The sequence below is a fragment of the Pezoporus wallicus genome, unplaced genomic scaffold, assembly GCF_028554395.1.
Source record: "Pezoporus wallicus isolate ANWC-B61680 ecotype Strahan unplaced genomic scaffold, APGP_CSIRO_Pwel_v1 contig_5767, whole genome shotgun sequence".
In the NCBI taxonomy this organism is placed as follows: domain Eukaryota; kingdom Metazoa; phylum Chordata; class Aves; order Psittaciformes; family Psittacidae; genus Pezoporus; species Pezoporus wallicus.
Window position 1 is genome coordinate 8,458,718 of NW_026640599.1, and position 288,358 is coordinate 8,747,075.

The 288,358-nt window shown below is 39.4% G+C and overlaps 3 protein-coding genes and 1 long non-coding RNA gene across 13 annotated transcripts; all 4 read right to left on the reverse strand.

Moving 5' to 3' along the window:
- Positions 1-6,774: 6,774 nt before the first annotated feature.
- Positions 6,775-84,258, reverse strand: MAP7D2 (MAP7 domain containing 2). 8 transcript variants are annotated; one of them, XM_057419498.1, is made up of 18 exons: positions 84,035-84,258; positions 41,927-42,004; positions 38,615-38,778; positions 31,916-32,030; positions 30,900-30,998; positions 28,894-29,004; positions 27,410-27,529; positions 24,330-24,478; positions 23,139-23,266; positions 15,401-15,633; positions 14,896-15,022; positions 13,540-13,744; positions 13,254-13,358; positions 11,980-12,033; positions 11,258-11,336; positions 10,392-10,578; positions 8,980-9,259; positions 6,775-8,408 (listed from the first exon to the last, which is right to left on the reverse strand). In XM_057419498.1, the coding sequence occupies exons 1-17, from the start codon at positions 84,075-84,077 to the stop codon at positions 9,010-9,012; spliced, it is 2,247 nt and encodes a 748-aa protein (XP_057275481.1). In that variant the 5' UTR covers positions 84,078-84,258; the 3' UTR covers positions 6,775-8,408; positions 8,980-9,009. The 8 variants fall into 8 exon arrangements, with proteins under 8 accessions (XP_057275481.1, XP_057275473.1, XP_057275474.1 ...); XM_057419490.1 differs by having other exon boundaries at positions 24,330-24,454; positions 84,035-84,201; XM_057419491.1 differs by lacking the exon at positions 30,900-30,998 and having other exon boundaries at positions 84,035-84,201.
- A 3,212-nt stretch (positions 84,259-87,470) lies between these two features.
- LOC130604781 (uncharacterized) lies at positions 87,471-99,706 on the reverse strand. Its single transcript, XR_008973521.1, has 4 exons — positions 98,914-99,706; positions 98,020-98,114; positions 91,858-91,952; positions 87,471-88,248 (listed from the first exon to the last, which is right to left on the reverse strand). It is a non-coding gene; the product is annotated as an uncharacterized LOC130604781 (long non-coding RNA).
- Positions 99,707-109,174: 9,468 nt separating this feature from the next.
- EIF1AX (eukaryotic translation initiation factor 1A X-linked) lies at positions 109,175-118,751 on the reverse strand. Its single transcript, XM_057419521.1, has 7 exons — positions 118,531-118,751; positions 117,422-117,505; positions 115,447-115,550; positions 113,722-113,772; positions 112,651-112,732; positions 112,451-112,542; positions 109,175-110,534 (listed from the first exon to the last, which is right to left on the reverse strand). The coding sequence occupies exons 1-7, from the start codon at positions 118,544-118,546 to the stop codon at positions 110,529-110,531; spliced, it is 435 nt and encodes a 144-aa protein (XP_057275504.1). The 5' UTR covers positions 118,547-118,751; the 3' UTR covers positions 109,175-110,528.
- Positions 118,752-119,705: 954 nt separating this feature from the next.
- Positions 119,706-195,887, reverse strand: RPS6KA3 (ribosomal protein S6 kinase A3). 3 transcript variants are annotated; one of them, XM_057419640.1, is made up of 22 exons: positions 195,854-195,887; positions 183,679-183,735; positions 159,872-159,988; positions 157,581-157,662; positions 154,731-154,811; positions 153,593-153,672; positions 151,218-151,324; positions 149,028-149,065; positions 148,504-148,646; positions 145,325-145,395; positions 140,490-140,578; positions 140,151-140,215; positions 139,950-140,052; positions 139,001-139,125; positions 136,843-136,968; positions 135,014-135,103; positions 130,890-131,048; positions 128,429-128,590; positions 128,156-128,232; positions 127,002-127,119; positions 124,970-125,110; positions 119,706-123,791 (listed from the first exon to the last, which is right to left on the reverse strand). In XM_057419640.1, the coding sequence occupies exons 2-22, from the start codon at positions 183,706-183,708 to the stop codon at positions 123,669-123,671; spliced, it is 2,127 nt and encodes a 708-aa protein (XP_057275623.1). In that variant the 5' UTR covers positions 183,709-183,735; positions 195,854-195,887; the 3' UTR covers positions 119,706-123,668. The 3 variants fall into 3 exon arrangements, with proteins under 3 accessions (XP_057275623.1, XP_057275625.1, XP_057275622.1); XM_057419642.1 differs by lacking the exon at positions 195,854-195,887 and adding an exon at positions 195,490-195,679; XM_057419639.1 differs by lacking the exon at positions 195,854-195,887 and adding an exon at positions 172,461-172,612 and having other exon boundaries at positions 183,679-183,718.
- Positions 195,888-288,358: the final 92,471 nt, after the last annotated feature.

Consider the following 288,358-nt stretch of genomic DNA (forward strand, 5'->3'; position numbering starts at 1 on the left):
TCTTTGCTCCCCGGCAAGGTCAGGCACAGAAGCGGGCAGAGCAAGAGAGCCTGAGCTGTGCTGGGGAGCACTTCCTGGGTTTTCCCATGCTGCCAGTAGGCTTCACCACCACAGCAGCCAAGGCTCAATGCCTGTTTTCCACTTAGGTGGACTAAGTAAATGAAATTAAAAGCTCTTTGTAGGTGGTGGGTTAGCTTGGTTGTCATACACAATTCATTTTGTTCTCCACAGACAGAGCCCGTAGATGGCAATACTGAAATGGGAATAAGCACACTGGAGCAGCGAGAGAGGGTCTGGTGGGATCAATATCTCCAAAGGGCTGGTCCATTGAGAACAGCTGTCCAAGGGTAACCATGGTTTTACCAGCCAGCCGTTTGTACTATCTAAAGGGTAATGTTTTGTTTGTACTTCACTATCTTGTTATGTCTCCTGGTAAGACTAAGATGCCTTCATTAACTTGCATCTCTGTTCCTGCAGGAGTTTCATATTTATGCTTTCTTCTTCCACGGCTCACCAAACACCACTAAGCCTTAGTGCAACCAGGCCCTTTTTTCTTTGAGTTTTATCAAAATACTTTCACCAGACCACAAAGCATTTCTCCTGTCTTGAAACAAGAGCGAGCTGCCTAATTCTTTGAAGGCACGATATTCATTTGACTATTATTAATCATCATAATCATTTACCTCTCAGTGGAACAAAATTAGGTAAACTTCTAAGTCCACAGCAAAGCTCTTTCTTTTACAGAAAAAGAGATGCTGGTGTTTAGGTCAACTCCTGAGCTTGCTTGTCAAAATACCTTCAAATCCAATAGCTCATCCAGGCAAGGCAAGAAGTTGGTCCAGAATAAAGCAAAGAACCCCAAATTCACTTATAAGGACTTTTTTTTAACAGCTTTCTGTGGAACTGTGATGTTTTTGTCAGTCTAGGCTCAAAGCAACAGGTAGTGATTCCTTCCTTAGTTGAGGAAATAAGTCCTACATTATTCAGCTTTGAAATTTAAGGAAAGCTGTAAAGTAATTGTTTAATTAAAGGCCAAAGGAATGTGAGAGGATGAATGACTGCATGACTTGTCTCCGATAGTATCACCAGATAACTCTTTCAAAGAGAGCCTGTAGTGAGGCTGGCTCTCATGATGTAATGCTGCCCATATGTTTTATTTATAAGGTTATCATGACTTTCCTGTAACAACATGTGAAAATGCGCTGTTGCCGCTGGGCGTACGGCCCGTGTAAACTCAGTAGGATTTTGGCAAAATACCAGTAAAAACAATCTCAGTGCATGAATTAACACCAATGTGTGACATAAATACAGTAACAGGATTTTAAACGCAAAGGCTTTGAACCAGGCTTATCACCCAAGAGGCCACAGCAGATGAATTTGAGGAAGGCAGAGGCACATAATGGTTGCATTTATTTGCCTATGCAAGAGCTAAATCTTGGAAAGATGACAGGAGAAACTCCAGTGAAACAGCAGGATGAAAATCATAGAATGGTTTGGGTTAGAAGGGACCTTAAAGATCATCCAGTTCCACCTCCCCTGCCATGGGCCAGGACACCTTCCACTAGACCAGGTGGATCAAAGCCCCATCAACCTGGCCCTGAACCCTGCCAGGGATAGGGCAGCCACAGCTTCTCTGGGCAACCTGTGCCAGTACCTCATCACCCTCACAGGAAAGAATTTCTTCCTTATATCTGATCTAATTCTATCCTCTTTCAGTTTAAAGCAATTCCTCCTTGTCCTGTCCCTACATGCCCCTGCAAAAAGTCGATCCCCAGCTTCCTTAGCTGCCCTAAGGTCTCCCTGGAGCCTTCTCCAGACTGAACAACCCCAGCTCTCTCAGCCTGTCTTCATAGGAGAGGCGCTGCAGCCCTCTGATCATCTTTGTGGCCCTCCTCTGGACTCACTCCAACAGGTCTATGTCCCTCCTGAGTTGGGGGTCCCATAGCTGGACACACGACTGCAGGTGGGGTACGAGAAGTTTGAGGAGAGATCAAATTTCAACATGTCCAGCTTGACAGGACATTGTGGGCATAAACTGGTGCTCATTTGTGTTAGGAATTTTAACAGTAACTATGTGGTAGTAAATATGTGCAAAGCATCTTAGCATTCTTCAGCAGCTGTTACCTTCACCCATACTGCTTCCTCTCCCTCATTCCATCACTCATTTATACACTAAATCCACCAGCAGCTCCATTTCCTACAGGACACTTTCTACCCTGAAAACCAACACTGGCCCAAGCACATCAGCATGAATTAACCTTGTAAAAACACAGGTTAGAAACACAAATGTTTCTTGTCAAAAGGAAAGAAATTCTGACCTGGTCTTCACCTGGGGAAATTTTATCCATTTCTGACCAGAATTGTATTCACTGCCTGTGCCAGTGGTGCTTTGTTGCTGTCCCCAGCAGAGTACAGCACATATTCAGTCTCAAAAAAACTTCCTGGACTTTTTGCTTCTCTTCCAGCTGTGATGTGGGCAGTCTTTGTCCAGAAGCTGTGAGAACAAACTCATTCCAGCAGTCAACCACCATAATTTATATTCTCTTGAATTTGTGTCTTTGAACTGATAAGAGGTTTATGGAAAAAAAGGAAAAGGAAGGAGTGAAAACTGTTCCTGATTGACACCTCACACCAGGGAAATCAGGAGTAACTCTATAGAACATATTTGTTTAAACCCCCATAGCTCTGCATATATAAGATGCTAATAATAGTATTCAGACAGTGTTGCCATCTGTATTTTAAAAGAGAGAAGTTACTCTGAAAAGGGATGTGTGAGCATAATGTTAATGTCGGGCTACAGACATTAGCCCTGATCCTGCTTACTGTGCTGCTCATGTATTAAGTTTGGCGAGAGTGGCTGTTATTTCTAGAAAAAATGAGGAAATACCATCAGAGCAATTTCCCTGACTGTGAACATCTCTCACACCCATTATTTTTCTCTCCAGCTATGTAATTTTATGTTCTTGGGTCCAATCCCATACAACATCAATCACCTACATCTGCCATTGACATCAAGTTATTCTTTTTAGACACAACAAGAAGATATGAGTGACAATACAAAGCTTCAGGTTTGGGCTATTAATGCAACTACTTAAAAAACTCATTCTTAGAGCAAGGACTTCACAAAGCATGCAGCACATTACTTACCATTTCCTTCAATTCATTCAATCTCTCCTGTATGTTGTTTTTCTTTTTTTTCTGGGAATCATTAAGGCTTGATTTCAGCAGGGATACACAGGGATACACATCTATTTCTGTAAAGCTCCCAACCGAACATCACGCACTAGCTTCCAGAGCGTTTGTTTTGATCCTGAAAATTGCAGGCCTCAGGTAGTCATCAAACCCAGTATAAAAAACATCACAACCTTAGTCTTGAATCATTAGAAATGCTATAAAGCGTACACAGACTGGAGAACAAACAAGCCAGCTGAGAAGAAAACAAGTCAAAAACTATCTTGGGGGTCAAGAAACCATTTTCTTATACTTCATGTAATTATTTTAAAAGCTTAAACATCCTTTCTCTTAGTGTTTCTGCCTGCAATTTGAAGGGCTTTTACACTTAACAGGTTGCTTCAAAAGACAAGTTAAATTGGCCAGCTGGGTGAACAGCATCATCTACTCTTCAGCTGTAGGAGACCATAAGGATAAGAGAAATGATGGGATAAAAAAAGTGGGGGAAGAGACGAACATTATGACTTGCAGCCTTCTGGACTGATATTATTGCCACTAATAGCAATAACAAAAATGCAGCTGAATAGCTTACATTTTCTGTATCTTTAAGTGTATGTATTCTGCACAGATAAAATGAATTTTAAACCTGTTTTGTTCAGATTAGAATGAAAAGACAGAGATAATTGTATTCAGTTATAACATACATTGTATTTTCCAGGTTTTAGCATAGTAACCCCCCCCCCCCCAGTTTTCAGAATCTAATATTGATACTGAAAACCAACCCCCCAAACATCAGGCAGCTGACACTTATGTATACTTGTGCACACAGGTAGCACAGGTAAACAACCACTCTCCATGTTGTTTTTCGAGGCAACCAATAGCTTGAAAAACATTATTCTAAAATGAGAGCAAAGAAAGAGTAGCTTTCAGTCCCTACCTTTTTCTTGTATAGGGAGGGCATGGGAAGGAGTAAGGAAGAAGTCCCACAGGTTGCTAAAGCAGGAGGACCAGCAGCTTATGCTCACTGATTCGTTTGTGCTATTTACAGGACAGTCTCCTTCTTGTGCAAGGTATGGGCTGTGGCTTAGAGCAAACAAGAAATAGACCTCACAGAGTAAACAGTCTTCAGCTCTTGAATATTAACCCACTTACATTTTAATACAGGCAAGGGACTACAGTTTAAACTTTTATGTGAAGGATGTCTGCTGTCTACTAGGGTTTCCAGGCTGCTTTGCAGCACTGAAGCCCAACAGGTGTCCTGGGACCCCATGCTTCTCTGACCAGCTGTGACTGATGCTGAAGGCCACTGCACTACCTCAGGCACATGGGGTTGTAGAGCAGCAAAAGAGCTATGTCATGGTTTAACCCCAACCAGCACTAAGCCCCACACAGCCACTTGCTCACTCTCTCCTGGTGGGCTGGGGGAGGGAATTTGAGGAGTAGAAGCGAGAAAACTCATGGGTTGAGATAAAGACACTTTAACAGGTAAAACAAAAGCCGCATATGCAAACAAAGCAAAACAAGGAATTCATCCAGCACATCCCATGGTCAGGCAGGTGTTCAGACATGCCCTGGAAAGCAGAGCTCCATCACGGCAATGGTGACTTCAGAAGATAAACACCATCACTCTGAATGTCCTCCCTCTATACTCCTTCCCCCAGCTTTATATGCCAAGCATGACTCCACACAGCATGGACTATCCCTTTGGTTGCTTGGGGCCAGCTGTCCCAGCTGTGTCCCCTCCCAGCTCCTTGTGCACCCCCAGCCTGGTGGGGTGGTGTGAGGAGCAGAAAAGGCCCTGTAGGAGCAAGACCAGAAATGGTCTCTGTGTAAGCACTGCTCAGCAATAGCTAGAACATACCTGAGTTACCAACATGGTTTCCAGCACAAATCCAAAACAGCCCCATACTGGCTGCCATGAAGAAAATCAACTCTACCCCAGCCAAAACTAGCCCAAATGCCCCACTGCCAATACCTGAAATACAAGCAGGGTGGTGGCAGGAGTGCCTGAGTGAGGCTAGGAAGCAGTGAAAGCTTCTGTGTGAGAGGTGGCAGAGGGAAGATCCCCACCCCACCAGCCTGAGCAGCTATCTCTGCTATTTCTGTTGTTTTCTGCACACATGTAATTTGTACAATTACAGGAGAGAGGATGATTTTCCCCACCCTTCTAGCTTTTTATTGCTAGATGAAAATGCAGCCTCGGGTTCCAGATCCACCCCTCACTGATACTATTTTGGTTTGAAATTAACTCGCCAGGGAACCAGGAGGTCTGCTCCAGGCCTTTGCTAAGGCCCGAGACAACTTTTGGGTGTGGGGCAACACCACAGAAAGCGATGCTGAACCTAACTAGAGAGCTACTGCAATGATCAGTTACCTCACAGGTATTATTGATGTATTAGAAACTTATAGTTACATAAGTTATTGAGAATAAAGCGTTAGTGAGATGAATTGTCCCCATGGAAAGTATTAATATACCTCACAATAAAAGTAGATCTCATTTTTGACAGATATTATTAAAAAATAAATTAAAAAATAGTAATTGTAGAACATTTTCCCCCAGTGTTTCACTCAAAAAATAACAGCAGCTCCAGGCTGACCTCTTCCTAAGCAGCAGCACATGCATGGAGCTTGAAGCAAAGTTTAGCACTTATATCATGGGAACCCTTATGGAACACTCTTGCACACTAAACACAACAGTGCCTGTTGACCACAGCTCCCAAGTTCTCTTTGCCAAGTAATACCCCAGAGAGCTGAAGCAGGGGCTGCAAACTGGCTTGTATACTGTCAGATGCTACAGCCTAAAAGCCCTCATTAAGGTTCTTCTGCCACCTGTCCTGGGTTCAGCAGTAGCAGTCATTTTTCTCCTTCTTAGTAGCTGCTGCAGTGCTGCGTTTTTGACTTTCAGCCTGGGAACAGCGCTGATAACAGCAATGTTTTTAGTTGCTGCTCAGTAATGTTTACTCTGACCAAGGACTTTCTGAGTCTCATGCTCTGCCAGGGAGGAGGGGAACCCGGGAGGAAGCAGAGACAGAAACCTGACCCAAACTAGCCAAAGAGATATTCCATACCACAGCATGTCATGCCCAGTATATAAACTGGGGGCAGTTACCCCAAAGGGCTAGATCACTCCTCGGGTTGGGCTGGGTATTGGTCAGTGGGTGCTGAGTGGTTGTATTCTCTTCCCTTGTTATTTCCCTTATTATTATTGGTGGTAGCAGCAGTGGTTTGTGTTATACCTTAGTTACTGGACTGTTCTTATCTCAACCCATGGGAGTTAAGTTCTTTCGATTCTCCTCCCCATCCCTCCGGGAGCAGGGGGAGGAAGAGGGGGGAGTAAGCCAGTGGCTGCATGGTTTCTGGGTTGCTGGCTGGGCTTAAATCACACCACCACCATTCTGCATTTCCTCAGTGTATTGGCAAGACCTCAGAAAACAAATTAATATATGGCAAAGGAAACAATAGTGAAACATTCTGAGGCTCTGACAACCGCTCCTTCATTCGGTATTACACCCTCTTTCAGAGGGCACCTCACAATAAATTAACATACATGTGTTTTTAAATTAGTCATATTTTTGCTAGGAGTAAAAAGCACAAAGAAACAAGTTAGATTCATAAATGAAAATGTATTTCACCTTTATACATGCTATACAGGTCATGCAAATACAGAAATCTACAGGTTATACAATGACACCATAATAAAATATGACATTCGTCAAACAAAATGTATCACAGCAAAACAAACTGGTTTTGTATGTTTACTATTTAGGGAATAGATGAAGGGCTAATTTGGAAGACACAGTACCATGCTACAGCTTACTGTACAGTCAAAAGAAAGTATTTCTCTGAAGTACACCAACATAAACAGAGCTGGATTGCTGTAGGTATGATTTCTTTACACATCACACATGATGTCATTGGTTTCTTTCCCGTTGCTGGCTTTAAAGAGCACAAGAACGGGGATACAACTGAGCTCAAGCTATACTGTGAACTCCCTTACTAGTGGAAAAAAAAGCAAAAAAGAAACCCACCCCCCAGGTTTTCACCTCTTTTGTGTTAGTGTCCAAAGAGAGCTGTATTTATAGTTTATTTTTATATGGAATTGGGCAAAAGTGTTCTCAAAGCAGCACAAGATCCAGCATGAAATTATCGTAGTTCACCTGCAGAAATAAAGTTAGTACTGCATGGCACATAATGGCTAGACATTATACATCTCAATGTGACTTCTTCCATACAGATGCTTAGAGAATGTTAAGGGGGCTACAAGTGTTCCCCATGTATGCCTTGGCCTTTGGATTTCTGCTGCAACATTCAGATGTTGTTTTACTGCTGTCTGAATCTTGTTTTGTAGAGCCTACAGGAAGACAAAATACTTCTCCACATGATAGAAAGCCTGCTGGTATTAATCAAGTGTCTGCATCTTCAAAGATTAACATATAATCTCAGCCCCCTGACCACTCATCACTTGGATCTACTACAGCTATACTATATATATATATATATATATATTAAAGGATTACACCAGGCGTTTTGCCTACATTGTTTACAGGTGTTACACAAGTATATTTTTAAACACATAGTTGACAGTCACTCCTGAAATAATTAGTATTAACCAGTAAGTGCTACTAGTGACTAAAAGTGTCAGTCATAACAGGATAGCTCCCACACTCCACAGTCAGTGAAAATGTTCTTCTGATTCCAGAAGTTGTATATCTTAAGCCTCTTTGGGCATAGTTTTGAATTACACACCTGCATAAGAGTTGCCAATAACTCCTTATTAAAGACAAAAAAAAGATAGGCACAAAACTAATGTCCAGTATATTATTTCATTTCAATGCACTGTGCGCAAAACTCATCATTATTTACAAGAAAAAGACGTCTAAATGGATGAATGATAAAGCCGAGGGAAAAACTATTTCAAAAATAAAATGCACAGGTGTCACAGTGAGGTGTTGAGATGAGTTTTAAATTAAAAGAAGTAGTAAGTGCTTTATTAGCAGCTAAAGCTCAAATTCTAATGCACACTCGAGTCTTCCCTGAAACCATCACGCCTCTAGATCACTGGTTTCTACCAAAAGCAGCCAGTTATTCAACATATTCCCTGGGAAGACACAGCTGTAGTCAGCTCTGATTATCTGAAATCCAGTGCTCAAGGACTGCAGAAGCTCTTTCAAGTGACAAGCTCATATTTTACTTCCAGCAGCATCACTGGGATATAGCTCCTCCACAAATCGCTACCTCTGTCAATTAAAAAAAAGAGAAGAATATGAAGTCAGCTGTGCAAGTTAAGGACCTCAGTTTTGTAATTTAGAATACGCTCTCTCAAAAAATATAGTAAGGTGTCACTGAAGCCTACTATGCTATTTTACTATGCAGGCTTTCCAGGAGAAGTGATTCTACACCAGGCAGTAACTATTTACGGGAGTAGAAAAGAGTAAGCAGGAACAATAACTACCATTTTCGAGGCTGGCCCCCCTTCTAATTGTTTTCTTCATGCAAACAGGCTCCAAAGACTTACAGGAAGGGTATTAATAAAGAAAAAAAACAACTCTTCTCACTACATTATGAACACATAAAGGAAATGTTTCCATTTACCAGACACTTTTGGTTGCTACGATATGCTCAGTTTGCATATGATGCCAGTTTACAGAGAGCTGCAAATATGAAAGATTACACTGCAATTAAATATCTAGGAGACCAGCTTTCTTTCTCTCTCCACATATGCTGTTTACAACTCCTATATTTTTCTGGGAAGCTTGTAAGTAATCACAGCAATTTATCACATCTAAGATACTTATCACAATACTGTACCTTTATCTGTTCTGCTGAAAAGTGAGGTTGTCAACAGATAGAATTAAGTGTATTTTCCTGTCCTGGACTGTTAAATCCCTCAATCAAGTTTTTGTTACAGTCATCTAGGCTAATGGTATCACTGGACATCTTGGAGTACGTAGCTTGGCCTGTGAAATCCAAGAGATCTTCAAGAGCCTTGGCATTACTTGTTCCATTCTCATCCAAAGAAACACCAGGCATGAGTTCATTCATGGGTGAATATTCAGGGATAGAGATTAGTTCTTCTTTTGAAACTGGGCTATACAGGAGATAAATGAAAGGAAGATGGAGAGTAAGAGGTGTGCAACTTTTCACTGAGCAACTATCAAACCGATCTTCTGACTGTTCAAAAACTACCGCTTATTTTAAGGTCGGCTGCAATAAGCCTTTACCTAGAATACATTCCTGCCCAAACAAAAAGAAGTTGCCCTGTTTAGGATGGAAGGCCATTCTTAATCTGTATTCCTTAAAGATTACAGTTTGTGGTGGCTGTGGGAGTCAACTTGTTGCCAGATGAAGTCCTGGATGCAAACATTATCAGCAGGTTGAAAAAGAGTTGGATAAACGTGGGCAACACAGCCATCAGTGGCCAACTCAGAGCTGTACGCTCCAACATCCCTAATATAGCACTTCTGTGTGGTCGTGGATTGCGGAAGTGGTGGGCTCAGGTGGTGTCCCCAACTAGTTTTTCCTGCTGATACTCTCTAAGACCAAATAAAGGGCTATACAGACTTCTGGAGTGTGTCAGTAGGGCATTTCTTATGTATTTATGCATATTTACTGGAAATACTGAAACACTATGAGAGGTTCAGTCAGCTTACTGATTAAGGAAAAAACATATAAATATTTAAAATTCAGAGCTAACTTTCTTATTGCAGCCTTAAATTATCAACTTCCTACTTTCCCGCAAGTTCTTCCATCGAAATCCAACAGTATTTAATACACATGAAGTTATTTATTGATTTCTGTACATCTGTTCCAGTTAAGGACTTAAAATTTTAAATTCATATTTTCATTATTCTGTTTGTATGGAGGGAGAAAAGTTTGCGAATTGCAGCTATGCAGTCTTGAGAGAAGTAAGCAAATGGTGATTATCAGAACACTATCACAGAACAATCTGAGAGGTCTGGGCAAATTTGTATGGAATCTGTAAGGAAGGACTACAGAAGGATTTCAGAGCCTCCCACCCTGCACCAAATACGTGAGTGAAATGAGGTTCTGTTGACTCATTCACATCCTGACAAGAATGGAGTATAACACAGTGGACACCTGACTGCCACACTGTGAGGCAGGTGAGAAGTAAAGCAGTAAAGTATTAACAAATGAAACAGAAAACTTTGTACATGTCTAACATGAATTCCATGATTTGTATTGGTAGACGTGATCTGTACCTCACATCCATGGACTGAACCTCATCCATTGAATCTTCCATGCTGTTAGACTTCCCGTTAACAGCTTCCAGCTGAGTAAGTCCTGGGGTTGACTTTAATCCATTAGCAACTACATCTTGGGAAGGGATTACAGGGGCAGCATTTTCTAAACTTTTATTTTTCAGGCAGGTTGCCAATCCATTGATCTCTATAAAAGAAGGTTAGAAATTGTGACAGGAGCAACTTCTTTATGTAAACAGTTAAAAAACAAATCACAAATGCTTTTAAGTTACAGATCAAGTAGAAAGAACGACTGACAATGCAGCAGGATTCATCTACGGCTCATCATATGATACTGTCAATCCTCTTTTCCACTCAATTTATATTTGAGTGGATAGGAAGAGAATGTTTTATCTCTTATATCATATATTAAAAGACTTTGTCTGGGGAAGCAAACAAAATATAGATAAATGCCAAATTTGTATATTTTATTTAATAATTCTTTGAATACATATGCTAATTTTGTAAAGTCAAATTAAATGTAAGACTTACAGCAATGCTATAAAAAGCTTTCAAGCTTGGCTGTGTGCAAATATTTTCTACCTACAAAACATGAAGGTAGATTGCAGCAACCAAACCTATTGGCAAATTGGAACTTCTCATTTACAGAAGTGCTATGTCAAGTACTGAAATGGAGAAGAAACTTTCTTCTGCTTAAGTGGCAAAACAAAGTCTTTATTTTCTAACATTTGTCACTAATGCAAAAGTAGTTGTTCTTTTCAAAATGAAAGCAAAGAATCTGCAATAAGACAGTGCTCTGCCTGAGATTACAAAACTCTGAAGGCAACTAACTGTGAAAACAGGTCATAAAACATGGCAATTTTCACCTGGCTGGTTGAGAACAAGGGCCTTTGGTTGCCTTTCCACATTCAAAGTTGATGGTACCTCCTGTTTTGTCTCTTCCTTCTGTAATCAAGCAATGAGTCAACTGGATGAAAGATGAAGGACTAACCTTCATAGAACTGACTGGATTCAAAACCTGTGAGACTGCCCAGGGCCACAGGGTGGTTAAATGTCACTGACAGCAAGAGACGATTTTCTTTTTCCTTCTTAATTAGGCATAGGATTTTATTTATTTATTTTTAACATCAAAAAAGAAACATTGTCTGAAAGTAACCAAATAAACAGTTTCCTTAGTTGAAAACCTGACCATCACTTTCAAGCTGGACACAATTGCCTCGTTCTCAATCCTACACTGCTGGCAGATTTAACATGATAGCTCAGTAACTAATTCATTGGCTGGTACAAAGAAGGAGAATATGCATCAGAACAGCAAAATTACAGCTCCAACATCCAGGAATGAGCTCTTAACACCTTTCTAACAGTGAGGAAGGTAAGTCTGTAACAGTTGCATAAAGCTGTTTCTGTAGCAGCAGCCCAAAATAACTGTGACACAGCTACTGGGACACTGTCATTCTGTTTGAAATGCACCTAAAATTTAGGTGTAGAGTGTAGGTAAGTACACTTAGTAACACAGAAACACTCTAGAGCTTAATTTCTACATATTGGTAATAAACCAAAAGAAACCTGCAAACACAGTGTTTCATACCTTTATTTCTGGTGCTTCACTCCTCCTTGTTCTCTTCATTATTTCATCTATTCTCTAGAAATCAGAATAAATTGGAGAATGAGAAGGCAGAGAATGCCAGAGACTGATAATGGAGAAAAAAAAAAAAAGAAAAATAAAACCTTTTTTCTATTGCCATCACCTCATCCATGCCTATCTTGAAAAAGTGAGAATAAATAAGAAGAAACAGAAAACAAAAGGTAGAAAGCACCTGGGAGCTGGCTTTCATATCTCAGATCTCACAGAACATGACTTTCTCAGTAGATGCAATTTAGAGACAAACATTTTAATACCAGGTGCTTGCAGTTACAAGTTGTGCTCAGATCTGGAACAAGACATTTATTTAAAACCAGCAGCTATAATTTTCATCTGGTTGTTTTTCCAAACAGTTCCTTTAAAAAACTGTTAGGTGCCTTGGAATGGAAGAGTAAAATGAAATACCTGACATTATTCTTGCTGGAAATGCAGAAGGCATTACCCTAAAATACTACTTTTTTTTTTTCTCCTTCGTTCATTTAAAAATGAAAAACCTTCCCAACAAATCTTGTCTCTTTGCACTACTGTGAAAGGAAACTATTTCAGATTTAAACATTTTGGTTTGGTATTCTAATCTGCAACTGCAACATGCCTTCAGTTCAGAAGCAAACAGCTGGAATACGAAATATACTGGAATAACATATGAGAAGACAACTTTCTTATAACCAGACAGAGGTTCTGCAGCTGTTCACTCTTTTCTGGCAGAGCTATAGATAAAACTAATCTATGCAGCTCCAGCCATTTCTTTGTGAGGTGGTGGCCAGACTGCCCTGCTGCCTCTGCATAATGCAATTAAGAGACAAGCCAGGTGGGAGAAAACCAGTTTGTTAATCACATTAACTTTCTCCATTAATGACAGGGAGCTTTTGTTGAGTAAGTTTTAAAGCAAAGTTACGTTCCTCAATAGTCTGTGATGTTCTGGGTTGGGCGGCAATTGAGGTTTGCCTTGGCATGCCATTCTCTGTTTGTCTCCGGCATTTAACTTTGTGGATAAAGGCTAATTCTGTGTCTGTTCGGTACCTAGTAGAAAACCATTTGCCTCAGGCAACTCCACTTTGTAACAAATCTTTATGTCCATGTTCCCCTAACATGCAAGTAGCAAATACTAAGTTACGCATAAACATCCATCCAGATTATTATTTCTAGAAACTATTGGGTACTTTCTGGGTTATGTATTTAAACAAGAAATGAAATAATTATCTTAAGAAGCAAGTATCTACCTTCTTCCGCTCCAGCCTTTCTTGCTCAATTTGCTGCATGATTTGCTCCCTTTCAAGACGAAGCTGCTCAGCTGCCTCACGGGCTTTGATTTCTGCTTCTTCCCTCTAATAAAAATGTGTAAAATATGATAGGGCCATTATTTATTTCAGGCATATTACCAGAATGCTATAAAGTATGTGTATATATATATACACATATATATATACACATATATATATTTTTATATATATATATAAAGTGTATGTATATATATATAAAGTTTCGTGTTTGTGTTTGAGATGGTACCTGTTTCTCAAGTTTGGCCTGGAGCTCTTTTTCTTGCCTTTCCTTTAGCATTTGTTCTTCCTCAGCTCTTTTTCTGGCTTCCTCTTCTGCCTTTTTCCTAGCTGCTTCTTCCTCACATTTTCTTTCCTCTTCCTTCTTACGAGCTTCTTCCTCTAGACGAAGTCTTTCTTCTTCTGCCTTTCTTTTCTGTTCTTCTCTTTCAAGCCTGCAAAAAATGTAACAGCATGTTTAAAAGGCAAAATCTTGTTTAGCATGAATTCTATTGTATGTATGGCACACAATCAGCAGGAACTGACAGTATATGCATCAGCACACATTTTCAGGAAAACGTCAAGATACAGCAAGGAGGTTGAGCACATACTCAGAATTCAGGTTGCTATCAAGCTTCCATTCCAATCTTATTTTCACTGCCTAAAATATTTCATAAAAAATATAATTTCCCTGAAAAAACAGGTGTGACCAAAGAAAAAGAAAACATTTCCATTCTAGTTTGAATTAGATCTTAAAGAATAAAAGCAAGTTTCAGTAATAAAACCATCCCTCTTTCCCTGTGCTTCACACCCAGAATGCAGATATCTGTAAGATAAGCATGTACTTTTTTCCTTTGTTTCAGTTGAAGATTAACAGACTGGATAAGTAGCAGAAAACCAAGTCCACAAAACAAAGTGGTACATTAGGAAGAGTGGGTCTAAATTCTACCTGTATTGTTCCCTGTCCCACGGGTGGACATCATGCTCCTTTGTCACCACATGCCAGAGCTGTTTTGACAAGTGACCATTCTTATCCTTGCATATCAGGGATTCAGTGCCAAACCTGCAGGCACTGGTGATCCCCTGCCCCCATATTTTCAATAGGGACAGACAAAGTTGAATTAGACATGCAGTTAGTGATTTACATTAGGGATTTGAAGGAAGGGCATGATCTGCTGACACTTACAACCAGTATCCCATGTGGAAAGCAACCTAAAAGCTTGCTCCCAGAACAGAGACAGGATTTCACTACTTAAACACAGCAATCTTCATTATGCCCATGCTAAAAGCCTTCAACACTGCCTACATCAGAGTTGAGCAGGTTGATTTGTTGAATGATACAATGTCCACACTGCAGTGTAGACACTGGTGAAGTATTTGGATGAGTAATAGTTTATTCAGGCTTCTTAAAGAGACCAAATTATTTTCTAACTTCACTAGTCATAAAGACTGCAAAAGACGCTAATGAATTACAAGTCTGAGTTGAAAGACATGAACACTTGCATGCGAACTCCCACATTGATTCTAAAACTACCATAGTTTCAAGCATCTTCAGTGATACAGGTTAAATTATTAGCTAATAATTTTCACAAATCAGTAGAGATACCTCTCCCGTTCTTCTCTCTCCTGTCTCTCTCTTTCTTCTCGCTCTTTTTGCAGGCGGGCCTGTCGTCTTTTTTCAGCTAGAATTTTTGCTGCTTCTTCTGCATCAGTTGTTCCTACTGTGACCTTCCCTAAGAGATGACAACCAAGGGTGGGAAGTTAGGCAGGGAACAAAGAGAGTGCCCAGAACTTCCACATTCACACAGATGCTGAAATGGGCCTGGTTCACACTAGTATGACACCCTAGCATTCCAAAGCACACACCTCAGCAACTGTGGGATAGGTAAGGGCATCCCTGGATTTCAGCATTTTCACATCCTTATTAACAATGAGTTTTTCATGCATGGGTAACCCTGGTGAAAACTATCCATTTACTGGTTACAGTATCTACTTTAACACACTCTCATGACCCTATGACTGAGCAGCTTCATGAAAGGAACATGTCATCACTGTTTAAGAGCCTCACAGACCCATGATACCTTGCAATATATTCTAGCAGTAGGACTCACCTTCAACATTTTCAGTCTTTCCTGCAGAAGGGACATGTTTCTCAGAAGCCATCTGGCCTGCCTCATCAGTATGTGCTCCTGGGGATTTTGGATGACTGACATTTTCTTTCTCCTTGTCTACTTTCTTTTTAGGAGTCTCCTGGTTGAGATTAGAAGTGGCACGATGCTTCACAGGAGAAGCTGGATATTGTTTTGTGTTTTTAGGAGACTGAGGATAAGTCTTTGCAACTGTCCTGATGAGGGAAAACAAAAATCAAAGCAGGCCATATTTTACACAGCTAGGAATCAAACTCCATCATTACATGTACCTTTCCTCCCTCTTGTCTTTGGCTACATAGAAGTATCAGCTGTTTTGCACAACACTGCATAGAAATTATCTGGATGCAAGCAATTGAAACCTGAAATGGAGGGAACTGGCATGCAAGTGCAAATGATTACAGAGAATTCTCATTTTAAAAGTCTAATGCTGCTGTCCAAGTTGTAGGCAAGAGATATGAAATCATAAACTACTTAAACCAGTTATTTTAGCAACAGCCATTTCATAACAATTTTGTCAATATTATTGTATTCAACAGCCCTTCTCAACATTTAAAGCAAAGTTACGGCTGCTTTCTGTATGCAGAAATTACGATGAGTTGCAATGTACTGCTTTCATCTGACTACAATTTTGTCAAGCACAATCTTTTCCTAATAGTACCTGGTTTTCCAAAACAGCACCAAATACTACTGTGTACAAAGGTAAAGCTGGGTACCACAAAAGGAGACAGAACTGACCAAACCATTGTACAGTCAGTTCTGCTGTTTCAGGTAGTGCTTTCATCAGCACCAACACCACAGGCTCAATGCTCAAAAATCAGCCCCTGCAACCTTCTACAGGGCTGCACTTGTAATGATAGCAATGCACAGCAACAATGCAGCTGATTGCTCATTTGGCTGGTGCACACCACAGGTGAAATAACAACCCTGAAGACAGGCCTGGGAAAGCAGAAGGGCAAAGATATTTGATATTCACTGAAAACAGATGCACATTAAAGAGAACAGATTACCAGGAAACATAAAACTACACCCAAACACCATTTATTATTTATGTAACACCAGTAACGAGCACTAAATACTTGTAACATTAAGAAAGGCCAGCCCGTGCAACTAAGTAGTATGGAATGAAAGAGATTAAAATCTTAAAAGAATGATTTATGTGAGTCCCATTAGAATAAATAATCCTACATTAAAGTGAACGTTACACATGCAGCTTTAAGTTTCCTTATGGATATGCAATTATGATATGAATGTATTACCCCTTATCACTTTTTGCATAGAATCACATAATCAACTAGGTTGGAAAAGATCTTTACAATCAATCAAGTCCAGCCGTTACCCCAGGACTGCCAAAGGCCACCACTAAACCATATCACTGAGGGCCTCATCTATAGTTTCTGAACGCTTTCAGGGATGGTGATTCCACCACTTCCCTGGGCAGCCTGTTCCAATTCCTGAGCACCCTTCTGTTAAATAAATATTTCCTAATATCCACTCTGTACCTCCCCTGGTGCAGCTTGAGGCTGTTTCTTGTTTCATCTACACAATATGGAGTTTCATATACTATAACATGCTTTCTGGACTGTACACTCATTCTGGCAGACCACAGGCATGAAAAACATGGACAATGGCTAAAAATTAATGGACTGAAGTGGCAAGTTTTGTACAGCTCTAATTATAGCATTGTACGGCCAGAGACTATTCTAACCTGAACAATATTTGCATCACAGAGTAGACAATAAAACTTAAATGCCTTTCAACTCCACAGAAATTCATGAATTCAGGAGAAGAAAGGGTTATTTGCTACCATATTATGCTCCATTTGAAAGAGGCTGAGAATACCAGAATATCGGAAGCTCATTCAGAGCTGGTGGTTTGTGGGCAGGAAGACTGCAGAGTATTGCACCACCGGTACTTTCTTACTCCCACTGAAGAGCCATCAGACTCCAAAAGCCCTTGGGCTGGTAGAACAGTAGCACTCAAGTAAACTTGAAGTTCAGCTCAGGTATCCTCTGCCTGCAGGCCTAGGAGCCTCCTTCAGCTCAGGCCTTCGCCTTTGGTCCTTGCCTGAGCTAAACCGTAGGTAAGCCTGTTCCTGGCCTCTTGACCTGCTGATCCTGCCCTGTCATTGGACCTGCCTCAGTAAGGGCTTTGCTGACTATCACTGGACTCTTGTCTGACCCTGGTCACCATCACCAGACCTGCCCTGGTCACTTCTTTTCTCTGCTGTGGGACGGGGTCCTCTGGGTGAGGTTCCTGTCCTTGTCTGCCCTGCTGCCACCCTTGGCTTCTGGCTCACTCTGCCTTGCAGGGCAGCCTGACAGAAACAGGCCTTGGAAGATGCGGACAGGCAAATCTGTCCCCAGGTCCTGCAGAAAACAGCAATGGGAGAAGTCAGTGAGATTGGCTGGTGTTGAACAAATCTGGTTTCAGCACTGTCTTTAGTTTTCTCTTTAGAATACAGTTGGATTCCCAGGCCCTTCAAAAATCAAAGGCAGAGATTTTAAGGCCCCACCTGCATACGCAGGTCTTGTTTGTGCTTCACCATTACAATAATTTCCAACTGCATTTCATAAAAATATAACGTGTAAATAAAAATCAACTTTTTTCTTACTAATCTGACACTTCTTCAAAACATAGTCCCTTCTTACTGTCTTTGGTTTATATTTCCAACTTTACCACACACGCCTTGCAATGCTTTTTATTTAACTTGTTGTGACAAGAGGAGCAAAACAGACTAATAACTAAGGCTGAGTCATTTTCAGTATTAGCACAGAAGTAATTGTTCTCTAATAAAGACATGACAATCACATTAAAGAGGTGGGTAGGAAGAAGTCTAGTCATGAGAGTTATGCATCTTGCACTGAATAGGAATTAGAGCAGACTGGCTCTACAACTTACCTGTTGGACTAGAAATTAAATGAACACTGTTTTCCCTTTAGTATTTAAAACATATTGTCAACACAGCATCTTTAACACAGGTGGAATTGTTACTAGAAAAAACACTCCTCCTGGTAGTATTTAAATGATGCAACTTTTCACCAGAAAGGGTAAAACTTAATTGTGAAGACAGAAAACCAGGATTATTAAGGGAAAATGAATACACACTTGCATAGTCTGCTTAGGTTTAAAAATTGTTTCATTTTTGCCTTGGGAGAAAAGGAAAGGGATGCTATGAAACCCTTGTAAGAATGTGGGAACACAGAAGTGTGCTGATGAGGAAAAGAGAGAATTAAGATGCCAGATTGCCAAAGCCCAAGAAGTGGCAGCATGTTAGCTGCCTGAAAGTTCACTTATCTCAGTTGCTGGATTTTACAGGAGAACACAAACACAGGAAACATCTTCCTCCCTCCAGGAGGTCTTAGTTTTCTCACCTAAGTGCCCTGAGTTGACAGGGGGGCAGCAGCTTGTAAGAAGCCATTCTCATCATGAACTCTATATGCATTTCAAAGAACCTCTATCGGGTCTGAGGACCAACTGGTCCTTAAATCACAAGGGTTCTTACTTAACTAAAAGAAAGATGCAAAAGAACATCTCAGGAAGAGCACAAGAAGGGGTCTGAACTTACTTTTGCTAAGCAGAGAAAATAAAGTACATGTAGTACATGAGTCAGAGGTCACATCCTATTTTGTCCATAAACAGCAAGGGAGAGAACAGCATGCTGTTTTGAAAAGCCAGGTACGTGACAGGCCACTGGTTACAGCAGTTCAGAAGGCTGACTGTAAATCAGAAATCTGCAGCAATGCCAGAGCTGCATATTTTTTTCCTCTCTCTTAATTCAAGAAAAGCTCTGCTAAAACCACACCAAGCACTAGTATGTTCTCAATGCTGCCTTCTGAGATTCTGTTCCTGGATTCTCTACTGGGGTATTGGGCATCAGGTACTGGTACTGGGTTCTCCTGCTCTGCTATCTGTAGTATTTTCTCAAAAGCAGTTTTCTTTCACTTTTAGTTTTGATCCTTTCTAGCCAGGAATAGACTAATTTTCCTCTTACACTTCCTAACAGCACAAACTCAGCATAGGTCTATAGGATAGTTATTTTGATAGCTGCATTATTAGGGATGTTTTCAAAATCTTCAATTGTCCCATTCTCTGGCTAACTGCTGAAAAAAAATCAAGACAGTCTTGATCCAATATTCTCCCCATTGTTTTTACCTCTCCAGGGCAAAACAAAGATCAAGAGTAGTAAATGCAGCACATATCAAATAATAATCTAAATAAAAATCTAAAACTAGGTCACTGCAGAACATAGCAGCTACTTCTGTGAGGAATTCACCACACATAGACACCTTTCTAATAAGTAATTTTTTGCCCCTTTCTCCTTCTCATGTGAGGTAATGCTTTGGCAAAAAAGCGCAACACTGAACATTCCATTTTTATTCACTGGCTTATACTATAGCTTATCTGAAGACACTTAAGACTAAATCCTACTTCCTTGATTCAGTCATGTCCCATTGATTTCAAAGGGAAATCACCCAAAGACCTGTGAAGGACACAGGCTTTATTGCTTTGCTGATCTATAAGATAGGACACTTACCTATTCTCTGAGGGATACGGCAAGAATAATCTGATTAATATATAGATATTTGAAGATGAAGCATCAGAAAAAAATTACCAAAATATGGTATTATTGATCTTGTGAAAGATCTGAAGAACATGAGCACTTTATACAATCAGTATCCACTAGCAATTGTAAAAATAAAAGATAATTTCTCAATTATCCCAGCTCTCTAATCCATTAACTTTCATATTTGTCAGCTGATCCACACTGGATTCAAAGCAAAAATTTTTTGGTTTCTTTCTTGTGTGACATTTCTTGATATATTCACTTTTTCAAATATTGCCAAGCTTTTAATTCCTTCCTTGCTTCTAAGTATAGCTCATCATATTTCTACTTTTCCACTCTTTTCTCCTTTTTAGGTTCATATTTATTCACTCATTTTTTCTGGATATTGTATTTTTGGGCTGATCTGTTTTTATTTCTCAGTAAAATTTGTACCTCCAAACACTTATATTTTATTGATGTATTACTGCAAATCTATCCTGACATCAATCACTGTCTCTCTTTAGTTGAAGTTTTATTACCTTGTTTGAGCCTGTTTCAGTTACTTTACCATGATAAAAAGTGTTTTCAAATTAATAATTAATTAAATAATATATAAAAAAGATAAGCAACTAAAACACAAAATAAGATGACGACTGTGAAGAGCTAGTGCCTAGAACAATGCCAAGAAATAGCAAGCCACGTATTTTTAAGAAAAAGTCATACAGCCAATTATAATTTAAAGCACTGGCTGTACTTGATTCTTTCCTCAACAGCTTTTAAGTTAAGGTGCTATACAGGATCACTAACTACTAATGCCACACAATATGTGTTCTTATTTCTTCCAGGGTATTTTTCTGGCCATATGGTGTGCTGGAAGGAGAAAGATTAAACTTGTAAAAGACTGTCAGGTTTGCAAGGAGAACAAGCATTTGTCTACATATTCACTCACATTAAAAACTGCAAGTTCCACAGTTAATTTTAAATTAAGAAGTAAGATTATAACAATCTAAAGGAAGGTTCCAAAAGCCTCACTGCCTATATTTAAATCCATTGACCAGTCAGATCATCAGCTGGCATTCAAGTTGCATGAAGAAATATGTCAGTAATATAATATGGTCATCAGAATGCCTTTTTAAATTTTATTTTCAATTTCTGAGGAGAAGTTTCGAGAGTGCCCAAGCAGAACAGTCTTTCTGCAATCAGTAATAAACATGGATTTAAACTCTATCCCCTGTACTCTGTTAAGGTCAAGGAGGGTGTTCTAATTGGGCCATGTTAAGATTAAATACTCAGTAATACATTCCCAGCAGTGGTCAGAATCAGATTCTCTTGAGAAAGAGAGGTAGGGAAGAAGGAAACAAAGACAACTAACGTGGCTCACTATCACAGTGAAACCCACAAGTAGGCTTAATTCCTCCATGCAGCATCTGCTTCTTCCTCTAAAAACAGTAATTTATATTCCTTATAGGCACAAAAACATTCTACTATAAAAAGGTTCTCATAATTTGCATCTCTGGGAAATGAGTCTTCACCTTTGCCTAACCTTCTATGCAAATTCGTGCTACAAATTCAGACTGGGCATGCTTCTTTCATGAAGCACTAAACTTCTATTTGTTTCACAAAAGCTTTTCCTATTTTCCCCCAGATATCTCTATGATGAGCTACACCAACTTTTTCAGTGTAGGCCCATCACAAACTGATTCACTCTCAGTTATCAATTTCCCACCAATCATTTTGTTTAACTGAATCTCTCTTGGTATGTCTTTTATAGGGGCTGAGTGAACCAAAAGATGTGTGCCAAAGAGGGAATATCAGTACTTACAGAATAAGACACTTTTATAGCTCAAACTTTTCTCTATACATTTTGGAAAGCCCTGGTCAAAACTGTAATGGAAAAGAAGCTGACTGCCATTAACATACCATATTATTCTATTTTTTACTGAATTTACATAATTCAGAACCTGATGATATTATTTATATATAAATATATTTGAGAATTCTTAGCCTTATATTATGAACCGAGAACTGCAATTTCCCCCCAGTTGCATGCAAGGGGTTGTCTAAACCAGAAAGAATGCCCAGAGTCAGACGGTTTCCTGTATTTTGCCTGATACCAGATTCACAAACAATATCATCCTCTGTTAAAAGACTATGCACTCAGAGCTGAAACAGAAAACACCAGCGAGTTTTTTAAGCAGAAAAAATGTGTCAGAAAGGTGCTCAAAGACTAGCTCAGAACATGGCCAGGTTCAGACTTAAACAAAATAAAAATGAGACAAAAGGAGATAAATTCCAAGACAGAAGTGGGACCCACGGACAGGGCTCTGGGGAGTGGAAAAAACAAAACCAACCAACCAAATAAACAAAAAAAAAAAATCAGACAACTACCGTACACCACGACTACTTTAGCACACTTCCGCATTTGAGCAAGACTTAATATCCTGTTCTAAGAAAGCTGAAAACACATTTGTGACTTGTGAAAGCTGTGGTACACGGACTACAGTTTTGGGTGTCTGCAAAAGCCAACTAAAAAAAGCCACTCAATTGCTAGTACGCCCATATATGCTATAGGTCCACAAACTCCACATTAAAACAAAACCACCTGAAACCAAAATACAAAAAACAAACCAGCAAAACACACACAGAAAAAAAAAAAACCACACAAAAAGAAGCACAGGAAGCAACAAACCCAGAGAGGTCTGCAAATAAGCAAAGATTAAAACCGATGGTTTAGATGATGCATAGTTAAGTACATTTATGGAACCAGATGGTCATGCTAGCAATAGGAAATGCATATATTAAATGCTGGAATATCTAGGTAGTATCCATGTTCTGTGCATTTCTGCACATTAGGCAGAGTTCCTTCAAAACCAAATAAAACAAAATCGTGTTTAAAAATAAATGTTAAATAAAATTTCACATGAATTATGAAATGCACCACAATAATTTCAGAAGACTGAGAAAAGGAAGTGTCACTAGTGAGCACTAACACAATCTTATATATATGTTCATCTACAGATCTCTTTCCCTCTCTCTCCATCTGTATAACTAAAATTAACTAGATATTGTACAACACTTCAAGCAAAGTCCCTCAAGAATCTAGGTCTGCTCCTAAAATGCTCACAGCATATTACACTGTTAATAAGAAAGGCATACTTCGGTGTTGCAGGTGATGCAGATCTTCTGGACATGGCAGCAGGAGAATCAGACCTTCTTAGAGGAGATCCCATGCTAGATGATGAACCAGGTGTTGCAGGTCGCTTCTCTTTCTTTATCTTCTCAGTCTAGAAGCACAGTTCATTTTATAGTTTCCATGACTTGGACCAAACCGTACAAAAATCTATTCGATGGTTTTATTAACAAGATGGCATATGAACAGATTTGCATAACATACATTTAAGGTAAAAGTTTTTTAAACATCAGCTCACAGCTGAGGTGCAATAATTTTTTATTTTACATGGACTCCCCCAGTGTTTTGCATGGAGACCGTATACAAGTTGCAGGTAAATAACATCGCATCACACCCTCTCCAAGAGCTCTTGGAAAGGGTGACAGCACTCAGTGGAGTTTTCAAAATCATCTATATGCTCCTGCAACATATCTTGGACATGATCAGTTGTGCACCCAGGCATCTTGTAGAAATGCTGCTAGATGTGACACTGAATCACAACTAACAGAGACAGTACATATTATCTTTAGCTCCCAGCTTTGGCCTTCTCACTTGTAGCTGATTTAGATGGCATGAATCCCCCTACTATTACCTATCACAAGACACAGAACCTTATGTGAATTTTACAGCCCTAGCATATATGTTTTTTAAAACATGCCTTACATTGTATAGAGTCAGTGAAGGTGAATGATGTGCCTTTGCTTTTCTGGAAACTGCAGTGGATCAATAATGAATCTTTTAAGCAAATGGCATTAAAAACGTCCACAGAAAGAGTTAAGCAATTGGTATAAAACAGAGGCATTACCACTTGGCAAGTTTCTGAAATATGTGAAGCTTGCTAATTAACCAGTAAGACTGGTCATACTCAGTAGAGAGCCTATTTGTCATCCCTGTTCCCAGAAGTTACAGCCAAGTCTAGAAACGCAGCTCAGTGCTAGAAATCTCAGTTCGCTGAAAATAAAGGTGTTGCTGTTCCAAATACCAGAACTCAACACTGATTTCCAGGAGGAAGATATTAAAATGCTGCTAAACAGGAGCACAAAAACAAGGCTTACTTTCTTACTGCTATTTCTTACAAAAGGGTTAGCACTTTATTTTCATGAATATAAAAGGAAACATAATGACCAGAAACCACATCAGCATACCCAGAAGTGAAATCAAAGCTACTGGAAACCCACCTGAGTAACTTCAGCTGCAGCTGCTCCTTTCATGGCATTGGAAGTGGAGGGTGAAGTTGCCTTCTTTCTGTCGGTGCTTCGGGTGGGGGAATTCTTGTAGGGAGATTTAAGAGGACTAGCTGGTGCTACACGAGGACAGATATGGAATACTAAAGAGTTATAGTACAATAGCAAGAGCAAAAGGGAGCACAGGCAGAGGAAGTAAAGGAGACGAGAAAACAGTATACTGTTATGTTATAATGGTCAAAGGCAGTTTTCAAAGTTTTTTAAAAAGTGTGTCAAAAGACTGCATGATTCAACATGGTCCCACATTTACTAAAAATACCTTGACTTAGAGTAACATTGTATAGGATTTTTATATGTTTTTAGAGTATCTCTAAAGTATCATTCTCTTACTTCTACAAATTTTGAACAACCTGACTAGGACTGTGATTCCTTTTTCTTCTAAAAAGTTCAGCTTCCTCTGCATATGAGAAAAAGGAATAAAACAATTCTAGCTGGTTGACTTTTGAACAAATACTGCAAAACAGTAAAGGTGACAGAAGCGTAGTGAATTTATTTTTTTAAAAGCCTAAACATAGCAAATACCTTAATTTCTTGTCAAAATATACTTAAAATAAACAAACCCTACAAAAATAACCAACCCCAAACCTAAACTAAATGCTGCTGTAGGTATTTCAGTTATTGTTTTTTATGGTAGACCTCAGTTTGAGTGTGACACATGCATTACAGCTTGCAGGGCAACTCTTCCTGCGTATTTTCTCTTTATTTGCAATATGAACAGGATCTTTAAAAACTCAGATATTTTACCTCTGGTTTTGTTCATACTGCCTTTTAAGATGAAACTTTCACATACATATAAAACAATCAACAGAGCTTATGCTTTATTAATAAGACAGACACTAGTTGTAACCACGTGACAGTGTGTTTCCAATCTTATTCAACTCAGGTCAAGAAGGATACTGACATTGGAAAAGCAGTAATTATGCTAAAATGTAAAGGAATTAATATTTACAGTATTTGTTTTGTTTTTTTTTAAATGGGGGCAGTCCTAAAAATCTCTGACAAAGCTTTTTTTTCATAAGAGATTTTAACTGGACCCATGTGCTCTTTGACTGACTTCCCAGCCAGCTGGAAAAGGTTCACTGACTATTAAGAAAATTGGTCTAAAACTTGAATGCTGCTAAGCATTTTTCCTTGGCTTCTTTATGCTAAGTATTTTTACTTCAAGAGTAAAAAAAAAAATAAACAATAATCAATTAATCAATTCTATGTGTCCAATAACAACTGTTTGCTCAAGTATCTCGACAGAAAGTGACAATAACGCATTGCCCGAGAGAGTCTTAAATTAAGGGTCCTTATATCTAATCTTACAGAAAATGCAGGAGCAAAACAATTTTGACACAAACAATGTGATGAGGCACAGTATAAACTCTTGAAAAGGAAGAGCCTTTCTTCTTCAGGAAGCTACTTTAACAGACAGACATACACAACAAATAGGAAATCCCTCCCTCAACCCTGTGGCTGGCAACTACTGACAAAACTGTCCATTGACACTCTGAGTACTGATGCTGTTTGCTACCTGTGCTACAGCCTGATTGCCTTGGGAGGAAATGACAAGAGGATGCTGGTTCAGAGAGCTGTTCCCAGAATCAGTGCTTCTGTTTTCAGCTCAGGTAAAAAGCAGTTTGCAGGCCAAATTGTATCCTTGTCAGACAAGCCAGTGTGCTACTTAAAGATCCTCCACTGGAAAGAGAGATAAAGATGGGAGTTTATAAACAGAACGAGTAGGGAAGGACAAAAGGAGTCCTTATTGATTTCTTCATTATCAAATACAACATGAAAACCAACACCTGGCTCTTGTTCAGTCTTAGCAGCAGCTGATCCCTGAGCAGTCAGTAAACTAGGAATTTTCTCATGGGCCAAGACTACATTTCTGCTTCCAACAGATGCTGCTTATAATGTAGAAGAAAGAAATAATTTTAGAGCCATACAATATCAACATCCCTTTGCACTACAACAAAGAAGTAATGCTTAAAGGGAAGTAGGCTTCCTTTGCAATTCGTCTTCAAATAGCTTCATATTAAAAGCACAGAGGTACAACCTGAGCCTATTTCAGTCATGGTGTATGAAAATACTTATCATAAAGATGACCACTCTTTCATTGTCTAACTAGTCTTATCCTGAAAAAGTGTTTCCTTTTACAGACAGGCATGTGGGTGTGGGGTCTGGGGTATTTATTTTGTGGGGCCTTTTTGGTTTTTTTCTTAATAGAAGTAAAAACAGCTGCTAAACTTTCATCCTTGTTTCCACAAGCATTACTGTCTACCCATAAAGATATACCTGGTCATACCCTGGAAGTCAGCCACTTACCTAAGTAAGTATTAGCTCGACTAGAAACACTAGTTTTGTAGATGTTTGCAAAATACGGGGTTTAAGACTTCCATTTAAAGATTGGAACACTAACTATAACCCCTTATAAAGAATAATAATTTCTGGAACTGACACCTTCCTATCAGTGTCTGTTTTTTCCTCTAAATATAATTTTTATGTGCATATACACATACACAGCTATATACATATATATATAAATACACATACAGCCACGCAGTTAAAGGCGAAAAGTAATTTAACAGCAAAAAACTGGAACCCTGGTAAAAATAATTAAGGCTTAAATGGTCCACTGGGATTTTCGTTCTACATACTGTCTGGGTATGAAAGGGGATAACATTACTAGATAAAGCCTCCGAGAGGTATCACACACTGGTCTAAAAACCTGTTTCTTAAATGAATATATTCAGTTTTCCACTCACATAGGTTTTAGTGATTTTGATGATTCAGCTTTTTGTCTGCTTTTAAAAAGAACATAGTTTAAAAAAAGAAAAAAAATAAAAAGCCATCCCAACCAAGACAGACAAGATGATGTGCACTGCTATCGAGAACAACTTAGTTCATTGCAGGGTCTGTACCACGATGTAAATTGTCATTTGGTTCATAGTAGTCCATTTCTTTCAGCAAGTAGTCAAATGCAACCAAAACCATACCTTAACAGTTTCAAAGTGAGTAATTCACATTTTTACCTGGATTATTGTACTCAGAAAGCATTAATGTACTTCTGCTTCTGGCTAAAGATGACTGTGTGGGAGTCAGCAGTCGAGAAACAATAAAGTTTTCCATTGGACTAAGATGCATGCGGTGAGCTGAAGGATGGGAGCAAATAAAATTTTAAATGCAAACAAATAAAATAATGTTACATTAAAACAACCAAAACAAAAAGATGAAATGATTAAATGAAATAAAAAAAAATCTTGAAGTGTTTGAGATATAACATATATAAAGGTAACTTTCATTCCCTCTGGAAAAAAAAAAAACCACACATTTCTAGTTTCTCCATCACTTTAAATTATTTTCTCACCTGTGCAATAAATACAGTAACGTTAAGACCATGCTGCATTTTGTTCTTACACAGACAGAGGTTCCAATCTGCAAAATGGTTGCTTTCATGACTCAGCATGATAAAGGTTTCTCTTCTTCCCCAGTAGAAAAGGTGAAACATGTGGTCTAACAGCACAGCTACTCACTAATGTGCCAACTATTCTGGAACTGCACTTAAAATTTGCAGTCTCACCAAATTATGTAAGTCTTATTTATACAATAGGCCTGCATTCCTTACTCCTCCATAAATGTGTGAACTATATAAGACATATTTATAGATGTTCCTGTTACATGCATATGTATATAGCCATCTATCATTATAACCTCAGAGCTATTGATGAGTTTTCATTAAGCAATTCAGAAATGAGAGTACCCTTTCTTTTCATTTTAGAAACAAGCCTCTACTGGTACTTACTTCACCCAATACACTTCTTTTTTCCCATTAGTTTTTTGGTTGTTGGTTTTTGGTTGTGTTTCTTTTTTAAAAAAGAGGAGGGAGGAAGTGAGGTTAAAAACAAAAAAGAAACCCACAAAACAAATGAAAACAAAAGCAAAAAAACCACACACACAAAAAAAAACCTCCAGAGTTCACAGTGGGGCAAACCCTTCAGTCTCTCCCTAGTGTTTAGTAAGCACTAATCCTGCAAGATGATCATCTTTTGTGGAACCTCTCATGGATCAGATTTTCCAATCAAATTAAAGTCCTCTACAAGACTGGTCACCAGATTGAAGTCTCCCAGGTGGCACACTGGACATACTTCTGCCCATGGTACATTCCCTGTCTATTGCTGAGCCACATTCTTGGTTTGCTTGGTTTCCCCTGTTTGGCTAAAAGATCGCAGCTATAGGGAACTGCTGCAGTCACAGCATGTGCTTACAACCCTGTTTGCTGGAGTATTAAAAATTGAAAAAGAATCAGTTAAGAAGCCCACAGCATTTCTTGCTGGACCAGGATCGCCAGCATGGCAGCACAGCCTTGGGACAGGCTGCATAACTGTTTTATTGTATTAACTTATAACCCCTCAAATATTCAGGCATAACCGAGTTACATAGCCGTACAGACAGGAAGAAGAAGCGCTTTAAGCGGAAGTAGAGTTTATGCTGGTAGGAGACCAGCATATTCACTTGCCTCTGTCGGGGGAATGTGTTATGGCCGCTGTGGAGGAGGAGAGGCGCTTACTGATTGGTGATTCCATTTGCTTTGGCAGATTCATTGTAGAAGCTGAAAGTTTGTCACATGCTGCAGAGAGACGCATTGAAGATATTTGTATTCACATGAGAGTATGGATAAATGCTCCAAATTAACCTTGCATTTGTACTTGTGGCCCTTGCCCCAATCATAGCACTGAATGAAGCATGAGATAAGCTCTTTCTGACTGCTGGAGGATGAGCATTTTATAAAATGTAGGTTGGGATGCAACTTTTCTGCTTGTGAATTTCACATTCCGGTTTTACAACAGCTCATCTTTTATACTGCCACAAGCAAATAACTATGTACTGGAGCCGAACGAGTGAAGCCATTCTGATACAAGACATTAAATACCAGCACAAGCAGAAAGTTACTTAAAGAAAATAAACTGCACATATGACAACTCTGAACTCCTCGTCTCCATTCCCCTTCCCCTCTACTTCAGTCTAGAAGAGAGGGGTGGACCTCAGGTATTACTCTAATACAAAAATGAGATAACCAACATTTGCATAGCTAGAACTCAGTGTTTTAATGACCAATGTGGCACCAGCCGTTTGGCTTTATCTTTTTGTGCTGGTACTACCCCAAGGGCTTTAACTGTTTGACAAAGTCTGTTTGAGCACAATACCGATTTCCTACCTTAGCATTCGACTGCTAACGTTCGACTGAACAGCAGACAAAGGTAATTCAAGTATTACTACAGCGTACTTGTATACGATGATCACTGCATGATACTCAGAAGCTAAAAGCATAGATGCTGTGTCCCTTAAATTTGAATCTTACTTCTTTCAAAAACAAAAATATTTTCAGCTAGACACATATATGTGGCCCTAATTCTGCAGTGCCTAAGTTACTGCATTGCCTATTACATCCATCAAAATGTTGGCTCAGTGGGGTCTGCAAGATTTGCCTTCACCTTGTACAGTAAACAATTCAATTCTTTAATATTGCTTTTTCAAAAAAGCTGGTATAATGCTTGTGTGCTGCAAAACACCAGTTGCACATCCAAATCTCTTCCTACATGAGCACAATTAGTACAAAAATTTGAATGTTTGCACAGATGTAACAGTTCTGAGAGATCATGGGCAGAACAACGTTTACTATGCATTCTGCAGGAGTAATAGCCAAGCCTCACTCCTCCTTTGGGGGGAGAGATGGAACCTAGTTCTTAAAAGCACACCTAAGTACATTTGCAATCAAAATCAGAAACCCTATATGCAAGCCATTCTTCATTTTGGAGGACACATCTACCTCAAAGTCTTTTTCTGGGAAATAAAAAAAAGCCAAACCAAAACAAAAAACCCACAACCAAACTAAACCAAACAACTGAACAATATAAAAGAAGAAAAACCGTAACAATTGCTTAAACAAAGTCAATTACTTGAATTTGTTACAAAAGCCATCTTGGCCAAAATCTGCTTCAAGGAGACAGAAAACATGGCTGTTTAAATCAAACTTGCTTGTTCTTAACATATTGCAGAAAAAAAGCCCTTGAGGTGGAAAAGGAAGACTGTTGAGATGAAACATGGTTTGGGAAACACATTTTCTCTTACTGTGCAACTGAATTTTTTTTCAACAGCACCTGCACCTGTGCATGTCCATTAGAACTGTCAAATAGATATGTAATTATATTTACACACACACAAACACAGAGCACCCACAGAATTAACAGGAATGAAAATCTGAGCAGGAGAACTTTACAGATAGTGAGAAAAACATGAAATGCCTCTACAGTGCTGGAATGTGAGGCATGCACTGCTCCACCATGGCAAAATCAAAAGGAAATTAAAAAGACATTTGGTCTACAACAATAAGGGTAATGCTGTAGAGTAGCGGACTGAAATAATAAGAAAACAGTGGTTAGGAAGGACAAGATCAGTGGATGGATTAGAGTGATTAAAACAGTTATAAACAAGACACGATGGTATTGAGATTCTCTGAAATACCATTGAGGGAATCAGCAGGAGCAGTAGAGGTCACAGGGTCTGGAGGAAGGGTGTTGGCAGCTAAACCTAGAACAGGGGGTGGGGTATTTTCTGATTCACCTACACAGCAGAGAAATCAGAACAAAAAGAGGTGAAAGAAATTACTGAATAAACTGGGGGAGCTGGAATTAAGCATAAACTGCACCACAAAGACAAACTGGTTTCCTTCTCAAAGTATAAAAGACTTGTTTTATTACCATATATAATTTCCTGGCTTTTTTGATGGCATACTGTAAAAACTATGATGGGAATTTGAGTTTGCCATTTAAGTATATTTACACACCATTTAAATATATGTCATATTTCATCATTACCTAAACATGTAATTTTTTCCCCATAACATCAGTTTATTCAAACCTGACAAATTTAAATAAACCATATGATTTAAACAAAAAAAAACCATGCATCTTTTTGAAATATAAAAGCAGTACATGACTGATTATGTAGTAAAAAGAATTTGTTTGGAAGCCAAATCAAGAAGAGCAGCAACAAAAAGTATGTGGGGGGAAAAAACACTAAACTATTTTAAACTGCATATGCTGCACAGTCATCTAGAATTTCCTGTCAGGCTTTTAGAAGTACCAGACAAAAAGAAGATCATCTTTTTCAAGGCTCAGTCAACACTCAGTCCTCTGGTGAATATTGTATTTGCTAACTGGGTACATGGGAAGACAATGCGGGAGAAGAGAATAAGTGAGAGAGCATAAATTTTAATTGTAGCATTTAGCATCCTCCAAACAGATTCTAGTTACTCTATCAAAATGAGCAGCATTCCTAAAGTTAGGAGTCACCCTTTTCCCCAGAAAGTATTAGGGAGAGGCAACATTTACAAGCAATTACAAAGCATTTATTCACACCCCAGGGCAGTAGCCCCTACAATACCACCCTACCTATAAAATGCATCATCCTTACTATCTCCACAACCTCATGCATTTTGCACTTAAAGATCTGCAATGCAGGCAGCCTGTTTCACTTACCATCTCTCCCTCCTGAGCCTGCAGCTAGTGCTCCTCCCCACGACCATCGCTTCTGCTTCTGTTCCAGTTGCTGGCTGCGTTCAAGGGATCGACGCATCATGGCTTCTAAACGTTCCTGGTTATATTGGTGCAAAACCAGAAACCAAATCTGAATCAGTTCTTTGGGGGCTTTTTTTTAACTCCGCCTGAAACCATACTAAAAATACACAGTTCCCCTGTTGCTCCACACATGATGATTACAGAAACTTGCTTGCAATATAAGAAAAAGGACTGAATAAAGAAGGTACCAGCAAGCTACCTACCTCCAGATATGCGTATCCTTTGTCTGCAAGCCACTGAGGTCACTACAGAGGCCTAAGTAAACAACACAGGTTGCATCACTGCCTAGCATCTGCTCCTGCTGGTGAGGCTGCTGCTGTGCTCCGGACTTAATTTGTATAAGAATAATGCTCGACAAGCATTAACTCCTTCTTGTCTATGCAGACCTCAGGAATTTTTTCCCATCCCTTCCTGAGCACAGCTAAATTGCTGCAATGCCAGTGGCTCCTCCTAGCCACGCAGATAAATGATCACTTCAAACCCAAAGTAGGTTACTTTGCAAGGATGCCCAATTTATTTATTTATTTTTACAAAAAGTCTCCTTTCTTCCACCACATTCTTTACAGTCAAGGCACGTAAGAGCTTCTGATTTATTTTATTCTCCCCTAGTGTATTTATTCGTACACGCCCAGATTGTGTTGTTCCAAAATTTACTTTTTTTTTCCTGCTCCACAACCATGTTCTTCTCCATGGCTTGATGAGGTAGGATTTTCAGATGGGGAAGAAGACAATTTCTTTTCCTCCCTAAATCCTGCTTTTAACTACCTTTAACTTACAGCTACACAGTTGCCTTACTCCCTTCACCACCACCTCCTAACTCTCACTTCCCGCTTCCTTCTTCTGCTAGTTTCTCAGTAGTTTTTTGCTGTGTTGCTGATCTCTGCACCTTTTCCTTCTTTCAAGCTGAAAAAACCTGGTTCTCCCCTACCTACCATTCCATCACTTACCAGCCTATTCCTTTCCTTCTCTCAGCACCTCATTCACATCTAGCAACCTCTTCACCTTCAAATTTCAGCAGCCCTACCCCTACCCTTAAAGATGAGTCTATTCTTGCTGCGACCAACTCCTGCCCCAATGGTTTTGAACCCTTCAATCCTATTAGTATTTTTGATCCTATTACTTACTACCTTTGCCACGTCCTTCTGATCTAGTATAAAACTCTATCTACTTCAAACTGTTGATCCTGCAGGCTTCTGTGACTACATCATATACACTTCAATTTTTATTAATCCCCTGCTCTGTCTCCAATATCTTTTGGTAGCTCAGATCAAATGTGAGGAAAACCTGTCCTGCATCTCTTGGCCAGATTACTTTCTCTCACCAATTCACAACTTCAGTCTAGGTTTACTATTCTGCTTCCCTGAGATGTTTTACCTCAAAATTTCAGTCTTTGTTCAAGCATGTCTCATTCAGTCTCTGTACTGATGTTGAACCTGTTGTCTCTAATGGAGCAGCTTCAGCAGATCAGACCCTAACATCAGGCACCCCCAGTAACTACCATGGCTGGAACTTTTAAGCATGAACCTGTAAACGTCCTGGGGCTCTGGCTATGGTCAATGGCTTTCTACAGCAGCAGATGCCTTCTCATCATCTTCTGATTACCTGCAATTTATTTTTGTCTCTTCAACATCTTTGAAGAACCTCTTCTACTTCCATGAATTCCTGTAATTTGTTTCTGGCCTCATTTTTTCTACCTTACTACCAGTTATCCATCCATTTCAACAGCAAGCCACTATCTTTTATCTTGAAGCTCTCTTCTCTTAATTTTACTACAAATAACTTGTACCACAAAGAATTCCATTATACTACCCTCTATAGAAAGCATGAAAAAAGGCAATTCTTGCATACCCTTTCTACCATTCTCAGCTCTCCTGTCCCTGTTACCTTTGAGCCAGGTGACCCAACCTGCTCTTACAATTTCTGCTGCTGTCTCCAGAAAGAAAGCCTTTTGATCAATGTGTTGTGAACTCAAAACTTTAGTTTTGTCTCCCTTCTAGGCCTTTAGCTCACATTCTACCAGGTAACATCATTCAAAGACCACTTGAAAGCAGACAGCTGCTTGCCCACCTTTGCTCCCCCTTTTCCCCCACCCCTTTCTGTTTGGTCAGCGCCATCAGTATCCAGGCACACAAATGTGCACTCTGCTTCTTTCATCCTCTTTTTTCTCCTACAGAGCAAATGCATGAAGGAGCACAAAGCACAAGCACAGCCTCTTCTGCAAAAGCACAGAAAACCCCCACAGTTTTGAACACTCTATCACTTTTGTCCATGCCTTGGGTATGACAAGAAAGCAATCTTCCAGTCCTGAATCTGAAGTCACTCCCCTCTGATTTAGTTTGCTGCAGTCTTTCTTTCTTCTTTTACTACTTGAGGATGCAATTTTCACATTTAAAACCTGCTTTTAAATTTTTTTGCTTTTAAATTCCCACCTCCCAACATTAATGTATTCTGATTGAGTCCCTTTTCTGTACTCAAGTCTTTTCCAAACCTCAACTATTTCATCACCAGTTTTTCTCTGCAGACTGTTTCATCACTTTCTTCTGCTGTGCATCTTGCCCAAATATACTTTTCTACCCACATTCTTTTCAAAGGAAAAATCACCCTCCCATTTCTCTCATTGAAGTACACACTTATACAGAATTTTTCTTTCCATATCTATATGAATATTATTATACATTAATCAAAAAAGATGAAAGCAGTCAAGTTTCAACCATCCAGGCGAGTTACATTTGAGTTGGTTTTTTTAATGCCGCTTGCAGCGAGGACCAGCAATATTCCGTAGTTTGGAAACCACAGAATACACTTATACCACCTACTCTGAAAGTGCTGTTTTAAGAATAAAATGCACAATGAAATAGATTAAGGAAATTAAATTATTTTTCATACACATTTGAAAGCCCATGCTACCTACAATCTCAGGTTGAAATCTTCAATTACATGATGTGGAGAGGATCATTCATTTTCATTTGCAAAGAGCCTTTCATTAAAGCACTATAGGACATAATTATTAAACACCATTAAACCCTGCAGATATGGCTGAGATAAAGAACAATATAAAGGCCATCTTTCACAAAGAAAGGATAGGTATTTAAAAAACATTTTAAGTTAGCACAAAACTAAAAAGCCAAAGAAAACTATAAGACACATGGAAGCACAGCATAAACTCATACATGAATAATTAGGTCCATGATGAAAATTGAACAAGACAAAGGATTCCTTCATCAGCAAACCCTTCCCGTCTATGTTATAAACTAAGTGCTTTCTTAAAAGCATAACAAACTATGCATGTGATCCTCATTTGGGAATTTTGACAGCTATAGACAGAACAAGTAATTTCTACACTGAATAGGAAGCTTCTGCAAAAAACTTTAACCTACAAGCTTTGCAAGTAGGTTAAACTAAAAATTAGTTAAACCATAAAGAGAGAGCCACCTACTGCTAGTATCTAAAATATACATGTTACTTGCCAAAATCCATAGTTATTCATCCAGGTTTTCCTCAGACTAAGCAACAGAAGACAAATTTGCACTGTCTGAATTAAAACCAAAGAAACAACAACTAACCACGCCCCCAACCAACCCAAAACCCAGTAGTGAAGACACCAGTAATTTGACTGGAGTACTTTTCTTCTTTCTATGTAAAATACAATGCAGGTGTGAAAACAAGTGAAAAATTAATTTTAGAAGTACTACGACTTAAAATAATTTGTGCAAACAATTATAAACCAATCTACCTTAAATACAAACATCCTTTCCTCTTCACTGTAGATATTCATCAGCACTGTATGCAAATAGCTCACTGTTGGCTAATATTATCCATCGGCTCTTCCACTTAGCAACAAAAGAGTTCTGCTATGCTCTATTTAAAGAACACATTGAAAAGCAATATAGAATTTTAAATTTAACTACCCTTCTGAATAGAATTTCTGCTCTCAACCAATTACAATTACAGGTGTGTATTAAGCATGTGTGCAAATAACAACATAGAACAATGAATATACCATACATAAAGGTATGTGGGGAGCTGCAGCAGCAATAGTGGGGGGAGCAGAGGACCATCAGTGTTGTAATGAGGATTAAACTCTTCTCCTCACATCCACTGCACAGTAAATTGAGAGACCTCTTGCACAGAAATCGCAGTTTGTAGCAAAATTTCTGTGCAACTGAATTCCACTCAGTATACGAGTTGCCAAAAGAGGTTTGGAAAGCAATGACTAATTCCATATATTATAATTCAAAGTTAATTACCTTTTGAATCATAGTAAGCAATTAATGCTGTAACATCTTGGGAGTTTTTAACTCTCTTGTGTTTAAGTGCATGCTCTTTACAAATGCAACAAATAGTGGATGTGCATCAAAACAATCTTTCCAGGAAGCAAGTGTACTGGTTTACTGGCCAGGGGACCACCACTTCCTCTTTTCCTCACCACCCTCCCACCCCCACCTTCAGGTGTGGGAAATACAGGTTCAAAGCTCTTCCAGTAAAGGTTTCAAATGTCCAGAATGACTCATGAGCAGCGAGTAACTTGCAATGCTCAGGGAACTGCAACCTCATCATCATCCTTTCTCAGACATCCACTGCTACTATGCATACAGGATTTGAGGGGCTCATCGAAAGACCTGAGGGTAAGAGGAGGGGTGAACGGGGAGGACTTGACAGATCCATTAATAGAACTCAAGTGGAATTTGAGAAATGAGGAAATGACAAGTAATCACAAAAGGAAGAAGGGACGCCAGGAAGTGGTGATGTCTCCTGTTCCCAGTTTCCTTCTTCCCTCATCTTCCCCTACAGATTATTCCCCTTTGTACCCTCCCCTCCTTCAGAGACTCCTGGATTTTATTTCACAACAGGTCTAATCCATCCCCAAACAAATAAGCATTCTCTCCTGTTCTCCTGCTCACATAACCTTCTCTCAGGTTCTTAAGGGGAAGGAGAAGGAGGAAAGGGAAGGGAAAGGAGCCAGGCCAGGGCTGCCTTGGTTCCCAACTTAAACTGCTTTGGACAGTTTAAGCCTGAAGGACCAGCTCAGTAAGCAGAGCTAGGAGCTGTATTCATATTACAACCAAACACTTGGAGGCAGCACTTCTCTCGCCATTAGAGAAGTCTCCCATCACATGTACAGAGTTTTGGAGAGCTGCAACAGGTTTGCTCAGCCCCTTACATCCATCCCTGGGCAAGTGCAGGAGGCTACTACAGGAGGTGGGGTCCCAATTGAACAGACTCTTTGGGCCTAACCTGGCAGAGCCTCTCATGTCTGACAACCCTGCTCTTATTTCTCCAGCACAGGCAAACCATGTAGGTAGGGAAAGCATGCAGTTGCTCACTCTTCCTACACCTCTCCCCCTCCCTGCCTGCTCTGATGAAAATTGAGGACAGTGTTTTTGTACTTGCCATTTCCCTTACAACCCCAATAAAGGGGACTGCTCTTGCCTAGCTGCAAAAGGTTATGACAGCAGAAAATACTGGCGAAGGAGCACAATAGGTCATTGATGTTACCACAGAAGGAGACACCTACCCTTTGTTTCTGATTTTGCTATTTTTCTGACCAAAATTTGAAACAAAGCATATGACAAAATATTTAAAAATGCATTCTCAGCTATTATGCAGAAGCCACAACCAGTATGTTATAGTTGAAAGACAAATGACAGGATATAATGTCATCAGGTTAAAGTGAAAAGTCAATTTTAAAAAAGTTCAATTGAGAGCAGTATGTTATTTTGATCTCTCGCAGAAGAGTTTTTCATCTTTTGCAAAGATATTTTGGTCAAAAGATGAAGGGGCACACATAAAGGAAGAGTAAGAACTGCAAATTTCTAGAGGCTTTTTATCTAGCAACTAGAGAAATATCTTCTTTTGGCTCTTCTCTTTACACCACTGCCCTCTTTTCCAAGAAACATTAATTCTTTATCAGTTGCAGTAGCAGTGCTAGCGTTTCCTACAGAAAGTCATGTGGAGAGACAAACACACACACACTGTATTCAGAGATCTGCATCAGAAATTGGACTCACTGGAGCAAAAAAGAACCTTAAATGATCTCAGCAGGGAGAGTAGAAGAAGGGAACAAACATGCTTCAAAAGATATATGCGTAACTTTGTTCTGTGCTAGAATTTTAAGCCTAAATTCTTCACTGCTTGAAGTAAGAATTTCTGATTTTATGTCACTGAGGAAAAACAAAATGTTTTCATAAACATTATTTCAGTTTCAGGGACAGTAAACAAAACACTAAGAAAAATCTTTCCCTTTTATGGAAACACTCATCTTTAAAACCTATCTTCTGGAAAGCTGGTGCTTTATCATCTGACAGAGTCCCAGATACATTAGCATAAATACACGACTATTGTGTGAGATCAGACAAAAATAAAGAGACAAAAAAAAAAACAAACAAAAAAACAAAAAACCTGGAAAGTGTTTGTGATGTACAAGCAGCAGTAAAGTACTTCTAGCTGGGGTGACATGTGTCTGAGGTTCCCAAAGTAATGCCCACATGCCTCTGGGCCAATAAATAAATGAAAATCAACATTTAATGCATGTCGATATTCAGCCATGTCTAACGCTACAATATAGACTTGCCCTGCCATACGTCTCCCAATGGGCCTTACCTCCTCTTCTTTAAGCTTTTGTCTCCTTTTTTCTTCAACAGCTGCTCTCTTCTGCTCCTCCCTCTGCCTCTGCTCCTCCAATCTTTTCCATCGCTCCTCCATTTGCTTTTCATATTGAAGTTTTGCTCTTCTCTCCTTCTCCAGTATCTGCTGTTCCCTAGCAGCTTAGGCAGAGAAAAAGGTGTATTTCACTTTATGCAGACCTTCTCCTGCTTTAAAATTATGACATAACACAACAGTCAAACAACAAATGCAATTACGCATAGCTTTAGTCCACTAAGGTCAAAAACACAGTGCACAGAAGTGCTGGGATGATTAGTAAATCTAAGTGATTTGCTCAGTAAATAAATAGGGAAGCCTCCGGTACACAAGGCGAGCTTGTGCCCCTTACCTATATAAACACAGTGTACAGAATAATTAACAACTAGGTTTTGGTTATGTTTCAAATCCTTCTGTAGCTTAAAGCCAAATTCTTTTTTGAAACATGTTTCCAGTAGGTTTTGAAGCAAATCAGTTAAACATGTTGAAGCAAAAGCCCTTGGAATTTCTTTAAAACTATGCTTCCCTTTATAGGGCCGCCTTCAAAATAAACACACTAAAACAACGTATGTTAAATTTTCTACAAAGCTTGGAAAATGCACCTTTCTGTCTCTGTCTGTAATTTGGTGCTACATAGTTATTCACTTCTGCCTGTTTGCAGGAAAAAAATTACTTCTGTTATTGAGGGTTTGCCCAGTTTATTGCAACTGGTGGAGTCATGATCTTCTTGAGACATTAGCTTGTTGTTACAGAAATTCAGACTGTAACATTACATACAGGACTGTTGCTTCAGTTTTGCACAGGAAAAGTAGTAGTAGAAGTTAACGTGACAAATCAAGAGAAAAAAAATCCACTTCTCATGCAAGTGTATTCCATTAAAAGGCAAGGAAGAGGAGCTCAGTAAGCATGCCTAAAAACACAAAAGCCTGTAATGTCACATGTACAGCCAGAAAGAAAAGTGGAATATTCTTACTGTTGCCAGGCTAAGAACTTGGGAATGTTCTCAGGAAGGGAAAGCCAGAATTGACAGTGTTTATACAAGAGCTAGTCCTTCGTCCTGCACACCTATTCAGTCTCAGCTTGCTTCTTCAGTTTCTGTTTCCCTGTACAGCAAATTTTCTTCCTTCTACTCTTCTCTCTGTATCTTTCCATCCCGGCTGTTGCCCAGCCGTTTGAATCCCCTATACTCACATCAGCCTTTTTCCACTTAGCTCCTGCCTTTGGGCTGTTTAACCACAGCTGTGACCTTCAGTCCCTCTTAGCCCCACTCCACCCTCAAAATCCTTGGTTTAAAGCTAGAGTGCCTCCAACATCAGATCCTTCTCCAAAAGTTGCTGGATCCTCCTAAAATACATCTTCCTTGCATCCATCCTGCTTTATAGAACACCTTCTACCTTATTATTGTTAGAAATACAGTTGTTTATATTGTCTTTCCCTTTTGTCTTATAAGGATTCCCTATTCCCCCCTGCCCCAGGACAGGGCAGCATGAGAGGGTTGTCAGGGCTGCAGGCATGCCTAGACTTGTAGGTATGAAGAATTACACTTGTCAACAGATAAAGAGTTACATCAGAGATGGTAGAAGACAAGTGACCAGTCACTAAGTGTTAACAACTACTGGCCATATCAGGTAGAGCAGGTGAAAACAGCATGCTGGACTTGATAAAACCCAAAAATAAAGCCGGGTGTCCAGAGATTTGTGCTAAGATCACCTTCTGAGAAAGTAGGTGAAACCTGGAAGTGATTCTGGACAGAGAAGGAAACCATTCTGTCATCATGGACATACATACAACTCTTGTTCCTTAATTTAGGGATACTAAACCCCTGAGGAATGAATTTTGGCTTTCGTGAAAAGGTTATTCCATATTGCTGCAAAGTACCTGCTGGCTGCATACAGATCTGTTCTGCTTTTTTTCCTGAACTTCTAAAAGAAAGGTGCCACAGACAAACTGTGCCCAAGTCCCAGAGCTTCTAGAAATGGTCACAACTCTAAAATTTCCAGAAGGCACATATGATGTCTGTAGAGAAGAAGGGCAGCCAACACGTTCCAAATCCCCTGAGCCAACTGCTCCCAGATTCTCCAGCTTTCAGTTTCCCCTATCATTTTTTCTTCTGTTTTTTTTTTTTTAATTCGAATCCTTTCCAATCTACTCATCATGTCATTTTCTTGGGAACCAGCAAAGAAGGGTTAATCAAGAGTATAGAAGAGAGAGTCCGGACTGAGTATGCATGGAAGAGAGGTAAGCTACAACTCAGGCTGATGCATGTCCCACATAGACAGAACTTCTGGAGAGATGAAGTACTAAACAGCAGCAGTTTTTCACATGAATTACCAAAAGGAATCTTGCTTACCAAGCCCACAGGTACTAAAAAATGTCTTGTCACTGGTCTCAAGACTCATGTTTTGTCAGGGAACGGTCAACAGTGTATTTGGTTACTTACTGCAAGAAACCCAGTATTTTGCTATGATTCTTTCCACAGGTGTCCATGCTGGCTTTTAGTTGACATTTCCTCCAAATTTATGCCTAGCTTGAATTTTACAAAATCATGAAACACTGACAGTTCCTTCTGAAATGTATTGTCAGGTGACATCCAGGACAGTGCTACTGGCCTTTCTTGTTATCGCCATGAGAAAAGCAAAGGTAGCTGTTCAACATTTTTAAAATACATATATATGAAAAGTCCAAAACAATATTGAACAGTTAATTTCATTCATATATATATGAAATTAACTGTGTACACTCACACCCTCCCTTATATATATCTATATTAAAAAAATTGCTTTATATATACACACACACATATATATTGCAATTCCCTCAACAGTTCCCTGGAGGTATTAGTAGATTAAAAAAAAACAATTGACTATTTTAAAACCTCTGAAATCAATGCTTACATTATACAGAAAGTTAATTCATTTTTTTTAGTTCTCTTTAAATATTAACAATTTAAAAACCTACACACAATTACCTGCTTTATACCATACTGAACAACTCCATGGTCTTTTATCATGGCTAAAACATAATAGACTGTTTCGCCAAACTGTTCTACGTGTCATCCTGAGTAATATTCAAGGCTTATTTGATGTTTTTATAAATCAGAATCCTAACAACCAATATCTTGCACGTAATTTAAAAGTAGTAATGTAAGTGATAAAGACTAGTAACAGGCTAAAACACAACACTTAAAATTCAGAACAGAAAAAATGTCATGTTAGTAAATTAAGCCTATTAATACAGATGCATAAATAATACATACACCTTCTGTCATCTTACCGAGGTACTTCTCCCTTTCTTCTCTTCTCTCCTTTGCCAGTCTCTGTCTTTCATCGGTTTTCAGAAATCCATCAAAGGCTGAAGTCAGAAAGAAGGGAAAAAAAAAAAAGTATTAAAAAAGTGTTAGCAAAACTAAAGAAGCATCCAAAAGAACTCAAAAAGTCCACCAAATACAAGTTGTATCTACAGCATTTAACAACTCCAACAACAAAAACTATTTTGCACTTAAGCTGGGATTTGGGTGCATATTGAGCACAGTCTCCTTCCTTCCTGCCTACCTACTGATGAACTCCATGCACAGTTCCTCAGTGTAAATGCCTGACTCCTCTTCTCAGAGCACACAACCATGCTGTCAGTGCTTTTATAAAACTTAAAACTTTCTTTGGAAAAAAATGTTAGGATGCAATTAACATGTATTAGTCTTTGTTAATAACCTCATTTTAAAGTTTTTGGCTAAAAAAGGGAAAAAGTTCAGGAAAGCAGTAAAAGCGGTATGCAGCTCTCATGGTCTAGTGCTATGTGAAGTCACAGTCTTCATATTTATGGCTTAACACAGCTCCATAGCTTCCTTGCCCACAGGAAACCACCAGCTCATTTCAACAGCCAACAATTAGAACTGAATGAAGCCAGGGAGACAGCAGCCCTCCTGCCCTCTTTTCCAGGTAGAAACATTTTGTTTCCTTGTCAAGTTTGCATCTAAAAGCAGGTTGCTTGTTTGGGAGGAGGTTGCCTAAGGACGTTTTGTACCTGGATCCAGACACCCCAGTTCTTTGCACAGCATGAGCCATCAAAAAGCCCAATTTAAGAAAGGGGTGGGCAGGCAGGCAGAGCATGACACACGAGATGCCTCAGGGTCACCTGCCTGTCTGCCCTGTAATAAGCAGCCAGATGGACCATAGGTGGACCTTCTGGAATACCAATATGAGCTCACCAGCCACCAACTAGTGACTTGACAGACCAGTTAGAGGATAGCATCCTTTTAAAACAGCTGGCATGGCCTCCAGCGCCCTCCTTTCTCTCTTTGTTTTCAGGATATCCTGAGGTCTTCGCAGGGTTGCAGTGCAAACAAGGCAGGGCATCTCACAGCACAGTTTACATCCTTTGCAAACATTACTTGGTCTCCCTACTGAGTTGGTAAATTACAATTAAGTCCCCTTCTCTTCTGCTCTAAGAACTGCAGTTGTTAATTTTATCAGACAAATAGGATGTCAAAAAGTTACTTAGACTATAACCCAGGCTGTCTTCCTGAAAAGTCACACTTGCAGGCTCCTCTCCAAGGGCATCCTGTCTATTGGAGTTAAGGTTTTGCATGACTGATACACGGATTGACTCCACAACTCGTTAAAGTTGTAAAGCAGGTATGCTTTATTCAGCTGAGGCACATGGGGGTTGCTCCTCCAAAATCATGCGCGCCCCCCTTTGCCACTCAGTTCATTTATATTACATATAATGATTACCTAAACATGAGATTGCTTCACGCCTAATACAGATGCAAAACCTATTCCCATCTAGTATTATAATTAGTTTTCTGGCATTCGTTCTGTTGGTGCGCCTGTGCAGTGCCTCCTGGTGGTGGTCGTTAGGGGGTCGTGAGGATGAAGGCTTGCAGTTCCTCTTCCTCACCGTGCGTAACCTCTTGCTTTCATGCAGACTCAATAGGGTTTCGGCTCCTATCCAAACTTCAGGTTCGGTACAAGCCAGTTTTATGTATCTTAAAGCAGAAACTTGTCAAGTTTGCAAATTTTGTTACTCTGGCTATCTTTTGTTCCTTTTCTTTATAAAGATACTATTTGAACAAGAATGTCTTAAATGTTAAGTTATGAATCTTATCTACTACAATTCTGCCTAGCAGCTGTAACTCCTACAGCTCTGCTTCACCATTCTAGCAACTTTGACTCCTATGGTTCTGCTTCACCAAGCACAGCAACTGCTTAACCAGGCAGGCACAATGTTAACCCTTTATTTCCTGGTATCATGACAAGCACCTTTCTGTAAAAAGGCATGGTTCTGTAGGAAGGCTAAAAACCAGCCTTGATGTTCTCTTGTGACTGGTGAAAAATGCAGATCTCAGCTGTCCCCCATTAGAATAACAGCTTGCTTTTTCCCCAAGCAGCACCTTCGAACACCATTTCTAATCTGCCTCTGCACACACAAATGGCAACTACCTGATGGCAGTCAGGCCTCTGGAAAATTGCAATTGTAGCTCCCAGCTGGTTAATTACAACTAGAATTTGTGGGTCAAATACATATCTATTTAATACTGAAGACTCATCCTACTTCCATCCTAGTCCACTGGTTTGTTCGCTTGGCTGCCATTTATTGGCAGACTTGACAAGCAGGGAGGAGAGAAGAGGAGGTGGCTCAATAAAGCAACCATGGTGACTAGTCTGCAACTACTTTGAAGGGGCCTGCTTTAAGTAGCCAAGAAGGGGAATCCTGTTGTCAGCATTGTTACATTACAGCTCCAATTGAAAGTTTTTCAGTGATTTGAAAGTCAAACCAGCACAAAACCTACAATTTAGGCTACAAGCCACAGAGGAGGTGAAATCAAGACTGAAGCTCAAAAAGAAAAGACTGAGCTTGGGAGTAAGTGAAGCCTGGGAAAAGGCTAAGAGTTTATATACCGGGCATGACATGCTGGAATACCCCTGTGGCTAGTTTGGGTTGAGTGTCCTGTCTCTGCTCCCTCCTGGCTTCTTGTGCCCCTCCTCGCTGGCAGAGCATGAGACTCAAGAGTCCTTGATCAGGGTAAGTGCTGCTTAGCAAGCAGACAGGAGCTAAGGCTTTGTGAGGCAAGGGACATAACGCAGGTGGAGAGGTGGAACCTGAATCACGGAAACCAAAGCAGGGATAGGAACAGCAAGACAGTCCATGTCTATGGATTATGTTCACAAAACCCTGCACTCTCATCCCTCTCTTGCTTTCAGCAACTACCTATGAAACCCACAAGCAAAAAACATATCCCACTATGCTTGTCAATAAAATTACAGCAAACTTATCTCTACTTTGATTGCTTAGTAAGCACAACTGGCAGACAAGGATCTAAAAGCTCCGACCTTACTCACAACTGCCATAGCCAACCTGAAAAATAGCACATCAACTCTGGATAGCATTCTCAAGAGTTCGGATGTCTCAACACCACTCTGGTAATATTAAAAAAAGGTCAAGGCTGTAATGCCAAATACTTAAGAAAACGGGATGTATCAAAATCAGCATTGAAGCAGTCTGCACAATCCTTATTTTGCTCCTTTAGCAGATATATAAAGTTTTTTTTCCTTTTAGGTCTTTTCATTTATTCAGTGAACCTCCTTAAGAGGTGAACCAGCTTCAAAGTGATTAGCACTTATTGCTTCATTTCTTTCTGAAACCGGAAAGTAAACAGAACTATAATCTGAAGTCAGTCTTGGAGAACACACTCCAGACTTGGCTATGTCACAACTGAAACAACAAATAATGGAATTGTTGCTCCTTACATGTGCAATACAATAATGCGCAAAAAACTGTGTGGAGGAAAACAGTATGCAATATAGTACATATAGGCATCAAATGCATATACATGCAGCAAGGGGAGCATTAAAATAGCACATACATCCTCAATTCTAGCATTTCTTGACTTCACAAATCAGCATACCTGCCAAAAATCAGTGAATATGGCTTTAAAGGACAAATAACTATTCCCTGGGTAATAACTTATACCTTGGGATGATTTTTCAAGGCCAAAATCAGTATATGTTCTGCATATTTTCATACAATATATATTATGAAAATAATGGGAATAGCAGCTACCTGTGGTATGAAATTTGTTTAATGACAGGAATTCAAATTGTTTGGTATAGCAGACGGCAAACAGCAAGCACAGGTAACAACCATGAAGATAACCCAACGCCATTTCTGTTTCACCACACGGACTGCCAGCAGAGGGCACACCAAGGTTTGAAATCGAAAACCTTACAGCAAAAAAGCTTTCACTCGGCTAAGTGACCTCAGGTTAATACTCTGTACGCTCAGCTTTATCCTGAGCCTTCCTAGTATTTACAGCTAAGCCTCTGATCCCTCAGCTAGAAAGGCACATAGCAGCAAACGACGTATTTAAAACACACACTGGTTGTGCCTCCTACCACCCAGAGAAATTAATACAAAGAGACACTGGCAGAAAATTTGCTAATAACCCTCTATTCCCAGACTTGCAGAAGAATAAGGAAACTTCTCAAGTAACAACATCAAAGACTTTACTGTAATGAAACACACATGCACACACATTGCTGCTACGTCTACTACTTCTATTCAATCTCCCAGCCTTCCCCAAAAGCCCCTTTTCCAAGTAGTCCCCACTCTCTAAGATATACACCTAACTGTTGGGCTAATTTCTTGAGATTTGGCTCACTGTTTGACTGAAGAGGGCCAGCTACTCCTCCAGGACTTTGTTACAACAAGCATTTCTAACAAAAAAAAAAAACACCGAACGAACGTAACTTAAAAGATGTTAAAATGTCAGCAAAATACACCATCTAACACTGCAGGACTTGTCAATACTTCAGTGTTACTTTAAAATATTTACAGAAGTAAAAACTAACAAGTTAATCACTGCTTTTTGATGGGCAAAGGAAAACTATTCAGTTTGATGAAATGGTGCCAGAACATGGCCACACATGCTCACTCTAAATATTGCTTGTGCAAGTCTTTTGGTGGTGGCTCCAGACAGAGAGGAAGGTTGTCCTGAACCGATGAAACACAAGGCAAGCTGTCTTTTGAAATTCATATCCTGTCTCAAGCTGAGAAAACAAGTACTGGAGCAGGACAATCAGGTTACTGGAAGCTGAGAGCACATTTCAGAAGGACCAGCCAGCTGCTCTCCTGACATTGGCACACAAGTAAATGCCAGCAGGTCAGGCCTCCGTTTTTTTTTTTACTTTGTTGTTGAACCTACATAAACTTCTTTCCTCCATAATATCCCATGGTATTTGGTTTCACAATGTATTTATATATAGCAGATATCAAAGGCCTTGACAGCAGGCACCACAACACAGAAGGAAAGTCAGCTGGGGATGTGAGAACAGCTCTACGACCAGTGTTCAACACACCTAGACCTTTGTCCGTCTTACACAGAATCAACCACGTTGGAAAAGACCTTTAAAGATCACTACATGACCCACGTTCAACACATTTAGACCTTCATCCACTCTAGGTGACACTGTGCAACAGTTTCAGACCTTTGTCACAATGTATATCATCTACACTGATGTTGCTGTGGTGCTGAAATTCCAAGTCTGGATGCAGTTCTGCCAAAGGGTGCCATTGCAAGGATGTGGTAAAGTGGTCTATACAGAAGACCAGCTCAGCCTGAAATATCACTGCACTTACACCCACCATTCTACTGGCAAATTCTGTTGTTTCAAATACTATAATCTCAACTGATAAAAAACAAAGTTTTGCTCCCTAAAAACCTGCTTGCTCTCCCTTGAGACTGTTCTTTGAGACAATAAAGGACTTTTCTCCATCTGCCACTGTCTCCCTCTGGGTACTACTTAATGAAGAAATGTCATATTCAAGTTTGCAGTTACTGACTATACTCTAAGGTGAAATAAGGAATAAAATCACATGTGACTGTACCTGCATGACACTTTCTACTGGCAAAAGGCACCTTTTCTAAATATTAATTATGATACATCACTGAGAGGCTTTCAGGTAGAGTCAATATGGAAACAGCACAAGGCTTTGGAGGTATGTTCGGTAAGATTTAAGGGATTGTTCTCTTTTCTGATAATTTAACTCTGTTTAAAGGTTTTTTAAACTCTGTTTAAAAGTTTTAATTAAAAAAAATGTTTATTTTGTTACACTCAGAAAAGAAAAAACCACACCCCCCAAAAAAAAACAAAAAAAAACCCCAGAAGCTAAACAAACAAACAAACAAAAAAAACCAAAACAAACAAACAAAAACCCAAACAAGCAAACAAAAAACCCCACAAAGAACTGGATTTTTTTCCAGTTTTAGATACTTAATTTTATAACTGCCAGGCTGGATTTCAAATGCGGCAGAAAGAAAAAGGAACCTTTTCCATCATGTCTTATGAAAAATACCAGGATGGCTATATTGTTACGAAAATGTTAAATAGATGAAGTCATTAAAGGCAGACTCAGTTGCCAAACACAGTGACACTGCAGGCTAATTGTCTTAAGAGGTGGCCTGGCAGATAGGACAGAAAAGCTGTCAGAGACCTGCATCCTCTGGTTAAGCAGCAAGGACACAAGTGTCGCTAGTTACCTGCCTTAAGTTCCTGATCCCCACCCTGGATTTTCAAGTTGTTTGAATCAAGAACTGTACAGCATATTTACCCAAAGAGAACAGTAGCAAAATATGCCCTATACCATATTTACACAAACATTACTGGAGCAAAATATATCCTACTGGTATGTTTATTTAAGTTTAAAGGTGAAATCACTCCAAAATGCTGGCCAAGTAACTTCAAAATTACACATAAATTATATAAAGGTGACTTGCTGAGCACATGTAATAATAAAAATATCTTAATTACTGCATTGGGGAAGAAAAACTTGATGAATTACAAAAGGCAGATCTTTTCAGTTCTGCATAAGCTCACGACACCTAATCAGGTCCACAGGATTGTATGCTTTATGTATAAACAGTGTGCACAGCCTTGACAGTGTCCCATGGAGACTCCAGTATTGGGTAGATAAAGCAGATGGCATCTCAAGATCACTCAGAGAACTGGTAAGATACATTAGCAGAATGCTTTTCCTTATGAAAACACTTCATAAGTAATAACACTAGATGAATTACTAAGTTTACTGAACAGGTCCCTATTAGGCAGCCCACCACATGGTAAGCACATACAAAGCAGCCACACTATGTCAGTGGGTGTTCTACATTGCTATTTTATTCATATGCTTCTGTAATGTCTTAGGCAGAAAGGGCTCCAGACACTTCACCACAGCTTGCCAGCAGCTTTCTCCCAGATTTAAGACACACGAACATTTACAGCTGTATTCTTCAAACTATACCAGGCTCATGTGGAATCTATAGCTATTATTCTTCTCCCCTTTCAGCCAGTGTCTTACTGCACACAATTACAACAACTGCACAAAAAGGGAGGTCAACGGTAAAGATTCAGGTGTCACTTAACAATAGGTCTGGGTTTATTTTACCTTCAGTTTCTTCAGAATATACCCTACATCATTCATGTTTATGAAGACAGAAAGTTTAATATCTAATTACCAAGTTCAGCAGTTACTTTAAAAACTCTTTATTCCTACCTCTGGCAATACAGATACCAATTAATCCTTTCAACCTTACTATAATTCAGAAAGAAAAGTCTGTATATATGTGAATGCATGTATGCATGAAGAGAACTTTTATTCAAGTAGGTATAAAAGATGCAAACACACATGTTCTGTGTTAACTACTAAAGGGTGGACACGCATGTCAAGTTTCATATGCTACAGAATAAAGCCTGTGCAAAGACAAATGGTGAACAATGATGACAGACCTGCCCCTCCATCCTGTGCTGAGGGAGTATATTATACTCCCTTTCTCTACACTAATAACACTTTCCAATACTCTTTATTTACAAGGGGGAGGGAGAAAGGAGACAAAAAAAAAAAGGAGGTTTCCTTTTGCTTATTAGACGTTATGGTAACTTTTATCAGTTACCCATGGGATTATTCCTCAGACAGAAGATAAATGGGCAACTATTAATAGCCTCATACAAAATGTTAATACAAAATTAAATTATCATATATGGAAACATTATGCCCAGAGTCTTAGCTAACAGCTCTTGACTGCCCACAGTAGCTGCTCTTCTAGTAGCCACTGATCAAAGTAGGCATTGTTCTACCACTGGCTCCAAAGCAACCTGGCAGGTAGGGACCCAATCAGATACTCATGCCACTCCTGCTCTCAGGCCAGTCTCAAGAATTTTACCTTTTGCAGAGTATCAGTAGAAGCAGAATTTAGCATCAGGAGATTTCAACGCAAATACAGAGTTGACTAAAAAATCTGAAATTAGATGAAAGAATAAAAAAAAAAAAGAGGCCAAAGATTCCAATTTATTTATAATTGTTCTTTCCAGAATGCCTAATTACAACTGATTTGAGTTACACATCTGCAGTACAATCGAAGTTTATTGACAATTTCCAGAGTTGTTTTATTAAAAAAAACACGATATTGCACAATATCAGAATCTCAACTACGAATTATTATTAGGGCTTATTCAAAACTGTTTAAGCAGGGCTTTTTAGGGGGTCTTGGGACTTTTTTTTTTCAGGGGTTGAGAGGGTTTTGGGAGGGTTGGGGTTTGTGATGTTTGTTTTAGGGTTTTTTGTTGGTGTCCCCCTGTCTCAACTTGCTCTATTTTTTTTTTTCCCCAGTAAATGTAGAAATTCTCAGTGGAAAAGACAGACAATCAAATTTGAAGGTGCACTTAAGACACAGGAAAATCATGATTTTTACTATTTATCTGGTCACAACTTAAACTGTATTATCAAAAAAAGCCCTCAAGAATATGAACTAAACATAACACAGGCCTTTTCCCCTTCAGATACCTAACTACACAAGGTTCATGATGAGAAGTGGAACAAGAAAACAGTGTAACCCAAAAGGAATTCATAAATTCATGACACTACCTTGATAAGGGATTCATCCTACACACACCCACTGTGTCCAAGGAAAGCCATCCTTTTCAAACCTGCTACCTGAGTAAGCAACTAATCTTAAAATTATGGAATGGATTAAAAAAAGGAATAAATAAAACCAAATATTGCTTCTAACTCACAATCAACACTTTGAAACTAATAGAACTAGGGTTCGCCAAGGAATAATTGCTAGCACTAGCTGGGAATTACATTTTAAAACACCAAGTAAATCCCCAAACCCCAAAGCTATAAACAATCCAAATGAAGCAATTTTTTTCCACAACAGATTTTTTTCTTTTTTTCATTCACTCACTGTGTATCTCCTGAATTAGCAGTTGCCCCAGTATGTATTTAGGGTTTGTGCATTTACTATCTTGCACAAAAGTGTCACTGACTTCAGTAGAACTACTTTATTAAAACAGAAAAGATGAAACTGCCTTGCTAGGATTGGGAAGCCCTTGCATATGCCACTTAAGTCTGAAAAGAGGTCTTATCACTTGCATACTATCATAATAAATAGAGAATGCATTTGTTGAAAAGAGTATCTATAAATACCGTAAACACTGTTTGACTAGTTCACTGCACCTTACAGCCTTTGCAAGAAAAAGCCTCACTGTAAGACAGCAAGCCTCGTGACACAGTTATTTTCCTCAAATTATTTAAGGGAAATGTTTTAGGGTCACATACATTTGTTTTGCCGTCTCAGTGAATTCAACCAGAACAACCTCATTTTAGGAGCATACACGTCAAATTGAAAGAAACTTAATTTCTTTCCAACAACTTTTGCCACCAAAATGAACTAGGAACAACAGCTTTGTGTCTATAGTGTAGTCTAGCACACTCCAATTTCTCATTAAGTGTTTCTGGACTTGCAAGACACATTTATGTATCAGCATCTGTTAATGTTGTATATAATTTATTACTAGGTATTAGATAACCAGAGCTCAGTGAAAATTAGCATTTCATTGAGAGATTCAGATACTTTTAGCATCAGCAAAGGAGATGGAAGTGGTAAGTATCCATTTCTCCCACCTCCTGCTAGCTTGTAATCCCCAAATGCACATTAAGCCCCACTTCCTGTTCAAGTTAATTGGCTTTGCTGGTGTACGGCACTGAATGGCAATCTTACACTTCGGCGCTTTTACAGTTTTCACTGCTGTGTTGCACTCCTAAATGGCGGCTGGAGCGCATGAAGGCAGCGAATGTGAAGGGAGAGCACAGAACTGTTTTTCCCGATCCAGGCAGCAAGCTTTCCTGGAAGACTTTACAGGCACTGCAGTCTTGCACAGCCCCACGTGGGCACGGAGATGACCTGCACCTGAGGCACCTTTACTGCCATTTCTTTCTCCGCTGACAGCAATGACCACTTGCCCAAACCTTCGCAGTACCGCTCTCTGCTGTAATTTAAAACCAAGGGGTGCAGGAGCCACTGTTCAGCAGACACCCTGCAGCCCACCACACTAGCAACCAGTACCCCTTGCTGAAATTCTGCTTTGCAGTGAAGAGGAAAGTTAGGATCATTTTCCCAGCATGGCAGTAACCTGGAACATGTCAAGCTGCCCTGCTCAAGCTACTGAAGTACTGCTGAAGGCCATTACTCTGCTGCCAGAGCCCATTTAATCGAAAAAGAAACTTTCACAGCACCAGTACAGAGCAAGTGCAAATCTCTAATTTTAAGTAACCTGGGTCACAGGACAGCATTTTTGGGGAAGCCCTGCAGTTTCTGTATACCCTGCCTTCCTTTGCAGTTTGCCTGCAGGGCCCAAGGGCTCCAAAAGAAAGCAACTGCTTGCAGATAGGCCAATCATAGAATGGGTTTAGGTTGGAAGAGACCTTAAAGATCATCCAGTTCCAAACCCCCTGCCATGGGGCAGGGGACACCTTTCACTAGACTGGGTTGCTCAAAGCTCCATCCAACCTGGCCTTGAACACTGCCAGGGATGGGGCACCCACTGCTTCTCTGGGCAACCTGCGCCAGTGCCTCATCACCCTGGTCTTGTAATCAAACTCTTAATTAATCTCTATGTCAAAGTACTTGTACATGGCAAAACCACAACTTGCTTCTAAACCAGCTTTAGCCAGGACGTGTTACTCTGGAGTCTTGAATAAAAATAACAACACAAATTTGTCAGTATGTTCTGAATTAACTGTCATTAAAAAAAGACGCTAAGGATAATGATATAGCAAGGTTACTATCTACAGATAAAGGGCTCACAAGGGAGCCAGATGCTTGGTGAATGAGCATTTCAGAGGTGGCAGTCGGTACAGTGTGGCACTGGCCTCAATCCACTGCATGGATGTTATGTACAGGAATGGCTCTGCAGGGTCCTTCCACTAACTTCTTTTTCATTTCAAGTCTAATGTAATAGAAACTGCAATAGAGATATTGATGCTTTGGGATTTGCTCAAAGTTGTAAAAAAGGTATACTTAGAGAAGCAAGAAAACAATGCTTACAGAAACATGAAATGCCATTTGTTTCCACAATATGCCTACTTATTTTTCCCAGACAATACAATTAACTTTTTAATATTCCCTTCATCTCTCACCATACCTTGTCCTCCATCATTAAGTCAGTGATGACTGAAGATTTGGAGAAAGCTTTAGGGTGTTTCTCTTCTGTTCTTTGTGGTGAGCAAGGTGAATATAGAGCATTTAACAAAAGAATTCATTTGTAGTTTTCCATCTCTATATCTTCCTATTAAAAAAAATAAAAAAAGGCACATTGATGACTTACTAACATGACCTAAAAAGGGCTAACCTAAGGAACCTCCACTTTGCTCTGCCCCTACCTGATGCATTGCTGAAACGGTGTATTATTCCTCAAAGAAGCAGCTATCAGGTATCAGATGTAGAAAGCACATTGTGATTTGGCAAAAACTTAAATAAAAGAAGCAAAGTTCTTCATGGACTTTGGCTTGTATGGCTCCTTGTGGACTTGGCTATGATTAGGTGCAAGAGTTAAAACAATGATTTTACTGTGCTTCACGCTCATAGTATTTCCCATGGATTTATTTCAGAAGAAGAACACCCATTGACTATCAAAACCAAAACAATCTATTCTAGGAAAATGCAGTAAATCCTCATAGAGAGAAAAAGCTTTTACAATTAGATGTCTACCTTTAACCTTTTCCCCCATGCATTTTAGTACATGTACTATGCCAATATACTTCATATTAATAATTTTATGTAAAGATATACAGTTTTAACTATGTTTCCGGTCGGTTCAAAGTGTATTCCATACAGCTCCTGCTTGTGGATGCCCCAGTTTTGGCCCCTAGATATAATCCTTAACATATTATATCATTCAGTGGTGGATCTGAGTATTTGCCCTTTTAAATCCAGAACACCAACTTTTCCCTGTGGTGCTTCTGCAATTATTTGATCTTGTCTGAGAATCTAATCCTTACAGGTCTTCCATCAAGAGCCTAAACTGTCCTTGTTGCAACTTCTGCCTAGTTTTCTACCTGTCCTTTAGCTATAAGGTTCCAACTCTCAAGGAACACCACGCTTTCAGTGTATGCAATTCCACCTGCAAGTCACTGCGGAGACTTCACCGAGTGCTGGCAACCTTACTGCCCCAGACAAAGAGAACAAAGCCAGGGGAGGACTAGGAGGACACAGCTGGCATTTCCTTTGGTGCAATCATTTTGCAGTCTTTAGACACATACAGGCACTTGCACATACACTCGTACTCTACAGGCACGGCATTTTCTTTTGACCATTACCTGAATTAATTTCGAAGACCAGAGCCATTGGCCCAAAACGTTATGTTTTAGGGAAAATACAAATACTTAATAAATGACATTTCATGGAATATTTCTGTTGATCCTTCAAACATCTGGAGAAGACTGACTCTATTCAGAACAAAGTCCAACACTGGCACATAAATAAGTGCTAGAGTTAATGATTTGATATCAGCATCCAGATACTTTTAAACCACTATGCAAACTCAGCAGAATTTAAAATGTTTTAACAAAAAATATGGGTTCTATTTGGTTTAGGATTGCAAAATTCTATTACAAGCCTTGTATGGGTTTACCATCATAGCATAAGAGCAGTTACTTGTTTGGTTCAAAGGCAAAATTTGTTCATTATTTTAGTTCTTATGCTTTTGTATGCAACTCTGGCAATGCAACACAAATGCTGCTGGTTCCTGCACCTGAAGTTGTAGCACTTTGCACAGCAAGTTTCTGTTCTCATTCATATGTAAGGGCAGAGCTTGGTATCTGGCCCACAAAATCTTATTTTTCTGGTAACTCAAATTCTTCGAAGAAGTGGCTAAGAAAAAAAATTTACAAGGCACTAAAAAGCCTAAAAAGGGAATATAGCAACCTTTAGATGTTAACTTACATCAAATTTGGTTGAAGTTGGCTGATGGCTTCAGTAGCTAATTATCAGTGAGAAGAAGGGACAGACAGATAGTTGTGATCCTCTAAGCTTCATTTCTTTTTGAAGAAATACAATTTGAAGAGTTCAGTTGTCTGTAAACAGACACTTAAACCCCGTATCAAAGTCCTTATCATTGCATGCCTTGAGAAATACAGCTTATTAAGTGTATGACAACTTTGCATCATTAAGGGGCTTCTATCTTCAAGGTCCCAGCTACTCACAGCAGAACAGCCTTGGGGAAAAAAAAACAAAACAAACCCCCAAATAATTTAAGAATATCTACCAAAAATTACGGCAGCTGCTAAAACAACAAAGAAGTCTCCATGCTTTTTAAAAAAAAAAAAAAAAAAAAACCAACAAACCTGATTTTCAGAGAAAAAAAAACCTATACCTTTTCAGTACATTATTTTCTGAATAACTCATACAAAATAAAGGCAGCTAAAAAAAAAATGAGAGGACTTTGATTAGCTCAAATAAGCACTTTAAACACCAGTTTAAATGTTTTACAGAAGAGCCATATGATGTTACAATGCACTAATTTTCAAAGCATCTAACTAATTAACTGCCTGACATTTAAACTGACAGGCTTAAAGAAAGGCAGAGCCAACATATAAAATGCCAACTTTAAAAGAAGCTTAATCCAGTGTCATGACATTAAACTGCCAAGACAAACTGACCAATGATAATGGAAGAATAATTTTCAGTGGTAATTTCTTTTGGGTTAGTTATAAAAAGCAGAATGAGAAACTGTGAGTGCTTGCAGTTTAACAAAATAGCACCATTCAGCTAAAAGCAGATGATAACAGATCAGCTTGAAGAAATTACTTGCACAGAACAAGTTCTAAATGGAAACAAAGAATTATTCACACAAGTCAAGAGCAGCATAAATGTACTGAGGCTGATGACGATTGCTGAATTCACACTCACAATCTTTTCCTGTGGGAGATGCCACACTGAACAAACCGAATCTAATCACACAGCCAGACTTTTTTTGGCATACAGATTTATTTAATATTGTCACAGAGTCTAGTAACACATGATGTGGATGCGTACACTGGAATAAAAAGAAAGCTTTTCAATAGAGATAAATGCATGGTGAATGCGAGAAAATTGAAGGTCACAAATGCTTGCCAAGCAATGCTTTGTTCTAATTGATTTTTAGAACATTTGAATGATGATTTTGCAATTAAATGATCTGCTTATAACACAATGTAATTGTACATTTTGGAAGATGAAAGCCAGTTAGCCTAATTTCTTCTAATGTAGACTTTGTAAGTCTACAATTAGCCTTTACATGGATTAGATAGTATTTCCTATTTAAAATTTACTTTTTCATTTTCTCTTTTTCCTTGTTCCTCCCTATCCCTCTTTTCTGATGTGTCACAGTTCTGGTTTTAATCAAATAATTTACTGGCAGAAAATTTAACCTGACCCCACAGCCTAGGTTTACTTGGTACCAGAAAGTAGGTGTTTACAGCCAAAAGCTTGTAACTTAGCATCCACTTCTCACCAAAAAAAAGACAGCAAAATAATTTTGTTTTAATTCTTAGAAGACCTTGTTGGTCATGGTCTTTCTTCACCCCAATGTCAACATTAAATCAGCAGAAAAACCACTGCCATGACCTCCATGCACAAGGCAGACCAGAAATGGCCACCCCCAAACATCCTTCCCCAACAGCCATGCCCCAGCAGCTCTCCCCTCAGGACTGGGATTTGCCAGAACCGGCAGCACTGAACACGTTATAGCCCCATTAAGAACTTTGTGGTGTAAAGAACAATACACAAATTAAGCTTCAGTGGTGGTGAGAGTTACCCAGTGTTCATTTTTATATTTTATTCAGCAAAGAAAACAAGTATTTATATACACCTGAGAAATATGGGTATACATAAAATGCTGCTGAGATGACACTCTGTGCAATTAGGGCTATTAGCTGTCTCTGTCAGTAGATAGTACCAGTATCTTTTGCTCTGCTGTTTCTCTTAATTTTATACAGTTTTTCCTTATTCTATTTACTAAAAAAAAAAAAAACAAACACAAACCAAAAAACCAAAAAAACATAAAAACCCAAAGAAGAAATGGATAAAGGAGTCTTGGAGTCTTCTTGTCTTCTCCCTGTTCCCTCTCTCCCCTTTACTATTTCGAAACAATTCGAGTTCCACCAGAATCAGTGCCCTGCCTCAGCATAAATATGTATGAGCTCTTCCCTCCTCTCAAACAAACCTTACACCTCAAAGAAAGAGCCTTCTGCCACATCCAATGCGCCTCATACCTGCAGCCTTGCGGCTTCCAGCACAACTGCCCTGCACACCACTACAGCACCTTCTCTCCTGGTTTGCCAACTGCTCCAGGAAATCCTCAAGCTAATTTGGGTGCTACTGGCCCCTCTCCTGCCATCAGAGGCAGCTGGCATGCTCTATCACACCAGCTACAAGCAAACCCACACACCCCATGCATGCATACTGTTTTGGGGAGCTTGAGAAGCACCCAGACAGAAAACACGCATCTTCCCTCAGGACATCGAGATGAAGGCTCTCCCTAGCATCCAGCCACCCCAACCACAGGGGAACGTAGTTTGGACACTTCCATGGGCCTCACGGAGAAACCATACAATGGGCTTTCATTACAAATATCATACATTAGGACTTATTCCAAAACTTCAGTTTTGTTGCTGCGTATTGTGCAATTTGCTTGTCAATTTCTAAAGCCTGTCCTATGAAAATGAGGGTCAAGTAGCAGTTTCATAGAACCACAGTACAGCACAGGCTTGAAAGGACCTCAAAAGATTATCTGGGTCCAACCTTTCACAGGAAAGGAAGCCCAGAAGAGGTATCTAGCACCCCATCCTATCACATCTTGGAAACCTCCAGTGATGGGAACTCCACCACGTCTCTCAGGAAGTTGTTCAGCGACTGACTCTTCTCACTGTAAAAAATTTCTTTTACCAAGAAAGAACACAACACAATCTGTATCCATTGCCTTCTCCATGTGGCACAGAACTTCCATCCTCTTTGTAGCCACCCTGTAAGTACTGGAATACAGTGATGAGGAACCTGCTGAGCCCTCTCTTCTTCGGGTTAAATGCCTGACCTCCAAAAGAAGGAACAGGAAAACAAAACCCAGCGTCTTGCGCTGCCACCATATGACCTCAAAGACTGATACTTCCTGGCAGAACAGGGGAAAGATGCAAGCAAAGTGCCAGGCTGCAGCCCAGGTGGAAAAGGCAAAATGAAAGGTGGATGCCTTTCTCCTCCTGATGCTACAGGCACATGCCTGCAGCTGTGTCCTGCAGCACTGTAAGGATGAGAGGGCAGCCTAGCCAAGCACACAGAAATCATCTGAGGCAATTCTGCCAATTATAAGAAGCCCAAATGTCTCTTACTCTGGCATGGCTGTAATGCAACAGAAAAAACACACTGCTCAATATATACTTACTTTAAATCATTATTAAGGCAGGACAGACAAAAATCACAGGAAAGAGCACTTGTTTCCTTACAGTACCTAACTAGACCAGTAATTTTGTCCATTTTTTTTTTTAAAGAGTTGCAGAGTTATAAAGCATTATTTCTTCCAATATACCTTACAGTATAAGTTCCTCCAATTTCCAAGAGAATCAATGCAAACAAATGCGTTTCATATTATTAATATAAATATTTAACAGCTTACATTTTATAGAACTTTAGGTGCACTCTGACAAGAATGAGAAATATATTTTGTACTCAACTCATTGGGAAAACAGGTCCATTTTTCTTTTTGAAAGAAGTTAATCCAGAAATACTTGATGAAAAAAATATGCTCCAGTTCTTAATCAGTATCAAGATGTCAATATACAGCTTTTGGTATTATTTTAATATTCAATTAAAAAAAAAGTAGAGATGGGATATAAATCCTTAAGTGACAACTTGTTCTTCTCACCGTAAGTTTAAAAATTACTCCAGCTTTCCACTTGCTTTCCTCTGTTTTTTTAAACTACACCTCTCTCCTGCATCATTATCCTTTATGTTACCACTCCATATTCTTCCCCATCATCATTCAAACTTCACTGAGTATTATTCAGCTACAGAACTGAAACCCAAACTGATCTTAAATCATAGAGAGCTTTCAGAAACCACCTGCTGAATTTTATGCCCTGAAATTCTAGGCAATATGACTTCCTATACAAAAAGTACACAACAATATTTCAATATCACACTTCTATAAAAACAGGTTCTATTTGATTCTGAAACACATGTATGCTTCCATTTTTTAACTTTAAGCTTTTATCTTAATCAAAATGCACATAGAAGGATACTTGAAACATTAAGTTGGTATGGCAAATTGATTACTCTTCAATAAATAGTTCTCTTGTAGCTATAACAGCTAGAACTAGTAAGAGACAATATTAATACCATCTCTGAAAGATCAATTGAAATAGTTTGGCAAAAGCGAAAGTGGCAATCAGAAGAAGTGAAATTTAACTTGAAGTATTTACTTCAAGCTTTGCCTTACACTTCCAATGTATATAAATATTGATGTTTTACTGCTTAAAGCTCAGGAAACATGTAAAAATTAAGTTAAAAAAAATTGAAACAATGTTAGTACACCAAAACCACCTTAAAGCAAAGTCTGAATGCTAGTTTTTACAAAGTACTTCTGATTAGTTCTTAACACACACGCACCCCTAACATGAAAAAAATGTTATCTGAGGAAGTATTGGACGTATGCGAATATCCTTGCAATGACCTGACTCAAATTACAATAAAGTCAGTACATATTTTATCTCCAGTGTTTCAAGGATCCAAGTCCTTCCACAGTGATATATCTTGTATACACAGTTGATGTACTGGGCATCCTTTTTGTTATGACTAAAGTTGGCTTAACTTGTGGCACTGCTTGTAATTCTATCTCTGTGTGGTTTTATGTTTTCCTAGAGAGCTAAAAAGTTGCGTATGACAGATTTTTTAGGTGCAAAAACTATAACCTCATCTTCAACTGGATCCTACCAAGTCTGCTCATCACCTCCTCTGACAGAAGAATCCTCAGCTTGTTTCTACCTATACAATCATCGATTCAAAATCGTATTTTTTCCAAGCATTCAATGCGTTCCTTTAATAGAAAAATCACTGGTAACAATTTCTAGTTTAAAAGGAAAACATGACATTATTCAGAAATACCTGAACAATAACAAACAAGTAAGTATATAACTAAAATACTGCGGGAAAAACAAAACAAAACAAAACAAACCCTAAAACCCACAACTCACTTTCTCATCCCTGGCTAAAGCTGCTTTGGCTTGACAGTGTCTGAACCCCCTTTAAGGAACATTTATTACCTTCTTCACCCCACACATACTTGTCTGCAAAGATATAATTCTGTACAGTTTCCCATTTCTGAGTCCTCAGACAAATCTTTCTGCTTTAAAGCTTTAGAGACTTATTTGCCACCTTTTAAATAACATCTGGTAATGCTACACAAGAAAACCACAATTTGTGTTTGATACAATATTATTGAAAGTAAGTCCTTGAGTACCACAGCCACTTGAATGCAATGTTCAGAAACTGAGGGTGGCAGGCTTGCTGGAGTGCAAAAGCTTTGTAAAGATGTCAAAAAACTTCCCACTGATAAATGGCAGCAAGAGGGGAATGGCTCAGGGTCCTTGCAGGCATGCTTTGGGCACTGCAGGCTCTTCTTGTCAGACGCAAGAATTAAGCGAGCAGAACAATTTAGGAAGCTTGTTACCGGTTCAGTGAGCAAAAGGAGTTTATGAACGCACAGTGGAGTTCCAAGTTACAAGCCAATTAAAAGCTTCACATTATCCCACCACCTCACTGAAAGTGATATGAAAAAACCACGATCAACTGTGCAAGATCTGCCCCCTCTTTACAAGTCAGATCAGATGAGAACTAAAAAAAAAAAAATAAAAAAAAATACACAATGGAAGAGTTCATGCAATCACTAGTTCTGCAGCCATCATTCTGACACGATATGATGCCCCTGAGCATCTGTACACAAAACATACACTGCTTTTACAGGGTGAGTATTGCGATTACCTTAATGTAGCTAATTTGGGGTGATCCTGTACACAGTTCCATAAAAAGAAAATCACCTCTTTGCCAAGTAATGTTTTCATAGCACTAAGTAACCAATTTTTGCAGTGTGTAGTACAAAGCTCTCATTTATTATACATAATTATAGCAGAGGAGATCATTTGGATGCTACTACTTCTACACTACAAATTCAGTAACAAATAGCTGTCTAACATATTCAGGGCATTATTGTCCTATGGCAATAAGGCAATCAAAACCATGTAGTTTAAGTAGTGATAATCAGCATAGCTTATATATCTGGTTAGAACCATAGTGGGGTGCAAAGTAACTGTACTGCTTTCATTTCACAAGGATCCAAGCCAGAGGAGAGAACTGGGCCAGCATACAGCAGTTGAACAAGATGGTATTTTTGATAACTGCCTTCTGGTGCTCAGAATCTAATTTCCGTACAAAAATACCCATTTTTTTCAAGTGGAAGGGATCTTCATAGTTTTCTATATATGCCTCAGTCAAGAGGCTTGAGGAAGCATGGATCACACCTATTTGTTTCACATGGTGTGGGATACTGATTTGGGCAACAGGAGCTTGCCTCAGACTTCGTAATTATTATAATCTGTTACAAGTTGAATCAAATTATGCAGTTAAAAAAAGCACAACAAACCCACTAAGAAATGTCCTTCAATTTTTCCATTATTCATTAAATCAGAAATAGGCAGCTTGACATAAGGCATTCAAGCTGTTCATTTATTTGAAAATGACAAATGAAGCTTCTTCTCAGTATAACAGCTTTTCCTGGGGAGTCAATTTATTTAAGAGAAACTAAGACATTATCACACCAAGACATAATTACGGGATTTCATGTGTAGCTGCAACCTGAAGCATTGCAGCTGTGATTCTAAAACACAAAAATGACTTATTACATTGTAGACCCTATCAGATTTGCTTCTGGGAGCAACAGGGGTCTATAATATCACACAGCTATATGCCTTGGCCCTGCAACGGCTATGTATAGCTAGGTTCTCCCTAGCACCACCAAAAAAGGCTCTGTGCAGGTACAGAAATCCATTAATGCCACCTGCAAGGCTGCATCACAAGGAGGACTGGCTTGCTGCCCATGACAGCTAGAAATACCTCCACATTGCTGCAGCAATGCTCACGTTAAGATTGCCCCTGTGGAATGCATTCAGATTTTATCATTCAATTTAGTATATCAGCAGTATGCATCTACACTGCAAGGCTGCTTGGTACCCCAGAAGTTAACAAACAGAACAAGACATCACAGTCCCTATGGCTAAAGTTAATGAATCCAACCTGGCTATGATTTAGCATTTCAATACCAAGATGATGTGTGTTCTATAGATATATGATGTAGATTACTCACCCAGCAAGTCTGTCACACACTCAAGTGTGGTATTTGAAAATACAAGGTTTTTTTTCTAATTACTTTTTAAGGCATAGCAAGAAAATTTTCATCCTACTCGCTGTACCAAAATAGCTTCAAGTAGAAATATTTGGCCTTGGGAAAAGAATTACTAAATTGTGTGCGTGCGTAGGTACAATCCAGGAACTCCAGAGTATGCCTAACCAAAACAGCTCAAACCTACAGGCAACAGATCCTATTTGGGGATTTCTATTTCATGTTTGCACACAAGCATAACAGATCACTGCCTACACTGCAAAGGTGGCTGTACACTGATCTGGCAAGGCAGGGAGGAGAGGGAAGGCCACCCCTCACAGTGGGAACGGAAGGAAAGCAAAGGAATGCTTTGAAGGCAGGACACCCTGAGCAGCACACCCAGACTCAAAGCACTTCTGCTCCACTGCCTCTCCCATGCCATGACCAGCAAATCTAATACAAGGGTTTGGCAGACGAGGGCTGAAGCAGGCAGGTGTCTGACATGCAGGAGGGAGGCAACAGCACAGCTCTTTAAAGCCAAGAGGAGCGTGTTGACCTGCCTAAATTAGGGAATTTCACACCTAAATCACACAACCTGATGGGCCTGACTTGAGATTTTGTTTAATGCTTGAATTTATTCTATATACAATACTATGCCTCAGCTATGACAACTAGCTTCTTTCAAACAACTAAGTCTGTTGTAGTATTTCAACTTTACCAATCTAAATGTATACCCTTGCCTAAACACATCACCAGGTAAATCAAAATCAAGGGTTGAGGTGGCTCTGCAAGGGAAGGAGGAAGGCCTTTTATTCAGGGCAAGTGAGATCCATTTTTTTTACATGTTTATCTTATTTGTAAAGATACTACTAGTGATGGTTGAGAACACTGAGGATCATGATAAAGCATACAGCTGCATCCTCAGTCATTCGCACACAAAATCCAGACCAAGCTATTTTGGCATATGGAACCTAGAGAAGAAAGAGCATAACTGGCATAGTCTCCAGAGGGGGAAAAAAAAAAAAAAGTACCCACACAATCTTTTAAAAAGAAAACCAGAAGCAAAGAGTGTACGTAGGAAGACAAAGTTAAGGTATTATGAAGGTTTAACTACATGCTCTTAAAGTTCTAGCTTTTATTGTCTGCAACCACTCAAGCCCTAGTTCAGAACACTTTACAAAGCCAGTCAATCTTTCAGAGTAATACAATAAAAATTCCCTTAATGTGCACATCCCAGAGCCCTAGAGGGATTCAGAGTGCTGTGCCCCTTCTTAAGGGTCAAAACTTCAGTTCTTTGATATTACTGTGCTTTGAAGTATGTTGTTAACAGCAATTCTTTGGTAGATCAAAAAAGAAAAGCTCAAAAAATAGTCTACAGCACCATGAAATAAGCCAGGCTTATAACGGAGCCGACTGAACAGCTCTAGACTAAGGTTAGTCAAAACAGGTGTAAGAGCCAAACTCAAGAAACCAGGGCCAGGCAGAGGCTTTCCCAGGGATGCGTAACAAGACAATTGGGATACACCACGAGGAGGGTGCAAAGTGCTGTTGCCTGGGATACAGTGAAGGAGGTAAGGGACACCCCTCCTTTCTCCTTGTCTTGCATGAGCAGTCATTCACTAAACAAGCAAGAAACACACCCAGAGATGTCAGCATTTTAGACTGTTTTCCAATCCCATCTAACGGAGGGAATAATTAGAAGCTAACTTCTAAACATCACAAGAATATTTGAAGGAAAAAATCAAGATGTTCATCTAACAGACACCTAAGAATGAGATTTTGCTAAGAAATTGCTTAATCAGTTCAAAATTCAAAGAAAGCAAATAGATTTGCAGACCAGCATGTCCTTGATTTGAACTTTAAACCAACAGAGCTAAGTGTGGAAATGACATGTGGATTGCTCTCCCTTGCAGAAACTACTGTTGGACAACTAGGAAATACTACAGCCTCACAGAAAGGAGCTGAAAATGTTTTTCTTAATCTTTAAAGTATCCACAAGTAAATATAATACTGTGATTGCATTCCTGAAGATAGTAACTTGGAGACAGAGGTAGAAAAAGCATATTAGACCATATATGCAAATTTACATGCAGGGAACAGATGTGGGAAAAAATATCAGAAATGGAAAATGAGTACTTGGTGGTGTTAAGTCTTCAATGACCGAACTCCACTTACCTTGGAACTTGATAAGAACTTGCTCATTTACAGTAAAAACCATGGTGTCTGAATCATATCAGAAATGCTGTTTGCTTTAGTCGATTTATAAAGCCAACACAACAAGACCAAATAGCCTTCTAAAGCAAAAACATCTGCCAAGAACTCTGACTTGCCTTTGACAGCAGAGTTTTGCTGCAGTCGTACCACTACTCAGCTACTTACAACAAGGTCAATTGATAATCTAGAGGACAAATTACATGCTTCTCTACTCAGGAGTATCAAACAGCGCACATTCTAGAAACAGCATTACTGTGGATGTTTTAAGATAGACTGTTAATAAGAACAACATCATCATCTTCAAAAATCAAACAATTTCCTAGCTTGTGGAAAGAAGAAAGTAGCTTGTTTCTTGTCTTGATTAAACCAAGGGCAAATTAAGTAGACCCTTTGAATATAAAGGGCAAATTAAGTAGACCCTTTGAATATAAACCACTAAGAAGTTATTTTGCTATGGAGGATTACATTTATATCTGATTAAAACAGAAAATATTGAATAAGAAAAAGGAGAACAGTCTATATAATTACATTTTCATTCTCAAAATTACTCGTAGTTTTAACAAAAGAATTTAAAATCTCTGCAAGTCATATCATTATATATTTATGAAATGGGGTGATTAATCTCTACTAGGAAAAAGCATAAAATACACAGTAGACCTGTAGATTTCACAAGCTTGACAAAGTTTTCCTTGCTGCATATATTCTGCAAAAAGTTACATTTCAAGAGATTTGGCACTTCACAGGGCAAATAATGGCTAAAGGCATTTATAAATGGGTGACCTTTTCATACATGCCAAATTCTGGATAGAGTTGAAAGTTTTAAATTTGTTTTAAATGATCACCAATAATTCTAACAGAGCCAATATAATTACTTCCTGAATATTACGTATAAATTATTTTTCGAGGGAAAAATCTATAACAAACTCTTAAATATTGACATTAAAAAAGGTTTTAACTCACTTGGGCATATTGCACAGACAACCTCCACAGACAACTAACCTCTGAACAATCACTAGTACCACTCAGAACAAAAGACTGTTTAGATATGAACAACACTAACTCTGTGAAGACACAGGATGAAGCACGTGCAGAGGGTCCTGGCCAAACCTAGCCTGACAAGCAGCTTAGGGACTTTCCACAGATACAGCTGTCACCCCCACATTTGATACACCATACAGGTCCATCCTCCACAAACTGGCCCTCCTCCAAGACTGCCTTCACCACTGTTACTAGGTAGTTCAGAACACCTCATTGTTTATACTTGCCTCCCACAGACATCACTCCCCACACACATTTGTACTAATGGATACTGAATTTTATCCACTCAGTCAGCCAGGACTAATTTTTCTAACAAACTTCAGTAAGCGACTACTCTTTATGTGACTATCTGTTAACACCTTAGTAAGAGAAAACCCCACCTCAGCATTCACGAGTTTTTCCATACTCCTTTTTCTGGATCACTCCACCCTGCATATTTGCTGACCTCTTGCAAGAAGTCCAACTGGTTTTCCAGATCCATGTCCTTACAACAGCAAACAGGTTCTTCCCAGCATATCATATTTTGTTTACTGTCTTATGCTTGATAACTTTGCTTTGCAACTGTTCAGTTCTTTACACCGTTTAAGTCTTTGTATTGAAGTTGATTTCCTCTGCATCAAATGCAATTTAAGCAATAAATTAAACTATATTCCGTTGTCAGAAAGCCTTGGACTAGAAACACCCCTTAAGCTGCTCTATGCAGAGTACTGATGCGAATAATTTAGCTTCCATGATATCGCCTTATGTTTCTTGACTGTTCCTTCCATACATGGACCCTTTAGCAACCTGCCACAAAGTCTGGCAGGATCTGTGTGAAGGGGTGGGGTGTTTACTATCCTTTTTATGCCTTTACCAGTTTTATCCCCCAAAACTTTTGTCTTGTAATATAATTAATATTTAACTTTCCAGAGCTGATGCTCTCTTCCACATTCTCATGACAACCTGAAATTTAGCAATAAAAATACCCTATGTGGATCAACAAGTTTCATAATCAAAACTCAGATCAAAAGCCTGAAAAGCTTGATAATTTTGAGAGGTTTTTGTTTTTCCAAATTTAGTCCTAAATGCTTTGCTGAATGTCAGGCTTCACAGGAATCCATGTATATGTGTTTACCTTACATAGACCTTTCTAAAACAGGGATGGGCAGCTCCCATGGTAACATCCTCCCCAGATTTCCAATTACTATATTGCCAAAAGCTAAAACACAATAAACACTATCTGCTTAAGTAGCACGTGTTGTAGCCACAGCAGTCAAAGGTTACTGTGACATACAGTACAAATGGAGCAACAATACTATTTATGATTATAACAAGCTTCTGTTTCAGAGCCACAGAAGCAACTGTGTGTAGCAATTTTTTTTTAGGACACATCAATATATCTATTAATAGTATCCTATGAAATCAGCCTGCCTTTTGAAATGAAGAAATTTAAATAGAGCAATAAGTGGTTTGAACGATAACCATCAACTCAGCGGTGCCAAACCAACAGCCCCCTGGCCATATGTTGCCCATCACACAAGTCAGGAGCAGCTTCCTCTTGCCTAGATGGGGCATCTTGAGTCACACACCAGGGAAAACCATCAGCTCACTGAGGAAGACAGCAGCTCAAAACAAACTGCTGCCACTGGTAAAGTCTTGCTGACTACATCTTTGTGAGTTAGTGAAAGGTTTCCAGGAAGATCTTTGGCTGAGCAGAGGCTCCATGACTTGCTAGCCAGTAGCAACTCACTCATACAGAGAGGAAAGTGTCAGAGCAGAATGGTACTTAACCTTTGAAACATGAATGATAAACATGACTTGTGAACAGCTCCTGGGCACGCTGGGAGCAGGTTCAAACCAGTGTACAGGAGGGGCTGTAACCAGCCCTCCTGTGCCTTTCCGGCAGGCCTGGAAGTCTGACCCATGTGGATTAAAGTGACTTGCTACAGCTGTCAATGGCTTGCAGATTGTTTTCTCAGGTACCGAGCACTCCATTAGGGCAGCTACAGCACCTCCAATGTACCAGGGAGGGCAAGATTCATCCTAACTTCAGTTGCCCAAGTAAACAGACATCCACCTCTGAGCTGGTAGCTCTCAGCTTCCCTCTCACTCACTTTCTGCAGAGCAGGGGTACCTTCTAGGACCCACCACCTCCTCCTGAGGAAGGAATTTATAAGTGCTTATTTCACTCTACTTAAAGGGAGCCCAAGACAACAAACAGACAAATGTAGACGAATTCCTACAGAGCACCTAATTGTGCACAGTAATGTAATTTATGTACTCTTCTGCCAGGAAGGCATCAGGGTGCCTACAGGGAACAGGAGGGTTTTCTACAGGTGTTTTCAAAATACCATCTGTCTTCATTTGCCTGCTTACTAACAGCTGAAAAATGACATTGCAGACATAATTGCAATGCAGGCAGTTTTATTCAAAGTGTTGGGGGGAGGGCTGTCTCAAAACTCCACATTTTTATTGATAACAAAGGAAGAACATTAGACAGCAGAACACAGATCCCTTCAGGGAAGGGACATTCAGTGAATTTCCAACTAAGGATCAAAGGCTTCTAGAAGAACACTGTAAAAATCAGGGTTTCTAACAGATCAGACTATCTAAAGCTCATATTTTTCAATTCCATCATATATGACTGTATCCTGCACCATCAGCCTTTGAGTTACTGAATGAAGGCAGAACTCCTTCACTGTCAGATGAATAAATCTTCAGGGAAACAAAGGACAGAAGAGCTAAGCTTTAAGAAGAATGGAAAAAAACCCACCAGCTAAAGCATCTTAGCAAAGGAACTAAAATATTAGGCACCATAATAATTCCTAAAGAGATGAAACACAGCCTCACAACCTATTTCATCAAAATTGAAACATTTAAGAAGTAAAATGCCCAGAACAGATGAAGAGAACCTAGTTCTTGATATAACACTGACAAATCTGCACTTTGCCGGTGACAAACCTGTGTAAACACTCATCACTAGGTACCATTTCCCAGGAAAGAGCCTATTTCCAACAAGTAAACACAGTAACAGTAGCAGCTTTCCAAGATACACTTTCAGGTTCAGCACCAGCTCAAGCTGAATGCTGAGAGCAGCATGAAATAGACAGCAATTGTGCCCGGTTAACCTCAGAGATAAGAAATAAACCCGAGGAAAGCTTAGAGTTTTCATAGTCTAATGAAAGCACAGCACAAGTGATGCTTGGAAAAGGTCAACAGGAAACAACAGCAAAGCAGTAACGCTAACATAGAATGCCTGACCTTTATTTCATCTGAATCCCATTACTCTTTTCCCCCTGTCATAACAATAAATCCCACTGAACCAAATAGATATATTCTATTTTCTTCTTGGGACCATGTGTAAAAGAATTCTATGGAAGGTACAAGTAAATATGGGACACTTGCAAAGAATTCTTATGGCTCTGTGCACAAACAGCACAAAGGTTAAATCTGTTACCAGAAGATGACAAATACCAAATGGTAAGAATAAAGAAATAACCTTACTGAAATGCCTTTTTTGTTTGTTTGCATGCAGGATGAAAGAGTCTCAAGTCAATACATGTAGCAGATGTTCCGGTATACAGCCTCATAGATTGATTTTTTTCTAGGATCATCTAAACGGAGCAGGATGCTCCTTTAAAAAAAAAATCTTTCATTAAAGCAGAGCTCTGACTAAAGATAAAAATCAATATGCAAAACTTTCATGTTTCCACATTTATAAATAAACCTGCAACAGGAACATGAGACAAATCAACGAGCTGCTCTAATACAATGATGTCTCTTCACAGAATAAGATCTATAGGCCCTTTCTTTCACTAATGTCAGTTATTCTTTATTAAGCATGGGTTTGCTCAATTTTAGCCATGTGTCTGGAATGCAAAATTCCCTTCTGGAAAAGGAATATTAGCAGTGATACCCTTCTGATGAGTAATTCATTAGAAACAGCAGAAACAGAAGGAGAAAAAAACCTAAAACCTTTTTCATCAGAGGAAGAGAATTCCCACATTCTGCACTATTCATGTAAGTATGTCCATGCTACCACACGCCTGGGATGATTTTCTCCACTCTGCACAGACACTCTGCACAATCTTTCCATTAACTAAACAGTAGGTGGCAAAATCTATTAAAAACAGAACTTGCAAAAACTGCATAGCTGATAGTAGATTTTACACCAGGTCTTTTGTCACTCATGGATGTTATGAACAGGGAACAGGAACGCCCTCTTCTCATCATCTTTGCTTTACCCTTCATTTTACACCTAACATAAGTAAATTAAGACATACTGCTCAAAAATAGCTTCCTCAAAATTTTTCCTAGGCAAAGTATAGCTATTCATGAAAGAAATTCAATCCTGGTGATCACACAGGAAACAAACTTCTGAGGGAACAAAAAATTGTATTAATCTCTCCAAATGAACAACCTATACCTGTCTTAATACATTGTATCAGCCTTTTAAAAACATTATAAAAATGACAATACCAACAGCAAAAGCTGTTTTTGTAACAGTTGAAATGAGAGAGGACAGATGCAGAAATGACACAGAGGCGAGATTAAAATTTGAGAAATTCAGGTCACATGCTTCACCCATCATATCACAGCATCTTAAAAAACTAATTATACACGCATATATGCATCCTTAATCCTATTGCAAGTTGCAAGAGGTGTGCAGATAATGCATTAGAAAATGCTAACAGATTCACTGCTTGTTTATTCCTCATAATTTTTCAAAGCTTTGACACTAAAGCAATGAGCTTTATTCTTGCTTTTAAGTCAACATCTCCATCTTTAAAAGCAACACAACACACACACACTCGCTTTCCAACATCCCCCCCTTTTTTCCTTTTTAATTCAAGCAATTTGAAAAGCTCTGCACCCTTCTAAAGATCAAGTCACAGTCACCAACTAGCAAAAACATCTTCCTTATAAAACTCAAACCTCACCAAGCTAAGTAGAAAGGGAAGCATCAGCAAATCACCTTTACGTTCCTCCTATAGCTTCCAAAAAAAAACAAATTAAAAAAAAACCAAAAAACAAAACAACAAAACCCAGAAGTACAGCTTCATACCCATTACTTCCAGCTCTTCCTAAAATAAAATGGACTGTTTGTACTCTCCCTGGCAATGTATATCTCCCTCCCTGTAGTCTACCCTCTGCCTTCACACACATGTATGAGGACACAGCTTAAAATGCTTTTGCAAAACTCCTCGCATGCACTTGTCTACTACTCTCACCCTGCCAGTCAAACTACTACAGACCTTTCAGCTAGCTATAATTTGAAAGATGAAACATGACAGTAGTAAGGGAAATCTCCACCCTTCTCAATAGTTTACCTTATCTGCTTGGATTAACTTCCCATCTCCTACAAGGGTCTGTGCTATACACAAAAACCCTCAATCCTCCTGTCTGCAATTTGCTGTTCTGCCAACCATTTTAAAAAGCACATGCCTTTGTGCTACAAGCAAAGTGTTAAAAGAGCTGCTGCTTCTCTATACTTAGCAGGCAATCTGTATAGAAGATGAAAATATGTACTATTTTCAAAGGCAAAAAAATTGTAAGGATATTTTACACAATACTCAGAACAGGACATTAATTTTTCTTCCCTTTATTTACACTGCCCTGAACTTTTCATCAAGAGGAGTAAATAAGGCTAAATGCCAAGAATAGCTTTATAATTATTTTGAAAGCTCTTAAATCTGAAGCTAAGCAGTTGTACATGGTCTCATATATTCCCTTCCCTTCAAATATGCTGAAAAAAATTGACCTCAGGCATGCAAGGCTCTGGCAGTGGGTTCCAGTTATAGCTCCTGATAAGAAGCACAGTTCAGCTAAATAAGAGAAAAGGTGATTTTTTTTCTTTCTTTTTTTTTTTTTTGCAAGATAACAACTTCACATCCCTAACCATCTTAGCAACTCAAATCCTGAAACACTGAAGGACAGTGTGTGTGCACTGGGAACAGATCTAGTATTTGGTGATGCTGTAGGTGGCAGCAGGTTCTCTTCTACTCTCTCCTAACCCTAAAATCCCCCGTAAAAATCTTTCAGAAAAACAGCAAAGCTGCTACTGCTTCAGTGATACAATACACTTGACACTGATAAATTCCTCTTTACTGAAGAAATGGTAGCGACCTATACTAAAAGAGTCCCCGTGGGCAAAGATAATGCAAAAAGAGCCACAGCCTGCTACAGTTTAGCTCCAGTTGTGCTCACAGTCTGGTGCTATAAATCCCATCACATTCAGAAGTAAAAATTCAACGCTGTAAGGAAGCATTATGGCTGACATTTTTACTTCTTCCAGAAAGCCAGCAAGCTTGCATCCAATATTTTCCCTTGACAAAGGAAGCTCTCAAACCAAGGAAAGTGAAGACTATTACATTTTTTATGGAAGCTAACCAATATTGTCACTTACCTTTTCATTCACTATAGAGCACAAACAGGTGAAAAATCTAGATAACAAATGAACTGCAGTATAAAAAACAAGAGCCTTGCCTACTTAAATGTACCTACTGAATTCAGGAATTGATAAACATTTAGCAATTACTGCGAGAGTGTGCATTCAAAAATATGCTAGCTGCAGCATTTACAACAAGGAACCTGAAAACTGCATACAATGATGCCTCACGTCAGTGATTCTCTCTTGGTTTAGTTACTTTTAAAAAAATCACAGAAGTATGCATCCTACACCAAAACACACTGGCAAGATATGTCAAAAAGGTTTTGATTTTTTTTCCCCACTTTTCTTTGCTAATCGCAAATTCCACCATTACACCTTTAGTTAATAAACCTACTAACCAGGGCCGCTACATTAATGTAAACAAGAACTGCAGTAGTTTTGGGCATAAGCACAAAAAATCCCAAACCCCATCAATCTAGTAATACCAGAACAGCAGCAGTTGCTTATTCCACACTTTGTTCCATATCCCAAAAGATCTGTCTTAAATTCCCCTAGTCAATGCTTCTTGAAATGAAATAGCAACATTCACACTGAAAATCCGGGACCATACTGGAATACTTTTCAAAGTAAATTAGACATTTGAAGTTTTACTCCCTCCCTCTTGACTAGCACTTATCTAGAACCTGCACTGAGCTGAACAGAACCACCTTGAGCAGCAGCTGCTGTACTGCAGCACACCTATAATAAAACAAGAGATGACAGGAGCCATATCCCAATATAAAAGGCTGGATCACAAAATCCCCTGCACTTGCTGCTACCAAGGGAGCCTCAAAGCTCTTGCATTCACTTCTCCTGTACTTTTCTTCTCTCCACTTCCACATGTCATGAACAAGGAGGCAATTGCTCCTTCTCCAGACTGATGGGCAAGAAAGCTTGCTTGTTTGGACTGTAACTGGTTGGTCTAACAGAAAATACGTTATTTGTACACAAACCTCACCTCTCTGGAAAGATACGTTCATAAACATAGCACTCTCAGCAGAAGGCAGCTGAGTATAGAGCACCTTGCCAGGCCTGATTAGACACAGACTAACTGTGGTCAGATCAAAGTTCAGGATACACCTGTGCAAGAAAAGGCTTTTGTCTGATAGTGGCAACAGGAAGTAGTTCTGCAGAATGCAGGATCCCGTATCGCCATGCACTCAGGCTGAAAGTTGGCACTTACACAGGTATCCTGCCCTCTTCCAGAGTTTTGTTTCACATGTAGATAGAGATCAGAAAATAGAGTTAGGGCTTGAAAAACCTGCCTACCCACAGCAAAAGAGGAGAGGGATGAGTAGGTTGAATTGGCTTTAGTAACAGAAGCCAGTAAATATTTTGGAAGGGAAAAGGAGGAGCCAGAGTTACATGCAGAAGAGGGGATGTGACATTCTGATGCAACAGGAAAGCTTGGAAAAAAGGGAAGAGCAGGTCTACACAAGAAGGATGGCCTTCCTCTAAGCCTGCATTGACAGCAGCAAAAGTAATTAATTCACCTAGGGTAGCAGGCAATGGGACAAAGAGAATTACAGGTATTTTGTCACAAACAGCCAACTGTACCCACCTTCTCTACCTCACTGAGAGGGATTAATGCTAACAACAACAATAACAAAAAAAAAAATCATTAGGAAATTCAGCATCTAAACTTATTACATGAGAACACAAATGATATCAAATGATATTTGAGATTAAGTTCTCCCAAACAAGCAAGAAAGCATTCTGATATTGTTTCTATCCACAGGCAAGAGGACTATCTAACTCTAAGAGAAAAATATTTTTTGTCTTTGTTTCTAGTATGTTTTTACTGATGCACTGAATATTTCTGAATCAAAAGGACAAAGTTAGCTACCACCAGAAGATGAAAAGATTCTTGTGCCTAATAAAAAATTTCAAGACTTACAGGTAAGTTACTTCAATTATGTGCTTGGGTAAATCCAGGACCAGAAACCAAATCCTGCACCTTATCAAAGCAATACCAGCAGATGCACACTGAAAGAGGTTTTCTCTCTACAAACCTGATACCATCAGCCCTTACAAGTTTGTGTAAATGACATCATATTCAATTCCCACAGACCCCAAACTGTGTACTCAACAGTCCTCACTCAAGCTCTACCTACAAATAAATGTGTATTTACTCATTTCACTGCTCCCTAAAAAAGGTAGTTAGCATCTGCCAGACAATGCTGAAATCACCATTTTACTGAATGACACTTAGGAAGAACAGATTTGGTTTATTCTGGCAAGGCATGAAGCAATGGAGTAGATCATGTAGCTGGAAACAAAAATGGGAGGCTGAATGCATTCAAATCTAGTTGGAGTTAAAGCTAGCTTTTAGCCACCGAACAGTTAATCCATACTCCTTTAACATTTTTCTTTCTGGGCCTTTTCAGCTGTCTTGTTTCATGAAGGACTATATAATATAATGGGCCTGAAACACTGCTTCTCAGAATCAGCTCCAGCAGTTCCCAGCCTTTAGGACTGAAGGTCAAAATATGAAAATTACATCTTCCTAGTGCTACCTTTTTTTTTTTTTACCAGAGTTTGTCAAGGTATGTGCGTCACCAGGAGATACCTGGATTCATTTCAGTGCAAAATAGCCATTGGAAAACCATCTTGAAGACTTCTGACCCTCTACTTCTCCAAGTTTGTAACTTAAGGAAGTGTACCATACTGCAACAACCAGTAACTGTTGCAAGGGCTAGGAAAACATTCCTCAACCTATTTGTTTTTTGGTTACCTTTGATTTTCAAAGAGCTCTTTGATACAGTGATTCTCCATTTCTGAACAATAATGCCTGAAGCAGAGGTTAAATGGAATGGAATGCACTTTCTTTTCACCTTTTTCCTCTTCCCATCTCTTTGCCTTCCCTGCAGCTGCCACAAGAAAAACTTGAGAGCTACTTTAGCCCTCTGGGCTCCCACTGCAGGATGCAGGTGAGCTGGCTGGTGAGACGTCAATTCCTGCCAGAGCCCATCTGATGGGTCCAGCCTCCTCCTTGGCATCATGCTTTTCTCTCCCTACGCTCCTGAGCCTGGATGGAGCGGGGTGAGCTCTGCACACAGCAGACTAGAGCATACGAATATATATGGAAGATATATCCAAGTCCTGTGAAAACATCTCTAGCTCTTGGAACTGTAATTTGTGGGACGCTATATATGAGTGTCTCATACAGCATAATGTATGCTACCCTCAGTGCCACCTCCTAGTCACCAGGGAAGACAGCAATGAAGGAGACACTGCTGCTCTGACTAAAGCAGCCATCCTTATGACCTTGTTGGTGGGGGTGAGTGGATGAGAATGGGGGAAAAGGAAAAACACTGTTAGAGAGGAAAATAAAAAAATAGCTTAAAAAACTTCAGGAGTTCACCTAGTAGGACATCAGTTGTACCAACAGCACAGGTGCACCATTATCAACAAGTAGGCAACAGAAGTTCCATGCACTGTGGGAGTTTTACACCAACAGAGAATTCAGTGCTCTTCCAGGAGCATTACTGTGCTATTTTAAACACCTTCTGAGTTGCTACATGGCCTGTAAGTTTGTCACTGTGCTTTAGGGAGCATTCATTACAAGGAATCTCGGCTGCATGAAGATTTCCTTTACAGTCTTCAGTTTGTCTTCAGCATCACAAGCAGACCAGTCATGATAAAAAATGGATTTGAAAGTGGATGTGTTTGTGCTGTGTAACTTGACTTTCAGTTCCATTCACACATCATTTGGACAACTTCACCACAAATGAAATACATTAAGATTCAAAGACAGGCTACATATTCTTTTTAAGACACCTTTGGCAGAATGAGACTTCAAGGAAGACTGGACACAGGTAGTGACTATGGCATGAGAAAAGATATTACAAAACCTCATGGGGAGGAGGGCAGAACCCAACCCAAAATACAGAAAACATACTATAGGGGGGAAAGCAGGGGAGAGATGTGAAATTGCCCTTACAGAATAAAAAGCATTATGAAAACCAAACTCTTCCCATTATCTGGCAGTGCCTCAATCTGTGCAGTTATTTCTGTTTCAGATTTTCTTTCAGTTCATAACTTGATAGTGACACAGAAATTCAGCCTTTTTGCATAATACTTTCTCTAAACAATCTCTCTCCTGTGCATCGCTCAAACATTTTCAGTCAGTGCCACAACCCAGAGTCAGAGAGCCGTAAAACACATCCTGGACCACAACTCTGCAATCTAGAACCTCATCAAAATCCCTTTATGCCAAAGGAAGGTCACCCATTTATTTCACTGCACTATTAAACCACTTCCTATGCCTGCTGAAAATTGCCATGTTTACTCACAACCACAGCACTCAGCACTACTAAGCCCAGGAAATATAATGGCAACACCTACATCCAGTAATAGACCATTAGGCATATAGGGAAAAGATAGCCTGTGGGTGAAGCACCGTTCTCTAAGTAAAGAAAATAAGGACAAAAGTAAAGCCCTACTCACTCTTCCCTTTAAGACAGGGCAAGGAGAACCAGCTCATCCATCATTTATTTTGGAAGCCATTATTGCCTTAACTGTTTATCAACATTTTAAGAGTCCCCAAAGCACATTTGCAGTCCTCTCCCTGAGGTCTCTTTGCCCTGATGCAGTGAGTCTGTACACACACATGCCATATTCAACACAAGCAAGGGAATGAAAATCACTGGCAGGCGAGTCACCAACACTGGGGGGGGAAGGAAAATGCTTCCCTTTAGTTCACACCACCCTCCCAAGGGAAGAGAAACGTAACCCCTTTAATTAAAATACATAAAGTTGCAGCAATGATTTGTGGATAAATATTGCAATACCATTCTATTTTCTCTTCTGGGACAAAAGGAAAGACCCTTGTTGTGTGATCTGCCATGTAGCCAACTTAGAAGCATGAAAAAATATTTTTGTTCCATATGACTGGAGTTGTTTTTCAAAATGAGGTTTATTTTACTTGCAATATAACTGTATGTTGGAAGTTTATTCCAAGGCTAGTTTATTTAGACTTGAGTATTCTTCAGACTATGACTCAATTTGCTGTTTAAGTGGAAAAAAAAACAGCAGTACTCTCTCCCTGACTGGTCAGGGGACGACCTCCCTTCAGCACTCCTGCTGTAGTTGACAAACCCAGGCATGCCGCACTGCCTTAGGAAAATTATTATCTTTCTTTTTTTGATCAAAGGCACATTAAGAATTTCAGTATTCCACCACACCTACAACCAAAATTAATTGCAAACTAGAAATACATGAATGAACGTTCTGCTGAAATAAAGAAGAGCTCTGCTAGCTTCTGCTTGGCATGAGACAAGAAATTTGTTAATTCATATGGATTGGACCATGCACGGCATATTCCCAGATCTTACCTAATTGAAACAAAACCACAATACATCCTCCAGCATCTGGCATTAGAACAGGCAAAACGATCAGATACACTACTGTTACTACCATTTTCTTTAATTTTTTGAGATGCCTTTCCAGTGGCATCCACAAACTGATATATGGTATCATGTATTTTCATCCAACGCATTCTTTTCCATCCTATCAAAACCTCAGGTAGAAGTGACAAATTCTAGAGCCTCATTTTATTTATTAAAATCACTACTAGGAGAAAGGAGTATCTAAGAGAAATTACCCAACAAAGAAAAGGAGATTTATGAAGCTTCATATATTTCTTCTCCTAAAACGGTTGGATGCTCCAATGACAGTTCTAAGGATATGGGGCATAAATCCATTGCTCTTTCTGGGCAAGCAGATGCATTAATGTGCACGTGGAGCCAGCAGGCAGCTGGCTCTGGCATGAAGTATCAACTCAGAAGGTACCCCAGACTAAACTTCTCATCATATCAACCAAGATAATACATATTCAGTGGACTAGTCATCTTGAAAGGTAAATGCAAGCACACATGAATGACTTTAAAAAAAACAAACAAAAAAAAACCACAAGTACAGAAAAAGGAGAGTTTCCAGACTTTTTTCACCCACCAGAAAAACGATTTGAACGCCCAAGACTGCACCAAACATGCATTTACTCTTGTAATGGGAAAACAAAGTTCAAAAAGCTAAAGATTAATGATGCACAGGAAACAATTTCTGCTGTTAAATCACTAGAAGAAATTCAGCTCAACACTATGTTTTTCAAATTATTCCAATCAATAAAAGCACATATGCGTAACACTGGAACACAAAAGGCTGCAGTTTCCATATTGTAAAGAAATTAACAGAAGTGAAACACTGAGAGGTTTGCTACTGGCACCTTTATTTATGCCAAGAAAAACAACATTAAACCACTGGGAGAAAAAAAGAAAACCAAACTTTAGCACACTGAGAAATGAACAGTTTAAAGCAAAATGACTTCTAAGCAAACAGCTACCACAATGCAAGTGTGCAAATCCTGCACAACACCAGGAACACTTGCAGTCATCACTGCTTTGGACATCCTCACTGAAAAGTGGCCTAAAAGCAAAAAGGAACCTACTTGATACATAACTGCAGTTTATGCAAAGCTCATAGAAATGCTTCATCAGTCTCGGCAAATTAGACATTTGTCCACAGGACCTTAATACCACAAGAACAATCAGCTTCTTGATCAAAGGAACACAGACATAAACATATGAAAGTAGTAGCAAAAACTTCCAGATATTCAAGAGCAAAAGAGAAACTGACATCCCAGAATTTAGGGCACAACACTTCCAGAGAGTATTTGGTAAGCAAAAAACATGCACACAAACAATACACTAAATGAAAACCAGCACATGCTTCACAGGACTTCATATCGAGAGGAGATAGATATTAAGCAGTTAAAGAAAAGCATTAACTACTGTGGCTAATTCACAAGAGTTACAGAAAGAAAACGAAGAAAACTAAGATGTAACCAACTGGCATTTTAATACATTAATTCATTACATTTGCAGAAAGCCTGAAATGTATACGCATTATGTATGTACATACATAGAACACATAGGACAATTCAAAAGCAGAAGTAATTCTGTGTGAAACATTTTTATTACTACTTAACTGCAACAAGAAGTACTTTACTAAGATACTTACAACATGCAGATCCACAGACTGCTGCATGCCAGGGTTTTAGGATTTTGAGAGTTTCATGATACAAATGAAGGAAAACAGTGTATTATTTGAATGACAGACACAAAAACTGGCAGATGTGTTACAGTATTTTAAGTAACAAAAATCTTGAGTTTCTTCCCCCCACACCATTTTAACAGTTAGATAGATTTCCAGTTTGTGAAACTCACTTACCCCTTATCTCTACACCCCCATACAGCATCATCAATCACTGCAGAGATAAAACACAGTGAAAGGTATTTCTAAATCTCCTATCTAAAGTGAGTGCAGGATAATACTATGCTGTAAAATACCTCTATGATTAGCCAAGATTTCAGGTAACGTTTTTTACGGGGTGAGATGCTTGAACACAAGTGTATTGGGGAAACTAACACTTCACTTCTTACATGCACTAATTCCAACCACAGAAAATACAGAGGTAATAAACCAGATTGTGATGGAAATACCAAATAGAAGCCAATTACAGCAAAGTAACTCAGAAATAATCTGTCATAAAGCATGCAGGTTAAAAAAAAAACAACAAAACCTATTAGAGTACTGAAAGAACTTTGCCTTTTGATTACTCCAATAACCTTGGCTGAGTTATGGCATTACTACACCTATTATTAAGGCATGTTACCCAGATTTCTTCTCTCAGCCAGTAAGAGAGATTCACAAGAAAGTTAAATTCAGGTGTGTTAAGACAAGTGTATTTAACATACTTACTGTCTTAAACAGTTCACTAACAACTGAGTATAACCTCTCATACACACATTCCCCTTGAATGATAACTGCATCAAACAAGACCTCGAAGATACATAGACCTCACAAAACCTAGTTACCAGGCTGTGAACAACTGTGAGAAGCAACTCAAGGAGGAAGATGGGAACAGGGAGGAGGCAACTTGGGTTGGTTGTTACTCAGTTAAGTTAGCATTCCCATAATCTGTATTATTTTCCTGATCACTTGTATTCTACACACACACACCCCCGGCTCAACCTGTAGGGTCCAGTTATTCATAAAAATTCTATACAAACAATAATTAAAAAAAACAAAACAGGTAAGTGCATGCAGAACTTAAACTGGAAATAATTGCTTCTAGGCTCTGCACAACAGCTTGAGCCAATCGTGAATGAAGGGCGGAAATCTGCACTGCTCTATCAGAGAGTTGTTGCAAAAACCAGGTATCATGAGGAGTAGTCAAGATAACTGGAACAAGCAAGAGCCAAACAAGCTACTCAGCAATACTAACACAGGGACCTTCTGGCAGAGCTGAAACACACAATGAAGAAGTAAGATTTTTGTTTAGTTGTTTTTAATCACCTGAAGAGCCCAGAATTGAAAGCCTAAAGCCTTTCCGTACCCTCGAAATGCATTTGTAAGTAAATGACAGATATGAGTAAAATTTTACAAGTATTTCCCCCATCGGTTTTACTCTGCAGAAATCAAAAGACCGATAACTAAGAAAGTTATAATTGTGTTTTATTTATTCACAAGATGAAAAAAGCCTTACTACATAAAAACTTCATACAATACAAATATGCAGGATATATAGTTTCATTAACATTAAATATGTACACACTCGTTCAATTAGCATGCCTAGAAATAATTACCCAATATAAAAATAAAGCAACCCTAATGCCTTTCCACTGTTATGGATAAGCCACCAAAGCAAGTAGAGGTATGTGACACCATACAAGTGTCTTACAAACAATAGTTTTCAGATGCTTCACTTTCCTACCATGTGCACATCAAGCAATACACCTTTTATTTCTGCAATCTTGATATTCAAAGGCAAGATATATTTCTTCACTGTAATTTAATGAAACTTACTTGGAAAGAATTTTGATTTTTTTTTTTTTTAAGACGAAGTCCATCAGTGTTACAATATATTTAAATAATACAACAATAACCTTGAGCGGATGCAGTGTATTAAACTGCTCTGAACTAAAATTCATAGTACCCAGTGGTAACATCACACAAAAAGCAGCACATGAGTTAACCGTGGGGATTAACAACCTTGAATGTCTGTATACGAGAGAAAACAATGTAGTACAAAAGAAAAAAGAATATAAGTATACTTTCATTAAATCATTTTGGCTTATTAAAAAAACAGTTGGAAAAGCACTGCTATCAAGAAGAAAAACCCACACAGTATTTTTTAAAGAAATACACACCTAAGTTCCTTTCAACTATCCACAAACTATCACTGGTTCTGAGATATACAGTCTGAGTTGGCACAGTATGTCATTTTTTTCTTAAATCCTTTTAGGGTTGACCAACTTTCCTATAAGATAAAAGTATATTTTGTTCTGAAAACTAAAGCATTCGGTATTTCAATCTCTCAGAATATACACTGAGCAAATTTCACTAGGCAGCAAACAAGAAGATGGGAAATACAATACTGAGCAGCTTGTCCTTCAAATGCTATTTAGTCATTACTGTTACTACAGATGGTAGCAGCAATAATGCCTATATTTTGGTCACTCTCCCCAACAAAAAGATTCCTAGTGTCTTCTCGGGCTGTATCATCTCTATTGCTTTCCGCATGCCTTTAATTTTTGGCAAAGGGATACACTTGAACTCCACAAATATTATTTGCTTATGCCACAGAATTTTGCTCCTTTTTGCATAAACCTTAATATAAATAAATAATTAAACAACAGTCTCTTCCCTAGTAGTCAAGAGATGCAAATACCTTTCCTTACTGCAGGCTCATTTATTATTGCTTGATCTGGGCAGACAGTCTGAAGCGATGGACATGCTAGATCTGGTGCCTTGCTTTCACTGCCATCCTAGCAATATTCTCAGCATTGGAGGATCCCAGAGATCAAAACTCAGATGCTGCCAGAGGACTAAAAAGTTTGGGAAGGGCGTCAGTGGCTGTCACTGGGACAGCACTCCCTCGAGGTCAACACAGTGGGAAGGAGCATTTTACTTTGGAACATGTAGGTAAGATTCTTGCTACTCCCGTGAAGAAGATGAGCACTCCAGGACCAAGATGTACACACAAACACATGAACTAAGAGAGCATAATTTTCACATCCATGTTAACGATTTTGGCAGTAGCTATTGTGCTTGCTACAAAATCGTTAACTTAGGTCCCAGAAAGAAAGGTCACATTCTCTGCTGCCACAGATCCAAATCCCATCCACACACATCCGTAAAACACACCATACACACTTTAACACCACATTGTACATCATCTTCTTGCAACAACTTTAAATAAAATAACAGATTTGGCTGAGACCACGCTTGAATGTTTGTGTTCAGATGCCGGTGCTTGACTACAAGTGGTTACATCTGTCTGTGCCTGTCCATGCTCTACAACAGACAAACTGCTTAGTATCATCTTTAATTATACCACGTTGCCTTTTCTGTGGATTCCCAATTGTGGATTCCAAATCTCATACAGGGTGGAAAATAGATGACGTCCTGGTCTATATAACAAGTGAAGCTTTTTTGCAACATTTGCTTCTGAAGTTAGAAAACATAACAGAAAAAAAAGCCCCAAGAATAAAAAGGTCTTGGAAGAGTGCAATTGCATATTGGTCAGATTTCCTTACGCTTTAAAGAAAAAACAAAAAAAAAAATACTAAAATCTGAGCATTGTTTTTCTCACTCTCTCATGCAAAACATGAAAAAAAATGGAGATCCAAGACCTGGAAGTGCTTGACTGCTCAAGTGCAACACCATACACTGGGAGCCACGGCTGCTGAGCTTCAGAAGAAGGAACAGCAAACACAGGCATTGCCAGCTCCCTCCTTGGCTCCCTGCACAGTATTACCTCACAGAAGTCAGACTCGGATTCATCTTCCCACTCCATAAATTTGGGATAATAATATTTGCTTATCTCCCAAAGCAATTGCAAAGCTACATTTAGAAACTACAGTGGCTTAGGACAAGAGGGAAATTAATTCCCTCTTATGCCCTAGGTTTACATGGTTTGCCATCCACAAAGCATACGCCCTGTGTCTGATAATTAAGGTAAAAGTATAACAAGCAGCTGCATAACACCTTAATCACCACTCATCTCGTAGGTCGAAACGTGAAGGAAGAGCAGCCAGACCCACCTCAACACCTACACACGAGGCCAAGAGCTAAGCTCACAGCCTTAGTCCTCACATCTTCCACTGCTGGGGACTCGATCCCTTGCCACATGCAACTCCATACACCGCAGCAACCTCCACCACCTCTCTCACACCGTTTTCGTCCTCGGAAATTAAAAGTTACGTTCACTGAGCAACGAGGAGCCATGCCTATAAAAGGGCTCGGCGTGAGGCGTTCACCCTCGATACCAGCTCAACCAGTTTGCTGCCCGGGTTGGCCGACCAGCACAGGCAGGCCCAGACATCGCTGAAAATGAGGTTTATAAATCGCTCGCTCCCAGCTCTCCACTCCGGGGCAAACCCAAGCAGCCGCGCGCCCCGCGGCACCGCCGGCGGTGGGGGAAATCGCGGCGGCACACACGGCTGCCGGGCGAGCCCAACCCGCCACACAAAAGCTACCTCATGGCAAGTACCTCTCGCACCACTGAGCCGACACCGGGGGAAGGGGCACGCCTGGGGCCTCGGGCCAGACCTTCTGCGCCCCCCGCAGAGCCACCATCCGCCGGCCGCCCGCTGCTCCGGCACTCCCGCGACTCCACCCGAGGAAAACCCGCCTCATACCCCCGAGGGGCCGGGGCCGGCCCCCCTCCGCGCCCCACGGTGACCCTGTGCCCAGCCCGAGATGGCGGACGGACCCTTCCGCCACCGCCCGCCCAGCGCCGTGCCGGCCAGCACCTGCCTGGCGTGTGGAGGAGAGACCCTCGCCGGCTCTGTCAGCCCCGGCCCGAAGAGGGAAGGGACGGGACAGCGCAGGGGATAGCTGAGGGAGGAAAGAAGGGAGAGAGGCGGGCGGACGAACCACCGCCCTCCGGCACCTTGCGGGGCCACAGACTTATCCCCTTACCTGTCGCCCGCGGGTAGCTGCGCGCAGCCCCCGGCTCCGCCATCTTCCTCAGCCGGTGGCCACCACCACCGCCTCCTGCTGCCGCCGCTCCGGTCCGCGGCGCCCAGTGGCCGCCGCACAGGCGCACTGCCCACCCCGCGGCACCTGACACGGCGCGGCAGGCGAGCGGGGAGGAGCGGGACGAGGGCCGGGCACGGTAGCCGACGACAGGCTGATGGCACTCGGCGGCGGCTTCTTACCCGGGGCTGCCTGCGCTGGGTGGGAGCGGCTCCCGCACCGCCAGGTGCTGCCGCTGCCCCGCCCCGCCGGTCGTTACTCGGTGGAGCCGAGCTTCACGCCGGTCCCTGCAGCACCTTGGCCGGCGGAACGGAGGGAGCCGGGTTTGGCTGCGGGGACCGCCGGGGTGTCAACTCGTGTCGGAAGGCTGTGCCCCTTAGGCGCGGGCAGCGCGGCCGAAGCCGTGCGTTAGTGACTAGGCACATTTAATTGGTTTATCTCGGAGAGCCAAGACACATGCCCCCGGCTTCCTTGGAGGTCCTGCCGATTTTTCCAGATTTTTCCATTCAGGAGGCTGTGTGTGCTGTTTGCAGCTATGTGCCACCTGGGCTAGAGGGATGGCACTGGAGAAAGGCAGGAGCATGCCTTCCTGATCCAGCTGCTGCTAGAGGGTCCATCCCTAAGTGGTGCCCGGGCACAGACCTAAGGATGCCTTTCGGGCTGGGCTTGGCTGCCATTTTGCCCTCAGTTTTATAAGAAGACAAATAAAGAAACATACGCTTTTTTTCTATTGAGCATTTATATGCTAGCAGTCAAAAAAAAAAAAAAACTTCACAAAAAACCACTGAGAAGTTGAACACACAACTTGCCTATTTGTTGTCCTTCCACCTTCCAGTTTCTGCTGCGTCTTGGCCATGTGGGAACGGTTGCAGTGCCTCAGGGACACACACGGGGACCTTGGGCATGGGGCAGCTCCTGCTTCACTGTCTTGAGGCATCACCAGAACTTGTCCTAGGTGCTAAACACCTTCTTGCCTCCTCTGCAATGCCGGTTTACCAAAATTGAAATTTAAGACATATTTAATGCTCCCACTTTCCATTCTTAATCCTTCTGTTATTTTTGTCTAGCAATTATATCATTTTTTTACCTGAAAATAGAGACCATGGTCAATATAAGGGGGTAGAGGAAGAAAGTATTTTCTGCTCAGGTTTTTTTGGAAAGCATTTTCTTTGGTATGCCCAAATAAGAAGAACGTGAGGGAGTCCAGGGGAGGGCCACAAAGATGATCAGAGGGCTGGAGCATGTCTCCTATGAGGGCAGGCTGAGAGAGTTGAGATTGTTCAACCTGGAGAAGGCTCTGGGGAGACCTTAGAGCAGCTTCCAGTACGTGAAGGGGGCCACAAGGAATCTGGAGAGGGGCTGTTTAGGAGGGCCTGTAGTGATCGAACAAGGGCGAATGGCTTTAAACTAGAAGAGAATAGGTTTGGATTTCGAAGAAATTCTTCCCTGTGAGGGTTGTGAGGCCCTGGCACAGGTTGCCCAGAGAAGCTGTGGATGCCCCATCCCTGGCAGTGTTCAAGGCCAGGCTGATGGGGCTTTGAGCAACCTGGTCCAGTGGAAGGTGTCCCTGGCCATGGTAGGGGGCTTGGAATTGGATGATCTTAAAGTCCTTTCCAACCCAAACCATTCTATGATTCTGTGATTTTATAATGTGTCTCCCAGTAAATTGCTATTTTTTATTAAGTGCAAATTACTCCACTGGGGCAGTGGTCAGCAATTTGTCTTCCATCTATACATTAAAGTGGTGTCCTCATGTTGGGGTTCACACATCCCAATAAAAGTTTAACTAGACATACTTAGTTTTTCTTGGTATATTGAGTAACAGTTATTCCTAACCTTGCTTTAGCATTGAAAGACTTCATTTTCATTGTTTATAACTGCGGCACTTGTAAAAGTGTCAACTGACATTTTCATGCCAGCTGTTTCTCAGGCTAAACTTCTGTCAAGGGCCTTCACTTAAAATTATTCTACCTGCATAAAGATGAAATTGTACTTCTTTGCTCATGTTACGGAAGAAGAATCCTACCTGTCTTACTGTAGCTGTACCTCATGATTTCCAGGGGCTCCTTTGGCAACAAAACCAAAAGAAGGATGACTCCCCTGTAATCTTAATTGATCTCCAGCCTCTTGGTGCCTCACAAACATGCACGAAAGAACAGCTGGTTTCAGTGCAAGTAACATGGTCTTAGTGCTGAGGGAACAGGAACAGAGAAGATGAGATTCCAGCACTGGGAATTAGGAAAGCAGGGAATGGATGTGAGGATACTAAGGAACAGGAAAAGATGGAGGAGTATAGCCAGAAGCTGGAGAAGGAAGTATGAGGGTCTCAGCAAGGAGGATATTTGGGCAGGAGGCAGTGGTTGGGTTGAGAAAGACTAATAGGACCACAGGAGAACCTGCCTCGGGGAATGTGAGCCTACTAGTGCTGGCTCTCAAGTGGTCGTGAGCCCTGTGAGCACAGCGTGTCACATGGAGAAATAAGCAGTCTCCTACGACTGTAATCTCCTTTGATAGCTGGCTGTCAGCCTCATCGGTATTCAGCCTGGTAGTCACGCAGTGAAAAAGACTTTAAAGGAAACATAAGAAAACTATATGGAAAACATTAAAGCTCCAAAGACAAAACCTTCCCTGGAATATTGTAGGTAGTATGTGATATGAGTCAGTTTTTAAATTACCTTTGCAGTGTGGTTTTTTCCACAAGGCTCCTGCTCAATGCAAAGGATGTTTTTAATTAATGTACAGTTCTTCAGTGTTTCTCCTCATTTTCATCATGTAAAGTGGAACCTTTCATGTCATATTCACTGTATATTCTTCAAACCCTGCCTTGAAGGCAGGTTAATTAATTTCCATGATGTCTTTACTGCGGTACTCTTATAACTCTTTCAAGCATTATAAATTTAACTTTATAACAGCCTTCTAAGTTGAAGTAGTACTATTATATTTTACACACAGGGAAGAACTAACAGAAGGTATTGTATCTGGAGTTGTTTGTAATTGTTTGTTAATTCTTCTACATTGTGGAGCTTGGCAAATTGTTTTAAAGCAGGGAATACTGGATTTAATACAGCTTGCACCTACCAGCATCTAAGAAACAAGACCATAACTGTTCTTGTTCAGGTTAGACTTTAAATACTTTAAGGGTCTTTAAGCACTAGGTGTAGTGGGTCACTTACAGTCTACAAAGCTTTGGTATGCACTTACACCTGTGTAAGTGCATAGTAGCTCCAGGAGTCGGGAACTAGTTTCAGACATACCTGCGTACCCTTCTTTATGATAGATAGAGGAACTCTGGGGAATATTTTAATCTTCAACGTTTAAAAAGGAAGTTATGAACTGTTTGATTGTGCCCATACTTCACAGAACAAAATTATCTTCTTGACCATAGTAGCTAAAGGAGCTTTTCCAGCGGTGATGGGACTACAGCCAGTGCCTGCATGCTCAGTGTTGGAGATGTCACCATGTCCTTCTACAACTCTCTACCCCCGCCTTGCTCTACTGTCCCTTCATATCATGCTAAAGGAAACCGTCCTAGAGGCAGCATGTCACCAGGAGCAATGTGAGGCTCCACTTTCAGTGGTAAGGGAAGGAACACATAACCTGACAGCCCTACAGCCTTGGGGAGCTGAGGCATGGGTCTGGGAAGTTTCTTCTTACCCCCAGGACCAGCAGCATGAATTATCACAGTGCTGCCTGTGAGGACAGGTCGATGGGAAGGTAGAGGCTGGCTGTGCGCTGGGCTGCAGCCAGCCTCTTATCATCAGCTGTCTGGAATGAATTGTAAGGCAATACAGGAATTCTCCCAAGCACAACTTCATCTCCTAAACACAATGTCACACAGAGCCCTCTGATTGTGAAGGTCTTTTATTGAAGATACTTAGGTTATTCTGCTTTCTTCATCTGATGCCTAGTTTGTCCTTCTGTGAATGGAACTCTGATAATATTTGTTCCAGATTCTTGTACTTTAAAGCATTTTTCTTTCATAGTGTGTTGTGCACTGTTAAAATCAATACTACTTTGGTTTCTTTTGTGGAAAACAGTTTTCTTCTCTTACCATGCATTTTCTGCAGGTACTGTATTTAAACAGGTTTGTGCAAATATTCATACATGAGCTACAGTAGCTGTTGATTCACCTAAGTCTGGGAAAATCTCATGTGAATCTGCAGAGAGATGAAGTCAGTTAAGGATGCAGACAGAAGGAAGCTGGAGGGACTCTTAGTTTTGCCACCTTATAGACATTAAAATAAAAGTCGGCAAAAGTGTACAATTATTTTGAAAATCTTGGCTTCTTTTTTCAGTGTTTTTGTATCTTGTGGTTTTACCTATGTGACCAAAGCCTATCCCTAGAAATCTATCCCTAGAGATGCTTCTGAGGGAGACAGAACGGCGAGCCCAGAGCAAAGTGGCCCAATCTGTGATGATCCACAGTTTCAGCTCTATTTTGTCATTTTGAATCAACAGCCAGCAAGTTGAGAACCCAAAAAAGTGAGGCAAACAAAATGGGTGCCTGTGGTGTTTCAGTTAAAGTGATTGGCCCAGTGTCACATAACCACTGCATGTCAAAGATGGGAAATCCATTTCTCCCAAGTGATATTTATCTTCTTTAAGTTCAAAATCAACCTTCCTGGAACCTTAAAACTCCTAGAAGTCCAGTGACTTGTAACTTATGAATGAAATTGAGTTATTGAAATTGAGTGCTTGCAGTGCTGTATTTTTACAGACAATAAACATTTGTCTGAAGAGAAATACTCCTCTTCATCAGGTAACTTTGTGTCTGAGAAAAACAACATGACTCAGAAGTTAAAAAGAGTGTTTTAACACATATATCAGAAACTGAAAAAAAGGTTGTGGGTATGACTAATTATAGTTATTCCTGATTGTTGAAATATTAACTCATCACCTTAAGCATTCTTCTAAAATAGATCATAAATCATAATCATACTTAGAGAGCTATTGAGAAACTAGGTTTGCAGATGGCAGAAATGCTCATGGACTAGTTGGCTGATAAGAAATCTTCCTCATGAGGGATCAGTCTTACACAAAAAGTTCATGGGCACTGAGTCAATAAACTGAGGCACAGTATGGTAACTGAGAATATAAAATGTGTTATCACAGCCAGATATCAACAGCAAAACGGTGCCGTTTCAAAACCACAATTTTGAAATCAAAAGTCATGGTTGTATTTCTAAGGGAATTCTACCTTTTGGTCATGAATTTGACTGGTGAAATGGCTTTGATTTCTGTTGGTCTCTCACTGTCTGAAAACCCATGGGCAGAATATCCACAGGAATTAAGATATCTTTTTAAGTTCCCTTGATTGAAGAGCAGGACCAATGTGTAGCTAGCTCAGTCTGGCAAAGCTTAAACTGCATCTGTCTGCTTTATTTTTGAGTACTTACACAGCTAAGAAGTGTCATTCAGTGAATAATATCAGCCTAATGTTAAAATAACTTTTTGGATGAATCATAATGGATTGCTTTTGTATTTGTCATTTAGCATGCAAAGTTGTATTAGTTGTTCTCCACTTGAAAATATACATTAAAACCCACCTACATTGTTAAATCACACATCTTCTACCACACTGTCCTATGCCATGTATTATTTTTATATTCACAGAATGACTTTAACTAGGAGCATACTCTCACTTGCCTTATGCATTCATGTTATCTTCTGACGTTCAGCTGGAGCTACTTGATTTAGAACTAATGGGGTCAATCTTCACAAAAATACATTAAAACAGAGAAAGAGAGGAGCCCTCTCATCACCTTGTCCTTTGTTTTTTACTGGCAGCACAGGCATTTGAAGTCATGTACAAACATAACCCTGCCTACACACCCTGCTTTGCTGAGCACGGTAATGGAATAAACAGTAGTTGAATGCCCCACAAACCTATTTCACACCTGATTTAAGTTGAATACTTTTTTTAGCGGTGTATCATTTATAAGGTTGATGCATACTTTTTCTCCAGTTCTCCCAGAAATAAGGCCTTCCTTATTTACTACCAAATACCTTCTCTTCTATTCCAGATTCAAAACCTTGTAAGCCATAAATCTTAAGAGCTTTCTTACTAATTTATTTTCAGATTTGTGGCTAGGTATCATTGGGAGATATGAACAAGTTGTATTTTGATGAGTTTTGGATTGCTTTTGATTCTGGGATTAAACTGAAGGTTCTTTACTGCAGTATTAGGCAAAGAAAAGGCAAAAGCTCTGTTAGCTTTTCATGCTTTAACAGGATGTGACACGGTCTTAGCATTTGCTGGGAGAGGCAGAAGATAAGTCTTCCTTAGGAAGGAAAGAATGTCTGCCCTGCAGCCATAGAAACGTTTCTCCATTTCTCTTCACCACCTGCTGAAGTGATTGATATTTGCCTGAAGGATTTGCAGTTATTTGTAGTATTTTTGTTTAACTGCACCAGTGTATTTTGTCAGGAAGAGGAGCATTCTTTCCCCAGCAGTACATCATCTATTCATATAGGGACAATTATGTTATATTCATGTATGACAGAAGCATGGACAGGAACATACCTACATCAGATTGATAATACGCTGTTCTCAAGGTTATGGAATATCAAATCCTAAGATATTTCCACCCTGATTGAATGCCTAAAATAGCATCAAACTAATTAAGTTTAGTTATCGTTGAATAATAATTGTACTGCATCAGATGGCAGTCAGTAGAGAATTATTTTTTAACTTTTTTGGTTAAACTAGCATCATGTGTATAATAAATTGAGTCACATTGAAGGGAAGTCTGACTACCCTGAGGATGCAAAACCTCTGGAAACATATAGACCAGGTAGGACCAAGAAGCCATGTGGTCTTGACGCTGCATAAATTTATGACATGTACAGAGGACTGTGCCTCACACTTAGAGTGAGACCACTGGCATGCTCTCTGCGCACCCTTGCCTGTATACCTGGTAAGTCTAATGCCTCAGCCTTTCTGAGCTCTGTCCCTAAGATAACTCTGGGAGGGACTTGACAATTTGAGGAGAAAAGCCAGTGTTCTTTAGGTCTGCTTTCACAAGTGAACTTTTTAAATTATTGTTTTTAAGTCATAAACAGTAATTCATGACAGAAACAGATGTCACTTAGGAATATACTTAATACCTGCCCTGCATAGGAAAATAGAAGTTGAATTCTGATTGCTTTTATTAAAGAAGAGAGAAGGAACATTGTAAAAGATGAGGAGTTTATTTACTTTCATAATCAGTTTTCATTCTTCCTTAACTTCCACAGACTGTGGTAGTTATTCATGTGTGTGACTTGGCGCACTCAAGCATAGAGAATGCGATGCTGGTCACAGTGATTCTGTGGTTGCTTCAAAGCAAGATAAATCAGGCTGTGCCTGTAGATACCTACAGTCTAAAGGTCTCCTGGTTGTTAAAATGAGACCAGTAATTTTGAAGCAATTAATGTTTGAAAAATGGCTGAGCTGAGCCTCAAATCAATGAGTATAAAATATTACACTGAACATTTTAACACAAAACGAGAAGGTCGATTGACAAAACTTGTTCATCAAGAACGAAATGGATCTTCAGGCTGAGCTCCACTGACTTCAACACAGCTACAACAAATTACACAGTCTGCCTCTGAACAGAAAAGAATATTTCTTTTTATAATGTATAAACATTCAAAAAAGAAATCTTAAATATATTTGCTAAGAAGAAAACATAACTTTATAGAAGCCTCACAGAGATATATTTAGATAGTTGTCATACATTTCAAAACTTGAGTAAGCATCAGATATTAATCAAACATTAACTTACCTTAATTTCACAGGTTAAAGGTCATTCCCATGTATGATTACGGATCAATTTTCTGCCTCCCTGCCAATCCAGCAATTCAGGGAACGTGCTGCTTCCTGTAAATTTGAATTTTACAGGAATTATAACTAAGCAAACACAGTGAATGCATTTTGTAAATGTTTACAAACCTCTGCAGCCAACATAAGAGGACCAAAATATAAAATAAAATAATCTGGTAATTGCTAATGAGTTACTAAAAATAGCCATGACAGACTCTGTGGCAATAATATGAAGGATGGTACCAAATGCTTAATCCTGGTTTTGCGGTCATTTAGTGTGTTAGTGGAATCTCTCTCTTTGAAAATTAGTCTCCTTACCCCTCCCTACCTCTGACCACCAAAAACCATCCTTTTTTTTTTCTTGTTTTATTTCTAAGGTAGGTCAGAACATTCAAAGTTTGCTTTTAAATGAATTTGTGATATTTATGAGACAAGTTATTTACTCTGTCTTCAAGCTCAATTTGAAGATACAACCTGATGCAACTAACCCAACTAGTTGGAAAACAAAATAAGATGGCTGACCCAGCATTTTTATTCAGGGAGAATTCTGCCATTTCAGAATTTCTTTTCATTTCAAATCGAAGTAATGGAAATTACTTGTAGTTAAAAAATTTTTAAGGATTCTGTGTTTTTCCTCCTAGCCATACGACAAAGTTTTCATAGCACTCTTGCATGTCTTGTTACCACAGTGTAGTGATCCATTAGCACATCTAGAAACAGGTAGGTCTTCCAATCTGGGACTTAAATTTTCCATATTTATAGATACTAATGGTGTTTCTCTTCTTTTCCAAATGACATGACAGAGATCTAAATCCATGTCTAAAACCAACCTTAGGCTCTTTTGGATACTGCAGGCTCTCTTCATTAGGGACTGTAGTGACAGGACAAGGGGTAATGGGTTAAAAACTTAAACAGGAAGTTTAGACTGGATATAAGGAAGAAGTTCTTTACTGTGAGGGTGGTGAGGCACTGCAATGGGTTGCCCAAGGAAGTTGTGAATGCTCCATCCCTGGCAGTGTTCCAGGCCAGGTTGGACAGAGCCTTGGGTGACATGGTTTAGCGTGAGGTGTCCCTGGCCATGGCAGGGGGGGGTGGAACTAGATGATCTTAAGGTCCTTTCCAACCCTAACTATTCTATGATTCTATAATTCTCTGATACTTCATTACAATATTTTTTCTACCTTCCTCTAAACAATTTTAACTCAGACCTGATCCACGCTATACATAGCATCCCTATCCTTTTTCTGAAGTCATTTCTAAGGCCCAGTTAGAATTAAACTTTTAGCTAGAGGTATTAAAGATAACAGGAAGGAATTCTACAGGTACATAGCAAATAAAAAACAGACAGAATGTAGGCCCCCTCAGGAAGCTGTCGGGAGAACTGACTGCACAGGATTTGGAGAAGGCTGAGGTTCTGAATGACTTCTTTGCCTTGGTATTCACTGGCAAAGGCTCTGACCGCACCACCCAAGTCTTGGAAGGCAGATGCAGGGACTGTGAGAATGAAGACCTTGCGCCCACTGTAGGAGAGGATCTGGTTCGAGACCATCTTAAAAATCTGAACGTGCACAAGTCCATGGGACCTGATGAGATCCATCCATGGGTCCTGAAGGAGCTGGCAAATGAAGTTGCGAAGCCACTGGCCATCATATTTGAGAAATCATGGCAGTCAGGTGAAGTTCCCAACAACTGGAAAAAGGGAAATATAACCCCCATTTTCAAGAAGGGGAAAATGGATGACCCAGGGAATTACAGACCAGTCAGTCTCACCTCTGTGCCTGGCAAAATCTTGGAGCAGATTCTCCTGGAAGGCACACTAAGGCACATGAAAATCAACAAGGTGCTTGGTGACAGCCAGCATGGCTTCACTAAGGGGAAATCCTGCCTGACCAATTTGGTGGCCTTCTATGATGGGGCTACAGAACTGATGGACAGGGGTAGAGCAGTTGATGTCATCTACCTGGACTTGTGCAAAGCGTTCGACACTGTCCCACACGACATCCTTGTCTCTAAATTGGAGAGACATCAATTTGATGGATGGACCACTCGGTGGATAAAGAACTGGCTAGATGGCTGCACACAGAGAGTTGTGGTCAATGGCTCAATGTCTGGCTGGAGACCAGTAATGAGTGGTGTCCCTCAGGGATCGGTGTTGGGACCGGTCTTGTTCAACATCTTCATCATTGACATGGACAGTGGGATTGAGTGCGCCCTCAGCAAGTTTGCCGACGACACCAAGCTGTGTGGTTCGGTTGCTACCCTGGAGGGAAGGAATGCCATCCAGAGGGACCTTGACACACTTGTGAGGTGGGCTGATGCCAACCTCATGAAGTTTAGTCATACCAAGTGCAAGGTCTTACACCTGGGTCGGAGCAATCCCAGGCACAGCTACAGGTTGGGCAGAGAAGAGATTCAGAGCAGCCCTGCAGAGAAGGACTTGGGGGTGTTGGTTGATGAAAAAATGAACATGAGCTGGCTTCAGTGTGTGCTTGCGGCCCAGAAAGCCAACCGTGTCCTGGGCTGCATCAAAAGGAGCGTGACCAGCAGGTGGAAGGAGGTGATCCTGCCCCTCTACTCTGCTCTTGTGAGACCTCACCTGGAGTATTGTGTGCAGTTCTGGTGTCCTCAACATAAAAAGGACATGGAACTGTTGGAACAAGTCCAGAGGAGGGCCAGGAGGATGATCAGGGGACTGGAGCACCTCCCGTATGAAGACAGGCTGAGGAAGTTGGGGCTGTTCAGCCTGGAGAAGAGAAGGCTGCGTGGAGACCTCCTAGCAGCCTTCCAGTATCTGAAGGGGGCCTATAGGGATGCTGGGGAGGGGCTCTTCATTAGGGACTGTAGTGACAGGACAAGGGGTAACAGGTTCAAACTTCAACAGGGGAAGTTTACGTTGGATATAAGGAGGAAATTCTTTCCTGTTAGGGTGGTGAGGCACTGGAATGGGTTGCCCAGGGAGGTTGTGAATGCTCCATCCCTGGCATGGACGAGGCCTTGGGTGATATGATTTAGCGTAAGGTGTCCCTGCCCCCAGCAGGGGGGTTGGAACTAGATGATCTTAAGGTCCTTTCCAACCCTAACTATTCTATGATTCTATGATTCTATGATTCTATAATGCATAATGCTATTTCACCATCTTTATTTTGCTCTTCTGTCTTTCCTAAATTATGCATATACTTCTATCCTGATGTTCCAGCCACAACTGCTAATCCTCCACAGGTCTCTGTACTAGCTAGTTTCACATTCTTACTGAATTGTTATGTATCCTCTGTTTTGTTGTACTAATGTAATAAATTCATCCTGGCCATCACAAGAGGCTAATTTTTAGCCAGTATTTTCGCACTCTGTATTAGCCAGCAAGTGCTCTTATCAGTAGTGGCACTTTCATTCCTCTGATCTGCTGATATTTCATTCTCACTGCATTATGCTCATGCAGATTAAATGAGTCCCAGCTTAGTTCCCTACTTCTATATTTAAGATCTCATCAATCAAATTAATCTTAATCCAAGTCCTTAATTCAAACTGGTGTATAATCCTCTTCCAAAAAATGTTTCCCAGTGGCAGACCAACCCTAAACCTTCCTACAGGGTGATTTGTTGGTTTTCACTCTCTAGTTACATCTTTCTTCTCAGTCTTTAAAAGTCAGAAGAATTCCATTCTGTTTTTATTGGTATTGGTATTTGTATTAATCACAGTTAACTGGGCTGCAATTTCAGACATCTTTTCCATGTCTTCTTACTAGCAGAAAATTGCTTCAGCAGTTGGAGCAATTTTTCCATGTTCATTCATGAGCCTTGACCTACTGGGGCAGAGGCATGCAAGAGTCAGAAAGACCATCTCCTATGTGATTTAGGCTAGCCAAACTAAATAAAATTATTTCAACATCTTAAGCAAACCACTACCACTTGACCGCCCCCCCCCCCCCCCCAAAATAAAGCAGTATTAAGTACTTAGTGTCAAAATCAGGAAGGCCAAAGCCCAGCTGTAGCTGATATGGCTGAGGGGCCCTGGTTGGAGCAAGACAGATTCTGTAAGAATGCTAATTGGAAAAGCAAGTTCAAGGAAAATGAGTTTCTGGTGATGAAAGCCCCTAGTGCCAACAGGTGTCATTGGAAAAGCTGGTGAACTCAGTGCCTTTCTTCTGCCTCTGTCTTCACAGTCAATGCCAACTTCCAGACTCCAAACTCCCTGTATGGGCACAGTTGGGGAAGGAACTGGGCAGGCAGCAGTGGAGGAGCAACAGGTTAGAGAAACTGGATGTATTCAAATCCATTGGGCTGGATGGGAATAAGCCCAAGCTAATGGAGGACCTGGTGGGTTTGAGTGTGAGGTTACTATCTATCTTTAAAGAAGGCATGAAGAAGGACTTGGGAAACTATATGTCAGTCAGTTTCACCTCAGTCAGTGGAAAGATCAGGGAGCACATAATCAGCAGCAGTCAGCCCAGGAAGACAAATTGTGTTTGACCTGCTTGATTCCCTGCTATGATAACATGAGTGGCTCTGTGGGCAAGGGCAGAGCGATGGGTGTAATATACCTTGACCTGAATACAGCTTTTGACACCACCTTCCCCAGCCTTCCTCTCTGGAAACAGCATAAGTATGGACTGGACAAACAGACTGTTTAGATGACTCGAAAACTGGCAGTAAGGGTAGCAGTCAGTAATCCAACATTTTGCTGGTAAGCAGGGGTCAATATTGGCACCCTTATCCAGTGCCTTTATTAGCAACCTGGCTGCAATGCAGAGCTCGTTCTAAGCAGATTTGCACATGATTCTAAGTTAGGGTAAGTGGCTGCTGGTTCAACCCTAAAGAACCCTGAAAATCTTAAGGATTGGATGGAGATGTCATGATCCTTATGAAGTTATGCACCTGGGACAGCTGGAATAACCCCATGTTTGGGTATAGGCTGGGAAGTGGCTGAGTAGGTCATAGTCCTGTGGGTTACAGTGCACACTGGGCTGATTGTGAACCTGTGGCATGCCTTTCCGAAAGAAGGTATGTACTGAGTTACATTATAAGTGTGGCCACCACATCAAGGGAAATTTGCTGAAAATCTCTGCTTGGTACTGGTGAAGCCATACCTGATATAACTGAAATAGTGTTTAGTTTTGGATATCTGTGCTCCAGAGAGACATGGCAAAATTCAGTGGAGAGTGAATAAGAAAACTATTGAAGAGGCTGAAGGAATTGGATTTACTTAGCCTGGTCAAAAAGAAGCTAACTGTAGCTAGCAACTACAACTGTTTGAAGGATTATTAACAAAAGTGACAGAACCAAACTCTTCCTGCTACTGCAGGTCTAACAGAGCAATTGTCACAGTTTGCAACTTCGGAGGTTCAGACTGGGTATCGGAAAATAAAATCAACAAGAAGGCAGCTGGGTACTAGAATAGGTTGTCCAGAGGGGTGGAGGAATCTCTGTCACTGGGGTTTTTCAAGACTTGGGCAAAACCAAGTGACATTATCTAGTTGTGAGATGGTCCAGCTAAGAGACAACCTTCAGAGGAGACTTCCAACCAATATTTTTATTCTCTTGCAGCAGGTCTTACAACATCTTACTAATAAAGCCCTATTATTAAAATAATCTATTGATTAACTTGTTTGTTTTCATGAGCAGTGGCAGAAGATTGTCACCTAGCCTGTTTGAAGAGAGAAGATTCAACAGATGGGAAACACGTTGGTGAATTGCATTGCGTAAATGAGACAACACCTCTCATCATCCCACTTTATGGAAGTAGAACTATAGCAAGGAACTTCAGCTAAGCAAAGGCATGCAAGTCACACTTCTGCTCCACATCCCTCTTTCCCTTGCCCTGGCACCCATTCGCTTTTCCAACTGAGTTGACTTAGTCCTCTACCACATTAAAATCTGAATCTAAACTCAGTTGTTCCTTCTGCCTTGTCTGAAACAAAGAGGATGGGATGCACCTAACATACCTACAAGTGCTGAAAAACCAGATGTTTTGGTTTATAGTGTACAAATCTTTAGCAAAGAAATCTGAAATACATATACTAAAAAGATAAAATAATGTAATTTTACAGAAGTTTGAGAGAGATGTATTTAGATAGTTGTACATTTCAAAACTTGATCAAACATGTGATGTTAATCAAACATTAACTTACCTTAATTCCAAAGGTTAAAGATCACTGTCATGTACAACTGAGGATCAGTATTCTTCCTCCCTGCAAATCCTGAAATTCATGGAACATGCTGCCTCCTGTAGATTTAAATTACACAAGTTATAACATAGAGATGGCTGATGTCATTGTGAGGCCACTCTTGCTAATCTCTGAAGGGTGATGGTGATCAGGGGAGGTTCCTGGGGACTGGAATAAAAGCAAATGTCACTGCTTTCTTCAGGAAGGGCAAAAAGGAAGATCCAAGAATCTACAGGGCAGGCAGCCTCATCTCCCTGGGAAGGATTTCCAAACTTGTTAAGGATAAGAAGGTGTTGGGGAGTAGTCAGCATTGATTTACAAAGAGGAGATTATGCCTCCCCTATGATCAGATGATATGGGTGGCTTGGTGAAGGAAGGGAGAGTAGTGGACATTATTTATAGACTCAAGCAAGGCTTTCAACACTGTCTTCCATAGCATCCTCAAGACAAACTGATGGACTAGATAAATGGACAGTGAGGTGAATTGAAAACTAACTGAACTGCCAGGCTTAAAGGGTTGTGATCAGTGGCATGAAGTCAAGCTGGAGGCCAGCCACTAGTAGTGTACCCCAGCAGTCAATACTCCTCAAAACTTCATTAATGACATAGATGATGAAAGAGACAGAATGCACCCTCAGCAAGTTTGCAAATGACACAAAACTGGGAGGAGTAGGTAGTACATCAAATGGGTGCACTGCCATTCTGAGGGACCTCAGCAGGCTGGAGAAATAGGTCAACAGAAATGGAAGTGCCAAGTCCTGCATCTGGGGAGAAATAGCAAGTACTTGTGAGTGTATGGAAACACCATATCTGACCTCCCATTTAATTTTGATTGAAGCAACAGAAGTCTCCTTTTACCTGCCTTTTGGCCTTGTCCTTTTCTTCAGGGCTGCTCTCAATCTTGTCATCAGCCAGCTTGCATTTGTGCTTGGGATTGCCCCAGCACATGTGCAGGACCTTGCACCTGGTCTTGTTGAACCTTATGAAATTCACACTGGCTTACTTCTCAAGCTTGTCCAGGTTGCTCTTGATGTCATCCCATCCCTCAGGCACATCAGCCACACCACTCAGCTTGGTTTTGTCTGCAAACTTGCTGAGGGTGCACTCGATCCCACTGTCTGTCATTGATGAAGATATTAAACACCACTGGTCCTAGTATGGATCCCTGAGGGGTCACCTTGTCACCAATCTCCATCTGGACATTGAGTCATTGACCACTACCCTCTGGATAGTGACCATCCAGTCAATTCCTTATCCACCAATCAGTCCATCCAGCAAATCCAGATGGAAGGGAGTTTAAAGTAGGGCTTGAATAGACAGGTTCTCAGCAATAACAACAATGAAATTATTCCAGGAGTTGCACTTATTTCCTCAGCAAACACTTCCCTAGAAGAAATGCTGCAAGCTAATGAAGTAAGAAGATGAAGAAATGATCCTGCAGCATGAATACTCAGACCGGTCATAGACTTAGGAAAATACTTCATTTAAACATGAACTTAAAAATAATTTCAGAGCCTCACAGCTCCAACAGATACACTTCTGAAGGTCTTTCTGGTGTGAGAAGTACGTCCTATCATCCAGACTAACATTTACTTTTCTCAGCTGGGATTCAGGAGATATAAATCAGACCTTTGAATCCTAGCTCTAAGTTAACAAACCCACTGAAATAATAGATAAAAGCCTTTCCAAAAATATCGTATGCAGCCAGTTCTTTTTGTCAACCATATAGTTCTGACAGAAAACAAAAACCCCCAAAAACCTTAATAGATTGAACTTTAGTGACTCAATGTTGAATAAATCTTAGGAGGATAGCCTAAAGCCTTAGCTTAAATTTAACAAAAGTCCCAATCTAAAGTCAAGACATAAGCGCATATAAAATCTGTCATCTTGTGGAGAATTCTTTATCTGGTTCAGAAGCCTGCAGTGACAGCCTGAATCTCACTTATCCTCCCAACTCAATTCAATGGTTATTAAGAAAACTAAAACCCCACATAATTAAAAAAATAATTTCAAAACTAATTCACAGGGAGTCCGTAAAACATGAGAATGATTTCCCCTCCACCCCCAAGGGTTTTCAGATCTATAGATCTGTGGTTATGACAAGAACCAGTATCACAGTCCGTGGTGCAGTTTTCACTAGAGATACGGGCACATCCGATTGCATTGAGGATAAAAGCTAGACGGGGGGGGGGGGGGGGGAGAACCTCTAAATTTTCATGCAATTTCCCAATTGTATTTTTTCATTTTATACAAATCCTCTGCTGAGACAGAGTTACTCAGGAGTTCTCAGATTCTTGGAGTCAAGTTCAAGTCTTGTGATACAGATCAAGTGCTCCAATGGCTCAGCAGTGGACAAAAATACTACACCAGATACTTTGTTCAGACTGCGGGGAAGAACACTGCGATGTTGAGACCACGGCTGAAGTACCGTGGCCACTCTGGGGCTCCCTAGCATGAGAAAATGGGCAAGTCCAGCAGATGGCTAACAAGCCTGCTGAAAGGACTGAAGTACAATATACTGAGGAGAGGCTCAGAGATCTGAGTTTACTTAGCCTCTAGAAAAGAATGATGAAGGGAGGTATTTGTCCTGTCTGCAACTATGCATTTGGGGTGGAGGAGAAGAGAGCCAGACTCTTCTTAGTTCTCTCATCTCATCTGTGAGACAAGCAAGAGGCAATGGACACAGCTCAGAACACGGAAGATTCCAAACCCTAGAACAAGTTTCCCAGAGAGGCTGTGGAAATTCCATTCTTGAAAATATTTAAAACCCAACAGTTCAAAGCCATGAGCAACCTGCTCTAAGTGGACCTGCTTTGCACAGGAAGTTGGACTGGCAACCCCAGAGGTCCCTTCTAACTTTTGTAATTCTGTGACTCTAACAATTAAAGTTGTGATTTCTTCAGAGTCTTCAGAGACTATACCAGCTTACAAGAGTCTTCATACCTCCAGCACTCTTCTCACCTCCCAGTGCATTTCTCCTCCAGCTTGGCTGGCAGCAATGCAAACTGAACAGGGAAAGTGACCCAGCTTAAAAACAGGTTTGGGAAGAGGAAAAATGAAGTTTTCTTAAGTAACCCAACTGCCTGGAGATGGTTCAGAACGTGCTGCACAAACTGTCATATCAGTGCACTATGGCAGAGGTTCAAAATGAGCATTGACAAGGGAAGTACCTAAGGATCATTTACCTGGAAATGTCTTACCAATAATCAGTGTTAGAATTTTTACTATTTCAGAAACTCTCATATTTTAATAAATATTTCCAGTCCTTTTTTGTGCCAGTTATACCAGTGCAATATTGTTCTGCCAACACAACCATACGGAAACAGAGTAACACAAATAAACCGACTTCATGAAGTGGTCAGTGCTAAATCCGATACTAATAAATATGAACCTAGCTTTAGTACTATCAAGGGAATAATTTCACAGAGCTACTATACTGGGGGAACTTCAGTTGAAAAGTCTCCTGTGCTACTGCTAATTCAGCTCAGCTCAACAGAAAACAAGGCTTCTGTGGCTTCCGATTTCTTGTTATTGTATAAAGGTACAACATAAGAACATCTGCTGAAGAAATCATATGGATATAGTACTGCAGCTATGTAAATTAGGTGTGCTTATTATTGTTACCATGAAAAATATCAAAAACTATGTGGACAGGCAGGACCCCTTAATCTGCATCTCTGACTGATAAGCAAGATGTAATAGTCTTGATCTGCACTGGATGTAATTTTTTCCTCACATACCATGTTCTTCAGTGTGTTCTGAAGATCAGTGTAGGCTCTCCAAATATCATAAAAGTTTAAATATCTCAGCACTCCAGTTTGGAGGAGCACTCCAGTTTGGGGAGGGCTCAGTGGTTTACACCTTGTCTCTTCAGGCACACATGCATCATCTACACAAGAAGCTTGGAATAGGGACTGGAGTACATTTAGCCTTTACTGCACAGCACAGCACAAAAGGAAGCTACTCAAAACCTGCTGTCCAAAGACACATTCTCACTGTGCTACACATAGATGGAATTATTTGAGCTGGAAACATTTTTGACCCACCAGTACTTTCCTCTGGCAAACTACACAGTAACCTACAAAATGGGAGGAACGTGCTCCATCTTCTGGGTGCATCTCATACACAAGTTTTATCGAAGGATTCAAAAGTAAATACAAAGGAAGAAACTGCATTTAAAATAGCTTCCAGTTTTTGGTAAATGAGTTAACTTTTTGCTCCACATGATTGTCATGGGGTGGGTGCCTCTAATAGGTACATCCCCTACACCCTTACCTAGTCTCATGCAGCTGACAAGACATTACCTGATTGAAGAAGGGCTTGGGTATTAAGGAAGGAAACTATTAAGTGCTGTACTCTCCTCCTTTACCCCTTTTATTACTTTAATTTATTTAGAAAATGTCAATCTGTGCAAGAAATCTGAAACAGTCATGCTGTCTTCTCAATATAAAGTTATTTGCCTCTTGGCACGTAAGCTGTTTCTTCTAAGTGCTTCCCTATGCCCTAAGTCAGACACACATCTTCAGTGGTTTTTTGATACTCTAACATCTACCTATATAACTACTGCTGGATTAACATAAGCTGCTTATAGCAACATATATTCAGCTACTGGTTATATTATTTTCTTTTTCTTAGTTACCATACATTATTTTCTGTATTATACTATACTAAATACTACAGTTAACTTTGACTTTTGTAGTCCTAAACAGTAGCATTACAGCAGTTTAGTTTAAAACGTATCATGATGTCTGAAATTATTCTTCCTACCTTTGTAAGTCAAATGTACACCTAGTAATATGACAGCATCAATTCAAATTGGGGAGAGGAGTGAAAGACGAGGAGGCTGTTCAGGATTGCGGCACAATTAAATACAGAGGAGTGCTAGCTAACCTTGGCCTTTTCCACTTCCTTTTCAGCAAATATTTCATTACTTGGTGTTATTGTAACAAACAAAACACCAATATTTGTTTCACTTATAGGTGGCATGCTTACATTTTAGTGAAACACCACCTATGCTGTTGTACATTTCCAACACCTTGATGAAATTCATGCCCTATATTGGAAAGAGCTTTCTGGTCTGTTGTGGTTTAAGTAAGTCCAGCCAGCAACTAAGTACTCTGACCAAGGACTTTTCAATTTCATGCTCTGCCAGGGAGGAGGGACATGGGAAGCCAGGAGGAAGCAGAGACAAGACACCTGACCCAAACTAGCCAAAGGGGTATTCCCTACCACAGCACGTCATGCCCAGTATATAAACTGGGGGCAGTTACCCAGAAGGGTTAGATCACTGCTCGGGTCAGGCTGGGTATCTTGTGTTTTCTGCATATACATTTCTCCTTTTGGTTTTTTTTTGTTTGTTTGTTTTTTTTTCCCTATTATTAATAACAATTTTGTTACTGTAGTTACTATTTCTATTGTTATTATATTTTACTTAATTTAAATTATTGAACTGTTCTTATCTCAACCTTTGGGTTTTACCTTCATCTGATTCTCCTCCTCATCCCATTGGGGAGTAGGGGGAATGATAAAGCAGCTGCCTGCTGCTTGGCTAAAATCAGCTGCCTGAGTTGCTAGCTGGGCTTAAACCACATCATGCTTGCTGGCCAACACTCTGGTTAACTGGGTTACAAGTGGTATAAGCTGCTATTAAGGGGGTGGAGCTGACAACCACAGCAGGATAAAGGGTGCCCATTACTTTTGACTCAGTGACTCAAGTGGAATACACTAAGACTGGACAACCACACCAATGGGTCTTAGGGCATCTTTTAATATGTTTTCAGCTGAAAGGTCTGACAGAACCATCTGATATCTTTATGAATACTAAAATCAGTAGATGCACCCATACTTTTTGAAAGTGGCTAGTGCCATTTAGGAACAAAGAATTGAATATTTCATTAAGTATTTCATAAGCCACAGGTTAACTGAGACTAAGATACTGCAGGTCCTTGTGATTAGACTAACAGCTGCAAGAGTACAAATACTATTTCTCCAGAGCTTAAGAAGCTATTTACCAAGTCTAGAGGAAACCTATCCCTACACACACTAACAACTCAATTGTGGCTTCTTCCTTTCCATTTCTACTCAGGCTCCTACGCTGCAGCCAGTTAGAAGCAGGGGACTGTGAGGTGGTATCGCCAGTCTGAAGATCCATCTCTATATTCCAGCACACCCTGCACCACTACTTAGCACTGACTACTTCTGCCATTTTCAGCAAAACTGAGGATCTAGCTGCATATTGTTACTTGCTTAAGACACAAAGGTTCCTATGACAGAGCTGTTGCAAGAGTCCCTCTGGTCAGCCACCTACTCCGTCAGTTGATAATTAACATCCCAGACCTATTCCAGAGCAATTTGACAAGGCAAACTGGGACAGTCACTGTCCATTAGGTTCAGAAGAAGGCAAGGTCTTCCACATCTTCTCAGGGTTTTGGGCTTCTCAGCAAGCCTCCACAGCCACAGCTTTAACCACCGTAGCTTCTATATATATCTCCAGTTCCAGTCATGAGCAGGGAGATCTTTCACTTGAGTCAGGCAGCAAGGGTAAAATTCTCCTCAGAAACCTCCTTAATGCATCTTTCCCCACTCCCCCACTGTCTGCTCCAATTAGTTTTAAAACCTTGTAAGTCACAAGCTGTTTCCTCAAGCACTTCGCAGTACTTGACTTTCCTCTCTAAGCCCAGAGACTAAATAAGAGTAACTGCAGAGTCCTGTCACTGTCTTGAAGACTGCCACAAAGCTGAATCCTCTCTGACAGAATGGACCACTGATAGTGGGATGTATATAACCCATGTGAGTCTGGGTGTATATCTGCTGCTCTTAGCTATATTTACTATAGATGGAACCAGCAGTATCCATCAAGTGTTCCCGTCAGTGACAGGCTTGGACCTCAGCCTGTACTTACATGCCTGGGTCAGCTTGTTCTTTAGAACTCTTTTTACCTACAAGTTAGAACTCTTTTTACCTACAAGTTAGAACTCTTTTTACCTACAAGTTAGAACTCTTTTTACCTACAAGTTAGAAGCAATCTGCTTGCTCTCATCTGCCGAGGATGGTTTGTTTTTTTGCTTGTCTGCACCCTCCAGAGGCCAAGCACGCAAAGGCATTTTTCTGATGCTCTTCCTCAATTGGGAATAAAACTCATTAATTTAACCATAAAGTAGGGCTGATTAAGGAATCCAGATGCTGGTGACCGCAGAAGACACTCCTAAATTATCACAGCCTAAACACACAAACATGAGCTCCCAGCTTTTGTAAGAGAGAAGAATAAGTGCCTACAGAATACACTGAGAGTACTTCAAAAAAGAATTTAGTGTTAGGTGTGGTGCAGTAACAGAGCCTTTCACTGTTACCAGGCCTCTTTCAGCTTCTGCTTAAGCACATTATGAAAACATGAAGAAAAAGCAACTCATAAGACAGACAACAGAGTCTCACCTATGTATTCTTTTTATGTATTTTTGCCCCACTAAGCATCTAAAGAAAAGTCTGGAAACATAATTAGGGTAATTAAGATTTCTGGATCCCAAGTATGGCCAAGGAGCAAACAAGCACCTGAAAGAAGCAAGTCTTTAGGCACTTCCAGTGGTACCCTGCCACTAGTATCTACTTCCTAGATGGAATTACTACATGAAGCTACTCACTGTTTTCAGCTTCTCTATTTGGTTGAAGTTGTATTTTATAATCACAAAGTTGATCTTTGGCATTAAATTTGATGAGCAAGATATAGCACAAGCAACTGGAATTAATCAATAGGAACTCCAGCTCTTGCTTGGCATGAAAGGCGTGCTTCCTGATGGCCTCTTCTCCAAAGAGACAGGCATACATGGCATGAGAAATAAAATCTGAAGATTCATGGGTTTGTACCACAATTAGAAAGCACTGCCAACAGGTACCTCCACGAAGCCAGCAACAGGCCTCAGGTTTACAGGGACAAATAAAGCTGCACTCAAGATTATTTCAGATGAGATTTTCCTCTTTCCATGTGTCTTCCAAAAGGCTGCACTTCTTTTAAGTGCTCACTCCTATGAAGTGGTCGAACTGCCTATAGGACAGCATAGTGTCCATATGTGTCCTAGCTTTTCCTCTTCATGGAGGAAGAGCTAGGCTTGAGTCCTCTAGTAACTCAGGTGACACAGGTATTCAAGTCCCATACTTGTGTTCAGTAACAGCAAATAATTATGGCTTAGAGTGGAGCTTGCTCAACAGCAGAAACAGTCAATACCCCAACTCACCTGAAACAGGACTTACCTTCTCACCAGGGGGCTGCAGGGAGCGGCAGTCCTGGCACTAGTTTACATGCAGTGAGTCCCAGCTGATCATCACAGAAGAACCTGGTCAGTACAGTCGGGCACCACACTGAGCAAACTGCCACCCTTGGTCACCAGCTCACTTTCATTGTGAACATCACTCAGATTACAGAGCAAGCATTGTGGCACTCTAATCTCTACCAGGTTGTATACTACACACTATGTATACTAATGTAAATGTGCGTGTATATACACATGGTACCATATCTATGTATAGCATGTATCACTGTGGTGAACTGACCCTGGCTGACACCAGGGCTCACTGAAGCCACTCTATCACTCCCCTCCTCAGCTGGATGAGGGAAAATTTAACAAAAGGCTCATGGGTTTAGATAAGGACAGGGAAATCACTCACCAGTTACTGTCATGGGCAAAACAGCTCAGATTGGGGAAATCAGTTCAATTTATTGCCAATCAAATCAGAGTGGGATAATGAGAAATAAAACCAGAACATAAAACACCTTCTCACCACCCCACCCTCTTTTCCAGGCTCAACTTTACTCCCAAATTCTCTACCTCCTCACCTCCTGAGGTGCAGGGGATGAGGCTTGTGGTCAGCTCATCACACGTCTCTGTTGCCCCCTTTTCCTCAGGGGAGGACTCCTCACACTCTTCCCTGCTCCACCGTGGGGTCCCTCCCATGGGAAACAGTCCTCCACTAACTTCTCCAACATGAGTCCTTCCTACAGGTCACAGTTCTTCGTGAACTGCTCCAGTGTGGGTCTCTTCCATGGGGTGCAGTCCTTCAGGAACAGACTGCTCCAGTGGGGCTCCATTCCATGGGGTGCAGTCCTTCAGAAGCAGACTGCTCCAGCGTGGGTCCCTTCCATGGGGTCACAAGTCCTCCAGCAAACCTGCTCCAGTGTGGGCTCCTCTCTCCGTAGGACCACAGGTCTTGCCAGGAGCCTGCTCCAGTGCAGGCTTCCCATGGGATGACAGCCTCCTTTGGCAACCCCCTGCTCCAGCATGGGATCCTCCATGTGCTGCAGGTGGAGATCTGCTCCACCATGGACCTCCATGGGCTGCAGGGGAACAGCCTGCCTCACCATGGTCTGCATCACAGGCTCCAGCGTCTGAAGCACCTCCTCCCCTGCTTCTGCAGTGCCCTTGGAGTCTGCAGGGCTGTTGCCTTCATAGTCTCTCACTCCTCTCTCCAGCTGCGGTTGCTGTTGTGCAGTAACTTTTTCCCCTTCTTAAATGTTACCACAGACATGCTGCCATCACTGATGGGCTCAGCCTTGGCCAGCAGCAGGTCCATCTGGGAGCTGGCTGGCACTGGCTGTATTGGACACTGGGGAAGCTTCTCACAGAAGCCACTCCCTTAGCCCCTGCTACCAAATCCTTGCCATGCAAACCAATATGATCATATATATGCATGGCACTAGCACACAGTACCACATATACCCATACTAGCACAAACAGTGCAGTCGTATGATAAAACCTATCAGTAATAACAAGTACATGGCACAGAGCTCAATAATGATGGGTTACTGGCTCCTCCTCATGCTCTTGCATAAGGAGAGGGTTTTGTTTTGCTTTTAACAATATACTTTTTTTTTTTTTCAGTTAGTGTGTCTAGACTGTATCTGCTAAGGATTAGGGTGGAAAAGCAGTGGGGCTGTCAAATCAAATGCACACCTGCCCCATTGTAAAGAGGCAAAGAAGATTTGGAACAATGAACAAAAATCATGTTTCAAAGTTTTAATCAGAGGGAAGACCTCAAAGTGGGAAACAGAGAACAAAAAGTTTATACTTCAGCTGCAGGGAATTAATTTTTGAATCCCTACTTCCAATTTCACGCTACAGGTGAAAAGGCAGCAGCACTTCTCAAAATTAAATGAGAATTACTAAAAATTTAACTAGAAAACACTGTTACAGATGGAGCACATTCCATGGCTTCACAGACAGCAATCTTGCAAGGCTCTACCTGACAGCTTCTGTTCTTCCACTGTTCATCATGTGGAGATGCCGGGAAGAGAGCTACTTGTACAAGTTGTTTTCCCCTCCACAAAGAAAAGAGAAGCAAGAAGGGACGATATAAAGCTGCTCAGACTGGGCTACAGAAGAAGCTTTAGCAGGGGACAGAAAAACAAAATGAGGAAGTGTATTGGGGGAGGTAACGTTGCCTAGCTTGTAAGTAGAAACCAGACAGTGTTCCACCAGAGCATTGATAAGAAATCCATAGTTAAATAGGAAATTTCCTTAAAAACCCTACAGAGTTTAGGCTGAGCCAGACACAAGCCAAGAGCAATGAAGACTGGAAGGAACCTGAAGGCAAACATAAGCAATTTTGCCAGGAACAGTTTCATCTTTGTCCCACAGCTGAAGTCTCTGCTATACTGAAGAACTCCAGTACAGTGAAATAAGTTGGACCTCAAGATCAGGTTTGAGAACTTTTAACCATTTTCAGAGCTGTTCCTAGTCTGCTTAATAGGTTGAGGAAAGCAGAAAACCTGATTCTGAAACACTGCAGCACCTATATTGCTTCACAACTGAACCTTAAAGGCACACAAAAACAGTAAGTTCATGTACTTTAAGATCAATGGAGTTAAGAATGCTGTATTGGTAGTATCTTTTCCCAATGTTTAGCAAGTTTTTACCACAAATGTTTAAAACCCGTGAACCATTTGGCAAAATAACTTAATACTAAGAAAATGTTATCCCTCAAATAAGATACCAGATCCATGTAAGAAAAATAGACATTATCATGACATAAAAAAGTAAAAGAGAAGACATTTTCACAAAAGCTCTGGAAGTTCAGCTGTAGCATAGAACTTGTCATCAAAAACCATGTAAAGCAATGAGGCCACTCCGTATTTAAAGCCATTTTGGTTTTATCTATTGGGGTAGTCACTTTACATCATACCAAAAAGACTGTTTATGAATACAAGTGTCAAAAATCAGATTTTTATGGCACAAAAGGAAGTTTTCCATTAACCTGCTTTCAGGGTTGTTAAATACATAATTGAAGACAAAGAAACTAAGGCTACCACAAAATAATATTTGCATGATGACGTTAGTCTTTATTCAGCGTCTGAACTGACTCCTCCTGTCTGAAGGTGGAGAAGAACCTTTCCATTAGTTTATTTCAGGGGTTTATTCTGGTTGAAAAGTCTCTTTTCCTGCGTTTGACACAAATTTGATTTTTCATTTTTACTGTTAATTTGAAGTTCACATAAGCTTTACTATTGTATCTTACAATGTATGGAATTCGAGATTAAAATAAAACTCTAGTCTTAACGTAACCTTTTCTATAATGTAAAAATATTCTACATGTTTAACATATCAAGAATGTTAAGCATTCGCTTTGGGGAAAAACTTTTTAATGTATTTTCCAGTACAAACCCAACTGCTGATGTTTTGGATCAACGTATCCCTGTTCAGTAGGGTGCCGCCCAGTGTTCACCGTCTGCAACTGCAGCTTGACTTGCAACTACACCAAACAAGACAGTTTTCAACAACTGCAAATTTGAGATGCTGCTTATTTTTTATCTTTACTTCTCCCCCACCCCTCCACTGTGGCGAATTTACATCTTTGAAATAATGAGTGTTTTTAATTATCAAAATCAGTATAAAAATAGCAGCATGCTACTAGACGTGAAAAGCAGATTGATCATGCATTATGTATTTAAATGCACATCTCTGCCTTCCTTTTATATTATCAAAATCTTCTTAAAGATAACATCAAGGCAAGGGGTATAAGGTCAGACACTGCATAGTATGATTTGATACTAATCTGAATTGGGCATTTCCATTTAATCAAAATTCATGATAATTACAGGGTAAACAATTTTTATTTCAAAATACTGGAAATTTAAATGGAATTGTAGTGATGAAAAAGGAAGAGGCAAAAATGCAGTCTTTTACAGCCCATGTCACTGCATCTCACTTACATCCAGAGATAAAAGCTCTAATTGGTGAAGAGACAAAATATTTGTGGCATTTCATTGAACCTTTGTGATAATCCAGCATTATCCATTTCTAAAGAAATATAAATACTTTAAACAAACACTGAAAATAAACCCTTCTGATGTAACAAACTACACTCTTTACTGAGAATTTTCAGTCTTCTTAAAAGAAAGGGACTCCACCCCCAAAAAAAAAAATCGAAATATCAATGTAGAATAATCCGTGGAGGAAAAAAGTCGGAATGTAAACCTCTGTTCCAAATTAGATCTGAAAAGCAAAAACACCACACCATGTATTTAATTCACATGCATTTTTTCATCAGGTAGCTCTTTCTTTAAAGTTATTTTTACAGTTCAACAGGAGACTTGTTGAAGGCAGTATAGTACTGCTTTTGCCTCAGCTCATATCCTGTTTTCTTCACATGTGAACAATTACTCTCCTCTTACGACCTCACCACAACTGTTACTATAGTTACACAGTCGAGTAATTCTGCCAACATAACTATGCATCAAGAGTGCACATAAATTAGCTCATGATTCTCAAAACAGCAACCAAACCTGAGTTTAAGGGTAATCTCCCTAAGTAGTGACTGTCAAATTAATTTGGTGGCAGAATGAATGTTTTTTTAACCGTTCTTCTGACATAAACAACACAGGAAAGACTCCACCAAGTCTTTCACGTTAACTCTGACCTTGGAAGCTACACTTCATTCTAGGTAGACTAGAATGATCCTCAGAAAGGTTATTCACATTTTATCTCGTGGCATCTTTTCCTTTCTTAAAGCATGATACTAATAGTATATTGGATAGCTGACAGAAGCTTAAAAACTCAAATACATTATCTCAGACAAAGATCCATTAGTTTGCAAATTTTATTACTTCAATATTGCTACAGCTACTTATCACTTTGACATCTTACAATACTTCATTATTAAAAGCATGCAGTACTAGGAAGTGTTTCTAGCTTCAGTAAGCTAAATCTCCAGTCAGCTGAACCACTGACAGGTCCAAAGTGAAATTTTCAAAAGGCTGAAGAAAAATTCATCAAGATTCTGATATTTTAAAAATATCTGCTCTAATGCATAATACACTGAGAACCTCAGAAAGTCAAAATATTAGCACTTAAAGAGGATTAGTCATATTGCTAACTCAGAGAGGACTAAAAAGATGAAGAATTAAACATAATAATATACTTAGAACAGTCTATCCAATTAAGTTAACTCACTGGCTCAGTACACTACTACTTAACCTCTCAGCCAGTTGACCCTACACAGTGTCAACTGCAAAATAAAGTGCATCATCTTAGAAAACCCTTCACAGCACATTCTAATTCTGCAATTTGCTGTATGATTTGAATTACAACAGTATTACTACTACAGTGTAGGAGTGTGCATAGTCTTGGTGACAAGCAGAAACACAGCCGATGGTGACAATCAGGATTATGGTTAAACTTTAGTAACTACCCAAGATGCAGCATTTTACAATTTTTATGTAAACAAAAATGGAAACAAAAGCTTTGGTTTTTAAGAATATAAATCCCTCAATGACTTCTGTAGTTACAATTAATTAGTGAGGCTGTTAAAGTACAGAGGAAGCAGAAAGGTAAAACCCCTAAGTGTTCATTCAGTTTGCCAGGACACCTATATAACCTGCAGTTGGTGTCCCGCACAGCTTGCATCAGCAATTTATGACTGAGCTGCCCTATGTGGCACAGGAGCTGACCCACCAATCACTGTGCCTGCTGCTTGAGACATCTTTCTGACCCTTTAAGGAACTGAATGTATGAACATACCCAGCCACATTCATGTATGAACAACTTGTGTAACTGCAACCCTTTGTGTGCACACACACATGGTCATTTGAATGGACACTGCTATGTAACTCTAGGTCTTTGGGGACAAATGACACTGATTTTCTCTTTGACGTCCTATGGGTAATGAGAAGCCTCTCTCCAGGTATGTTTTAATAGTATGACACTAAGCATACTATTTCCTTAGCGGTCAACTAGAAGATGATTGTAGTATAGATAACAGAAAGCTGGCAGGCAAATGTCCACACCACTTTCTGAAGCAGTCCCTGAGAAGGTGAGCTATTCTGAACAACCATGTACTATTTTACTTGTTCGAAACCAAGAAAAAAGAGCTTATTGCCAAAGGTGACACAAAATATATATTTACTACTTACGTCATCAATATCTTCATCATCATCTCCAATATCATCAAACTGGATTTCATCATCATCTCCAGGACCAAATGTGTCTGTTTCATTGATTTTAGCTAAAATGGGATTTGGAGAAGTTAAAGGAGTGCACTCACACCAAGTAGAGACAGATTGAACATTCTTGTCCACTACGAACTTCCCATTTGAACAGAAAAGATTCTTACCATGTTCTGGAAGCTCCCCATATGCTTTCAGACTTCTAGCTTCATCTGCATTGTACTTTAGAATAACATCAGCCTTGTTATCCTATATAAGAATTTATTAGAATGTATTAGTCATCTATGAAGGAAAAAAAACTCCCTATTAACCTCAGCAGACTACTAACACCTAACTTATTTTCGGAAGAACCACACCTCTATTATTTACATGAGAATATCTTGTTCCTCCTTCCCCTTCAGTTTCTCTAAATGTGAAGCAGAAATTGCTCATTTGTAGAATATTTTAATTTCGTTGGGGTGATAACTTAATTTTCTCCTATATTAAGTAATTTAAGAAGTCGTTTAATGCCTTTGAAATTAATCTTTCTTCAGAGAACACACATAGTGAGGTGTCTGGTGGTCTGTCAGAAAGTTAAAACTTCCTAGGTTCAAGTAGTTTAATGTACACAGCAAATAACAGTATCCTAGATGGTTTACAACTCCAATACATGTTTCAGAAATTGAATCTATCTTCAAATAACTGATGACATAACACTAACATTTGTGAAAAAGCATTTACCTAATAAAAAATTGACAACTGTTTTCTATTAACCTTTATATTAGGCAAAATTACGCTACTCTGTTTTTTGAAATTTAAGTAGAAACTGATCACTGATAAATTGGCCTCCTAAGGTAAAAGCCTAAACATCAAGGCTCCAAAATTCTGACTACCAAAAATTCTGATTATCACAATAAAATAATTGGTGCTTGGCTCAATCCTCCTTATGTCACAGGATCCAAGCATCAAACAGCTATGCCTGACAAGAAGAAGTCAGTGATGCCAGTGTGATGCCAGTAAGCACCTTCATTCACAAAGACTCAAGGTGCAATTTAGAAGAACAAGTTGAACCAGGATTTCTCATCTACTCATGACAATCTTTCTGTAATACGAGGAAACTAAAAGTAATAATTTATCATAACCGAATACAAATTAAAAGAAAGTTAGATGGGGATTTCCTCATGATATCTGACGCTATTTAGCATTGAAAGAGCTGTTTTTAAGATATTCTTCATTGGCAAATTACACTGTATTTTTACCTGGTAGTCTCTTAAGCCAACCAATATAATATCAGATGTATTTATCCAAACCTGAAAGAGAAAAAACGTATGTTATACTGCAGGAACTCAACTTCTGTGGTATAACACAAGAGTCAAACTGCATACTTAAGTTTACTGAGACACATGAAAAATTTCAGTACAGCCAACATTTCACTTTATAACCAGTAAAATGAAGATGCCCAATTTCATATTTTAACAGCAAAACCAAGGTCATAAATACTCACAAATACATTATTTCACATTATATGTAGCTATTAGTAAGGTAAAACAACTTTATTTGATGAGTTCCGAGCCAACATGTTCTGAGAGAACAGAAATAACCCATGAGGCCACCAGTCTGTGAATTGAGCTCCACAGGGGCAAAAAGTGCAAGAAAAACCAGATGAAAGGGGTGAGGGACACACACAGTGAAGAGCAGAGGAAAATGAATGGAGTTGTTTCTAGTAACTGACTACGCTAATCAGTCAAACCAAAGCCAGAAACCTGCAAAACAGGACATGCTAATAGTGATAGTTCTATCTCACATCAGCTTTTTTTTTTTTTGAGATTAAATATATTTCAGTTGAGACTTCCTTTATTTTAGACTTGAGAACTAGATAAGTGATGCTTTCTGCAGCAAGAAAACAGTTCTGCAGCACTCAGCATTTATCTATGCACATTCTCTACTACCTTCAACAGTTTACTGCAGTGCATTGCAGCAGCTAGCAGGGCTCACTCTGATACCAAGATTCACTGGTCTCCAAACCAAACAGGTGGAACAATCCAGAATGAACACAGTGAACATCTGTTTTATTGGGAACAGACTGAGAGGAACTCCTCTATACGGTACATACACGAGCAGAGGACAGAAAGCTGTAACATCTGACAAGGGCAACCTTGTCAGATGGCAAGGTTAAGATATGCATCCACAGATGGCAAGGTTAAGATACAAACATGTACACCTGACCTCCTGGACGGTAAACACCACTGCAGATCAGCTTTGCAGGAAAGTACTTCGGGAACAGATGAAGTCAACAATGAAACGATAGTATCTGAGATGCCTGTGGGAAGCTGCAAAGAAACCTTCCCAAACCACCCTTATTGAATTATTCTCAGATAGTCACCTGGTGAGATGATGATAATTATTCAGTTCCTCCCCGGATCAAGCCAAGCAAATCTATCCATCCCTGATTCTTACTGGTTTTGGGAAACAGCATACAAAAGTGGTGGCTTCAGACAACCCTCTTACACTTTCATTTTCCTATGATAGGTGTCAATCTTCACATTAATAGAAGTTCTCCTGGTAAGTAAGTACTGATCTAGTCCCAGACAAAACATGCTGACTTTCCAAACAGTCATCAGGTTCCCCACCTACAATTAGGGATCTTTTTAATTATCCATATACACATAACTTTCAAGAATGTAAAAAAATGGCATTTCACAAGCAGACAAAAAAAAGCATCTCCCCTAAAATACACACATCCAAAGGCAGCCCTTCAACTGCCAGCTTCACGCAAAAGCCAAAGCCAATTTCTGTGCTGGCAATACAAACAAGTGTATTATCAATACAAGAACAAGCTAGTTTACTATCAAAAAATAAGTCTAAGATATTAAATACAGTAGAAATGTTAACTTTTGTAATGACCTATTTTGTAATGTGTAAATTTTTATAATTACGTATCATGCATAATGCCACTGTTTTCTATTGCAATGCTTCAGAGTTACCTTTTTTCTTAGCTTCCCTCTAATATGACATAACCTCTTCACACCATCAAAACATAATGCCTCCAGTCTTCCATTGCCTAACATCTTGATCACCTGTGCATATTCTGAAAGAGATGGTAACATACAGAATCATTGAATTACAGAATCATTTAGGTTGGAAGAGACCTTCAAGATGATTGAGTCCACCTGTTACCAAGCCCACCTTGAACTAAGCGCCACACAGCAAAACTTCTAAACAAATACAGCAGCTTTATGAAACAACCGATAACTTTTGCTACTGTAACCAAAATTTGCTGTAACATTTTATCAAACATGGACAACCGACAGGAGCTTTCATCAGCCACACAGGCTGCTGAATGTACCACTTTTCTTATCACTGTTGACACTTTCAAACATCGTTCATTCTTAGTTGTATCCATGCTCTTGCTCCCTCTGAAATGCTTACTACAGATAGTTTTTGGAACTGTCAAGTAACACACAGTTTGAAACTTTATGACACTTAGCACCTGTGCTAAGTGACAAAATCTTAGGTGTCACTGAGGGAAGAGAAGAAAGCGGCACATCCTGTATACTGATACTCTGCCTCCTGCAGAGGCTCTGTGGGGAAAAATGCTGCTCTTGAAAGGACACGTTCTGCTGTTCCCAGATACTGTCTGAAAGGCAAGGACCAGGCGTCAGCTGAGAGCTATGAAACTTTTCTCCAACACCCACCCTCAGTCTCTTACCTTGTATTTAATGTCTTTCCCTCATCAAGTTCCAGAAATCCCTACTGAAACACTCCACATACTATTAAAGTCTGCAGTGTAATGTATTACCATTTAACTGAAAATAATAAAGCTAGTAAGAATTATAACATTATTATTATTATAAAGCTAGTAAGAATTATACCATTATCTGACTGTCCATACTTGCCAGGAAAAAAGTAATTTCTCAGTTAGTTGGAGCTGTATTTCAGTATTCTAAAATCTTTCCTTAGCACAAGTTAGATAGTCCAACAAGCCACACGTGAGACTATGAATAACTGAGAGTAATGTTTCATTAATTAGTCTTTGCTTGGGAGATGAAAAGGATTTTATGTTTTCCAGCTGCATCAAAATCAACTCCTTTTTTGATTTTAACTGTCACAGAATAACAGAAAGAGCTTAAAAAAGAATAAGTTCAGAGGTCACTTCTTTTACAGTGATTTAAATCAGTACTTTTCTTGTATTTCGAACAAACCAACTCATTAATTGGTCACTATGCAAGCCCTTGAGTATACGTGAGCAACCACAAGAGCATGACACACAAGCCAGGGTAAGCCAAAAGGGAGGTAATCTCACTGTCACCACAAGGCAGTGGAGAAGGGAATCCTACTCATCACCCTCCAGCTGAACACTCTTGTGGCTTACTCAACAACATCCACGTAAAGGACCTGACCTAGTGCTCCTGGTTTAAAATTGTTACATGTCACAAGCAGAGCCAATTCAACCAAACATCAGGGGACAGAAGAAAAACAGTGAGATGAACTGTTCTGCCAGGGCAGGGACTTCAGAGAGCTAATCACAAGATCCAAGAAATGGTTCCAGTTGGTATAGAACAGAAAGTGGGACTGTGCGTCTCACAGACAATTACTGGCAGCACTGAACTACATCACCCAAGCCAGGTGCTTACTGACCCTCACACTGAGCTACTCAAGGGACTTCTAGGGAATTTTTATGTACACACTGTATTACACATGGCATCACAATAAGGTCAAGGAAAGACAAACATCATTCTTAAGCAGAGAAGCTATTTAAAAATTTCCCTTTACCTAATGTCTTCCTCCTACACTCAAGTATGTCATTTAGAATTCAAATACAATGCCAGTACGAACGCCTCTTTATAGCACAATAACTCTGTATTTCTCAGACACCTAGATGTCTTTTTGTGTATCAGTGTACGTCACTTACAGTCTGATGAAAGTAACAGCACTGTCGTACTATAGTTAAAGACTCACCTTGCCCATCCTCCTTGAACACCAGTTCTCTTTTTTCCGATTCATTCTCATTCTTACCTCGTCGCCTATTTTTACCTCCTTTGCCTAAATTAAAAGGGGTGAAGGGAAAAGAAGCACGTGTTACTATCTCTGAATACAGTGAATGAAATAATCACACTTATAAGGTTTTCCATGCTTGTTCTTTACTTGACTGTTCTAAGTATCCTATCCAGATGTAGATTTATTGCTTGCTTTTAACACTTTTGCTCCAAATTTTTAACTGAATGGTAACATAGCAATTGAACGATGAGAGCCTCCACTACTTAAGATGTCCTGGCTTCGCTGGAATGACAGTAGCCTTCAACAGGGATCTGCACAAGACCACCATTTTCAGTTTTTGTGACTGTTGCAACCAAACACCTCACAAATAATGGTGGGACGACCCGTTGCATGTAACTTGAGGGGTTGCTGTAATGCTGAAATACTCAGGGGAGGACTTATGCTCCAAGTGAAGATGCCCTTTTTAAAGGCACACACGTGGCAACAGGATTAGATGCTCTTCGTGAAGACACATAACAGCAGCTCATACTCTCCTCGCCACCCCTTCCTCAATTAAAAAGCTGCTGTTCCCTTCCTCTCACTTTTTCGTTCCTTTCAGGCAGCGGGCTGGGGAGAAGGGAGAAGCCGCCGTGTCTAGCGAGAGCACGGAGGCGCACACACACAGCACACCCGCCCGCTTCCTCGGCGGCCGCCCGTGACAGCCAGGACCCGCCGCGGCCTCCACTCCCAGCCGCCCAGGCCCCAGAGGCCTCCGACACACCGCTGGGCCGCGCCCGACCGGGGCCAGACCGGGACCCACGCCTGAGCGTTGCCGGGAGAACCGGCCGCAGGGACTCGCCGGTACGGCAACACGCGGTGCCTGGCGGGCGGGCTCCTCCGCCCCCTCCCCGCCCCGCCCGCGGGCACCGGGCCGCGGCGGCTCCCACGTGAGAAGCGACGGTGGCGGGCCGGGGAGCCGCCGGGGAGCCTCCGCGGGCCTCCCCAGCGCGGCCGCGCCAGGACCCGGCCTCGTCGCTACGGCGAAGGGCCGGGCGGCCGCAGGAGGCCCAGCGGAGAGTAGCGCGCCTCACCTTTATTCTTGGGCATGGCGCCGGGCGCTCAGCCGCGGAGGGCCTGCGGGCGGGGGCGGCGGCTGGGGCTTCACGCGGCTCGCGCAAGGCGGAGGAAGGCAGCAGCTCCTGGCACAGCGGGACCAGGACCGGGTCCCGGGCTGGGGCTGACTCGTGCGTTCCGGCTGCTGGGCGCCGATCCCACCCACAGCGCCTCCTAGCGAGCGGGAGGGCTCTCCGCCTCCCGGCGGTGCCCTTTCTGCACATGCGTCCTCCCGCCAGCCTGCCCGCCCCCGGTGGCGTCGGCGGGACACGCCACAATGGGCGTGCTGATGGGCGTGCGCACCGCAGCTGGCGGGCACCGGCCACCAATCAGGGGCTCTACGGGGCGGTGCTGAGCGGGCGAATGGGGCGCGCTCGGTCCGGGCCGGTGGCTTTGCTTTGACCAGGGCGTGCGCGAGTTCGGCGTGGGACCCGCGGCGGCAACGCTGGAGAACGGCGTCCCCCGGCAGCCACGGCGGGCCCCTCCCAGCCCCCGTGCCAGGCGTGTGGGGAGCTCCGGCAGCTGGTGGGGAGGGCGGGGGTTCCGGCGGTGGTCTCTGGCCGGGGGAGGCGAGCAGCGGCGGGAGAAGTCTCGCCCCATCGATCTACCAAAGGGTGCATGCGGAGGGTGTGAAAGCAAGGGAAGTCTGAAGTAAAGCAAGTCCTCGGGGTCCAGTGTTACACTGACCCCCTTTCTTTTCTTGCCTTCCCCTCCCGGGCTTTAAAATGAGCCAGTTTACTCGAAAATACATTTAAAGATGGATTTAGGCAGGATCGAGCCTCGTGCTGGATTACAGGATGGTGCTGGTGCACACCTGGGATCCCAGGTGTGAACTCCAGCTGGAAGGTAGCGGTACCTGCGCCCCTTGCCCTGGGATTGTGCTTGCTTCTGCTTGTTATTGTCTTCATGCCCTCTCAGAGTCACCTTTTGGCATCCTCAGCAAGACCTCTGGTTACAATCCTCACACATGCTCCATCACAGCTGCTGTAACTTTATGTAATACAGTGACATTTTAACCGACAAATAGTTGCTTATTAAAAAGCTCTTTCTGGTTAGAACTGCACACTTGGTACACTGCAAATGTATTTCAGTGTTAATGAAGAACAAACAACTTACGTAACTGAGCAGAACAAATGATTAACCAGAAAAGCACTTTAAGATGTTTGAAAGTTTATTCATAGTAGAAATTTCAATTTCTTTTGAAGACTACAAAACCTGCCATTAGACAGGAATACAAGCAATGATACCTTTCCAGAACTGTTCATAGTTACATCTGGAACAGTTCTAATTACACATTAATAGCATGATTGGAACATTTCCTAGATCAGACTCTGAATAAAACAATCATTTAAAGTATTCAGTACATTTTTTTTTCTTTCACTAGCATTTCAGTTCTATGACAGCAGTGCCAAGCATCTAAGAGATGCTGTTGTAATAGTCTTCAACAAGGTCCTGGAACAGTACCTCAGACTCACGTACATGCCATGCTGAGAAAACTAGTATAAAGAATGATTGTATAGAATTGTAGAAAAATATTTTATCTGTGAATTTGTCATTTTTTAAAAATGTTTTAAGTAGACCCCCCCCAACTAGGTTGCAAAATAATTACATCCCCCATAAGTACACCTTCCCTTTGATTAGGTCAAGAGTATCAAGATAAAGCTAATCATTTACATCATTTTCATAAGTGAAAATTCATCTATTAACCATTGCCACTTACTAAGGGCCAGCATACTTTGAGTCCTTTCCTTCCAATAATAGAAAAACACAACTTTAGTTGGTACATCACATTTACAAAAGCAACACACACACAAAAAAGTCCCAGACACGTAAATCTATTTTCTTACGCCCTTGCCTCTTTAGAAAAAAGTTTTAAATATTCTCTTGAAAAACTCCTTAGAAGTTTCATTCACCATTATAGTGATTATGAATAAAGAACTTTGCCCTTACTGGATATAGATGGCATTTATTGAGTATTGCAACTGTACTCCTCCCTCTGTTCTCTCATGCTCCCAAGCACAGTTAAGTGGCAATTTCACATTATGCAAACCATGGCCTGTATACAGAAAATTCACCTGTATCTGCAGTTCTCCTCTTTTATTCTCCATGACTTTGTAGCCTAGAGTTACTTGTTATGCTTTGCAGACCAAGCAGCAGCCCAGCAATGAAGTTATGCAGTGTGTCATATGTACTCACATTCTAATAGAAAGGTGCTGGGATCTGAGGCAGCACTATGTGGATTTCTTTGTATCTACCAACTGTGGCTACAAAATGAGAAAAATAAACGTGAAGTTGTAAGCATGGATCCAAAGCAGGTGGTAAGGTACACAAAATTACCATGTAATTCTAGCCTGTAAAACATACCTCCTGCATACATGGGCCATTTAGATCTTGGTTTAGAAAGTAACTTCAAACTGTAGTGGATCTAGACTTCAACATACTGATTTAGCATGTGCTAAACTGCCCTGTTTTATTAGCATTTTAAATGATCACTCTATATTGCTTTACACACAACACAGTAGCAACATCTGTAAAGTCTAAATTAACAGCTCACTTGAGAATGCAGATATGTAAAATGTAGGAGTTAACTTTGCTTCACTATCTGGCTAATGACCAGTGAGCTCAAGGGCCACAAAATATGGCTAAAATAAAACTCCTGAAAGTACTTTCATATTACTCTAACACGGATATTGCCAATAGTAAAGCAGCTTAACACTTCCTCCTTTTGGTCTGTTCTTTGCCAGGCAGCTATATATACACACCGAGAACACAGGAGAAATTCCTTCCTGAACGAAAATGCTATTATTGACACTAGCGATTACTGCTATCCCTTCATTTCAACAGCATCAGTTTTAAATCTCCTTTGTTGACTAGATACCACAATCTTTAGACTAACACATTTAAAAGCCACTCCAGAAGGTATGGTTTCTAGGTTTTGAGAAGCCTGACTTACTGATTGCTTGCAGAGCTGAAAATACATTTTCTGAAAGAAAAGGATTTACTGAATTCCTCTGGAGCTGCAGCCAGCATCAAACAAAAAAAGAAACAACAAATGGCCTTTTTCTGCCTTTAGTGAAAGATGCTTCTTGAAAGAGGGGTAGATGCATCTCTACAACTCAAGGGAACTTCAGTGTCAGAGCACTAAGTAAGGGAAAAATGCTAATTGCTTGCAAGAGCTCTGTGTTCAGATTTCTAAGATGTATGGAAATTTAAGAATTCTTGTTCATAAAACCAATTCTTTACACAATTGATTAAATATTTAACAAATTCTTAAGGGCAACAGAAGCGGGATCCCTTCCCCAAGGAACTCGGAAAAACCTGTAGCAGAAGGAACACTCTTGCATTCATATAGATCAAATCTGTGATATCATAAGGGTGATTCTCCCTTTCAGTAAACCTCTGATGATTTCAGGGAAACTAGCAAATTAATCACCACAAAAAAATTTAATATCCCTAAATCAAGAAAATGCCTTCTTAGGCAGAACACAAAATTGCACCTTTTAGTTTTTAAATTGTATTATTCACTGAGCTGTTCATCCAGATCCATTATTTATTAAAGCTGGAATTCCCAACAGCCATTTTCATATCTGGAATGAGTTGATGCAGTGGATCATTTTGGGGGAGTGGGACACTGACTGAATCCAAACACATTCCAGTGCATGTTCTCATGTGGGCAATTTGATTTTTCAAGACTAGCTGTCAAAAAACACCTTTAATTACTTAAGACACCGAGAGGCCAAGAGTATTAGAAGTTTATATTAGTACTGAAAATTAGTCTTTCACAATCGTTACAAACTTGCTTCCACCTGGGGAAAAGGGAAGCACTCACTCTGAAGAGTTTTGTCTTATCTTACTGGGACAATACTATTTTCATGATAAATTACAATGACCCTTTTCTAGCCCCTGACTGATCTGGATGACTCTCCTCTCATTTTGCTTTGGATGTCAATAACAATTATCGGAAAATAACTGACAGAACATCAGATCCATCAGTTTTGCAACTGCAGTGAATGCAGTTTAAACCTGCTTTTTGCAGGCTTCTGCTTATTAACAGACAATATGTTTTGCTTTATCTTCAATGTAGCCTTTCTTCTATAATGCCAACAGTCACTGAACAAATCCTTTGCATCTTAAACAAAAGTCACAGAATAGAGATAAAATATTAACAATGGATTATAAGAATAAACAATATAGAAATGTCCTCTATCAGAAAGGATTTAGCTATGATTCCTGAGTCCAGAGATTAGATCAAAGAGAATAAAAGGGAGAGTATGGGGAACAAAAGACAAGAATTATCTTTTCTCTGGGTTATATTACCTATTGTATATATACTATGGTGAAAGATTCACTGTTTTAAGTTTTGAATACTATAAACAGCATCCTGATTTTTATAACATGACATGCAGTGTCAAAAACATGGAAATGTAGAGAAGACAGACATGGAGAAATACGTATTCATAGTATTACATTCAATAGCTGTTTAACAGTCAGGCTTCTTTTAGAGCTGTCCTACAATACTGATTAATCCAGCTGAACTGTTTAATCAGACTTAATTGTCAAAATGATTAATAATATCTAAGTAAAACAAGGCATGTATACATTAAAGAAAACAGCACAGAAACATACTGCTTGTGAACTGTTTACAAAAACATACAAAATGTTGGATGGCACAAAGTATATAGTGCTAATATAAAGAGATTGTTTAAGCTAAGTGCTTAACATAAACTGTCCATCTCTACCTGTAACAAAGAATATTTTAGGGGGCAAAAAATATTCCTTATAAAAATAATGCTATGTGGTGCAGAGTGCTTTATTCAGTGTATTTTTTACAGAGGTGGCATTCATGATTCTTCTGGTTTATTCAATCGTGAACTTGATCATTTTCATTGTGTTTCCACTTGTCACTCCATTTGAAGCTCCAGTAAGATCAGTAACTTGCTGTCAACAGTTTAAAGCGAGAGTAGATGAAAGCAATAGCAGCAGCAGGAGCAGCAGCATTATAGGTACCAGCTGGGACAGAGTGTGCTTGCAGGTATCTGTCAGATATATGCTACCTGTCGCCATGATTTGTGCTATCATCTTATGCCATGGTACCAAGTATCTGTTTGAGGTCACTTCACAGGGCTGTTGAGGTAATTTTTTTTATACCTCTCCTCTGAGCAAGAGTAGAACGGCCAACTGGCTCCAAAACTGGTGACTGATTGCGATTCAAAGCAGAGTAAGTTGCAGCCATTGCACCCTGTGGGGCAGAGGGGGAAAAAAACCAAGAAGAGTATGTTGTGACTGATGCACACACTCGAGATCACACAGTGCTAACAGCCAGAGTTTCTGAATGAGTTTTAAATTCCAGTCTACCTTCATCTACAACATAAACATACCACTGCAATACTCAAATACCAGCAGTGTTAGGAGTGAGTGTTTGTTAGGGTAGTAAATAGTTTTCACATCAATTGAAAGCAATTTTACCTTGCTTAAAAAGTCAAACCCAGAAGGTATAAATTGCTAAATTAAATTCTGTTCCTATGCTTTGTGAGATAGTTGGGGAATGAAATCCCATCAGTAGATGCTATCTCTGCTTATCACTTACATAATCATTTCCATTTTCAACACAATATTTAAAAAATTCAACCACATCATTCAGCACATGAAGATAAAAAAAAAAAGAAAAAGCTAGGAAGTTGTAAGCTGTGGGATCAGAACTTCCCTCTTTCCACTTGTGTTTCTGGATGCTAGAAATTTCTAATAGCTGACTCAGAGTGTTAATTATATTCTTCAGATCCCTTTTATGTTGCACGACAGATTCTTGGATGTAGGACTGAAGGCAGGGTGGAATATAGAGAAATAGAATTCAGTCATTTTTTATTTTTCTGCTTGTTTAAAGTGAAAAAAGTTTATCAGGATAAAAACCAGATTGTGTTTCAGAGTGCAGAGCAGTACAATACCATATTAATTAACTCTGCCTTTTTTGACTTTTGAGCTTATACTGTGATCACGAAGTATTTTCTTTTAGCCACTGACAATTAACCTCCTCTGAAGCTGTAAAATTAATCAAACTGTATTTCAGCCCCCCTATTGTCATCTGACAACATTTTCACTACCAGAAAAACAGTTTCTTCTGTGCTGGTTGTTAAGGCAATTAAGCCTCCCAGTATAAGTCCAATAAATTTCAAACCTAAGAAAATTAAAGTCTTTCAAATGTATTACTTGTTTTTTGCTTGGATTCTGGCCCCCCCGAGTGGATTCTTATGAAATCCTATTAGATATTACAAGTTCACTTTATGGCTTATTGCAACTCTGAGTCATAACTTTTAAATAGTATTTAGAAAAAACACACGCTACCATAACCTTTTTTTTTTTTTAATCCTTTTGTTTACACTTACTGTGGCTAGACAGCAAGCTGAACAAATACGTACTTACCTTCACTAAATGGGGAGCATCCTGCCTGTTCAGCTGGTATTGAGGCAACTGGTCACAGTGAACTATCCAGGGGTGACTAAGAACTTGGGCTGCAGTCAACCTTTGATGTGGGTCAACATGAAGCATTTTTGAAACAAGGTCCTGTTAAATGATATACAAAGAGTCAACGCAAACAATAGTAAAACTTAATCTCTAAACCAGATCATAGTTCAAAACAGAAGATTTCATTGGTATAAAAAAAAACCATTCATAATGTCAGCTTGAAATGCTGAAAAGCTGCCTGGCAATGTTAACATTTTCTCTTTTAATTACATGACTTAATGTGGTAACACACAGAAAAGTATCCAGTTAAGTAAGGCAAAATACATAAACATCAAAATATGCACACTGGGCTAGAATAGAGGCCCCACTATATCAGTATTTCATTTTTAACAATAACAAACAACAGATATGTGGGAAATCAATATGGGAAAAAGAACGGTGAAGAAAATAATGATGATCCTTTCCTTTCCATGACTTCCCAGTGTGTAGTAAGCTTTCATCCTGTGAAAGCTGACAGTTGAATTTTAGTATTCCTGCTGGCCATATATGTAAGGTCTTGTTTGTCTGTCACATCACTCAGTTCTGCTGAGATGAAACACTATATTCTATTTACTCTCTTTACATGCAAGTGGCTCTCAACTTCTGAGGAGATACACCCTTTTGTTTTGGTACATCATTTTCTACCACCTTTTGAACTTATATTTTATCCTTTTGAACTTAGATTAGTAAGAAGTTGAAAACAAATTTATACAGCAGCATAATATTTTATAGCTGTCTTTAGATGTCAGTCAGTAAGGGTAAAGCATAAATAATATTTCTATATTAAGTAATTAGCTGTACCGAAACACAGTTGACTAAATCTGGATCTAAGTTAATTTCAGTTACATTAGCAATACTGGACACTTTCATATAAAATGCTCTTGTAATTCAAATAAGAATCTGAACACAAAAAATATTATTAAAAAGGAATCTAAGGTTTCTTTCTTTTCATAGCTGGTAAGTTTTTGGTTCATTCTAGACTCCCAAGTACAACTGAATAGAATGGCCCTGAAGGAAGAAAAAGGTGATGCTACCAGGTTAGTGTAGACATGTTATTCTAACAGGTTGACTTGTCCAATCAAACGAATTACATGATTTGTGGGAAAATGATTGAATTGTGTGAACAGAACATTAGAAATCACATCACAAATCAAGTAGCAAGAAAGAGCACAACATATGTAAACAATTTTGTAGGATCTTTAGGACTTTACTGCCCCTTCACAAAAGGGGAATAAAGGATATTGCACACTTCAGTTTAGAGTCAATTTGATGTAAAAAACGTACTCCTCCCCCTCAAAAAAATTGTTTTAAATTTTTACTTCACACAAATGCAATAGAAAGAAAATATAATACTTCATTGGATGGTTTTTCTTCCTCTTTTTTGGGTGGTGTGTTTTTTTTTGTTTTGTTTTGTTACAAACAAACATCCTTATGACATCCTTAAGGACTAAAAGTTCCTACTTAAAAGGATAAGCTGCTCAAATCCTAACGAAAGAGTATGAGATAAACTGTTCTGGATAACTCTGAAGAACTGACCCAACAGAAAAATGTGAAAAACTATTTATTTTTCTAACCTGAATCAGTGGAGCACATGGTAATTATAATAATTTTTTCATTATCCTGATTTAGATTATCTATAAAATTTTTGAATGTCATGCTTCCACTTGTGTTTTAATTACAGCATTTCTCATCATGGGTGATTGTGCAAATGCTGATAAAATACACTGTATTTCAAGGAAGAGCTGTTAACTGCTATAGTATAAGGCACACCTGTTTTAATTCCTACATGCAAGGAGGGACTGTTGAAATGTGAAAGGATCATAAACAGCAAACAAACTTCTATTATCAGTATTTTTACCCAATCATGAGTGATACAACATATACATTATAAGCAACATGTTACACTGCAACCCATTTCTCACCCGACAAAGGACAAAGCAAATATACTTGCCTTAGCTGTTTCTGAAACGGTATTCCAATAACCGCCACTGAGAGAGAACTTTCCACTACCTATTCGGGCCAAAATCTCCTCTGGGGTATCATCAGGACCATTTGCAAAAGGAGTGTAGCTATTTAAACAAACAATTTCAGTGTTAACAACTTCCATAACCTGGACCTGTATAGTTGGTATCAATGATCATAATATTGAGTGAGTTCAACATAAATACATTCCAAAGATAGTCAAATAGCTGTAAAAAAGTTATTCTTAACATATGAAAATGCATAGCACTGACAACAGATCTGTTCTTACTGCATGCATTCCCTCTATATCTGGTATGAAAAACAGATTTTTTCTCTTATAGCAGTCCAAGTACTGGTAGTTCCTGAATTACAGAAAGTATTCTTTAAGCCTTCACATTTTAGGGAAGTAATAAAACAAGCTGTTATAAAATTAAATATGAAGACACTATATGAGGAGGCTGAAAAAGAATAAATACTGCTTTGATAATAGAGGAAGGTGCAGCAATTTTCTTTGCTCTACTATAAGCATTCTTGCTGCTGCTGCCACTGCCAGAATACCAATAACTAAAAAATGATGAAATTAACTCTCAACCAAAGTGGCAATCTGAATAATCCATCATAAAAAGATAATCTATTTGGCTGGTGCAATATCTTTTGAACTTGTGGAACTATACTTGAATTTATTCTTCATCTTATAATATTAATTTCTGTTGCATATATAAATGCATTTATTGCGTTTATTATATCCTAACTGCCTCAGTTCAAACTATCCAGTGGCTGGATTTTGCACACAATCATGCTTCCATGCATTGCAATTATATTTGCAACATGTATTTCAACATATATGCTGCTTAATCAGCTAAATTTCATATGAAAAAAATCAGTTCTTACTCCTAAATCACCACAAAACAGAAATTAAACCCCTAAAATAGATGAGACATGAGAAGCCAGGAATTTTTCACATCAGCCTCTGCAAATTTGGCTTCTACTAGAGACAAAGCATATGCTACCCCTACTGAAGCCAAAGCCCAGATTAATCAGTAGCTTGATAGAAACATCTTCAACAGTGTGCCTACATTTATTATTCTTTTTGTTTATATTGATTTGCTATTCTACAGCAAAGTAAACTAAAATTACCCTTACCCAGTCAGCATGGTATAAAGTAGAACTCCGAGGCTCCATATGTCACATGCAGCATCATAACCTTGCCTCTTTAAAACCTGAGGGAGACAAATATCTTTTTTCTGAAGTGAAAAATGCTTAAAAATGCTTAGATTATGCCACAAATAGTGAGATTTCAAATTGTTAATATTTACAAAGTGACTTTACTTGTTACACAAGAATGACGCAAACATCTAACTAGCAAAAAAACACTATCAAAATAAACCAAGGCATGTAAGCTATCCTGGTATTTACCTCTGGTGCGACAAAATTTGCTGTGTAACATGGAGTCATCAGAAGACCATTTTCTGCTCGCAGTTGTTTTGCAAAGCCAAAATCACAAATTCTAATTGATTCTGGATTACCAGATTCATCGACATAAAGAATATTACTAGGCTTGAGGTCTCTATGAACAACCTAAAAAAAAATAAAAGAAACCACTAAATACAATCAACTAAAAAGATGAAAGGTTTTGTAATTCTCAATTTTGCTACCTCATTTCAAATCAGCAATCACTTTCCGATTTTCAGCTTCTAATATCAGCTACAGTATTCTGATGCTCTTTGGTGTCTAGAGTACTACAGTTCTAACTTGGAAACTAATTATAAAGCCCCATGCAGACATCCCACTTTTCCCTAATTTATTTGTACATATGATTCCAAATGTCTAGTTCTAGTGGGTGAATATATATATTTCTTACTTTAACGTGCATACCTACAAGGTTCTTTAAATCAGAACCTTTGACTAGTAGGAACTTTTGGAGTCATGGACGTCTGGAGCTGCTCATGTGCCACTGTGCTGCATAACCACATGCTAGTTGCTGTTGGAGTAACCCTCTGTATTCCGTTCTCTTCATTGAGATAATCTGAAGTAATCTCAGTGCAAACACTTAAGACCTAATTAAGGATGAATTTTAATGCAGTTCTGCCAAAAAAAAAACCAAAATAGCAAAAAGGTATTCTCCTAAGGAACTGGCATGTCAAAAAAACCCCAAACCATAGCGGTTTCCAAATGGCTATTTTGTAGAGGATTAAGATGTAAAATGCTTGACAAAAACTGTAGAAGTTGCCAAAGTTCTGGCAGGATTAATCGGATGTTATTTGAAACACTGTTATAGCAAGCCTTCATAAAACCTGGAATTCACAAGGACAGTCTCTGAAATCAGATGACCTGTTACATTTTCTTCACAAGACAAATTAGCCTAAAGCCTCTGTAGTCTTTGCTATCTGGAAAGAAAGGGGTATATAGTGTAGACAGTAGAGTCGATCTAAACGTCTTACTTAAAATATTTAAACAGACCTGCTGTGAAAGCCTTTATCTTCCTGACTGTCCTATGTATTTGATTAATATTAAACTACAGCTTTTGCAGGCTTACATTTGAATGCAAAAGATAGTGGTGAAATATTTCAAGAAGGTAATCACATTAGAACAAGAAGATAACCCAAACCTCCTGCGAATGATGTGCAGAATCAGAAGCTCTATGCACACTTCCAGAAAGCTAGCAGGGTTTGAAAAAAGTAAGTCCAAGACCAAGAAGTAAAAGACTGCAGAGGGTCTGCAGACTGTAAGGCCATTTAATACACTAAGCGTCTTTAGTAAAGGCTTTTTCAGCATGCAGATACTTTGCAATTCTCAGATTTAACAAACAAATACTTAAACGAATGGAAATAAGCATCTTATAAACTGAAACATAAAAATGATATTAAAGAATTTGAGTTGGGTAGATGTTAAGGGAAACATCCTGACTTGAGATGTCAGTGTATGACAGAACTGGCTCCTGATAGCCCTCTTTTTTTTTTTTTGCATTTAGATAGATTAGAATTCTTTTTCTCCAAGTAATAAATGAAATAAATGAAAACAAATTAAATCCTTTACTGCTCTAAGAGGCAGAAGAAAAAACCCAGTTTTATTCTTGTTGGCAGTTTTAATTTATTTATTTTTTAATAGATCCTAAAAAGGGTACAAAGGAAGAGGTATGGTAGGCAACAGAAATAGCAGCGCTGGGGATCTGGCAGACTGTTTCTAGAACCAGTCTGCTTGAGTTGTTGAGTTGCAGAGTCTTGATCAAATTCAGACACTAACTCCTAAGCAACCAGAATGTTCATGGCAAGGAATAAAGAAAATACGTTCCTGTACTATTTTCCCACAGGTAAATTTTGAAAAGATATCAGTATAATCGAAACAATCTGACATTTTGAAATAACATTTTATTTTAGATCAAAGAGGAGAGCAAACCAATATGCAGGATATTTCAGTTATTTTTTATCATAATGTTTTTGATTAGCAGACTCAATCATCTACCAGCATGCAGAAATATTCTGCTCCAAGATGTGATAGATGAAAAATAAATTTTCAAGGTATATTGCAGGATGGGGTTGGAATTACATCAGGTCCCATGGCTAAGCAACAGAACTGGTCCTAGCACTTCTTCCTGGCTAACTTCCTCTCATATCCTCTCTATTATTAATTATATGCATATTCCACAGAACTGCTGACAGACTGCATGAAGGACAACAGAAATAGCTGCATCATCTCCATTACCTGGAAATCTTCACATGATGAGGGATGTTTTGATTTCAACACAAATTCCTGCTGCAGTGTAATTACTTACAAAAAATTACTTAGTTACCACACAGAAGAACATATCAAGGGATGAGCTTATTCGTCTGAAAGAGTATTAACACCTCTAAGCATTGTGTCCAAGATGAGAACTTACCCCTTGTGCATGGAGATATTCAACTGTTTTTGTTATTGTGAACAGAACAGCACTAGCTTCTCGTTCTGAGAAAAATTTTTGCCTAAGAATTTTATCCAGCAGTTCTCCTCCTTTCATAAGTTCTGTTACTACATATACATATTTTCCATCATCATACACCTGCAAAAAGTACATAACGGTTAAACTTCAAAATATTTATTCTCTGCTGTCTTCTTATGGAATGCACAGAGATAGTGCAGGTGCATCCACAAGCTGTTTTCTTTAATTATATTTCTCACTCCCCATGCTTTCCAAACATTGCTCATCTTCAGAAATGAACACACAACCTTCTACAAAAAGGTAGCACAGTAAGGAAACAACAAAAATACTGGCTTGTAAATATTAAAAGAAATAAAACCCCCAGATTAATAACATGTAGATTTCCCTACAGTTTTACTGAGACATACTGAACTAGATATGGAAGAAACTAAAAAGTAGTAATAAATGAAAACTAGTTTAATTAAGGAAAAACCATAGCTAATTCTAGGAGCAATTATTGCACAAATTTACAAATATGAACAGAGATCATTTCAACTGAAAAGTCAGACAAGAAAAAAAACAACCAAAAACCAAACCCAAGAACCCAAACCCCAAAATACTAAGTTCACCTCAAACAGCCTCTATGGACACTGAAGTTAATGTATACAAAGTTGCTCTGAAAAAACCCTACAATTTATACATTACTCTACACATAAAGCATATAGCAAGGTCTAAAATTAATAAAATATGTATATTTTAGCCCCTTTAGTTATGGAAAATGGCTTAAATTGCTTGGCTTTTATCTTTCAGGGAAACAGTAATTGAGAATTATATATATTGTCACCAGGGGGCACTACAGACTGAACTATACCAACCAAAACATGTTTTAAGATATACCAAAGCACTTCATTTCAGTTGGACTTTCTTGGAGTTTTAACTTAATCCAGAAAGTAGTTCCTGCTTTAGTGAAAACTTTTACAGACAGTGTTCCCTATTATTATTTCAGCCTATTTTTTATGATGATGTTGCAATTGTTCTCTTCAATAATACATGTGAAATAAAAACTAGTTAGTTTAAGTAGAAACAATTATCCGAGTTGTAGTAAGTAAAACTAGGGATATCAGCTAAATTACAAAAAAATAAAAAAGGAAAAAACCCAAAGAGAGTTTCATCCCAATTTCTATGTCTTAAGCTACCTGGGAAATACAGGCTTCTAAAGTTCTAAGCTTAGAAGGATTTATTTTCTTACCAAATAAAAAAGAAGAACACTAAAGAAATAAATTCCGTACGCTTTACAATTCTATAGGTTTATGATGCATTTGGTTGCTATTTTATCTGCTACTCCTTGCTGGTCCTACCTGCCTGCCAAAAACCAAACACCAACCAACAAACCATCCCCAAAACCCTACAAACTCCAAACAAAAACCAAACGCACCCCAAACAAACCACTCCCTTTGCTCTGATTTCTCTAATGGCATTATCAATTTAGTTATTTGCAGTTTATAGATACTTTTGAAGTTTGCTTCACAGTTAGGTGCACAGTATTATGCTGAGATCATAAATGTGATGCTAGCTTTTAAAAGTAATTCCTGGCACATGCCAAAGATCAGTCAGTATGTGTTCTCTACCAGGCAAACTGGAAGAAACTATGGTGAGGAACAGATGTAGGCATATAAACAAAACATAATGTAATGGAGAAAGAAAACATGTTTTTTGCAAAATGAAGTAAGATTTCCCATAGATATTAGGCATTTTGAACTCATAAAGTACGCAGGCAAGGAGATAAGATATTGTATTCAGGTTTCTAAAATGTTTCTGGAAATTTACTTCAGCCAGTACTTTAAATAACTTTAAAAAAGGACAAAAGTTCTTCTACAGAACAGTAACTAATAGGTATAAAAGCGTGAAATACATATAATGGTCTGGCACAGGAAATTTCTAGGTAATGGTTTGTTGGAAGCTGTGTGATTCTTCCGTTCTTACACCGTTTCCAAGGCATCCACTAATGGCCACTGTCAGGAGCAGGATATTGGATAAGAAGGACATCTGATTTAGCACAATATAGGTCCTTTTTTTGTTTATGTAGCGTGTAACTGAAAAAGACCACCGATAACAATCAGAAGGAAAAACCCCAGAGGACTGCAGGAAGAATTTGGGCTTTTGAATATCCATTGTTTCTATCCAAACACCTTCAGAATTAAGTTACATAAAAAGAGGAAGCAAGAACGAAAATTTCCATCCTAAATTAAAATATTACTGCATTTATTTTTTGAATACAAGAAAAGAAGATATTTCTTGCAGAATTGTAATTTCCAAAGACATCCACTTAAATGCTGAAACGTTTTCATTTTGTATTTCAAAATAGAAAGACTGAAAATTTGTTATGGAATTGAATGAAAAATTGAGTCAAATCGACTGGGAAATACAGGCTACATTATTTGTGTAATAATACACAGTGATCTTGATGGGTTTGAGGCCTGAAAGCCAAGTGCTTTATATTCTTTCCTATGAAATTGTAATAGCACATCACTGTATTGTGGGATATACAAGCAATCTGCCCCATGCATCTACATTAGAACAATGAAAACTTCAAACAAACAATGTCAAATTCTTACACTAGTGAATATTACACAACTTTCTATTGCATATGAATCCTATATCTCTTTCCTTACACTGGGCGTACTTCCATAAACCCTGCTTGGGAAACTGCAGACTTAAGGCTTTTTTATTTTGTAGTTTCCTTTTGCTATTTATTTATTACTGTTGGCATGAATGCAAGATAGCTGCTGCTGGAAGATAACTGATGATGAAGAATTAATTACAGATTAAAATAATTCAGCATGTGTGACAACTTTTCAAGGCTGCCTGGGTTTCTCTGAGTGTAAAATATTCATAATGCTGAAGTTCAGGTAAGTACTCACATTCGTTATGTTTGTCTTCCTGCTTAAATGACGTAAACTCTATTATGAATTGAAGTAACACATAAACCTAGCAAGCAGCACTAAAAGCAAAGTAAATGCTGAGGCAAGTTCCCTGTTAGCACAGTTGCTATCAGGCAGCTTTACTGTCCAACCATGTGAAGCAGAACAAACAGGAAGTGGGATTATAATTATGGTATCTAGCTTGCAATAACCCATGCTCCATGGTGGGATCCCTTGTATATCTGACTTACTCTCTCAAGAAAGGGACAAACCACATGATACTGGTAAGGTGAAGGCAGGAGAAGAACTTTAGGCATAGTTCTTGAGTACTCATCTCCACAGTATTTATGACTTCAAGATATCTGAGAATCTTACCTCAGCTGAGCTCAGCTTCCTGGAAATTGTTAGCTGTTTTGCCTGAAGTTAGATTTTGGGGACCAGAACACTTTGTGTGCAGTCATTAAGCACATGCCTGTTTAATTTTTAATCCTATTTAATTCATAATCAACAAAAGAAAGACAATTTTCTTTTTTCTGTTTGATCATCAGAATCTACTGTTCACTATGAAAAACCTCTTCCAATTTAGATTATTCTTTGCTTTTTATGATCAAAGTGTTCTCATGGTCAAGCAATACCAAAAGAAAAAAAAAAAATCATATAAATAATCTTCGTAGAAAGATCAGATAAAGGTACAGAAAAGTGTTGACCATGAAAAGACTTTGTCCACTACAGAGTAATACTCGTTACTGTCCATGAAAACTACTTTGGGTATTGTGCTAATAAGTGAGTCCTCAGTTATATAACTTTATATAAGTTTAAAATTGCTTTTGACTAATTAAATAGAAATAGATACACAGTTAACTAAGCAAACAAAACTAACTTTGTTGTTCCTTTAAAAATATAGCCAACATTAAATGAATTATTTCTGTCCTGGGATTTACAAAGGATAAATTACTTGACTGTTTAGGATTACACTGTATCAAAATATGAGCATCTTTAAAAGATGACAACGAGACACCTCAGTGAAAAAATTGGATTTTGCTGAATAAATTGCATTAGGACTTGTTTTATTTTTAAATACTGAAACCCATGCAATAAATCTAAAATGTAGTTAGTAATTTCTCAAATTAGAAAGTGATATGCAATTATAATATACTAAAGGATGTCTTTTATCACACAACTTACATCTTTCAGGGTTATAATATTTGGATGCTGTCCATAGCGCAGCAGGATTTCAATTTCTTCTGTTGGATCTCTTTTACTCTTGTCAATAATCTGTAGGAGCAAATAGATACATAGGCATAATTATTTTTGTGAATATTACATATTGTAACACTTTGGTGTGCTTATTAGCATAAACAGATAAACAGTATTTATTGTTGGTAAAGGGCATGGATTATAACCAAAACAAAGTTTGTTAAATTGTAACAGCAAGGCAAAGCAAAAGATGTTGGAAAAACATGGAAAAATCTCTCATCTGAAGACAGTTTTGGAGGATAAGTGATCTAATCCCTCACACTGTGATAAATAATGCGAGGCTGTTCAGTAGGTAAGACTTAAGTTCCTAACGTGACATGAGTTACTGGTTTGATGATGCTAATGAACTGATTTTTAAAAAAAGTTAATCTCAAAGTAATGTTTAGTGCAGGAAAGACAAAGCAGGAGAGTAATGGAACCAACAATAAAAAGGAAAAAATCCTGAGGGTTAATTCAGATTAGCATTAAATTATAAGTTCATTTGAACCTCTGGATGCTAGCTGTTGGGCTCTGAAGTTCTCCCTGTGCAAACAAGCAAAATACTATTTTGTCCTACTTAAAAAGCATTCTTGACTCTTTCCTCTCCTTCTGAACTGTAGAATTTTCTCTAACATATTCTCCATCTCCGTCTAACCTCCTTCTTCCTCTCGATATCCTTAAGCCCTTACTGCTACCGTACTATCCCAACACATTGGCCACTGATCACCTTATTCTTCTTTCACGATTCCTTGAGGGGAAAAAAGCCATAAAGACAACAGAAAAGCGAGACAATATTCATAATAAATGTTATGGAATGTTAAGGAATTAATAGCTATGCAAGTGCTTTCTTCCAGTTTCAAGAAATTACTTTGAATTGCAGCAAAAAAGTAAAATGTGTTCCTGGTCAGAACCAAAGGCAAGTATGTAACTACCAAACTGAAACTGGAGCGTTTCCAGTAGACAATCCATACAGGGATATAGCAATACATACTTAAGTTTTCATCCCATTTTACATATTTAAATAGTAAACAGTTTACACCTCAAAGAGAACTACCTCAGGGCATGGGATTTAAATATTTTTCCTTTTTTTTCTCGCCGCCACCCCCCCACCCCAAGTCTACTAATCTATACACCTGCTTTCCTAAGTAACCATTCAACTCTACAGTGTTACACATAAAGACAAAAACCTTGGAATTCCACTTCGTGGACCTCCACCAATTTCAATTAAGAATTGAATGCCTTCAAAGTAGTCCTAAAAAGCCTGACAGTATAACATTAAAGCAACATTAAAAACTACCAAAGACAAAATGTTAAAGCTTATTCTCAAAGGTATACCAGACTTTAGCACTGTTATGAACTCCTAGCTACCTGAATGTACTTTGGAAGCAATAAAACCACACGTAGCTATATTTAAATAAAAGTAATCAATTACACATTTAAAGAATTATGAAGTCATACAGATTTTTCATGTTTCCTTCTAAAAGCAGTCATGTAACTCCCACCAGTTTTACCGCACTTACACAGGTATTTCGAAGACTGAAGATTGCTTTCCACCACCTAAATCAGCATATAGATAACAAAACACACAGCAATTCTATAAAATATATAAATTTTCATATCTGGTTGATAGTATATTCAGTGAATATTCTATCTGATTGATTAGTATAATTCACATTTGCATCTGAATTTTTTATCATTAAAAAAATCTTATTTGCTATGTTCTTAATGGCAAATAAATTAATGATACCCCACAGTGTATTTTATTACAAAGTAATTACCTTTACAGCATATTCCATGTTTGAAGCTTTATGAATACATCTCTTGCAGATAGAGTAAGACCCAACTCCAATATCTTCCTTTACTTCATATCCATCAGTAAACTGAATGCTGTTCCTGTGCAGCTGCTACCAAAATAACATTATCAAATGATGAATATTCTAAATATATAACTGAACTTTATATTAAAAATAAGTTTCTGAATTCCTACTGAATTGCACTGAATTTTAAACTGATGGCTATACTAGGTCAAAATGGTCTAAACAACCACTACCTTCTATTTGATATTAGTATGAGAAATGATATATTAGACATGTATAGAATCATAGAATGTTTAGTGCTGGAAAGGACCTTAAGATCATCTAGTTCCAACCACCCTGCCACGGAAAAGGATGCTTCACACTAAACCATGCTCAAGGCTCTGTCCAATCTGGCCTTGAATGAATCTCCAAAACAAAGGAGATCAGAAGACTACATGATAAAGTAATGGTAAAAAAGCATCACTATTTCTATTATCTGAATAGATGAATGCCAGCTGGAAAATTCAGACATACTGAATAGAATCAGATTAACTGGAAATTGAACGGAATGGCAGTCAGAAATCCTTTCACAGAAATAAAAAGCTGAAAGAAGGACAAGTGTTCACTCTTGTAAGGGAAGTAAATGGTGTTCTAGTATAACGAGTTTGTGCAAAGGATGCAAAGCATTTACAGGAAACTATCTGGATATCCTGCAGCACAGAAAAGAGGAAACAGGAGTGAGGAAGCAGTAGAAGGGCACAGAGGAAAGCCAGCAGAGAAAGAGACCTTTACAAGAGAAGGAAACCATATAGAAATTGAATTTGATCCACAAAACTATGTGGGAAAGAAGGAATAAAAAAAAGCTTGCAGAAACTTTAGCAAGACTTCAGGTCCAAATGTCCTTCTGATGTGGATACCAAATCAGGCAGCTTCTTTAGAATAAGAAAGGATCTAAAACCCCTTGAAATGTAATGGTTTACTACACACGGAACAGGTAATATGTACAAACAAGCATGCTACAAATACTCTAGACATAATGAGAGGATTAAAAAAATAGGATAGTTATGGTCCAAATAATAATATTTTTTAATTTTCTCAGGCATTTTCAAAATATCCTTGCAGTAAAGGATAGAAATAAACCCATTCATGTGGTATTTTTATTCCTACCTATACACCAATAAGTTTTCAATACAATTTATATCACCAGTTGCTTTTCACAACTCAGTCTTCCTTGGTAATTAGAATTATTAAAAGCAGAAAGAGGAGGTAGAAATACAGGTTTTGTAAAGGTCTTCCAGTTTTCTTTCCTGTATGTTCATCTGTTTTTTCCATGCTGATTGTATACTCTCTAGTCTAAAATGACCTCAGCTTCATAAGGAGGCAAGACATGCCTCTCCCCCATTCTAGGACGGGGTCCACCTTTCTTGTTTCACAAAAAATTGTACCTAACCAGAGGCTTATTGTCCAAAAATAAGTGGTACTGGCAGTAATAGGCAATCTGTAAGAATAGTGACTGCATAAGGCTATTAAAAGTGACAATCTCACAATTATTACTACAGGAGATAATATGAGAGTCATTATGATATTGCTAGGAAGACAAAGCTTGTGTGCCTACCCTAACTTTGAGTTGTATGTTACACTGGAATTAGTCACAAAATATCACAGATTGGCACATCAAGTGGCTTGGGAGGAGCAAAATGTGTTCTGGGTCATGGGTTCCAAAAGGCAAAGCAGTACAAAACAGCCAGGTAAAATTCACAATTGTACTCCTATGCCTCCTACTGCACTGCAGGAATCAACCGATATTTTCATGCATGGGGGAAGAAAGACTGAGATGCCCGTTATTCCCCTTCACCTTACAGTTGTGGCTTGATAGAGTTAATACAGTACAGGTGGTAGAATGTTTTCATTTGAGAGTATACATCCTAATCACACCTGTGACTATTCAGTAATTAAACAGGTCCTGCACCTTCAGAGGTTTGGATAATTAGATATTACAATCTGATCTTTACTTCTCTTGTATAAAGCTGATAACTATGACTTTTGTCATGTTACTTCATTCTGTGATAAAGGAAACAATCCCTCCACCAAGAGACAGAAATACTGCTCTACTGACCTTTTTTTAAGCACATGTACTCACCTGGACAATTGAATGCACTCCAACTGTCTGCATTGCTTGGCTTTCATCATCTGATGCAATAGCTACAAAACTAAATCCCCGAAACAGCTGATGTGCATTAGCACTAGGTGGGATACCTGGTGAATCTGAAAAACACATCACCTACTTATGAGCAGAGTTTTTAAAACGTAGAGATGAGATTATGACTACTCTGAAAAGCAAACTACAGCTTTATGCTATAAAGTACACAGAAACTGGAATTTGCAGAAAGTGTTTCTGAGGACCAAAATATAAATAATTATTGAATTGCTTTGCAGACAGCATCTAGAAACACAACTCATGATTTATGACTGCAAAGCTATTGCTGTCAGACAATATTTTATTATACAAAACACGTTACTTTGCAGAAAATATTTACATACAGAAGCATATTTGTATCTATGGAGTAGTAGTACTCAAATTTTGGTAACACCCTGAATTTGTAAAGACAAAAATTTCTATCATATTTTGAATAGATCAATGTAAAACTATGCAGAGACAGATTACACTGAAACAGCAAATTTGCCCCCTGAAGTCTGAAATGAAGACTCAGCTTCTATATATACATAGCATGGAGTCACCATCATGAATTAAACGAAGGCACAGAATATAGCCTTTAAACAGATACAGATGCGGATAACCTTTTTTTTTAATTTCATTAAAAAAGAGATTACTTAGCTAAGAAAATTGAATTTAGGTGTATGTTTTGTTGCTGAAGATTACTTCATTTTTACCATAGGACAACTCAGTTTTCCCTTACAATACATTTACACCAAAGACAGCAAAAACTTTTATGAACTATGGAATACTTGTTTGTGAGCATTCACTTAGCCCAGTAACACCCAGAACAACAAGACACTTGACATATGCTGAACAGGAATAATATTTCTAGTTTTTTGATATGTAAATTGTTTAATTCTTCTCTTTTTACCTTTTGGAGTTTTTGCTGTAAACTCAGGGTCAAAATAAAACGTATCTTCAGGTCTGCCAGTTGCAGGCTTAAAAGGGGGATGAATTTCTCTCCTGTACAATTTCTGAAGAGAAAGCATAAGCCAGAGTGAATTAAACAGTTATACAACATCACCAAATACTTAAAGAAATTTACTGAGTTGATTGTTAACTAGATACTCACATTCCAATCTATTTTGGAAAAAAAAGCATGCCTCTTAATTTCTTCAACTCCATCTGGACCCGCTCCTTTTATAAAGGAAGAAAAATGTCCATCAATTATATTCTTGTTGGTCTACAGAATAACAAGCAAAATTATATTTGTTATTTGTTATTTGTTCTGTATTAATTTTAGATGTATGGCTAGCAGAAGCGATAATATTTTGCTGACCATTAGAAAAGCAAAGAGGCAAACTATGTTCTTACTTCAAAATCCATTTTACACAATAAACTGTACAGTTTAATGATTACTGGCATTACCAATATTTTAATTCAACTTAAAATATTCTCCTAAACACTCTACCTAATCTGTTTGCTGGGTTTCTTTTGAAAAGCATTCGCAGAAGACTCTGTGCTTCAGGACTCAAGAACTGAGGCATTCCAAGTTTGGCCCTATAGAACAAAAATAATTAATAGCATACAAACATATTTAGGTAAGAATTAACTCTGCATTCCCCCTGTCCTTTGTCATTCAACAAATCCATATCAAACAAAACAAAGCACCATTGAGCAATTGCCTTCGGATATCAGAAGTAGAGCAAAAGTGCTGTCAGTCATGTAAACCTGTAATTTTTGTTTTTTTTTCCTCATTTTGAGTAATATAATATTTTCAGTAACAACTCAGGAACTTGAGTAGAGAAAGAGGTGGTAGAAAATGCGGAGAAGAGTAGTTAGGCTAGGATAGGATAAGAGTTTACCAATTTGTAAATTTCAGTAATACGCTTTGATCCACTTTTAAGTCCAGTTATTACCAAATGGCACCAAACAAGCAAATCCATTCTAACAGTAAGTAAAAAAGACATTTCAGAAGGGGTAAGAACACTAGAATAGTATGACATACAGCAATTAACACTTAAGCAAAACAACAGGAAACCTAAGCTAGAATGTAGAATTTGCATTAAGATAGGACAGATTTTGCAAGATTAGCAGGTTAAAGAGAAAAAGATCACTCCTTTCTCCTCTCTTCCCCCCTTTAAATACTACTTTGAAACTTGACAGTTTTAAATTTTTAAATTAAAGTTTTTGTAGTTCGGTCATTTAATTTTGTTTTGTAATCCTCACCATATTTTTCTCCTCTCCATTCAATGTTGAGCCTCCATTCTCCGACTTTTTCTTACAAACATGGTAATGGTAAGGATGGGTACATCCTTTCCATCTCTTACTTAATCTGTAGCTTGTATTTTTCTGTAAGAATTTGTGACACAAGCTTTCTCAGTGTTTCAACCTGAAGACATGATGTGGCTTGTGCTCCAGCTACTTGTGGATGTCTACTTTCGTGTCACTTCAGCAAGTGCATACAAATTGCCATTGATTCACTACTGATTACTTTAAAACTAGAATTTACTAAATTTTCTACTTCTTTCATCATTAAAGAAGCCAGGGCTGTGTGTGTGTGGGGAAGTCTTTAAATACTTTGCCTTCTTTGGGCTCTTCAATAACACTCTACAGGCAGATCAAGACCACCAATGGAGTGGAGGAATTGGCAGTGAGCGGGCCATTCAATGCTTCCGCAATTGCAATGTGCCACTAGCAGCTGAACGCTATGCACTTTATATGCAGTGATTTCATTGTGTGTTCACTTGATGTCATTTCTGCTCACAGCAAAGTATCACAGAGCTGTAAGAAGGAAGCAAGGAATGCACTGTCTGCAGAAACACCATTTACAATGTTACTGAAGGATAGAGAAGACACATCTGAATATGACAGGACTGTGCTGGAGAGGGTGGAAATCTCTATTATAATCCCAAACAGCTCCAACAGTAGGATACAGCCCTGGAGGTTCAGCAGGAAAGGTCAACAGCTTAGAAAAATCTAAAACCAGGCCAAAAACATAGATGCAATTAATCTTACAGAGAAATGACTAAGTGAACAGGAACAGAATATGCAGAAGAAATTCTGGAGGAATGAAATGTACTGCAGTCTACAGTGGAGTGAATTGGAGGCCCTTGTGCAAATCACAATTAAGACAGTCACTGCTCCTTTTCTATCATGAAGGAGCACATTTCACAAAATCCTTTACTGGCCATGTGACACAGCAGAAGAAAAGGCGATGCCAGATCCTCAGTTCTTAGTTTATACAACTACATGAATGACAGCAATTTTTTTCTGACATTCCTGATGGACGAAGACAAAATTTTATATTAAGGTATACCTCTTCAGTAAAGAGGAAAAGATACTTTAATAAGTTAATGTTATTGCTGCAAACTACAATTTCTTCAAATTGCAGAGTTTCTAGTTTTAGGTAAAACACACAAGAATAAGCAGAAACTTGTCCTGGTAATGATGTGAGCAATAAAGGTCCCAGAAAAACATGTGCTGCAAGACAAATATATTTCCTGTGGATTTTCAGGAAAGGGAGGTAAGAAATCAAGATACTGTAAATGATGCACTACGACAATATGAATTTATATGTACACCTTTCCATTTTAAACAGTTTTATGAAAAATTTAAGGAGAAATATAGTACTTTACTGGAACACAGAAAATAAAAACATATTGCCACTCTTCTAGGGCTAGACAAAAATGCAAACTTATCAGAAGACTTTAAAATACCTTCTGTTTTTCAGCTGTTTGTATTACCAACAGCAAAATAGATTTATATGTATGGAATAATTCTAAGTGTACAGAACATTAAAACAGGGGTAAAAATTCTTAACTTCATACTACATTTTTTTAGCAACTCCCTGAAACTAATAGCAATTACGAAGACTAGAAGATGAGAAAAGAAAGACATTGGAAAGGTATTTAGGGATACATGCTCAGATAAAATCTGAAATTACAGAATAGTTTAGGTTGGACAAAAACTTTAAGATCATTGAGTCCAATGATTAACCCAACACTACCAAGTCCACCACTAAACCATGTCCCTAAGTGCCACATCTACACATCTTTTAAATACCTCCAGGGATCGCGACTCAACCACTTCCCTGGGAAGCCTGTTCCAATGCTTGACAACCTTTTCAGTGAAGAATTTGTTCCCAGTGTCCACTCTAAACCTCGTCTGGTGCAGCTTGAGGCCATTTTCTCTTGTCCTTTCCCTTGTTACTTGGGAGAAGAGACCAAACACTCCCCTCACGACAACTTCTTTTCAGGTAGTTGTAGACAGCGATAAGGTTTCCCTTGAGCTCCTTTCCTCCAGGCTAAACAACCTCAGTTCCCTCAGCTGCTCCCTGAAAGACTTGCGCTCCAGACCCTTCACCAGCTTTGCTGTCTTTCTTTGGACCTGCACCAGCACCTCAATATCTTTCTTTTCATGAGGGGCCAAAAACTGAACACAGTATTTGAGGTGTTCCTCACCAGAAGAACCAGGAGCAGCCTCACCATGCTGAGTACAGGGGGGGATGATCTTTTCCCTACTCCTGATGGCAACACTAGTTCTAATACAAACCAGGACGGTGTTGGCTTTCTTGGCCACCTGGGCAGAAGCCAGCTCATGCTCATCCAGCTGTTGACCAACACCCCAGGTCCTTTTCTGTTGGGCAGCTTTCCAGCCACTCTTCCCAAGCCTGTAGCACTGCATGGGGTTGTTGCGACCCAAGTGGAGGACCCAGCACTGAGCCTTGTTGAACCTTGTATCATTTGCCTCAGCCTAATGATCCAGTCTGTCCAGATCCCTACATAGAGCTTTCTTATCCTCCAGCAGATCAACACTCCCACCCAACTTTGTGTCACCTGCAAACTTTCTAAGGGTGCACTCAATCCCCTCATCCAGATCATGCATAAAGATATTAAGCAGATCTGGCCCCAACAGTCAGCCCTGGAGATACCACTTGTGACCAGTGGACCACCAAGTTAAAAAAAATCCACCAAGTGGATTTAACTCCACTCACCACCACTCTTTGAACTATGATGACTATGAATGTCAATTATCTGCAGAGATGCAAGGAGGATATTCTACACAGCTGAACAAAAGACTTTTCTATCAGCAGTGGAAACACTCTTAAGGAACATTCTATAATCACAACATGATTTGAATTAGTATGGTGTTGAGGCAGCAGAAGAAACTAATTACATTTGCAAATATGAGGAAGAAAAACAAGTGCAAAGAATAACAATGTATATGCATTATGAAAGCAAAAGCGAGGAAAAGAACAAGTTTGTTTTCTAGTAGTTTTCACATTCTAATTACTTAGTAAAAATATGGAAGAATTACATATATTTACTTTTCAAAACAGGCTGTTGATACAAAAGAAATGCTGTCTTCAGTATATAGGTAGACAAGTGATAACAGGACTAAGAACAATGATGAACTACAAAGCAGAAAACTAAAATAGTCTTATGAGCTTCCACGGGATGAGGGAAAAATGGTATTAGTAAAAAATTGATGGAAAAAGAGAAGTGAAACTATGATATGAGGAAACAGTTGTTTGCACAGTGTTAGGCTACAGTCCCAAAAGCAGGACAATTATGTCATAGGTTGTATTAGTTCAGAGAATATGTAGGGGATCAGCAAGGAAAAAAAGGAGGCCTTCATTAGCAAAACCAGGAACACTAACTGCGTAAAGGAAAACAATTTTCACAATATAGCTAATACAAAATCTATACTGGAAATAGCAAAGGGGAGAATTGGAACTTGGGTGAGTCATAGAGGAGTACATAACAGAGGATGCACTTTAGCAAATAGGGGAAGTATCAGGGAAGCAAGTTGTTGGCAGCACCAGTAATACAAAAAAGTAGGGTGAGGAGCTGGTAAGGTAGAGAAGGATAAAAAGAGAAAATACTTCCAAAAATACCCCCAGAACCCCCAAAAAACCCAAAAGAAAAAAACCACACCCAAACCCCAAAAAAACCTCAAAACCCACCCACAAACCAAAACCCTAAACCAAAAACCAACAAGTTAAAAAATACACAGGGTAACAAAAAGGGTAAGAAGGTTAAAAAACATTATGTAAATAAGATGGGAAAGATAACATGGTGAAAGAAACTATTAAAGAGCTGCTATCAGATTCTCTGTACCTGGTATGGGGGAGGAATAGAAAAGCAAATTAGATAGGCAGCAAAAGGAATTAACAGTATGGAATAGGGAGTGAGGATTTACAAGTACCTTTGGAAATGAGGGAAGAGCAGAAATTAGATATTGCAGCCCGGAGGGCATTCCTGTAGAATACCTGATGAGATATATAAATAAGAGTGTACTCACTTGAGAATCATAGTCATGGTTTCTTTTCTGTCTTTCCCTTGGAAAGGTAGAGTACCAGTGAGCATTTCAAACTGTATAGAGTAAAACTTTCATCAATTACATTACCTGGACAAAATCTAATTTTTGTCAAAACTACTTAGCATCTTAACCTTCCAAAATTCATGCATGTTAACAACCAAGTCTGTGCAAAACAACTTCTCATTGTACAGTTTAAATTACTATGAATGTTAAAGCAGCCTTTGCCATTTATAAAGCTGCAAAATATTTTCCTATATTGATACCTTGCTTTACATGCTTTTATTTGAACAATTTAGACTCCAATGGTCTGTGTTTTATTCCTTCCCAAAATGTTAATTCTTGGAAGACTTGATCTACATAACTGTATTTTAGTTTTCAAGAGTGGGGGGTAGGGGAAAAAGACTCCCCAGTCAAAAGTTAGTGACGATTTCTCCTCATGCAGAGATACTTTAAAAAGTCAAAGGTTTTAAAATTGGCATGTAATAGCCTTCATTGGAAAGGGGAAAAAGGTTAGTTGATTGACAAAGACATGCATGATGAAAAGTGGTTACTGTACGCATACAGAGGAAATAAAGCCTGAAAGAACATGTAAGAGCTACACAGTACGTGCATGCACATCCTACAGTGCCTGGTAGTAGGCAACAGACACTGTTAAAATACCGATTTGTTCTGAACGTGACTGAGTAAAAATAGATAAATATAAAGAAACTTCCTCTGGGCTGCAGTGTACTGCAGGGTTCTCAGATCTAAATGAGGAAGTGAAAGCAGTCTGGCAGCAGTCACAGCAGCCAACAATCTGAGGCAGCAATCCCAATTTTTGGTTTAAGAATTACAAAACAATTCAGTTTAATGAATTTTCATGGCATACCTTTAAAGTCATTAAAATAATGATAAAGAAACCATATGAATAGCTCATGAAAACTTAAATCATCCTGACCGTAAGGTATCCTCTATTCCCCTCTTTTCTGGTACCACTCAAAGCATTCAGCCTTATAAGCATTAAAAATATACACGGATACCTTGAGTGAACAACATGTGACTGTAGTGTTGTTACATCTACATTAAGAGCATTAAGTTGCACTAACAGCATTCTTTAAAACTCCTTATTAAAATAAAATTTTAAATTTCTTACTACCTGATGAGATATTCAGAGAGTAACAGATGCCAACTCTTCACTACTGCCAGACACTTTTTAATTTTATATATATATACTTATATTTAAAATTAAAAATTTAATATAATGCCAATGTGAAAAAACCCTACTTTAACAATTCTTAAAAGAGTTGTCAGGAAGAAGAAAGACAGCCAAAACCATAAAAAAATTTCCCCTTTTGTTTTAATTAGAACGAATCTCACAAATTTCACTTATAAAGAAACTTTTCTAAAGGTACATTTGTAGCGCTGTATGTTTCACTTACACTTGTTTGAAACAAAGTTTCTTTAGCAAGCTCCTATTTGTCACTTGTGTTAATAACTCAGCATACCTGTTCTCTGTGTGCAGGGACACCTCTCCCCAGCCCCGACAAAGAATATATTCCAACATCAATAAGACAATAGTACTTTAAGAATAAGCTAACATTGGCCTTCCCAAGTTACCATCTTTTATTTCAACAGGAGAGTACCTCAACAAATACATAATACTTCTGAAAACTTTTAATGTTTTCTGATATCTGGCATTCCTTAAACAGTCATAGTTTTAAAGGACAATTTGGAATAGACTTCTCAATGATGGTTTAAACATACTTAGTGTCTAGCAGCAGAAGAAAAGAGGACAAATGATTTGTTGAGATGTTTTGCTAATTTTTGTTTCTGTGCTGTTACTTCTGTTCATTCTAGATACTTTGTACTCATACCACACCAACAACCACTTGAATTCCCAATCAACACAGATTCTAATTAAGAATGATTTAAGAGTGGATACATAGATTGTCTATAAAAATTACGATGTAAACAAGAAATGCAAGCAACAAAAATGTGTCAGAGAAAACTGTGTTGTATTCCATATACTAATTTGAGTATTTGCTTTTTATAGTTATATTTTTGTATTCAAAGTAGAAGCCAAAGTGCTTATAATGCAATACTCTTAGACTGTGACAGCTATACCAGTCACACCTAACATCCTTCAGCAATTTTCAGTTTTGACATTCCCAATATATAAGCACAAAGTTATGTTTTCCAACTTTATAAAGGTGAACTTTTAACTATGCTTGTGTTAACAACAGATTTTCTGCAGCTACAGCAGTTACATTTTAATTGTGTTCTGACTGACAAAATGTGAACCTGTGAGAGGGTGTGCATGTGTTTGTCTTAAGCGAGTTTACTTATCAGGTGCTGCTTTTACATAGTCAGTTTTCAGATCACAACAGCATTCTGGATGATTAAAAGGCGACAGGATGACTTATTTTCAGACACAAGAGTCCTCACAACAAAATGTGCATGTTAGTTGTACTGTTACAGTCATATGTAGCAGAAGCAGTAAGAAACAAACATTTCCTTTACAAACACAATTATTTAATCTTTATGTCAAAAAGGCACACAAAGATTATGAATATTAAAAGCCATTCAGCACTCCTAAAATACCAAACACGATCTATTTTTATTGTCCAAAGCCATTTCTGATAGACACATTATTTCCCCCTATCCTGCAACTTTACAGAAATTAACTCCTTGCAGAAACACTGTAAGCAACTGAACAATTACATCCCATATCAGCTCAGAGCCGTTTAGATTATTTTATGTTGGAGAGCAACAGCAGTCATTATTTCATTGAGCTGCAATTACACTCGAGACTAATTAGAAAGTTACCACTCATTTTTTCCACTTGAGAATAAATTTAGATTTAAAATTTGGATCTAAATTTCTTCCCTGCCTTGGAAGAGGCAGTATTTTTCCTGTGTACTTTAGTATCTAACATTCAAGCTACAATAGTTGCACAGTATTTCAATGATAACAAAAATATGGCATATTGTTGGTGTTGATATGAGACCTAGCCCATGTTCTTGATCCGAACTCTGCTGTATTGTTATTAATTTCATATAATTTAGACTTCTTTTGTAATGAGAATTCATTGAAAGCTCACCTTAAGAGTTCAATGTTTGATTTGTTTCACGAAACCTTGCAAAGCACAGTTTTGCTACCATCTACATTTACCAGAAACCTACCATTAAAACACCAAAAGACCACCAGTCTGCACTCTGTGTATGGCCTCGTCTATTAACGACTTCTGGTGCCATATATTCCACAGTTCCACAGAAAGAGTAGGCTTTTTTTTCATGATCAATTGACTCCTTACTTAAACCAAAATCTGGAATGAAAAAGAAAAATAGTTCTAAATGTAATTTTTTTTAAATCACACACTGTTAATATTTCTGCCATAATGTGAAATGCAATGCTTGTATCATTTGTATATACAACTATTTACACATAACGGGCTTAGAGAATCCTCCTTCCCTCCCCATATTACCATAGGTCTATAACATCAGATATAATTATAAAGCAGATATTTAAATATTTATGTATGTGATTTATTTCAACATATTTGCACTATTTGCTCCACAGAAAAATTACCTACCAGTTAAAATCACTTATTTTACCATATTGGTTTACTGAAAAAAAAAGAAAAGAAAATTAAAAGATTTTATGATGAACAGAAAAGCTCCAGATGTTGCAATTTCCCTTTATTCACCTGTCAATTTGATATGTCCTTCCTCATCAAGCAGGATGCTAAAAAACAATAAAAAGAATAAAATAAAATAGTTAGAATATTTTCTGACTGTTGTTTCAGACAATGTGCTGACAACATTTAGGAATAAACAGAACAGCATACAATCATTTCAAAGGGTGTTGACCATTTCAAATAACATCAAGTAATAAATATTCTCGTGCTGTACCAAAGGACAGGACACACAGGCCCTATACTCAAGAGCAGGTCGTGTGCTTCTGCCTATTTCAGTCACAAAAAAGGTCACACTTCACCAAGATGCCAACTATCCTTAATCACCACTGCATATAATTGCAAGTCAAAGCATGTACAGTATTCAAGAACTGGACTCTATAACACCACCTACACAGCAGACTTAGTTCCTCCAGCTTCTTCTGTGGGGAGCTGCATTTCATTCTGAGAATGAGACACGACCCCGGCACACACTGCTTGTCCATTTCCTGCTTGCAGTTGCCATGGTGGGAAACAGCTCCACAGTATAGATATAGGCTACAATGAAAGTTACTACAGTCTCATTCATAACTTGTCAGTATTTTAACCTTTGATAGTTTGTTGTTTTTTCTTTAAACCAGATACATCCAAGGCTTAAAACCAAATAATTAAAAAACAAACACACACCACCACCTCCCCCCCCCCCCCCCAATACCAAAACCAAAAGACCAAAAAAATCCGAACAGAAAAAAAAACAACCTCGACCCAGAAACAAACACAAAAGCCCCTATATGTAAGGCTGTAGCTATTTAGTCTTCTGACAATCACTATTTCATTCTTCTCCTCTTGGAAGTAAATGTTAGCAAAATAACTAAAGTTCTCTTGCTTTGCAATTTAATGACCTTTTTCCACTTGGTAAGCTTATTTTTCCTCGCTTCAGAGTTACTTAACAGAACACTCCCAAAGCTTAAACACCATTCTTTGTTCATTTGTAAGTGCCAACTCCTGCTAAAAGTCCCCAGCTTTCTGATCCGAGTTCGAATATTTCCCTTCTTTTTAGTCAGGGCTAAACATTTTGAAATTTGTGTCTTTTTTTCCACAAGATGCACAAAAGAACAAGCTATCTTAATGGAAGCTCCACAGAACAGCCAGGTTCTATGATACTTGTATTTGCTCTTTTCCACCAATATTTTGCATGAGACAGTTATCTCACAGACTTTTCAGGTTCTCCATACAGCCATAATAGAGAATAATGTTCACCATTAAGACTTCAGAGTTATTACAGATTTCCTGGCAATGAGGCAGAGTATGTTAACTATCTGATTAAGCATAACAGAAATGCACACATTATATTGTCACCTAGACACCCCTCCAGGCAGAGGGTAACACCACAGCATACATTTATATCTGAACGGCTCAAATGTTCCACATGATAGCAGTGACATTTTCTACTTCAAAACTTCTAGAACTACATTAAAAAATAAAATAAATAAATCTCTGGAGGAAAGACATAAACAGGAGACAGAATTCAGTCATCTGAATGAAGCATACATGACTAATATATTGAGACACAACACCATACCAGAACTGCAGCTTCAAGCTTATTTTAAATCTTCAATGTAATTATGTGATCATCAATACACTAAAAGCCTGTGATTTATTATTTTCATATTTTATTTTAAAATTTAAACCTCATTCTGCTATTACTACAGTGCATTGTAAAAATCAGTGTTGGAAAAAAAAACCAAACCCAATGTTTGTTGTTAGGCTTTCAAATGCCTAAGAGAACAAAAAGAACATTCGAGTCTAACTTTGTATCATGCATTTGTTCTAAGTTTATTTCTAGTCCAGAAATTCTACAATAATGACAAAACCAAAAAAAACCAAGATCACCTCTTCCCCACTGTATGCTCTAATCAACCTGGAAAAAGAAAGCTAGGAATATTTCAGTATACTCATTACTTAAAGTACCATGGACGTAATTGGCATATCACTCAAACTAAATGCTCAAGTTCTAGTGGAAATGAAATCAGAATGGTTTGGGTGGTAAGGGACAAAATTCAACCTTTTTAATTAAAACAGCCTGCTAGCTTCCCCCACCTCCCTCCCTCTTCAGTTTACATAATAAATTACTGAATTTTAACAGCTGCAAAGAGAAATGCATAGGTAGAAGTACAATAGAAATCAAATTAATATACTGCAGTTGCTGCAGAGCAGTCTTACTTTTCTGGTTTTAGGTCCCGGTATATTATTCCAAGACTATGTAGATGGTCTAAAGCAAGTGCCAATTCTGCCAGGTAAAATTTAACATCATCTTCTGTGAACATCACCTGAAAAAGTAAACCAATGTATTTTACATGTAAAATCTGTAAAGCTTACACTAGCATCAACCAAGCAATAGTAACACTGGTTTTGTAGAATAGCTCTTCATAATACTTTTAACTAATTTCTATACAAATACCATGAAATTCCAATTTCTTGGTTAGAAAAAAATTGGACTTTATAATAAATATTATTTCACAGTACATTCCTGAAAAAGAACTTTTGAAGCCAATATAGTATTTTTTTTCTGCAAAACTGAGGTTATTTGCTTCTGATTGCTCAAGAGAGCAGACAGACACGTTGTAGCGGGGCTGAAAAATTTTGGGAAGTGTTTAAAGAAAGCGAGTAATGTCTTTACTGGATGTGACCATTTCATTTCCAGACAACAAATAGACCAAAGAAGTCCAAATGCCTTAATTTCATCTACAAAGTCAAAGGCACAAGAGGACCATATTCATCTTGGGTTTGAGGAGTCTGTCTCTAAGTACTATGAAAAATAAGTTACAGCAATGGCAAAGCCCCTAAGATGCAGCCTGAGATGTAACTACAGACAAGGGAAATAAAAGCATAAAATAAAGAAATAACCTACGTAAGAGCACAATTAAGATCCGAAGTAGCAATGCCATTTTTTCTATTGGGAAGACAAACTAATCCCTGTTTACATTCAATGAAAATGTTGTGCCAATTCTACCTACAACTGTTATTACGCACTGACAGGAAACATTATAATTAAATATTTCTGAGAATCTAGAAAAAGAAGAAAAAAAAACCTTCACGATACGATTCTACTGCACTTACTACTCAGCCCCCCCCCCCCCCTTTTTTTTTTTACTTGGAATTTAGGACTAATATCTTTAGATACAGCATATGGACCTGGAAAAAAAGGATGGCAATGGGGCGCACAGATGAACATTATATTAAGCAATAATTAAGACACTAGAATAATTTTCCCCTTAGTAGTTTAAAGGCAGAAAGCAGTATCAAAGCTTGTATAAAAGGTTGCTGCTGATGTTACTTTTTCAAAATAGCCAGTATTTAAGTACAGACACATTCAAGAAGCAAAATCTCTATGAGAAACATTTAAAAGCTCAAATAATGAAAGATCCCATGAGGATGATAATACACCCACACTATGTGTGGGTGTTCTTTATAAACACTGCATGGAATTCATCTCTCCTAACCTCAAACATCTGCATTGTATACATCTAGCTCTGAATTAACCACTTTTCCCTTTGCAGTCAATAGGGAAAAAGCAGGAACTTTAGGCTGCAGTTCATCGAACCTATTTTAAAAATCACACAAATTGATATGAGGATGACATCAATGGCATCCAACTCGCATTTCACTCCCTCAGTTATAAACAATTTGCTTAGTTTCAGGTACTTATAGTGAATATTTCTTATCTAGCCATATAAGAAATCTACCAAATTTGAGTGGCTCAAGATGAAAAAAGTCACCATCAGGATAGTGATATACATTCATTCTTGGGAAATAAGAAAGAATTATGGATTTTAAGGAGATAAAAAAAAAAAGTATCTTAGTTTTAGAGTACCAATAAATTTCTACTTTATCCGTGGCAAAACAAACTAGAAAAATCAGCTTGAAACAGATGGCTACACTGAGTTAAATGTAGTAATTTATGTGGTCAGCAGAAATATGGTGATATATCTATACACAAAATGCACTGCATTCTACTCTCATCTTAATAACCATACAGCTTTGTAGTGGTGACCCAACTGTCCTAGATACTCTGTAGCAAGGGAAAACGGAAGGCAGCTACAATTACAAATTCTGGCTTCCAGATAGATATATCTCCATTCTACCATGTATTTGCTGGAAGTTTTATTCTTGCTTTTTTAATATTTATAAATAATACAATTTCATGTTCATATGCAAATCATGGAAAAATATCCAGCACTACATTCTGGATATTAAAACCAGTCATAAATCTGTTAATTTGAATACAAGTACTTTGTATAAATCCATGCTCTTTATGAGACTCATCTTTAGACATGGTGGCAGTAGGAGAAGAAAATTTTGCAAGGTGCAAAAAGCAGCACAGAAAGACAGCTTGTCTAAGCATTTTTTCAGAAACAGTGTAAATTACCAATAGCATTTCCATGGAGTGACTACTTCATGCAAAGAAATCCTAGCTGGGTAAAAGAAGGTATTACAAATTTCATTCAATGAAAACTGAATTTGAAAAGTGAACTCTCCTAACATAGGCAATTTACAGTCAAATTTTATCCATAGACAATTTTCAAATTAAAAATTACCTCTTTGGATAAACGTGTAAACAAGTCTCCTCCCCTGAGAAAATCCAAAATAAGATATAGCTTCCCTTCTGTTTGAAAAGCTGAAAAAATCAATTAAAAAAAATTAAACATATTCTAATTTTACCCATGAGTGGAAGAATAACCTAACAAATAATTCACGCTTATTTTCATTGTAAAAATTAATTATTCTTCTTCCTCCTTTGTGGAAAAAAATGTTTAAATTAATTTAATAACTGTTCTTCTATCATAGACCAAATAACTCCCATACCTAGTGAAAGCAAAGCAAGTCACCAGTGGAATTTGTAAAAAAAAATAAGCTATACTTAAGTTAGTCAGCATTTCATTCCAGATTTTGGAAGTAAAATTCCTAGATTTAAAAGGGCAAAATAGTAACTGATGCACATATACAACAGCCTCTAGAAACTCAGCTTAACAGGGAGGTCTAGTCTAGTGCACAAAAGAGTGGCAAGTAAAATAGTAAAAGTCACATTATTTAAGCCCCGTGAGAGTGATGGAGATCTGAGGTTTGAACTGCAGGAAAAACCGGATCCGAGAAGAAAAATACAAACTGAAGCTGCTCCCCACAACCAAAACCCAACGGAACTGTTCTCTTTTTTCAGTTTACTTTCTGCGTGACACGTTAAGAGTACTGATCCCCTCCCCAACAACCCACATCACCCTTCCACCCCCCACCTCCTCCCTCCCCCCCAGCCCCCTGAAAAATTTTACCGCTGACCATGCTACTAAAAGGCATATTCCCACCAATTTTGATGCAACTGAAAATCATGCCATTGTGTTTTTCTTATACAGTAAATAAAATAAGGATAAGAAACACTTAAAGTGAGTGACATATACAAAAGATTAAGAGGTTTTGGAAAAGAATGGCTAGGCACAAACAGATGACTGCTTTTTAATAACAGTAAGGACTACAGACAGTCCTATGAATATTTAGCACTGTGCATCAAGTCATCCATGGACTTACTTTACATGAGAATTATTACGTAGGGAATCTTTGTACAATCAGCATTTAGATAGCACACTAATTTTCTATGATTCTCTGAACCACAAAGCAAGTATCAGGTACTATCTTGACAAGCACCCATTTGTACAATATAAAAATGATTTTTTTGCAACTCACCATAGTGTAACTTGACGATAAAAGGATGGTTAACTTCTACTAGGATATCACGTTCCATTTTTGTCCGAACCCGATCTCGAACTACAACATGAGCAAGATATAAGAAAAAAAAAGAAAATCTACATTTTGTTACTGCCCCTTTCGCAAATGTTACAACTTCCTGAGGGAAGCACCACAGAGAATTAAACAGTCAAAAGTTAGAGTTGCTGGCATTCCTTGTGAAGTTAACAAGCCATGAGAAGCTTGGTTATCTTTTCCTAGAAGCAGGCACTTACAAAACTACAGGTATTTGTGAAAAATTATATAGGTATATTTTCACGAATGAACCTATCAAATTCCCATCTCCCTGCAAAAGAGATTCCTAAAAACGGAAGCACAAAAATAAGTGCTCACCAAACACAGAGCAAGCATCACATTTGGATTTTGACCTTTAAATCTAAAGTCATGAAAATGTCACAAGACAGTTGTGCAATTCCACTGTTCCAAGGGTTCATCTCAATTACAAAATTGTAATTTCAGAATATTCTTTTTTTAGGCAGATTCAGTTTAGAAAAACCAGTCAAAATACTTTTAAGTATAGCTATGCAACAGTTACATGGAAAACAAACTTGACCCTGAAAAGAGAGAAAGTCTAGATTTATAAAATCTCAACCAAAAGAAAAAAAAGGATAAGGAACTGAACTCACTTCAGATATGGGTATTAGCCATTATTTGACTTAAAATCTGACTTTTGCTCACTATAGTTTCCATATGTGTACTGCTGGAATTACTGACTTTTCTTATTAGATCTGACGACAGACTCTCTAGCAATGATTTTGGCCCTGTTTCTCTCTCTCCCCATCATAAAGGGGCACTGAAAGATGACACCTTCAATCAGAGTGTATTAATAAACTAGTCTCTGCACTAAAAGTTGTATGCTGTATGTGTATATACTTGGATTTGCTCTAAAAATCAAAAGGTTGGACTGTGTAGTTACAGCAGTGTTCTGGCTAATATAGTTGCATTCCTATGAAAATATTCTCTCTAAATTTGATTTGTGAATCATCCACACCGCCTTCAATTAAGAAGCAGGCTTAAAGGGCATTTTAATCTTTAATTTTAGAACACAATAACTTTATGAAATAGATATGGAAGAGCTAAAGAACCTCAGGCAAATGAAGTTATACAGTATATTATTTACAACTACAACATTAGATCTCAAAATATGCTGCAATTATGGAAAAAGAATTCATTTAAATTAATTTCATATTAAGATTTCAACAGCAACCTTTATTTGTTTGCAACTTCACTCTTCCCAAAACATGAATTGCAACCAGAAAATACTCAAAAGCATCTGAAAATCCAAAGTGTTGAAAAGTGTGGCATCTTGCCGCTACCATCACCTTTCCACCCAAGCCTTTTGCATCCTTGAACTCTAAGTGCCTCAAAGAGCCTCACTTTCTAACTAAAAGTCAAGATTTAGATCTCAATATTTATCAGTCTCTGCCATCTGTAGGCAAAACTAGATCCACAGCTTGGACTAATTTTTGCATGTAACGTTAAAACGCAATCAAAAGGTGATGTAGAGAAGCCCTCAAACGTCTTGAAAAAGCAACTGCTGAGTGACCTTTGACTCCAGTCTCAAGCTATTAACTGGCTGGAGAATGAAAAGCTGCTGAGGTTATCAAAGTACCTTAAATGAGTGGAAATCAATTTCAGAAAAATAGGAAGTAAATAATGAGAATAACACGTGCCACAAAACACAGAGGAATCAAGATATAGGAAACTGTTCAAAAAACACTTTTACCCTCTGTAATAGTTTTAAGTGAAAGCCATACATAATGAAATTTGTGAGACATTCTGCACTAGCTCTTAAGCAGAAAAACTTCAAGTAACCATTTTAGCAGAAGTTCACAGTTCCATGTGAATTTTGTTCCCTCCATTATTCCATGAATACTTTCAGATGAAAGCATGTATTAAAATTGCAAATCAATATCATAATCAACAACATAGATGAAGTACTGTAAATTGTTGGAACTATCCCCTAATTATTATTGCAATTTCAGTGCAGGCAAGAGTTGAAGAACTACAAATAGATAGAAGTATTAAAAAATGTTATAAAGCAACGAATACACATCCTGGTTAAGGGATTACTGTGAATGATCACTTTCATTCAATCTACAGTAAAAGAGAGATTGTTTGTTTTTCTTCCCCTGATAGAATTCTCCAGGACAGAATTGAGATTGTTCAGGTTTAAACCTGTTACTCATACCATTCAAGACTAAACCACACAAGAAACAAAACAATTTGCAACTCATTTTTGATCAAGTAACTTAGACGATCAACTTTAGATTTTATCAAATACAGCCTACATCCAGAAATAGTGCCAAAAGTTTTGGGAAAATGTACTGGATATTCCTATTTTACAGAAACACTTAAACTCCCGCGCTTAGAACTTTTAGAATAAAACAGATGATATAATGCACTTTTAAATATCATGACCTAAATATAAACTGAGCAAAAGGCATTAACTGTATCCTTGGTGATACACAGCAAATAAAGGAAGGATATTAAGTTTCAAATAACAGCTCAGGAGCAAGTCAGCTGGCAGATGTAACACAACTACTCTATTAAACCACCACCACCTAATGAATTTAGCATGGAAAGGAACCTACTTTCCCCTGTAACTATCAATACAGTACTGCTGTATTGTAAACCCTGAAGGATTAAGTAAACAAAGCAGTGTATTCTGCTATTTGCCCTTTGATAAAAGAAAGTTCTGAGACAAAATCTGTAGAACAGCACATGTGTAAAGATGCTTTTGTATAATGTCACAGATTTTTGTTTTTCTCTCTTTCTAACAGTGCTTACCTTTCAAGGTGGCCTTTTTCAACACCTTCATTGCATAAAGCTGTCTAGCATCTGATCCTGAGATTTTTTTGACTAGAAAGACCTGTATTGAAAATTAAAAAGAATTCTTAAAAGAAAATAAAGGCAAGTCAGATCAATATACTTTGCTGTGAAATTCAAGTAGTCAGTATTACTTCAGGGAAACTCAACCCAACAGCTTTAGATTCTGCAAAGCCAAACAAAAATTTCCTTGCAATTTTTCATATTATTCCTTCATTTCATAATATAAAAGGTTCTTTAAAGACAGTCTGCCAAATTAACTTCAGGTTAACTTAATTGATTTCAGTGAGTAAAAGAAAGAATGAATTGAGATTCTCTAAGAAGTTGAAAGAAATTTGAAAAGAAATTCAGCCCTTAAATATTAATATCTAAATAGTTTTGTCTTATTAAAATTCATAAGACAGCATAGCAAATGTGCTACTAAAATAATTGTCAGATATGAAGATAAATGTGTGTACAAAAGTTGATCCAGAAAACTGTATGAATCAATGCATAACAAAATAATTAAAAAAACCTCCAAACATACAAAATTATAAGAATCAACCTCTTGCATTGCAAAAACATTTTTTTATGACATACTTAGGACGAGTTTGCACATACCAATAAAGAGCAACCAGCCCCAATTTAAGTGTGTCTCATTTCCTTCTTCAGTGCAATGCGATTTCTTGAGGGGGGTTCTTTTTAATATCCTTAATAGAAAATTAATTCTAGTAGAGCCAGTTTTTAGATTTAAAGTGAAGAATAAAAACAAATAAACCTGCCACAGGTTTTCTGGTTATTTATGTAAAAGCATAGAGACATGTTGTGGTATATGAAAATATTAAACAAGTTATATGAAATTAGATTTATGTCTGGTTTTGTATATAGTTCTCACTTAATGTTAATATCCCTTTGCATTATCAAGGGATTACAAAAACATCAAGAGACCTTGAAAAGCATGCAGAATTAGTCTTTTTAGACTGAATGGAAAGCAGTGACATCTTCGCAAATTGTTAGAAAAAAGGGATTATGTGTTTTACAATATTATTCCTTTTTGCATAAAGGTTTAAAGAATCGAGGACAAAACTGGCATCTTTTGCAATACTTTGAGTCAGCTAAACAGTTAATTATTTTTCTCTTTTGCACATCCCCCCTTATAGCACTGAATTTAGTAATATCAACAAAATAAAAGGAATTGCTGAAATTATGTATTAGCTTACATTTCCTTTCCCCGAATGATTTACTTTTCCTGATCTGAAGATTTCCAAGTAAAAACTTGGTTATGATTCTGGATGAAATCAAACAACGTAAGAAACCACTCTGGGATCAGGTTTCTCAGTGAATTCTTACCAGTTCAAGTGGTACAGTTTCTAGACTTGCAGATTTCCAGGCTGAACTTGAACTGCTACTGCAATAACATGACTAACAGCAAGTTTCTACTACCAGATGAGAATTGGACTGATTATTCTCATTTTCTCCCATATCCAAAATGGATCTGGCATCATATGCCAGAGCTTACACATCACATTCAGAATTACATTTAAGGCTGAAAATGGATATAAAGGCTCTGTTGTCTTACACTGCATATTGCATTCTGTCTCAATGATCTATCTTGCCACATGTTCGCTTCAGAGTTGGATTTGGACAAGTGAAAATATGACATACAGCTATTGAGATATCAGTGTGGACATTTGGACAGTACTCATTACAGGCTAGAAACACCGAGTCTTTAACTGATCTTGAACTAAATATCAAAGTACACTGTGCCTTAACCAAATTATGCAGATAATGCCTACCATGAACATGACTAGGGCATATCATGTTTAATTCATTAGCCATTATTGCCTAAAATATGCTCTTTATAATTCCAAACTGCCACAAAAATAAATTCTGCCTATAGCTTCTGTACTGGTGATGACCTACCATTAGCAAGCTAACAAATTGGAATAGTTATTAAAAAAACCTTTCAACCCTCACCTCCCTCTCAAACATAAAAGAGTAGTTATAGAAAAATGACATTCCATTTTAACAGTGAATACCCAATTATTTCATATCAAGCTGATTTTTCTATGGAACTTCAAGATCTACATATTACACAAACTAGAAAAAAAAATTACTGCTTTATAAAAAGATCTGACACAAGTACAGGGGTTAGTTAGCACTAACTTTCAAAACTGCCTTAATGCAAAATTGTGGCTGTTCTAAATATTTCCCTCCTAACATTATTCAATGCTGTATTCCTGAAAATTGGCTCCACAAAAGCTGTTACCAACCTTTCCAAAGGATCCTTGTCCTAGTACTTTCAGAAGTTCAAATTGTGAAGGGTCTGCTTTCTCATGTCCTTCCTTTACATGGTGAGTTATTGCAATTTCTTTGATATTTCCTTCTTCCTGACAGAGGAAAAGAACGGAATGAATGATACTAGTGGTGTATCTTCCTAAAATGTTTATAAATTCCCAGTATGTGGAAAAAAACAGTAACTCTGAATCCAACCAACTACATGATCCTAAATGTAGATGTAAAACACTGAGCAATGCTATTTGCATAATTAACACACACACAAAACAATTATATCTGTCACAAAAGGCAATATTAGTTCAGTAACAATGTGGATTAAACTTTTAGGGATGCATTAGAATCCAGACGTAACAGAGTGGACAATACAAGTTGACAATGCCAAAGCTTTTGTGCTTAGGCCCATACTGTTTAGTTTATAATCTCCATTCCAGATTCACAACCCGTTAATGGAAAACAATCTTCTTAAGAATTTAGTCCTCTTAAATCACATATAAAATGCACGAAATGGACCTAGGTTGGCAAAGCCCTCCTTTTTTACACTTGAATGAGCACCACTATGCTGCAGTGATGCCAATTCTCACTTTTACATGACAGTGTAAGACTCAAGACATTTCCATGCAATGCAGCACACCCTCTACCCCCATTTCAGCCGCACTAAACTCTTCACATGCCACTGAGAAAATTCTTGTGATAAAAGGAATCACATTTGCTCTCTTACTGAAGAGAGACTATTCTATAAAAGCTTCCCGTCTTCAGCATTTCCCCTTCTGTAAGAAACTGGTCACCAGAAAGCTTTAACACACAGTGAATCTTCCAGTCTTTTTGTGTTCTGCACTTAAGTCGGCATTGTCTGCACAGAACTTAAAAAATCCCCTGAAAAGCAATGCTTCCTGTCACACAAGGAAAGAATTTCAGAACTTATAGGCAACTGTTCAGAAGTAAAAACCTGTATTTTTATCAATGCCATATGAAGAACTATCAAGGTATTACATGCAATCTGACCTAAGGAACACTAAGTCAACTTTGATAATGCAAACATACTAACTTCAACTTTTTGTGCATTCTCTTTCTATTCCTTCTATGGCGATAGCAGATAAAATAAATCTGAGAACACTTTTCCCCTATTTAATGATGAAGTCTCAGATCTGTTTCGCAGAATTGACTAGCTGAGGTTGAAAGGGACCTCTGGAAATCATCTGGCCTAATCCCACCACTCAAGCACACCCACCTAGACCAGGACCTTGTCCAAGCAGCTTCTGAGTATCTCCAAGGATGGTGACTCCACAACCCCCCTGGGCAACCTGTGCTAGGGCTCAGTCACCTTCACAGTGAAAAAATGTTTCCTGATGTTCAGGGGGAACCTCCTACCTTTCAGTTTGTGCCCACTGTCTCTGATCCCGTCACTAAGCATTGATGAAAAGAGCCTGGCTCTGTCCTCATTGCACCCTCCCTTCAGGTTGGTCAATTATGATTTCACCTTTGTGAATCCATACTGACTAACTCCAGTTACCTTTTTGTCCTTTTGTCCATGGAAATGGTTTCCAAGATTAGTTGTCCTATCACCATTCCAGGGATGAAGGTATGCCTGACCATTCTGGAGCTCCCTGGGTCCTCCTCCTCTTTTTTAAAGATAGGAGTGATATTTGCCTTCCTTCAGTCCTCAGGCACCTCTCCCAGCCACTGTGAACACTGGAATATAATCAAGAGTGTCCTCGCAGTGACATCTGCCAGGTCCCTCAGCACTCATGTGTGCATCCTACTGGGACCCATGGACTCTGATGAGAAAATGAACATCAGCTGGCTTCAGTGTGAGCTCACAGCCCAGAAAGCCTACCGCATCCTGGGCTGCATCAAGAGGAGCGTGACCAGCAGGTCCAAGGAGGTGATCCTGCCCCTTTACTCTGCTCTCATGAGACCTCACTTGGAGTATTGTGTACAGTTCTGGTGTCCTCAACATAAAAAGAACATGGAACTGTTGGAACAAGTCCAGGAGAGGGCCACGAGGATGATCAGGGGACTGGAGCACCTCCCCTGTGAAGACAGGCTGAGAAAGTTGGGGCTGTTCAGCCTGGAGAAGAGAAGGCTGCATGGAGACCTCCTAGCAGCCTTCCAGTATCTGAAGGGGGTCTACACGGATGCTGGAGAGGGACTCTTCACTAGGGACTGTAGTGATAGGACAAGGGGTAATGTGTTCAAACTTAAACAGGGGAAGTTTAGACTGGATACAAGGAAGAAGTTCTTTACTGTAAGGATGGTGAGGCACTGGAATAGGTTGCCCAGGGAGGCTGTGAATGCTCCATCCCTGGTGGTGTTCAAGGCCAGGTTGGACAGAGCCTTGGGTGGCATGGTTCAGTGGGAGGTGTCCCTGCCCATGGCAGGGGGGTTGGTACTAGATGATCTTAAGGTCCTTTCCAACCCTAACTATTCTATGATTCTATGACTTCTGTATGCTCAGTTTGCTTAAGTATTCTCTGACCTGACCCTTTTCCATCAAGTGTATGTCTTCCTTTCTCCAGACTTTCCCTTTATCTCTATGTGCCAAAATGTGCACTAACTGGTTCTGGTGATGAGGTAGCAGAGGCAGCATTCTAAAGCTGTGCTTCTGAAGCACTAATTTATATATATTTTCAAGTATTTAGCAAAATCTATGTGCATGAATTATTGCTGAAAATATCCTTTTGTATCTGATCATTTCAGTACCATGTGTACGTGCACAGCAAGTGCATGCACATCAGCACGCTCAAACACATACTTCTCTTAGATCAACATTTCTCTTTCAAAATATTTTTTTCAATAGATTCCAAAGTTGGAAACAAACCACATGTTATAAATCCTGAGCATGTATGTATGCCAGAGTGTGTATTTATACAAAAAAATCAGATGTAAATTTTGAAAGAATGAATGCATCATCCCAGCAACTTTAAAAATTGGAAGGTGAAAAAACATATTTTAAGACATTGTAAAGAACGTAAACATTGTAAAGAACTTGCACTTGTCTTGGGTGTTCTAAATCTAAGATGACCAGTAAGGATAGATGCTAGTTTCCATTGTAATACAGACAAAATTTTGCATGCGTGTACATGTATGCATGCTGTGTACTACTCCTAATAAGCTTAAAATTCCTTTCTTCTTTCAGGTGAAAATGCTACGCTCATTAACTCAAGGCTGAATCCTTACAGAATTTGAAAGAAATCCTGATTCATTCTATTTGTCAAGGGAACTGTTTGCTGGTGGACATTTGTATTTTCATCTTTTACATTAGTATATGATCAGCTGCATTACATACTACTTAAACCACCCACTGCAATTTTAAAGAATCCCAGCGGAAGAACAGCACAGTGGAACAGATTGCCAAGTATTTTTACTTCAAATACTTTGTTCCATTTCTGCTGAACTGTTTCATCTATTAGCTCTCTAGATATCCTGGCGAAGTGAAAAATGTGTGAAACAGAACTTCCTCAAATCCTTCTCTTATCTACTTAGACTCAGGGACACAGAATGATCAGGCAGACACATTTGCTTTAAAAGCATCACAGAATGTAACAAAAACAAGAAATGAAGAAGACAGATATTAACTTGTTCTCTATACACAAACAAAAATAATTTTTGAATGCAATGTAATTATTATGCAACCAACTTTCCAGTGGTTATTTTGGGCACCCTCTAAAAAAATCCCCAAACAACAAAACAAACCCAAAACCAAACCACCACTTCGCATTCCTGATACTAACAGAATATTCCCAGTCTTCACAGTTTCTCAGGGTTCAGATACACTTCAGTCTTTATAGGCAGACCTTACACAAGTCTTTTAAACAAAATGGAACTCGGATAACTTTAGTAGCTTGTCCATTACATACATCTAGGAGCAAGATTTATTATAATTACCACAAATTTGCAGTTTCCTTTTTTGACATAATTGCAGAACGTTTGTTATTTTAACCTAAACTATTTCCCAAATGCAGTTAAAAATATAAAAGCTAAACCTTTTATAGAAATGAAAATTATATGCAGAAGTAATCAACCCTCACTGCACCCACTATCTACCTCAATTAAAATACAAGCCTTTCACACTGTAGAAAGCAATGTCTTTCTTAGCCAACTGTACTAATTACAGTAGTTGATAGATGTTGTCTTACAGCAAACTGGAAGAGAAGCCAGCTGTTCAGTTTGGTACTGAATTTGTCTTAAACTCCACCTCTAATCATTCCCTGATACTTGGAAAAACACCAACATTGCCCTATATGATGAATTCAAATTAAATGAGATTACATATAGGGTGCTAAAAGACTCTGATCCTCCTCTCCTTTATTCCATTCCTTGACAACTTTCACACCACTACAGACACTCACACCAGTGATCTGGCTGCTGCAGTGGTGTGATCTTCTTTACAGTTATAACAACAATACTGTCTATATTTTATTTGTTATTTATAAACTTGTAAAGCTCCCCTCTCTCAAGCCTTCTCTTGCAGCAGTGTCTAAATAAAAGTGCCAAGACATAAATTTCTAGCCACATAGCTGCATTACATCCTTCTTCACACTGCAAAGTAAAACTGTCACAGAAAGCCACATTTAAAAAAAAAAAACAAATAAAAACAAATAAAAACAAACTCAACACCCATGTTTGTCAACTTAAAAGTGGTTGCTACTGGCTTCTGTTACCATGAAGCTAAATATATAATACAAGGAAACAAACAGAAGGTAACATTACTTTTGAGTTTCCTTAACATTTCCTTAACAGTATAATAGTGTTAAATCAACACTGGCCTAGAAAGGAAGTGACAAACAAGTACCGGTATTTCAGAATAAAGCTTTTAACAAGGTACAGTCACAATATATGTCTGTGCACAGGAATTCATACCTACATAGGAAAGAACACTGGATGGACACAGACAAATCAAACGTAGAACAGAAAAGCTTAAAAAAAGGGGGGGGGGGGGCAGCATGAGCACCAAGTGTGAATCATTTTTCTCTTTAAGAATCAGCTGCAAATTAGAATAGAAAACATACCTGTAGGGAGATTAAAAAAAAAAAAAAAAATTAGGACGCATACCTTCTAGGCAAGCAGTGAAAAACTATTTGAGCATTATTAGGCTATAAAGAATAACAAAAAAAATTGTATTTTTAGGTACTTTATGAAAACTTAAATGCTCATTTTTTTCTAGTAACTGAATTTATGTGAATTTCTTTTATGTTTACTTTTTAATTCAAGACAAACTCTGCTGTAACATAAAATACTTGTATTTGTTTCTGAGATCTTATTACAGGAACAACTAGATAATGTATTAAAAGGAAACTGGACTTCAAACACTTAAGGAAGCAGAAGTAGAAGAGCCTCACCAGGTAAGCATTTCTCTGTAGTAAGGAAAAAGCTCAGAAAAGCAAGAGAAAAATGTGAGTTTATATATATATAGAATCCATTCATTTAGCCTTCAGATTTCTGAATTTTCAGTAGGAGATCTGAAAATGATTCTACGCATAAAGAAATGGCGCACGCAGAGCTTGATGGCATAGCACTTTGCTTGCTTTACAGAAATGTTTTTACCTCAGAACGTTTTTTTTTTTTTAAGCGGTATGTACTAGGGACAACCACAAAGCCAGTCTGGGGCTAGTAAACTGATGTATCTCTGATATATCCTAGTATATCTCCCATATACTAGGAGAATTGCCAGAATTTAAGTAGCACCTCAAAAAAACATATAATTATTCTTAGTCTACAAATTTTATATACAGAGGACAGAGAAACAACCAACCAAAGACTAGAATAATAATACTAAAAAAAGTTTAACTCTGTGCTCTGACACCGACAAAATAATCCACAAGGAAAAATGTTCAGGATCATCTAAATAGATGGCACAAGATCATATTTATGTGCTTACTAATATCAGAAAGAGGAAGGCCATCCAGAACAAGGAAAATTAACACATCCAAACACCACAGCGGTCCTGCCACATCTAAAATTCTCAAATTCAGGTATTTGAATAAACACATAAGCAAAGCGTGAACATCACAATGAGAAGTGCTAGACAAAGAAATTCCAAAACACTGGGACAGAAAGGGGAAATTTGGGAAGAATGTTACCTTACTTTCAAAGATGTGTAAGAATTAGATGTGAATTGACTTAAGCAGAACATCAAAGAGTAAGTTGGTTAAGTCATGTATGGAATGTTTACTTATGAAAGGTAGCCCTGGAAGACAGATTCCTCCTTTTCTGGGTACTCTAATAATGTGAATATGAGTAAAAATATTTTAAACACTTAAGTCTTTATGATAACATATTTTAGATAACTGTTAACAAAAGAGCAACTAGTTCATCAGCTTCACAATGAGTGACAAAGATCTGAGTACACACTCTTCAATATACTGTATGTGTAAGTTAGAATTACGGTATGTATAGATTATACCAAAGGGGAAAAGAGCAGTTATCTAAAAAATAAAGTTTTACAGCAACAGTAATAATGGAATGTATATTTAAATTGTTCCTATACATGAGTGACATTTAACGGGCATAGTCATGAAGTGACTTAGAATTGGAAAGGTAAGAAAAAACACAACAAAACATTTATAACTTCAGATATCCAAAGCATTCAGGTCAAATAGCATGTTGACTCTGAAAGTAAACTAGACCCACCCTGAAAAGAAATACTGACTGCATCATCTCTGCTGTCAGCCTCACTGAAATTAAACTAAAATCAGATGAAACACAAAGTTAACCAAAACCAAGATATCCAAAGGTAAGATCTCTAACAGAGATACGCACGCACAACATGCCAGGAAGGTTTTATTTGATAACAACAGTGTGGGTTTAAAAAAAAAAAAAAATATTTGTGCTCAACTATGCACAGAATAACAACTGGCAGCTTATTTTCAATAATATCAAAAGCAAATTTGTATGTGCAGTATCTGCTATTAGTACCTATAGATTAAGGCTTTCTGAAAGAACATTCTATTTTTAACATGCTAAAATACTTCAAAAGGATTGGCATTACATTTTTGATTACACTAATGCCTGCTGTTGTGGAAAATGGATGTTCTTGTTTGATGACAGAATAAATGGCTCCATTATAACCACATTTCACCAGGAAGCTTTAACAATTTCAGAAACAGATGAGAAAATTCTCTTTCTAAAAAAGTTCATGTATGGATTTAGAAAGTCCCAGAAGTTCTTAAGTGAAATACATGATAAATAACTATAACCTATCTTGAAACCTTTGCATCAGGAAGGGGATATTAAAGATAACACACAACATCCGTATTCTGTTAATAAAAGGGACAGAACTGACTGCAAAACAACTTGCATGGGTCACTTTGCCACAAAATGAAGTAGTACCTAAATGTAGGTGAAAATCTCATGGAAGTGATGAAATAACTGACATAAAAAAGGAGCAAGAACACTATCCTCCACATTCATTTTAAATAAACCCTCTTAATTGTGCAACATGATTTCTGGACAAGAAAATACCATAGTATGCTTGCTTTTGGACTTGAGAAACAACTTGTTGCCTCTCAGTAGGGATTTTAAATAAACCGCATTTTTCTATTAAGAGGCACAGATGACTAGGACAGACATGTCTATACACAAATTGAATTCATCAAAACTCGTGGAGAAACGTGGGATTTCCAACAAATCGTTAGGCTGGTCCTATGCTCCAAAAAGTCCTTCCTGGACAGCAAACACAGCTGACATGCTGACCATAAACTGATTTTAATGGGACGTGTCCCTGTCCATGGCAGGGTGGTTAGAACCCCCCTGGATCTTAAGGCCCTTTTCAACCCTTACTATTCTATGATTCTATGATTTAAGACTTTGACTTAAGGTAAATGTTAGACAAACAGATTAACAAATTTTAATCTCATGGATAATTAAAATCTAATATCTTAGCCAGGTTAAGTAACTACTGAAGGAATTAATTTTATTACTGATATTCCTGGTTCCAACATTACCCAGGTTTCACTTTCATCCATTAATTTTGTTCTGCTCTTTACAGAGTTAAGAAGGTACAATCAGAAGCATCTTCTACATATAGTTACTTACAGACATAAATTATGAGTTAATTTGTCCGTTACAATAAGTAAGAGTTTGTTCAGGTTTTTTGGTGTAAAGTGACCTTCAAGCTCCTATTCTTGTAAGGTCTTCTCAGAATAGTTTTTTTATTTTTAATACTTGATTTTTAATGTTATTTTGGAAGTCCAAGTCCCTGCTAGACAAAGCATTAATGGACTGATAGAGCAATAGCCCCATACTACTATCCACAATCTTCCTCCCTCGACCTGCAGTGACTGCAGTTGCCAAGGCACTGACTGTGAGCGTTCAGTCATACTGCTAGTCCTTTCAGAGTTGCTGCCCTACCCAAGTAAAGTCACTTCCCCATATTGTCCAAGATACTTTGTTCCTAATATACAGTTCGGCATTTAACTGTGCCCATATTGGTATTTTTAACACTCCTTGTGGAAGGACACAATTAATACATAAAAAAATGTTGGTTGGATCCCACTAGAAACTCTTCCAGGAACTGTTTCATGACAATTTTCTGTTTAAAGATTTTTAACCAGGATTAAAATCTGTTTTATATTTATTTTGTATAGTGATAATTTAAATATGAGAAACAGCCACAATCACCACTAAGTAAGTTCACAATTCTGGATTTTCAACTTCTATACAGTCAGGAACCAGAAAGAGAGAGAGGGATAAAAAATAGATCTTTCTGCTAGTTTTAATCACAACAACTAAGTCAGATCTATCTTGCCAGTGCTGGTGAATACCCCCTTACACATTAGCCATTTTTCAAGATAAGATGACAGCCCTAAAATAAATTTTAGTACTGAGTTACTGAAATAAATATACAGATATCCCAACAGTATTAAAGTGCAAACCTTTTCCTCTAATACAGGTAATAGTCATTTTTATCAGTGTACAGGACAGTTTGTAGAGTACTTCCCTGTAATACTGTTCAACTTCAATTAATCAATTTTAATTTTTCTGACAAACTCACTGTGGTATCAGTTTATGCTACTGACCACACAACTTTCAAAAAAAAAAATAAATCCAATTAGTAAAGATCAATTGCAATCTTATTTTCCACATGAAAGTTGAGCAGCAGTAAGAATACTGTTTTTATCAGTTTTCATTTGTTAATATTAGGTACATAGCTACCTAGATTTTTCCATTTTCATTACGGAAGTAGCAGCTTTGTTTTCACCCCTCTCAATATCTTTCAGGAACATTTTGCTTCCTCTAGACAAATGTTTGCTCTTGAGACACACGTACAAGATAAGGCTGAAACTAGAAAAATGGATTCCCAGGCAAGTTACTTAACACTGCTCCAGCCACAGCTGCAGGTTTCCTTTTACTACTTTGTTAGCCTTCATTGTACTGATCAGGGCTCTGCTAGACACTGCAAAATATTTGCAAGTATTAGGCAAAATATTTTTCAGTCACAGGCAGAATAACGTTGATTCCTGTAATCAAACAGAAACCATTTTTGAAAAACTGACTATGATATTAAACGTTGGTGCTGAAGTTACATAAAGCAGTTATGTCCTGTAAAGACAGTAAACTTACTGGATATGAAGTGATTTTAAAAGGATGACTCAATGTTGGCACAGTTCCCCAACTCATATACATAATTTCCTTTTCCTCCCCTCCCTTGAGTCAGGAAGTCTCTTAGATACATTTTTACTTTCCCAGCTTGTTATGAGTATAGGATGAATTTTCAGTGTTACCTGAAGAAATAAAAACCCTATGAGCTATGCTTTTTAAAGTAAAAAAAGAGCTAGCAAAATGAAAACTGATTACTTTTACCTTCTGCATTAGGGCTTATGGAAATCTTTATTAAGGTAAAAATGGGAATTAAAAACGTGAACAGTGCACCAGTGTAGGTATTTTTTAAAGTCTTGGACATTCTACATGTATTCTTATGTTCTATACTCATTATACTCCTACCTTTAAATTCAAAGCTGCCTTTAAAAATAAACAATTTTATGTCCAACAAATATTTCACAACCCCCAATTACTTCAGTAAGCAATGTTAGTGAGCTAAACCACGGAATGAAAAAGCCCCACAACATTCCCCATATCTTTGAGTAATATTCAATTTGAGTCACTTAATAGAACTAATGATTACTTAAATGTTCATACACAAACAATTGTTCTATAAAGCTGATTAAAAACGCTGCTTTTGAAGTAGCAATTATTCTAATACAAGCACTGCCATGCATAAAATTAAGTCAAGCTGACTTAAGGATATTCTGTTTATGTTGTCTCTTTTATACTAGTACCAAAGAAAAACAAGACTACAGCAGAAGTAAGCTGTAATTAACGTGGACATTTGAAGTCAGAAATACAGACTTCCATAATTTATGTGTTTGTAAGTTTTTCCATCTTTTTAAAAGAAGCACTTTCAAGTGACATCAAATTACTTGTTGACAGAATCTATTGTTTCACCTGACAGAATACAAGATTTCCTAAAAGCAAACCATTTTCAAATGTTTAGTTTCAGGTTTTCTTTTTTATTCTTAAATTGTTAAGTCTCTAAGAGAAAACTAATGTGTGGAGATAATAAAGAAAAATCACTGTATTTATGTATTTGTTCCTTAGTTTCTAGACTTTCTACACTTTCCCATTCCTGGCTTTCTACTACAACTAGAAGGATGTCCACATTTATTCCAGGTAGCCAACTCACATAACGAAAACTGCAGACCTGGTTACCACTGCCAAACTCCTCCCATTCATTTGGTGTTACGGATGAAGCAAGAGAGTAGTTTGAAGAGCAAGTCCTGTCCCAGAGCAACAACTCAAACGATGGATGAGGCCTTTTGGATAAACATAGCTGGCCAAACTGGGAGGATAATTCTGAAGATGCTTTCCCTCCTCAGAATGAAAACACAAAGGCCCAGCCATAAGTAGGACTCTATAAAGAACTGTGAGTAGTAGGCTGTTTAGCAGGTAAAGCTGAGGAATTTCTGTTACCATGTAAAACCTCAGTGTTGGTCACCAAAAGCAGATTTGTATCGCAGCTCTCTCTTGATCAAACACAAGAGAATTATCTTATGAACTAAACTGCATGTCAGCCTTGGAAAAAAAATACTCATTTGATGGAACCTTCATTTCCCAGTAACTTCAATGTAAGTTTTGTTCCTACCTTGTAAGCACTAACATCTCAGACCATTGCAGTTTAAAAAAAAAATAATAAAAAAAATCACATTTTTTAAAGAATCCATGAACATAATCAGCACTTATCTATGGAAGACATGATTCCTGTTTGACTGAGATAATAGCCTAAATATACTCTAACCTTTATATGGGTGAAATCCCTTAGTTCAGTCTGCACTGTGTAGCATTTTAAAATCAACGGAATGTTAACATAATCAAGCTGCCACAGGTAGATAAAACAATATATCTTTTTTTTTTTTTTTTTAAATCAGAAAATTCTAAGATATTCCTTTCATATTGCCTGTGGAAAAGAACTCTAATTCAGGACTATGAGCTGATAAATGTTTATTTAACAAGGTTTACATTAAAAAAACACTGTATACAATGAACATTACATTCTATGTTTTACATGTATGTCTTGTTTCAGTGTTTCAGTTACGGCAAGCAAATTAAATTTCATTTTCTAACATATATTGCAAAGTTTAAACCAGTGCATAGGCTAGTAGGTGTTAAATTACTACCCCTTTTCTTTATAAATTACCTGACCTGCTTTACTTAAGATGTTAAGACAATACAACAGAAAGGGGTTTGGGGGGTTAGGTGTGCCTTTTGTTTTGTTTTTTTTTTTTCAATTCCCCTCACTGAAAAGTACTTGCAGACTTACAAGAGGGGAAACATGAAAAGTGACCTAAGTTTTAACAATCAAATGCTTTATCACATATTGCTGCATGTTTACATGTATTGCTGAACAGTTCACAAACAGTGCTCAGGATAACACATTTCTCAAATAGAGTTTTTTCTCAACTTCAGAAAACCCTTTTATGTTTAAATTTATGCTCAACAACAAGACAAATTATACAAATTAAATGTCTGCTATGACTAAATTATTATTTAAAAGCTGAAACAACAATAACATTAGCAAGCAAGGGTGTCGCAATTCCTAGCACCATTTTCAGAAGTATATTTAAAATATTAATAAGCTTGAGTTATTTTAACTGTCACTTCACATATAACCATACTTCACACTTTAAAGCACTACATGAAAATGTAACTATTAAAATAACCACTAAGTATTACTTTAAAAAATTTAAACATTTTTAATGACAATAGACTCAGTGAGAAAACATACAGCTAAGATCATATACTTCTGGAGGAAAAAACAAAGTTTAACAAGTATTTACATACAGGCAAACATTTCCCAACCAGGCAAAATTATCAACAGGTACCCCAAAAACAAGTACAAAACATGAGCACAATACAAGCCTTTTTTTAAGAAAATACAAAAGGATTTGTATTCAAACAGTACTGATCCCAAAGCAGCAAAAGACTACAACTGCCTTGAAATTAGAAGCTTAATTAAAATAAAATGTCCCCTTTTCCCCCTTATTCTTTTAAATAAGAAACTATGCTCACCCGAACAGAACGAGCACGTAGAGCCAGAAACTTAAACATGACTAAGAAACCATGATGTCTAGATTTTCTGACTGAGCGATCATAAGTCTAAGAGGGAAGACCAATCCTGACGTTTTTGCTGTGACCAGCTGTTCCGGCAATTAGAAAATTTCCTGTCAGGCAAGTCAGACACAGTTGGGGGGTGGGGAGAGAGAAGGGAAATAAAAAAAAAAAAAAAAGAAAGAAAACAGATTGATTCTTCCCCCTGCCTGTGGTAAATTTAAACTGGGCAGCAGTGGTATTCATGTTGCTGATGCTGTACAGATCATCACAGGAAACTCAGAGCAGCTTGACTGATAGCAACGTGCTGCTGCAGAGAGTAAGTTATTCTTGGTTCCCAGAAAAGAACAAAAACCATGAACATCTATTTCAGAAATCATGCTACTATGCATCATCTCACTACTTAAGCAGAATAGCAACTATTTTAAGTCCTAAACATGATAACTGTATTTTTATTAATTTTTATTTCACAAAATAAAATATCACAATTTTTTAGACTTCAATGCAGAGAATGCAGTATGTGTATGCTTAATAACTATTTTTATTTACTAATGTTGTTGGAGGACCAACTGACCCTGTTCACAGCCCTTTGAAATACAGCACATAGAAAATGCTATACAGATGTTAGAGGGCTTAGGCCAAGACAGACTGTAGAAACTATTTGAATTGGATCATCCAGCTCCAATATCTGACTTAGACATCAATATTATATTGCTTGTACAGAGCAAAAAATGTCTTAAAGTAATAAATATACATAAGCTTTCATTCAATGTTTAAAAATGAAAACAAACCAACTTCAAATGTTTATAAGAATGAGAATTCAGTCTCATTACTTCAAACAGCTAGAGATGAAGTTTATTTGATCTCTCTTTAGATTTAGTACATAGGGTATTTTTCTGAATATTAACAGTGTCTCTAGCTTTTTTGATATTGACTAAAACCACTGAATTACACAGTGCATGCACTATTAGAATATGGAGCAAAAAGGTTTCTCTTCAAAGAATAAATAAAGGCAAGTAACAATATTTAGTCTAAGGTATATAGAAGTACTCAGCTACAAACAGATCCAGGTGATTCCATTTAGTGACTCTGTACCAAAGTGCAGGAAAATACAGTGCTTCTTCCTGCATAAGAAGCTAAAAGAGATAACCCTCCAAACTACATCACTTGATTGGGTTCCAACACATACCTGGAATACTATGGGTGTTTTTAGATTTTAATTCCTCTTCAGAAGACAAAGACAGTAATTTATTAAAGTGACAAAACATGTTGCTTCTATCTCTGCCACATCCTGGCTGCATACAGTATCAGTTTCTAACTTTGCTTTTAAAACCTGGATTACATGTCTTCCCAGTGTGAGCAAAGACCCAGGAAACTACTGACCAGTCAGTCTCACCTCTGCGCCTGGCAAAAACTTGGAGCAGATTCTCCTGGAAGGCATGCTAAGGCAAACGAAAAACAACAAGGTGCTTGGTGACAGCCAGCATGGCTTCACTAAGGGGAAATCCTGCCTGACCAATTTGGTGGCCTTCTATGATGGGGCTATGGAACTGATGGACAAGGGTAGAGCAGTTGAAGCCATCTACCTGGACTTGTGCAAAGCGTTTGACACTGTCCCACATGATATCTTTGTCTCTAAATTGGAGAGACATCAATTTGATAGGTGGACCACTCGGTGGATAAAGAACTGGCTGGAGGGCTGCATGCAAAGAGTTGTGGTCAATGGCTCAGTGTCCAGCTGGAGACCAGTAACGAGTGGTGTCCCTCAGGGATCAGTGTTGGGACCGGTCTTGTTCAAAATCTTTGTCGCTGACATGGACAGTGGGATTGAGGGCGCCCCCAGCCAGTATGCCGATGACAACAAGCTGTGTGGTTCGGTTGATACACTGGAAGGAAGGAATGCCATCCAGAGGAACCTTGACACACTTGTGAGGTGGGCTGATGCCAACCTCATGAAGTTTAACCATGCCAAGTGCAAGGTCCTACACCTGTGTCAGAGCAATCCCAGGCACAGCTACAGGCTGGGCAGAGAAGAGATTCAGAGCAGCCCTGTGGAGAAGGACTTGGGGGTGTTGGTCGATGAGAAAATAAAAACGAGCCGGCTTCAGTGTGCGCTTGCAGCCCAGAAAGCCAACCGCATCCTGGGCTGCATCAAGAGGAGTGTGACCAGCAGGTCCAAGGAGGTGATCCTGCCCCTCTACTCTGCTCTTGTGAGACCTCACCTGGAGTACTGTGTGCAGTTCTGGTGTCCTCAACATAAAAAGAACATGGAACTGTTGGAACAAGTCCAGAGAAGGGCCACGAGGATGATCAGGGGACTGGAGCACCTGCCATATGAAGACAGGCTGAGGAAGCTGGGGCTGTTCAGCCTGGAGAAGAGAAGGCTGCGTGGAGACCTCATAGCGGCCTTCCAGTATCTGAAGGGGGTCTACACGGATGCTGGAGAGGGACTCTTCACTAGGGACTGTAGTGATAGGACAACGGTAATCAGTTCAAACTTAAACAGGGGAGTTTAGACTGGATATAAGGAAGAAATTATTTCTTGTTAGGGTGGTGAGGCACTGAAATGGGTTGCCCAGGGAAGTTGTGAATGCTCTATCCCTGGCAGAGTTCAAGGCTAGGTTGGACAGAGCCTTGGGTGGCATGGTTTTGTGGGAGGTGTCCCTGCCCACAGCAGGGGGGTTGGAACTAGATGATCTTAAGGTCCTTTCCAACCGTAATTATTCTGTGATTCTATGATTCTATAAATGCAGAGAAAAAATAAACCTCCAGATACATCCCCCTGAAACATCTCAAGAATTGCAGTTTAACAGCAATACAGTTGTTTACACTTTGAAGACTTAACCCAAATTTAAATAAATAAATGATAGACCATTTAAGCTCTCTTGCTTACTTTGTCAACAGCATATATGAGTGCACTAAAAACAGAGTGAGCAGCAATCTCCGAGTCACTAAATTAAACTCTATGGTAGCAAGGACAGCTAAAAGCAGAAGTAGAGGCTAAGTGGTAAGACCTACACTAACTACAATGTTGTTTAAAGGTGAAAAGATGCTGTGGGTAAATAACCGTTTTCTTCCCCTGTGGCTGTAAGGTTATATGAGCGTATTCTGCTGCAGATACGCTCTATCTGGTAAGGGTGACAGGAATAAAACATTTCAACTGCAACATTCATACAGTTACTGACTACTGCTCTCCAAAACCTTTTATGTGACCTCCTAGCAAAATACAAAGCACAGTGCTCAGGGGTCAGTGGGGTTATTGCACAACAATAGTTCTCCTATGACTAGCATGGGTCCGCAGCAGGTGGAAGAAATTTCTTATGTTCTGGGAGAATAGAGGTGGCATGGTTCCCAAAGAGCACTACCAGCCAATCAGAAACATTAAGATATATGCTACATAATTCATTTTGAGAATCTCTGAGAAGAGAGCTTGCCCTTTTAAATATTCCTTCGTATGAGGAAGAGACAGGTTAGAGGGCAGCAGTCCCCAACAGGGAAATCTGTGATAACAAGAACAAATTGCTCCAGCAAATTGTTCCCCTTACCTTGAAGTCTTTGAAAAGGATTTGTATTGTACATGTTTATCACACACCACAACTGTCTCTGTAACAAAAGGAATTTGATATGCCTGCCAGTGACAGTTCTTAGTTGCAGAACTCCACTTGCACAATCCACTTCCCCTCTAGTACAAAAAATACATATATCAATGCTCTGAAGTTACAAAAATGAAGAGAAAGTGTCATCAGATTTGCTGTGCAGACATTCGAAGAGAATGGAGCTTACAGCCTCCACCGTGAGAACTGAAAGATGCTGGAGGAACTCTCAAGGCAGTACAGGATATGTGGGAATCCATAGGTTTTATTGAATAAACTGTGCACGCCACAGTGGGTTGCACACTTTTACACATGCTTAAAAAAAGTTGAAGCATTTCATCTGATTCCATAATTTTCCAATACCCTCAGGCCAAGAAGTGTAATAATGCAAATTAAGCCTGTTGGCTGCTAGGCAAGCAAGGCTCTATAGTACAGATTGCCTTCAATTATCTGGAAAACACAAAAATGGAGTACACAGAAGGACTGAAAAGCACTCATTTGATGAAGTTCAACAGCTGAGGAAGAGGGCTACTTTTTTGAGTTTTCAGAAGCTGCATAATAAACTTCTCTTCATAATAAATGTTTGTATAGCCAAAGCAGCAATACTCTATTAATGAGGGGGTGTGGCAGCTTCCATCTGTTAGTTTACAGGCTTTTCAGGGCTCCCATCTGTTTTCATGTAACAAGAAAGCAGCTTGACTTCAAATGTTGCTTATACTCTCAAATTACTCAATTTTCTGACCAAGATCCAGGAGGAACACTGCACCTAAAACACTAAGTACAAAATAAGCCACTCAAAATCCATTAGAAGACATCAGTAAAAGGAGTTTTGCTATAACCCTTCCTAAACACCTGATCACATCCTGGGGGAAAAAAAATAAAAAATATTCCAGAGGTTGCCTTCTTTATATGGGTTTGGTATCTAACAGATAATTTATCAGACTAAAAACTTTGCACTGGTCACAATGACTCTGTAACTTCTTATGAGAAGACCACTAAGTCTGTTCTTACACAGTAAGATGCATGCACTTCACTGTTTCTAGCAAAATTCACCCACAGCGCAGCACAGCACAGTCCTTTGGAAGACAATGAACTTTCAATTTCATTATATTAGAGGGGGAAAAAGGTATACTGCCTTTAATAACAGAAAATCCAGGCACTGAGAAGGGAATAAGCAGATTCAAGTTCTACAGATGTAAATGAGAAATTTACTTGTTCAAGAATCAAGTTATTGGAATGTAAAATACAATGAAATACATGCATATGTATATTTAAGTATATTTAATAGGATACATTAAAAAGAATGTAAGAATTATGGACCTTCAAATCTGAGTTTAGTATTTGTATTGTTTCCTTCACTCCACTACACAGTGGACACCGACTCATCATATGGCCAGGTTATCACCTAGCTTTAACAGAAACTACAACTTACTATACAGCAAGGAACATAGTGGTATACCCAATTACGTAGTATTTTGGTTTCAAACAATTGCATTGCTATGGCTTTAAAGAAATCCTTCTCAGTCTGATTTGCATATAAACAGACACTAATTACACATTCAAGAATGTGTAAGTCATGCGAAAGAATAAGTTGGCTGCATACATCATGACATTAAATCGTCACCATTTTACTTCTGATAAGCTATACATACAGCTGTCTCAGGTAAAATTAAGGATCAGTCTGTAAAAAATGTGAAATCCCAGTCTATGGATATTTGTGAACCCAAACATTTCTGTAATATTAAAGAAATTCTAGCTATGCTCTACCACAGGAGCTAAGAATTTAAATCCAAAAACTGACAGAAATATGCAAACAGAGAATTGAAATGTATACAAATGTATATAAAGGCTATACCAGCAAAAGGAAGACATATCAAAAGAATCATCAGGAATGTTGATTGTCATGTTAATATGCATGATTATTCCTGTAACTGGAAACTATTACTGAGCACCCCAACAGCAATATCCAACAAGAGTTTGGAGCAGTCCTGAAACAGTGCTTCAACCTGCCAAAACGCAAACAAAGTTTTTGAAATTAAGAGTTCACACCAGTACAATGATATAATACTAAAATTGAGATGAAACTGAAAATGAGTCTCTCAAATTTTAAGTATTTGTCAGTTTAATATCTCTTTTTCTGAATTACTTCATTTTAACATTCTTACCTGTTATTTTCATGGATGGTGACAAAACAAATGAGATTACCCCAGATTATTCTGAGTTTAGTATTATTGCCTGAGTAATGGGAGGATGCTCTCCCTGCCCTTATCTTGACACCTCTGTGCCCAATCTCCAGGCTGACCAATGTTTTAGGGATTCATGATAAATTGTACAGTATACATGCATAATATAATATAGACTCTCAACATTATTACTACTGACTGATCAAGTTCAGTGCTTCCACAAAGAGACTATATTGCCCACATGCTTCAAATTGGTTTTTAATGTATCTTAAAGACTTCTCCAAGATCACACTTTTCTTATAAGCTCTTCTATTAAAACACTGATTGGCGGGACAAAGATCATAATTTTCATCTCTCCTGACTGCAAACAGTTGCTTTATTTGAATTCTACTAGAGAAAAATAAATGCAATAATATATTTTTAACTACTAACTTTTCTTTGCAAGCATTTCTTACACTACACCTTTTGACTAGCCTCTGACTACAATCTTGGGTGATCTTACATAATTTTAGTAAGAGAATGACAGTTTTTCATCATCCAGATCATATTTTAATATACTGCTTTTTGCTTTAGTTCTATTTAATTCTACGTATGCTTTAATTCTGCTTATTTAAAAGTAGGGTTTTGTTTAAAGTTTTACCAAAGCACACAAGAAGTGCAACAATATCATGCAACTACCTCCACTGGAGAGAGGGTTTACATTTACATCACAGTTGTTTGAGCTTGAAACACTCCTGCCTGTACTAAAAAAAGTAATCTTCAGTCTTGCAGGTTACCAAAAATAAATATGCCCAAGTTTTTTCTGCAACTGACAAAGTATTACTGAAAACAACTTTTCACAAACTCCTGGAACCTAATACTTTTGTTTAATACTTATGCTTAAGCTAGTAAAGTGCAATGGTAATACACCTGATGTAGTAAGCGTCTTAACAGCTAAACTGAATCCAGATAACAGAGTGTAACAAGAACACAGCACACACTGTGCTCTTCACATACATACAAAATGGGAAGTTATTTCTGGACTAGCTGTAGTTTCCGGTTAACTTTATGTAGTAGTAAAGCATGCACCATGATTGTGAGAGCTTAAAACAATTTTCTCAGTTGATTTACTCAATTTCTATGGACATAGAGATATAGAAAGCAATGGCAGACAGCACAAGACTGAGAAAGGTAGCAAAGGCTTTAAATAGCTTCCCCTCTTTCAGTAATGTTCACTTAAACTTTCACATTACGTCTACCTTCAGCCAGTTGTTTACTTGTTATTACATTTATTTCATGCTATACTCAGATCATTTACGAGATACATGAAGTCATAAAAAAACATAAAGTCAGATAGCAATAAAACTAGAATACTGAATGCTACCTTTTTTTAAGAGGAGCAAAACTTTGAAGCATACAGGATCTTGGACACATCAGAAAGGGGTATGTACCATAATAGCTCCTGCTTTACTTAATAAAAACTACTGAATTTGAACCAAAGGTATACAACTCAGACTCTCCTGTCAATTAACTTTATTTTTGACCAAAAGAACAGGGATGTAATAAAATGAAATATATCTTTTGATACACAGACTACTATAGTGAGTTCCTATGTAGACAGGACTATGTCAAGCTTCAATATTTATTTCAAATTTCTTAACTGATTTGCATTATCCACATATACAATACTACAGAAGGATGTAGTATTTAAAGTTTTCACCTTTTTCTACCTCCACAGAACAATGGCAACTCTCTACCCTACACTTGCATACCTTACACGCCTACCAAAATATTTTGTCTTCTTACCCAATGTGATACCACATGCTAGGCCTGTTCACTCTGCTGTCCTCAGTTACAGCTGAGAAATTTCCTAAATCAGTGACCACGTAGTGCTCTAATTCCCCTTAAGTTCAAAGTCAAACAGAAGAACTTAAGTGAGTTTCAGTGGTAATTTAAAATTCGTCTTTATCTTGCACCAAGATAGATATAAAACACTGAAAGAATATCACATCCCAGATGAAGTTCATGCAGATAAGGAGGAAGTTCTTTATTGTAAGGGTGGTGAGGCATTGGAATGGGTTGCCCAAGGAAGTTGTGAATGCTCTATCCCTGGAAGTGTTCCAGGCCAGGTTGGACAGAGCCTCAGGTGACATGGTTTAGTGTGAGGCACCCCTACCCATAGCGGGGGGGGAGGTTGGGGGGGGGTTGGAACTAGATGATATTAAGGTCCTTTCCAAACTTAACTATTCTATGATTCTATGAAGTAGTATTTTATTAGGCAACAGACATCAAAGGCAAGCTTTCAGGTGTAACTGACTGAGGAGCTATAGTAACTTTGTTTAAAAAAAAATTTATCACTATTAGCAACCTTTTACTCAGTACAACCTAGAAATAAATGCAAAGTAAGTTCCGTTCCTAAAATACTGGTCTAAGGCATTAAAAAGCTAAAACAATCTTAACCAAGTAGAAGAAAATAAGGTGAAGAAAAGCTCGTAACAGGGAAATCACTCACCAGTTATTGTCACGGGCAAAACAGTCTTAACTTGGGGAAAAATTCATTTAATTTATTGTCAATTAAAAATAGAATATGATAGTGAGAAACAACAACAAACTAAACCAAACTTTCTCTCCACCCTCCCCTTCTCCTTCATATGCTATTCTTCTACCTCCTCCCACCCCAGCATTACAGATAGGCTGGGGAATGGGCAGTGAAGTCAGTTTGTAACACTGCTGTTTCTTCCTCACAGCTTCCCCTGCTCCAGCGTGGGTCTGCCTCGCAAGCTACAGTTCTTCAAGAACTGCTCCAGCATAGGCCCTTCCACAGAATTCAGTTCTTCAGGAGCAGAGTACTCCAGCATGAACATCCACGGGCCACAGCTCCACACAAGTATTTTTCTTTTCTTACTCTTTAACACTGCACTACTTTAGAGTCATTTGTCAGCACTTGCTTTGTTTATTCATACTGTGTTAAGGTACCAGAGCACCAGGAGGAACCAAAAGTAGTTATGTAGTGCAGGCTTTTCATCTCCTAATTTTCCTATCAGCTCAAGTGCTACATCTGTTATTGGTATTTTTGAAGACAAGCACAGAAAAGGTAACTCCGCCAAGGAGGTCATTGATTGCTTCTTCCAAGTGACAGGACAAGAGGTAATGGCCTCAAGCTGTGCCAGGGGAGGTTTAGACTGGATATTAGGAAAATCTTCACATAGAGGGTGATCAAGTATTGGAACAAGCTGCCCAGGGAAGTGGTGAAATAACTGTCCCTGTGTTTAAAAACTGTGTAGATTAGGCCTTTATTGACATGGTTTACTGGTGGTCTTGCCAGTCCTGGGGGAACAGGTGGACTTGATAATCTTAAAGGTATTTTCCAACCTGGTTGATTCAATGTTTTTCTAAACTGGCTCTGTCTCCAACTTCAGCAGAAACTGCAATTGTGTTTCAGTTATATCCATGTTACATATATGTAAACAGCTTTGACCATCTAATCACAAGCTGAAGTTTGCACAATATGCAATACCAGCATAGAATCTGGAATTCCAACCAAATATGGAATTCCAAAAATTCTATTTTATTGGTAAGGCCATTTATCACTAGTCTTACCAGTCAACTAGCATTCTGACGCAAAACTACAGGTAAACACTGAAGCTGCCTCCACGTCTGAGAAAAAGTCACTGGCATAGCAGTAAGAATCCTGAACTCCCTGGTATCTTCACATTATGAAATTTGTAAACTGCAAGTTTGACATGAAGATAAGGAACTTGAAGAAATTATCGATGGACTTTCCTGTGATCTTCTCTTTAGCAGCAACCACTATTTTCAAGAAGCCTAGGTTAAGAATTCCCTTGATTAATGCCTCTCAATAACAGCAGCAATGGAAACTACAGTTTCAGAGTCCTTCCTCACCTTTGACTTACCCCTGAAAGACTACTGAAAGCTGAAAGCAGAAGGAATATGAAGTATAAGCTTTTAGAGTGGAAATGTTACGTGAAGAAAGAAAAAAGGGATACTCATTTTTTTGTGTTTATTTGCTAGGTCAAGGTCAAAATGACCACTGTACTCCTATGTGTGCTTCACAGTGCATTAGTTGAGAGGTCTCCAATGCTTACTGTCCAGGTCTGATTTACAGCAAACACAGATCTATATTAGTAGTTCAGCCTCTCCTTTTGGCTACTGCATCACTATGAAAATTTCACAAAGCATGTTTCAGCATTTAGCATCTTATCTCAGGCTTGGGACAGGTCTGAGGTCACCATCAAAGTTGATACTTAGAGCTATCACCTTGAGTTATCCCCATGCAAACACTTCTGAAGTCCTCGGCTGCTTCAGGTCTGAACCAATGAACAGAAGGTCTCTTCCACTCTGATTTAGCTAAATTATCATCGAGAAAGCTGGAGTGCACATCAACAGGACTTAAGAAACCCCTGGGCCTCCATGGACTAGCTTTGCTATTCTTGAATGCACTCTGAAGTGACATATCTAAACTTTTCAACCAGAAGCCCAGGAAGAGGACTTAAACCTCTACCTTAGCATTTTTAGTTCTATAGAGAAAGGGAATAGAAAGAACCTTCCAGGATAATGAAGATTTATTATGCAAATAATCTAGTTTTACATAGATCAATAAGGAAAATATGAAATGACTAATGCTAACAATTAAAGGGCACAGACAGATACTGCCAAGAAATCTTACAACAGTATGGAAAAACAAAGGTGATAGCTACTGTTACATCTTGCACATCAAAACAGAAACAGAAAAGCTAAGGTGTACGCTGACATGCTGCAAGAATCATATTTCAAACAATAAGTACACATGCATCTGCAATGGAATCTGTGTGGAATTTAACCACGAGAGAATCATTTGTTGTGACACGACCACAACGGAAACCTTAACTATTAATAAAGCATACTCTGGAACTCATAGATGTAAAATATTTTCACCTATGCAGTAATAAAACTACCAGAAGCCAGTGGAAGTGCTTTGCTCACTGTCACTAGGAAAAGTGGACAGTAAAAAAAGGTTTGCTAAAAGGAGCTCAACCTTCCTTTGTATTCAGAAATGCTTTAACTAGCCACATCTTACTATGAAATAATCTCACTCACCAACTCCATTACAAGTTCCACCACATTCAGCTTTGTGCTTTCCATCAGAAATAATATTACAAAATATTGTAATAAAAATATTACGGAGAGCTTATGTCATACAAAAATACTAGGGAAAGCATAAAAAATTCATCAGAACAAACAGTAGGATATTGAACCAGGCAAGAGAGTGAGAAAGAATCTCCCTCAAAACTAACAGAATCCTAAATTGCACCTCACATCTAGTAAACCTAAACAACAAATATTAGTGGCAAAAGGCCTGTAAATTAATACCAGTGTGCTACAACACTGTGCTATGTATCTTACTAACAACCACCTTTTACTCACAGTTTGTGGGTTGATATCATCTTCTCCCATTGGCTCATCCACAATTTGCTGTCCGTTCTGTAAAAACCAGACACAGCAAGTTACTAGAAATGAATCCAAGTACAGAAATAAATGTATCAGATATGTGCTTTCACAGCGTGCTACTGCACATGATCAAGTGTTCTCTTTGCCATGTTCTATAAAAAAGTAATTGAATGTAAACACATACTGCTGGCATGCAGTGCCAGTCTTGCTTTGATCCTCACGTATTATCAAACTACATAAAGTCATAGTAAGAATATACAAAACAATCCGGCATTTGAGATGCTACTACACAGCTAGACATTATTTTCCACTACTATAACTTCTGCAAAAGAGTTAAACCTGATGAAGGCTGAACAGCAAAAAGCCACAACAAAGAACAAATAAACAAGTTCTTTCTATGAGCAAGAGCTTATGTAGCAAGTCAGCCCTTACTCTACCATGACTACTTCAAGAAAATTAATAACTATGGTATAGCCTTATAAAAACTTTGAATGCAATACTAATTTTACTAACCATCGTTTACTACTTTCTGTATCTTTCTAAGACGCATTCTAACAAGCCATGCAGAGTAGCCTTTTAAATCTGAAATTTGCCATAAAGATTTAAAAAAAATCTTAAATATCCTGTTGGTCAACAAATGCTTTCTTTTCTTTGTCAGTGATATTATACTTCAACAACCTTTAAGTGACAGTTTTCCCAGAAAGACTTAGAGAACAACCTTGCTTACACAACAAGCATGAATATTACCAAGTTGTAAGGAAAAATATCTATTTCCTAAGTTATAGTACAGGGTATCACCTTAGTCATCTCCTAAAGCTTGACATGAATTCAATATGATTTTAAAAACAAATAAGAAACTATTAAAAATCCTAATATTTTCCATTAACACTGGTAGCAGAACTTAAATTCATTTGTGCATTTTTTCCCCTACTGAACACAAAGCCTAATTTATCTATTTTTCAGAGCTTAATTTACTTAAAACAAAGTTGCATGCATGTATGGATAGATATTTTCTAGATATTAGAAAGTGAATAAAAGCTGCTCAGAGACTTTAGCTTCATTCTATACCTCCCTTCCCACAGTTCAGCTTTTCAGCAGACTTCTTGTGTGGAACTTTCCTAGCATCTTTCTGTAACAACTTCTGAGTAATACAGTCTCCCAGCTTGCACATGGATGAAGGTCAATCTTTTATATGAAGTGACAGATTAAATCCTAATCACTATGAATCCTAATTTTCAAATATTGCAAGCACAGTGAATGTTTCATCTCAGATGATTACCAGCTCTCTACCAAGTTTTCTCCTAAGCAATTTTCTTGCTAAAAGATGCAGCTGGATAAAGCTAAATTATCCAGTGCAAAGTTCTGGCATATGGCAGCACTGCCATTTTCTCATCTTAACTGGCTTCAGGAAGATACTAGAGACATTTAGTGTAACCCTAGCCTACCCTAGCAGTCATCTTTCCATGGCAGACAACTAGTAAAGAATCAGCCGCGCATCTTATAGTTAACTACAGAGATGAATATAATCTTTATAAGTGGTCTCTGTTAAGGGCAGTCAGTACAACCTTCTAAGAGTAATTTAATATGATGATACTCCAAAAAGCCTAAATTCCCCTCACTGTAGCATCTTTTACTTGTAGTATATTGTCAACGAATATTGTACTATCCTTCCTTAAAATACATAGAAAGTTGAAAATACCAAATAGAAGACCATAAAAATACCAGCTTAGCTAAGTAACAGAAATGAGTGGCTTTAATAAAGCCTGTTTACAAGAAAGCATATTGTGTATACATGTACCGGTACCATCAAGGCCACAAGTCACATACTTTCCCTTTAATCTATGGCATATATTTAAATAATGTTAACGTTTGTATTTTAGCTACACATCTCAATATTCTGCTCATGCTACAAGACAGCTTCCAAAGTATCTCGTCAATAGGAAAATATGAGAAGAAAAACAGCAGAACAAGACAATTAACTTTAGCTGGAAAGGAGGAGTCTATAATGTCCTAACTACTAATGATGGCTAAACTCTGGGGCCTAAAATAGGGCAATTTGTGTATCAAAGCCATGTGCTCTAAACTGACTCCACATGCAGATTTTCAGAAACAGCGATTCCTGCTACAGCAGACATTCTGCTGAATAATAACATACATTAACTGCAGGTTAAATAAGAATTTACTACACAATAAGCTTTAAGATTCCACATTTACTATTTTAAGGCAATTGAAACATAGTTGAAAGTGGAACACACTATCAGAAACTTGAAACAAGCCTCTCTGAAACAACAATGTGAGACCAACCTCTGTTTTTAAAAAGGTTCTTAATCTTCTACCTCATTGACTTTTTCCACATTCCACCAGTTAACCAGGGGAAAGAAAACAAAAACAAACCTAAGAACAAACATAAAAACCTCTTGCAACACAAATGAACTGGTTTGTACAATCTCGTTTTCTTGCATTGCTTTCAGGTAATTTTCAGTTGAATTCAAGCAACGAATTCCAAACAATTATTGGAGCTAGGAACAAACAAGCAATCAGCATGTACTCCATGCAGTCATGTCTGAGGCAGATCACTGGATTAGCAAGATCTTTTTAAATAAGTCTACCCAAGCAAAGATTATGCTAAAGGAATCACTGGATGGCAGAACCAGTTTTTCTCAGAACAGTCTAAGCCATGTAAGGTAAAGAAGAATATGCATGTATGATTTATGGTTTGATGGTATATGATACCATTAGATGCAGCTGTGTAATCAGAAAGATTACAAAGTGTACTGTTTTTCTTATGAATTAAAATGTAAAGCCAAAAGGTTCCTATATTGGTAGTGGCAATATTAAAACCACTGTGGAGCAAAGAAGTCAGCAGCATGCTTAAGAGGCAAGCAAATGAAATAAGCTTCATTTTGCTAGGTGTAGGCTCCCACTAGTATTTAACTAGATCCAAGGGCATGTCTCAATGACATAACGGACTGGAAATAAATAGTCTGATGAATAGAGAATAACAGAAGGTTAAGTATATTTTTCTCATGGTCTAATTCAAAAGACAGACTCTAGACCCTGATTATTCTTCAGCTGCACTCCTCCCATAGTGGGACACTAAGCAAGCAAATGGACCAAAGAGCTGGTATTTGCAGCACTCTGGCTCCAAGAGTAGAACATATTTCAGAAGACAGCATGAGAGAACTATAAGAAAAATAACAGAAAAGGCCCACAGAACATTTCTGCTTGCACCTAAGCACATCAGCAATCAATTTACATCCTGAAAAGATGACGCATATGCTTTACAAAGGTAATCTAACAAAATGCTTGTCTAGGCCATTTAAGTTCTACTTCCTATTCTGTTTTCCTGTGGAAATAGTTAAGTTAGTTACAGGTTTGACTCTGAAAAGCTTTTAAACCTGTTGCCACATTTCACTAAATTGGTAGAAATGAATACTTAAATACAGCTGTGTTCTGGCAGTTTTCTTGAAGACACATGGACAGGAACACAAACTGATCCGACAGGTTTCCTAAGTATGTATAAAACAGACAAGTATCAGGGAATCTGCATCAGGCAAGTGGTACACGAGTGTTCCCTGTATGAACTCTCAGAACTTCTGACACAAAAGAAAATCAACTACAAAACAGGGAATAAACCATCAGTATTTCTAGCAATCAAAAATTACAGGTTTAAGCCCACTGAACTCTCAAGATATAATCAAGTACTCGATTTTCCTGGCAAAAAGACAGTTTAAAGATGGTGATGGGGTTTGAGCGTGTTTTTGTGGGGATTTTTTGCGGGTTGGTGGGGTTTTTTTTGTGTGTGCGAGGATTTTTTTTTGTGGGTTTTCTGTTGTGTTTTTTTGTTTGGTTTTTTTTTTTTTTTACTTTTTTTTTAATATTTCAGATTATTTCACTTTTTAACCAGTAATGCATGGTCATTAATTACTGCACTGAAAGGGACCAAAAGGTAGCAAGTAGTGCTGTATGTTAAGGTATTGGTATTAAGAAAATATAACCACAGTAAATCAATCCTTTGTAAGAAAGAAGTACATCAGAAATGTAGCCCACATCCCACTCACAATCAATTAACCACTTTTTGTGAAGCAGGGAATATCCTGTACTCTACCCTGTATATTGATTGAGAGTCTTCATGTCACTTATAAATTTTTTTTTTTAAATTATGGTTCCAACATTTACTGCAAGAGATCCAATTCATCTCAGCAGTCTGGTAAAATTGTACTATCCTGGGCACCTGCACAACAAAACAAATGCTATTTCTGCCTATCCTTTTGATTAACACTGGACTCACCTGGGTAATACTGTATGAAAAACACAATCATCCTTAAGACCAATTTGAACTTACCAATTTGGTGCAGAATATCTTATTTTAATAGTAATGCCAGGTATCCATCATTCCCATCACACAGGTTTATTACAGATATCTAGACCATATTAATTGAAGTATTAAATTGACAAATCATGTTTCCTGTAGTACTATTTTCCCCCTATTTCTCCTGTTAGTTTCATCAATAATATTACAAATAGTATACAACTGAAGTTTTTAGATTTAGTTTAGCATCCCCACTCTCACATTCTGTTTGCAAATCAAAGTTCTGCTAACTTGGACTTGATCTTGCTGAATGTTACATTCTTTCCTACAGTTTAATGGATTTTTTTTCTGAAGGACTTAAGTTTATCCCCAAAGCTTCTTCAATGTTAGACACCACCTAATGTCTTCTTGCACCCCAAAACATCTCTGCTTTGTGTTTAGACTACTGCTAGACTATTTTGGGATATTTAAGTAGCCTCTCTGCTAAAAAAATATTTCAAAACACACATGAACTCTCAGTATTATTATTTAGTCACTAAAACTCTGGCCACATATACATCTGAGCACTTAACACTGTTGTTTTCAAGGGACTCTCAACTGACAAAGCTCAAGAACCATGCGATCTTTGAACTCAGTAAAGCTGTAACAATGCTTCTAACTTATTTCATACCAGCAAAGAATACAGTATTCCTACCAAAACATTAGTAACAAATCTGCTGTTAGCAACACAAGGTGCTGCATGGAACTACATTCAATAAAAGTCTTTCAAACTGTACATGCTATTCTAAGCCACGGCAAGCTACCCTGAGAAAAATTCTGTAGGTCCACAGAAAAACAGTTGAAAATAGACTGAGAAAACCTTGAGGGATCATCCAATCTATCTCAGTGCACCAAGGCATTCCTGCAATACTGCTCATAAAGACATTGATGTCTATCCCCTTTTTAAATCTTCAGTAATGGAGTTTTCATAATCTATTCTATTGCTTAACTAAAATATACAGATTTAATATGATTCGAGTTAATAACTTGTGCCCTAACTCCTGAGCTGTGAAGCCACAGCAATCCACAGCACTTAACTAAATCCTGACCCAATTAAAACTTAGTATATGTAAGTAGCAGAAGTGAGCCATCATCTTCTTCCTTAGCTGTTCTGGTTGCATTCATCCATTTTGCATACTATGTTAAAAACAGTACACCCAAATATTAAAAACTTGAATTTTTTGAAAACTCAAAAAACTACAAATATGAGTATTTTTAAGAAATAAAATTACTGCTAGTATCACTTCTATAGAAGAAAAGTTTGCAGCTCCCAGTGAGTTTAATTCCCTGAATTAGTCAAGCTTGAAGGCAGACAAGTGCCATGGCATTATCCAAGATGCTGGACATAGAGCGTCATGAAATCTTTGTCCAGGCCAACAAGAAAAAAAAAAAGTTCCCTACTTGTACGAGTGTTAACCAACTAACCAAACAAATAAAATCCCAAACAAAACACGCACCATATATTCTCTTTTCATCTGCTCCAAAGAGGAACAAGAATTACACATGTAGAAATCATTTCAATAAATCCAACCACTGCTGTAGTCACAAAAAAGAAATTCCTTCTCTGTTAGCACACATTATCCTAAGAGTGACTCCAGCACCTGATTGTATACCAGTTTTACTACCAAGGCTGTATTTGCACAATACAATTTGTCCCAGGCCCACCAGAACGCCCTTCACCTGACTAGGCTCTTTCACAGACAAGGGATATGTACCACCTCCTTTCCCTGTGAGTCAGGGGCAGTCGATGGACACAGCTAGGCTGTGTGCCTGCAGCTTCTTACAATGCAGAGAGGTTCACAGACATGAGCCAGTTTCTCAGAATCTCTTTGCATGATAAACGACAGAGCCTGGAATTTGATACCGAAGTCAACTAAATCATTACTCGTTTATGCTTGCTTTGTCATTTAGCTATTTTACTAAATTCAACTAAGGAGACTAAGCTATGGAGCAACTTCACCATTTCCTAAAATTCAGGTTTCCCAAGGTGACTATACAACAACTGTCAACCTCTAAAAGACAGGAGGAGAAAGACTCCCCATTAAGTGAAAAGAATTGTTTAACATGCAAGTCTGAGTTCTAACATGATTGCCAAAATTAGTTAATGCTATGTAAGGAATAACAAAAATAACATTTATCATGGTCTGATTACATCCTGAAACCTCCACCTTTTAAGCCTGCAGGATGAAGAAGATTTTATTTCTCAATGCTATGTTTTGCTGTGATTTTAAAATCACAGTAAAATACCATTTCTTCACACCTCCTGTATATACTGAAGCATGTTCCAATAAATTAATGCTTGGAATTAAATGATAAATGGAAATTGAGTTAATTTAATTAAATGGAACCTTAGAAACTGTCAGAAAACAGACCTAAACCATAATAATGTACTTAGAAGACATGTGCTACTTCTTACACAATTGCTTCATTCAAAGAAACAACAACAAGAACAACAAAGAGTTAAATAGAGCCCTAAGAATACCACAGGCATCAAAGTGAACATATGGTAACTGTTACTGATAAGAATGAGCTAGCAGTAACTTTGTGGTTGAGCCACTGTCCTAGGTCCCTGGAAATTGGAGCTCATCTCCTAGCAAGAACACACTCCATGAATGAGGCTAGATGGGGTGACTATACTGTTGAGCTTCATTTTCCCATCTGTTACACAAGATTCCTCCCCTTCAGTCCTCCCTGTTCTGCCCCCCTCCTCCCTGCCCCCTGGTTTTCAACGGATAACACATTTAATCATATTTCAGATAAGGAGAGAATAAGCAGTAAAGCATCATGTATGCAAGCATATGGCACAATACTGACAGTAATCAAACACTTTAGTTTGTCTCAACTTAAAAATTCCTTGAAGACATTCTAACTTATCCAGGAATCATTAAATGATTCCCTTTTAAATGTCACCAAGATTGAAAAGGCAATTACAAGTTTTTAGTCTTGCCTGAAAAACTGCTTAAAAGTTTAATAATTGGAATATGGCTATGAATTATATTTGGAAACAAACTAAACCACAAACCCCCAAAACCAAACAAAGCCCCACAACCCAAAACCAGTATCTGGAAAGAGTTCTTAAATTGGAAAGTCTGCCAACTCTTAAGATCAATCAACTTAAAAAGCTATTATTTTTGATGTGTAGAAATAATTATTGTAAAAGAAATATTAGTCTGCATATCGTCACAAATCTACGTTGAGCATTTCAGATGAAAAACAACTAGCTAGTGTGCCAGATCACAATCAATTCAAAAACAACAGATGTGCTTACACCTACTTTGTGTTAAATGTCCCAGCTGTGGTGAGAAATATTACCTTCTCTATAAAGAACAGTAATATAACAAGCTAAGAATTGTGGATGTCATAAGAGAACTAACAGAATGATTCAAGAAGTCAAACTCAACATCTTCCAGGAAGAAACCAAGAGCCATGGAGCACACAAAGTACTGCATGAAGGTACTGAATACTGCAGGGTAAAGCACCTTCCTCCTCTTAACCCACTGAGGTGGCAGCACGACATCAGCACTATGTCACATAGTAGAATTCTGCTAACTTCAAAAACAGAGCAGGTAAAATTGTACCATTAAGGATTTGAAAAATCTGAATGAAAAAAACCCCACACACCTAAACACCTTTCATGCTGATGATGTGTTTCTCAAGACAGTATTTACATATATATAACATCTGTTATCTGTCTCCCTATCACAGTATAGTTTGTGGAATACAGGGTATATTATTTATTTAGATGAGAATTAAATTGCCAATTGCCACTTTTAACCCACTGTAAGAAAATGTCTCTCCACAAATCCATGAAAAACCCAGACTTGAGAATACATTGTACTGAGAGCATGTATGAGATGCAACAGCCAAGTACTGCAGAGAATTCTGCCTATAATGGAGAGACAAAGGCTAGTCTTCAAAATCCACAAAGACCTGCCCATTTAGGTGTTTTCACCTTGGCTTTGAATTGTCTGTGTTGCTTATACTAGAAATGACTGTAAATATAGTCTTTGGTCCCGTGGAATGTAAGTACAACGCTGATTACACAGACACATAAAGAGACAATCGCAACCACAGACTCAGGGCAAGACATCTCGTAAATTTCAGATTCCATGCCAGAAGTATTTATTGACATAGAGAATGTCACATGGACATCAGAATGGAATCACATAGCAAAATGACATTATACCAGAATCTTTGAGTCTTTAAAGCATCAGTGTGTTAAATGTTAGCACCCTTGTCCTGTGCAAGGTTTAATTATTTCTAAAAGATAAAACAAGGAATTCTGCAAAAGGGGATTCATACCATCTATTTAGACACCTAAATAGGTGACCATAAATCTACTGTCAAGAGCAGCAGAAAAAGCCTGAACTTTCTCCACTGCCAATTTAGAGCACCTAAATTAAAACTCCTAAAGATAGATGGCAAAAACATTTCCCAGAAAGTCTCAGTAAACAGCATCTTCTTATGGTGGCCAGTTCTTTCAGTGTACTAGTGTCCACAATTCAACTGCCATAACTGTATTCATTCTCCTCCACTTGACATTATTACGCACAGCCTGGAGTACAGATCAAAGGATGAAGCTAATTATTCAGGCATCCCAATACAAACTCAAATCATCAATACTTAATCTGCTTGAAAGCAGATGACTGGAAATAATGGGCACATTCTCACCATGAAAAACACATCTATGCTTGTTAGAAGTGGGGAATAGACCCTTAGTCAATAAAGGACAGCATCATTTCACAGGCTTTTAAGGGTGGTGTGATCTAAACCATAAAACTTTAAAAACAAATCTATGCATTATACTATATAGACAAATTATTTTTAAAATAGTGTAACAACTTTATACATTGAAAAAAGCTGTAGGAGAGGTAAAGCTGATCCCTGACCTATTTGCACCTGTAGAAAGAGAAGTCCTGCAACTGATCTCTCAAGACTAGAAATCCATATTTTACCTAAAAGAATTCTTTGCATTATTTCTTAAGGACCATGTTTTACAGATCTGCTTTCCTGCACACCTAAGTTACAGCAGTTGGTTACAGTTAACTATACTGTCTTCCAAAGTCATTCTAGTTAAAGGTATAGTCCTCCTACTAAATTTGCTCACAGAACACAGCAAATCACCTCCTCAGTGGTACCACTGTAAAATCAAATACAAGACTGTAGCGGGAAACAAATAAAAAAATATTCCGGTTAAAAACTCTGCAAGGTTGAGACCAGGAAAGTGTCTGAGCCAATTTTTAAAGCTCAATAATTTGTAACACTGTCATCCACACGGAATTACAAGAACTGTGTCAGCAAATCTGAGAGATTAGCGGAAACTCTTTAACTCACTCAGTATTACAGCTAAAAGTATTATCACTACCAAACTATGACTGAAATCATAAAGAGTTTCCAGGTGGATGTAAAAAATATTTTTGCCCAAGGATACTCTTGCAGGATAGGGTCTGCAATAAGGATATTGCTATGATACAGAGAAACACAACTCGTGCAAATTGAAAATGCAAGTTATGTATTTAGATCATTTGTTTAGGTATTTGACTTAAACTTATCTATTTTCACTAAAATATCTTTTCTTAAAGACTCATTTCAGGTAGGCAACCTTTCTAAACCTTTCTTCTTTTGAAGGCTATATGAAGAGTGTTTACAGGTGCAGTCTGGTCTTTTCAAGAGAAGAGTGTTGACTCTAGACTAGGGCCTTAGAGTGCAAACATGTCAGCTCACTGTCGTTTTATGTTTTGTTAGTGGTCCTAGACCACTGAAATATTCTAAAACAAGTAACAAAGTATAATTAATCATGCATATACACACTTTTCAAACAATGTAACTTATTTTGCTACCTTTCCAGAGTATATATGCCATTATTGAAGTTACACAGACTACATACAGTGAGCATGGAAGACTAAAGCAACAGTTAAGATCTTTTCTCTGAATCATTAGTCTAAGCAGTCTTGCAGAAACGCCTCCCCTACCATCTTCTCCCCCGCCCTCAAGCATCATACTACTATTGTAGTTACTCCCCATTAAAAGAAAACAAAACATTTAAGATCACCACTTCAGAAGTCAGTGAACAACTGGCAAGAATTTAAAAGTACGCTACAGTAACTAGCAAGATTTTAAAAGACTGATCTGCCTGTCAGATTCTTCTGACCCCCAGAGATGCAGTCACTTTAAGCACAAGGAAGACAAGACAAACATCAGCAGGACAAATACTTCTGATACTGCAGTAACTTTGCACTGGTCCCTCTCTTTGCTCCTCTCTCCAAGTCCTAACCTTGCGACTAATTGTCATGAGCTGGCCTGAGCCCAAACTGTTCAAGATCAGCATCACTTTTAACAGTTTGGCTGCATATCAGCTGGAGCAGATTCAGGTAGAAGCTGCACTGTCAGAGGACGCTATTTCTTTTCAGATGGGAGTCTGATCGCAAACTAGCACTTGCATTGTGGGCTACTAGGGAATTACGGAGCAAGCACAACTGACTGTGTAGGTGCAGTGTTTACATAGATTCAAACCAGCACAGTAGCACGCTGTAGGAAAAAAAGTGAAAATGAAGGCATCCATGGTCTCGGATGCACGTGAATCTAATTTCCAGCCGCTCTCATTACCTCAGCCTAGGAAAGCTGACACGCGTCCTGCCTAGCAAGGGCAGGAGCTCATCGCCAACTCCCTGCTACCAACAGCAGGAAACCACACTGCGCTGCATCTCGGGGATGTTCCCATAAACGCCGCCAAGCACAAAGCTTCACCCATGCGAAACGTCCCTGCGGTTTCCCAAACGCTTGCGAAACTGCAGCGACAACACCATCCTGCTCAGATAAGAGGGCAGCGGCACACGGGCGGGGACGGTCCTCGGCCGCATCACGAAAAGCAGCGGCAAGACGAGGGCACAGGGGAAGGGGAGGACAGGCCCCTACCCTCTTGCCCCCCCACCACCCCGGGCCGCCCTTGCGGAGGCGGTGGGGCCGCCCGGGGAAAGGAAACTCTCCGTGACAGTAACCAGACACCGCGCTCGAACAAAAGCGCCCCAGTCGCCCGCCGCCGCAGAAGCAGGTTACTCCCTCCCGGGAAAAGGGGCGGAAGGGGAGGGAACGCGCAGGGAGCAGCCCGGTCCCATGAAACACACCCCGAGCACCGGCAAGGGGGAGCCCCGGCCGGTGTCGGCCGTGAGTCACTGCCCGAAGAGGAAGCGGCGCGCAGGGGCCGGCGGACGGCAGCACCAGCGCTCCCCCCGCTGCCCACCCGAGTGGCCCCGCAGCGCTCCGATCCCCCGTCAGGCGGCCGTTCCACCGGCCCCCTCCCGGCCCCCCGCCCGCTCGGGCGGCTCTGCTTGTCCCCAGCACCAGCGAGGGGAAACTCTGCCCGTCCCTTGAGCGGCGGGGGCCCTAGTCCCGTTCCCTCCTCACAACTTTCCCTACAACTCACCACCCCCTCGTACCTCGGTGCTGGTCTCGGCCGTATTCTCCACAGCCATCTTCTGCCAAGGGTCCGCCAGCTGCGCCAGGGGCATCTTCCCTACACGGCTCCCGCAGCCTCCGCGTTCCGCTTTCCCGCACCCCGGCGGCGGCGGACGAGGCGGAGGCAGCAAGGCAGACAGCAAGCCCTCGGAAGGGCGCGGGACACCCCGGCTGACTCTAGCGTTAGCTCCTGCGGCGAACTACTACCCGCTGCCGCCGGCCGTCCGTCCGCCTGTCCCTCCTCCCGCCTACCTCCCCTCTGCCAGGCGGAGCCGCGCTTCCGCCCTCCCCCCGACCCGCCGCTCGGGTCCAGCTTCCGCTCACAACATGGCGCTGGGCTCGTACCTGCCCGGACTAGGGCGCCTGCGCGCGCCACCGCCAGGCGGGTTTGCTGCCACCGCCCCGGACCTCAGTTCCCCTCAGCGGCCTGGCCGCTGCGGAGAGCGTTCGGAGGAGCGGAGCCACGGGCGAGAGGTTGGAGCGTGGCGCTGCTTGAAGGCCCAGCCAGGACCAAGTCAGTCGCGGGCGCGGCCATGGCTAGGCAGCCGCACCCCGTGGCCGGATGGCGGGGGGAGAGCTCGGTGACCGCGGACGGCCGGGCTGGTGCGGGCTCCTGAGGCAAGGCCTGTCCATATTTAGTTGTTCTCTAGCCTCGGTCGTTTTTGGCCGACGCTGCGCAGGGTGGCGGTGGGCCGGCCGGCTGGCTGGCTGGCTGGGCTGAGGCGCGGTTCTTTATCCGAGGCGCCCGTGTGGGGTTTCGCTGTCGGAGCCGCCGCTGTGGGGTTCGGTCAGGGCAGCCCCTGCGGAAAGGTTGTTGGAGGCGCCTTGGGAAGCATGGCCAGGGCCCGGGGAGTAGAGGGAAATGGGAGAAACTGAAGAGTTTGCTTGTATAAACAGAAGAACAGATGGGTAAGTTGGGAGGGAGTGTGGACAGGGAGGCAGACACAGCGTTGTGTGGAATATCATTAGGTAAAGAAGGAAAGGAATTAAGATGCAGGAATTTGTTTTTATAGCAGTGCCATTTAAATAGTGGTTCGGCTGCATGAGTAAGAGTTGCCTCGAAGTGAGGAAGTCATACTTCTGCAGCCTGAGAGACATGAAGAAAAAGCTGCCAGGAAAAAAAAAAGGCAAACAACAGAAAACCAAACCAACCCACAGGTTCTGAAAACAGCTCTTGTTTTACTTTGTATCATCAGCTGTTAGCTAGTATGCAAACAGCTGACTTACATATACTGAGATCTGTGAACCTGTGTGTTGTTACATGGCTCTCTTAAAATATGAAGCACTGTAATAAACAGTCATCGTTTTGCAGTGTCAGAGGGCTTGGTTGATGCAGAAGAATCCTTGAAACATTATACCAGCAACTGAAGGTAGGTCCTGGTGTCTTGCTGGACAGATGTCCTGGATGTCTTGCTATTGCAGCCAAATTTTTCAGAACAGTTTGAGAAGGCTACTTCATTTTCACTCCCCCAAAGCATTGTTCCATTTTTGGTAAAAGTTAACATTCTTTAAATATTTGGAGTTTTTTTGGAGGTGGGAGGAATGGCAAGAGTGCTAGTAATTAAAAATGTGTGTGTGTATGCACACAGCCTACTCCTGTTTCTGTTTGGTAACTTTTTTCATCTCACTTCCTAGTCATGTAAACATAAATACCTATCTATGAAGAGGTACAAAGGAGTGGATAGGCAGTTGGTCAGAATGAATCAGACTTCAGCTGGTACTATGGGGGCTTCCATATCTGGAGTAAAATGTCGTGATTGAATGATCACTTGCCATCTCCACTGCCAGCTGGGAGAAGCAGCTGTGCCCTATCTTTGCTCGCTGCAGTTCACTCTGGCCCTTGCATCAGTCTCTCTTTTGAAGTGGTGAAGTTGCTTGGGCTGCCACATGGTGAGTTAGACTGAGGAACAGATATACCTCAAAACTAACCCTATCCTTTTCACCTTCTGTTGTCCTCAAATCCCTCCTCCCCTCCCTCTCAACCAACCCCATCAAAGGTTGAAGAGAGGTCAGAACTGCTTCCTTCGAAAATGGAGGCACTTTGCAAAACTCTGGCCAGTCATTGGTATGAAATTTAGAACAGAAAATAGGTATTTCAGTAGCGCTTGGCCGTCTTTATGCTTAATAGCATAATACTAATAGTGAGGAATAATTTTTTTGTAGTCTGGTCAGCAACAGGTCATTTCCATCTCAAACTGACTGCTGGAATGTTGAACAGAAAACTCATGTTCACAGCGGTTGTACATAATGTGTTTGACATGCAAATCAGGACTTTTTTAAAAAAAACTTGAGTTCATGTAAAATTCCATAATGAAAAAAAGTGTTTCTTTCCATCCCTCTGGAAACATCAGTTCCTATTCCTTCATGGGGATAACTCACAGTATCAAAGCTCGTGCAGTTGTGCCTGCATCAACTACACAGGTACGTACACCTGAGACGTGCCATTAGGGAGAAGAGCCTGAGCAGCTGAAAGGTGGTAACAGGAAGAAAAACATAAACCTAAGCTTGCATTTAGCACAGTTCAAGCAGTCCATCTTTATGTAAGACTTCCTTCCTTTAAATAAAAATTTCAGTGATCTCTTTTCCTTTCATAGTTGTCTAATCCTTTCCTGCCATAGATACCTGTTCCAAATTCCTTGTTTGAATTAAAAACTTTTTAGAAGGAGAGTGGGCGTCACATTTCAGTTAGCATCTCTAAATGTTGTATGTTGGTCATCTTTTGTTCTTGCCTTTATGTGTCCTATGAATCCAGAAAAAACAAGGGCAGAGGTTTTATGGATGCACATGTAAGAGGCTTGCAAACAATAGAAACCTGACCTGTTCTCAGGCACTGAAGTACAGAGGGTAGGCAGAAGTATGCCATTTCACTGTTCAGGGGGTTGAGTATTATCACACCACACATTTAAATTTTATAAAGGAGAAAGCTGCATCAGGATTTTAATAGGAGCTGAAGTGCAAGAACAGACTTCAGGGCAGGAAAATTGTTTGGAAATTGTCTCCACGGGGAAGAGAAATCTATCAGTAAATCTCTGGGAGATGCGGGGGATTCTGACTTTCAGATCCTGGTAAGCTCAGACTTGGATTGCCATCCCAGTGAGAGGTAAGATGCTGAAGATATTTTGCCTCGAGACAGCAGCTTGTATTTTTCATTTCTTTTGTCTTAGGCCAAAGCAAGATCATGCTTTCAGCTGTGGCAGCAGACCTTTCCTTTTACCTTCTTTCCCTCTAGGCACAGCCATCACTACTCAACTGTAGTCACCACTAATAACTGTCTGTCACTAGACTCGGTTGTGTGGGTTGATTTCACCTTTGCATAAGTGGTTGCAATTGTATTCCATCCAGACAAATGTTTTGCATGCATTGCACTGGAAAATTTGATCCTGTTCATTAGGAGAAGGGTAGCCTATAACACCAAAATGACAATACTGTATAAAATCCTCTTAACCTGTTATATGAATTAGGTGGGTGTCACAAACCCCACCATTTGTTGATCTCGCTTCTAACAAATCTCACTAAAATGTCACCCTATTGAAAGGGAGACATCAGCTTAGTAGGACTTAGCTGTCTTTCCCCACAAAAGGCATCTTGGTGTGTGAGTAGCAGAAATTTGGGAAGCTTGCTTATGGTTGGTGGTAGCTAATGCTTTGCTAGCTTTGAAGTAGTAGCTACTACTCTTTGCAATTAATGCAGAATTCATAGCAGAGAATGAATATTTTGGATCCTAACCCAAAAATAATAAGTGTAAAATGGGATTAGTTTTCTAATGTTACTATCAGAAAAATACTTTGGAGCTTGAACTTGTCTTTTTAAAATACAAGTGAAAGGGGGAGGAGGGAAACAAAGCAAAGTATTTATAGCAACAAAACTCACAATCTGATGCTCATCTAGAAGCTGCAGTATTGTACTAGGTGTGAATTATAATGCAGTCTCTTCTGGATTAAAATTAATAGAATATGAAAAAATAAATGCTTTCCAAAAATGTGAAATTCAGTTTAAAGTGTTATAACCATAGTACTGAGGTGTATAATTTGAATTTAATGCACGAGAAAATATACAAAAGTTACTGTCCAAATTTCCCTGGGAAAAGCCCCCAGGGAGTTAAAAAAAAATAATAAATCAGTACCATTTATTTGTATAGCCAGTAGATGCAGAGAGTCTCTTAAGACACCTGGATTCAATTCCTAGCAGATCACAAAGGACAACTGTGTAATTTAGTAAGTCACTCAATATAGATGAGATTCAACTAAGGGAACTTCTTTCTTCATGATGTTTTCAAAAGTGTGAAGAGGCTTTGATTGGAGAAGTGTAAATACATCCTGCCAAAACAGACTAAGGAAGCCTTAGTGCTAATTAGAACTGGTTGCTCTGTGCTTTAGTTGTGAATATAAAGAACATCTCCTTAACCTCATTGGGATATTGAAAAGATGTTACATTGATGTTTGGAAAGCTGACAAAAGACCAAGGGGAGAGAGACAAAGTGTTGCAAGAAGTTTCCAGCTGGTATGAGTTGTTACAGCAGCGACACCAGAAGGATTGGCTATATGAATCAGGGTTGGAGTTACAATCAATAATTAAAATGGGAAGAACTGAAATGAATGTCTATTGTGTATTAAGACTTAACCTGACCTTTTAAGCAACATCTGCTGAAGAGTGCTTTCACCATTACAGGCCCCTGGATGATGGAATCATTCAGGAATGCGAACATTTCCTACATTTTCCTCTGGCAGGCTGTTCTTTGAAGTTCTGGTCCTGCGAGTGTAGTAGAAGATGTGATAATGACAATAAAAATACCTTTAAATCCTATGTATATTAGAGATATGGTGTCTGACTCATTGCTTAAAACTCTAACTTTTTTGAATGTATGTATGTTTACACTGAAAAAGTAAAGCATAATGGGCTAGGTTCCATGGTATTACTGCTCTGACTTTTATCTGTGGTCACTGTACTAGCAGGAAATACTGTGCCTGTGGTTTCTACATCCTGAGTGGAAATCTGGAATTAAGTAAAATACGGTCTCATTACACCATACCTGTCTCCAACGTATGTTCTCGTTTTAGTGTTTCTGTACGTTACAGATAGCTCAGATTTATCTTCTGAGTGACAAAGATTACCCTGTTCACCACAGAGTATGAGAAACCTTTTGCTGAGCTTTGAAATCTTACATGGAAACCTGCTATCCAATACTGACTACAGGTTGTCACCCCATTACAGTGGAACATTCATAGGCAGATCAGAATTTCAGACTGTGGTATTTTGAGACAAAAAGGAAACTGTAGAGAATGGGTAAGGATGAGTTGCCAAGGGCTGGGGTTCTTCTGGGTTAAAAGTGACACAAGAAAGCTGCTCACAAAAAAAATACAAAGGTCATAGAGGTAGAATATAATATTATACAAGATATTATAGTAATAACAAACTTGTCAGCTTCCACAAGAAGAGGCCACAGCACTAAATATACCCTATCTGTCTCTTCTCCAAGATCTAGGAGTTTAAGGGTCACATAATTTTTATTATTGCTTTTTATTATTGCTATCAAATTAGGTCTGATTTAAAGTCTACTGACATGCAAAGCAGTTTGTCTAGCTTTTGGGGGATTTAACCTTACCACCTCAATTTCCTGGTTTTATGCTCTCCCAATTAAATAGTTTTAATGTCCTCCCCATTCCTTGATCTCTTTAAAAGCTACCTACCAAATCATCTACTCTAACAATCTTAGTCTTCATTTCCTTTTATAGATTATCCAGTGACTCTTAGCCAAGAATCCCCTTTAAATATAGAAAGCTTTACTTTCTCCTTCCTGACCCCTAATTACACTCAACAGGATTCTCCTGACTGAACTAGCAGCTGTAGTTTTTTCTGCTTGATAACAACTGAGCTTCATTCTCGGCAGTCTGCTGATCTTTTCTGAAATAGTTGCTGAAATGATCAGACCTAAAAATGTGGTATGCTGCCTCCACTGATTTGAAAGACCTGTGTGTTCTGTCAAGACAGTTCACTCACTCTTCCACCAGTATCTCACATTTGTGCCTTGCCTTTTCCCCTGCAGAGAACCAAGCAGTGCCATTTGGGGGATGGGAGGGAAGGTTTGTGACCGTGCCTGTAAGTGTTTTCCAGTGATCAATAAAACTTGTTGCATCATAAATGTAAATCACAAAGTATAGTAATTGTGCATGTTGTGCAACAGGCTGTATGTATGTAGTATTTTCCCCACCTGCCTGCATGATGTCTGCTGTTCAGTGCAGCTGGGAGATTTCTGCAATGAGCCCTGGCCCCCTTGTAATTCAGGTATGTAATGGATTCACATTCACATGTACTGTTGATGCACGACTTCTGTGAAAAAAGAAGTTCACTGATGGTTGGCTTACCCTGAAGTATTTCTTCACCACTTACTATGAGCTGGGTGTTGGCAAACTCCAGAGTATACTGGTACCCTTCCTTTTGTCCCTTGAGTGATTACAGGTGAAAAATCACACACGGGACCTACTCTGTGTAGGTCACTCATGTGAGTGATTTACAGGTGAAAAATCACTCACGGGACCTACTCTGTGCCTACTCTGAGCCTACTCTGAATATGAATATTTCAGATCCCCAGCAATCATTCCAGGACCATGCGATGACACAGTTCCACAGTGAGTGCTCATTTCCATCATTCAAAATCAGTGATTACTGAAGGGAGGAATAAACATGATGGAACCTATGTCATTATCTGAAGGGAGTGGAGAGAAATGTGTTAGATAGAACAACCCTGTCCCCCTCACGGATACTGTGCTCTGCCCCTGCTGTGCTGACCCACTTTGTCCTATTTAATGGAGCTGACATCCTCAAGGCCCTGCCATAAGGAGTAGCAAAATGATGAGGCAATAACATTTATCCAGTGTTGCAGAGCAGCTGAAGGCTGTATTAAGAAATGGTCCTTTATTTGGAGCTTTGGTGTTTCAAAAAGGTGTGTATTTGACAGGTGAGTCCAGAACTAAAATCTGTGCTGTCTGAGCTGTAAAATGTTCTGGGCTACGGTATGCTTAAGCTAAGAAGTAGTAGGACTTGACCTACTGCTAGATCAGGTGAGATACTGTAGGTGGAGGAGGGGAACTTGTAGAAGATTTTTGGCTTGTTGGTCATTCAGTGGAGGAGAGGAAGGTAATGTAAGATGGAGGGGGAAATTGGAATGTGAGTCTGAGAATAAGAGATGATGTTTTAAACAGGGAAGAGGGAAAAGTTTTCTAAATTGTTTTAGAAGGGTAAGGAAGAGAAAAGACAATTCTAAAGAGCATATAAGGAGCATTTCTGTGTCTTGAAAATGAATAACTGGTTAATCCTATATAAGAATTTTTGTGTCAAGATTTCATGAATCCCAGGAAATTGGATAGGCTGATGTGATAACAGTGATAAGCCATAGAGATACTCTAAGCAATTGCGGAAATCTGCAAATATTTTCTTTTTTAAAGTAACTTGATACAAGAGTAATGAAACAAACAAGCATTCAGTGTCTCATTAAATCCATTACAGCCAGATAACACTTCGAATGGCTTCAACTAAAAGTTTGCAGTAAGAAGCAAATTTTCAGCTCATGAGTGGGCCTACAAATAAATCACCACAGACAGTAGAAAGGATTAAAAGAGTTCTCAGGTTTATATTCCTCCTCTACTGATTCACTTTCAGCAAAACTGAAACTGTCTGACTTCAAAGAAGCTGTTTTAAAAATCACAGTTTTCAGGAAGAAATGACATTATTTTGCCTGTCTCACCAGAATGAATGTTCCTCTGCTGAGCACAAATGGGTTGCTTGCCCTAGTTGAACAAAGGCTATGATGAGGGCTTTGATCAGTGTTGACAGTGTTCCTGCAGTATTTCAGTGTCTCATTCCTTTGTGCTTTCTAGAACCACTACTAATGACATTGGTTAAAAGAGTGTAAATTGCAATAAGATGGCCATCTCCAGAGGGTGCTGAATCAGTCTGTTGCAAGGATTCTTTAATTATTAATTTCATTGCTACAGATTTTTTTTGTTTTGTTTTGTTTTGTTTAATAGTTTCTCAGGACAAAGAGATCCTTGATGAGCTCCTTAAAGCACCACTCATCCATATGACAAAATTTGTCTACTTCAGTCCACAGAAAACCCTTTAACATTAGTGACATATCAATGCTCATGTTTAAAGGATTACATTCCACACTGGGTTTATTTTTCCTTGGAGACAAGTAGGAAATCTGTCACTCATTTTCTTCTAGTCAGCTCTGACTGCCTTTTCTCAGTCCTCTTAATCCTGTGTACATTTATTCTTCATTTTATTTTCTGAAGACAGACCTGGTTCTCTTAACTTCATTCTTGTGTTTCTTTCAAGGTGTTCTTCATCCTTCTTGCACAGCTCAATTCTGGCACTTGGCAGAAGCAGCATGTCTTCTGCTCTCCCTGCAATACATTGAGTGAGTACGAGATGCTCACCCACCTCATGTACATCTATTTCCTCACTTACCACATCTCCTCTTTCCTGCCTAGTCATCTTAATTTTTACCTATCTCTGCGTTGCTTCCCCTTTTCATACTTAAACCCTTTCTGTTCATATCTTCCCATTTGCTGTACAAGAAACCTCTCTAATCGTCCTTGTCAAGTCATCAGCTTCTCATTAAATCGTGTACCTTCAGGAGCTGTGTATTTGCAATTCAGCATTTCCTGTCTGTCACCACTGCCAGGAGCTGCAGTCCCATTGCTGCAATGTTTTCATCACCTTTCCTCTCATCACTCATCAGCAAAACCAAACTGCTCTCATCTCTCTTGACATTTCCTCACCTTCAGTTCTTTCTGCTTCTTACTTAGGTTCAGCTTCATGGCTCAGAACTCTGTCCTGACTTAATTTCACTTTTCTCATTTTATCCTTTACCTTGTTCATGGTTCTGTATTCTTCTGCATCTTCTTTCCTAGTGCTTCTTAGCCTCATGCATTTTTTATTTCACTCTGTGCTTCAGGCTTTTCACATAGAAATCCCTGCTCTTCCCCAAATCCCCTTGAGTCTTCTTGTATCCATCTTAATAGTGTCTCTCAGCTGCTGTCCCAGAAAGTGTATTTTTTCCAAGTTAGAAAGCTCTTCGAAGCACAGCTTTTGTACTGTCAAAAAGCAAAAGCAGCTCTTCAATCTCCACTTTAAAAGTTAGGAGTGGGCTTGAAAGAGAGATATTTTTGCAGATGTAGAGCCCTATTCTGTACTGTCCTCTGGGGCTTACAGGTTGGGCATCTGACAGACTCCATATAAGGTCACTTTTGAATGTTTTGACAAATGGTTTAAACTCTTCCCTGGTTTAATTAGGTGCAATTCTAAAGTATTTGGAGGACTTGTTCCCACTTAATACAAGGCTGAAATTGCCATAAGCCTCATGTGTTGGTGCTCCATAAAGAAAGGGAAAATAAGAAAAAAAATTATTCAGTTACAAGCCTTTGAAAAATGCATATATACTTTTTAGCATGGAATGAAAATTGCAAAAAAATAACTAATTTGAGGGAGTGGGTGGAAAGAAAATGTATTAGTAGGCATGAGAAAAAGTTAAGCTTCCCATACTCTCTTTCATGCTTCTCCTTTACCAGTGCTGTGGAGACTGAAAATAACTTCACTCTGAGTGATGTCATCACCATTAGAGGCATGCTGTCAGCTTAATTTGTTTCCTGACTTCAGCAGGAGAAATAGAATCTGACTGCTGACTCACTTGTTAGGTCTGAAGTAAAGTAGTTACACTTACTTCACCTATTTGGCCACGAGTTTGGGGTTTTAAATATCCACCCCCTTTGCAGCAGGTACTTGTATTCATGAAGGAAAAAGGAAATGAGTCTGAAATAATTCTTCACTTCGTTATTATAAAGAAGGTGTTGTCTAAAGCAGGAATATGTAAGATTGTTAAAGAGTTGCCCTACTGCATAATTTTCTTCTTTCATACAGGCCACGGTGGCCTGCTTGTTGGGTGTCTGGGATGGTTGAGTGTTACCTTAGCCTCAGCCTCAGCAGCTGGTGCAGTATCAGTGCTCTTAGCAGCAATGGTTTGGCTACAGATCCACTGTTCAGATGCTTTTATTTTTCTTTCTTGGCCTGCCCCCTAATGTCTCTGCAAGCTGAAGTGAAGAAGACTGTGTGCAAGTGGACCCTCCTGTGGGTCCACCATTTCTCCATTTCACTATCCTTTGTTTTCTATGTGCCTGTGAGGTTGGGAAGATTTTTTCTTGCCCACAGAGAATATCTTTAATGACTACATGACATATTTTACACACATTTTGGGTGAGGAAAAAAGAAGAAAAAGTTGCAGTTCACTTTGGACTGGCAAAGCAGCAGCAAATGAAGACTTTTTCAGATAGCGTTTTTTTGTGTTGTTCTTTTCTTTTCTTTTTTTTTTTTTTTTTTTTTTTTGCTTACCTTCTGTATTTAAGTACCTGGGGGCCAGATCCTCTGCTGGCAGAAGATGACAAGGGCTTTAGCTTTTTTAACCACTTTGCATTTTCTGGGGATTTAAAGCTTTGACTGCTTCTGACTCACTGAAGCAAAGTGGAGTTGTGTCCATAATCAAAATATAGAGCATACTTGAATGCAATGAACGTCTCTAAATATTTAGGGCAAGGAAGAATGCATCCAAGAAATAAGAAAAAAATGATGCAGATTGTTTCAGTTGTGTGGTTTTCCTCAGGAAGTTTTAAGGAGCACTGCCTTAGTTTCAATTTATTTTTAAATAACCTAAAGGTTATTTAATATCAGATCTAGATGTATTTTCTGCCTTTAGCTTGTTTGGTTTTAGTTCCTCCTTTTAGAGTTTAGGTTGGGAGCTACTCTTTGCTGTTTTTTTACCCATTTGTTAGGATGCAGAAAAAAACATGCTGGTGTATTTCTAAATTCTCATGGACTCCATCAATTGTTTTTTAATATGTCACACTTTTAATCACGTGTGCATTTTAATGATGGAACTCCATGCTACTGTAGGAAAACCCAAGGAATTCTAGAATTCTGGATGTCACAGCAACAGTAACAATACTCTTTTATAACTCTTCCCCAGGGATTAATTTGAGTTGTAGGGTGTATCTTCTTGTAAACAGACTGTGAAAACTAATGGCAACATTTCATTTAAATACAAAGATACATGGGAAAGCAATTTACTAGCACATTAGAATAATAAATACAATTCTTTTTCCATTGAAACCAGGGGCATAATTCAAATAAATGCCTACTGGAGCAAAACTCAATCTAACTTTTTAACTTTTATTTCAAAATGGCAAAGTTCATCTAGACATAGAGGATTGATGCATAGCATCCTCCAACTTTAGGACATGTCAAAACCTTTCTGGTGTAACATCATGCATTTAAAATACATTGTCTCTGTATTCAGAATCAGATATTGGCTCTGTAGTAATTTTTAGGATGGTGTGGAGAAGACTGCCATCCTAATGCTGCAGACTAATTTAATGCTGCAGTAGGAATCCTCCTAGATTCAAGATAGGTTTATTGCAGGATGAGGAAAGTTTGCAGTATTAGCATAGATATTTATATCTCTGGCTTAAATGGACTATACCAATACACACAGTTTCTGTGAAAACATCCAAGTATTTTTCATCCTGTAACAATGAAGATTAATGAATAGCTGCTTTTGCTCATGGACTGGTAAAGGACTTTAAATTAGGGAATTGAAATTTCCATGTTTCAAGGGCTCTGTGTCATAAACAAGATGAGGAGGGGCTTCTTCTGCCATCGCACAATGGCATCTAAAAGATTCATGCTTAGCCTTGCCTTTTAACTCTGCATACAGTTTGGTGAACTCTTCACATAAACTGCTCTGCATCCTATAAAACAGCTTATACTTGTGGATTTTGAAAGGCACAAACCATTGAAAGCTCATGGAAGTTACCAAACAAAATTTAAATAGAAACTTCATGATCTGGCCCAGAGAAAGCTGAAGTAAATCATTCTTCGCTGTTACTACTGGCAGTTACTGAGCAAGTAAGTTGGTAAGCAAGCTGAAGGATATTTCAGCTAAAGGAACAATATCTAGAAAATAAAAAATGATAAAAATAATAAGTAAACAGCATTACAGTAACTATGAATTCAGCCTTCTTGATGAATAGATGGTTTTTAAGCTGTTCAAAACCATAAGCATTAATACTTTGTCTACCATAATATTATTCTATTTTGTATTTGGTGATTTCCTGGGGTAACAGTTGGACTTGATGATCTTAAAGGTCTTTTCCAACCTAGTTGGCTCTATGATTCTATGTTTAAAAAATTGTAATGACTGGATTGAGTGTCATGTCTTCATTAGGGTATGTTCAAACTCTACATCTAAAGGCTGGAGGAGAATAAAGGACACCTAAGCCATAGCTGTGTTTGATGTCATGTGTATTACTAAACATGCATATACAAAATACAAAAAAAAGTGAAGAAACTGTAGAAGGAAGATTCTTCTTGCCTTATCAACTGTGTAATTTTGCCTTGCAAAACAGAGTAAACCCCAAGTTTTCTAATGGTAATGTCTCAGATCAGACCCTGGAATCAGCTATGTATTTGTTTCATCCATTGGTCCCTGGCATATCTACTGATTTGTCCTGCTGCTTCTCTCTCATAGGTTAACCATTTGTTTAAACAATATTCAAAATAGTAGCATAGTACCTGGGCAGCAGCTGACCTGCATGCTTTATACTTGTCAGCAAAGCAAAAGAAACACAAAACCCTACACAAGTTTAGCTTGACTTTTTAGCTGGAGGAAGAAGCAGATACTGGTGTTAATTTCATGCTTTTAAAAATGCAGATCTTCATTACAGCTATTGTTCCCAATTCAAAATCAGTTAGATTTACTGTCTATCGCAATTCCTAGTTGCAATTCTGGAGCACCAGGAACTGCCTCTATACAAAAGGCTGTAATCAAGGACTTGCCAAAATTAAATAGATGCGGGCATCGCCATGCTTATTATAGCAATTATGATGTAATAAGTGCCAGGTGGATGCATAGACTATGGCAGAATAAAAAATACAGAGTTATAGCAGCTTTATGAGTTTGTATTGTTTTGTAAAACGTATCTAGTGCCTTCTTTTCGTAAAACTTTCTGTAGGACTGAGAGGCAGGGTTTAAGGTTGAGAAGTGTTGGTTCTGCTAGGAAGTCTGTGGAACATTTTGGGTAATGCAGCAAAACTTCACTTTCTGAAAATTATAAAGTAGAATGTGACAATTGTCATTGATAATTTTATTATATTGAGATAATCGCTGTTACCTTTTAACGTTGTTTAAAACGTGCAAATTGTAGAAAGGTGGATACACATGTAGCTTATGTGTGGTTGTATATTGGGTCACTGCCTGAAGATAAACTTAAAAATGTGAGGAAAAATGTTAGTCATTTGAAGTCAAGCTTAGTGTTCTATCTGGAGGAGACTTTCTGCACTCAGACAGTACTTTCTCACTTGAGACAAATTATCTTTTTTTCTTGCAGGTAAGTAAATCCCTACCAAGTCTCTCAACCTTCCTGGGCAGCCACTTGCAGGGTCTCTATCTCAAACTGCAACTCGGACAGCCTTGGGTATCTGGACAGACTTCACAGCAACCTCAAAGCTGTGAGACACAAGAGGGGACCAACCAAGCCAGGTGAAAGCTGACCCTCATAAGAAGGAGACTGGTGGCTGTGCCTAAATAGGATACATCTTTCAAGAGTATTGCATGGGAAGCCTCTGTATTCTGGCTGAAAGTGCCGGGCAGTTAGCAGGGTGCTGGTGAACCTTCAATCCTTGAACTGAAACGTTAAAAATATCCCCTTCAAGCAACAAAACCAAACAGACTAAGAAAGTGACTCCTAGTGCTTCAAGGTACCAAAATACCTGCAGTGATAAGAGCAGGAGGGTCATGGTAAGGGCAAAGGCTGGGAGTAGGGCTGAGAACAAAACTCTGAAGAGGGCCAGCTGGGCAAACTACAGCCACCAGGAAGTTGCTCAAATAAGCAGGCTCAGAGAGAGTCATAGTATCTGCATTCCTGGTCCTGGAATGGATGCGTGGACCTACACCTACCTTGTTTGCCAGGCTTGTCAAATCAGGTATGTCTGCTGGGCTCCTAAGCCTGGGATTTTCATGCAGAAAAACAATCAATTAACTTCTAACCATGATTTCCTTTAAGACAGTGACAACAGCTTTTCCATAGATAATGTGGGCTTGTCCCACATCTACCCTGGCTTTGCTCATTTCAAACAGTGAGAAAGAGCAGAGGGTGTAGTCAAAGGCTGTTTCCCCACCATTGGTCTAGACCTGCTTGGCCTTTCCATGCCTCCACCCGTGAACCATCTGAGAAATGATCTTGGAAGAAAAGGCCTGTGCTCAGATCACAAAGAAATGCCTAATAAACTTTTCCTCTTTTAAGTTTCTGAGTGAGAAAAGCCATGGTAGTGAGTATTTATTGTTTCTTTGGTATTGTCGTGGTTTAAGCCCAGCCATAACTCAGAACCATGCAGCTGCTCGCTCACTCCCTCCCCCCCCTCCTCCCCCTGCTCCCAGAGGAATGGGGAGGAGAATTGAAAGAATGTAACTCCCACAGGTTGAGATAAGAGCAGTCCAGTAACTAAGGTATAACACAAATCACTGCTGCTACCACCAATAATAATAATGATAAAGGAAATAACAAGGGGAGCGAATACAACCGCTCACCACCAGCTGACTGATACCCAGCCCGACCGAGCAGTGATCTAGCCCTTCCGGGTAACTGCCCCCAGTTTATATACTGGGCATGACGTGCTGTGGTATGGAATACCTCTTTGGCTAGTTTGGGTCAGGTGTCCTGTCTCTGCTTCCTCCCGGCTTCCCCTCCTCCCTGGCAGAGCATGAGACTCAGAAAGTCCTTGGTCAGAGTAAACATTACTGAGGAACAACTAAAAACACCGGTGTTATCAGCGCTGTTCCCAGGCTGAAAGTCAAAAACACAGCACTGCACCAGCTACTAAGAAGGAGAAAAATGACTGCTACTGCTGAACCCAGGATAGGTATCTAGGAGAAAGTCTTTTCCTCAGCATCTCCCCTTAACCCTCCTGCAGCCATGGTTTGAGCTGTCCCATAGTCTCAGGCATTTCCCAGGGTGGTTCACCAAACTTAAAAGTTGTCTCGCATCTGGGTGTTTCCATCCATTTGTTCCAGGATCAGGAAAGTGAGCAGCAGTCTAGTCCGTATCTTCTTTATAATATTCCTTCCAAGCCCTGTTGCTGTTCCAGTTAATCCTTTCCCAGCTTAACATCTGGAGTAACTTAGTCTGAATGTGTCTGTGAAGATACGTGTGTCTCTTCACTGTTGGGTAAGGGGGTCAGTATTTATACAGTGGATGAACCTGATCAACAGTGTGGGAGCTTTGGTTTTCACTTGTTTGGCTGGGGATGTTGTAAGGTCAGAGAGAACTGGGGAGATAGTGGACACAAATGGGACTTCTGGGGCTAGTGTGAGACTAAGAAATGGCCCCAGGGTCCAAGGCAAGGGCTGGATATTTGCATATTTCTAATATGGCCCACATATCCCAGAGTATGCATGACCTCTTGTTTGAGATGTCAAGTTAGTACTAGAGATTTATTTGAGATAGATGGGATGAATCACAGAGTGGGATTTATCTATGTAAACTGCCTTGGATAGCTACTTTAAAGTTGATGAGCCTGGATGCTAACATTTAGATGGTTAAAATTGTATGCATGAAACCATTCCCTGCAAAAATATCCTGGGGAAAGTACTGTGGGAGTGCCAGGTGGGAATAATGGAGGGGATAAAGGGCTTTGGGATGTACTAACTGATCAGAATCTGACTATGAGCCACTAATGAGAAGCTTCCTCAAAGCACAGTGCTTAGATGTGTCAATTAAGGTAATTGTAGGAAAAAAAAAGGGACATATTCATGGAGGTGTGTGACTCTGCCAAAGCCTTATTTGGAGTATTGTATGCACTTCTGAGCATCAGTGATTGAGGGAGAGGGAATTTAGACTAGAACAGGTCCAGATAAGTGATGATGGTAACAAAAAGTGCTTCAGAGAAGACAGCTTGCTCAGCTTAGAAAAACAAAGGCTGAAAGAGGTCATGGTTACTCTCTGTGAATGCAAAACAGGTAAAACACCTGGAAGGAAGGGAGCCACTTATGCTAAAGAACAATACTGGCACAGGAATGAATGGATACAAATTAGCCATGAATAAATATAGATTGAAGGATAGGATGGATTGTAACTGTGGGAGCAATAAAGTTTTGGTTGGTTTAAAGCAATAGAAATAATGAAGAACAGAATCTATGTAATTTTAAACCAGAACTTAGTTTATAAAAAAGAAGGTGCCGGTTGTTTGTTGGTAATACCAGATAGGTAGAACTTGATATACTGGGAAATTCCATCCAGTCCACTGTTACTGGGTCAGTCCTTAGCCTTTCAACTTAGGCAGACACAGCCAGTGTCAATAACAGATGAAACTAAAGCTAAACTAAAATGAAACGTTAGTGGCTTGCTGTGAGAGGGTGGGTAATCATGTAGATGATAATACGCCCCTGTAGATACTAGAATAAAGTTCCAGTTCAGGTATTTAGTCATAAGTGCCAACATACAAGCCTGATTAGGTAAAGACAGCTAGGGTAAGATATGGAATAAAAAATTCCGTGTAAACGAAGGTGCCCTGGCAAACACCATTAACCTAGAACTGTGAAAGCAAAGGAGTAAGAAAGGCAAAAAAATCTTCTCATTTCTACCCAGTCCTCAAAACACTAAGGACTGCAGACTTTACTGCAATCAAGGCAACAAAGCACCACACGACTGAGCTTTGAATGAAGAACTTGCTGTTGGCTGATACCTGTGACTAGATGTCACGGTTTAACCCCAGCTGGCAACTAAGTACCACACAGCTGCTCCCTCACTCCCCACTGACTGTTACTCAGCCTGACCCAAGCAGCGATCGATCCCTTCTGGGTAACTCCCCCCAGTTCATATACTGGGCATGACATGCTGTGGTATGGAATACCCCTTTGGCTGGTTTGGGTCAGGTGTCCTGACTGTGCTCCCTCTTGGTTTCCTGTGCCCCTCCTCACTGGCAGAGCGTGGGACTGAAAAGTCCTTGATCAGGGTTAAGCGCTTCTGAGCAACAACTAAAACATTGGCATGTTATCAGAGCTGTTCTCAGACTAAAACCAAAACACAGTACTGCACCAGCTACTGGGAAGGAAATAAACTCTAACCCAGATGAAACTAGGACACTGGAATAAGATCTGTTGGACAAGATGGGCTGAAGCTATTTCTAAATTTCTATGATATTTATTCCTGAGAATTATTGCCATTTCTATACTATCTTCAGTATATTCTTCATCCTAAGGAATAAGGATCTCATTTTAGGATCTCTGATGCAAAAATTAGAATTTGTGATAGTGAATATCTGCAGAGAGTGAACCTCATGGATCAACACTCTCCACCTTTAATTTTTGACCTCACAGACTGAAATTGGTGAAAAGACATGTATACCACATTCAGCAGCTCTGACAGGGATGTCTTTTTCTCCTGTAGAAAAAGGAGTATTAAAGTCTTTCAGATGAGAAAAGTCTCAAAGATAACCACTTTTTCATCATGTTGCACATTTTTAGGTCTGATCTTCAGTGCTGAAGATTCCAGATGCTTTAAAAACATTAGTGCGGTGCAACATAATATCAAGGTCATGTCTCACTGATGCAGACTGTACTGGTTTACAGCACTTTGTAGCCACCCAGCCTGACAAAGTGCTGCCAGTGCCAAGCCAATATATCTCCCCCCCCCCCCCCAATTATACCATTTTTATCCCTGAGTGAGATTTCTCAGACATACTATTGTTGTCAGGGGCAGAAGACTCCATTACCACTATGCTGAAAACTCCTGCCTGCCCCCACTGCATTCATATGGATCTTAGCCTTTACTGGACAGGGGTTTTGTAATCAGAGGTTGAACAAAGTGTAGTTATGTTTAATAAAAGTGCCATAGTACAGACATGGTAATTTTCTTATTTAACTTAAAAAAACATCAAACATCTATACAATACTTGTCTGTTTTTAGTAACTACCAGCATCCCCTCCCAAGACCCAGATGCTGTATCAAAATTTAAAAAAAGAAGTTTTTGAATGGAGCAGGGCAAGACATATGGGTGTTGTGTGAGAAAATAGTTAAAAATGAAAGCAAACCTGGAAAGCTGTATTGCATATAAAACTTATTCCAATTACATCAGCAACTGATAAGCAGTAATTTAGGTTGATGTTCCTGGTTGGTTTTGTTTTTTCTTTTTCAGAAAGAAGTTTGAAAGTCCAAATTTTTTAAGAGTATCATTTTCATTATACTAAGTGTCACTGTAATTGATAGAAAGGCTCTTGCTGATCTAAAAATAGAGGACCACCTAGCCTTTTCTATGGCAAGCTATTATAGAACAGTCTCACGAAGTTTAATAGCAGCGGTGGCTGCAATGCCTGATGGTACTAACAGTCCATGCTTACCCATGGCAGAAAGGTTCTTGCCCCTTGGGAACTAGCACAAGCTCCCAACTAGCAGTAGGCTCCTGATTACAGGCTGTCATCCTTGCGTTCTGGGTTCAAACACCCAGATGCCTGCTGGGAGAGCAGCACAGCATCTGGCAGGAAACCCACGGGGCTCCGGGGTCCTCATGGAAACGCCGTATTAGGTGAACAGGGCCAATGATTGACTCAACCTGCTTTTCACAAGCAGGGAAGAACTGTTGGCAGCTTTGGTCCCACGGGGCAGCCCTGGCTGGAGCAACCACAAGGAGCTGGAGATTGGGCTCCAGAGGAAGGCTGGAGGTTGAGAAGAGCATCCTGGACTTTGTGGGAGCAAACAGGGCTTGTTCAAGGATTTTCTGGGGAGTTTCTCTAAGGGAGAATGGTGCCCAGAAAGGCTGGCCTGTTTCTAAAGACAACTTACTGAGAGCTCAGGAATGAACCATTACATCATGTGGAAAGACTGAATTTCAGGAGATCTGGATGGATAGATGATAAGCTTCTCATTGAACTGGTGAAGAAAAAGAGTGGAGAGAAAGTAGAAAGGACAGGCAGTATAATGCAGTGTTAGGTACTTAGTGTCAAAGTCAGGAAAGCAAAGCCAAGCTCGAGCTCAGATTGCTGAAGGGCCCTGATGGGAGCTGGATAGACTCCATGAAATGCTAATTTCAAAGTAAGTTCAGGAAAAGCACAGACCCATTGACGAGTGGAGATGGAACCCTAGTTACAATAGAGAAAAAGGTTTAAGTATTCAGTGACTTTTTTCCCTCATTCTTCACAAGCAAAGGCTCTTGGCCTGGCACTAGCATGATTTGGGATGGAGAGGGGCAGCCCTCCTCACTGGGGAAGCTTCGAACAAGTTAGAGACTTGATAGAAGCTGGATGTACTCAAAACCATGGGGTCAGGTAGGATTTACCTGAAGATGCTGAAGAAGCTGGACAATGTAACTGTGGATGCAGTGTATGGGGAAAACATTTTTAAAATAAGCTTTTTTAAATATCAGAGCTGCTGTGAAGAATAAAATGGAACATGCATGCAAATGGTTTTAACTGTAGCCAAGCTTTGTTAGCTGCAATGGCTATTATAATGAAAGAAATTCCCACAACTGAGGGGGCTGTAGGATTTGTTTTTCATATATCTTGTCCTACTTTTATAAGACTTCACATAGAGAAACCTTCTTTTTTAAGACCTGGGATTTGATGTATCGTATTCCAGAAGAAATATTAACGTTTTGGTGAATTTATCATTGAGGGAAGAGGTAAAAATCCGGCACCACGTGAAATGGTACTTTTTGAAGCTGAACTTGATCTGAGATTTCACAGCTGCCCTGGGTGACATAAGCTGGTACTCTGGTGAAATACTTATTTGACATCTGGGGAGGAAATGCTGTGAGGAAGTGAGCTTTTACTGCCAGTGGGCTAAGTCCTAAAGTTTCTGCTTAGTTAGCTCAGCCATTGCACATCTGACACATTTGGATCTCTCTTCAGAACTGAGATCTGCACAAGGACTGCAAGTCAAGATCAAAATGACGCCCACCCCTCCAAAAAAGAAAAAATAAAAAAATTAACAGACCATTCAGTTTGAGTTGTCAGTTGTGAATCTTGATTTCCACAGTTGGGCATCTGATGTGCGATGTGAGAATCCTATCACATTCATCCTGGCTCATCTTTCTCTGTGTTCTTTATGACCTAGCTACTAACTATGCTTCTCATGTATTGCCTTAGCAAGAGGGAGCACAGACTGGCAAAATAGAGGGAATAACCACCCACCTCACACTGTCACCTTTCTCCTAGAAGGATTACTGATTTGGCTGTCTCTTCTCTGCTATTTCCCCAGATTGTGTAGAAATATAATCTCTTGGAGATCAGTAGCTTTCTCAATTTCAGGTAGATTTAGCCAGAGCCGAAGGTGCACAGGCTGACGCTGTGGTCAGAAAAGCCCCATCACGTTCAAAAACCAAGTTAAATGCATAGTGAGTCTAAGAAGGAACAGAAAAAAGGAAGCTAAGGTTGGGAGGTATGCAGCTCAATCTCATTTTCCTTTTCATTTGCGTCACTGGGAATTCTGCTAATTTGTTTGAAGAGGAATTGAACTGGACCCTAATTCAGCTGCGCATGTTTCAAAGAAATTTAATTTAGGAGGTGAGTAGTGAAGGATAATTTCAAAAGAGGAAAAAGGAGACATTAAAAAAGAAGCAATGATGCTTGTTCCCTTTTTAAAATTTCTGTTTGATATTAATACTTGGACATCTATTGACATAATAATAACTGCTTTGAGGAACAAAAAAAAGGAAGAATGTCTGGCTTTGGGTCTAGGTGAGGATATAAAATAAATGTCTTGATACACTAGAACAAATAGAGAAATAGAAATGTTATATTACAAGTTAAGGAAGGGAAAGAGACTCATGTAAGAATGAATGTGTAACCTCAACATTACTATTTTCTGTCTTGCTGTGTGTAGGCAATTTACATGTTCTTTAAATGTATGTTTTTAAGGTACGTACAGATGATACAGTGTCAATTTACATACAGAGATCAATTGAGTTTCACCTGGGCTACCAGCTGTACATTCTGAATGCCTATAATGAATTTTTTAATCTTTTAACCCTAAAATTACATTAGGATCTTTTCTAGCAACATCACCCATGTTAACGAGCTTTCAACCTGCTTCCTTCATATTCAGCACAGGATGAGCACTTGCTTTGTTAGCCTGACCACAGTTTCATAATCATTGAGCACTGGTGTTATTACTCATTATGGGCTTCATTTGGCAGGGTATGAGCTAAGCAGCAGTTAAAGCTTTCATTTGGGCAAGAGCTTAAGTGTATGCCTATAGTTATTGGAATCCTGCTGGACAAATATGTCCTTTCTCTGAGTTGTGATCAGGGATGCCATGATTCACCACACAGACTCAGGCACAAGGGAGAAGAGGCAAAGAGAGAAGGGGAGAAGCTTTTCTGAGACATACTAATCTTTCGGGGGGCCTGTGAATAGCTCCAGGCACCTGCGATGTACAACCTCCAGATGTTTGGAGGTGAACCAGTCCAGAACTGTCTCTGCAACTTAATTCCTTGAGAGCCAGAGAACATGGAGGCTTGCTAAATTAGAATCCATAGAAGTTTTCAACTTCAGGGTTATTGTGCTTAAACTTGCAGGCCATAATTTAAAAAAAAAATTAGACTAGGTATCCTCTGACAGAAGGGTGTCTACTGCCTGACAACCTTTGCTCCTGCTTCTTTCTTCCTCCTGTCTTCTTCCCCAAATGGGTCTTCCATGTTATTCTCTTGAGGTGTCTTTGCCAGAAGCTCAGCATCTTCTCATGACTTAATTTACCACATGCTTATCAGTGACCTTGGGTATTCAGAGCTAAACTGGTTTGCCCTGGATAAGAGCCAAGGGTGTCCAAGAGTGACACATGAAAGTGGCTTTGTTGTTCCTGTTCACTCCGTGCTCCATGCAAGAACTGGCCTTTTCTTCTCCCATGGGTTCTGTGTCAACCGGGAGGCCAAACACAGCAGAGAAGGCAAAAAGAGACCCCCACTCCAAATGACGTTTTCAGCCTGACCTCTATGTGCCTGATGAGATTTAAAAGCCAGAGAAATTTCACAGAGGTGTGCAGTAGTCAGGGCTGAATGCTGGGCTGCCATACACTGCAGAGCTTTCAGTCCTAGGCAGTAAGCTCTCAAACTGTCTGAAGCCTAGTATGTTTTATGACAAAAATTCACTATATAACATGAATAACCATATAGAATGGAATTTCATGAGCTTGTAAAAGAAGCTTTTTGTTATGTAGAAAGACAATGGCTAAGATCTGAAAGTGAACTGTTAAAATGCCACTTTCTCGTCTGATTTATAAATTCCAGTTTTGGGCTGTACTTAGAGCTGTAATCAGTGTTTTGAAAAGAGTTAATCTCAGAGCATGATGAATGACTAATACTATTATTCGCCTTTAGCTTGCTTGCACAGAATTTCTCTTTCCGATTAGTAAAAAGAATTCTCTACCCGAAAGTCCCATCACTTGCAGCTTCTGCTTTCATCGTCAAGGATTACCGTCATTTAAGACAATACTTGGATTATTTTCAAAATCTGTTCAACATTTTCTTCCCGTCTCCCATTTCTTCTCTTGCCCATATTCTCTGGCTTGCACATCACAGAGTGCTATCCAAAAAGGAGAGAGGTCGCTACAGTCTTGTCTCTCTTCCTGCAATAGTTTAATAGATTTAGTGTGGAGACAGTGAGTTTCAAAATTACCTCTCTTGTGAGCTTCCAACTCCATTTCCTTTCTCTAAAGAAAGGGATACCCAGTATTAAAGAGGCTAACACTTCCATAGTCTAGAACTTTGTAATTCAAAAGCAAGTAAAAAAAATCTGACCTCTTCTGCTGCTCAAGAGTTGTGCATTGACTTAAATTTCAAAATTAACAGTAAAAATTATGCACAGGCAGAGAGCACATCCATATGTCCAAATCCAGCTAGAGACACCTATGCTTCAGGAAGGAGAAAGCTTCTCTTGTCTTGTTTCTTTCCAAGACATTAACTTCTAATAAGCTCCCTGTTTATTGTGAGGCAGTGCTATTACCCGTGGCTCAAGCTTCAACAGTTCGTTGTTGCTCCTTTTCCACTTCCCAGTTTCAGAAGACCTCACTGCATTGGGTTTGAACTTCCCTTCCAGCAGATGGTTGTCTCAGTTTCCCAATAACCTAGTTCAGCCTTGTCAGACCTGATAACACTTTCTCTTCCTAAAGACACTTGTGAGAAAAGCCTTTGCGGTTCCCTTCTGGGGCTCTTGCAGCCTCTCAGGGGGAGGCAGCGTGTTTGGGAGTTCAAGGGAATAAAGCTTATCCTTAACAATGTGTCTTGACCCAAATGCAAAGTTTCTCAACCCTGGTAATTGTTCCTGGAATTAAATATTCCCATCTCTGACCTGTACTTAGCAATTTGTTGTTTATTGAGTTTGCTTTTTGAATTTGTTGGGAATTACAAAGGTTTGTTGAACATACTTAGCTACATGAGTCTTTTTATAGATTTCAAAGGGCTCTTAATTATTTGACAGTTCTCATTCAGTAGGAGGTAGACATTTCTGGCTCACAAATTGGTAACATTATTTTGCTTTTCTTTCATAAGTAATGCTTAACTACTGTTTCTAATAATATTGCAGCTAAACAGATTCTAAATATGACAGTGTTGAAAACACTGATGTGCAGGGGAAGTTGTATAATTGAATGAGATTTTTGTGTCTTATGCCCAACACTTTAATCTAATCCATCCATTCAAAACCTAGAGCTGCACTTATTCAATAAATGAGATTTTAAAAATAGAGATGGGACTAAATTTAAAAGGAGTATCCAAACCTCTAAGTATTGGGAGGGTGTAGATAAACTGGAGCTTATATTACAAGCAGCTGCTGTGCTAATAGTCTACAAAACCCAAAAAAGGCCTGAAGTTCAACCATTTATTGGAATATCGTAGTATTTGGTTATGGTGTAATCTGGTTCTCCATGTGTTATTCTACCAACCAAAACCTGATTCTAAGTTAAGATTAGTATCATTGTCTTCTGGAAGACATATGCTGTTACATGTGCATGCTGACAAGCTACACACATGTGTGCTAGGAACTGACTGTGGCTTTGGCAGCTGGTTCTAAGAGCCTCCAGCAAGATAAACATGGTCCTGGAGTCTGATCAACTACTTTTTAGGATAAGGGACAAATGGAAGAGAGCTATGCACTGTGAGAATCCAGGAGATTTACAGGAAAAAAAGATTAACACTGTAAGAATATAGCTGTATCAAGGCAAAAAACCCTCAGAGATTTTATACTTACAAGATATGTTCTATGCAAGCAATTTAGAACAATCTGTGATTTTACCTTTGCTACAACCCACGAAGAATCTCTCTTTTCCTGCAGTGTCATTTTATTCAGTAATTGTCCCAAGCCATTAGACTTCCTACACAGCAATTCACAGTCAGAAATATAAGTGTGAAGGGAAATGCATTGCTTCAGTTTGTGGAAGAATATGTATCCCAGTCCTCTTGGCATGGAATTTTGATCCAATTTATTTGCAACTGCCCATACAATTTGCTCTTATTATTTAGTTTTGCACATGAACTTGGGTCTTAGAGAAAAGTTTGCTTAATTCTTTATACTGCTGTTGCATGGGCACAGACTTCACAGATGTACCTCTGTCTTCTCACACTAAACCCAAGGGTCAAGAGGAATAACATGAAGAATACTGAAATTTGTTGAGTTAGAGTTGGGTTTGTATTTTGTGGAATGCACTAAGCTTTATTATTCCTCTTAGGCCATGGAGAAAACTCAGTTTTCACTGTGGATTTATTTCTGTTGTATGCAAATTTCTGGATAATGAGGCTGCTATGACTTACCATCTACAAGGAGTAGAATTATCTTATCACAAAAGAGAACTTTGAGAATAGGAAGCTCAGAGAAGCCAACAAATTTAACTTCAGCGTTATCTGAATTTGAGAGAATTAGTGTTCTTGCTTGCCAGATATCTTGTGATAGCTCCACCGTTGACTGCCTTCTGTGAAAAAACAGAATGTGTTATCCCCAAAACATGTGCTGAAACTTCCCTAAGGACAGAGATGATAATAAACAAGTTGAACCATCTCTACTCTGGCATAGCACTGAAAGGGTAATGTCAGGATTACAAAAGCATGAATGCCAAGTACGTGAGCATGTTCACTGTACAATTACACTGTTTGTGCAGGCAGTTGCAGTAATTGGATAATTGGGTCCACAACTGCCTAACTACATCAGTAACTACTCATTAGTAAATTCTATGTGAGCAATATATAAAATGTCCCAGTATCTAAAAGCCTTTGTTACAGAAAATTTATTTCATGAGGGCTCATCCTACTTAGGAAAACACATGCCTATGCACCATGAACATTTGTTTGTTCATTCCTTTTGAACCAAGAGAGTGTAGACAGAAAAAGAAACACAACTGAACGGGAAAAGAAGCTGTTGTTCATGTTTTTCTCTTCTGCTGTTCCACAAAGCTTTTCAAGGAATGTCATGGGAAGCTAAATAAGGAGGTTTAAAATGTCCAGCCTTTGAGAGGAGCATTCTGATGTGGTCTTCCAGTGACATGTTGTAATTTTTTTTTTTTTTACTCCCCTGACCTTTTCACAACTCTCATTTCAATTACTTTCTTAGGAATGAAGAATGTCTTCAGAATGTCCTAAACCTAAGCTGTTTTGGAGGTCTAAGCCTTGGCAATAGCAAGCGCATGAAAAGACAGATTGCCCTAAGCGGCCACTGCATGGAGAGTTAACATATTGTTACCAGCACGACCATGTTTTTCACCTGAGAGCTCTAAAGAGACGCAAATGTGAAAAAAACCTGCTAATTGTAGTACTCAGCCACTTATCTCTCACCTACAACCAATAACCTGGATACCAGAGGAATGGAAATACAGCAAATGATGATGCCCTTTGTTGAAAGGAGTTGCAGGGATTTTAGAAGATTACAGACTGGTTTTGGTCATTCATAAAATAGCAGAAGTACCGGATATGTAGGCAGAAATGATACATTGGGCAAGATTATTCATGATTTTGTGAAGGGAATTAATTCCTCATAAATTAATCAGATTTCTCTGAAGGAGTAAACGAGCACTTTGATACGGGAGATATAGTTGATATGGTCTCCCTGGATTCCTGAAAGGCACTTGACAAGATCATTCACCAAAAGTTCTTAAAGAAATTAACATTGAGATAAGATGGACAGTGCTGACTTGGATATGCAACCGATTAAAAGAATAAGTAGGTAACTTTTCTCAGCAGAGGGAACTTACCACTGCAGTCCCACAGGGACTTATCTGAGGAGCCCTGCTCTTCATTACATTCACAAATGAATGGAAAAGGGATGGAAAATGAAGTGAAAGTCCAGTTCCTGTTGTGAACTGTTCCTGGTGTAAAAAGCAGAAGCTAGCAAAGTATGAAGAGTTGCTATAATGTCTTGTGATACTGAGTAACATGACAGGGTGGGGGAAGAGAATATATGAAAATATGAAGAGTTCATAAGAGAAATCCTAATTAATATATGCAATTGCAGACTCTGAAAAAGCTATTATCTACTACAAAGATTCTGAAGTTGTAAAAGCAAGTTCTGTAGAAATGTCAGCATGGTGCTGAATGGCAGTCAACATGAAGCAAATTAATAGGGAAATAAAGGAAAACAATCCATAGAGTAATATTAGGCTACAATATCTTGAATACTGTGAACATTTTTAGCCCTCATATCACTACACATACATATAAAATAAGACCAAAAAAAGGAATATAGTAGAGTGACAAGGACAATCATATGTATGAAATAGGCTCAGTACAAAAAAAATAAAACATACAAGGACTTTAGTGATGAAAAAAATTGACTCAGAGATATGAAAGAGAGCTATAAAATAATGTAAGGAATGGAGATCAATAATGAAGGATTTTGTTCTAAAACAAGAGGGTGCATCCAAGGAAATCACCAGGCAGCTGCTCAGTTGTAGGACCCAGGCCTGGGGATATTCTAGGTACTAAAAATTTACATTGATTGAAAAAGTGATTAGACAAATTAATGGAAATAATTAATTAAATAAATAAATAAATCCTAAACATCCTACAACCAACAAAACACCAAAGCCTATTTAATGCTGAGATTACAGATGCACCTCCGGCTGAGGAAATGATTGTCTAGTGCAGCTCCTGGGGTGGAAGAGTATTCTGGGAGAGTATCTTGTCCTGCTTTTGTAACCTTTCTTATATTTGCTGTTGTTCACAATCAGGTGCTTTTCCGGATGGCTTTGGTCCAGTTCTGAATGACTAATTTTATGATCAATACAGGGATTCTATGAAGTCAGAGTTGTCGCATTAGGAGACTTTGGCTATGTTATCAAGCAGTGTTGTTGCTTCCATTGTCCCTTTATGATGACTCTAACTTTTTCAGAAGAGAAGTGTTTCACGTTGACAATACATACCTTTTTTGTTTTTTTTGGCACATAGCTGCCATGGAAATAAACAGTAACTTGGCACAGCTCTACATTATTTTGTTTTCACAGGTAATGTCTTTGAGAGACTCACAGTCAGTGAGTGACAGGGACATTTCATGAATGAATTTAATTTTTTAACCTGCACACACTACTCTTGAGCTGACAAGAGAATAGTTTTAGAGTAATTAATACATATCAAAATGAGTCACTGTGTAAGGGAGTCTTTCAGTTTACCTGTGTCAGTATCATGTTGGAAAACAAACGTTTCCATGAGGAAAGCAGAATGGGGGAAAAAAAAAAATAAAGTTTGCAGCTGATTTTTAAAATAAATCTCAACTTTCGCAATTGATTGTTCATAAAAGGGCCAGTGCCAGCAGGCAGCAAATGTCATGATCTTCAGACAGGTTTGATTAGAATGTTGATCTCAAGTGCCTGCTTTTTTTTCTCCTTTTTCTTTTTTTAATGTGTGCAAGCAGGTTTGTGGGTTTGGTTTTTTTTTTCTTTTTTGTTTTTTTTTCCTTTCTTGCTCTGTCTTCTAGATTTTATCTCTGTTTATTTTATTTTTCACCATAATGCCAGAATTTTCTTGATGTGGGCTTTAACAATCCTTCCATTCTTTGCATGTGCTTGAAGTACTGTAGAGAGGCTCCCTGTTTGTTCTTTTTTTATATCTGCAATATCATCTTTCTGTCTGAGATCCCTCAAGAAGTTACATAAACACTTGTACAGGATGCAGTGGCTCAAAGAATCATAGAATTTTTTAGGTTGGAAAAGACCTTTAAGATAACCATAAATGTAGCACAGCTAAGTCTCAACCACTAAACCGTGTCCCTTAGCGTCGTATCTGCACATCTTTTAACAGCAGTTTCCTTTTAGATTGCCATCTCAGTGACTCAGCCAGCTTCTGAAGATGTTCAAAATGAAGATGACACAGCCCAGGTTCTGTCTGAAGTGCTGAAAAGTTTGCAGACTGTGAAAGTTATGTAATAAGTTTTAAAATGGGAAGCAGTCTTATGTGATAGCACTGCATAGTTACTAGTAGGTGAAGTTGCAGACAAATAAATTGTGTTTGTTCCTTTTTCTTTGGGGGGTTTATCTTTTTTTTTGTGGCTTTGCTGCTCAAAGTACTGCACTTCTGCCTAACAGTTCTGGCTTATGACTATGTCATGCAAGTGACCCATCCACTCTGCCTGCCAGTCGGGCCTGCCAAGTGGGAAGACCACATCATGCAATACTTGAAAAGCTGGGGTATTCAGGAGCCAAATACTTCTTCTTATTATGTATTTGCCTCCTGAATACACATCAAATCAATGTAGCTTCCCTTGTCAGAGCTCCTAGGCTATATATGACAGCTTTTTGAAAGTATGAACCCCTAGGGACAAGCTACACCTTATACATAGAAAAGGAAATGAGAATGATAAAAATAAATGCCAAGTAAAGCAAAAGTTTAGTTTTGGATTGAGATAACAAAATATATGGTCACCATCAGGTTTCACAAACAACCCATACATAGCTGTTAAACAGAATTAATGATAGTAGAGATCTTAGAGGACCATCAAAGAAGTGGCATTCTAGCCTATGGCCTACCTAGACTGATATTCCTTGGACCTTTGCAACCCAAATATAATTCATATTGCCATTGTTGTTCGTATTACAGTTATAATAGGTATCGCTCTACATAAGTGGTGACCATGGTCTGTGGAGAGGCAGAGCCTGAAGTGGGGCCAGCAGGTGGTGGGTTTGGTGCCCTGGCACATGCCTGCTGGCTTCACCTGCCCTGAAGCTAGTCTTGGTCTCCAGACGTCATGGAAATGGCCTAAAATGCCAAAGGAAGTTACTTGACAAAAGCTACATCTTCTGGTGAAGCACGACTGAAAGGACTCAGAGCTGGCAGTTGGGTTAGTGTGGGGTGCAGGGTGGCTGTTGCTGCTTGGGATGCAGCAGCAGAGTCAAGCAGCACAGCCCTCTTGTTCCTCTGGCTCAAGGATGCCCTCCCTGTCCCTTGTGTCTTCCCAGCAGCCCCAAACAGTTTAATTTCAGGAACCCAAACTTTCAGAGATAAACTTTGTGAGACAAAATGTCTCACACACTTCAACTCTTCTTTATTGTCTCAGTATCCTGACATTTTAAAGGTAAAATCTAAAAGTCTTTTTCCAGGTCTGTGTGTGTCAGTTTTCTCAGCTTGATTAGAAAAGACGCAGGAAAAGACACAGGAAATAGCACAGTAAACAATATAAATATGTTAGCAGATTCAGGATCATGAAGCAGTATTTGCTGGAGTAGTTTAGCTTAGAATTGGAGCCAGGCAGCATGACTGCTTTTTGCACTTCATAATCTTGGAGAAATATCCCTGTAGAATAATTAGGCTTATGTACGCAGGCTTCTATTTATGATTAGCATTTGATTATGCAGAAAATCTGTTACAAGCTAAGTTTTCTTGTAACTTTTAAGCAAAGGAGAAAACTTAATTCCTCTCTGTTTTGAATTTGGTCAGGCATCACCAGTCTCGGCAACTGCAGAGCAGTCATCGAAGCAGAAGATCAGTGTTTGGAGACGTCAGACTTGTGGCTCTCACAGGTATCATCTCATCTCTGAAGCAGTCAGCATGACAACCTAGTGTCCTGTGCTTTGGTAGGGTGGAGTGGAAGCTGCTTGGACTAAAAGCTGTTTGACAATGTCTATCACCTGTAATGTCTGTGTCATGTGTAATCTCTATGAAAAGCCAAAGTAATGATAAGAGGTTGTTTAATGATACATAGTAAGAGTATGTACAACTAAAATGTAATTAGTAGCATGCAGAATCAGACTTACGTCTCAACTTAAGTTGAGATAACCTCTCAACCCAAGATAAGCCATGAATACTTCACCTGTATCTGAATAGGTCTCTAGGAGCTGATCATGATATGCATGAGTAATTTCCCATCTGAATTAAGGAAGTGGTAGAAAGAGCCATTAGCACAAAGATTGGTATCAAAGGCAACCTTGAGCGTTAAAGGCAACTATTTCCAGGTAAAGCCTGAATACCTCATTGTCATGGAGGAAAGGAAAACTGAAAGAGCTGTATTGATAAAGCTATGAGAGTTTGGTATTCAGCTCCTGGGGTGTTGTTGGAGTAGTTGAATGATGCACTCACTGTTACTGGCCAAGACCTGACTTAGGGGACTGTAGATGCAATAGGAAAATCTGTTGGTGAGCAGACTGAGGCAGGCTAGAAACAGGTCTCATTGCAGCACTCTGCCTCCAGGAATGTTGTCTGCAGGTTTGCAATAAAGACATCAACCTTTGGCTCTTCCAGAGCAGCCCTTTCTATTGACACCTGCAAAGAGGCAAGTCCAGAGTAAAGCCAGTCAATTTGGTTTGTTCTCTCTTTCTGGAGGCAGTAAAGCCAAATCAGCCAGCACATGCTTGCACCCAGAGATCTGTTTAGTGGAGCCAGATGTCAAAACACTAGCATGGATTGACTCAGAAGGAATTTCAAAGTGGCAAGGAGCAGATATTTGGAAGACATTTTGCAGCTTCAGGCAGACCATAGCCTACCATGATGACATCTCTGTCGATTAACTGAAATAATTACTTCCCTCCAAGTATTCAATATTTCTTCCTAGTAGTCAATTGTAGCCTGAATGCTGCAGGGATCTTACCATTAACCTATTAACCCCACTGCAAAGAGTTTGTGTGACACTTGTCTGGCTGAAAGACCTCTCTGATTGGTTAGCAGATTGTAATTTGTTGGATAAAGCTTCCTTTCCTTTCCTTTAGGAAACTCCAACCTGTAATGGTGGCATTAAACTACTTGTCAGGAGATAGGCCCCTCTGCGTGCAGGAGCTCACTGTCTCAGTGGGCTGGCCTCAGGATCCAAGCTCTAACTTTCTCAGAAAAGCACTGGCAGCATGAGCTTCTGACTTGCATCAGAAACCCTCAGGAGCCATAAGATAGACAAAGACATACTTCACAGAGAATATACATTCATGATAGCACTGTACTTAAGGTGGACCTCAAAGGTTTACGGAAAACACAAGCTTATTCACCCTTCATGGAGCAGCTGAAGAGTCTTTCCGCATCCCACGTAGTGAGGTATGATTGTAGTTTCTTCTCCAGCTAGTATAAATTTCCACAAGGAACAGATTGCGTATAACTGCATGACCTTTCCCTTGCTGTTCAAATGTGGTTCCCTGAAATGGGTAGGTTTAGATTTGTAAGTTGCTTATTATTTCTTTTATTACTTTGAAGTATTGGTGTTTTATTGGTAAATGATAAGTTCTTTTTTTTTAGGATCATTTTGATAGTTCACTTGTAAAACTGTAATGTAGTGTGGCTTTTTACTGGCATCTGATTGTTTCTCTAAGAACAGTAACAGCCACAATCAATACATTAAAGATGAAAATGCATCCTGCTCTTTGGGTTATATTCTGTCAGTGATGTTAGTTTCATACCTTTAAACCCCTCTGAATGCTTAATGGATTTGCCTGGTGAAGATAGCTTGCTGCTATAGTTTTTATGTGAATTTTATTAGCCCTTCCTAAAATAAAGAAGTAAATTAAATAAAGCCGATTAATGCTCAGCACAGCTCAGGCAGTCCAGCTGCAGTGGCTTATAGAAGCAAAGCTGTTTGTGTTCCCTGCAGACCTACTGCACATGAATGCTTCAGCTTAGCTGAGGGCTTGTCCCCATTAGGGAAAGTCGATGTCTCAACTGCGTATGATGCGTGTGAATAAACGTGTGCTGAAATCCTCAGGGATTCCTGGCCTCTTATGTGGCTCTCCTGGTGCCAGTGGCAAAATTTCAGTGAGAGAGGATTCAGTCCTTTCTGAGGAGGAAGAAATAGCAGTGGTAGTGGATATTAGCTGCTCATGGGTTAACATGAGGGAGTTCTTTTCCACTGCAGATTATAGCAAAAATTAGCTAAATGTGTCAAAATGCTTCAGTTTTACTCTAAGAAATGGTCTTAGCTCAAGACCCTCAGTATTAATTTCCTTTTTGCAAGTTGAGGCACGCTTGGCCCAGCCAGCAGACAAACTGCTGCAATTCAGTTACGCTAAAGCTAAGGAGCAATAAAACGCTGAGCGTTTCGTAAGCCAGGAGACCACACACACTCTCTTCCTCTTCAGCAGAACAAACCCAGTAGAAAAGTGTCATTTTCTAGTGAAGTGCTACTACCCAGCGAAGCCCTCCCCAGAGCAGGGGGAGAAGGGGCAGCGTGGAGCTGCCCACCAGGGACAGTTGTGCTCCCCTCCCCAAGCCAGGGGGGAAGCATATCCCAGCCCCTTGCCTTCAGCAGAACTATCCCCCCTGCCGGCACCCTAGGGAGATGGGACACTTTGCTTCTCATTGTACTAAGTGCTGCTGCTATCCCACTCTGCCTTTCTTCCTCTGCATGCCTTTGTAGCCCTGGATGGGTGCCCCTGTGCAGACAGCCCTGCATTCAGACTTGGGAAATTTGGCAAGTGACAGGAATCAAGCTTCCCATCATTCACTGCTGGCAGTCCTTCCTCGCCCCCCACCATGTCTGACAGTGGAGCCAATAAACCACAGCTGGGGATGGTGCCACCCTCACTATAAAGTCACAGAAGTGTCATGAAAAGCTTCCCCCCCTTCTGCCAAATCAGGATTTGGTTAATTTAGTTAATTATGGCCTTGAACAGGGTATATAAGAGTATATCTGCCTTTGGGCTCTAATTACTATCGCCAGGTGCCTCATGCAATAACACTAAATCATCCTACGTAAGAAGCTGTTCAGTAGAAGAGGTACTTTTTGTAGTTTCATTATGATGGTAAAGGCTGAAAGTGGAAAAAAAAAAAAATCACTGTTGTTTATATTCACCCTTCCTGTACCAGTGTAGAAATGCCTATGCAACCTTCTGATGGTGTGTAATGAACATTTTTAAACTGTTTTCCCTTAATTCCTATGGTAGGGAAGTTTTGGAAGGGTGACAAATGGAGAACTGCTTCTCTTGGGTCTCATCAGACCCACCACAGGTCTCTTGAAAGGCTCCTCTTCACCAAGGAAGGTCTCCCAAGCCTCTTCTGGAGGTATCACCACGCTGGCAATGGTGGTGATGGCATTTGCCAGAAACGTACTTTAAACATACTTTATGGGGTCCCCACAGTGACATACTGTCCCTCCCTGCCTCTGGTAATCAAAATGTGCTCATCCCATCTGGATATCAGATGCCCTGCACGGCCAGTGACACCACATGTGAACCCACCGTGCTGCAACCATTTCCTGGGCTTGGTGGAAACAGGACAGTGTTCACAGCTGCTGTTGTTCCCTACTTCTCTGCTTGTGAAGCCTCGGAACAACCAAACCTGGGAAAGGTTTCTGTCTGGTAGTCATCTTTATGAGCTCTTACTCAGGATGTCCTCTCTTCTTCATGAGAACATCGATGTCCTGCACACATGGCTTTTTAGATTAGGAAGACTTTTTGGTTAACCATTTTGGTCGGTACAGATGTGACCTAGAAGTAAATTACGTTGCAAACTTTATTCAAAACACATTGCCCCACACAGGATGCTAAATATGCATCTGCTTTTGAGAAGTATCTGCAATGATTTTTTTTCATATCCTTCTTTCATTTCTTGTTTTTTAATGCTTTAATATTTCAATTGCTAGTTAATTGTATTTTCTTTCAAAAGCTAGATGGTCAAGTGAGGAAAAAGACAGGTATTGCTTCTAGGTGGCAGTTTTATATTCTGTTATTTAAAGGGAAGTTAATGAAGATTTACATCAGCTTTGGGTCTGAAGAACCACAACGCAGTGCAATTTACAAACTCTTTAAATTTTCAAATGATACAGGTAATCATGGAAGGCAAAATTTCAGTTTGCAATACTGAATTATTATCATCTCATATGTATGTATAAATGCCTGGATCAGCTGAAGCACCTTTGTGGGAAATGATCTGTCAGATGGAGTGTAGGAAATACAGTGCAAAAGAGCTGTCACCAAACCTTTTGTAGATGTAACAATATATTTTAGCTGTTCAAGCATAGGAAAGCCTGTTATCATGAAAGCACTGATGAATGCAATGCTTTATGTTCATGTGGATTAAAGTGCTTCCTGATGTGCAGCATTTGGCAAAGCTTCCTGTATTTTCTCGAATAGTTATTCACGTGCATATTCTTGGCATGTCATTCCTACTTTGAAAAATGCAAAGTAAGGTGTCTTCTGCTTATTCTGTTGTTGAGATTAATGCTGTCATGCAAAAAAGTGCAGATGATGGTCACTTTTAGGAATCTACAAGAAGATGTGAGAATCCTGCAGAAAAGCCCATTTTCACCCAAAGGGACTGTGCATCCTCCCTTCCTTCTCCTGCAGAGGATCTTCAATATTCCCTTTCCCTCCCAGTCTCTATCTGCTTGTGGGGATGGAAGCAGAGCTCACTTGTGAGCAAGCACACCCTATGCACTGCTGAAGGTGGGCTTGAACTCCCATGTGTTCCACACACCCAGACACCCAGACAGTCCACAGCCAGGGCACAGACTCCTCCAATCTACCCTACCAGGGTGCCCTCTGCACAGCCCTGTCAGGGCTGCACTCTGCTCCTCCAGCATCGTGCTTCACTCAGCCTTGCAGCCGCAGATTTATTCAGCTGTGTTCAGTTTACATGTGCATTTGAAAGCATGGTCAAGGGCACGTTAGAAGCATGGCCAAGGACATTGTTTGGACATCCCAACTATGACTGCTGCCTCCTCTTCCTGCAGCCTTTGTCTTGGCACACAATGTACTTATTAGTTTGCAAGAGGGTATGTCCTTTCCTTCTTCTTACGTAAGTCACACTCCTCCTCCTGTCAAAGAAAGCAATTGCGTTCGTGTCCAAAGCACTTGGAAATACCAGGATCAATTAATGCCTGCTGTATATCCTCTTTTATCAGGGAACTCAGAGCAAGGATAAGTTAGGCCAAGGGTGAAACCTCCATTCAGTGTGGGGCTCCTCATACATGAATGTTGTTGCAGCATTTAAAGAACAATAACTTGCTGACATCTTGCTAGGAATACCAGAGCATATTTTATTACTGCATTCACACAGAGTGTTTGGCCAGCTCTAACAACTGCCAAGGGGTACACTTGCCAGTGCCAAAGAAAGTCTCATTTGTTTGCCCTCCTGAGTACAGATGTTGGACCTGAGTTACCTCTCAGCACGAGGTCCCTCATTTTTTCCCAAGATATCTCCTAGCCAATTAATTCCTTCAGGTCACCTGTACCTGGCCTTAAGCTAGCATATCCCAACCTGCTTTTCCCAGTGGGAACAGTGCTGCCCTTGAATAAGGATTGCACCCAAGGTGGCATAGGGATGGCTGTACATGGACACCAGTGCAGGGTGCCTGTTACACAGGGAAAAAATGACAATGAGAGGGCTGGGAGAGACAGGGAAAGAATTATTTAAGCCTATTTCTAGCATTTGTCACAGGCTGGCTGAGCCATCCTCTGAGGGTTCTCCACGCTGAGTCCAATGCCTGTAATCAAAATGAGACCATCTGGGTCTGAGTGGCTCAGCTTGGCATGAGTGCTGAGGGCTTGTCCTGCGAGAGGCCCCACTCTGGGTTTCCTCTCTTTTGGGTACTTTGGTTCAGCCCTCAGGGACATGCAATGATGGAAACAAAACCACAAAGCTTTGCCAGAGCAGTTTTTGAGCCTCCGCACTTTGCTCCAGGGGTCTGTGAGGGGGGCTGCAAGCACAGCAGCACCAGCAGATGAATTCCTTCCTCAGTTTCCCTGCTAAAACCAGGGATCTTCTGAGGTTTCTCTGTGCAGGTTTCTTTGTGCCTGCTATGATCAGGCACAAACACATGCCCATTCAGTGAGTCATTTTGACTTTTGGTGACTAAGCCATCCAACTTGCAGGAGGGAGGGAAATTATAGTAGTAATAACAGTTTGTGCTACCAGTGGAAGATTTCAAAGTGCTTTCTAAGCAGTTTTCCTTATCGGGGTTCCTCTAATAGATAACAATCGTGCAACTGATATTCCATGGTCATTTCTGCCTATTAGCTTTTAAAGTTGCTCATTGCTTTTTGCTGCTGAACCCATTGCACTTCTGAGATTCTCCCAAATCCTCTCTTTCCTTGGCCATAGTCAATCATCATTTCCAGTTTGGAAAATAATAGAGTGAGTTGCACTCTAGTGAAAGCAAACTGGAGGCATAAAATACCCATCTGTTTCTTAACACAACCTGCCAGTTTTAAAAACATCAGATGCTGCAATGACTGCAAAATAATCAGCTGTCAGGGAAGCCACAGGAGCCAACTCCACCTATTTAAGCCCTTGGGACTGCTCAGGTACATCTCTAACAGAAAAATGAGAGACAGAGGAGGCAGATGCTGCTATAGTTTTACATTTTATTAATATTAATTCAGGGCTTTCAGTCATTTTTCCTCTTGGCTCTTCAACTCTTCTCCCCAGTGCCTTGTGAATAATATACAGGAGAATCTAACTGAGGAGTTATACTAATCATAGATTCTTGATTGAATTGAGAGACATAATAGACCAAACTAAAACTGTTTGGCTGAATGCTTGGGCTGTGTTTTGATCCTATAAATGCAAGAAAAATGTCAAAAGGAGTATTCTTCCTAGCCAAGAAACTACTTTTCTTGCTGTAGACTGAGTTAGTAACCACTGAGGATTGTACCAATGTCTATCTGAAAGAGACTTGCCTACTCAGCCCCTTTCCTTCTGTGTTTTAACAGCTAATTTTCCTTACTTGAATCCTCTATTAATTTTTATGAAAGTCAGTCAAATTGTAGAATACAGATGAAAGATCTTACCTTTTGCTTGCTGGTTATCAGGCATCAGCAACTTTGAGTGAAGAACCCAGAATTAGTGCAGCCTGGTTGGGATCAACACACAATTACTCTTGCCTAACTCTCCCTCTGGCACATTTCCCCAGTCTCTAATAAATCAAATTAACAACAGTAAAGAAAAGAGAACAAATCAACTGTTCACAGTGAAGTGTTGTTTAAATACTGACTCAGTCAGATTAAAGTATAATTTCTTTATTTAACCATTAAGAAAAAAAATTTACAGGAAGCACAGAAATAGTCTAACATGGCTGAATTCTGCCTCAGACAATGTAAATGGTTCCTTTCTTATGAAGAAACAGAATAAGATTTATACAGGGGTATATATATATACACACACATTCATGTATTTAAGATATAGAAAAATATATCCTCTATTTATAAAGCCATTACAGTTTTTAAAAAAGTCCCTGCTGTTGATGATGCATAGTATTTTTATGAATATTGAAAAGTGTAAAATGTAGGATTTGCTAAACCTAAGCCGTATTATCCTAGAAGGCAGGGAACAGTTCTTTCTCTTGATGGGCCATCTACCCATAAATATCTACGGAATGGGCTTTGTCAGTTTTATGGCTTTCATGTTGTTATAAAAAGCTGAAAATGCACACAGATAATAAGGAGCTATGGATGGCTAATTGATCCATTCATTTTGTTTCTAGTAGTATTTATCACATGATGTCAGAGTTCTGGAACATGTAAGGGATGTTAAATGCTACTTCAGGGATATGTAACAAAACTGGATGAATTATCAATGACTGATCCTGTTGGGTCATCATTTTTACCTGCATGTTAATGAAAGTATTTTTTCAGGGTTGCCATAATATGTCTTGTTTAATAAGTTTTGAAAAATGTTGGAAGCCAGACTTATTTTAAACCTGAATATTCTTTTCCATGTTACAGAACTAGCATTTTAAGCTCATTGCTCTACCATTCAGCATACCTATGCTCTGTCTCTGGAGTGCAAATCTTTTCCTCTCCATGCTCTCCACAAGTTTATCCTTATTGCCTATTTTTCCTGTCTTTGTCAGACTGTCTACATGTCTGTCTTTCACCATATTACTTTTGCTAATCTGTGCAACAAGGTACCAAAAATTCAATGCCATTTTACAGGATAGTTTGACGAGACCTCTAGAGTTGCTGTTGCTACCTGGAGAGTAACACAGCGTATGTTTTTCTGTTTTACTACTTCCAGGTTTTGCACTCTCAGACATTTTACCCCTTTAGCTAACACACATCAGGCACTTACATGACTGATGCCTTTCAGTGCTGGGAGATAAGAGTCTCAATTTTTATTCTGGCTTTTGCTGGCAGGGCTCAGTGGGACATCTTAAACTGCACTGTTGCTACAGCAATTTCACCTGTATGACTATTGACAAAATCAGCTTGCATCTAATCTAATTGTGTCTTCCAGTTCAGCTTGCTGCTTGGCAAAGGAGTTAGAAGCTACAGAAAAGGTGAAACAGAGCGTAATTGAAGACCATATCACATTACCTGCAGCTAGACTGTCCAGTTCATTACTGACCTTCTTGGGCATTGCACTAGAGCTCAGGTGGTTGAGCTCACTCCTTTCTATCAATCTCATGCTCCCCACTACTGAGACCAGAGAGTTTTTCTTACATATTTCATATCAAAGCAAGGTCTGCACTTGTCCTTGAAGGAATACAGAAAAAAACAGAGGAAGGTGAATTTGATTTAAGTGGCTCATCCTCAGCAGCACAAATATACACTTGACAAATACTGAGATATATAGGAACACCAGGGGAATCGTTTAAAACTAATCCCATGATTTGCCTTCTATCACTTCATTTGATGAAACCTGAATTTGTCAGCTGTTAGCTGTCAGCTGATGGGTCAGCTGGGTGTGTTGGCAATAAAAATAACACCCCAATAGGGGATTTGTCACAAATTGGTAGTGTTGAAATCTTTTTATGGCATTGACAGTAGATGTATATCATTGGATTATCAAAGACAAAATTCAGTGGAACAAGATTGTGTAATATATCTTAGTTGGCTTCTTCACTGTTCTCTTTCCTCTTTAAAATATCCCAGCTACTTGGAAAATACCTAGAACTTTCATAATGTCATCATATTGAGTTCAAATTTTAAAATAACTGGAAGAAGATCTCTCTTCCCCTTAAAACTACAGGCAAAGATACTGATACTATTGTGTGACTCTGCCAAGTAGTCAAACTGAGTTCTCTTTTATGGGGAAATACCACCTGTGCTGGAAGCAATAGCAAAGTATTCATTGACTTCAATGGAAACAGGATTTCCCTCTTACTTTTATCATTTGCCTTATTTATGGACAAGTTATTGGAAATTATATGAATTGAGTTGGCCATATATAGTACTGAACGGTCTATAAAAATGTGATAGCTACATACCTGTGCATAGACAGTAGAAAGTAATCACTTTTACAAAGAAAATATTGTCTGATTTCATTAGAAGCTGTAAATTTGGTAAGAGGATTCTCAATATGCTAATAAATTCTTTAGAGTAGACAGTCCCCAATGCTGTAGAATATATAGATAGTACAAGATTTTAATGCAGTTTTATGAATCTCCCTTTCCAATGCTTGTTATTTTTTCTTTGGGTACTGATTTTCTTCCTCTTTTTTAGATTTTTTTTTTTTTTTGTCTGAAGGAGAAAATTGGTTTTGGTGGCTTCACTTAAACCCTCTCACAGGATGTTTCCACACCCCACAAAATGCACTAAAATCCACAGACCTAAAAAAATAGATATATATTCAGCCAGCTATTGTCCACAATACTTCAGCTTTAAAGCTAACAATAGTATAATTTTATCTGGACATAGGTAGATTTCCCAAATCACTGCCCGTATAGTTTATGGTTTCCAGCACTGCATTGTTAGTAGCGAGTAATAAAAAATGGTCAAGGGATTGACTGAGATGTTGTTATTGTGTAATGAAAGCTGATATTGATGACATATGAAAGGAACTTCAGGGCAGAATTTCTCAAAGAAAGGAAAATGGCACAAGACTATGAAGCTGACATGATGCACAAGTGAAAATACACATGATATGTACGGAGAAAAGACCCAGTTGTCATATTCTAGGTCAAAGATTCTTAAATGTCTGGAAAGATTCTTCTCTGAAGGTGCAGTGCATCTAGCTAAGTGCCGAGCATCACGTTTTTATCAGATAGCTTTACATGACTCCATCATCTTGAAGCACAGCTCAGGGTATGATGTTTCCTGACTGCATCATGCTGTATAATAGAATGAAAATAGTTCACACATTTGTCATGATGCAGATTAGCATCTGTAGCTATATGATATTCTCCACTTTTGGAATTAAATGGCTTCATAAACACATCTGTATGACCTATAGTTATATTAAACTATAATAATTGTTTTCCATAGGATGTATCATCGGCAAGGATCAAGTACAAATCACTCCTTTTGCTATTTTGCTTTGTACAAGTGGATCATGCACTCTCTTTATAATCTGCCTGGTTGTTATTTAGGTCTTTTTTCTGCAGGTTTTAGTTCATGGTGACATATTCCATCATGACTAGCAAAATGAGAGCTTTAGCTCAAGAAAGTACATCAGTGGCAAATAATAAACAAACCTCATATTTTGCTACATCCGTAACAGATTTGAAATAATTTCACCTTCAGCTTTTAAGGTGTATTGTTTACTGCTGCACCGATAGTCATCAGTATGATAGGAGAGGCATTGCATTTATTTTGTTCTCCCCTTTTATAAGGTCTGTCTAACTGAGGTGATTCATCACATAGTTTGCTGTGGCTTTACTGCAGCTCCTTTATGTGATCCCAGTTCATGGAAATTGCATCTCCTTGAGTCTCTGCCTTAGAAAAACCTTTCCTCTCCACTAGCTGTTTACACTACATGAACATACTTCTTTGATTTGACTTATACTAGTGTTCACATGCCCAATTTTTTTTTCTGTTTTTGGACTTCATGGAACAGTCATCAAAATACCAAGGAACTAAACTGATCTTCTTTTCAACTTTCTTAAAAAGTTGTTTCTCTTTCTTAGAATAAAAGAATGATTGCAATGCCTACTGTGGTCACAGTTTGACATGTTGATGTCTCACATTTCTCTGTTGAAGCTATGTTACTGTATAGACAAACCCACCCCATTCTTTTCGGTCTTTTCATAAATACAACTGCTGCTTTAGCCTGTCGTGAAATTAATTGTATAAATTTGCTTTCTATTAAAAGGCTGGATACCTAAGACAGTAGGGGATATAGTTGAAAACCCTTTAAAAAAATCATGGATCTAATAAAGTTAACCAAGCAATTTCAGAAATATGGTTTGTGTAATTGAGAAATAATGAAGTGATGCTTGTAGAGGTCCATGCTGGCATCTGCTCTGAAATGCAACAAAGCATTCACAAAATTTAGAAAGAGAAGGAAACTGGAAGATCCTCAGAAGGCAAAAAGTATTGACTCCATCTGACAGTTTAGCCAGAGCACAGTATGACTTGAAGGGGAGAGCAAAGAAAATGTTTCACTCGGCATGAAGGAGTATAAAATTCACCCACACCCATCCTTCTGAAAACAGTAGCTCAACAGCTATGAGTACTTGGCAAGTTAAGCCATGCAGGCAGTAGGAGGTATGGAGATTATGTAATCCATTAGCTATCTCCCATTTTCATTAAAATGGGTCAGCACAGCTTGTATATGAAGTCCACTACAGGCCATATTTGCAACTTTATCTGTAATTGCCTTGCCCTGCTATGCTCAGTACTATTCTCTCACAGCTCTTTACGTGGGAGAAAGGTGTATTTTATGGACTTGGTTCCCCTTAAGAGAAGAGATTGAAAGAGGTTTAATGCCTCCAGACCATGGCTGTCAAAGGTGGCTGAAAATGGTGCCAGAGAGAGTCAGATATGAAATGGAAATTTCTCATTAAGACCTGCCTGCGCCTGGGCACATCCAGAGGAACTGCAGGCTGATCAGGGTGTGTTTTGTGAAACAGTGCATGGTGGGGAGCGCTTATAGATTGGTACAGACACCGGCTTTGCTCATGTGGATCGGGAGAGCACAGAACACAGGGCTTGCATTTGGCTGATTTTCTGTTTCCTTTGGGTCTGTCGTTTTCTGTTCTTTTCAAAGTGACCTTTAAAATAGAAGTTGAAGCTACCTTAAAGTCATATTGCCCTCTGCATTTATATTCTAGTATTGCTCTGAGCACAGCAATGAAATAAAACAGTATCAGCCTCATATTTTTCTCTACTTGTCTCCCTTGCTCCTTCATATATCCCATATAAGTGTGATCTGTTCACCTGTGACCCACTTTTATAGAAGAATTTGCCTGGGCTTATGATCTGATAGCTTCTTAGTAATGATAGTGAATTGTTTTCCGAATCTCTTGTGTAGCATTTCTTTGCTATGGATAAAGATTTCCTTCCTCCTTCCTGGGATTTTTTTCTGTATTTTTTAAAGTCCTTCAAAAATGTGTCCATATGGCATTATCTACCTCCTCCTGACTTTTTTAAAGAGGATTGGCTGCGTACTGCAGTTATCCCCTTGAGATTATAACTAACTTCTCAACTATTTACTGCCCTTTATCTGTGGCATAGCCATAAAATAATTTTTAAAGGAAGTATATTATTCAGAAATTTAATTGATTACGATTATTCCTGCTCTTTCAGAAATGAACAGCTGATAAATTCGCTGAAGCAGATCTGTGTGATGCCACATTTATGGTGTGCTTTTCTCAGAGCTTTAGGCATAAAGGGCAATCTAAAAATAATTCTGCTTTCCTCAAAGCTGTGTGTGCATTGATTATTTTTCTCCTTTAGAGGTGATTTAAGCTACTAAAGAGTAGGATGAGTTCAAGAAAGGGAAATGTGATTAGATCAGGTGGATATTATCTTCATGAGCTTTCGGCTTTCTTGTAAGAATTGTGAGTTTTAGCTTTGAACTAAATCACTTATCACTTGTGTATTTACATAAGACTTTTACTTGTGGCAAACAACTAATGTTGAAGTTTTAATGAGGAGAGGATATAGAAACCATGACTGTCAGGTAACTTTAGTTAATCTTATTCCAGATGGGGCTGTGTTTAATGCAATTGTTCATTTTCTTTGGCATTGAAAAGGGAACACATTTAACTCCGTTGCTGAGGTCTGAAGCCAAGAAATGCCAATCTATTAAAATACCTTCAGATGCTGAAGTTTAGATTCACATTTTGTGTAAGGCAGGCATGAGCCTACAAGGAAACAAAAAGAAATTGGCCAGCTGTTTCCTGAGCTGCTGGATGTTGCAGAAGACCAGCATGTTCCCAGTAACACAACAGGTTTAGTGATGCTCAGGGAAGGTGAGGAGTGATTGCAGGGATCTGGTCTCTGGGGCTCCCTCTCACCAGCCCGTCTCTGTAATGCTTCAGCCATGATCTCCTCTGTCTGACCTCTGCCTTTCTGCAGCACACCTCTCCTGCAGTATGGTTTTTTTTTCACAAAGGACAGCCGTTTACACCGTGGTTAACTCCTCTCCTGTCCACCTTTGGTAAAGCTACTCAAATGACTGCAATTTCTTTGCCCCTGCCTCTTGCTAATATGTAATAGCCAAGAATGCCAGAGTTGCAGTTGGCCTTCTGTCAAGTCCTGGAAGCAAATGAGATTGTAATTACCTGTGAGATCTCTGGATTGAGAGCAATGGAAATCTGGAAGCAACATTAACTGCTTTTCTGAAACTAATTTTTTTTTGTAATTAAATACAAAACAGAGGAATGCTATAACTTGCACAGTAGATACTTTGTCATGTTTGAATCTGAATACATACAGTAATTTCAAAATAGAACACAGTACATGACTTAAGGTTTTTTAATGCTGTCCCACAATTCCAATCTTTAGTGTCTTTTAAATTCTCTTGAAGACAGTCGATAAAGTTGCCAAAGGTGGATTGAAGTTTTTGGAAGCTGTCTAGAAAGCATCTAAAACATTTGATATGGAAGGTCTTTTGAAAATGAGCAAAACCCCAAATCAGTTCGAAGTTCATTAATGTAAACAACTAGGAGGTAACAGAAAGTTTTCATATAAATTGTCATCATTTGGTGTTTCTAAGATGAATGGGGCACCACAAAGCTGGCAATAGTGCTGCTTCAGGCTGCATGCAGGCTCAGGCTGCCAGTAGAGCATCACTTTAAAATATTCCGTGCTTTTGAAGGTTTCTTCACCGTCAAATTTATAAGCATAATTATACTATATTTAGTGATTGTGAAATAAATCTGAAATAGTTCTTCACGAGGGATAAGAGGGTGGTAACAAGCCAGGGACTGCACAAAGCCTTGTGTTTTTGTCACCAACAGTGATTCATGTTTGGGGTACACCCAGAGACAATATCTGGATAGGGGGTCTGGAGTCACTAATGTGCTTATGGGTCAAGAAGAGTACTATGGCTGTCTCCAGAGGAGATACAAATTGCTGACAACACTCTCACTCTTCTCCTGCTTCCGCAGAAAATGGGGCGGATAAAGCGCACTTAGTTCCTCCATTTGTACAGTCTGGTGGTTAGAAGCATGGCGTGAATAAAACATTACCATTGTCATGGATGTCTATAATCCTAATCATTTCATCTAACTGCTGAGTTATACTCAGGAATATATAATAATACGTGTCTGATATATCGTCCTGGATGGAAGTTAATGGGAGACAATCAGCAGCAAAAATGCCTGTTAATATTGGCATGGGGTACTAAGAAGCTTTCACCAGTTGTGCTGCAAACCCAGCTTTCTCTTCTGAAGGATGCCAGAGGTATTTGAGTAGGGTATTTCCAAATTAGTTGTATCATTATTCAGAGAACAGAGGAATTTAAATGGAGAACAAAATCACCGTTTGTTATGGTTGTCTCTTGAATGGGAGGTTATCTTGAAGGAGACTGGCAATGACAGTTATTAACTGGACTTCTGTGATTAGATCTGTTCTGTGAGAAAGGTTATATAGCAAGATTTTAGCTAAACTTTTTCTGTAAAGATGAATGAGATTGTTTTGTCATGAGGTACTGAGAAAGCTGGAAACTACAATGAACACCCACATCAAAACCATATTAGGCATAGGTATTTTCTTGTATAGTGAAGAGGGAGGAACTGATTTGTACATTTTCTCCCTGTTATCTGGGATAGGGATTATGAACTTCTGTATGTTTAAGGAAAGGCTTTAACAGATTAAGAGTTACAGCGCACAACTGGCAAACCATATCATTTACTCGCACTCCACACATGGACATGCTTTAAGGAATATTTTCTATTAAATGCTAATTTCTGCACATAGGACAAATTTTTGAGGGGCCAGTTAGTAGCTAAGGGGTTTCTGTGGGTTTTATATTCCTGTTCTCTGTTGCAGTTGCAGGTGGAGTTTCCTGTGTGTTTCTCCAGAAATGAAATGCTCCCTTTTGCTTCCTGCTCATGATGTCAAATTTTCGATGAAATAATGACTAAATGAAAAATACATTTCCAAGGAGACCAGCTGGCACCATATCATAGCAAGTAAAACTTACGCATATTTATCATTCCTCCTTCATTCTTTCAGATATTTATCATTCATTCTCCATTTCATCCTGATAAGATTGTGTTTCATGAAGAGAGTTCTTCATTGGAGTGAGGATGTGGGTGTCTCCTGTTTCACCAGCATGGTGCCCTTGTGCACTGATGCCACTGATGATGGTGCACTTGTTTCTCCTGGTCAGTGAACTTAAGATGACCTAAAAAAAAGGGAATCTTTCAGCATAATGACATTATCAGGGAGGGTGGTTTGCTACTGGAGAAAGAGCTCCTTGCGGATTTGGGATTATGTGTCAAGGTTTTGTCTCTTTTCTCTCCCACCCTCCCGATAACAATGATGTAATATATTAAATAAAGTGGTAACAATGTATGAAGTTGTGGTTATCATAAAATATTTACACCCCTGGAGTGTTGTAAACACACAGTGGAGCCCTAATTAACCATAGGTAGTCTACAATTATCCCATGGTAATTACCCTAATTGGAATTGGCTCATTATGGGGAATAGAATAGAATTTGTTTTCTGTTTAGTACTGAAAAATAGAGTTGGCAATTAACTAAAAGCAGCCGCCGCTTCATCTGACTACAAAAAAATAAATTGCCCTCTTAGAGCTTGTCACTGTTGCCACAATCTGGGCAGTTTCACAAGCAAAACCAGTAATCAGATCCAGTTTCCAAAGCATGCATACTTTCATAACCTTGTCTCTCTGTCAGCATTAGCAATGAGTCAGGTGATTAATATCTGTGATGCACAGGGGTCCATAAAACCCAGAAGGGCTATCCAGAGCACTTGGAGACAGACAAATAATCTGCTCTGTGAAGCTATTAGAGGAGTTGTGGGAGCAGAGAGAGAGGGAGCACACGCTTTCTTTTGCTACAGGAATTACTCAACGGAGATGGAGAGGCTCTCAGCCTTGTTAAAGCATGACAAGCAATATTTCTGGTCAGGCCTCTCCTCCCCTTCCTGTTGGGAAGTCTTGCAACTCTAAGATGGGCAAATTCCGAGGCTATTTTCAAGGCAGTGACCACATGCCTGTGGAGCTGTTGTAGGCTAACTGGACTCCTTCCACTGCCCAGGCCACTTGGTAGTCACCCCAAATGCTTTCTCCCAGGCCCCTGCTAGCAAGAAGGTGCAATGCTCATGTGCAGGACACTGTGGGTGTATCCTTGTGAAGCACTAAATACAGCCAGTGCACAGGAGGGAGAAAATCCTGGCTCCCTTCCTAAGCATTCCCAAATGCTGGAAAGTCAGGCATGTTTTTATCAGGCTAATATGTGTTTCTCCTCCATCGAGGCTGGCAGAGGAGCCTGGGTAAGGAAGGGTCATGTGCTGTTGGATACCACCCTGAACCAAATAAGAGATGGGATTTCTGGACTAGACTGGTCCCTGTTGGCCAAGGCTGTGGCCAGGCACTCACCTCTTGCGGTTCAGCTCAGTAATGGTGCTGCTGTCCCCAAATGACCACCCCTGTCCCTGTTTTCCCACCAGACAGCCATAATCCCTTACAGGCATCAGCATCAGGGTGCTGAGAGTATGGGAAGGGAGGAATAGCTTTACCTGGGGCTGCTACTGGCAGAGGAGGATCTGTAATTGCAGCCTGAGGACTGGGGACATCATGGTACTGCTGTGAGGAATCTCCTTTTTCTAATTTTATTTTCCTATCTGCACATAAATGTCATAAAAATTAAATTAAGTGTAGGGGGTTACAAAGTCCTGTCATAAAACCACATTTTCTAAATCATAAATTCATGATTTGTTTTCTCCATCTGGTTTGCCTGATACAAACAGGAACGGTTTGCTTTTGCTGACAGTGGAAATGCCTTGTTGAAATGATCTTGTTGAAATAGAAAGATGCAAGAAGAAAACATTCAAGTAGTCTGTAGCAGTCTGCACACTGCTACAAACAGAAGCAACTTGAACAAAAGGAAGCGTGACTTGAAGCACAAACACTTTTGGCACATAAGTATTTATTACTCCCTATCATATAATATGTCAGCTGTTTTCCACAATTCATGAAAAACCACTGTTTTTTGGCCAAAGCATGATATGCCTACCTTTCTGTCATGTCTGTGGTCTGTGACTCTCAATGTTGTTGGCCACTTGGGCTATTCTTTCCAGAACGGCTTTTTTTGTTTCCTTCCCTCCCCAGCTAGCCCACAGCAATTATACTACTGCCACTTACGAAGGGGAAACTAACTAGTATTCATAGAATCACAGACTGGTTTGGGTTGGAAGGGACCTTGAAGACTGTTTAGTTCCAAACCCCCTGCCATGGGCAGGGACACCTTCCACTAGACCGGGTTGCTCAAAGCCCCATCCAACCTGGTCTTGAACACTGCCAAGCATGGGGCACAGCTTCTCTGGGCAACCTGTGCCAGTGCCTCACCACCCTCACAGTATTGCCAGTTATGAATGAGGGTAATTGTGAAAACTGAGGAAAGGGCAAAGCTGGAGATATGCCTGTGACGCAATGCTACAACACTTCCAAAAGGTAATAATATATCCTTATGCTTTGGAGACAGTGAACAAGGTGGCTTTAAGTCAGAGTGAATAAGGTGAGTCCTGTACCTCTAGATAAATAAATTTTTTTGCTTTATTATAGAAATCAAATCTATCTAAATAATTTTTCTCTGTTTTTCAACTATCTTGAAGAATATCTAGGAAAAATTTGTGGGTAGATGTCAGCTGTTTACCTGTGGTTACAGCTGGGAAAAGGGCTACTGCATGGGGAGGCTTTTGGTGAAGTTTTCTGCATCTGCATGGTGGCTTTCAGAAGACCTTAAGACCATCCGGATGGGAAATACGTTGGTCTCATCAGAAGCATTAGCCTTCAGTCTTACCATGATCTTTACTCCTCTTCCAGCTTCTAATGAAGATATCTCGGGTCTTTAGTTTTGGGGCTGAGGCAAGAGGAGGCATAATAGAGAAAGAGATGAGATTATAGAAACAGTCTTTTTTTCTTGTTAGGATCTCAGAAGATAACCAAGGCAACACCTAACTGGAGAAAGAGCAAGAAAGGGTAAATCTCTATACAAAGACCAGTTATGGAGTGCATTGAAAAATTATGGCTTTCACAGAAATTATAGAAATTGTATTAAAAGAAGTGTGCACATGCATGTCAAATTTGCCTTTTTGTTGTAAAGGTACAACAAAAGCTTTTGAACCGTTTTGTTTGTACCTTTTTGTTTGTACCTTTTGTTCTTCCTCATCTACCTCTCGGATTGTCCCTCCATTTCAACAGTCTTTTCTCTGTCAAACTCTTCTTTTGCTCCCAAGTGTCTTCCAGAAGATCTTAATGCAATGTGACTGGCACATGACACCCTGCTCTTGCTCCCCAAGGGATGGAGACTCCAGCCAGGTAGCTTCATTGCCAAAGAGAGCTGCAGAGTGATTGGTCAAATCAATATCCTCCTGTTGTGCTGCCTCAGATGGTTATGTTTTTATGAAGGAGCCAGTTCACTTAGTGAGTCTCTGTTTTAAGGTTTGTGCTATCAGCCCTTGGGCATTTACATTGAAGATGGAGGTGAAAGGACATCTGTTAAGGTGAAGGTCTGCATAGCCAAAATGGAATTGGCTTCCTGGCTACTACTCCCACAGGGGCTGCAGACACCCATTGTCACAAAAGCCTAAATACATTCACTTGATACTTTTTCTATTTGCTTTATTTTGGAAAATTCTTTAGCTTGGGCAGACATCAGTTGCATTTGATGAGCTTGTCCCCCTTCAGTGATGAATAATGTGTATAGAGGAAATATAATGGAAATGAGGGAAACCCAAGCACAATGTCTAGAGGACTGCTCAAAAACCTCTATAAACCAGAAAGAGGCTTAGACAAAATGTCTAGGTGAATGTAGCCTTCTTCAGTGCCATCCAGAAATATTCACACCAGTCGTTTGCAAGCTAATTCTGATCCCAGAAGGGTTCTGGCCATCACAGCATGACCCTACCTAGGTTCACTACCCTTCCTATGAAGCAGCAGGTTATATTTGCATGAAGAATCCTTGCTCTCTTGACAATACCCTTCTGCAGCATCCAGGGTTAAGGGCTAGACTGGGCATCTTTACATGATAACATATTGTGCTATATAAACCTGACTTTTAATATTTTATTTTATTTTATTTTATTTTGGATAAATGTAACTGCTTAATAGTTGCCAAGATAACATTTAGGTTTTGCTTTTTATTTTGAAATCTAAATACATGTGTCAGTTCTCTAGTCTAGTGAAAAATAGGATATTTTTAATGGGCTCAGACATGTCATTAAATAATTTTAGATGTTACCACTATATTCCCGTTTTTCCTTAAGTTATTCATTTGTTCCAGCACTCCTTTTGGCAAGAAACTCACTTGCATAAGCTGTTGGATCAGCTTTTCTCTGATTTTGAACTCTGTGATTTTTTTTGCTTCAGCAAAAAGAAAGAGCTGAGTAAAAGAGTTTTTAGCTTAGAAATATTTCTCCTGCTTCACAATTTTTGGGTGTCCATTAAGTCCAGCAGGAATGGAGATGCTTAGCACTTTGCAGCACTGACTTGCTAAACAAAAGATGCTCCTGTAACCTTGTTCAACTTCCAAGAAGCTGTGCTGCTGCAGTGTCATTCCTGCTTATCCTCTGTTTCTCATCCTGCACTTTCCTGACTTTTTGCTTTGATTGAAGCACTGGTTTTCTTGGAATGAGTTGCAAAATCTACCCCTCCCTTTGTCATAAATGTCCTATAAGATGTAATAAAGACAATTTCCCAGAAGTGTGCTTTTTCTTTTTAGTTGGCAAGTGAAGTACTGTTAATCACTAGTGGGTGTTTTAGGTAAATGAAAGCCTACGTGATGAGTGAGAGATGCCTGGTAGGTGCATTTATTGATTCTTTCAGTTAGTTGTTGGCTGACGTTGCTTGTGGCGACTCCTTTGCCTTGATTGCATGGAGTACCAGCAAAATTTGTAACCAACAAGGAAAAAACATTATTAAAATTGTAATACCACAACAGCTTAAGAAATTTCTGCCTTGTTGGGATTCATTCTAAAGCAGTACATTACAATGGAAAATGTGGTACTTTGCAACAGATACTGCAGCAAAGCAAACCTTGAAGTGCTCTTGAAAACTCTCAGTGATTCCTCTTATCAACTGTGCTGAAAGTAATGATGGTGGTAAGTAATTCACACTGCTCTTTCTCATAGATATCGAACTTGACTGCACAGCTGGCTCTGTGAGGTTTTGTAACGCTTCTGTTCACCTTGGTATGTCCAGGTTCCAGATGGAAAATTCGAATTTGGTGAGAGAGTCCGTGTGAAAACCCCATGTCCCTGAAGCAGGCCAAGTTCTGTCTCTGGATCCTCAGGGAACAATTTTTTAATGATTTCATCTTCAGCAGATTTCAGTCTTACGGTGAACCTGATTCCAGGCTTCTGTCAAGGATCCTTCAGTAGGCTAAAAATTTGGATTTTATCTGTTCTCAGCCAATAGCTCACTTCTCTGTTGATGGCTGTTGAACATGGTCTGCTGGATGGACTCGGTATCAAAAAGTCCCTATATTAACAGTTGGAGCTGTGAAGGTAAAATGGAAAATACAACTCAAGATGCTATTTGCAGCCTTGTCCTAAGTCTCCATTGCTGAAACTCTTTGGGACAGACTCCTGGCTTGAGTGGCTCTTTGCTCTGTTCCAGTGGGACTGTTACTTTTATGCTTCTTTGGGTAAATGATTCAACTTCTGTGCAACTCCATTTTGAGGTCTAGAAAATGGGATAATGCCTCACCTTAACTGTGTGCACATGACAGGCAAACCAGAGAAGATTTCTAAGAACATTCAGGCATCTGAAGAGGCAAACTATCTCATAATTGGGTTTTCAAAAGAACACAGGTATCTAACTTCTCTTGGAGTGAATCACAGTGAATCACTTTGAACACTTGCTGCTCAAGTGGGGCTTAGCTCCCAAAGGTTGTTTGAAAGAAGTCTGCATGAAGCTTTGACTTCCTTTTTGCAAAAACAGATGATACTTTTTTGTTTTCCTTAAGAAAAGAGACTACTTTCACTGGACTTTTTTCACTGAAATGAAGTCTTCCATGCACAAGCTGAAATAACACCCCCTCTTCAGTTGCCTACCATTGCTCCGTATAGTTAGCTGACTTTTCAAGAGGTTTAAAGATGAAGATACACTTCAGTTTGCAACTCCCTTTCTTTTATCAAGTCTTGGTCACAAATGCAACTTTATGAAGGCATCTGGTTGATATGATTCAGAACATACTTTACAAAACCACTTGGCTCTGTGGAGTGAATTGATTTCTTTGTCAGCAAGAGTGATTGGCAGTAAACCCACATAACCTAAAAGGGAATGCAGAGACAGTATCTAGCAGTCCCTCACAACAGATGTCTGGAGTTAGCAAGGTCCTGTGCTGGAATCCTGCACTGGGCTCAGTGATGGGGCAGGCATTTATTCAGGTGATGAAGGCTTGCAATGAGCGTGCCAGACAATGTGATGAAGGGGTGGCATGGAGAAACCGTGTGCTGTGGGCTGTTGGTAAAGCATCTGTCTCTGAGTGGTGCTTGTCCCCAGCTGCTGTCCCTGGTGCAGCCCCCCTGAGAGGGAAGCCAGGCATCAGGCACAGCTGCTCAGAGGCACTGGCTGGTGGGTGTGGAGTACAGAAATGAGTCTTGTGATCATGTGTGGGACTCGACAGGTCTGGCACTACCTCAAGCAGATGTTTTGGGTCCCTGTTTCAGTGGGCTGGGCTGCAAAAAGAGCACTAAGCCTCATCTCAGCAAGGCTTTCCAAGCTGTACTGCGAGCATGGCTGAGTCCTGTGGAAGTTGATTCACAGTGCTAGAGTCTTCACTGGGGCCTTCATCATGGTTCAGAAACCTGGGTGAATCATCTTACCAGTGCTAAGCATTGAATCATGCCCCTACCAGATCTGTCAGCAATGAAGTTTTTAGGTAAAAAATAAGTCAGTACACCCCTTTAAAGTATTGGCACCATTTTATCAGGGGAAGTATTTGGACCTTATAACCATATGAGCTTTCCAAAGTATTAATTTAATTGCACAGTCACCTTCTTATCTAATTCGCCTCTAGCCAGCTCTTTAAAATAACTTCAAAGACGACAGTAATCCCACATGCGCAAAGGCACTTGGAAAAAATATTTCTTTGAAATGTAGCTGGTTACAGACTAGTGTTTATTGGTGTGCTTTCCTTGCAGCATTAGCTTTTCTGTGGGCATGGAGTGCTCTTGTAATTTGTCAACTGCTACCACTATTTAGGATTACTTAAGCTTTCTCACATTAATGAAAAACTGTGATTAAATAACCCAAAAGCTCCTCACTATGGCTCAGTCTCAGTGTGCATCTGGCCCTTGTTTGAGATGGAGGGAAAAAAAAAAAAGTGAAGTTACGTCAGAAATTTCCGGGATGTTTTCTTTTGATTATCCCATAAAGGCACTCTGCTGAAATGGCAACGACTAGGAAGTAAGAGAGACAGACATCTTTTACTGAGGTGGAAAAGACTGTGGTAAATCTTCCTGCTTATGTTGCATTTTGATTTGTGTGCAGATCATGAACAGAAGGTGCAACATAAATATTCTTTTAAATTTTTTTTTAATTATAGCCCTATAAAAGTCTTGGTGACCTTATTTTAAAAGATTCCTCTTGTTGAGGAGGCGTGTGCTGCACTCTTACTCTCCTGTACTGACACAAAAGGGGAAGATGAGCATTAAAGAAGCAGATTTACTCTTGCAAGTGGTTACTACTGCATTTAATAGCAATATATTTGTCTAATTTTGAATATTAGGGTGTAGCTTCTGGATACATTTGAAGAAGAGCTCTGTGCATATTAGCATGTTGCACAAGATGTGTCTCCACTGCTGGAATTTGGCCACTTTTATGTTTTTCTAGTGACCACACAGAACAGGAAGAGTAGAATACCTCAACTTCTGTCTCCTGATGGAGGTGACATACATGTTGTAGCTAAAGCTTTCTAACAATTAGACTGTTCTGATTGCAGCATAAAGATGAGACATATTTCCTCATAACTCCCCATCTAGATTCCATGAAAGCTGTTCAAAATAATTTGCTGAACAGCTGCCTCTAGAAAGAAGAGTGTGCTAGTGAAATGTATTTCTTAAATTGATACAGATTTCAGTGGATTGCTGTTTGGAGTTATTTTTAGAGAAAATATTTTTCAAAGTGAAAAAATTATCACTTCAAAATACATTTTGTTTTTCTAGAAAAAAATATTCAAAATGGTGTTTATTGAGCTGAAAGTTTGGAGTCATACAAAGGATCTTTTTAAGGAGAGAATCTTTAGTGGTAACTGCTGCCTTTAGAGCTCAATGTCATTTGAAAGAAAAAAAGATGATCTTTTCCTTTTTATTGCTCAAGATTTTTATTTCTGTCATGGTAGATGGAATTATTTTTTTTCTTGATCAAAGCAAGAAGGTAATTGTTTTGTTTATTTAACTTTCATTTATTCCTATGCTGTAAACATGTTCAATGGAAAAACATAGCTTCCTTATTAACAGGCTGTGATCTCAATTGTGAAATCAGAATCATAGAATCATGGAATGGTTTGGGTTAGAAGGGACCTTAAAGATCATCTAGTTCCAGCCCCCCTGCCATGGACAGGATCACCTTCCACTAGACCAGGTTTCCCAAAGCCTCATCCAGCCTGGTCTTGAGCAGTGCCAGGGATGGGGCATCCACAGCTTCCTTGGGCAACCTGTGCCAGTATTTTACCACCCTCATTGTAAAAAATTTCTTCCTTATTTCTAATCTAAATCTCCCCTCTTTCAGTTTAAAACCATTACACCTTGTCCTGTCACTACAGGCCTTGGTAAAAAACCTCTCTCCACTACACAGCAACAATTCACCCACAGCTGAATCCTGAGAATAAATGGACCTGAGAAAGCCAGAACGTATTGGGGTTGTCAGCCAGGTGCTGAACAGTCTGTTTGCTACTTAATAAAGCACAGTTCTTGCTGTCTGTACAAATGTGTAACATGCAAGTTAATGCTAGGCAGGTGAATACTTTGGTGGAGAAATTACCTTTCCCTCTTCTGCCAGAGCAGTCAATGACAGCATAACTGTCTGCTGTCAGTTATGCTGTCTGCAGAACTGATAGATCTGGCCTGATGACTTTTTGACAGAACTTCTCAGGCACTTTCAAGGCTAGATTTTGACCTAGCAGTTTAGCTTCCCAGACAGAAAAATAAACAAGGGGAGAAGAATTGTAGAGCCACAGAAATGTTGGATGGAAAGAAGCTCTTGCAGCCACCTAGTCCAGCCTCCTGCTCAGAGCAAGAGTGCTGCTAGTGCCAGATCAGCTTTGTTATGGTTTTGTCCATCTTATTCCAGAAGGCCAGAGATATCACCACCTCTTTGGGCAGCATGGCCTGGTATTTCACTACCTTTCTATTAAGTTTTTCATGAGGCCCAACTTGATTGTTGGACACAGTCTGGACTATGATGACTCCACTGAATGTAATCTGTGGAGGCTGATATTACCTCTTCTCCATTAGTTGTGAAAGCAGTTAATTACAAGGTTGAATTCTTCCTAAGACTGTCAGATGTAGACATTTGTCCACCACTTCCAGTAGGCATAATCGGAATATATTCCATAATTGGAATAGCTACACTTGGACAGGAAGGCAAAGCCATGATCTAAAACTAGAGAAAGGGGTTTTAGGAGTAGTGTGAACTACTTGTAAAAAATGTGCTTTGTGGGAGATTTATTTTATGAAATGTGATTTCTGTTTCCAAATTATAAAAGCCCTAAAAAGTTATTCGAAAATGCAAAGCGGTGTACAACAGCTTCAGAAGCACTTTGTCTAATTTATGTGTGTGTATGGGGAGAGATGATGTGCATCTTGCATTTGCAACTACTGTTTTTCTAATGGGCCAGTTCTTTGTGGGAATTCTGGCCCCAGATACATGTTATCTAATCACCTGAAGGTTTCCAGTGGCAAAGGCAAGAGTTAAAGCAATAACATGCTGAAGCACCTGGACGATAGTGACACCACAGTGGTCTGAGAGGGCTCTGCTCAGCGCACATGTCTCTGCTACTGGAACTGGAGAAGCAGGCAGGTTGCACCATGTCCTCACTGCGTGGCTGAGGGTCAAGGTGAGAAACCTGGCTCACACAGAAGTAAACAGCTACATCCAAATTGTGCAGCACAGTGTCATGTAGAGATGGTAGCTCATGCCAATACATACTCTGTCTCTACCTTCCATAAGGCTGATTAGCCCAAGCACAGCTCTGTGTTACCGGGGGTAGAGCTAGCACTGCTTATGTTAATTTGGATTAATGTGTTATGCTTTATTACAGCATGTAGTCATATCCTCTCTTTTTGTGTGTGTGTGTATGTATCTCTGATAGCATTCATTAAAACCACCCATGCCTGTCTCCTGGTGAATTTTAGCAGTTTCACATTTTAGCTAGACGTGCATACACATTTTAGAACCCTAATCTTAAAAGAAAAAAAACTAAAAAGCTTTTCCAGGACTACTTTAGTATCTCAGCAAATATTACAGGAGCTCAAACTGTTTGCAAATTTAATTGTTTTGGGTAACTTTCCATTTCGGCAGTGTTAGGTTTATGGTCGGACTTGATCTTAAAGGTCTTCCTGCCTAAATGATTCTATGATTCTGTGAGTCTATAAAAGGAAGCCATAAATAGGCAGGGTAGGCACTTTCTATTAAACAACCCATACAGTCTTCTGCAGTTTTTATAGGCATATATTCAGGTTTTTGCTTGCTTGTTGCTCAAAACCCCTGAACGAGCCCACTGAGTCCCAGTTACTCAATGTGTATCTGTGTTGACCACCTTTGCAGCTAGGTCACATGTTCGCCAAAATCTCCTCACCTGTGTACTGAAAAAATATCTCTGCTGAGAATTGTTCTAACCAGCTGAACGCACAGTCAAAACTGCGTAGTCAGCTCATGGTCTGAGCGTGTTTCTAAAATCTGACACACATGACAGAGAAAACGAGATAATGGTCTTTTTACAAATCTCTACAGTGTCTTCACAAACATTAATTCTATATTTCTCTCAATAAACAATAGCAATAGATTTCAGAAGCGTATTCTGCAGGGGTATAAACATTTCAGCAGCCGGGAAAAAACAAACATGTTTCTTTCTCAATGGAAAAGTACTGCAAGAAGTAAATCTTGTTTTATTCTATGAAAAGTTTCCTGACAAGTAAGATCTCTGACATCTGATAATCTCAAGTATTTGTATCAGAAAACCAGTTTCAAATTCCTACCAGTGCTCTGCTTGAAGTATATTTGGGTAACTTGTTAAGTTCCTCTGTGGATGGCTGTGCTACTACTGACTTTAACTGATCTGGACAACTAAGCAGCCTAACTTCTGGATGGAGGACCATGTGGAAACCCTAAGTAAGAAGGAGAGGACAATCTGAATAAGAGTCAAACATTAGATATCTGCAGTTCAGACAAATACATCTTACCAAGGACCCTTTGAAGCAATAGAGGTGATTCACATTGCAGAGTGAAAGAGATTGTGCTCTTGAAGCACACAGGGCTGTGCAGATGTAGACATCTGCATTTGGTGAGATGAGTACCAGCCTTGGCAACCACGGAAACCAAAGTCATAGAAAGACTTTGTTTGGTCCTGTCGTGGTTTAAGCCCAGCTAGTAACTCAGAACCACGCAGCCGCTCTCTCACTTCTCCCCTCTCCCCATCTTCCTCCCTCCCCTCTCCTGGAGGGATGGGGAGGAGAATTGAAAGAATGTTAACTCCCACGGGTTGAGATAAGAGCAGCCCAGTAACTAAGGTATAACACAAACCACTGCTGCTACCACCAATGATAATAATGATAAAGGGAGATAACAAGGGGAGAGAATACAACCGCTCACCACCTGTCAACCGATACCCAGCCTGACCTGAGCAGTGATCTAGCCCTTTTGGGTAACTACCCTGGGCATGACGTGCTGTGGAATACTTTTCTGCTCAGTTTGGGTCAGGTGTCCTGTCTCTGCTTCCTCCCAGCTTCTCCTCCTCCCTGGCAGAGCATAAGACTCAGAAAGTCCTTGGTCAGAGTAAACATTATTGAGCAGCAAGTAAAAACATCGGTGTTATCAGCACTGTTCCCAGAAGTCAAAAATGCCCTTCCAAATAGCTACAGGCAGAGCACAGGGAAAGGGTGACACATGCTGTTGTATGCATCAGCTCTTCATTGTAAGTGTGGAAAGACAGGGGGAGCTGCTTTCGCACTCAGGATACAATGAGAGGTTGCCAGCTTGAGAGTGCATGCCTCTTCTTGCCCAAGACAAAGATCCAGGCATTTGGCTTATGGGCTGAGAAGGTAGCATTTGAATGAGAAATCCTTGTGTTGGTTACTCAGGCATGAAATTCCTAATAGAGTATCTCTGAGATAAGTTAATTTTTCTTCTTTTTTAAAAAAGCAAAGCTTTTCCCTGTTTCTCAGAAAAACAGGAGATGATTTAATCTTATCATAATTGCTAAATTTATTTTTAAGATGGGAGAGTGTCAAAAGCTGTAATCTTGCATGCCTCCTTTAATACATAACATCCTGATTATAGTGGCCCTGAAAAATTAGCAAGTATTCAAATGAACTCTAACTGAAAAGGATGCGGGGCCACCATTATCCAGCCTGTGTGACTCATTAAAGTGAAGGGCGAAGAGCACAGCAGAATTGCATTAATCACTTGGTTCTGCTACAGGAAGAAAAGCATTCGTGTGATACTTTATTTACAACAACCCGTATGCAGAATTAGCTGATAGTTTCACAAAGACTTAGGGATGCTGAAGACAAAAGAGCATCCCACTTGTAAATAATTTTTGGAGGTTCTTTAGTTAAACTTAATTTTAGACTTTGCATTTTGCTTTATAAAAATGCACATAACAGCCTTCATTTTTTTGGCCCCCCCCCCCCCTTTTTTTTTTTTTTAAAAGAAAACCTTCGTTTTCTGTTCAATGGCTTTTTACCTCTTGGATTTTAGAATATGACAAAGACTCACATAAGTTTGAAAAGATAATTTTGTGAGTAGATTTTGTAAAATCAAGAGAGACCACCCCCCCAAATTTATGAAGCTGAAAACACCTGTTTTAGAGCAAGTTTTTGCATGAGTTACCTTGAAGATGCTCTTAGAAAAGTCATATGGTATTAGCTTAGTTGTCATACCACAGGTGGCTGTGCTATTAAAAAGAGAAAAACAAATGGCGGAAGTAAAACTCTGGTTGCTTAGATTCTCTGAAGAATACTTGGGAATAAAAAAAGGGAAAAGAAAGCAATCTGAATGGAGAAACAGGCCAGAAGGGATATCAGAAATTAATAAGTAGCATTGTTCCTGATGATAGGTGGTCATGGTATTTTTGGTGTTTCTATTGATTCCAGGAATGACTGATTTGCAGCTGATAAGCCAATCTTGTAGCTGGGTTGGGAGCTCCAAATTGTGTTTACACCAGATGATAGAAAACTTCTCTAATGAAAAATTTGTTCAGCATGTGACAAAGCACCTGACAGGGAACTGCTGACAGGTATAAATGTTAGAAATTGCCATCCAAAAAAATGTACCTGTCCAGAGTAAGACTTACTGGTGATGGTCATTGTATATTTCCAAGGATCTCAGAGTAGATGTTTAAAGCCCTGGATTGAGTTGAGCAAAGGTTCATGTTGCACAGCAATGATCAAAAGTGAGGCAACAGACGGAGAAAATCTCAGATGTGGTTGATAATACAAAATCCAAAACACAGAAGAAAAGAGACTTGGTGCTGGAAGAAGTGACGAATTCAAAGTTGACATTGCAAAACACAACATATGGAGCTTCATATGCTATGGCAAATGCCATAAACCGAGGCATGGGCTGGCATTTGGAAAAATTCTAATATAGTTTGATTATTGTTGTTGGTTTTGGCTGGTGAGCCATTGGAGGGCCTCTTGCGGGAGCCAGCTGGTGCTGATTACTGTGCAGAGCAGTATATGTGCGGTAGGGCAGAGCCGCTAGACCCAAAACACTTGTGGAGCAGACCTCTGCCAGCCTCCCTGGATTGAGGTGGCTACTGGATTTCCTGTGGTAGAAATCGCAGGATTCCCAATCTGAAACTGCTGTATCTTGACTGGAGAGTGTTTGAATTTGTCTACACACTGCCATTCTCACCTTCAATAAACCAATTGAAGTAGCTGCTCTAAGATCATACAGTGAGTTTCTGTAGATGTGGTCCATGGCTTTTCTGTTGGTGCTGTCAGCAAGGCTTTCAATATGCATCAATCGAAGTAGACAGGTCTCTGATGTCAAAAGATAATTTCTGATTATAATTTTGATGACAATCACAGCCTTTTAGCTTCTAGTGTGCTTTTTGTATAATTCTGTTTAAAATTAACTCCTAAACGTTCCTGAGTTGCTAAAATAAAAAAATGCTGTAGATTTGTGCATAGTCTTCAAAATTTGCAATACTACTGTTGTGGTTTAAGCCCAGCCAGCAACCCAGAAACCAAGCAACCACTCGCTCACTCCCCCCCTTCCTCCCTCTGCTCCCTGAGGGATGGCAGGGAGAATTGAAAGAATGTAACTCCCATGGGTTGAGATAAGAGCAGTCCAGTAACTCAGGTATAACACAAATCACTGCTGCTACCACCAATAATGATAAAGATAGGGGAAATAACAAGGGGAGAGAATACAACCGCTCATCACCCGCCAACCAATACCCAGCCTGACTGAGCAGTGATCAAACCCTTCCGGGTAACTGCCCCCAGTTTATATAATGGGCATGACGTGCTGTGGTATGGAATACCTCTTTGGTCAGCTTGGGTCAGGTGTCCTGTCTCTGCTTCCTCCCAGCTTCCCCTCCTCCGTGGCAGAGCATGAGTCTCAGAAAGTCCTTGGTCAGAGTAAATATTACTGAGCAACAGCTAAAAACATTGGTGTTATCAGCGCTGCTCCCAGGCTGAAAGTCAAAAACACAGCACTGCACCAGCTACTAAGAAGGAGAAAAATGACTGCTACTGCTGAACCCAAGGACAGTATCCCCCCCTTATTCCATACTATTCACATCATGCTCAGGTCCCACATTTTCAATATACCATCGCTCTTACATATACATATATATATATACACACACACATCCACATGCACACACAGACAGAGAGAGATCAATCATTCATTAGCGCATGGAGCAATCCCTATAAAGGTGCTCAGTCCATTCAGTCCATGATGTTGGGCTCCATCTCTTGTAACAGTCTTTTGGGGCAGGAGAGGCTGTGTGCAGTGTCGGATCGTTGCCTGCTGATGCTGATCGTTCCTTTGCTGCAGAACTCATCTGGTTTCCTCAAAATTCATTCTCTGTTGGGATGATGGTCAGAGGGGAGTCAGGGCCAGTCACTGGTGACCTAAAGACATCTAGTTGGTGGGCTATAAAAGTACTACACAGCAGGCAACAGCATACAATTGAGTTCATTGGCTGTTTTCCCCTAAAATCAAATCCCCTTGAGGTATACGTCGGACTTCCCCATCTTCCCGCATTACCCACCAACTATATCTGGGTCTCTGAGCAAAAGCAATCCCACAAGTGGGTTTGCCTTTACCTGAAGCAGGAATAACCCAGACTGTCTTCCCCAGCAAATTTTTCATATGCACCACGGGAACTTTGTCCCCCTTTACAATATGTAAAAGGTCTGACTGGGCTGGGCCAGCCCTGTTGGCAGATCCTCTGGTGTTGACCAGTCATGTAGCCTTTGGTAAGTGTGTATTCTAATGCTTGAAAGTTCCCACCACCCATTGCTCTCAGTGTAGTTTTTAACAGCCCATTGTACCGTTCGTTTTTCCCAGAGGCTGGTGCATGGTAGGGGATGTGATATACCCACTCAATGCCATGCTCTTTGGCCCAAATGTCTATAAGACTGTTCTGGAATGAGTCCCATTGTCTGACTCAGCTATCCCTGGGGTGCCGTGTCACCACAAAATCTGTTTCTCAAGGCCCAGGACAGTGTTCTGGGCAGCGGCATGGGGCACAGCGTATGTTTCCAGCCACCCGGTGGTTGATTCCACCATGGTAAGCACGTGGTGCTTGCCTTGGTGGGTTGGTGGGAGTGTGTTATAGTCAATCTGCCAGGCCTCCCCATGCTTGTACTTCAGCCAGTCCTCCATACCAAAGAGGCTTTAACCGTTTGGCTTGCTTAATTGCAGCACGTGTTTCACACTCGTGAAAACCTAGGCAATAGTGTCCATTGTTAAGTCCACCCCTCGATCACAGGCCCATCTATATGTTGCATCTCTGCCCTGATGGTCTGAAGTGTCATGGGCCCACTGGGCCAAAAATAATTCACCCTTACATTGCCAATCTAAGTCCATCTGAGCCACTTCAATCTTAGCCACTTTATCCACTTGTTGGTTGTTCTGGTGCTCCTCAGTGGCCCGACTCTAGGGTACATGGGCATCTACATGGCGTACCTTCACCACCAGGTTCTGCACCCGGGCAGCGATATCTTTCCACAGTGCAGCAGCCCAGATGGGTTTACCTCTGCATTGCCAGTTGCTCTGCTTCCATTGCTGCAACCACCCCCACAGGGCATTTGCCAACATCCATGAGTCAGTATGGAGATATGTCTCCTTCACAGGCTGACCACCCAAGAAGGAGAAAAAAGGTGTGTAATTGATAAACACTTCTATTATATACCTCCCAAAGTATAGAGGTGGTGACCACACTCGGAACATAAGCCAGAACAGTTTTGTGATCAATGATTCTATTGTATTACAAGTCATTACCATAAAATTCAATGAACCAAGAACCTTAGCCCAAGCCCCTCACCTGATAAACACTAACACAGCAAATACTGGCTGTAAGTAAGGTACAAAATGCTGAAACTGTGAGATCAAGAGCAACAACTTTGAGAGCCAATAAATCAACATTGTGATGAGTGACTATTAATCTGAAATAATAAATGCTTATCACAAATACGATTAGTTCTGGTCAGATTTGTCGTTATCTCAACCCTTCGTGCCCCATGCTGGGTGCCAAAAAGAGCTGTTGTGGTTTAAGCTCAGCCGGCAATCCAGAACCACGCAGCAGCTCATTCACTCTCCCCCTTTCTCCCCCTGCTCCCTGAGGGATGGGGAGGAGAATCGAAAGAATGTAACTCCCACAGGTTGAGATAAGAACAGTCCAGTAACTAAGGTATAACACAAACCACTACTGCTACCACCAATAATAATAATGATAAGGGAAATAACAAGGGAAGAGAATACAACCGCTCATCACCCGCCTGCCGACCGATACTCAGCCTGACCCGAGCAGTGATGTAACCCTTCTGGGTAACTGCCCCCAGTTTATATATTGGGCATGATGTGCTGTGGTATGGAATGACTCTTTGGCTAGTTCGGGTCAGGTGTCCTGACCTCTGCTTCCTCCCAGCTTCCCCTCCTCCCTGGCAGAGCATGAGACTCACAAAGTCCTTGGTCAGAGTAAACATTACTGAGCAGTAACTAAAAACATCGCTGTTATCAGCGCTGTTCCCAGGCTGAAAGTCAAAACCACAGCACTGCAGCAGCTACTAAGAAGGAGAAAAATGACTGCTATTGCTGAGCCCAGGACAACTACACCACATGCTAAACATATAATTTGTCCAGAGATAGCAACAGGACTATTATGCTTAGAGATATACATGTCTGTAAGGTCAAGACCTTATTCTGTATTGTCATAACTATGGAATAACGCGTAGGTAAGTGCTGGCAGTGACTTCACTAGTAAACTGAAAAATACATTCCTTTGATGAGTCAGGTTCAAAAAGTAATAAAAAATCCAGTTCATCATCTTTCCTGGGTCAGCAAAGCCTGGCTGAACGTAGGCTTTCTGTTCAAGATTTAGGGTGTTTTCCTCTTTGTAATGATGAAAATATCAAAAAAGCCACAATATCTGCTGCTATAAAGTAGTAACAGTCATGATTATGATTACCTTTTTTTACTTTTTGACCCACAGGAGATAATCACCACCTCTCTCCATGATCATGACCTACCATTAGTCCTTTGCTCCTTTAACTTTTTCTCTGTTCAACAGAGTCAAGTTAAACTAGGAGTACTGTTCCCTGTTTGTATTTAGCTTTGAAAAATCTGATTTCCCTTGGTCTCATTTTCCTACAGAAAGTTTCTCTGTCACATTTCCCCTCCTCCATTTACAACTTCAGCATTCTAGCTTTTTCAAGCTCTGTGAAATAAATCAGATATCAGGACGTCAAATATCTATGTCTCTTTCATATACACAGTCTGTGAGAGCATTCCTATTCACTTTCTACACTGTCATTGGGGAGCATTTATGTTTTACCTTGTTTAGTCAAGGTACCAACATGTCTTAGGTTAATGAACACAAGGGCAGATGGAAATGATATCAACAAAAAAGTGCCCAAAAGATTTACATAAACTGTCATTCAAGCTTCTGTAACATGCAGGTGTACCTGCTATGGATAATAGAATTACCTGCCATTTTAGCTGTCAACACATCCTGGAAATTTTATTCAGTTTCCTTTTGGATGCCCCTTTGGTTCTTTGACTGGTCTTGCCTTACCACCTTTCACAGGCAAAGTTAACGACTGTGATCATTCCTTTCTACTCACTTCACATATTCATTCTGACTCAACTTCTTCTCTGACTCACAATCTGTTTCTATTTCCATAATCATAAGTGTATGTGAAACATCCTGGCCTAATGCGAAATGGCACAGACATCAAAACGTGTTATTCATACCTATGTGAGTAATGCCCACTCATTCTCTGGTACATGCGTATTGACTTGATAGCACCTTCATTTCCTGCCTCTTTCCATTTATTGAATCACTTGGTGAACCTTCTTCCACAGTAAGGGGGATAATTCTTCTTTTGTTCTTATGTCAGAAAGAAACTCCTTCAACACACCGGGAGTACATCTTCAGGCAACTTTTAAAAAGTAATATAGAAAAAGAGAGGAGAGAAAAAAAAAAGTTTAGGAGTTCTGATAAGCAATCATCACAGGGAACCAAATAACTAGTTCTGCATATAGTCTGTTGAAACTGCAAGACTTCCCTTTCTTAGTGAATAAAGCTCATTGAGGAGTTCAGCACAATTTAGGAGTTAGAAGTCACATGTGCATTTTCGGTTCTGTAAATTGAGTGTGGAAGACATCAGAGCAAAACATGACACATCTGGAACTAATTGTTTTGCTTAGGCTGTACATATGGTGTATCTTAAGGCAAACATTTTAGTGATAATACATGCTACTGTTAAATCCAGGTCAGTGGCTGACTTGTAGGTGTTGCAACTGCTTGAAATATTTGGGCTTTGTGATGAAAAGTCTCCTGTACATGCAAAATCTACTAGGTAGATTCCCCTTATGGAACTATCATATTATCTGTTATGAAAGATGTAAAAATGAGGGGGAAAGTTTGAGGAAACAGCATGACACTCCTGAGATACCTCCAAAATCCACAAAACAAACAGAAAGTGTTAAAGAAAGGAATATCTTTTTCTATATTAGTATCTACGAGCAGAGGGGTCCAGGAAAGAGAAGAGAGCTAAAAAGTAATGATGACATTTTCTGTTATTTTAAACATGACATTAGGGTAAAGGATTGGTATTTTGTGTGGGTTTTTTTTCTGCTTGGTTTCTTTTTTTTATGTTTTGTTTTGCTTTGTTTTCACTGGAACAGTATCACATATAAATTAAAAAAATGGAGATTTCTACTTATACTATATTAATACTACTTTTACAGATAGATATTAATTGACAAGTGTGACCTTTTAGATACCCTCTCGGGTATCTAAGAGGTCATGGTCTTGGTGGATTATTGTGAAACTATAGAATTAACTCTTCCTGGAGCTCTTACTAGGTATCCAGAAATCTGGCAACAAGTCTAATGCAATTGCTCAGTGTTTCATGAAGAATAGTGGTAAAATATGCTGTGTAACCTACAGTGTTGATAAACACAAATTAACTTCATCACATGCATTAACTCAGGTTCTTACTACAGATGATATCCAGGTGGGAACAAAGAAATCCTGAGATGAATAAATGATATTCAGCCTGCCTTGAAAATGGCATAGTCTGTCTCTTCCAGACTTCTGATGTATATCTTCAAACGTAATTATAAATACCCAGTTAGTGAGAATTAAAAGAAAATCTGGAGTTGAGTAGCTAAGTGAAGAGGGTTTATTATTTCAATCTTTTTGCAGTATGTTGCCAGGGACACATACGTCATATGTTGTGAAGAGGCTTCCTTATAGTCACTGCAGTATCGTACTGAGCACAGACTCCAGAAGCCTTGCTCACAGCAGGGCTGAGTCCATTTGGACACGCTGGAGATGACACATCTGGTAAATAGGTGTAATGCTCTGTTTTTCCAGCTCCAAGTGGGTGGATCAGAGGGTGTCACTCTTGGGTATAGTGGTGGAGGAGGGGGAAGGAAGCCCCAAAAGAACTTGGTTGGGCCAGGGTGAAACCTCGTTCCTTCACTGTAATGTTGAAAATATGACATTGCAATGCAAATATTACAGCAAGATATGATTTTGGCTTGGTTATTTCCATCCTCCCTTGGTTTATTGCAAAACATTTATTTTCTGGACTTTTTTTTGTTGTTGTGGATTAGTTCTTTTTTTGGGGGGTTTGTTTGTTTGTTTTTAAACCACTGTTGTTATTAACAGTAATTACCAGCCACTGCAGTAGAGTACTTCTTCTTGCTCAAAATTAATACTAAGAAAGAAATGATCACACTTTTTAATCTCTTCACTTTCTCTTAGTGGCATGCCCCTTCCACTTTTCTGTTTGTCAAACTTAGTTTCCCTCACAATAGCTGTAAGAGACAGACAGAAAAATTTTTTAAGACTGCTGTTCTTTAAGCTGGTCATGAACCAGTAACAGACAGCAGCTTGCTTTTTCAGAAAATGTTTTCAATAACAAGCATCAGTGAACATAAATGCAATTAGTATTTCATTCGAGTAGGCACTCTGTCACACTCAGTAATTTTCTGGATTATCTGAACAACCTGGAGATTAAAGTTGAAAGCTTGCTGTTTTTTTTATGCAAGATATTATATTTTGTAGCAGAACAACAGAGGATATGAGATGCCTATGCTGGTAACTGAAGATGTCCGAAGCCCTTCAGTATTCCAATTATCTTCTGACTCGCTGAAACTTGCACACACTCTGTGGACCTCCTAATCCATTCAGTAAAATGAGTAGAGGTTATAGATATCTGGGTAATTGAACTGAACTCAAACATTTCATCTGGCTTCAGTAACATTTCTTGCAATTTTCACTCTGGAGTTTCAATTTTCTTGTTGTGAAAGCATCTTTCTGGAAAAAAACAAACCCAAACCAATGACAACAAAACAGCAGTGAGAGGTAGGTTAAATAGATTCTCCTAATTGTGTTTCTTTGCTATGTATTAAGGTTGATATTTGAGTGCACAGAGAAAAAAATTGGAGGGAGATTCTGTTGATGCCTGCACATCCCTTCACACCCTTTCTCTGGGACACCCCCAGGGGCTTCAAGTCTTGTCTTCTCCAGATGTTGGCGTCTGCTCCTCCACCCATGACCTCAGTGACGGTGGTCCTTGGCCACCCTCCATGGCACTGGCCCATGGCCTTTCCCCGTGCTGCCTGGACCCCTGTGCTCCCTCCTGTGGCCCTGAGGCAGCTGCTGGGAGTTGTCAGTGCTCAGCCATCCCATGGGGCACTTATATCTCTGCTGCCTGGAATAAAGCTTTCCATCCTACCACGGCTGTTTGCTTACTCATCCCTTTTAGGAAGCAGGAGCCGGGGCTGACAGATTTCCTGAGGGGTCTTTTTATAATGTTTAGCACAGGGTTTATACTGCTGCAATCTTCTTTTGTAATCTGGTGTACAGAAAACTTCCTACAGTAAGTGTAAACTAATGTTTTGTGCTGCGTGTGGAGTGAAACCTGTCCCCAGGCAGAAGTTCTGCTGGAGCACTGATGGTGGGGAGTAGGCTGGCTCCCGACATTAACGAGGGTATTGGTCATTTCTCCCTCTTTCAATACTTTCTTTAATGTTTGGCAACATTAAGTAGAGCATGGAAGACACTTAAGTGGTGCCACTAACTTTGCACAGGAGTCTGGTAGCCAGTTCCCAGAGGGACTTAATCACTGCTTTTTGCTCAGCAACAGTGACTGAGTTTCAGTGACTACATGGGCTGTAAATTGAAGCCCCAGTGTTTTCTTACTGCAGCGCTGATGTCTTTTTCTTTCTGCCTTGAAGACAAGCCTTCATTTGGAGAAGGTCACTGACAAATTTACTACTTTAAAAGGGCAGAAATAATGTTGTTTGCTTATAAACATGTTGTTAAACTGTGATGTCAGTATTTGGGAGGATAGCGAGTATAGAATGATTGTGTGAGAATTTACCTCAGTCAGTGGATGACAGCTCAAAAAATTACCAGAAAATGTTTTTCTTAACTTAAGACAAAACTTAACTTAAATCCATGTCAGTTTGTAAGAACATAAAAAAGCTGACACTGACAGAAACAGTACACAAACAGAAAAAAATATTTCTGAAAATATCCTTAAAAATGCCTGTTGCAGGTAGTACTGAAAGGAAAGTAAACTAGGGCTTACTAGGAAAGATTCCTGGTCACAGCTCAGGTCTTTTCAAATACATACTATTGGTCTGAAAGAGCAGAGTGATAGTTTGATTGAAAATGCCATTTTATTAGAAGATCATGTGGCTCCCAGACCCCTTTGCTCAGTATTAACTGAGGGAATGCATTTAAATATGCATTGCTTTAGAAGCTACTCACATGAAGCACATTACAACTTTCCTGCACAAATAAACCACTTGAAAAGTATGTTTCATCTTCTGGAAAGAGTCATCTCACACCATTGTGCCTACATTTGGCAATAGGTTTTGAAAGACGCTCTCTGACTATCCTGTTATGTGGGTTTCTCAAGTTCAGAGCATGTTTGTCACTAGACATCTCTGTCTCAAAGACACGGTGGCTTGCTTCTCCTAATTTTACTTTTTTGTTGTTTCATTCTCACCACATCCAACAAAATCATTAATCAAGTAAAGGGAGAGTTCATTACTCTAGGAATTCTCTTATGAATAAGCATGCTGTTGTAAGCTCTCAAATTGCTCAGTGTAGTAGATTGTCAATATACACATGCAAGAAATAAGTGACCTGTCATAGTGCATCTCTGATTACACTTGTAATTTCCTCATTCAAGTGAATTTGTGAGAGATGTATGTTTTACAAATTGTACTCCTATAAACCTGACCAGTCCTTTGGGCTATGGATTCCTTATTGTACAGCTTATATATTCCAGTGAAGCATTTGTATTCCAGGTACACTGCTTTTGATGCCTTTTAAATTCTTCTTCCTCCCATTTCACTTCACCTCTGCTCATCTCACCAAAGACAGCAGCCATCACATCATATATACATATATTCCTGTACTGTTTCCTTTACTACACTTTGTCTTTCATGGCAGACATTAAGTCTCAGGAGACTTGATTTTGTTGCTTTCATGTTTTGAAAGGCTTGAAAGGAGCGATGGCTGAAAGAGAAATGGTCAATAAGCCAAATGCAAAATGACAAATAGACTGGTTGCTGGCATGGTGGAGCATCCAGCATTTTTTTGACATAATGTGAGTTTCCCTTTTTACTGGTGCTTCTTTATTTCAGACAGAAGCTTTCAAGGAGCTTTAGATTAGTGCACTAAATCTATTTAGATTAACGAAGATCAGATACTGAATCTATCAGTAAAAAAACCACTGTGGTTGTACTGCATCTGTTATCTGAAGGAAAAACTGAACTCAGAATTTTAATAGAGTATGTTAATATTTTTGAATCTACAGAATACCACATCTTACTTCTCAGTGCAACTGATTCAAAGTTACTATTACTACCTACAGTGACTAATAAGAGCATGGTCTTCTTTCCCTAGTAGGCTGTTAGGGTCCATGGAAAGCAACTGCCAGCCAATAAATAAAACTAAGGTTGGCCTCCTAGTCTTGATGATGATACAGGTTTGGTACAAAAAAAAATTGGCTTTGAGTATGCTGGTGTAGGAATAAAAAAGAAATCAATACTGAAGAATACTGAATAATTCAGCAGGTGGGTAATATTTATCAACTAATAGTTGGTGCCAAACACACAAATTCTCATGGTAAAATGTATACTTATAAAGGAGGAAGACAAGTATTGACCAGGTGGTGATAAGAGGGAAGACTACTAAACTGTAAAAGAAAACAGGTAAGATGGAATGGATATGAGTAAAAGCACACACCTTCTTCAAACTGTAGTTTGAAATCCAGGTAAGAATCACATACTTATGGATATCCACTATCTTATTAGCAACCCATATAAAAGGGAAGCAAAGAACCATCACCCACTCTGAAAGTGCTCTTTGTGCACTTATTTTCAGGTAAGAACCACTGCCCATACTCAGTTTACTTCCTGGTTTGAGTATTTGAATAATAATAATTTCTCATATAATAATTTGAGAAATAAAGCTGGAAAGAAATTATCCTTGGTTCTGAAATCACATTAGCCTTACTAACACATTTGAAAGTTCTGAATGAAAATTTTCCTCTGGCCAATGGAGAAAAGCCATCGATGTAAGTGTCTGAAGTAACGTTTTAGTAACTTCTATGACCTTGTCTCAGCATTATCCTCAGATCTTGCGCATCACTAAATGTAGAACATTTCATACTTTTGCTTCTCTAGTAAAGAAGCAAAAGAAAGATGTTTTTCCCCAGAATACACTGGAGTTATTTTGTCCAAACAAGCATTTTCCCAAATAGACTTTTGAATAAAATGGATACAACATGCACAAACTCTGAAGGTCACCAAACTTAGTGATGACATCCAACAGAGAACTGAATTTCTGAAGTAAGGGGAAGTCTCCAAGGGAATTGTTTTGAAATCAGCTGTCAGACTCTTAAAAGTTAGTTGACAATAGTCTACAAATACTACAAAGAATTCTGAGTTACCCTGTGTCCTGGGTTCAGCAGTAGCAGCCAATTTTTCTCCTTAGTAGGTGGTGCAGCGTTGTGTTTTGACTTTCAGCCTGGGAATAGAGCTGATAACACCGATGTTTTCAGTTGTTGCTCAGTAATGTTTACGCTGACCAAGGATTTTGTGAATCTCATGCTCTGCCACGGAGGAGGGGAAGCTGGGAGGAAGCAGAGACAGGACACCTGACCCAAGCTAGCCAAAGAGGTATTCCATAACACAGCATGTCATGCCCGGGGGGGTAACTGGGAGTTACCTAGAAGGACACGGAGTCTCTTTTGGGGTCAGGCAGGTGGTATCGTATTCTCTTCCCTTGTTATTTTCTCTTATTATCATTGGTGGCCGCAGCAGCGGTTTGTGATATACCTCAGTTACTGGACTGTTCTTATCTCAACCCATGGGAGCTACATTCTTTCGATTCTCCTCCCCATCCCTCTGGGAGCGGGGAGGTGGGGGGGGGGGGGGAAGGAATGAAAGGGGGAGGAAAAAGGGGGGGAGTGAGTGAATGAGCTGTGTGGCTGGGTTTAAACCATGACACCCTGATCATCTGATCAGTTACCAATAGAGCACAGGATAAATTCAGCAGCCTTGATGGGACTTAGACTAAAGACAAGTGTGAAAGAAGTATTTTAAATTCCCAATATTTTGATTTTTCTTTGAGTTGATAAGTGATGCCTCAAGAGCTATTTCTGTTATTTATTAATGCATTATTACCCAAACTGAAATTTTCTGTGAATGCATTGGTATTTTATAATCTTAATAGTGCCTATTTCTTACCTTGACTACTACGTTGTGACCACAAAAGTGGTATGTCAAAGACACGGATTCTTTTTTAACAGTAGTCAACTTTTGAAACACACTAACAGCCAGAAGAATGCCAGAAGAATCCTCAGCTTGTCAGGATTTGAAATTCCTCTGGGATTTTACCTTCCCACTGACAGACAGCTGCATTCTATAGTCATCATTTGGAAATGTTTCTCCAAGCTCTGTGCCAAATATGAGACTGATTTAATTTCAAAGCCAGAAATGCCGATCTCAGCATGTATACATTCAGATCAAAGTAATGGCACAGCCCTCAGCAAGCTGAGACACTACTGCTATTTCTAAGAACATATAACACATAATTTAAGAAACTGAACCCAAAGAACTTACCAATAGGTAAGCTCTCCATGTAGGCAGTGAAAATCAACTTACTTCTCTCTCCTAGCACTGGCTTCTCTCTCCCAACCGTCACCTCTGCCTTTGCTTATTAACTTTCTTTTGGGGCTGTTGAATGCAGGAGGTGGGAAAGCAGCAGCAGTTTCTTCCATAAGAAAATCTCCTCTGCAGCTTCTACAGACAACTTTTCTTTCCTCAGGTGCTTTGTATCTGAAATAAGCAGAAGGGCTGACAACAAGAGAGATACTGTATTTTTTGCTGGGTAATTGCTTGCTTCCCTTAACAACCCCAGACTGGGAGTCACCTGGAAGGATAAATGATTGTGTCCATCCAGGGCTTGGTTTAGGGAAGAAGCAAAGGTAGGAAGCCAGAAGATAAAGGAATATGAGCTCAGGAAATCAGTGTCCTGCTCATGATAGTGTTGAAAGAGGGCAGAATTCACCACATCTCTCACTTAAAGGAAATGATTCTGTAGCACCAGATTTGAGGGCCAGAAGAAACAAACAGAAAAACCACAGTAAACAAAAGCAGAAAATGTGTTCTCAGCCATGTCTTACTTGTACTATTATGCATATAAATACAGCAAACATATTGGTATGTATTACAAATAGAACTTCACTACTGTAAAGAGAGACAGTAGGGAAAAAAGTCAGTCAAAAAGATCAAATTCTGTGAAAGACAGAGCTAAACCCACTCCAACAGAGTAACTGTAAAGGTGTAAGAGTAGATAAGAGTATAAATACTTCATAGCTCTTCAAGGAAATGGAGGGGAAGCATGTGTAAAAATAATCAAACCAGCCAATATTTCACAGCTACAGTGTCTGAGTTGCTCTTTTTTTCCTACGTATCTAAATTGCAAAGCAGCAGCATCTCTTCCTTGCCTGCATAACAGGCTGCTTCCAGATGGGTGACTTGTGTAATGCTGTACGAGACACCAAATTGAGGTCTCAGACTTGCAGAGGAAATACAAGAATAAACTGAGACCAAGAGAGGAGAGGAAGCATGAGGGTAGCCAAGAACATCCGCTCCTTTGCTACTATCCTCAGCCCCTCACTGCATCCTGACCCTTATTAGAACTGACAGGGTAGAAGACAGGAAAATATGATGGACATCATTGAAGTCAGACTTCTAGCTGCTTAAGCAAATTTTCTCTTCTTCCTATGCTAATAACACTACAGTAGTGCAACTCTCCTACAGTATGAGGTATCCTTCCTGATATTTTTTGGTTAAGCCTGTTTCTTATTATTTTCTCTTATTCCTGTCCTTTTGCATCCTTCATGATTTCACTTTGTTCTTCAACCCTCCTTCTCTCCCTAACACCTTTGTCTGTGATGTATGACTCCACAGACTCCTCTCTGTTTCTGTCTCCCACTCTTTTGTCTCTGTTGGAAGCTTTTCAGTGCAGGGAGGAAAGGATGGAAGGATGGTGTTGTGAATGCATGTTAATGTCCTCCTTTTTTCTCCACTGGTGCAAAAATGGTTTTTACTGAGAGTTGCCCAACAGTGGCAGGTTTGATACCTTCTCATTCTTTATTTATGGAGGTGATAATTCATATGCAGCTCAGTGCCTGCACTATGGTAGCTGACTCAAATACAAACAAAAACATCATACAGTATGAAGCCACTTCTGAATTAACTGCCCTCTTGGCTGTGCTCCTACATCACTGTTTTCAACAGGAAGCACAGTACTTAAATGCCTGTGATGGAAAATCAGGAAATCCTATAGAGGGATGATTTCCTTCAGCCTCCAGTTCCTTGCTGACATGTCTTAATCCATTCTCAATATGCAAAACTGGAACATATCACTTATATTGTGAAAGACAGGAAAATAAATTTTCTGCATCTTGAATCTTTCATTTGAGCTCTATCCCATCTGTCAATGTCTCTTTGATGTACAAATACAAGAGTTTGAAATTTCCTTGATCTTATACAATGATCATACTCACTCTCTTAGCTATAGTCCCAATTTGCTGATACAAGGAAGCGCATATTTAGCTGATTATATGTTGGGACCTTAACAATATTTATAGTGCCCATGCTTTCCAAGATCTCGTTCTCCATCCTATAAGTGTGTCTCAGATTCCATGCTCAATGTTTATGACTGTGTGAAAGCATATGTTTGCTCAAACAAGTTTATCCTATCAGTCTATTCATGATCTGCAGAGAGACATTAGGTTGTGTAACCGCTATATGGCAGCATTATCTACCACTATTTATGTTGAAATGCTCATATTGCCAACACTGATTTTATGTGTTTTTTCTAGGTCTACAAGACGACGACCCTTTGCGCCCACTGAAATAATCTATTTTCCTAATTTGTGTGCCCCTACCAATCTAATCATCAGCTTTTAATTCCCTTAATATGACACATTTTACTGGAATTCAAGTCACATGAAATGGAGTGTGAACTCCAGGTGCGAACTGACAACATTATTTATAATCTACAGTTTGATATAAATAAAAGTCTTGTTTCCAAAGTGATCAGTCATGTAGCACCAGGCTTTCCTGTCATCTGGCACCATCATAACTCTGTGCCTTTGACATGAAATAGTTTTGCATTTGCGAATTCCTAAATAGACAAGATGAAGTACATCCTTGCTAGAATGAGGACAAGGGCTCCTCACTCATGTAAGCAGTTCCTTTCAAATTAGTCTGACACCCAGGAAAACAGAAGCGTTCAGGAGTAGGCAATAGGCTGTAGTCAGCAGTAATAGTAGCCTGCCTATTTGTAGTACTTTTCATCCTGAAGAACTCTGAACACAAACATGAAGGCAAAGTTAAGAAAGGACAAAGTAAGAACAAAACATTGAGTAGTGAAGGAGGCGCCAGCTTGTGTCTAATGAATGAGGGACAGTCATAATTATAAATGTATTTGCCATTATTGTCATGTTTTAGAACTTTAATGGTCATCTAATGTATTTTTTATGGGATTAATATCACTCTCTCAAAACCTCAGGAACACATGCAGCTTCTTTTAATTTCAGTGGAAGTTGTAAAAGCTTATTATCCTCTAGATTTGTCCTTCAAATATATTTAATTAAATATATAAAGAAGATAACCAGAAAGCCTGAATTGGCTGAGACGGAGTTAGCACCAAAACATTTTTCCTTCTCTTTTTATCCTAGGAATAGTCATGAGTTGGGTCAATTATCACTTTGAATTAAACTAATTGCAAAACTTCCTTGGTTTAAGTGGGTGCAGCATTACGTGTCCCACTTTCGTGTCTCTTGCAATGATCTTTTGCCTACACAGTGATGGGGGAGCAACAGCATTGCTGCAGCTATTTAAGCATCAGCTCATAACAGGCAAACGGTAACAGAATGCTTTTGGCAGCTTCACCGTTTCTTTGAACCACCTTTATCCCAGTACAAGAAAAAAACCCAAATTTTCAGCTCACAGACAAAGTACTAATCCATTCTGTGCCTCACATTTTAAAGACATTGCATAATTCTCTGGCATCCAGCCACAAAAACTCTCCTTTGAAGAAATGCTTTGTGGAATGACAACATTCCGAAGCAGGGCTTACAGGGGTTGAAGTGACTGAGTTCTCTGGAGTCGCCCAGTGTTGCCCCAACAATAAATGCCAAGATAATTATAATTCTGTAGTCATAGAGAGCTTTGTAAGCTTTCTGTATTAGAAATGGAAACACAGCATCCCTGCCCCAGATAACTCACTTCAGTTGCAATGCCATGAAGGAGGATGGTTTACAAACTGGAACAGAGCAAGGAGATTTTGGGAGGAAGCGCATGCTAATTTTGACAAAGTTAACATGTACTGGGGGAAGCACAAAGCCACCTTCGGAAGAACATGTAGTTACTCAGCAAAGGCCTTGCACAGCAGGAGACAGAGAGAAGAAGAAGATTTTTTAGGAAAACTGTAAAAGCAGGATTTTTTTTTTCTTTTTTTTTTCTTTTTCTTTTATTCCACAGTAATTTTCTTGAGGGCTTGAAAGAGAAGTGGATCAATAAGGAAAAATGTGACTGAGCAGAGAAACCCATTATCTTCTACAGGATGTTCCAATCATGGGGAGAGCATGGGAGAAATGGGCTGATGAGGGAGCTGCAGGTATGTGTGTATGCCTTGCTGGTGCAGCAGCAAGCCTGCCTGGGGTGGGCATTTCCAGCTCTCAGGGCTTCCAGGGATATCAGGAACAGACGAAATGGCATAGCAGGACAAAGAGGTCATGAAGACCTAGGGATTATGATAGTGAGAGGCTGGAGGAAGTCACAAGACTTCATGAAGAGTGAAGGGTACTGCAGAGGGGAGAGAAAATAAGGGTGTCACAATAGCATGTCACTGACAATGTGGTATCCCCCAGTCCAGTTGGGCATTTGGACCTACTTACCCAAACCTGACTCTGTATTTCTTCATTTACTTTTTCTGTTTGTGTGAGATTTGCCTTCATTCTCCTTCTTCCCATCACCTTTAAAGTACTGCCGCAAGAGTGTTTTCTTTTTGCACATACTGTGAGATAAACAAGTCTTCCAGATTTTCCTTTTTCCTGCCTAATTTTCTGTCTGCAAACCTCACCTGAAAAAAACCCCTCTCTTAGTTCTTTATCCCAACACTTAATTTTTCTTTCATCTGTTGTTAATTTTATCAATAGTACTTTGCTGTTGAGCTCACTGAAAACCATTTTCAGGAGACAATACAGAAAATACAGCATTTTGTTTCATCTAGTATTTGTCCAGTGGATTCCAATTTCTATTTGCCAGGAAGTAGCTGTCTCAGAGGACTGCTGCTTAATGCTTAACAGTCAAGAGACATAAAAATAAAATACAACCAAGTATTTGGAGTAAGTCAAATAAAAATCATACTTTGAATCATAATCATGCTCAGATCAAAATCATATTCATCATACTCAGAATAAATAGAATTTCTCTTCATAAAGCAATTGGAGCTGCTTTTTAGACTTTAAATCAGTCATTTCTCCTTGAGAGGTGTTAGTTTGTTACACATATTCCATTCCTACACAGTTTTCTAAGCTTGTGATCTGTGTTTGCTCCCCTTGGGTTTTTGGTATGATTTCACTTCCAGGTAGAAAGCTTCTTACTTGTGTGTCCCATGCATAGGAGAAAAACGCAAGTGTTATTTCCTGGGAGACCACAAAAAGCTGTCCAGGTAAGGAAACTGGTTGTGCATTGTAAGGTAACTTGAGTATCCTTTTCATGATGGAAATAGTAGACAGAAATAATTGCTCAAGAGTGCTGTGGTTAATGGTGGATCAGCAAGAGGCACTCAGAGTTGAACTAGGAGTGACCTCTTCTCTAGGATGGCAGAGCTGGCAAGATCTCAAAGCCCATTATCCCCCCTGGTGAACTAGAGAGAGATACCAAAGCAGACAGACGATCCCCGTAATGTCTTGTCTAAAAATGAAGTTATTGATCTCTGTCAAAGTCTCCCCCTTCCTCTATGCTAAATTGCATGAGATGAAGATGCGCTGAGCAATCCAGGGTGCTCAGATTACAAGAAGAGCCAGACTGATAAAAAAGTCACTTTTGGCTTTTTATCTTGGCTATAGTTATAGATAAAAATCACATGGATTAGGCTCTGTAGCCGAGTGGGTGGATCACAGACAGACAGAGACATTGAAAGTGATAAATTCCTGTACATGCAAGCAAATTTTTAACAGCAGAGTCTGAACGGAGAGGACTCTGCTTTGGCTCAACATGAGAATCCTATGGCTAGAACCAGATTCTTTGCTTCTCTCAGAGCTTGAGTTTTTCATTGCTCTCTCTCAGAGCTGGGAATCAGCAGTAATTCTGAAAATCTACCATGTGGTTCAGTCCTGGACCTGCTGTAGTGAAAGGGAACTTTTCCAAGATTTCATCTGATGTAGCTAATTCTGAGTGCTCAAGAATTAAGTGCTAAAAATGAGACGAATGCATTTTCTGGATAGCAAAATGCAGAAAAAAATTAGCCATTTGTGTAAAATGTGTTACAATCTTTGAAAAGCAGCATCTGGGTGATTAGGAAAAAAAAATTTCCTTTTGCACTATCAGTGAAATCTCCAGTAACTCAAAATAAGTTTTTTCCTAATACTTGTTTTATCTGCCTTTACTTTCATGTAGATTTCGGTTCCCTTCCTTGAAACAAAAAAAGAAGTTGTAATATTTTTTTCTTTTTTTTTGGTGTTTACATAAATAAAAGGGGGAAATACTGAATTAGGAACCAAGGGTAGATCTGCACGCTCTGTGCTTGTGTCCTCTGTAGTGGCTTGGGCACGTTCACACCAAGAAAATTTTGAATATGATTTTTAGTACGACGTTATGTGGATGAACTGTTGCCTACTTCCCTTCTATATACTGCATCCACCCAGAAGTGATGGTTTTCAAGAGGAATGCTCCGATATCTGGGCAAGATTTAGGTCAGATCCAAAGACAGAAACCTGAGTCTCACTCCAGTAAGCATCTCTTGATCTGAGTGTGACTTGGAGTATGTTTAGGACTGTGAGATGTATAGCAGCAGCAAAACCAGGATGGACACTCCCCATAGACTGTAGCTGCATCCAGCCCAGGGTTTCTCCCTGTGTCCTACTGCCACCTGCACTCTGGTCACTGTCTCACCCCTCTGTTTCTGAGCTGGGTATACATGCTGACTGGTAGAAGAGGACAGCAATGCTGCTACAGCAGCTACCCTGATGCAGGGGTTAGTTACGCCAGTGTCTGAAAGTAGAACATCACCACCAATGCCATGCCTTGCTGTTGACCTGAAGCCATTTATAACACACTGGCTGGCTCCCTATGGCTTACAACATGCTTGGTCTACCAAAAGAGCTAAACTTCATACTGCTGAAATGTTAATCTAATGAGAGAAATGGTTTATCATATATGATATATAAAATACACACAATGTCAAAACTCAAGTTTATAACTACAAGTCAGTTAACTTCCTAAGATAAAAATAATTATGGGGGAAGAAGAAGCCCCATGAACTATTTACATATCATAATTTTCAGCAAGCATGAGTACTCCGTTAATAGTTATGCAGGTCCTAAGCAGTTATGCAAGAATACAGCTCAATGAGATTTTCTAAATGAGTAGATAAATTATAAGGCTCTTGAGACACATCATTTGCATTAACAATAACTAGAAAATTCCTTAGTAAAAATGGGCAGTAGGAATCCAGGGATGGGAGCCTGCTCAGAAGATAGCACTCTGGAGGTGGGGTTTCCACAGCTGTGTCCTAGTTTAAGGGTCTAATTTAAGAACAGATGAGTTATATCCCGGAGTCTTCCACATTGTACCACTGGGCACAGATGAATCTCACTTTCATATTGTAGCAGTTTATTATTTCAATCACGTGATTTTTTTATATATACCTCATTACAGAAGGTTTGCCTCTACCTCCCTGTCAGAGTTTCTTCTGGTTTTAGTTACCAGGCATTTGGCAGGGCTTTAGGCTGAATTCTAGTGCTTTTTATCTCATGGCGCTGATAGCTCCTGGGGGTATATCAGGGACTTGGCTAAGTCTCTCCCATTTCAGGTGGAAAAGTGCTAGATGTTAAGTGCTAGATTAACAGTTAACAACATTTAGATAATTAGATCAATGATGTTGTGTCATTTTCATTACTGAATATTCTTTAAAGATAATTTATTTTTTCTCTCTCTTGATTCAATCTTTCTTTTGCGAGAATGGCTGCAGTCTTTCTCCACTTCTGGGCTGGCGTTACTCACCCATCCCTGGCCAAGATTTCCAAACACCACATCCGGTGGTTTCTCTCTGGAGAGTACATGGGTCTTTCACATGAAGCTGTAGTGGAGAGGGTTTTATTCTGGACCTTAAAAAGGTCCAAAATAAAAGACTGTGTTTTTACCATCGCCAATACACTGTCATTTCTCCGAAGGTACACAGTAATACTCTCTCTATACTGTACTTAATATATCTTATTGCTTCATTACGCTTATCTCAGTCATAGGGTCAGGAGATTGCTTTGAAGACTAATTGAAGATAAAATAAATATTATTTCACAGAATCCTAAGGGTTGGAAGGGACCTCAAAAGATCATCTAGTCCAAGCCTCCTGCAAGAGCAGGGTAACCTAGAATACATCACACAGGAACTTGTCCAGGCGGGCCTTGAATATCTCCAACGTAGGAGACTCCACAACCCCCCTGGGCAGCCTGTTCCAGTGCTCTGTCACTCTCACAGTAAAGAAATTTTTCCTGATGTTCACATGGAACCTCCTATGCTCCAGTTTACACCCATTGCCCCTTGTCCTATCACTGGACATCACTGAAAAAAACCCAGCTCCATCATCCTGACACTCACCCTTTACATATTTGTAAACATTGATGAGGTCACCCCTCAGTCTCCTCTTCTCCAAGCTAAAGAGTCCCAGCTCCCTCAGCCTCTCCTCATAAGAGAGATGTTCCATTCACTTAATCATCTTTGTAGCTCTGTGCTGGACTCTCTCCAGCAGGTCCCTGTCCTTCTTGAACTGTGGGGCCCAGAACTGGACACAATATTCCAGATGCGGCCTCACCAAGGCAGAGTAGAGGGGGAGGAGAACCTCTCTTGACCTACTACCCACACCCTTTCTAATGCACCCTAGGATGCCATTGGCCTTCTTGGCCACAAGGGCACATTGCTGGCTCATGGTCATCCTCCTATCCACCAGGACCCCCAGGTCCCTTTCCCCTTCACTGCTGTCCAGCAGGTCAGCCCCCAACCTGTACTGGTACATGGGGTTGTTCTTCCCCATATGCAAGACTCTACACTTGCCCTTGTTGAATTTCATTAAGTTCCTCTCCCCCCAGGTCTCGCTGAATGGCCACACAGCCCTCTGGTGTGTCAGCCACTCCTCCCAGTTTAGTGTCATCAGCAAACTTGCTGAAGGTACACTCAGTTCCCTCATCCAGGTCATTGATGAAAATATTAAACAGCACTGGTCCCAGCACCGACCCCTGAGGGACTCCACTAGTCACAGACCTCCAGCTAGATTCTGCCCCATTGACCACAACTCTCTGCCTTCTTCCTTCCAACCAGTTCTTGATCCACCTCACTACCTGATCATCAAGCCCACACTTCCTTAGCTTATCTATGAGGATGCTGTGGGAGACAGTATCAAATGCCTTACTGAAATCAAGAAAAAACACATCTACCGCTCTACCATCATCCATCCACCTAGTTACTTGCTCATAGAAGGCTATAAGGTTGGTCAAACATGACTTCCCCTTGGTAAAGCCATGTTGGCTGCTCTTAATGACCCCCTCATCCTTGATATGCCTAGAGATGGTGTCAAGAATAAGTTGTTCCATCACCTTTCCAGGGATGGAGGTAAGCCTGACCGGTCTATAATTACCGGGTCCTCCTTCTTGCCCTTCTTATAGACCGGCGTGACATTTGCCATCCTCCAATCTTCAGGCACCTCACCTGTTTCCCACGACTTACCAAAGATGATGGAGAGTGGCTCAGCAATGACCTCCGCCAGCTCCCTCAGCACCCGCGGGTGTATTCCACCTGGACCCATCGATTTATAGATGTCCAGATTACTTAACTGATCCCTAACCCAATCCTCATCTACCAAAGCAAACTCCTCCTTTATCCTGACTCCTTCCGGGGCTATAGGAATCTGAGTCCCCCGGGGAGAGTCTGCAGGAGTAAAGACAGAGGCAAAGAAGGCATTCAGCACCTCTGCCTTCTTTATATCCTCTGTCTCTAGGGCACCCACCTCATTCAGCAGTGGGCCTATACTGCTTCTTGTGTTTGTTAGTTTTATTTGCTATGTATTTGAAGAAGCCCTTTCTATTGTCCTTGACCCGGCTTGCCAGATTAAGTTCCAAGGAGGCCTTAGCTGTCCTAATTGCTTCCCTACACCCTCTAACAGCTGTCCTATATTCCTCCCAAGTGGCCAGCCCCTCCTTCCGTAATCCATAGATTCTCTTTTTCCGTACGAGTTTGCCCAGCAGTTCCTTGTTTAACCATGCTGTCTCCTGGCTCCCCTGCTTGACTTCCTACTCATTGGGACACTCTGATCCTGAGCTTTGAAGAAGTGGTCCTTGAATGCTGACCAACTATCTTGAGCCCCTTTACCACCTAGTACCTTTTGCCATGATACTTCCCTTAGCAATTGATTGAAGAGGCCAAAGTTTGCCTTATTTTGCAAAGACCTTTCATAGTCTGTGTTTTCTGAATATTTCCTTAAGAGAGCAAGGAGTATTTTTATGTGTTCAGACTATTTCAGTTGCTTAAGGGTACTAAGAAGCACACATTAGTTTGCAGTAATATTTTAAAGCTTTAGAACAAGCTGCTCCCTGGATATTTGTGCTCTAGTGAATAAAGAAAAATGAATTAGATTTTTTTTTCAGATTTTTTTTTTGTATGTCCTGAGTGCAGCACTTTCCCTATATATTATTGACTGTAAACCATATCTCAGATGTAACCCTACCAAGCGTCTCAAGATTATATTAGCTACCTCAGTGGACTGTTGTGAGAACATTGATTTTTCGGAAATGTAGCTTTTATCATTAACTTGTGGAAGGAACAGTCTAAAAGCTCTAAGTGAATGATCCCCTGCCAGGCATGACACTTGATTGCTGTGAAGGATGATACAGGACAGAAAGTATGGTGAGGAAGATGATAGGAAAAGGAAGCTGAAATACACGTATCTGTTATAAGCTTGCTAGTTCTGCGGAAGATATGATGCTATAGAAATGTTACAAGGAAGCAGGAAGATATTTCGAGTGCAAATAAATCTTTCCAAGGGAAGACCAGTCCTGTCTAAACTTTTTCATAGCAACTGTGGTGACGTTACAGTATTCTGGAGCTAGAGTGATCACACAGGGCATGTGGAATATTGCTTGTGCCTGGTTATGCACACTGTTCTAGGAAGCCTGCATCCAGCTGGACCAGATCCTGGCTATACTTGGGCTACATGCTCTATGGAATACACTGCACAGGAAGCTGCATTTTCCCTGTGTGGGAAATAACATAGGTATTAGTCACCCTGTAGACTTCTGCTAAGCCCAGTCCTTCCCTACTCCAGGTTTGAGGTCTTCAAAGAATATTCATGGATTTTTAGTCCATCAGAAAAATTATGCGGTTGCAGCAGAGTGAGATCTGTGAGGGAAAAGCAGAATCCTTCTCACCTACTTTATGATATCTCTGCCTCTGATGTAGATAATCTGCATCTGCTTCACTCACTGTAGATTCCCTTTGAGTCAATGAGGAGGCATAAACACTTTTAGGACATGAATCATCCGGTGCATTTTAGACATTTACATGACAGTTGGATCACTTTCACTGTAGCACTGCCTATTTCCTCTCTATTTGATTATAGAGACAACTTGGCTCAGAAATAGATGTCACCAACTAAAGTTAGGTGAAATGAATCCCACACATGTCCTGTTGTAGAGATGTTAACTAACTGAATGGGAGATTCAGGCATTTTTTTTCATGGTTTTATGAGGAGGAAGCCTAGAAAAGAACTGGGAAGGGGGTGATTGCCATGTTCTAGAGAAATCTATGTAAGTGACAGAGAATGGAAAATATGAAGCTGGAAAGAGCTGGAAAAGGGGATAAATACTGCATTGAGATGATTGCATCTGATAACAAATTATTCAAAACAGTCTAAGCTGAAGCTGACTGCAAAGAGCTGTAGGAGAATCTCAACACTGAGTAACTGGATAATAAAATTACAAATGAAAATTAATGCTCATAAGTGCAAAGTAAAGCAAATGGAATAAAAATAACTCAAATCATTCATACATAATAACAGGCTTTAAATTAGCTACTACCATTCAGGAAATACATTTTGGAGTGACTGTGGCTAGATTTCTGGGAACATCAGTTCAGTGCTTGGGAGAAGTCAAAATAATATATGAAGCATTAGGAATTATTGAGAAAGGCATGGAGTAAACCAAGAAAGTATTCTTGTGCCACTGCAAGAATTCATGGTGCTTCCACAGCTTGAATGAGTGTACAGTTCTTCCGCAGTAGCCTCAAGGCAGGTACAGAAAGCTAGAGATGAGATAGAGAAGAGCTGCAAGGTGACCAAAGATACACAAGAGCAAGACAGACTTCAGCCCTCCAGTCTGGAAAAGAGATAAATGAGAATATAATAGGATAAAAGCACATAAAACTACAAATGGTTTAGAAAAGATGAATAGGGAATGATTACATGAAATATTTTATCCTTGAGGTTGAGGGGACGTCCAACGAAATCATCAATAGCGGTTTTACAAAAAACAAAAGGAAGCACATTTTCACACCAATCAAAATTAAATCATAGCAATCCTTGCTAAAGGAGGCCAAAGGGGTAAAAAAAAAAAAAAAAAAAGATAAAATCAAATGTATACAATTACATGTATTAAACATTGTGGTTAACTCCAAATTCCTGAATAATCAGCTCCTGAAGAGTTAACTGCAGGAAAGCAGCATTTATTTTACTACTGTATACTTCTGTTATATCACAGTATACTTCTGTTTCTTATGCACTTTCCTCTGATACTGTATAATGAGTGCTGCTGAGTCCATACTCTGGGCTAAACTGGTGTTTAGCCTGATGCAGTGTGGCAGTTCGTGTGTTTATAAGTGTGCAAAGAGTCTAAGAAATAGCCAGAGAGAAATACCTTGGAGGAGCTCTACACCACAGGGAAGGTCTGTACCATAGAGGAGGAAGTCAGAGCTGAGTAGGGGAATGCTGCTGATATATGCCTGGATATAAGCTGGCAGACACCTCCACTGGAAGACCACCAAAATATAGTAATGTGAATTTCTGTCCTAGGAAAAGCTGTTAGATTTGGACCAACAGGTGTAATTAATAGTTCTTTTTAGTTCATTATTATTGTGAAGGAAGAGATCTTTAGTTTAGTTGAGGTATGTTCTGGGTGAGGTGGCCCTGCTTAAGTAGTATCTCAAAACCACTGGACTTGGTTGAAATGGGCTGTATTTTGAGCACCAAGAGCTCTGAGAAACATGGGCTTCTGGTGGTCTAGCACCAGCAAAGCAAATCAACTGGAGGATTGTTTCAGAAGAAGTGCAAGATGGCCTTTCCTCTCTCTCCCCTCCCACAATCACTGTATAGCTCTGGACATTTAAAGGCTGAAGTACATAGAGCAGACTCAGACTTATTCCTTTCCTAGATGTCTGGTCAGTTGAAAACTAACTTAAGAAACACTAGAAATCTGAGTGCAGCAATGCAGGTTTTTAATAAGATAACCAGGATGTGTATCCATGGTAGATTGAGGGGAGTTAAGATGTAACTGTAAATTTTCTCCCTAATTGTGGAGGAAGACAGTGGAAAAGCAGCAAATCTGACTGTGTCCTGAGTTTCTTATTCTATAAATGTTGTTTACATCTTAATGCCACAATGAGGACAGCTTAATGACATGATTAAATAAAACGTCTTAATTCTTCTTTTGTTTATATTGTTGTCTATCCAGCTGTGGATTTTTCTTTGCCTGGTATTATTAGCATGCAGAGTTGGAACTAAGCCTTAACCTCTTACTGCATTCAGGAAATCAATTTGCTTTGCTAAAACAAAATGGACATACAGTTTCAGGCAGCTGCATTCGAGTGTGACTAGCAATAGTCATGGTATTACCAAGGTGTCAAAAAGCATGCTTACTGGCTGTGTTACTCTGAAGAGAATAAAGTAATTTAAAAAGTGTCATACTGAGTCTAATAAATTGATGGAAGTCGTCAGTAGGATTTGGGATTAGACCTAAAGTGTCATTCTCTGTTGAAATGTAAGATGAAGAAAAAAAGAGAAAAAGGCATTCCGATACTTAATTAAAATCCATTTACATGCTCTGAAACAAATCTGCAGTCTCCAGCGATTACCATCCTTCCACAAAAACTTGCTGTCCTTCCATCCCTCCCTTCCTCCATTGACATTTGGCAAAGGAAGGATCGGTGTCCTTCTGCATTACCTAGTGTCTATGGCCCTGTTCACCCAGTGCTGATTCCAAATCTTTCAAAACATCTCTTCCTGATGATGCAGCCAGCCACCTGGACTTTTAAATTCCTGGTGAGGTTTTCAGGACTTGATTAAAACAATTTGAATTTCTAATTTGTTTCAAAGTAGGGCAGATTTGGCTTGGCAGCCTGTGGGATGTGATAAACATGGAATTCCAGCACAGTAAGTGTCATTTCAAGAAGCACACAGATACTGTAAAGTTACCCTTTGATTTTGCAGTTTCATTTTTGGTAGATGTATAGAGTTCTGCTAGCAGAGAACGACAGTCAAGGCCATAGGAAATTGTAGCTTTGTCTTGTGGCAAGCGTAGACATTTTCTTTTTCAACCCTAACCTAAGAAATGTGACAGGTGTTTAGTAAGTATTACTTCTACACTGCAGTGGAGCACAAGGAACTGAGTCCCATCCATCATTCAGGCAGGACTGGTGGGATGAAGAATATGGAATATAAAGTGAATGGAAGTGACACACACATCGACATTTGGGTGCAAAATCTTCGTGAGGATTAGCATGCTGTCAGTTTTTGCCTTCCAGTGTACCATTAGCTAATCCACATCTCTTACGCAACCATTTTATCTATGCAGCCTTAGCACAGAGTGCTCATGAAAAAAACTTTGAGAAAGTAAACATTTGTCCTTGGAGATACCAGAGGACTTTGTCACAAGCAACACAGTGGCCTTGACAGACTTGATCTTAAGAAAATGAATTTCTGTTGTCTCACCTAAATTCTGACTTAATCCCAAAACTCCAGAGCAAACCCCTAAATGCTTTGATGCACATTTTCTGCACTTCACAATTCAACAACCTTTATATATAAAATCTCCTGTTGCTTTTAGGATTTTTTCTTGTCATGGCTAGACTAACATTTCAGTAAATTCAGAAACCCCCCACTGAATTCAGGGTTGTCACTGCAAGCGTGCTTCAGATACTCAGATACTTAATGAACCTAAAATTAGTTTCTGTGTTTCTACAAATTGCTATATATAAGTAAAATGTTACAAATGTCTGTAATTCTAAATTATTTTCACCTTTAAGATTTTAACAGTACTGCTAATACAGATACTCTCTGTTACTACCAATTCCAAAAGAATATTTTCCATGCTCTATAGTTCGGTTTTAATGAAAACCTAGATTGCAATCCATGATCACCCTCCTTGTTTTCCAGTAGCTTCAGCATTCAAGAATGCTTTTGAATTAAGCCTGATATGTTTTCCTGCTATTTTCCTTACATATTTAATTTCCCAATCCATGTGGTTTGCATGTTGTTCAGGTGTGATTTCAGTGTGGATAATTTTCTAGAGACAGTTTCAACACTGTCTTCTACAGAGGATATGTACAGCATTTTCCAGGGTGCTCAATTTCATACATACATCTGAGAAGGCTTTGTAACAACTTTGAAGTCATTACTAAACTCCTCATCCTTCCATCTGCCTCCCAAGAAGATAACTGATTTCATTGCAAACTATGTTTGTCTCTCCCTGACCGCCAGGCAAAGAGCAAATGGTTAATGCTTTTAAAATAGGAAAGCTGAAACTGGCTGGACTTTAAGAGATTACAGCCTGGATAAACTGCTTTACCACCTGCCAGATCCAATCAATACCCTCTCTTTCTTTAATATGGCTTATAGTGTTAAAAAAAAAAAAGGGGGGGGGGGGGGAAGGGGGCAAAAAAGCCCCGCAAAACCCAACCCAACCGAAAACCAAATCAAGCAAACAAATAAACAAACAACAATAAAAACCCAACAACCCCAACCCCAAACAACCCCTGAAATCCCCTCCCCCAAACCAACAAACCACAAAACCAACCACCAACAAAAACAATGGTCAAGGATTTAATTTATTTAAATAAATGCATTTCTGTTTTCCAGACACAGTATGTAATTCCTGACTCTCTGGACAGAAATCAGTAACTCCAGATGCAGACATACTCTATCCAATGAGTTGTCTTTAAAGGAAATGTATTTCAGATTCACATTTTCCTTTGAATACTACCTTCTGTCATTGACAACAATTCCTACATATCCCAAGAGACTTCTACATGGGCTTCCTGCAGTTCCTGGGGAAAGCCTGCAGATTGTCTAGGGAAATGGGTTTGCTCTAAATATAAAGCAAAAATGCAAAATATAAAGCAGAAATGCAGAAGCTGAACAAGAACAAACCTCTGGACACTTGCAGTCAACCCGTATTAAGTATGGCAGCACTGACACTGCTGCTGTATGAGGTCCTCTGCCACTCCCTGTGGCTATCAGCTTCTAGGAAATGCCAAGCATCATCATCTTGTATTTAGACCTTAAATACATAATGTTTCCCAACACAACTCTTAGCTAAACTGAATGTAACTGCAGGCTTGAAGCCATGCTCTGCTCACACAATAATGGCTGATCCAGCTTGCCAATTGGTTTGGACATCACAGCAGAGCTGAAAAAAATATGATGCACAGTTCAGTTCCTCATTTTTGAGGCAAACGTGTCTTCTTCATGCCTAGATCAGGGCCTTTCTATCTGCAGACTATCAAAACCTACTTGAAGTTAGGATTTCAGGGGCACCTTCTGCCACATGTTTTAGTGACACCAGCAGTCACAGATGCACCTGGAATACAGGGTAGTTCATTCGGTTCAGCAAACTGCTTCATCTCTCTCATTATCTAAAGTGCTGAAAGTGAAATTTAGTGGTTCATTACGCATAACACAGCCCCCTGTGTGGGCACATCACTGTCTGCTACTGCTATCTGCTGAATTAATTGCTTATCTAGGGAAAGCTGGCAATCCTGTGGGACCTGGATTTCCTCTGTTGAGGCAATAAAGTTAGTACCCTGGGAATTGCTACACAGGTACAGTAACACTTCAGAACAGATGTTCATATCCATTGAAGACAAGTGCCAAGGCACTTTTGAAATGCCTGTTTGTGCAAATCTATCTCTGTATTGCCCAAAATGCAACACAAACACTGTCCTAACTGGCCTGAACTCTCCAAGAGACAGCTTTCGGCAAGCTTAATGCTTTCTGAAAATGGAAGATGGACTCTATGGTTGAATCCAATATACATTTCAGGTACTTCTGCATGAAAGAAAACAGGTTCTGTCTGCTACCCACTCACTTTTCTCATGGCTGCTCATTCCTCACATCTTTTTGTAGAGAGAGAAGCGTCACTTCTTTCTCTCCTTACTGTTTATGTAGGTGAGCAGTGAATTGCATCAACTAGCTGGAATGGCTGAAAATAGCCAATTCATTTTGCCAGGTTATTTTTCAGACACATCACTGGTCTGTTAAGAGTTTGGGGCTCAAACACTTGCATTTTCCGAACAGAGATGGAGAAGAGAGACTGAGGAAGGAGTCCTAGGATTGTTTAAATGGCTATATGCAATGCACCTGAATGAGAAACCATACATAAAAGTAAAATGGGAGACAGAGGACTATAAAAAGGAAGTGATTAATTTCTGCTTCCTGTGAAGATCAGCAGTGTTTTTCTGGGTGATATTTGCTTAGCGTGAGCTTTATGTACTGCAGCTATGAGACTGCCGAAGGGCTGCTCTAGGAAGTACATATTAGTATCAACTGTTAGCAATGGGGAACGGTAGCTGGTGCCAGGGTTATGTTCTGCCACATGCACTGTACACAACTGTCTTGCAGGGAAGCTGCTTCAGCCACCTTAAGAAGCAGGAGGTCAGGTGAGGGTGTCACAAGCTGAAAGCAGCCTTCATTTTGCAGCAGGCAAGGTCAGAAAAGTCTTTTTCTTTCAGTTCCAGTCCCTATTACTTCATTGGCAAGGGTGCATGGAACAATGGTCAGATAAATTCCTCCATTCATTTTTATGGACTAAGAAAAGCCCAGTAGCGAAAGGCTTGTTTCTGTTCCCTTATAATTCAAGCACAATATAACAGACAATATCCCATTGTCAATGTCTGCCCTGGGCAACAGCAACAACTTTCTTCAGACTGAAGAAACTTCAGATTTCTGAAATACTGTACATTCAAATCTAGGCAAGATGAGTGTGAAAGGCTTCAAAATCCAGAAGATTTTCCAAGGGAGGTCATTAGATGGTAACCGAGAGTGATTTTCTTGTCTTTATGTTTATCTACTACCAATGTAACTGCACCTGCTTCCACTGATTTTTCTTTTGATTTTGTTATATCTGATTTACATCTTTATGAAAAAACAAGATCAAAGCAATGATGAAGTCACTAAGAGTCACTTTGTGATTTATTCTTCTCACTGTCACCAAAGCAGAACAGTTTCATAATCAACACAGATCTCTTTATAGGCATTTATCCAGGAAAGCATTAAAGTGCTAGCCTAAGTCTACTGTTCAGAAAAATGTGTCTCAGGCTCATGTATAAATAGAGATCCCTTCCTGAATTAAGGTGATCTCAAATAAGTTTAGTTCTGTATGGACGATACTACAGGAGACTAAGTGGTGTTAAAGATAATCCAAAGAACACATCACTGTAATTAATTTTCTGTACAGAAATTTACTGTATGTGTGTACTCTGGAGATGCACCTAAGGAAAAAAATTGTTCTATTGAGCAGAACATATAAACATATAGCTAAGACACTTCTGCTGGAACGTAGCTTTCATCTTCACATTTTCTTTGTGCTTTTAATTATTTTATTCATTGGTCACACCAAAGTTCCTGCTAAATTGACTTTAATTTCACAGATTCTGGTTGGAGGAGTTGGTTTTCTTTTTTTTTCTTTTTTTTTTTTTCAGAATCAAATGCAAAATACATTAAAAAGTTAAAAAAAAAGATTCTGTAAGAAAAAGCATCACTCATTTGCATTTCACTAAATAGGAAAGAAAAAAGTAAGAAAGAGTTACATTAGTGAGGCAGTCAGCATGCAGGTTAAGTTCAGAACAGCCTGCACACATAAGGGACAAATAGCTTGATGGAATGGTACTAAGTGAGAGTGAAGTTTCAGAAAAGCTGAGATAAACATCATCCACTTGTGAATGATCTCTCTCACATTTCTTAAATAGTTATGCTTACAAAAGATTAAAAAAAAGAAAAGTGCATTTACTTTATTGACACCTTCAGCACAGTATAGGTAAAACAGCCACCAGATGGCAATACATCATGCTGTGAAAGAAAATTTACACTGTCTTATTTCAGCCCTGTCACCCATGGCTGAAACGCGTTGACTTTTTAGCTTTGGGAAACTTAATCAGGAATAGATAAAAAATAATTTTAAGAAAAAATAACTAATCCCACTGCTGCAATAAACATCTTGTTTCCCATTTCTTTTCACTTTCCTGTGATTTCCGTCCAGTTACTGCTGTTTGTTGCATGCAGGGAGCTGAGTGAGGAAAATTGCTAGGGGACATGACATCCATTAGCATCTCTGCAGTAAGGGACAGATCTGCACTTTGGAATGTCACAGAGACTAAAGCTGATTGCTCTTGCCAGTAAAGCATGTGAGAAAGAAAGAGATGACCTTCTCTCCTGGCATAATAAAAATAGAGACAGTATAATGTTATGAAGAGGGATAGAAATGGGATAATGTGATGTTCAAAGCCATGCTTTGAGGGACTTACTTATAAGGGGAACTTCTGCAGTAAGCTGAAGACTGTAAGAGGTGGCAAAAAGAGATCTGTATGTCTTGCCTGGGCATGCAATAGCACTGAATCACCAGTATGAGTAGCTGCAAAAAAGGCTAATGTAATTATAGGATGGAGCAGGTAAAGTGCTTATTTCAGATGCTCCGGAAGGATGTGGTGTTGCTGTTTGTTTGCATTCCACTTGTACCACAGCAATCTGGTACGTCAGGGCACAGCTGACAGGGCATGGAGATGGCTCCCCTCCTTTTCCCTGGAAACATAACTTTCTGATGTGGTTACAAGGCAGGATGTTGGGAAGTGTCTGATTGACGTACTGCATTTACAGAGTCAGAATTAAATTAACCACTAGATCTGAAGGCAGCAGGAAGTCTTCCTCATGTCAGAAGGTCAGAGATTGTTGAATATAGTTTATGTTTTCCTGGGTAACAGGAGGGTGTTACTTACATCCTCAGGCAATTTGGGAATTTCACCTGAAATTGCTTTCCTCTTTTCTCTCGTGGCATGTTGCAGATGACTTTTGATCTGCTACTGCCCTCAGATCATGACATGTTGTGCAGAACAGGTAGATCTGTGGGCTGCCTTCAGTAAATGCTTGTTACATCATGCACTACAATTAAAGGGCTCTGAGTAAAATATCTAAATAGTGTTACTTTTTGTCATGTAATCCTATTTTGTTAGTTCTTGTCCTTAAATGTTTGGGTTAGAAATGCTAAGGAATTTACAAGTTAAATGAAACACCAGTTTAGCTTTAGACCATAAATAGGCAAGATATAGGTCATAGAATCATAGAATCATAGAATAGTTAGGGTTGGAAAGGACCTTAAAATGATCAAGTTCCAGCCCCCCTGCCATGGGCAGGGATACCTCACACGAAACCATGCCACCCAAGGCTTCGTCCAACCTGGCCTTGAACACTGCCAGGGGTGGAGCATTCACAACCTCCCTGGGCAACCCATTCCAGTGCCTCACCACCCTAACAGGAAAGAATTTCTTCCTTATATCCAACCTAAACTTCCCCTGTTTAAGTTTGAACCCATTACCCCTTGTCCTATCACTACAGTCCCTAATGAAGAGTCCTTCCCCAGCACCCCTATAGGCCCCCTTCAGATACTGGAAGGCTGCTAGGAGGTCTCCACGCAGCCTTCTCTTCTCCAGGCTGAACAGCCCCAACTTTCTCAGCCTGTCTTCATATGGGAGGTGCTCCAGTCCCCTGATCATCCTCGTGGCCCTCCTCTGGACTTGTTCCAACAGTTCCATGTCCTTTTTATGTTGAGGACACCAGAACTGCACACAATACTCCAGGTGAGGTCTCACAAGAGCAGAGTAGAGGGGCAGGATCACCTCCTTGGACCTGCTGGTCACGCTCCTTTTGATGCAGCCCAGGACACGGTTGGCTTTCTGGGCTGCAAGCGCACACTGAAGCCAGCTCATGCTCATTTTCTCATCGACCAACGCCCCCAGGTCCTTCTCCGCAGGGCTGCTCTGAATCTCTTTGCCCAACCTTTAGCTGTGCCTGGGATTGCTCCAACCCAGGTGT

What these genes read in the sequence shown, in the direction of transcription:
- MAP7D2 (XM_057419498.1), bottom strand. Translation starts at nt 84,077, where the DNA reads ATGGCGGAGCCGGGGGCTGCGCGCAGCTACCCGCGGGCGACAG. An exon ending in CCTTGTTCTCAACCAGCCAG is followed by an intron (nt 10,579 to 11,257) that starts GTGAAAATTGCC and finishes CTTCTTTTATAG; the next exon opens with AGATCAATGGATTGGCAACC. An exon ending in GTTCAGTCCATGGATGTGAG is followed by an intron (nt 9,260 to 10,391) that starts GTACAGATCACG and finishes TCTCCTGTATAG; the next exon opens with CCCAGTTTCAAAAGAAGAAC.
- EIF1AX (XM_057419521.1), bottom strand. An exon ending in GAGGGAAGCTAAGAAAAAAG is followed by an intron (nt 113,773 to 115,446) that starts GTAACTCTGAAG and finishes TTTCTCTTTCAG; the next exon opens with GTTTGGATAAATACATCTGA. An exon ending in TGGGGAGCTTCCAGAACATG is followed by an intron (nt 112,543 to 112,650) that starts GTAAGAATCTTT and finishes ATCCCATTTTAG; the next exon opens with CTAAAATCAATGAAACAGAC.
- RPS6KA3 (XM_057419642.1), bottom strand. Translation starts at nt 195,561, where the DNA reads ATGCCCCTGGCGCAGCTGGCGGACCCTTGGCAGAAGATGGCTGTGGAG. An exon ending in CGGCCGAGACCAGCACCGAG is followed by an intron (nt 183,736 to 195,489) that starts GTACGAGGGGGT and finishes TGGTTTTTACAG; the next exon opens with AACGGACAGCAAATTGTGGA. An exon ending in GACAAGGATCCTTTGGAAAG is followed by an intron (nt 157,663 to 159,871) that starts GTTGGTAACAGC and finishes TTTTCAATACAG; the next exon opens with GTCTTTCTAGTCAAAAAAAT.